This window comes from Ixodes scapularis, unplaced genomic scaffold (genome assembly GCF_016920785.2).
Source record: "Ixodes scapularis isolate PalLabHiFi unplaced genomic scaffold, ASM1692078v2 PGA_scaffold1__304_contigs__length_218370807, whole genome shotgun sequence".
NCBI lineage: Eukaryota > Metazoa > Arthropoda > Arachnida > Ixodida > Ixodidae > Ixodes > Ixodes scapularis.
Window position 1 is genome coordinate 14,115,507 of NW_024609846.1, and position 287,340 is coordinate 14,402,846.

The 287,340-nt window shown below is 45.0% G+C and overlaps 4 protein-coding genes, 1 long non-coding RNA gene and 8 pseudogenes across 5 annotated transcripts; 8 read left to right on the forward strand and 5 right to left on the reverse strand.

Annotated features, from left to right (window-relative positions):
* Positions 1 to 4,335: 4,335 nt before the first annotated feature.
* Positions 4,336 to 36,245, forward strand: LOC120841184 (annotated as a pseudogene).
* A 7,944-nt stretch (positions 36,246 to 44,189) lies between these two features.
* Positions 44,190 to 45,670, reverse strand: LOC115327690 (annotated as a pseudogene).
* An 8,939-nt stretch (positions 45,671 to 54,609) lies between these two features.
* Positions 54,610 to 56,295, forward strand: LOC120841183. The gene is made up of 3 exons (XR_005715706.2): positions 54,610 to 54,642; positions 55,191 to 55,263; positions 56,205 to 56,295. It is a non-coding gene; the product is annotated as an uncharacterized LOC120841183 (long non-coding RNA).
* An 11,559-nt stretch (positions 56,296 to 67,854) lies between these two features.
* LOC115329822 (enteropeptidase-like) lies at positions 67,855 to 111,868 on the forward strand. Its single transcript, XM_040212044.1, has 6 exons — positions 67,855 to 67,903; positions 100,612 to 100,837; positions 103,072 to 103,276; positions 103,349 to 103,484; positions 107,756 to 108,015; positions 111,572 to 111,868. Exons 1-6 carry the CDS (start codon positions 67,855 to 67,857, stop codon positions 111,866 to 111,868), a joined length of 1,173 nt encoding a protein of 390 aa, XP_040067978.1.
* A 19,995-nt stretch (positions 111,869 to 131,863) lies between these two features.
* LOC120836272 lies at positions 131,864 to 145,654 on the reverse strand (annotated as a pseudogene).
* A 17,092-nt stretch (positions 145,655 to 162,746) lies between these two features.
* Positions 162,747 to 193,887, forward strand: LOC115329823 (enteropeptidase-like). Its single transcript, XM_042290481.1, is given in 7 exon segments — positions 162,747 to 162,795; positions 166,895 to 167,120; positions 181,129 to 181,288; positions 181,361 to 181,496; positions 189,617 to 189,748; positions 189,751 to 189,875; positions 193,529 to 193,887. Coding segments are annotated over 7 exon segments (1,110 nt in total). The 3' UTR covers positions 193,811 to 193,887.
* A 782-nt stretch (positions 193,888 to 194,669) lies between these two features.
* LOC120841172 lies at positions 194,670 to 195,453 on the forward strand (annotated as a pseudogene).
* A 33,563-nt stretch (positions 195,454 to 229,016) lies between these two features.
* On the reverse strand, positions 229,017 to 229,658 carry LOC120841171 (annotated as a pseudogene).
* Positions 229,659 to 229,886: 228 nt separating this feature from the next.
* On the forward strand, positions 229,887 to 230,443 carry LOC120841170 (annotated as a pseudogene).
* A 12,591-nt stretch (positions 230,444 to 243,034) lies between these two features.
* Positions 243,035 to 257,945, reverse strand: LOC120841182 (annotated as a pseudogene).
* Positions 257,946 to 258,383: 438 nt separating this feature from the next.
* On the forward strand, positions 258,384 to 259,552 carry LOC115318130. The gene is made up of 3 exons (XM_040212036.1): positions 258,384 to 258,784; positions 259,078 to 259,209; positions 259,428 to 259,552. Exons 1-3 carry the CDS (start codon positions 258,577 to 258,579, stop codon positions 259,550 to 259,552), a joined length of 465 nt encoding a protein of 154 aa, XP_040067970.1. The 5' UTR covers positions 258,384 to 258,576.
* A 12,898-nt stretch (positions 259,553 to 272,450) lies between these two features.
* Positions 272,451 to 273,488, forward strand: LOC120841169 (annotated as a pseudogene).
* A 366-nt stretch (positions 273,489 to 273,854) lies between these two features.
* On the reverse strand, positions 273,855 to 278,321 carry LOC120841168. Its single transcript, XM_040212035.3, has 3 exons — positions 278,178 to 278,321; positions 276,537 to 276,648; positions 273,855 to 274,757 (listed from the first exon to the last, which is right to left on the reverse strand). Exons 1-3 carry the CDS (start codon positions 278,319 to 278,321, stop codon positions 273,961 to 273,963), a joined length of 1,053 nt encoding a protein of 350 aa, XP_040067969.1. The 3' UTR covers positions 273,855 to 273,960.
* Between the last annotated feature and the right edge of the window lie 9,019 nt (positions 278,322 to 287,340).

Sequence of the window (287,340 nt, forward strand, 5' to 3'; positions counted from 1 at the left end):
GAGGAATAGCGCGACCTGTGGTTACAAATCTAATAAATATTACTTAAAGCACGGACCAAGTGAATGCATGATTCACAAGATGGGTTGCAGCTTTTTAGCGTGCAAAATGTGGATGAATGTGGTAATGGGTGGGTGGTTATACTATTTTCCTTGACCACTATATGGCAGTATAGATGTTCCTAATATCACCGCAAAAACGCGCCTAATTGGAAAAAGGATGCCGTAATTTTCGCAATACGGCGAACACTGCTAGGAGCTAACTTGGAGACTACCTTAGTTTTGAGGAGGCGATTTGGCAAATCGAGTTGAAAGGAGGCTCGCAGCTTTAGCAATGGCGCCTGAGTAAAGTACAAAAATGAAAATGAAACGAGCAATGACATTTCACGGAGGCAAGTCGCGCACACTCTTTACATGTCATAAACATAGTTCAAGCCACCCTTCTTCTTGATCTCAACTCTATTCAATGCATTCTCTAATATTGTCGAGCTCCTGAGGGCCTTTGCGGTAAGACAGTCAAATACAAATTAATTAAAACGCACGCCGACCTTGTGAATGACCACCCCAGACAAAACATAAATTAAAAAAAAAAACGGACAAAAACACAATGAGTTTGAGGCGATGTGTGTGTATGTCCGATAGTTACGTTTCGCTTCATATCGGGATGTTGCATATATAGACGACAGTAAAATATCTACACCAAACATATTTTTGAACTATGAATGTGTTGTGTTTGAAGTGTGGTTGATGTGGGTACGTTCTTACTTCAGGTGAACCCCACAGAAACATTAACAATATAAGCACGATAATTATTATTTTATAAGGTTACATTTTCGTAAAAAATGTTAGAAATCTGCGTGCTTCGAGATGTTGAATTAGCGAAACCGGTCACAAATTATAGAGAAGGTCTGGATAAAGCACCCTAACATTTCTAGAGTTTGTGCTAACTATGATGCGAAGCCCGCAGAAGAAAAAAATGTACATCTGCGCGATGAAATTTAAAGAGTTTGCATCTCGCATAAATGTTTATTGTTTATGAAAGGTGAACAATCGATGTTGTATTCAATATTTATAACGACTTCGACCGTCTGCCGTAAATGAAACGTAATGGAAAATATTTCATATTTGTGAACTTTTGTCGTATGTGTCTGCAAACAGACGTCATGTATCATGTAAACAATACAGGTGGAATCAGAGGAGGTAGCACCCCATTCAATGGAACCCGCGGATGGGGTTTTAGAGAGCAGGGACTAATGTTTGTACATCCTGCATTACGATTACCAAATTTATTGAAAAAACGTAATTTCGACATCAACTGCCTTAAAATGTTTGCAATGAGCATAGTGAAGACAGTGTTAACTTCGCGGGAGGTACATGTAGCTGAAAAAAACATTTAAGCGGGACCTGGCTTTCATTTGTGCAGTCACACATGTTCACTCGTTGCAGCCTAGTGGCTATATTTGACGTCGAACTACGCTTTTTTCTGTGCTTGGAAGCGGGTGCAAAGTTGAGAGATTGAAATCGCAAATACTTGGTCAAGGAAGGGACGTCACACAGATCACACTGGAGCGCCAACCGACTTCTATCGGTGCGGTCCCTCACGGCACCCACTGCCTGCTGCCGAGAACCCCGCAGTGCGCACGCGCGTCCTTTTAATGGTATAGCATTGTTTACCTACAACCGCTCTCCCTAAGTTCTTGGACTTTCTGGCCTCCTAATGCGCAGTAGGTATCCGCAGTAGACCATAGCTCACATTCTCACACTCCTTCACATTCACACGCCCTTCGAAGGACCAGACGAACTTGACGTCGTTCTCAACATTGACCTAGAGATAGTCCGTGAGGTCCTCGTAGATATCGTCCTAGACGTCGTCCTGGATGTCTTCCTTGAGGTCGTCCTAGAGCGTCATCCTTGAAGTCGTCTTAGACGTCACCATAGAGGTCGCCCTCAAGATCGCCTTATAGTTCGTTTTAAACGTCGTCCGTGATGTCGTCCCTTAGGACATCGTCCTCGACGTCGTCTTATACGTCGTACTTAACGTTTTCCTATACAATTGATATCCCAATTCATATGCAACCAACAATAGTGGTTTCTGTAGCAAATTCTTATCTGCTGGCTTGCTCCGTTGCTCGCTTCAGCGTGATGCGGTCCCCTCTGATTGAAACGGCAATAGACGCCGCTCCGGCAGCCGGGATTCCACAATCTTCGCTCATCGCTCTAGACAGCAACCAAGAGGCCGAGCTAGCGTCTTCTGCGGCACGGGCAGTTCACGCGACACTAAAGCGCGACTTGGCGAAGCGTTAAACCCCCCCCCCCCCCCTCCTCCCATTTCTTGTTCAACCCACACCTAGTTTTGTGGATATTTACGCAGCATAGTACACCTATGCACCGACCAATTTTTTTGTTTCTGCCGCCACGTGTTGGTGCCGCCTTGCACTTCCTACGCAGGTGAGTATAGACTGTTCTATTTCTCAAACCTTAAAGAAAAGTTTGTTTTTATGTTGTATTTCTTCGTGGGATACGCTTGGGCACGTGTGTGCTTCTCTTCGAAGTGTTGCTTCTCGCAACACTTCGAAAAACACATTTAGGTGATGACACTCCTCGTGATTCGCAAGAGAAGCGATGCCAGATAATGTTCCAACCTTACCTCGACTGTACGGACCTAGAGGGCGCTACCTCGAAGAAGCTAGAGAAACGCAGATTCACCTCGGTGCACGCTTCTGTGGTGTAGTCGCCGAAATGTTTCCTGCGCCGAGGATAGCTGCAAAAAACTAAAATAAAAAGCCCTATACCCCATGAAGATTCAGTATCGGTTGGCCCCCTGCCCCTCCAAACAGGGCTGTCATTTCTTTTCACGCTCATGTGATCAAAAGTAAGGTTTTATTTTATAGTGTTACTTTTGGATGGCATGAATTTTTACGCGTCTTCTGTTAAGGTGTGCTTCTTCTTTGTTTCAAAATTGTAAATCTACGTCGATCAACATCGCACGTTATGCACATGCAGCCTTTCATTCCATGTGTTTCTGAATATGGCCTATTATATTTCTGAATTAAAGAACAGTTTGTCTTGTTTTGTTTTTCCTCGTGGGATATGTTTGCGCCCGTGTATGTGTGTGTGTGTGTGTGTATGTGTTTTAAGTGTTGCTTCTTACAAGTTTGAGCGATCATCGAGCCTGAGGCGATTGATTTCCTTATCAAATCACAATTAGATGACTCTAAAGCAAGGACGTTACAGTTTCGGGTAAACAAAAGACTAAGGCCGCTCAAAGTGCTAAATTCAGGGTGCGGGGTCAAGTTCCCACTGCAGAGAGCCTTACATCGAAAGGTAAAATAAAAGAAATTTGTAAAAGCTTGGAGACCCCCCATTCAGACATCAAATAACTTTTTGCCCATAGAACTTGCGTATTTTATAAACGAAATATACTTCAGAGAGCTTGCTCAAATCTTATTGACACCAACAATTGCGCTTTGAATGCGGAGAAAAGACTCGCCACTCAAGCCGTTACTTTTGACCGCAGCTTACGCTATGCTTCCATTGAGACGAACGAGCAACGCCAAAAGTCAATCGGCATGCGCTCCTCGTTCTTGTGTGTTTGCTATCGCGGCTTGGTCATTCACGCTCAAATAGATCACTGGATCATGCCGCAATCTCCGTGCGTAATTCGGTTAGCTGGTAATAAACAATGCACAGACAATGCAAGTGATGATGATGCACATTTCGTGCTGCATGACTAACTCCATCGTATTCTTGGCAGGGATTTTAGGGAACCGTTTTCGCACATCCGATACGGTGCGATGGTCCAGCCGGTACAAACTGCGCATGCGCTGCCACAGAACACTCACATCCGGGCAGTTCGTACCGGAATGCCTATCGTACTGCATCGGATGGGCAAAAACGGTTCCCTAAAACTCTCTAATGTTAAACTGAGGATACCACTGTCGGAAAAAGAAATCGCCGTGGACGATCTTTACTATTCTGAGAGCCACGGTTCGCGGTGGGTGTTCTGCATAGGGAGCTCCGCCATGATCGGTTGGAAAAACAAAAGCATGCTTGGTTCCAACACAAAGCGAACTCGAAGGAAAAGAATGTAGAAGTCGACGCCACGACCTTCAAGCATTTTGATTTATCAACCGAATTCCACGTGCTTGATTAACTTTTGTTTTTACCTCAACGTATGGCGTTGGCGACGTAGCAAACGCCTAGCAGCTGCAGTATATTGATATCCTTGATGCTCCCACGTGCAGTGCAGAATAAAACAAAATGCATAAAAATCTAAAATATATATAGAGGCGTTCTTCGACACAAGCACAAAGATAAAACTTTTAATAAACGGTCGTGATGGGTTCATCTTACTATGCTTTCGTGGCTGTGTTCTCGACATTGCTCAGTAAGTATACTTACAGTTTTATATACTGTGCCGCACTCGAATCTTTCAAGAATAAATAATTGTCAAAACAAATTATAAAATCAAGAAAGTAATTTTGAAAACAAAGTTGCTTAAATATAAATGTATTCTGAGAAATCGCTGGGCATATTTTATATTACTAATGTAAAAAGGCAGCGAGGAATGCCACACATAAATATTATTTATGTAAAGCCTCCGACGTAATCTCAATCAGGTTCTTAAATCCAGTAAGTGTGTGTTTTGTTATTCTTTGAACCGTTCATTTAATTTACGGTCGAGGACTTAATGAAATTTTTGTTTTTCTTTTTGTTTTAACCCTAAACAAGGGTTGCAAACATATTTGCGGTTTTATTTGGATTCGGGAAGTGGGATATATTTTTATTCTCCAATTTTCTTTGAATATTATATCATCTTGAGTATACCGCGTGAAAGGTAACGCTTTAAACCCAGACATTTTTTTTAAATATTTAATAACTTGGAAATACTATCGGCTCCACTGAAGGGGCCTTAGTAGGAGTGGGTACACTATGCGACAAAAAGTACAGTCATAAATAGAATCAGAAAAAGGGAAAATTCAGTTATGATTTCCACAGCAGCAATGAAATTTTAACAGGTATGAAGATGAGAATATCATTTGGTAGCTCATTCCAATCTGGAATTGCCCGAGGATTAAAACCCCAAGAAACGGGGAAGTACTTCGAGATACAAAAAATTATCGACCGTGACATTCTGGTTGGACCTCCATTCAAGCTGTCATACCAACTTGCCTTAGAGACGTTACTTTTTTTTTTTTTTTTTGGAGGGGGGAGCAATTTGTGCATTTGGTATTTATTGACCTATAAGTCGCGCCATTGCGTTAGTCACATCCCCCTCTCAATTGCCATATTCAGAGAGAAAAAAAGTAATATAAAAACATGATGCTTAAAACGTACGAGTGGGAAGGATGCGTAAAACGAAGTAGAAGGAAAAGAAGACAGTGGACTGACGTGAATAATATGACCAATTCGCGTGCACTTTGTTCATTTTTTTTTTCTAACTGTACAAACTTGCATGACTTAAGTTAGAGTAAGCACATCAATGAAATGTGTCACGAAGCAATAAACAAGCTTTTGTTTTTAAGACGAAATCTGAGCAGTGCTCGGCCTAAAGTGAACTTAATGGCCTACACAGCTTACATTAGGCCTACCTTGGAGTGCGCTGCATCTTTATGCGACCCTTATATAGAAATCAAACTGATGAACTCTAAAAAGTTCAGAGGAAGGCGGTGCAGTTTATTTTATCCAAATGCAACCGACTTGATGCTGTCAGAGATAAGCTGAACAGCCTCAATCTCCCCTTATTTTCCGTCCGTCAAAAAATTGCTCCACTAAAGTTTTTCTTTATGTTTTCTCATCACCTGCATAATATTGACCCAGATTCTAGATTAACACATCGCGCATCGAAAGAACTCAGATACGTTAGCACTTATCAGTTTGAAGGGCCCAAACGTAATCTTGACGCTTATAAGTTTTCTGTTTTCCCAATAACTTTAATAGATTGGAAGGATCTCCCACAAAATATTTTGTCATCGAACTGTTTAGATGTATTTGAGAGCGCCCTTCTGATTATGTGTGCAATGAACTGATAAAAACTAGTTCTAATATTTTTTCTATGTAGTAGATGCTGAGTGCTGAGAATTAATTTTGTTGGGTGCTACATAATGTGTTGAATGTTTGCGCTATTTCAGCCCCTCTATTAAAAGTAGATGTCGCTGAATGCGTACTGTATTGTAGTCTTTATGTAGGTTTGAGTGTTCCCCTGCACCCCACACCTCTTAAAGCCCCGCACTTGGGGTAAACAGTATTCACAGAGAAATACTTTTTTTTTTAAATCAGTCGCACATCTTTGTACGGTGGGCGGAATCACTGCTGCCATTAGACCAGTGCTCTTACGGTTCTGGGCGTTTTTGACCGCTGGAAGAGCAGGACATTGGCGAGTGCTCCGCTGTTCTTCTACCGTCAAAAACGTGCAACGATATACATCTTGTACAGTTAAGGTCGAAACGTATAAAAAATGGACATACGTCGTTTCAGAAAAATAGCGAAAAAGAAAGAATATGAATTAAACTGGTATGACGGAATTTAAAAATAAAACAAATTAGATGTAAAATTGACCACAAAGATAACTGTAATCAAGAAGCTGCAGATGAAAAAAAAAACGAATTGTTTTCTAAGACTTAAAAAACAGAGGGCGCCAAACACTACTCAGGCTTAACGAATATACTGAGAGGAATGAAAATAAAAATGACAAGAATCTATAAAAGACAACTCCGTTATATAGCACGCCCGGCAAAAAAAAAAAAAATATTCCACAACCAACTGTGGCACTTCTTCGCTTCATTGTAAACGACTAGTGTTTCAAGCAAGTGCTCTAATGTCGTGGTGAAATAATACATCTTAAAAAAACTATTTGAAGACACTAACTGAGGGGTGTTTATTTCTGGTCTCACATTGTGTCACAGTGTTCATGTCGCATTGGTCAACAAAAACTTTATTCAGACGTGCTAAAGGCAAATATAAGTGCAAAGCAAAGGTGCCTCGAACCTGCTTGAGACGTTTCAGAAAGAAAATTCTGTAAACGTGTCTTTAGAGCGTACCGTGTTTTTCTTACAATGCATGAGCAGTGTAACTGTGGCTTCTTAAACGCGTCTGAACAAGTGATGCTCAGGTACTCGCAGGCTAATTTGAACGTCGCATTACCGATTAGTTTATCTCATTCAAGCAAATACCTGCCTTCATCCCAAAGTGGGTATAGTCGCTCAACGGGGCATTCCATCTGAACAGGCTTCGCTTTCCCGCCTGAAAGTGTGGAAGAGGTTGTGGCCACCGTCTCCAAACTAAAGAACACCGCTTCGATTTTTTCCAGACTGCATTTTCTAGACTAGTAAAGCTTTCTCGTCTGTTCTGGCTGATCTAAAAAAAGGAACTGTATAATCGCGTTTCTTCGGTGTTGCCTGCACGTGAAAAAATTGGGCCACGTACGGCAGTCAAATCCTATGCGCAGAAAAAAAAAACTTTGGAAGACAGTAAAATTAAAAATCCAGCAGATATTTGTAGTACCGTTGCCAACAAAAAATGGCGTCAATGCCAACGTCAAAGGAAAGTGATTGCTTAAATCACATTACACACTCGTTGCCTCACCCAGCGTACAAGTAGCGTATAACCACGAAAAATTATAGTGTGTTTCTGGTGACTTCTACTTGGGCGTAAACGTTGGCGGGTTGCATAACGATATCACTTCAACAATGTGCAATAACACGTGCCTCGACTTCACACGTGAACATATGAACAATTGGGCAACCCAAGCAAAAAGAAAAATCACAGCAGCTCTCGGGCTATGCGAGGCAGACCCCTACGCAATCATATGCCGCAAGACGTCATGAGACAGGCCTGGCAACGAACGTTAAGGATCAAAAGGTGCCATTCCAAGAAGGCGTGAGCCCTCTTTGTCTCCATAGTTTGTCCAGAACTAGCTGACCCGATTTTCCTATCCTGCTGCGTATTGGAGGAGTCAACTAAACTAAAGACTCCTAGGGTTCATAAAAAAAGTAATATGTTTAAGTCCCGAAGGGCCACTAGAACGGTCACCCCGAGACGCAATTTTCAGCGAGTAGAAGTGATCTAACTTTTACAATTTATATCAGAACTATGACTTTATGACGTGCCTCTCAGCTTTTCCAGCATTTACGAAAATAATCCCATTATATTCCTAAATGCTTGTACTTTATTCACGTTTTTGCCACTGAAAGTTATTTGACTGCTCCTTCAAATACGTTCCGAGTAGTTCCTGAACATCCTTAAAAGGTTTGGTAGGTTGCCATTAGCAGTGCCGATTGCATGTCAGGGCAATTACTTCGCTTAGATGCAGGGTTCATGTCTTCCACGTTCGTGGTTATGTCTTTGGTAGTAGCCTGTAAATGACTTTGTGCAGCCTGACCAGTTTTAAAATCCAATGCGACAGAGTGAATTGTACCGTCATTTTAAAATGTCTATCCAGTTTAGGGAAACAGGATTATTAGTTTCAACTTCTCTGTTAGAAGGCGGACCGTTCTGTGGTTATGTGTTTTAGTGCTCCTTGCATTTATGACAATAGCATGGGAACGTGCTTCCTCTGTAGATCAAATTTGACGTTCGTCGTTCTTCAAAGTGAATCGGATCAACTAGTACAGAGAATCAGAAGCGTCATGTCCATGGTCATCACGTACAGAAACACTCTCACTCATCTTTGCTCATCACTCTGAAGAAACATCGACGATATATTCATTTAAGGGACCCAAGTTTGCTCGGCATCTGTATGTATACAAAGATAAGCTAACTCAAAGAAGCAGACGAGAGCGCAAGGGGGGACGTCAGAGTCGAACCCTGATTGGAAGGTTAAGGGGGAGACACAAAGTACAGCTGCCTTGGTCTCTTCGCACTGTTCGAAAGCATTACAACACCAAACGCCGGCATCCGAACGCTAGACACTGCGCGAGGAACAGACAAAGCTATTGTTCCCTTTGATTGGCGGGCGACAGTGTGTAGAGACGAAGGCAGCTAGACTTTCCGTCTACCACCTAATTCTTTCAATCGAAGCTTCGCGTTCTGATGTATCCTTGTACACTCATCTCCTTCTCTACCTCACTTTTACTCTTTAAATCAAGGATGGGCTAGCTATTTGTAGTACTGTACATCTGGTTGCGACCTCGCTTTAAAAAAATAAAAACGACGTCAGGAGGTTTTGGGTACCTGTAGCGGTTCTTTCCGTTTTAAAACATCATTTTTCTAACCCGTCATTGAAGGTCTTCATAAACACAACAGTGGTAGACATCATCATCGGGACTCGGGCTTGTGGAGGAGGCTGAAAAAAACTTCGTTGTCCTGGGACATGAATGGGCTGCATCTGCTCCAATGTAAATGAAAAAAAAAATAAAACGATGTGTTCTGACCTTACTTTCTCAAGGCTTGAAAATTGTGCTATTGCGGATTCTAACATATATCTGTTTGTTTTTTTTGTTTCGAGAGAACAACCGAAAATTGCCTTCGGTGCCAAAGGTTCAAAAATAAATAAATAAATATATAAATAAATAAATAAATAAATAAATAAATAAATTAGTAAACCAATCAGCAATCTAAAAATCAATCAATCATAGATCATTCAAGCAATCAATCCAGCAATCTATACATCAATCAATCAATCCACCTCTTCATTAATCAGCAAAGTCATCCACCAATCAACCAATCGGTCAGTTAATGTTTATCGTGCTCCACAAATAACTGGCATCCCTCAGGAGGAGTGCACATACATGAGGCGAATGGAAGCTGGCAGGAGCATTTGACACTTTACCTACAGTTGCGTCCTCATTTTTATCACCTCCCCCTAAGATATATACCGTCCTAGATTCCTGAGACCTAATTGGTATCATCTCCCTCTTATACGGCCCCACGATACATTTTTCGTGTTTTACCTCGACGTGAAGCTTAATTATACTCATTATATATTTTCTACCTCCTTACCGAAGGTGTTGAGGAGTCTATGAGCCAACAAACCTGGCGGTTCGGTGTCAGAAGTCATTCGGTGATCCACTCCTAAAAAATCAACTCTGGGTATTACCTTCCTTTTTATTTATTCAAGCAGAAAGAATTCATACGCAGTTAAACAATATGCTTAAACGTCAGTTAAGTATGATTCGTTTCGAATTTGTGGGTCGATTACGTGAGTTTGAGCCAACTACGTTCGCGGTCAGGGACATTAAGCTTAAAAAACTGATGAACTTGCGTAAAAAACTGTTTTTTGCTTACTTGTCGCCTCCGGCTCATTCACAAACTGCAATGGAATATTGTTTTATTTTGTATAACACTGTTTGCCTGCCTATACCGATATGATACGCAAAATCGTAGCGGTGTAACTTGTTTATTGCGAGGAATAATCAGGCAGATGTTTTTGGCATTGTTACTACTATTATGCCCTATGTAACTGCGGCCATTTTTATATTCAGATATGTCGCAGAGACAGAATCTTGAATATTGTTTTTTTCTTACGAAGTAGTGCTTTGTTGAAATCAAGTACTCTACTTTGATGGAAGAAAATTTAAACGATTTTGGTTCACTTAAATTTCAAGTGACGCGCACTTCATCCTTGTACACATCAGGTAAAGCTTGCCTACTGTAAAAAAAAAAAAAATTCAATTATAGCGAGTTCAGTATTTTTTGTGACGCCTGTGATTTTTTTCTAGAAATATAAAGTTCTTCTGTGATTTTTAGAATTTTCTTATTATTTTGGTACAGCTAGATTTCTATGGTGTGAGTAGCCGTACCTGATTTAGGCTATTCTACGTTTTCAAGTAATTGTTTCATTGAAAAACAATCATACGGCTACAATTTGTTTTATCACCGAGGGCCCTTGTAATAAAGGGGTACAACCCCTAAGCTTAAAAAAATTCTCAAGATATTTGAAAATTGGTTTAATAGGGCCTATAATATCCGTAAATGATAATCGCACACATGTATTTTGAGCAGATGGCTGTATTTCTGTTTCAAATGCCCGGTTCCCAAAAATTTCTCGAAATCGGACAGCGAGGAGCACAGTGTTTCTTGGGATATCCTCTACGTTTATGGTATTGTGGTGGCGTTTGATGTTGTGGGGGCCGTCGTGGTGGCGGGTCTGACGGAAGCGGCTGCGGCAGCCGGTGCGGGGCACGGTTTGCGGGAAGCCGGGCTGGCTGGACGGAGGCCAAGGCAGCGGGAGCCAGAAGGTCCGGGCGGCTTTCCTCAGGGTCTGGACCGCTGGCACCACGTTGTCCGGGAGGGGATGTGCCTTCAGCAGGTCGATATGCAGTCGACCTGCTTCGTGGGTCTCCAGGTGTATTATTGGGACCCCGCACAGCCAGCAGGTGTCAGGCGCTCCCAGAACCCGTGGCGCCGCCGGCTACGTGTGCCCACGGAACGGGAGGGGGACTTGGTGGTCGGGCTGGCCAGGCGTTGGTCTGGGTTGGTGCTTCCAACGCCCGCAGGAGATGAAATGGACAGCCCCTCCTTCTTCACACGCCGTCCACGTGGCCACGGTGTGGCAGGGTGACCGACTCCAGGTTGGTCCCCCCGTCGTAGACGGACCCCCTCCGTGGTGCGGGGGTGCCGTCGCGGACGGCCCTGCCTGGTGCCGCGATGTTGCTGCGGACGGCCCCGCCTAGTGCCACGATGTTGCAGCCGACGGCCTTGCCCCGTGCCGCGCAGGCCTGTGTGCTCTCGGGCTCGCGGTACGTGTGGAGCCCATGCAGCCTCGGCCCGCTCCGCCGTTCGGCCACACTCGGTGTTGACGCCTCCCTGGGCGGCCACCCCGAGGGTTTGGTCGACCGGACCAGTGGCGCCCCGGGCCTGGCCCGTCCGGTGGGCCTCCTGGGTATGGCCCCCTGGGGCGGTTTCTTCATGGAGGCATCCTCTGTAGAAGGAACACTGTCAGAACACCGGAAAATCATCACTTTCTGTGGCCGAATTTGGCGGCGGCGTTAGTTTTCATTAACTATGTTTCCCCATCGCGACGGTAGTACCCCTTCAAGTCCGTGATCTGAACTGGACCCGACTCCTCATTTGCATCACATCGAGTGAGTTTATAAATAAGCCGTGAGATTCGCGTCTTTACCTCAAAGGGCCCTTCCCATCTATGAGCGAGTGATGCGGCGAAACCGCTAGCTGCCTTACTCAGAGGGCGGGTTCTTCTCAGGACGAAGTCACCAACTTTGAATTCCAAGTGCCTATGGCTCTTTTCATACTGCGGCGCTTGCTCGATCCTTGCGGCATCAAGATTCTCTCTAGCATCATGCAGCGCCCCAGACAAGTGGTTCGTTAGCTGTTCCGCGTACCTAGAGAGCGGGCGTCCTGGTGTTCCTTGGTTGCTCCGTAACTCGTTCGCCAGCGTAGACGGTATCTTATTACCCAGGTTCAGAAACGCTGGAGTGAAACCGGTCGATTTGCTCGCGTTATTCCGAATGGCAAAACCCATCTCAGCGATGTGCTCATTCCAGTCTCGGTGTCTCTCAGTTAGCGCGATCAGCTTGCATTTGACATTCCGATTCATTAGCTCAGAGGTATTGGCTTGGGGATGGTACGGTGTTGTCCTATTGTGCTTTATGGTCAGCGCCAAGCAGGAGTACATGAACACTTTACTAGTGAAATAACTAGCGTTATCACTAATGAGCACCTGGGTGTGCCGAAGCGTGAAAAATAATCTAGTAACTTCACCCAGATTTGCTCTGAAACCAGCTTCCTCAGTGTGTACAGCTGTGCCCACTTAGGAAAATGATCGGTAATAACCAAGAGGTACTGGTTTCCCCGCGGACGTCTCGGTAGTGGTCAAATGATGTCGTAAGCGACAATCTCCGACGGGTAGTGACTCTCCACCGACTGCATCAAGCCCCGAAGCTTCCCCCTCTCGGCTTCGCCTTCTGGCAGGCTGAACAGCTGCGGGCGTATCGGAGTGCGTCTTGCCTCATCCCCGGCCAGGTCGCGGCGCGGCATAACTTATGAAAAGTTGTGTGCCACTGCCATGACATGCCAGAGCCGAGTCATAGAAATACCCAATAAACCTCTCCCGTAGCTTCCTGGGAATCACCACCTTGAAGGGAGACTCATTACCCTCCACTTCATCGATCCTCCGGATGTAGCGAAGCAATAAGCCGTCTTCGCCCAGCAAATATAAATCAAATTGATCATTAACTCGACCGCCAGCCTTCTTGGTGTCAACCGCAATTTCCGCCAGTTTACCCAACACCCGCTGACAAGAACCATCTCCTTTCTGGGCCTCGAGAACCTCTTTCTTGCTGATCACTTCACCCCAAGCGACGATACTTTGCTCCTTCGAGCCTCGCACTAAGGCCGCTACCAGTGCCGGTTGCTTCGCCTCCTCCCAACCGTCCGTGAGGGACCTTACCCCTGCATCCGGAGACATTCTTCTGTTCTTCCCGCGCTTCTCGTTACACTGTGGTGTTGCACCTCCTCCCAACCGCCTTCCTGGGGCGCCCGAGAGAGCGCGTCCGCGACCTTGTTGGTCGATCCCTCTCGGTACTCAACCGTGTGCGAGTAGCGCTGCAAGGCTAATACCCAGCGGGCTAGCCTTCCCGCAGGCTCTTTTAGGCGCTGAATCCAAGTAAGTGCTGCGTGGTCAGTCTGAATAACGAAAGTCGTACCGTCTAATTAGAGGCCGAACTTCTTCAAAGCAGCCATGACGGCCAACCCCTCCTTTTCCGTGTCGCTGTAGTTGCGTTCCGGCGGTGTGAGCGTTCGACTAGCGAATGCCACAGGGCGTAACTATCCATCATGCTCCTGTAACAATACTGCCCCAACACCGTAGTCTTTCGCATCTGTCTGCACAACGAAATGCCGATGAAGATCTGGTAAGTGAAGGCTAGAGGTGTTTGCTATTGCTCTCACGAGAGAAGAGAAGGCAGCCCCCTGCTCTGGACCCTGCAGACCCAGCTCGAGCCTTTCTGGAGCAGCAGATTCAATGGCCGCGCAAGCTCCGCGCACATAGGGATGAACTACCGGTAAAAGGGAACCATCCCCAGAAACCTTTGGAGGCTCTTTACATCGTGCGGTGGTGGATATTCGAGAATGGCCCTCAATTTATGGTCGTTCGGCTTCAAGGTACCGTTGTCTAGGACAAAGTCCAAAATATTTACCTTTGAGGCGGCCAGCTGCACCATTTTTGGATTAATTGTTAGACCGGGGCCTCACTCTTTCGACTTAAGACGTTCTTGCAATGAGTTAGGTGCTCTTTGAACAACTTGCAAAATACCACAACGTCATTCATGTAGGCCATACCGAAGTTAAATTTCGCATCACCCAGCACGATGTCCATGAGCCGTTGGAAACTCGACGGCGAGTTCGACAACCCGAATGGAAGACGCGTAAACTCCAATAATCTCCTGTAACAGGTGTATGCCGTCTTTTGGACATCGTCTGGCACCACCTGGATCTGGAGAAAACCCCTGCTACAATACAGTGTGGTGAAAACTCTCGCGCCTCCAAGCGAATACATTATAGACTCAATAAAGAGAAAAGGATACGCGTCCCTTCTATTGACCTCATTAAGTCTTCGGTAATCAACGCAAAGACGCGCGGTGCCGTCCTTCTTTGGCGCCAAAACTACAGGAAATGCCCTGAGACTCGCGATGGCCGCACCGCCCCCGTGTACAGCATCTCCTCGAGAGCCGTGTCTAGGAGAGCCCGTTTATTTACGCTTAGTGGTCTAGGATTACGACCCCACGGCCTAGCCTCTCCTGTATCTATCCTATGTTGGAAAACAGTCGTAAGCCCCGGTCTCTCGGTAAACACAGCTGCGTATTGGGACAAGGCGTTCGCTAGCATCCGCCGTTAGTCGGCGGGCCCATCAAAAGACGCAATTATTATTTCGACGCTCCCGGGCACGACTGACGCAGCTAATACCTGCTCCTGGTGTGACGCAGCAAGCGAACGTTCCACTCCCTGCACCCTAGATGATGGGACAACAAAGGGAAAAAGAGGGGAAAACGTACTATAGCGATACCCGTTGTTCCTCAAGTCCAGGATCATTCCCTCGCGACAAACGAAGTCTTGTCCCGAAATAACAGGAGTTGACATACCGGGCAAGTAAACGAAACGTTGCCTCCTTCGTCTGCCGTCAAGGCCAAGTTTGGCCTTGACGGAAACTTGTTTAGCGACAGGATTGGCCCTTCGGCCAATCCTGTCGCTAAACAAGTTTCCGCGCGCAAAAGTTCCTGTTACGGCAGTCCTCGTAAACAATATCGCCAATTAAGGAAAGATTAGAACCGGTATCAATTAGTGCCGAATATTCTCTACCACCGATCTCTACCCGCACGTACGGGCCCTTCTCAGGTGTCGTGCTCTCGGACCGACACGCCGACGGGGCCATCGCCACGCGGTCGCCGGCCACAATTTCCGCCCTGTCGGCACACTGATAATGGGCCTCCGCAACGGCCGGCAACCTTGACTCAGAGGACCTGATTAGTGGCGCCGGCCTCTGGCGTTTCCCTGGAAACGCTGAGAACCAGACGCTACCCACGTGCAATGCCACCTGAGGTGCCCAAGACGGTGGCAGTTGTAACACCTGACTTCTGACCAGTCGTTACGCGCAACCTGTGTATCATTACCCTCAAGCGACATTTCATTTGAGGCAAACTGCGGTGAGACATGATTCCCGCGACTGTCGTGACCAGTCGTGCTTCCGGGGCGGTTAACCGCCGCGCCACACCTACGGGTCTGCAGTCGGGCCGAGTTTGCGTTGTCTGCCCTGCGCCTTTGCTCGTAAGCGAAGGGGTCCAAAGCCCGGGGCGTTATGGCTACACCGTGACCGTGCTCCGCAACGGCCGTATACGCTGTGCGCGACTCAAGGTGAGTGCCTACGGCACGTCCTCCCCACGTGCATCTTGGCATTAGGGACTCCTCGGCCTTCGGAGGGGGTGGTACTTCAGCTCAGCAAGCAAGCACGCTTGGACCGTTCTTGCCCCACTCGCAACTGCCTCCAGATCCGCGAAATTTCGTCCGCACAAGTAGGCTTTAAGTCTAGGGTGACATTGCCGTATCGCTCTAGCTACCTTCTCTGCGTCAGACGCGGATGGTATGGCCCTCCAGTAGAGCTCCTGAAGCGTGCGAACGTACTCCACGAGGCTCTCGTCGGGGTGCAGAGTGCGATTGGCTAGTTCGTCCCTAATGCGCATCTCATAATCAGGGGCGAAAATTCTTCCCTAAACCAAGTCCGGAAGTCCGCCATCGATAGAAACGATCGTTGCAACAGTCTCCAATGCCACGCGTTGCCCGTTAAAGCGATCGGCACGATCTGCACCAAGGCCGTTTTGTCTGATGTTCGCAACGCGGCTACATACGCGTCCAAGTCCTACAAGAAATCGCGGACCGATTTTCCGTCGGAATATCCCGGGCAGGTCGGCGTCGGTACGGATAACTGCTGTCGGGGCAGAGACGCAGGCGCAGCACTTGCGACTCCTGGAGCCGTCGCGATTTGTCGCGAGAACGTCTTTATTATCGCCATCATGGCGCGCATAAACTCGCCGAATTCTGCCGCGCCTCCAGCTAGAGCTGGTGGTAAAATCCCCGCATCTGGAGATGCTAGCGTACTAGCTGCAGGGGCCTTCTCCGGCCCCTGCAGCGTCAAACAGTTCCTGAGTTTCGCCCTCAGACGAGTCGTCCTTGCCCCTACTATGGGTCGACCTCGTCTTGGGGGGCATCGTTAGCGTTTACAGTTCTATAGCACGCTGAACGCTCAATAGACCTGTGTGACTCCCCGGGACGAACGGAACAAGCAGCAGACCAATCGGGTCCCACGTTGGAAGCGCCAATTGTGTGGGTCGCTCTATCAAACTGCTGCCCAATTGGTCCCCGCCTGGTCCCCTCTCCCAAGAAGTCACACATTCAAGGATTTGTTCAAAACGTTTTACTGTTCGTGGCGCTGTGTCGCCCGGCCGTTAGTCTCGGAGTCCCCCCAATCGTTCGGGTGTCGCTCTACTGCTGCCGTCCTAGCCCGTGTCTCGCTCCGAACTCCTCGTGGCGCTGTCACAAGCGCCGGGCCGCCGGCCACTGCTTCTGCCCCCTCGCGCGCCGTCGTCCTCCTCCTGTGTTTCCCACAAAGGACATCATCATCTTAAACAAAAAATCATTGAGTAAGCCTAAAATGGGCAACTGTTCATTGGCTTTCTCCGCCAATGCTTTGCAATTGCGTTACATGTAACATGGAATGTTACATGTAACGCATGCAACGTTGCATGTACATGCAATCGGAAGTACGGTTCACCCGTAGAAACGGCCTGGGGTGCACCCCAGGCCGTTTCTACGGGTGAACCGTACTTCCGAGGTATAGCGCTGGCGTCGGGAAACTAAAACGTCATGACATTCCAATGAGGCTTCGCCAGCATATAGAGGGTATGATTCGGCAATCGTTTTATTGGTTTTAAATAGAGTTTCGGGTGTTTCACAATGAATAATTAATGTTTATGGGGTTGCGGCTGAAACGGGGTCTATGACTAGACGTCACACGAGGAAAAAAAAAGCGCTAAAATTTTGTTTTAGAGCGCAGCTCTTAGGCGCCCGTTTCCGGCTTGAGCGGCGTCGCCGTTACCGTCGGCGTCGCCGTCTGCGTCGCCGTCGGCGTAACCACGCGGTGCGTTATGGGTAGATTTTTCCAAAATAACCGGAGGTCCTCCCGAAGGACCTCGGGTTTCTTCGGGAGAACCTCGGTAGGACCTCGGTTTTTTTCGGGAGGACCTCGGGAGGACCTCGGGTTCCTTCGGGAGGACCTCGGAAGGACCTCGGGTTCCTTCGGGAGGACCTCGAAAGAACCTCGGGTCCCTTCAGGAGGACCTCGGGAGGACCTCGGGTACCTTCGGTGACCTCGGGGCGAGGGAGTCACGTGACCGCGTGACCCCCCTCCCCCCCCCCCCCCCCCCCAATATCAGGTGACCCCCCCCCCCCCCCGGAGGATATTGAAGAATGAGGGCGGGAGGAGGAGAAGGAGGAAAAGGAGGTGGATAGCCTCCCCTCAGTACCCTTCCCTCCTCCTCCTCTAGAGCTGCGCTCTAATTCGGCGTTACAGGAAGTTGTAAACGGCTTTCACTTTTCGTACCTGTTTTCACAAGAACAAGGTTTTATTAGGGGATATTCGGTTGAAAATAACCTTTGTTCATTTCAGGTCAGCGCAGGCCCGGTTGTTTCATTAAGCTCGTTTTGACTCAAATTATTTCGATTTTCCCAAGGCTTTCAATAAGATTTATAATTGTGTGCTTGCACAAATATTTTACGAATATAGTATCACACCTAAGCGATGGGTTTTAAGTTATCTGTCATCGAGGAAAACACAATGTTCGTGTTGAAAATGTTTTATTAAGTGCGTTTTTTTTCAACTTCGTGAGTCCCTCAGGGATATGTATGGGGTCTGTTCTTCAGTAGAGTCGATTGCTGGGCTAGTTGGTTTTGGAATTTGGAATACATTTTAGCGCTCAAAAATCAGGGACAAAGAGGCGAGAAACAGACAGCACAGTGCGCTACTAACAACTGATTTTATTACGTGAAACGACACTTTTATACCATCCGAGTTTCTGATTCTGCTCCATCACTAGCCAACCCGGTGCCAGGTCGCGTCATTGAGGAACGCACGCTCCTTGTCCAGTAAATCAATTGAGGCCACGCTGACACATGCTGCACCACTCTTCCTAATCTCATCTGCCTCGATTATCTCCCTCACAGTTTTTTCCTTGTGCCGTGCCAGAATCTTGCTCTCGGAAAACAACGGCACAGGGATCCCTTCGTTGAATGTGCGGAGGGAGTAGTATATCAGATCCCCTTATCATGCGGAAACAAGTATATAGGTCAGACAGGTAGGTGCGTTAATGATAGGCTGAGGGAGCACAAACTTAAAGTAGGAAATTATCGGGACGGTCATCTGTCTGATCATTGTGAAAGGTGCAAGTGTATGCCGTTGTTTTCCGAGAGCAAGATTCTGGCACGGCACAAGGAAAAAACTGTGAGGGAGATAATCGAGGCAGATGAGATTAGGAAGGGTGGTGCAGCATGTGTCAGCGTGGCCTCAATTGATTTACTGGACAAGGAGCGTGCGTTCCTCAATGACGCGGCCTGGCACCGGGTTGGCTAGTGATGGAGCAGAATCAGAAACTCGGATGGTATAAAAGTGTCGTTTCACGTAATAAAATCAGTTGTTAGTAGCGCACTGTGCTGTCTGTTTCTCGCCTCTTTGTCCCTGTTTTTGAGCGCTAAAATGTATTCCAAAGTCTGTTCTTCGTTTAGTTATAAATGATGTTTCAAATCGCATAAAATTTGCTATACTTTGTTCACCAATAAGCGGAGACTGGAGTCAAAGCTACAAGCGCAATCTAGCCCGCGTCTGGCTTTGAGACATGCATTTCTAGCTCGAATGTTCATTCTCCGGAAGAGTGCTTCAAAGTCGCGACCTTTAGCTCTCGTGCTTGTGGCAGTATCTGAAGTCTCAGCTTAAGGTAAGGGTGAACGGAGTATAGGGTGCTCCTATTTGTGGATGACAAAAAGTTATTATCAGATGCTTGTTTTGAAACAGACTGCGAAACGCTGCGGTCTGACATTTTGAATAATTCAAAATGATGCGCGTTAAACCGATTGCCTCTAAACACGGCAAAACAAAAGTTATCACACTTTAAGGCCTAGAGATCCCTCGAATTTTAGGAATTTGGAAAATAGTACTATTACTTGAGCTGATGTGATAAGAGACCTTGAGGTGTTAGTCGATTGCCAACTCATGGCACAAACATTTGTAGTACCGGTATTCAATATATACCGGTATTTGTAGAACCGGTATATACCTCGGCATTTTCGAGCCTCTGAATCTATGTTAAGTTTATTTTCCGTATTGATTAGGCAAAGACTTAAATTTTCTTCTGTCATGTGGAAAAATTTATTGGAAAGTGAATGTTAGCGCCTTGAAGCGGTACAAAGGCGCTTGTTACGCATAGCATATGATAGGGATTTTCACAGAAGACTAAACTTCAAATAACATTTTCTTGTTAAAGTTTTCAATCTCAGTGCTTTGTGTTACCATAGGAAGTGCCGAGATAAAGTGTTTTTTCAGAAACTCATTCAAGGTCACAGTGATGTATCGGTTCTTTTGGGCAGCATAATGCTACGTATTCCAGCTAAATTCACGCGACATTGCGGAGGGTTTTATTCCAACAAGCAGTTTGAAGGATCCCCATTACATCAAACTAAGATGCTCATCACAATTTATTTTCTATGACTTATTTCACCTTTGAATAGCCGATTGTACTTGTATATTATTTAATATGACTTAGGCTCTTTTAGAGGCGATATATGTTTCATGTTTTAGGTTTAGTATGTTAATTTATATGACAAGAGACTTCTGCTGTGCACCAATGTCAACATCTTCATGGTGTTTTTGAGTACGTAATAAACATCAACATCAAAGTGGAGTATGCTCTGGATACCCGGATGAAGACAAATGAGAATAGCGTGCAATGCATAGGGCCATTTTGAATCGAATCAATATGCTGCCCTTTTTATTCTAATGAAAACGAATGATATGTATACTTTCATCCTAATCATCCCCTGTGGTCCTGTTCGAAACAACCCTAATGTGGTCAGCCACCTTTTCCGAAGAGGAGAACAAAGCAGATATAAGTTGTTTATTTCGAAGGTTCTTTGTCAGAGTTGTAGCTTGAAATGTCTGGCATTAGAACGCTTATTCACCAAAACCATATTTACAGGAATTTCAATCACGGAGCCAACAAGCAATAGCACCCTGGAAATTGACTGTGGACGGCGTCAGCAACAAGATATTGTATCAGAACGAATCGTTAATGGTACCCGCGGCACATCCTGGCCACTGGCCGTGGGTGGTGGGGCTGTATACTGCTAATGACACATTCTATTGTGGTGGCGTTTTAATAAGCAGCCAGTATGTGTTGACTGCTGCTCATTGTTATAAGTACGTATATATTTATTTGTTTTTAACAAAACAAATTATGCTTCTATCATCCCCACTTCGTTCGGGGATTCCTCGACGGTGGTTCATACAACTCGGGCTGTTGCCGAGGTGCAGAGATGGTCCACGAAAGTTTTGGGGGCTGCAAATACGTATACGTTTACGGAGCACTTCTCGGCCGTAGGTGATATCTATAAAGCATTTTAAATAACCAGTATGCGTGTGATTTCCTCGGTGAAGCCTACACACCGACTGCGCGCTCACGTTCCTGCAAGAAGTGAAGTGATCTAAAATACGTAATGTAGGAGAAGGCTTTGGATTTGGGCTAGCGCTCTGTGGTGTGTGTCTCTTCTACTCGTCCGTCCTTTTTAGCGCTTTTAACCCCTAAAGTAATGTAGGAGCTTCGCGTCTCCTCCTCTGCAATGCTTTTAGTTATTAGAATCAGTACGATGTAACTAGAAAAGCCACGTTTTTACCAAAATCGCTGTTTAAAAAGACTTCTCAGATTGTGCAGTTTTCATTTTTTTGTGACTAGAATAGGCATTGTCTGTGATGTTCTAGGGCCTTACGAAGCCCGTAGTATTCAAGGTAAAGACAAACGTGGCCACATTGGCAAGCGTTTGGGTATATTGGCTTTAATTCGCCATAAAAGGCCCAAGTTAGGCTTCGCTGCTGGTAATTTGCCAGCCATCTGGCACGTTTTGGCCTGAATAGCAAATCAACTGCTCGTGTTATGCTCCACATCTGTTTGTTGGGTTTTTATACTGTAACTTAAGGCCTACATTGACAAAGTGCCAAGTTTACGTTTCACTACTTGATCCAACCAGCTCGTACGTGACATCTTTGGTTCAAGCCTGGCATTTTGGCAATAATGTTGCGAGCCAAAAAAAGCATTAGAAACGCCAAAAAGAAGCTCTGTGAAACTAACTATAACGCCTTAGAGAAAAATCTTATGGCCCAAGTTAGGCGCGTATCATTGCCAATTTGGGGCGTGTAAAGTTCTTGTCTCGCGTCCTACCAGGGTTGACTCCCATCCGCACCTACGGCGGTTATTAAGACGCTGTCGGAGCTGAATATTTCCTCTGGTACGGATTTCTTGCACAATCTAGAAGGAACATTGGTAACTTCGCCTACGTTGATTTACACCCACTGATTAGCAAGCTCTTTTTCGCCATAAAAATAAACAAGGCAGCTTTGATTTTTGGTAAAAATTATCTCTAATGCTTAAGCTTCACTCTAGAAATTCTGGTGCGTCTACATTCACGTACAGCACTTGGGAGAACCGATCGCTGCAAGCACGTGAAACGTCGTGCTCAATGTCTTAGTGGCGACATATTAAAAAAAGAATTCAGTATCTTTTGCTGCCTGCTTTTCGTACATTGCAGTGATTGGCTCTTTCAGGTGTTGTGCAAGAAAGTACATGTTTTAGGAGGTTATGATATGGGTTTGTTTTTTAAGGATTAGGCAGGGAAACAGCTTGAATTGCAGGGTCCCGTTTCATCTCGGTACTCCCGCTCTGTTTCCGCGAGTAATATCACCTTACTCTGGAGGTAGGGGGGGGGGGGGGGGGGGGGGGTTACTGATATTTGCACTGTGCGACTTCTAAGTCACATGTTGGTAGCTCCAAAACTAAAACATAAATCTCCCACACAGGTGTTTTTGGTAGTTCGATGTCGTAATATGAGTAATATGCCAGCTTTATCAGACATCGAATAGATCACGTTGCATCCCATTATACAGCTCCTTAAAGCGCATACTCTCATTCGAAAGGTGATGCTGTGGAATATAAAAAGTACTGATGACTGCTTTACTTATTGAAAGGGTTGTGAACGCGCGGATGGAAAATGACGAACAGGCAGGTACACGACAGATACCTACGGCGTTCGACTCGCAGCAACAGTACATCCACCAGTTCGGCGTGGTCTTCCCAACTTGCCTTCCCCGAGGGCTATATGGCTCTCGTCTCTCCGACATAATTCTCCAGTTCTGCCTCCAGGAATTTCTCTTCTTCGTCTGTCAAGTGCAACAATTTTTGGTTTACGTTGTCGCCACTTCCCTGATAAGCAAAGGCTCCAATTACCCCTTTGTTCAGCCTTTCACTGTCTCTTTACTGCTACCGTGCCTTCAAGGATTGGCTGACACCACCCCCACCCCTCAATAATAGACGTGTGCTTTTCACGGACGCTCCCCGGTGATCGTTAGTTTGTATTTATGTTTTTTTAAGCGTTCATTTAAACAGTGTAAGTGTCTCGTTTGTTCTCTATACGTTTTTTCACCTGAAAATGGGATGGAATATATTACGTTATTCTCACATTTCACAAATCGTATATTGTCGTTGCGCTGACATTGCTTTACTAGGCTTGCTTTTCCGTTACCCTAAGACAGTGAGGAAGAAGGAAACAGAATGTACTAAATATTTACTGGGGACGAACTTGTGCAAGAAACGAAAAAGAAAAACCCACGTCGGAACAGCACCAGCTCTGGCGTTGAACGGTGGCAGCAGCAAGCGACGGTACGTCGGTTTAACAGCTGAATATCACTAGGGAATCAGTGAGTGACTCGGCAAACGGCGCTTGGCTCTTTGTCTACTATGCTCGTCATATCGAATATTCTACTAGAATGTTCGGAAAAGCGCTAGGTCGACACTGACTAGGCAAGGTCATTCTGGCCTCCTTATCGTTTACGCTCGGGGAAAGAGTTTACGCAAATCTCCTAGATGAACGGAGAATTGTACAGTCGGGGACAAAAGTCCCCAGGACGTGCGAGCTGCGACTGAAACGCATTGCTCTGCCATCTGCCGGCGGGTCGCCTGGTTTCGAGACCACACAAAAGCGCATGCGCGTCCTACTCTGCATGCAAACATGTGTGTTTTCCCGCTCTTCTGCGGCACAGCGCCTAACTCGGAATCGGGCGCGTGGTACCGTCTCGGAGATAGCGCTGGCGGCTGACGAGCGTCTGCTACACATTCCAAAACTCAAGATACCGCCTGCGGCATTGCGCCGCATTTCGCCGTGTCAGCGCACCTCGCTTTATAACCAGTTGAGTTTACCGCTCAGTTGAGCTGCCGTGACTTGTTGCTTTATAGGTGCCATGTCAGTAAGCGCTATCTCCGAGGCGGTACCCCAAGCCCGATTCCGAGTTAGGCGCCGCGTCGCAGAAGAGCGGGAAAGCGCACATGTTGGCAGGCACAGTAGGACGCGCATGCGCTTTTCTGTGATCTCGAAACCAGGCGACCCACCGGCAGATGGCAGAGCAATGCGTTTCAGTCGCAGCTCGCGTGTCCTGGAGACTTTTTTCCCCGACTGTACCTTCTCGATCATGCACGCAGCATCAATATGCCGGAGAAAGGGGAGCGGTCTAGCCTTCAGGAAAGACGAGTTGGGAAGCCCTTGCCGAAGTGGTGGAAGTAAAGTTGTTGTAAGTCGAACGCCGGCCGTGTTTGTCGTGTTTCTCCTTGTTTGTTCTTTGTACATACTTGCGATCAAAACCGTTTCAATATGTTCAATCAACACGCTATCCTATTATCTTCTATGCTTTAGTTAGGTGTTCCGAATTGGGGGCAAAATTAATCCGTTGACCAAACAATTTAGCTACATATTTTTTGTTTTTTTGTAGGGGACAGCAAATGAACGTATTTCGAAGTATGTTAATGGAGCAGAGCCACCTCCGCGAAGCTCCCAGATGGTTGTTTGTTCGCTATAGACGTAATTATGCGTAAATCGGGACATTGAAATACATAATTATATACGTCATTATGAATCGTTACATGAAGAATCGTTAAACACAATTGGTGTTTAACGATTCTGAAGCACTGGGTGTTATAACATGAATTCCTAGAAACATTTTCACCGCACAATTCTTTTTATTCAGAGCCGGGTTTTCGTGTACGAGTTTTTCTAAGCTGAGCAGCTATATTTCGCTTACTTTAGCGGAGTTAAATGCGACAATAGGGAGTGTTCGTAGACCGCATTGCCCCCTCCACTACGCCCTCCGCAACGAAGAAGCCGCTACTCCGCCTGCGCGCCGAAGGCCTTGGCTGTTGAGTTCCGCGTACCGTAGCGGGTTGCAGATCGTGTTGCAGGACGGCAGAACCGATCTACGAAAACTCCTTAATGCTGGTGTTCCGATAATGTTCGGGAAACACATTTCCGCCAATTTTCATGAGATGTAAGTCCACTATAATTAGTGCGCAAATATTTTTTGCGTTAGAATTGTTTAGGACATATAAACTAAAACTCTTTCCCCAAATACATTTTATGTAAAATGGGACCATATGGTTGCTTTAAATAAACAGTTTTTGGGCTCTTAAAACACTAACTCAGAGGACCCACAATTAAACAACGGCTTGCTGAGTCTATGTGTCACAATCTCTACGTGGTGGATAGGTTTAGACTAAATAATTTTGTGCACTTTTCACTTATCAAATTTCGACATTACCATTGGCACTAAAAAGGGCTATGCACTACCTGACAAAATGGCTCTAGTGCGGCAGGTACTGACCCTTTCCTTTGTAACTCCTGAAATTTTATTACAGAGTTTAGTATGGCGTTAACGTTGTGTCCATTGTGTCTATGATTATTCGTTTAGAAACATGCGCCTTCCCTTGGATACTAAAGCGGGTACTAAAGCGCCTTCCCTTGGGTACTAGTGGGTATTAAAGCAAAATGAATGAGGATGTTGATGAGCGTGGATAACGTGGCGAAAACGTAAGAGTTGTAAGCGAGACGGAAAAGCTATACGACCTAGATTACCATAATAGTTTCACCGCTACTGCAGGAATTTCTCGCGCGCACCTCGCTCCTATTAAGTGGAGTAAGCGATCATGTCCCCATGGCGAAACCAATTCTTATCGAGATTCGCAATTTAAATTTCTGTTTTTCATTAATTGAACCTAGACTACGGGACCTAAAACCTATTTATTTTACGTACGATAACATTGTCACGTATAACCTAAGCACAGCCGCAGTATTCTGTTCGCTTTCAGCTTTCGGTGCCACGGTGGGTATACGAATCGTAAATATTTTGGTTTGTTTTCATAGTTATCGTGACACAAACATGAGTCGTCGTGGAACTGCTAAGATCTGTCTTTCCCGAGTAATTATAATTGGATTAACCTTTTGTGTTCTCACGTAAACTTCACCAATTTAAGCCCTAATGAAAATGTTTCCTCCTTCCCTTTAATGCTTCCAGAGACAAGAACACTAAGGGCTTTCTTTCAGTGCGTCTGGGAAGTACGAACCGAACAAATTCCACTGTGGATTGTCACCAAAATGCAGAAAAAAGTCAAAATCTTGAAAGAGGTGACACAGAAGCCAGGCATGAGGAGCTGGAAGACCACGTCATTTGCATGGAGGTTGATGACGTCTGTATCCCCGTCCAAAGCAACTGTGCGGATTTTATGGTACGTATACATTTTTTATTGAAAATGCTTAAAGCAAGTTTTTTTAAACTACTGTATTTCGTTACAGATAGACCTTGCACTATTGAAATTAAAAAGACCTGTCAATTTTACAAAACACATTCAGCCCATCTGCCTTCCGTCAAACTGCGAAGAACCGCCTTCAGATGTTAGCATGTATGGTGTGGGCTGGGGCAGAGCCTATGGTAATTTGTTTCCTCAGCTCATCTTTTTCCACCTATCATTACCCTAAGCGAATTACGAATGTGGTTAAAGATTAAAAAAAAGAAAAACCCATGAAACTGAAGCCACTTAAAGAAGCGTACTCTATGGCGCCGGAACTTAACGTCAATCAGCGACAAACTGTGGAAGCTCAGAAGCGAAAAAGAGCCGGGTGCTACTGCCGCTGCCTATTTCCTTAAACCCTTTCTCGCAGACGGCGTGCATACACTCGCTACTTCCTCGAATCATTTAATGAAAATGAATGTTTTCAATGTTTGTACATATATCATCGACGATGATCAGAAATCTCGTATTTGAAATAATACACAAGAGAAACGTGATTGTAATTATTTTTAGATTTAAAAAATTGGATATTTTCTGTATATGTTTAATTTATATCAACTGCTCTAATATTATGTTTGTATTCCACAGCAAAATTATAAAATACGCCCAAAACCAATATACGCGAAACAGGCAGGCATATTCGTAGGTATAAGAACTGGGCCCGCGAAATTATTTGCATTATCCTACAGAATAACTCACAACAAAAAACTATATAGCTTGATAATAGTTAAACATTGCTTTGAGATTGCCAGTTGCAGTATCATCGTCGATACGAAAATTATTCAGAGTTTATCAGGGACTCGTTGTTAAGAATGCCCTGCATGTTCCAAACATAAATAATTGCCTTTTGCAGCTGGAGCAAAAAAGCGCACGCAAATTGCCCAGAAAAAAATTATGCCATGCCTATATGATGTGCTTTTTACTATAATCGTGAGGTCAAAGTAAACACCTATAGTAAATAGTAGGTACAAAACTTTAATATTATGCTAAATATTTATGAAGTGAATATCACTAAGTAATAATTTATTGATGTGTGTTCCACCACTAGCAGCCCAATGTTTAATGAATGCCAAAAAAAACTTTAATAATCAGACTTTACAAACTGCATTGTTCTTGAATGGCTAAAGAGGAATCTATCACAGCAAGTGTGTTCTACAAACGTGTCGTCTCATTAGTATAATTCAGAATACTTTAAATTTTGACAGCTTCACATCTGATACAAGTAATCAATTGCTGATCAACAAAATGCCATCAAATAATATATAACATCTCTGAGTGATGGATGCGTACACCTAATAATAACCAAAATGTAATAAACTATTTCTAGAGTACGAAACTTTCTCCAACGAGACTTCTGATGAAACAACAGACGAACCTGGTGAAGATCCGTACGAATATTCAGAGAGTCAAACAGTGGAAGAAACTTATGACAGCTCAGCGTCGGAAGCAGAGGGCTTTTTGTCATATTATGATCCAGATATGTTGATGGAAAGAAATATACCCATTATTACTAATGAAAAATGCGCTCGTCAGCTTGAAAAAAGTGTTCCAAATTACACCCTTTGCTCCGCTTATGGAATATGTTATGTGAGTAGAAATCATTTTGTGACATATTCTCTTTCAAACAAGAACAAATACCAGTTTTTCTTCTCTGTTTTGGTCTATAACAAAATATAACAAAAGTACGTGATGTACGATAAATTTTATTATACATTTATAACTGAAATATTGCTAGAGTAATTTGGCTTTTGAAAAGTTGAGCATATAAAACAATTTTGTCCTGCATATCACAATATGTGCAATTTAAATCAAAATTCAGACTCCACTAAGACGAGAATTGTCTAAATTGTATGCTGGAAGAGAGATTGTTTATGAGAACTCGTGATTCAAACGCAGATATCACAACTTCTATTGAACACTTTAAAAAGTAGATGACACAGCTGGAACTCGGGATACTTCACTTTTCAGTTGCTAGAAAAAAAAAGAAAAGAGAACTTCCTTTTTAATTTTTATCTTTAACTACGGCCTTTCTTCGTTTCTTCTAATATAGGCGGGTTAGGGGGACGCTATTTCGCGGATCCTTTCACAAACAAGCTGACAGCTAGCTGCATAATTATCTTAGTTATATAAGGAAGACGTTCCCACATAAACGAATAGGAAAATTGCAATTTGATAATCCTGTTGTGACGTTGCTAGCCGTCTCAACACCTAAGTGTGTATATGTTATATAGGGTCGTTTCAATATAGAAGACCTTGTAAATATGAACAAGTTTTACTTTGAGAATTGGAATAAAATTAAGAAATCGGGAAGAAAACGTAGGAAAAATAAGAAAGTAAACTGGAATAAATGGAGAAAAAATGCTATCTGCACAAAGTAGGATTAAATGTCATAGTCCGTAGATATCCAGAGATCAGCGTAGGTGACTCAGTCAGTGTTCGTCTGTATCACTCACAGCCAGCCGTGTTCCTTCTGTCTCTGCTCGTCGTTGGGAAGAATGGAGATCGACGTCGATCGGGACCCGTTCGCCTAGTACAAGGGTCGATGACGGCGTCTGTTCAGACTTCCGAAGGTCGGCTTTTACCGCCTGCCCAACCGGCCTCTTTTCGCTCTTCTTTTTTTTTCTTCCTCTTCTTTCTCTACCCCCTTGCCGCACCATTCTCGCGCACCACACTCGCTGAACCCCCCCCCCCCCCCAAAAAAAAAAAAAAAACAAAAAAAAATTCCTTTTAGAAATTTTTTAAAATGCTATTTACTGTTTCAGAAAAAAGAATCCCCTTCGTACTTTCAACTAACCACCTAAATATTCAATTAAGTTCTGCAGGAAACCAACTTTCACACTAAAAATTCAACACTATGTTGCGCCCTAAAACAACCATGGGTTGTCAGTATAAGAGAACTCTGTTCACACTGGTCCCCGACTGTGGAGGGCATAAGAATGGGACATTCCAGAAGGTTCTGGGGGTGCCATTGGCAACTCTTCTATACGTTGAACCGAAGACATTGAGGGCATTGTCTGCTGTACATTTGTCGCCATTCTCCCGGTCACATCGAGCTCCTCGAAAATCCCCGGTGCGGTCAGCCCTCCATCTGGGTACCCGACCGTTGTCCCTTCGTTTCCCACAGGCCTCCCTGGCGCCAAATTGTGAGGTAAGGATGAGAAAGAGTATCCCTCGTCTTGAGGGCGTTTGTGGTGGTTGTCTGCTAACTCAGGGGTTCGCGTTTCACCTGCCTTCGTGGTCCTCATCCTGTTCACATGGAGCACTTTCCGCTCCCCAGTGCGGGCATCCTTGACACAATACGTGACATCAGATAGTTTTTTAGTCAAGTTGTGCGGGCCTTCCCACTTAGGAAGCAGCTTCTTTAATATTCCTCGTTTAACGGCCTTTACCTCAACCTACACGAGATCGCCTATGTTGTAAGTTGCTCTTTGCGAATTCAATCGTACTGTTCTTTTCTGTGTTCAGCTGATTTGGCTAGTTTCTCTTGTGCTGTTTCATGAGCCATTGTAAGTCTGTAACGTAGTTCATGGCAGTAATTCTGAGGTGTATCGTAATTGACAGGTGGTGGCTCATATAAGAGATCCGGAAAATCAGCGTTACGTCCGTATATTAAGTAGAAAGGCGTCTCATCTATACTTTCATGTTTGGCTGTGTTGTATGCAAACATACATAATGGAATCCATTGGTACCCGTCTTTCTGGTCAGCCCGCACATAGAGGGATAGCATAGAAACCAAGGTTTGGTTAGGTCGCTCTACGGCTCCGTTGCACTGGGGATGATATGCTGTTGTTTGTAGCTTCCGTATCCTTAGTAATGTGCATACAACCTGGAACAATTCTTGATGTAAAATTAGGGCCTTGATCTGTCAAGATTTGCTGAGGCAGCCCATGGCGAAGGAGTAAGAGTTCCACAAACTTTTTAGCAACAGTTCCGGCTTTCTGGTATGGCATCGCGACGAATTCTGCATATTTGGTAAGATCGTCTACAAACACCAGAAGATAACGATTTCCTTCTGTCGTAGTTAGAAATGGCCCCACAATATCCATTCCTGCCCTTTGAAATGGTTGTGCAACCTCTTCGAATACTTTCAGAGGTGCTCGCCTTCTGTTGTGGGGCGCTTTGTGACGTATGCACGACACACACTGGGCACAGTAGTTCTGCATCTCTTTTTGCATTCCGTGCCAGAAGTACTTCTCTCGAACCCTTTCACTCCTCTTGCACGTCCCTCGGTGTCCAGAGTAAGGTGTATCATGGTATGGTTGTATCAGGTAATTTTAAGCGATTCGGGAAAAACAATTCGGTTCTTCACAAGACGGTCTTGTTTGCTCTCTCCGACAAAGAAGGCCTCGAGAGTCGATAACACAGCATCCGGATATCTTATCAGGTTGCTCTTCGCACTTGGAGATGAGCCTCATTAACTTTCAATCCTCTCGCTGTGCACCAATAAAACGATCGACATCGCATTGTGTTTCATATTGAATAACTTCTCTGACTACAGCTCTGCTTAATGCTTCAGCGTTCTGATTCATTTTTCCCGCCCGATGTTTCATTTCAAAGTTATATTCTTGCAGCAGTAAGTTCCAGCGTGATAAACGAGAACCGGGGTCACGGGAGTTAATCAGCCATTTGAGTGTACGACAGTCGGTTAACACATTGAACGTTCTTCCGTACAGGTAAAACCGGCACTGCTTGACTGCCCAGACTACCACCAAAGATTCTTGTTTCATTGCTGCATGTTCGGCCGGATTCAATTTCCTGCTTGCATATGCAATGGGGTGCTCGTTTCCTTTGAACTCTTGCCTCAACACGGCTCCCAATGCATTCTGAGAAGCGTCCGTTATCGGAATAAATGGTTTCGAAAAGTCCGGCAACCTCAACAAAGGAGCTTGCATCAGTTCATGCTTCAGAACCTCAAAAGCCGCTTCAGCTTCAGTGCTCCAGCTGAAAATGACTTTCTTTGACGTGAGCGAAGTTAAAGGTTCGGCTTTTTCGCCAAACTCTGGTACGCGAATCAAGTAATATCCAAAGAGACCGAGAAATCGGTGAACTTCTTTGACTGTTGGTCTTGGAAATTCATTAACACAGTGTGTCTTTTCTGGATCTGGTCGAACCCCGTTCTTTGACAAAATGTGTCCGAGGTACTTCACTTCTTGTTTAAGAAATTGACATTTTGAGGGTTTCAGTTTCAGTCCTACCGCTTGTAGTCTCCTCAGGACAGTCTCGATACCTTTAAGATGTTGGTCCAAGCTCTGGCTGAAGATGATGATACCATCTAGATAGACGTAGCATGTCTTCCCAAGAATGCCAGCCAAATTTGCATGGCGGAACTATTAACCAATCCCATTGGCATCCTTTTCCACTGATAGTGTCCGCTTAGTGTACTAAAAGCGGTCTTCTCGTTATCGCTCGGTTCCATCGCTATTTGCCAGTAACCGGCGGCCATATTGTGTAGTGTGTAGACCGCAAAAGAGCAAGCGTTTCCTCAATATTTGGCAATGGGTAAGAATCAACTCGAGTCACATTGATCAAATCTCTGTAGTCGATCACAAACCTGAATTACACATCTGCCTTCTGTACCTAAAAAGCAGCAGCGCCCCACGGGGATGTAGAGTGTTCAATTATGTCCTTCTCCGGCATTTCTCTGACCTGCTGTTCCACACCTTGTCGCTTTGCATAAAATATTCTATGGGCTCTTGTGTATACAGGTGCGTCTACCAAGGTTGGCACGCGGTGCTTTATCACGTTGCAACGTCCAAGGTCTAGTTTATGAAGAGAGAATGCACTCTTCTACTTTGCAAGAAGATCTAGGACGGTCGTTTTTTCTTATATATAACATATATATATATATATATATATATATATATATATGCTGATATGTACTTTATATATAAGTATATATATATATATACTTATATATTTTTTATATAACATATACACACCTGGGTGTCTATATGTTATACACGGTCATTTCAAATTAGGAGACCTTGTGAATATGAACAAGTTTTACTTTGAGAATTGGAATGAAATTAAGAAATCGGGAAGAAAACGTAGGAAAAATAAGCAAGTAAACCGGAATAAATAAAGAATAAATGCTGTCTGCATGAAGCAAGAGTAAATGTCATAGTCCGTAGATATCCAGAGATCAACGTAGGTGACTCAGTCAGTGTTCGTCTGCATCACTCACAGCCAGCCGTGTTCCTTCTGTCTCTGCTCGTCGTGGGGAAGAATGGAGATCGACGTCGGTCGGAACCCCTTCGCCAAGTACCGGGGTCGATGACGGCGTCTGTTCAGACTTCCGAAAGTCGGCTTCCACCGCCTGCCCAACCGGCCTCTTGTCGCTCTTCTTTTTTTTTAGAGCGCAGCTCTTAGGGACCCGTTCCTGGCTTGAGCGGCGTCGCCATCGGCGTCGGCGTCGCCGTCGGCGTAAACCCCCCCAAGATCATTCCAAGGTCACGTGACCCCCAAGGTCACCGCACGGTCACGTGACCATCAAGGTCATCACAAGGTCACGTGACCCCCAAGGTCACTCCATGGTCACGTGACCCCCAGAGGTCACGTGACAACCAAAGTCACGTGACAATCGAAGTCACGTGACCCCCAATGTCACGTGACCCCCGAGGTCACGTGACCACTCCGAGGTCACGTGAACCCCTCCCCCAATGTCACGTGACCCCCCTCCCCCGAGGTCACGTGACCCCCCGATGACGTCATCAGCATCGTCGCGTGACCCCCAAGGTCACGTGACCCCACCCCCCCAGTACCCTTCCCTCCTCCTCCTCAAGAGCTGCGCCAAAATTCGGCGTTACAGGGAGTTGTAAACGGCTTTCACTTTTTACTTCCTCTTCTTTCTGTACCCCACCGCGGCACCATGCTCGCGCAACACACTGGCAACATTTACGTGCATTATTTAAATGTAACTTTTAGGTGAAAAAATTGCAGTGTCAAGCTCACGTTGCAGATGTTGACAAAAGTAGTTGCAGAGTTTATTTTATACTAGCGTTCAACTGTGAGATTGATTAAAAATATTGCCACTAGACTTTAAAATCGAGGGCGAGCTCGAAGCTGCCCATTGTTTTAAAAACTTTTTCCCGAAGATAAACAAAGCACACGGAACAGTGTTATCGGATCATAAATGTTGAATAGACCCTTTCCGAAATTCAGTGCCATCTGGTGGTTTGTAAAGCAGTTTAGGTTTTGCCATATCAATGGCGCAAATGAACTTGTATCGGCACCGTCACTTTCGCAAGTCAACGGCATGCGAGGAATTGTTCAGTGTGAGTTCTTTCTGAATCACTTTCGCTTCGATGGTGACCAAGAACCTGCATTCAGAACAAAGCTCCAACCCACTAATATGCCTCGAGAAAATTCTGTACACCAAAGTGCTTTAAAGCCGATTGTGTGCCACCCACAGATTCAATGAATCTGAGTTATTAGAAATAAACGGTTACGTAGCTTTTGTGTTCCATTCCTACGTCGCCTCGTACTGACTCCCCGAATGTACAAGCCTCGCAAGATCTGCTTAGGAGCACCTTCAACGTCTTCCTTTATCAGTCACTAGAAGGCCGCCATTGGTATGGCACAGGTGCCGTTCCACAGATGATGATAGTGATCAAAGTGGCCAGACTGAATTTCGGAAAGGGTCTATTGAAGCGAACAAGAGACTCCGTATTTCGAATTTGACAACGTTTTTGTGAAGTACTCATGATCCCTTAGTGCGAACCGGAAAGGTAGGCAAGCATAAATTTGTGACTTTATAAATTCCGAAATGTATATGTCTGTTCGCAATCTAGAAAGCTTTTAGATTTTCTAACACGGGATGTCTTTTATGGCTTGTACATAACAGTTTCCGGTTTCACATTTTCGAAACGAATGAAGGAAACTTGAATGCCAACCGACTGCTGACGCTGCACTTCTGTCCTCAGTGGTTGGGCACGAGTACTAGCTGAGCGTCTTACTTGAGTAGGTCCGAGTTACTCTCGAAACCCTTCTCACGTGGTAGGGGTAGAGCGCCAACGACACGCTCTACTTTTAGCGCACGGGAAACGAGCGAACTCCGGGTTTTCGTCCTTCTTGCCGGGTGCGCGCTTTCCTTTTTTTTTTTATTTTGGTGCACTTTTTGATTAAGGTTGTTCAGAAGGAAGTGAGAGTGCCGGCATTTTTCTTCCCGGAGTTGTGGTGCCAGTGTTGCCGCAGTGCCAAAAAAGGCCGCTTTGGGATCGCATATAGCTCGACGCTGCATCACATTATCTTACCACTGTCTTTACATAATAATGGAAAAAAGTTATACAAAAAATGAAAGAGGTTTACAATCCCCTGTACTGCCGAATTAGAGCGCGACTCTTGAGGAGGAGGAAAGGAAGGTACGGAGTGGAGGTTACGCCCCTCCTCCTCATCCAGATTCTCACCCCCTCCTCTCCCCCTCCCCTCCCACTTAGCGGAATATTTTTGCTAAATTTTCTGCTAAGTTTAGCGGGGAAAAAATTTCCGCTGAAAGTAGCCAGAAATTTTTTTTCGCTAAATTTAAGAGGGAATTTTTTCCCGCTAAGATTAGCGGGGAAATATTTCCGCAAAATTTAGCGGGGAAATTTTTCCTCTAAATTTAGTTGGAAAATTCTCCGCTAAATTTAGCGGGAAAAATTTTCCGCTAAATTTAGCGTGGAATCGTTTCCGTCAACCTAGTGGGGAAATATTCTCCGATAAATTTAGCGGAAACATTCTCCGCGGGGCAAATTTTCGCTATATTTATCGGAAAAATTTATTCGCTAAATTTAGCGAAACAGTTTACCAGCTAAATTTAGCTGAAATACCTCACCACTAGGTTGAGCCAAAGCGTTTCCCAGCTAAACTTAGCGGAAATATCTCACCACTAAGTTGAGCAAAAGCGTTTTCCAGCTAAATTTAGCGGAGCATTTTTCCGCTATATTTAGCGGGGAATATTTTCCGCAAAATTTAGCGGATATTTTTTTCGCTGAATTTAACGGATAATTGTTTCCGCTAAGTTTGGCGCGGAAATATACCCTTAATACAACGCGCGGTGAGGTAAGGAGTAACCTCGCTCGTGACCCTTGTGACGTCACACGTGACGTACCTTGTGACATCATTATGGGAAACGTCACATAATGCAACGCGCGGTTACGCCGACACCGACGCCGACGCCGCTCAAGCCGTAAACGGGCGCCTAAGAGCTCCTCCCTAAAATATAAAAACGTATCGACCGTGAGTACGTTCGGACGAGTGCAGAATTGCTGTATTTGCCAGGGAGCATAAAAAAATTCAACAATTGATGCAATATATTTTTCTGCATGCATAAAACAAAAAAAGTTGTCGCTGACCTAAAATATTGATGTAGGCGCGGCGGAAATGTTTTTTAAATTTCTTTTTGGAAAGTTTCGTTTGATACCAGAGTGTCGAAAACGCAATTCAGGAACCACACAATCACAAAACGTTACAAAATAGAGGAAGGCAGTTGCTCTGGCATGCACCACCAACTTTCTTCTGTGACTCAGTTCCACTGCATCTGCGAAAGACTTCAACATATTTATTCATCGTTTCCGGGAATGGCGAAACAAATTAATTTTTTCTTGTTTTCAGGGAGACAGCGGGGGACCTTTGATGTACCAAAAAGAAGGGCAGTGGTTTCTTGCTGCGATTAATTCCGCTCGACGCAATAGCTGCTATTATCCTGTTGAGCCCACGATACATGTTAGGGTATCACACTTTGTCGACAGCTTTATTTTGAAGGTGATTAAGCACCAGGAGGAGTCTCAAGAAGGACGGACAGATGGCTTATGTGCCAAGGATGAAGACCGTAAAAACTGTGTACAGCAGTTTTTTAGGTCCTACAACAGATCAATAAATGAAGGAATCAATTAATAAAACTTAATTCAAGTTATTGCAGATCCATGTCATCAATCTGGAATTCAGTTGCAATTAATGACTTTTTTCTGGATTCCTGCGCAATAATTTGAAACCGAACTCCAATATGACACCCCTGTCAGCGTTAAATCGAGGACGGCGGGGAGGGGGGTTAATGCAGCCAGGCTTCCGACTCATTTTGGCTTAGTATTTTGAGCGTGGTTTTCGCCCAGTTCTGAGTTTACACACAAACACCAGATTGGAAACGTCCCATTGCCTTATTTCTGTTTCACCAAGCGCCAGTGATCTTCTGTGTAAGGCTTAATACGTGGATGTCTGCAGACCGGCGCTTCCTGCGTTTTAGATCGGCACCTTGTCGAATGGTATAAAGAGTGCAATGTTTTCGTTCTTATTTTTGTTATAGGCCGGTTACGGTACCTGCCAGAAGCTTCTGTCTGCCATCAGTTGACTTGAACTCGCTGTAATGAGAAAGCTTTCTCGTATACGGTTATTGGCGAGGAAAGAGGCTCAACTCACAGTGACTGATCAAATGGAAGGTCCATGTCGTTAAAGAAGTGACAACTACAGACATATCTCTTTCATTAGGCGTTCTGGTTTTTTACGCTCTTACCTGTCTATGTACCGGATTTGCAAAACTGGATTTTGCGAGAAAGGAAATGCTTCCTGCGAAGGGGAGATTTGATGTCGCGGTCTTGCCCGATAACTAACCTTCACCGCCATTGCCATGCGCCTAAGCTAAAAACTCAAACGAGGCTCACTATTCATTTTGGAAGATGTTCCTCCCCGTACTTTGATCCAGAGAACAAAAACGAACCTCAGTAACAACCGCATTAGTGTTGCCAAATTGATTTAAAAGAAAATTACGGCAAATTGCTTGGCACTCTAGGTGCATACGTAAAGGGTCCTATTTTTGGCGACCATTTTTCTTGGCATTTCCGGGAAGAAAAGGAGAGCCGGCGCAAAGCTTTATTCAGCGCTCAAATTGGGAGAGGGAACTGTTGCCTGTACCTTTTACTGCATTGCCAAGAAAAGTTGTCCCCGAGTATCGCATCACAAATGTTTAGCAATATTCTGAGTTTTCATACGGCAGACGCCGAGATTCAAGGGTCTTTTCATTATATACACACTTACAAAGTGTACACTTGATAGTTGTACACGGAATGAAGCGATACTGCCGATAATCTTGCTAATAAACCTGGCGATCTTACAGAGCCTTCCGTACTCTCGAGCAACTCTCCCTCTCTGCGCACAGGTGGTTGATCTCCTCCTCCCCCACCCCTCAACCAGTCAGTGCCGAGCCCCGCGGCCACGCCTTTATCATGGTCTTCACGAAATTCCGAACATCTAGCCAATGGACGTTTCCCGTTAATAAGTAATTACGACATCCACTGATTAAAATCTTTTTGCGGGAACCGCGATTGAGAAAGTTGCTACTTCGCGCAAAGCTATGCACTTAAAATAAATTTAAATCAGATCTCCTTATGCTTCTTCTGCCATACACTGTTCATTTGTTGCAGCCTGGTCGCTTTCATTATCGCTTCTCCTCCACACATCGGTGCAGCCTTTCTCTAGATGCGTGGGTAGATATACCATTCCTTTTTGTAATACTTCAAAAAGCAGCTTGTGTCTGTGCTGTTTTCCTAGGGGGGACACACTTTTGAACATATCTACGTGTTTTTAAAGTGTTGTTTCTTACATGCTGAGTTTCACACCGTTGTTCAAAGGCGGCATGGCCGCTTTTGAACCACGGTGCAAACACGCATTTAGGCGATGGCACTCCTTGATATCCGCGAGAAAACTCAGCCAGATGACAGGGAATTTTAACAAACCGTTACCGAGTTGCCCGTACCGCACTACTGAAAACCTTGGATAACTCTTTTAAGAGCGCGCGCCCGGGTGATAGTGTCACCGCGGGGCGCTCGCTTCAAAGCTTATACTTTAACACATTAACGGTTTGCTAAAAGTTCCAAATGTTCGGAGCTGTATAGGTAGAAGTAGTTGCCGAGAAGGAGACGAGAAGACGCGGGGACGCCAGAATACCGAGCTCTGGATGAAAGGATTAATGGGTGAACGCATAGCTTGCCTGCCATTTGTCTCTACTAGCGTTCCGAACGCCCAACGCTCGTATACGGCATTCAGTGTCCGCGTACGAATGTGTTCGAACAGCAAGTAGAAAAAAGAGAGAAATTCTATGGAATAAGGGACCAAAACATGCTGTTCTAAATATTTTTAAAAACGAGAAACGAAAGTGACCTTGCATGTTTAGGAAGATATGTAATACAATCGACGATAACATTAAAACGAAAAGTGTAAAAGTGGCATGAACAAACTCTCGGGAATTATGGGAAATCCCCACAAGATGTGGGAAACAGTCAAAGAGACACCATCAAATATTTTCTCGGCACAAAAATATCCTTATGAAAACAAGGCGCTTACGGCCTATTCACATGACGGACTGATCCGAGGACGGATTGATCACGTGACGACATGTCCGCGGTTCGTCCGTCTCCCAAGCGCATCCACACGAGGGAGACGACGAGCTGACGCCAGCGAGGACGAACCGAACCTGCTGGCCACCCTACAGTGCCACGAAACTCCGACGTCGCACCGTCGCAACGCTGTTTGATCTACGCTTGCTGCCGCGATCAAGAATCGGGGCGCCGCTCTCATCTAGAATCACACTTGTACGCGTTACTGAAAAAAGTAACCGATTACAATTATCATTACTTCACCATAAAAAGTAACCAATTACAATTACAAGTAGAACCTAAAACAATTAATCGAAAAATTACTCTAAAGTAATCTACTACTTCCCACGTTATTTTGTATTCATCTTTTTATTGGGGTAGCATGATCCATGGGTTTCGCGCTCAGTTGTTCCGAAGAAAAAAAGAAAGCCTTGACCGTTTTGCTTAGAGCTGAGTGAGTGACGCGATCACCTCCCTCTTCAGAACAAAATAAAAATAAAATAAATTCCGCTGCTTAAATAAATTACTCTCAAGAGGCTGAATGAGGTTATTTTTCATATCCCCGGACGTAGTCTTGGCGGTTCCAAAAAATAAATGTACCCAGGAAACGAAGCATAGTGAAGTGGCCTACTAATCCTCGAGGTCCTGTGCTTAGGGGTTTCGAAAAAGAACAGAAAAAACACCTTTGCCCAGAGCTGAGTGACTCCAGCACATCTGACCTCCCCCCCCCTAAAAAATTTAAAAAAAAAACTGAGAAAAGTTGTAATAGGAAATTTTGTTATCGATTACACCAAAAAAGTAATTCAATTAGAAGGATCGTTACTATTTAAGGAAGTAATTGAAGCCTTACAAAATTACACTAAAATGTCATCGATTACAAGTAATCCACTACTTGTAACGGGTTACGTACAAGTCTGCCTAGAGTGCATGTCGAGACAGAACACGATGATAGGCTTCGCGCGAAGCGCCACTAGTTTTGCTAACCCAAGGCATGACGGTGACAGAGACATGGTCCGTGTCGAGAAGGCTTCGGCGTAGAAGGGATGAAGTTCTGGGCTTGCGGAATTGGGCGTTTGTAGATTCTTTCACGCATTCCGTGCTCGTGCACAACACTTACGCACACCACAGCCAGAAGAAACGGCTTGCTCGATGAAATGTTGATTGGACCTGCAAGAATTATCGCAGCGAGCCTGATGAGTTTTGACTGAAGCTTTTTGTCACGGACCCGTAGGAGTACCGGAAGCTTCGTCGCGTCAGCCCGACAAAGTTTCTGGAGTTTCTCCCACGCGTGGAACCAAGAATCGCGAGACAAAATGAACCAGCGAGCGCACAAAACACAATGATGCGCCATTTTTGTTCTTATCGTCCGAAAAAGCAACAACAAAACATTGTATTGTTGCAATTTCAGAGTCATTCTCCCGTCAAAAAATCCGGGAATGAAAAGGCGCTCGACTTCATCAGTCCGCACGTCCGCGGACAAGGCGCGGATCGCTAGAAGTGTTGACGTGTCGGTCACGTGGTACACGCTGCGTCGATGGAAATCGCGATTTGGTCTGTCATCTGAACTGGATATATCGGATGCACAGATAACAAACTCATTTAATGCACACTTTGTTGCTGTCGGTGCTCCTTTTAAAGACTGCGTCGAAATACCTTGCGAAGAGCTCATTACAACGAGTTGTTTAAATTCCTTCTTTGTTTATCCGACTGACCAGTATAAAATCATTAAATTAATTCTGTATTAACAAAAATATATCTGTACGTCTGGAGCGGATAATATTAAAGGGGCGGTGCAAAGATTTTCAGACTTTGGTCAATTAACTGTGGAAATCAATCAGCGTCACATATGAAACGAAAAACAGAAAACCGTGTTTTCCTGCAAACGCTAGTTCTTTTTTAAAAGAAAGAAAATTAAAGAATTCGAAGCTCAAAGTGCCTCTCAACTCTCCACGTCGACTTTCGAGTGACGTACTCTGGGGGTTCTCGTGGTTTCCCCTTTGGCCCTCTCTTCAGAGCCCCCAGCCGCTTCCTCCGCGATTGTCGACCTCTAAAGGATTAGCATCTTTGAAGGTTGCGGCGAGCGATCGACACCAAGGACGGTTCGCCACGGGGCTGACGGCGATTGTAGCAGCGGAGAGGGACAGGTTCTGTGAACTTCCGCGAATCCCCCAGAGAAGCTGTCTTTTTAATTCCTGTAACCGCCAAAGGCGGCTGCAGATCGGCAAATAATTCGTTTTTGCTTTGCGATTACGCAGCAGAATAGCAGTTTTTCGGGGAGAGGTGACGCGTTTATGGTCCCTTGGGCTTGCATAAACAATATAAAAAATGAAAAAAAAACTCCCGATTCTTTCAACATTAAAATTGTTGCACTGCCCTTTCAATGATACTGAGCCTATGCCGATAAAGGCCATCTGTGAGACAATGTGTACTCCACTGGCACATGTTTTAACCTTGTGCTAACCACAGGCGTTTTCCCGAACAAAATGAAACATGCACGTGTGGCTGTTATACATAAAGGTGGCCCTGTTGATGATTCAAACAAATACAGACCTATTTCTGTGCTTTCAGTCCTCGCGAAGGTCGCTGTGCATATTATACATAAAATACTTCCCAGTTTTGATAATTATAATACGATTATAGTAAACGTAGAATTCGGTTTTCAAAAGAATAAGTCCCCAGGAGTTGCATTGTTTGGTCTGAAACACCAGAATTCTTGAGAACCTATAACCTATGAAGTTGGCATATTTCTTCACTTTAAAAATGCATTCCATTGCGGTCAACATGGTGTAATTCTAAGAAAGCTTCCCTGCTTTCCGAGTACGTGGAGTTACACTGACGTTGATGAAAAAACTTTTTTACTTCTAGAACAGAACATGCAGTAATAAATTGTTTAAACTCAGAACTTCAGTACTACAAATATGCGGTCCCCCGCGGATCCGTTCTCGGTTCTTTTTTATTTTTCTAATATACACATGACATCGCAAACGTAAAGGGTAGATCAAATATCGTCGATTATGCCGACAATACAGATATTTTATTTTCTAGCGTGAACATGATAGAACTCTCCGGAAGCGCTAAAAAAGTTGGTTGTTGCGTTCAGACTCGTGGCTTAAATCAAATAAACTTCCTTTAAACATCGGTAATACAAAGTACTTACTTTTTAGACCAAAGTGATTTATGTCATCCTCAAGTTTGAAATTATAACTTCGTGACACTTTTATTGAACTCCCATCAACAATGCGATTCTGAAGAGTTTCATTTAACTAATGTTGAGGCTGGGGCTAGTTGATGCGTCATTTGTGAAATGTTAAAACAGCGCAAACGACGGGAAACCAGAAACAGGAGGACACATACACTGCGCTGTGTATGTGTCCTGTTTCTCGTCCGTCGTCGTTTGCTCTGTTTTAATCTTTTAAGAGTTTTATTTCCTGAATATTTAATATGAACACCGCTTATTGACTCCATGAGAGGAACCTGTGGGGGATTGTTTTGTTTTGAACGCGCAAAAATATTGTGCCACAACGAAAGTCAAACGGCGAATCTCTTTTGCCCCCGTACAGTCTCCCTTGAGTTACTGTCTCTTAGTTTGCTGAACCACATCCCAAGCGAACTTAGATTGCCTTCTTTCCCTACAAAAGCGAGCATTGCGAGCAATCAGTAACGTGCAGTTTTTTGAAAGTGAAATGCGTTATTTTAAAAAGACACGATATATTATACGTAAGAAATCTAGACGAAATAAAAACTTCCCCTGGAAGTTTGGCATAAATTTTGATGAGACAAAAAAATGTTTACAGCACAGTACCACGCAGTATGAAGTTCGCCCCATTAAACGTTTAGTTTCGTTCATTTTTCGTCGCCTCATCAATTGTCATTCGTGACAGTATTACCGTGGCAAATATTAAAACACGTTTTCAACTGATTCAGGCGTTAATATATTAATTCGTTTGCTTAAGCCTGCCAGATTACACGGGTACAATGAACGCACGCGTAAAAGTTGAGAAGCCGAGGGTTCCAAACTTTAGAACTGATCATGTCGTATTACACCTGAGACTGCGGTGGAAGAAATCGGAAGAACTTTCAGTAGAAGGAACAGACACAGAGAACGTCTCAAACTCAGCTAACTGGTTTATTTCTCAAACAGCCTTTGAGTACCCACGGAACTTTTTCCCAACCACACTCTACAGATAAACTCCTTTGTTGCAGACATTTCGAACCGGATGGAACACGCGCAAAAGATCCAAAAACAACCCACACATGAGACGAGGACTTAACAATGGGACACTGCGGATCATCGCAGTGACCTTGACAGAGATATGTCCCGAATTATCCACACAGTCGCGTCAAAGCGCACCAAAAAAAACAAAAAAAAAAACACACAGGTGGCCTTTAAACCGTGGCGATGCACCCAAACAAAAAACCCACAAAAACACACTTTTTTTTTCTTTTTCCTTTTTTTGGGAATTCACACCCAAGTGATCTCGAAATCGCAATCACAAGCACATTAAAAAAAAATTTAGATGTATATACACATATACATTGTCTCTCCCCCACCTTCTTCTCGTAAACCGAATGCGTTCGTTCAAAGTCTGAGAAACTTTTGGGAGTTGCGGTTAAGTTGCATCGATGCTTGGCTTATGCAGTTTCCGATAGAACTTATTCTTATTGTTTCTTTAACGACCCTCTTAATGTCATTTCGTTCTTTATGCAGAACTTCTGTCTCTGACCAATGCGCACTACAATTATTGCATTCCTCTATGTGCTTTGCTGTTTCGGAGTTCGGCGCATGCGTGCGTACATTTCTCTGGTGTTCTAGTAACCTGTCATTAAGGCATCTTGAAGTTTGTCCCACGTACCTAAATCCACATGTCAACGGAATCTCATATACTACACTCTCTTTGCAAGGAACTGAAGGTTCCCGATGGGCCTTCTGACAACCCTTGTGGTCCGATAGAAAGGGCGTCAACCTGCTCAATTTTACATCTGAAGAAAAAACTACGTCCACGCCGAACTTTTTTGCGAGAGCCTTTAGGTTGTGGGAAATCCCGTGGAAATACGGGATTACTGCTATCTTCTTTCTTGCTTCCTTTTCCCGTGGTTCGTTGTTAAATTTCAGTTCTAATTGTCTTTTAATGAATTCTTCTTCATAACCTGCAGATTCTAGCCTCCTCTACTGTTCTTTCACAGCAGTACTCATAAAATGAGCGCATGATTTACCCAACGCGTTTGTTACTAAGGACTTAAGTACCCCTGCTTTAACCGACTTGGCGTGACAACTCTTTCTACTTAACACAGGTTTTCCGGCTTTTTTCCCGTATTCCCAAAAAAGACCTTCTTCGACATGTACGCGTAAATCTAGAAACTGCAGGATCCCATTTTCAGGTTTTTCAGTTGTAAACCTAAGCTCCGGAGCTGCTGTTTTTATAATCGATTCCAAAACCTGAGCCTCATTCTCTCGAAAAGCGCAAATAAAAATATCATCCACGTACCTTTTAACAATGCAACTATTCAAGTTATTTTCTTTAAGTGTTTCACTTACGCTACTATCTAAGGTGTTAAGATATATTTCTGCTAACATCGGAGCCACCGAAGATCCAATGCATACACCATCTCTTTGAACATATTTCTGCCCATTATATTCAACAACTGTTGCTTGAAGGTACAAATCAAGAAGTGAAAGGAAACTGTCGACGGCGATGCCCGTCCTGGACTGAAAGTTTACCGGGTTTAACTCTAGCACCTGCCGAACTCTTTGCATCAAGCGCACTTTCTCAAGCGAATAGTATAGATCCTTAATGTCCATTGACATTACAGTGCATTGTCTTCCATGAAAGCCCTCTAGAACATCAATTAGTGCCTCTGAATTTCTCAGTGAAAGACTCCCCTCCAGTTGAATTACATTCAACCCTCTTTGCAAAAATTTCGAGACGCTACACTGCCACGTTCCGAGTTCGTTGATTACTGTGCGAAAAGGCATATCCGGTTTGTGATGTTTCAAAAAAAATGTTAGACTTAACGAAGACCTTGTTTGGTTAACTACTTGTTTTGCCAGATTATCCACCTCATCTTCCTTGAAGATTTCAACAATATTCTTCTTAATTTTCTTAATGCTCCCTTTCCATTCAATGAAGAGTGCGCTGAGGGCTTCGTCTGCCTTTCTTCCGAACACTGTCTCGGGAAGGACACCGAACATACCACTTTTGTCAGACTGCAGCAGACGCAGCGATCCCCTTTCTAGTTCCTTCACGGCAGCGCTTATGACACGAAAATCTCTCTTTTCAGTTCGAAAGCTATCATTCATCAGTTTGTCCATTCTATCAACAGCACAATCCACGAACGTGGCTCTTTCATTATGACCCGTCACTTTCGAAATAGTCTGAATTGCGGAAAACACATCTACCCTTGAAGGTTTCACGTTCATGCAAAACTTTGGGCCATTCCCCAGTGTTTGTTCCGTCTTTCTAGAAATGAACACCTCGCATGGGTTCACCACGTGCGGTATAGTCAGATTGGACTGATTGTTGATGTCTGGTAGTATTCCACATGCTGTCGTCTGATCGTTCCTTTGGATGCTCCTTAACACTGTTCTTCGCTTTACGCTCCAAAGACTGTCAAAAAGTACCTTTTTTCCTGCGTTCCAGCGTTGGAAGTCCTGATCGTGCTTTTATTGCTGGCCCCGAAGGATGGTCCAGATGCGCTCGCAGGCCCGTCGTAGTTCTTCAATTCTCTTGGTCGCACCTTGTCTGTATGCCTTGATAATCTTCTTTTTGGCGCTCCATGGGAATCTTGAGGATGATAGATGTTTGAAGAGGTTCGGATCCACATACCTCTTTCTCAAACTGATGCCCAGGAAAGCGACCTCCGCTTCCAATTCAGCCAGACGTCGTCCCAGTTTGTCGAGTACCGTGAATGCTTGAAGGAGCAGCGAGGTTGGTTGGGGTACAGCTGCGGGGCCATGGTTGAAGGGAAATAAGCCTGCTTCCGGAACTATTAGTGAAAAGACGGTGAGAGTGCAGGCGAGCTGGTGGTAGCTAATTATGTCGTATTACACCTGAGACTGCGGTGGAAGAAATCGGAAGAACTTTCAGTAGAAGGAACAGACACAGAGAACGTCTCAAACTCAGCTAACTGGTTTATTTCTCAAACAGCCTTTAAGTACCCACGGAACTTTTTCCCAACCACACTCTACAGATAAACTCCTTTGCTGCAGACATTTCGAACCGGATGGAACACGCGCAAAAGATACAAAAAAACCCACACATGAGACGAGGACTTAACAATGGGACACTGCGGATCATCGCAGTGACCTTGACAGAGATATGTCCAGAATTATCCTAACAGTCGCGTCAAAGCGCACAAAAAAAAAAAAAAAAACACACAGGTGGCCTCTAAACCGTGGCGACGCACCCAGACAAAAAAACCACAAAAAAACACTTTTTTTTTTCCTTTCCTTCTTTGGGAAAACACACCGAAGTGATCTCGAAAACGCAATCACAAGCACATTTAAAAAAAAAAAAAAAATTTAGATGTATATACACATCTACATTGTCTCTCCCCCACCTTCTTCTCGTAAACCGAATGCGTTCGTTCAAAGTCTGAGGAACTTTTTGGAGTTGCGTCCAAGTTGCATCGATGCTTGGCTTATGCAGTTTCCGATAGAACTTATTCTTATTGTTTCTTTAACGACCCTCTTAATGTCCTTTCGCTCTTTATGCAGAACTTCTGTCTCTGACCAATGCGCACTACAATTATTGCATTCCTCTATGTGCTTTGCTATTTCGGAGTTCGGCGCATGCGTGCGTACATTTCTCTGGTGTTCTAGTAACCTGTCATTAAGGCATCTTGAAGTTTGTCCCACGTACCTAAATCCACATGTCAACGGAATCTCATATACTACACTCTCTTTGCAAGGAACTGAAGGTTCCCGATGGGCCTTCTGACAACCCTTGTGGTCCGATAGAAAGGGCGTCAACCTGCTCAATTTTACATCTGAAGAAAAAACTACGTCCACGCCGAACTTTTTTGCGAGAGCCTTTAGGTTGTGGGAAATCCCGTGGAAATACGGGATTACTGCTATCTTCTTTCTTGCTTCCTTTTCCCGTGGTTCGTTGTTAAATTTCAGTTCTAATTGTCTTTTAATGAATTCTTCTTCATAACCTGCAGATTCTAGCCTCCTCTACTGTTCTTTCACGGCACTACTCATAAAATGAGCGCATGATTTACCCAACGCGTTTGTTACTAAGGACTTAACTACCCCTGCTTTAACCGACTTGGCGTGACAACTCTTTCTACTTAACACAGGTTTTCCGGATTTTTCCCCGTATTCCCAAAAAAGACCTTCTTCGACATGTACGCGTAAATCTAGAAACTGCAGGATCCGTTATTGCAAGTCGACATGTACGCGTAAATCTAGAAACTGCAGGTACGTCATTGCAAGTTCCAAGCAACGCCAAACGTTTCACATACCTCTACTGGAGGATAGAACATTTCGAAAACACGTGAATTTAGTTTCTGAAGCTTTAAATTGCTATCAGATATTTCAGAAAAATGTGGGAACTATAAAAATGCACGTCAGAAGGTTTGGCTAGTCACCACAGCTGGTTACATATTGTAAAAGTGAGATCATGCAGTAGGCATAGTTTTGTGCATGTAAATACTCTGGGTCAAACAGAGGAGCGCATCCTTTCAAGGGGAATTTTTGTTCAGTGTGCTCTATTTAGACTAACAATACCAGTCAATATAATTAATGTCTTCCGAATTTGAGTCCTTTCGCAATTTCCCCCCTCTCCCTCAGATTTCGGAATTTGACTCCGCTCATACTCGCTCGCACCCAAGGGGTTAAGCGTATTAGGAGAGAGCATGACGTTAGCACCGTTTGTTCTGCAAGCAATCCTCTCGTTGAGGAGTGTCCTCTCATGATATACACAACTTCCTGGTTTTCGATGAACGTGCGACAAGTATCAACAGTTTGAAATGCTGCAAGAAAACCGCCCCCGGTACAATGAGAGCGATGCGTCTTGTGCTTGCGTTTCTGGTGAGAGGTGAATATTCCTTCCAGTATTTTGTCATATTTCACAAAGCAAGATATTGTGAAACAAATTTAAACAAGCAATATTGTCACGAATGAAGGTGACGAAAAGGCGAACAGTGAACTGAAAAGAAAGGTTTAATGGGCGAACGTGTGCCAACCAAAAATAAGTAACGAAAGAGCGTCGAAGCAGCAGAAGAGCAGGTGGCGATTCAGCGGCGAATCAGAGAGCGCGAGCGAGACTGAGACTGACTCGACAAGGTCGCGGGAGCCGCTTATCTACCCTGCGTCACTATCCCGAAAGTTCGGCAAAGAAGGTTCGAGCGTCGCGCGCTCGGGGCGAGGATGAACTGGCACTTTCGAGAATAACAAAGCAGAAGGAAAGTTACGTCTGCTGCGAGAATGAGCGGGAATCTTCTAGAAGACCGTGACCAAGCGTTGCCTTCTCGGCTCTGCGGGCGGCGTTATCCCCCTTTTAAAAGTGCATCGCCCCGATGCAAAACGAAAGGAAAACGGAAATGGCTAAAACAATTACGGCGAAACAAAACAAACATGCAGTTTCACAATCCTAACGCGCGTAGAACGGCTTGAGTCGAACTACGTGGACGACTTCGGGTCGTGGCTGGCGGCGTCCTGATGGTCGAGTTCCGTCGGGGAGCACCTCGTAGTTCAAGTCCCCAAGGCGGCGGATGACCTTGTGGGGTCCGAAGTAGCGCTTTAACAGTTTCTCGCTGAGGCCGCGGCGGCGAATGGGCGTCCACACCCATACCCTGTCTCCGGGCTGGAACCCCGCGTCGCGGCGGCGGAGGTTGTAGCGGCCTGCGTCGACACGTTGCTGGTCCTTTATTCGAAGACGGGCTAGCTGTGGTACTTCTTCTGCTCGTTGGGTGACCAGCTGGGCGTCGTCGGTGCCGTCGTCCGTTGGATCGTGGGGCAGCATGGCGTCGAGCATCGTCGTCACCTTTCTGCCGTGCAGCAGCTGAAAGGGTGTAACGCCTGTAGTTTTTTGAATCGCCGTGTTGTACGCAAACGTGACGTAGGGCAGCACTTCATCCCACGTTTTGTGTTCCACGTCCACGTACATAGAAATCATGTCGGCGATGGTCTTGTTTAGTCGCTCCGTCAGCCCGTTGGTCTGCGGGTGGTATGCCGTGGTCCGGCGGTGGTCGGTGTGGCTCAGGCGGAGTATCTTTTGTGTCAGTTGCGCCATGAACGAGGATCCTCGGTCCGTAATCAGGACTTGGGGAGCGCCGTGTCGGAGGACGATAGACTCCACGAAGAATTTGGCTACTTCCACGGCGGTCCCCGACGGGAGTGCTTTTGTCTCGGTGAGATAATTAGTTGCCACGATTATCCACCGGTTTCCCTGCGCCGACGGTGGGAAAGGTCCGAGAAGATCCATTCCAACCTGCTGGAATGTTGCAGTCGGGGGCGCGATCGGTTGCAAGACACCTGCCGGCTTCGTCGGTGGTTTCTTGCGTCGTTGGCATTCGTGGCATGAACGGACGTAGAGGTGGACAGTCTTCGGAAGCTTGGGCCAGTAGTATTTTTCTCGGATCCGTGCAAGAGTCCTACTGTAGCCAAGGTGACCAGATGTTGGGTCGTCGTGGCAGGCTTGGAAGATCTCTTCTCGAAGACGAGCCGGAATCACTAGCAGCCACGTCGAGTTGTTGTCCCCGAAGTTTCCTTTATAGAGGATCCCTCTCCGGACGGCGAATCTTGGCAGGTCACGTGAGAAGGCTCGGGGAATCGTACCCCCTCGTCCCTCCAAGTGGTCGATCAATGCATGCAGCTCAGGATCGTCCCGCTGGAGCGCTGCCATGCCGTGAATGCTCACCGCGCCAAGAAAGTGGTCGTCGTCGTCTTCGTCTCTGGCACATCCGTCAGCTGACTCGACAGGGGCTCTGGACAGGCAGTCGGCGTCGCTGTGTTTTCGGCCTGACTTGTAGACCACGGTTCCCGATCGAAAAGACCATCAGGTTTTCCTGATGGACCATCAGAGGTCCTTGATGGTCCATCAGACTTTTCTGATGGTCCATCAGGTTTCTTGATGGACCATCAAAGAAGTCTGATGGACCATCAGCCCACTCCTGGTGGACCATCAGCCCATTCCTGACGGACCATCTGACTTTCCTGATGGACCATTAGACTTCTTTGATGGCCCATCAGGCTTCCTGATGGACCATCAAGAAGGTCTGATGGACCATCAAGAAAGTCTGATGGACCATCAGCCCATTCTTGACGCACCATCAGACTGTCCTGATGGACCATTAGACTTCTTTAAAGGCCCATCAGGCTTCCTGATGGACCATCAGGCTTCCTGATGGACCATCAGGCTTCCTGATGGACCATCAAGAAGGTCTGATGGACCATCAAGAAGGTCTGATGGACCATCAAGAAAGTCTGATGGACCATCAGCCCATTCTTGACGCACCATCCGACTGTCCTGATGAACCATCAGATGCGTTTAGATGGTCCGTCAGAAGTTCCTGACGGCGCCTAATGGTCTGTTGGGCACTCTTGATGGGCTGTCAGAGGTGGTCTAATGGTCGTCAGAAGTTTTATGTTTCACTTTAGTTCCATCAAAAGCGCCTTATTTCCCGGCCGTCGGGACTTTCTTTGCGCACAATGTTTATCTAAAGTGCTTGATTAATTGTTGCTCGCGGTATTCTGACGGCGCCGTCAGAGGCGTTTAATAACAATTGATATATGGGTCGCGACATATTTGCCAGCATGTGATGAGTCGCGGGCTCGCGAGGTGCTGACACAACTATGTCACGCAATTTGTCTTTACTCACTGAGTCCCCGATTCACCGGCAACTGTGCGTTCGTCTGCAATCACGCACCGTGGAAACCCGTCCTCACGGTATACGGTTCATCGTTTCGTATATGCTTCATCTACGCCTTTCATTACCAACGGAAGGGGGACAGACTTTTCGTCGATACATTAATTTTTATAGACACGGCACCCCCCGAGCCTCGCAACCGTTGTGCGCATCGGACGGTCGCGGCGGCAATTAAGTTCAGCTTCCAAACAGACCGCGCGGCCATTGCTTTGCTTTACTTTGCCCGAAGGTTAAATAGTCGGGGGAATGCGCCACCGCCTCGCTGAATGAGCGGCCAAAAGTCGAGGAGGCTCCGCAACTTTGCACGCTACAAAATAGGCGATTTGAGGCTATGTCGCGATAAAAAAAGCTGTCGTTGAATCTCGCGTATGATATATGATGGGCCGCAGCCGCGTGGTCAATGGGTTGATGTGATTTTTTTTATTAAGGAAAAGCCTTATGTGTCTCGTCGTTCAGGCGACCTTAAAAGTTCTTGAGCGGAAACACGTCGAGTCACGAAAGGTGCTAAAACCGGCGACAGGAAAGGTAGAAAAACCTGCATTATTCAGTATTCAGCTGCACTAGAACCCTTTTAAACCAGGGCGGTCGTTAACAAAGCAGCTTCGCAGGGGTTTTAGACTGAATTAAAGTTTTCAACACCACCGCCACCATCAAAGATATAATAAAAATAAAAACACACAAAAAAAAACACACGCGTTCCTTCTCCCGGGGGAAGTCGAACAAGCGACCTCTCGTTCCGTATGCCGACGCGCTACCCCTGCGCCACGGGCGGAGAACTGTCGAGGGTCGCGTAAATTATGAGTTAGTCTTTAATGTATCGGCTACTGCCGACGCATCGGCTACTTGCGGCGCCAGTTTCTTTACACGCAGTGTTGACACTTGACAGGTTTCTCTCAAAAATGTTCTCATTCAAGTTCATACGCAGTGTTCGACACTCGACGATCCGTTAATTTTAACGTATACTTTATATTTTGAAAAACGTTCGCCGCTTATTTCCGTTTGAGCAACTGCGTCTTCAAAAGCTTCGAATCCAAATCCAAATCCAGTTGTTTCGTGCGCTTTGTTGCCTCGGCAGCCTCATCCTTCCTCGTGGAGTGTTTTCGAGGTTTTGGATATTTCGGTAGGTTTCACTCGATTTTGCGAAAACGGAGAAATAAGCGACGTCCAAAGGGCTTCATTTAAAAACTGCAATCCTTCGAATGTGGTCGACTTCGAGCGTAGGACGGCGTACAAGGTGTCTTGGGACGGCGACGCGAACACTCGAGGAGGCTATTACGACGCCGAGATCCTCGAACTGACTGGTGAGTATGTATTTTTTACCATCCCAAAGTGCGACGTAGCCACAAGCAATCGCCGTTTTCTTTCTTTTTTATTGCGACTGTAATTAAAAGTGAATATTGTAGACTCCTTATATGGGGCACCAAGCTAGGCAGATGAATGCATGGGCTAATACTTCAGTTGAGCGTGTGGACTGAACTGCCTTGCACGTGACATCATATGGCACCCTACAAGCCGCCATTGCTCCTGTGCCTTAAGTCCGCGCTAATTTACTCGTACTCCACCGTTCCGAGTTTCACACTCCGAGCGCAGCAACTAAACGAAGCATAGCGTACAGTAGCGCAACACACCGAAGCTGTCGGCGAGCTGTATGAACCACTTCCGACCACAGTTTTATGACAAACCCAGCATCTCGCGGATGCCAAAATTATTTTGAAGATAAATTAATTAAGGGCTCTGTAAAATGGTAAAGTAAAAGCCCCCCTAAAAAAAAAAAAAAAAAAAAAAAAAAAGAAAAGAAATTTGCGGCGACGTTAGGAAATTTTTACGAATGTTTTAATATTTGCGAAAGGTTTGAAGACTCGATTCGACCAGATTTGCTGAATGTTACTTTGACCGATCTATTTATTGACCATGCATGCTGTTTAGATTCAAATGAAAGACAACATTCTTGAACTCGCTTGTCAAAACAAGAAACTCTCAAACTTGTCAGATATCGTGGGTTTCCGTCTTCCAGCGCGACACGGAACCTGTCGATGTGCTACTCCAATACTGGCACACCACCGTTCAATAAATAGCACATTAATTAGTTTTCAGGCGAGATGCATGGACAAACTTTTTCCGCAACGTTTTCGCTTTCCAATCGAAGTATCTTTATTCGCAGGGCTGTGCATTCTACAAAGGGCAGCGATCGGACTGTCCTCTCATCTCGACAACTTTTCTGTCGCTGTACCATCATAACGCTACTGTTCGATGGGTAATTCGTTTTCAGGTGAGATTCGGGAACAAACCTTTTCCGTAATAGTCCTGGCTTTGAAATCAAATCATTTTACTTGCTGGGTTAAGCATTCTTCAACTGAAATGAGGCAGCGATCCACTGCACTCCTCGTCTCGGCGACGTTTCTGTCAGCGCGAAGAAATGACTTGCATTTCGAGAAATACTCGGTGCAAAAAGAGCACGCTTGAATGTCAGTCCTTTGGTGGCGCTTCTGTCCATTTAATGAACAGAGCGCCAAACTCTTGCGCTCCGCAGCACAAACTTAGGCGCACAATCGTGGCTGATTCAATGTCAATTCATGCGAGTCATATAATACATGGCTTGCATTGATGTTGCATCAGCTGCCATTGCTTCCTGACCAATTTATTTACTCATGATCACAAATGTACAGTAGGGGACAAAAGTTCCCAGGACGTGCTAGCTGCGGCTGAAACCCATTGCTCTGCCACCTGCCGGCGGGTCCCCTGGTTTCGAGATCACACAAAAGCGCATGCGCGTCCTACTCTGCCTGCAAACATGTGCGTTTCCTGCTCTTCTGCGGCACAGCTCCTAACTAGGAATCGGGCACATGGTACTGCCTCGGAGATAGCGCTGGCGGCTGACGAGCGTCTGCTATACATTCCAAAACTCGAGATACCGCCTGGGGCATTGCGTTGCATTTCGTCGTGTCAGCGCACCTTGCTTTATAACCAATTCAGCTTATCGCTTAATTGAGCTGCCGTGACTTCTTGCTTTATAGGTGCCATGTCAGTAAGCACTATCTCCGAAGTGGTACCACGCGCCCGATTCCGAGTTAGGCGCCGCGCCGCAGCAGAGCGGGAAAGCGCACACGTTGGCAGGTACAATAGGACGCACGTGCGCCCTTCTGTGATCTCGAAACCAGGCGACCCGCCGGCAGATGGCAGAGGAATGCGTTTCAGTCGCAGCTTGCGTGTCCTGGAGACTTTTGTCCCCGACTGTACCTACAAGAAACCCAAGAGGAAATGGCAACTGAACTGGCCAGGCGCAAACAGGCAGCTGAAGCATCTGCAAGTTCACACAAAGCTGCTCCTCCAAGGAACGTCAGCCCTTGTGCCCTCTAACGCAAAGCAGTTTGTGTGGAAATTTTGTCACCAGAATATCATTACCTGTCTATGTAATGTGGTACAGCCTATTTTTTCTGGGAGTGTCCAAAAGCTAAATCTTAGCGCTAATTACATTTTTAGATGCCGTTTATGTCGGGACAAAAGCTGAAAGTGACGATGTTGCAAGGCTCTCAAAAGCAGCGCCAGCCATATATGGCTAGCAGCGACCGAAACGGGCACACAACTGACCAACTGATGCAGAAAGAGAGCTGGTCGTGCACAAAATGTGAGTGTGGAAAGCCGCTTGGGAATCCCAACACTGCGTAATGTCCTGTCGAGTCCTTAACATTTATACTTCCTTGGGATTGCTCTGTTTCACCACTCAGTCAAGACTTTGCAGTTTACCAAGCCTTCTTTATTTCACAAAGGCCAGTAAAGCAGTCGGGAGTGACAAGGAAGACAAATCACAAAAAAAAAAGAAAAATAGCACAGGGATCCAGTTTGATGCCGGCAACAATGTGTTGTCATGATTTGTTGATGAGGAATGCCATGCTTTCTGCCTACATCCCAATGTGCGTGAGTAATGCTGCTAGGGGGCACACCGGCAGAGCTGCTAGAAACACCTTTCTCTGACTTACCCTGCTCTATCAATTGCAGGACCACCTGCGGCTCGGCTGTTGATACGGGAGGTGCTGTAGGGCCCTACTGCCTAACACGTAAGTCATTTATGGCCTGACCTCTGGGTACTCTTATGTTTACCGTACTAACAGAACCCATGCTTTAGCATTAAAAAGGCAACTTTTTTAATGAACCTGCAGTATATGAAAGAAGTTTGCTGTGCGGTGATAGAGCCGAACATGTCATATGCAACACATGGCTTATATCTTGCATAGAGGATATTCATTCATAAAGGGTGGAAACAATAATGCTGAGAAAGAAGGCATAAACGGCAAAGAGCTCTCTACTCTACTGTTGTGGCTGCGCTCTGTTGCTGAGCAGAATGACCGAGGAATGTCCTTCCTACGTCATGACTACGTAGCAAGTTCCCAATGTTGCTAGATTACCTCCCAAATAGGCTCCACATGCATCCATCAGGTGCACATTAAAAGATTGTTTGATTAGCTTTAAAATTAGTTTGATCGTGCCCTTCAGCAAAGGACTGGTATTTTTGAGGTTATGTTGCAACCTGCAACTCATTAAAGCGATAAAATGAGCGCTGGAATTTGGTTTCTGTACCTCTTTCATGTGAAATTATTTTTTTCAGTTGCTGACGAGGACATCCTTGCAAAGAATGAGATCGTGGATCCTAGCATCGGCCTCCAGAAAAGGAAGGAATGGTAAAATAGAAAAACTTTTCACTTTCATTCAGTGTATAATATACATTAAAAGAGTTTAGGATAGTGCAGGGGTGGCCAGAGTGACATGGAGTTATAGCCGCAGACAAAACTACGAAAGTTTAGAGTCACTGGAAAAAAGAAAGTGGGGGGGGGGGGGGGGGGGGGGGGCTACTTTTAACAAGAAACAATATGGAGGGAACAGTTATTTCCATAGAGGACAAGTATAATGGGCGATAACAACAAATGACACTATGCATCAGAAGGTCCTTTCCACTGCTAAGCAAAAATTAATACACGATTCACTAGCCAGTCACTGCCCCTGACAACTGTTATGCGTATACGGTTGAAAGTCTTTCTAGAACAATAAAGGAAACAGGGTCACTCGACGCATCTATGTGGCAAAAAGCATTCCAGGTGTATATATGTAGTGCGTTGCCAGGCTGCCAAGACTTGTAGCTCTTTCTAAATTCTAGAACCCTTTTCGTCTAGGGGACACGTTTTCCAGGAAGCCGCGAGCTGCACTTGGACCCGCAAAGAGCCGCGTGCGGCTCGCGAGCCTCAGTTTGGCCACTCCTGAGATAATGTAAGCACAGTAGATTGAATCGATTGCAACAAGAAGTCATTAAAACATTATTGTAGCCAGGCTTTTAATTGTAGTTACAGCCAGTGCCTGGAAAACATTCTGTTGTCATGCTCACCTGATGCAACTAAGGGATTATGTAGCTGTTTCATGCAGATGCCATGAAGCTTTGTAGGCCCATCAGCTTCGCAGACGCCCATGAAGATAGGAATTCATGTGTACTGCTGTCTTAAATTTAAAGGCCTAAATTTCATTAATGTAATTATTTTAGTGCATTTTCAATGCATCTTGGAGTATACAGTACCACTCTACGTCAACGACTGGTATATGTGAAGCTGTTTCTCGCTTTTGTTTATAAAAGATCCATGTCGGGCAAGGTGTGCACGTCAACCAGGAATGCGGGCAACATGCGGAAAGCAGAGTGTGACTCCATGTTTTGCAAGATCACTGCTGCTTCCATAGGGTGAGTAGAAGTGCTTTTGGAGAGGTCGGTGACCGGCACCCTCTCCAACAAGGCAAAGGCAGCGAGGCAAGGAAGGCGTTTGCCCCGCTCACTCAGCGCAAGGTGCAGGCTCTCTCATTAAGCAAACATTTTTAAAATCTTGATATGAATCTCGCGGAGTCGCGTAAAATATTTCATGCTAAATTCGTATCAACGAAAGCGAAACAAAATTTATATTTTGAAACACAAGGAATGCATGAATGTGCATTTATTTATGGCAGAAAATATCTTGTATGCAATTTACACGATCCTAACATGCCCCCGATAGAAACACACGGTTATAATCAACCCACGAATGTTGAAAAAATGAATTAATGTCGATTCTACTGCGTAGATAAATGTCGATTCTACTTCGCAGATAAAATAATGACGGCTGAACCACATACACTTTGTGGAAAACATTTTATCAAATGCACATACTCAGAAAGTGCCCACACTATGTGCTGTTGAAGCCCTACATCAAAAACTTGCAAGCAAAAATTCGGTTTCTTTGTCTTTCCAACCAAGCTCGCATGTCACCGTGGACCACACCGAAGACACCACCAACATCACTCGGTTTTCTGTTTTTGCCAACGCAGTTACTTTGTTTTATAGAGGTAACCTTATAGTAAAATCGGTTTTGCTTTTCCAAGGCTGAAACACCATTCCACGAGATCGCAAAAACAAAAAAAGCGATTTTGGATTCAGATTGGATTGGATTTGAAACATGTGTTGATGGTGATGGGGCTGGCCACTTTGCACAGTTTTTTTAGCATTTTGTTTAGTTTTGGTTTTTGGGTCCGATTGTAACATGGATGTAATTTTGAGCTCCAGTTTTTGGGTAAAGTGCGGCTGATCCCTGGCAGCAGCACGCAATCAGCCGCCAGGAGCCTTGAAAGCTTACAGTCGCCGATCGTGGCCTCCTTGCCACTATCAGTTGTGGAGCACGCATTCGTATCAGCCGTCGCAGCGTGTAGAGGAATTCGGAACACCCAAAAATTTTCACGTCGTATACAATGCACTTCGGCCGGGGAATTTGTTAATTTGTTTTATTCCGAAATTCGTACCAGTTAGTATCACCGAGATTTTACTCTAGTAGGTTCCCTACTGAAAAAAACCATTTGAAATTCAAACGGGTGGCACACTGGTCGCCCGTTTGAATCAAACCTGTCGATCCGTTTGGATCAAACGTGATTATTGGATACGGGTACCCGTTTGGAAACGGTACCCGTTCGAAACGGTACCCGTTTGATACAGGTGCCCGTTTGATACGGGTGCCGTATGGTACGAGTACCGGTTCGACATGGCGCGTGACCACACGTTTGAACGTGCCTTTCGAAAGGCAAATTATGCGCTAGCCCTAAATGGGTATCGTCTGGGAGGTTGGTTATCTTAAACATATTTAAGATGTCCCGAAACTCGTATACGTATTTATAACATGGAGAAAACACGTAGAACAAATGCACTCGCGTAGGTGCTTGTAAGTGGACAGGAAAACCGACACAAAAGATTGTTTTCAATTCTCCTCGAAGTTTATTACCTCTTCTGTAGAAGTACAAACGTGCAAGCGGTCTGTGAACACTATACAGGTAGACTTTCGGGGAAATTATTCTCCTGGCTGCCGCGCGAATAGGCGCTGCATAATTCTTTAGATAATTTAGAAGAGTACGCGTAGAAGAACGGTCAATCATTGCCAACACGTAGGTTGCAGTGCACTTACCATAACAATAGCGGACTTGAAAGAGGTAATCCGTGATATTTGTCGACACGGTCAAAGCAGGACAACCACACAAACACAAACGAGAGGGAACGGCTCCTTGGAAGTTTCAACACGATGCGGCGCACAAGCTGTCATTTGCCGAACCCAACCAAACCGCGAGAATTTGCGACTTCTTTGAAGAATCGCTCGTTGCCGACATACACGTGGGTCTTTTCGAACACTGATAGCTTTGGTGCACATCCAATACGTTGTCGAGAGGCGTCCCAATAAGACCGCAGCGTTAGGCGACAGATTGAAGCAGGTAGGACGAGCGAACTTCGAGCAGCAACTGACAACAAGCAGACAAAGAAAAAAGCGGCTGCAAGGCGCGCCCTTCCGGATCTCGATGCTTATCAGCGTGTAGCTCGCGCGCTGCTGTGGGTCACGTGACAGGGGTGACAAGAGAGGAGGGAGGGGGCGAGGTCAAGGCGCTGGGACCACCGGGACAAACCTCTCCCTCTCCCCAGGCATTCCAGGGAGATGCGTTTTTGTAGTCCCGAAGAACAAACGCGCGCGCGCGCGCGCGCTCGAACTTTGGAAATGGCGGCGGGGCTGCCAGAAGCTCGCCTTGCGCCCGAGCGAAGAAAGAACTCAGCGCAAGCTCGTAGTTTGAGTGCTGCAACCGCGGGCGTGCTCCCGCAATGCTCGATGTTCTTGCAGCCGCGTGTACGCGTGCTACCTTCCCTGCCTCTTGAATTAAAGTGAAACGGAGTCTAGACGTACATTCTTTCACGCGGTCGCGTCTTTTGCGAGAGAGATTCGAGCTGAATAAGTAAATTGAGGAAACAAAGATGGACAAAGTATTAAAGGTCTGTCAAAAATATCGGCTCACCAACGTCGCGCGTTTACGTAAAACAAAAAAAAAAAAGGTGTTAGTTTTAGTTGCAGTATAATCGAAAATCAGCGCAATTGAAATATAAATATCATTACTTGCATTACGCGGACGATCTGAAATCGATGAACCGGCGCTCCCAGCCTTCCGGAAAACATTGGCTGCCACGGCGGAAACGCTAGGCGTGCCCACGCCGCCGATCTGTACGTTCAACATCAAATGGGCTCCGGAGAGCCGTTTGATTAAACCGGTGCAGTTTGCAACATGGTCGCCGGTTTGAGCAAACGTGCGACAACTTTGCCCAAACGAGTCGCCCATTTGCCCAGACGAGCGACCCGTTTGCCAAATAGGTGACCGTTATGGCTCATACGGGGGGCCCCTTTGGGCCATACGGGCGACCCCTTTGACAAACTGGTGACCAGTATGGTTAAACGGTTACCGGTATGGACCCGTTTATTTTCATATGGGCGCCAAATGGCTTTTTTCAGTAGGGTTGTCTGCTAACACCTGGACATGTGATGGGGGTACCCCGCCAAGAATGAGTCAGTCATAACAGATAATAACCGTAAATAATCCCGCATTTGTATTTTGAACAGATAAATTTATTTTTCGTTCTAAGCAACAAACTCGAGCAAGTGCTCGAAGAGAAGTCAACTTAGAGCTCGATGCATCGTGGGCTATCCGGCAAAGCTGGCGTGGCTACGAGCTGTGCCGTTCGGGTGCATAGTGGTGGTGTAGATGCGTTACAGCCTAGCCATTTGAAACACCTGTGGGCTTTACGTGGACCAAAGCGGACTAAGCCGTCTAAGCGCCTATGTGTGAGATAAGTAATGTCAAGGTCATCGCGTTCAGGGCGAGATTACTCCAGCAGTTGAGTATACCTCCACACAGCGGCGCTGCTCCGATGTGTAGTGCAGCTACATAGCGGTTTTCGCCACGTCACGACTACGTCCAAGATCCCCAACATTGCTAGATTACCTCCCAACGAAGCTTCAGAGGCCTCCACCAGGTGCACATTGAAAGACTGTTTAATTACCTTTAAATTTAGAGCCAGGCCATGAATGGAAGATCTTTCAAGGAATGTGAAAGATTGTTTTTATATAGAACTGCATTGTTCTTTCTGGTGCCCATGATGCTATTTTTTTTAATTCTGTGGCGTGTCTAAGCTGTTACCACAGCGAGGGATGATAACCAAGTATAAGCAGTTTCCAACGTACATTGTCTACTTATCTACAGTTGTAGCTCCTATTTCTTACAAGGTCACTAGCCTAGCAGTGAGATTTATAGACATTGGCTACCTGTTTTGTGCTTAAAAGAATCTAACAGAAGCCAGGGTGAGCTGTCTATTGGGAGTGGAACATAAATGAGGATACTGCGGTACTTTTGCTTTCATGGTGATCTCTGAACACTGTAAATACTAAGAAACGTTGAAGGCTTGTTAGGTGCCAGCTGCCACTTAATTGCTTTCATTTGAGACTAATTTACCCTTGGTCTTCTCAAACTATGACCCTCCAGCCCGTATTTATGACATTCTATATTGTTTTAAGTCTGAGCACTGCAAAAAATAATTACCCTGGAATTTAAATATTCCAGGATGCTTTTGACTACACCTGAGCGAGAAAGGTACCGCCAGGCTGAAAGGGCAGCCCGGCACCAGAAGATACGGCGGTACCTGTCAGAAAAGCTGTCCAATTTCAAGAGAAATCAGTACAAAGGTATGTGCATCTATACTCTAACTTCCTTAATTAAGTAATATACTATTTTGGGTCTCAAGTTTACAAGCAATTATTTTAAATGATGGTATAGATAAATTATTTAGAGGTTAATATATCTAAATGTTTATGCAAACAACTTGAAAGTAGTCTGTTGATCAGCTGACCACTTGAACAAGGCTGTGGGTTGCTTGGTCGCTACTGCCATCCCATCAGGCCGTGCTCGCTCACTCTCCAAAAAGTTGCATGGTCACACAATTACAATGAAGCATGTCACTCTTACTGCCCCTTAGTCGTCTCTAGGCCCACTCTGCTGTTTACGTATGTCAATGGTCGTCCTGTGTTTGGACTCATTGCTGATCTCTGAATTGCCCTTGATATGTCCAGGCTCATCCCTTTGCCGCCTGTCCTCCCCCGATGCGTGGTCCCACCACGAACTGCCCATGCTGTTGCAGGTCTGCCATCGCTTGCACCCCATGTTGTAGCCTTTTTACCCTTTTCTTCATATTAATTTAGCTTAATTTATATATTGCCAATACTATTGAAATGGAACAAATGTACTATCGCAGCCAATATGAGCTGAAACGCCACTGCACGTGGCACGCAATGAGAGTTGTCTCTCAGATTGTTCAGCAAACCTTGGTATGCGTTGAGGTAGAAACAAATCTCTTCTTGTGCTCGTTGCACCGCTATGCCGTTCTGTGTCAATTTTAAGCTCATAGTGGCACAATGAGTGCAAGAAGCAACCTGCCTAAACCTCAGCAAACACAGAGGTTCACTGAAAATCCGACAGGTGGCTCTGATAGTACCACACGCCATGCGTCATGGCGCTTCAACTAATATTGGTCACAATAGTACTTCCTCAAATGTTTCTGTTTTTCTGTACCACCTAGCCATTCCACCCAGCGAAACAATGTATGATTTCATAGCTTCATAATAAAAATATCGAAGCAATGCAGCTTGTTTGACTTTATTCTTCTTAGTAGCTGCATTCGCCGTACTCAAATGTCGGGCTGGCGATTACCAGTGTGCAGTGGACAATATAATTAAAATATAAGTGGGATATGCACCTCGTCATGCTCCAAGCATGGCATAATTAAGTTTCCAGATTATGCATTCACATATTGTTGTGTTTTTTTAAGTTGTGGCCAACCCGAACTGTTTCAAATTAGCCATGAAACCACCATAATCAAACCGTAAAAAAATAGGCGTCTCAAAATACGACAGGTCATTCGACCATCAGACCAAACCAACAGGCCATCAAACCATCAGGCCAACAGACCATCAAACCATCAGGCCAATAGACCATCAAACCATCAGGCCAACAGACCATCAGGCCATCAAACCATCAGACGTCCCAAAATACGACTCCATCAGACCATCAGACCATCAGGATTTTCCTGATGGTCTTTTCGATAGGGTTACGTCGTACTCTTGCAGTCGTAGGCTCCATCGAGCGAGGCGTCCCGATGGGTCCTTCAGGCTCGCTAACCAACACAGCGAATGGTGGTCAATGACCACCCGAAAAGGAGTCCCGTACAGGTATGGGCGGAATTTCGTGATGGCCCAGACGACGGCCAGACATTCCTTCTCGGTCGTCGAGTAATTGCGTTCCGCAATCGACAGCGTCCGGCTAGCGTATGCGATCACGCGCTCCGCACCGTCTTGTTGTTGGACCAGTACCGCTCCGAGTCCTGTATTACTGGCGTCCGTGTGGACCTCCATTTCGGCTGATTGGTCGAAGTGGCCGAGAATCGGTGGTGACTGGAGCCGTCGCCTTAGTTCGTCGAATGCCTGTTGTTGTTCTTCACCCCAGTAGAAGTTCACGGCGTCTTTCGTAAGGTGCGTTAGCGGCGCAGAAAGCTTGGCGAAATCCTGAACGAATCGCCGGTAGTACGCGCAAAGTCCAAGGAATCTTCGGACGCAGTTTTGTCGGTGGGCGGTGGAAAGGCCGCTACGGCGCGAGTCTTCTCAGGGTCAGGACTTACACCTTCGTTGCTCACCACATGGCCCAGGAACTTCAGTTCGCCGTAGGCAAACCGGCACTTCGTCGGCTTGAGGTTGAGTCCTGCGGTCCTGATTGCCTCTAAAACGGCCCGAAGGCGTCGCAAATGCTCGTCGAAGTTAGCCGAGAATACCACGACGTCATCGAGGTGATCGAGACAGCTCTGACACTTGAGGCCTGCCAGGACGGTGTCCATGACACGTTGGAACGTTGCCGGCGCCGTGCACAGTCCGAAGGGCATCACCTTGAACTCAAACAGTCCGTCGGGCGTGACGAAGGCAGTCTTTTCTCGGTCCCGTTCGTCGACTTCGATCTGCCAGTAGCCACTCTTAAGGTCCATCGACGAAAAGTATCGGGAGTGGCGCAGCCGGTCCAGCGTGTGGTCGATGCGGGGGAGCGGATACACGTCTTTCTTCGTGACCGCGCTGAGCCGCCGGTAGTCAACGCAGAATCGAAGCGTTCCGTCTTTCTTCCTTACCAGCACAACTGGAGAGGCCCACGGGCTGCTCGAAGGCTGAATGATGTCGTCGTTGAGCATCCCCTGTACTTGTTCATGAATGGCCTCTCGTTCCTTTGGGGAGACCCGGTACGGCGGCCGATGCACAGGGAACGCGTCCTCGTTGGTAATGATGCGGTGTTTCGCAACTGTTGTCTGGCGCACCCTCGACGTCGTCGCAAAGCAGTCGCCGAACTTGGCGAGGAGGTCTCCGAGCTGTCGTCGTTCCGTGGCGCTGAGCTTGGGGTTAATGTCAAGCTGTTGCGGCAATGTACTGGACGGCTGACATCGCGAGGGCTCGTCGGAGATCGCGGCGATTTCGGCGTCGGCCCGGAGTTCCTCGACGTGTCCTATAGTGGCACCTTTCGTTAGATGCTGCGCCTCCGGTCGAAAGTTCGTCACGAGGACCACACAACGTCTATCCTGCAGCTCTGCTACGCCCCTTGCGACGCCTATTCCTCTTCCGAGAAGCAGTTGGACGTTGCCTTCCAGAAAGACTTTCCCGCTGGCAACTGCGTCGGTCACGACGGGCACAAGAACACTCGACCGTGGCGGCAGGTTCACGTGGTCCGCAATGACTCGGACGGCGGCTGGCGACGTTATGGATTCCTCCGGAGGTAGCACGGGCTTTCGTAGCGTCAACCTGTTTGCTCCAAGGTCGATCACCGCACCGTACTCACAGAGGAAGTCCATGCCAAGGATGACGTCTCTCGAACAGTCTTTGAGGACGACGAACTTCACGGGGCAGGTCTCTCCGTGGATGTCCACGCGCGCAGTACACCTTCCCACTGGTGTGATGAGATGTCCGCCGGCGGTTCGTATTTTTGGGCCATCCCACGGCGTCATCACTTTCCGAAGGCGGCGAGAGAGCTTCCCACTTAAAACGGAATAGTCTGCTCCGGTGTCGACGAGTGCCTTCGCGTCGTGGCCGTCGGTGGTAACGTCGAGGTTATTCGACACCGTCACAGAAGCGTCGTTCCTATCCGTTTTGTCGCTAGTGTGGGAGCCCTCCGACGTTTGTGGAGGATATTGGCGTCGTTCGTCACCGGCAATACCACCTCCCGGTATTGCCGCACTCAGTTTTCCCGGCGAGGCAGAGGGGACAGGCTTTCTCGGCGGGACCTACAATGAGGCGATGCAGGGCGTTGCGGTGATGGCGATCGGTAACCGCGGCGGGGAGACGGTCCTGGGGAAGGCGAACGGCGGAGGTATTCGTCGATGTCCCTAGGTCGCTCTCCGTAGCGTGGTCTCGGGTCGTCGGGGTGGAAGCCTCGTAACCCCTGCTGCCGGTACGGGCAACGGCGGTAGACATGATCGGCTTCCCCGCAATGGTAACAAAGCGGGCGTCGGTCGGCCGTTCGCCACACGTCAGTTTTCCTGGGTGCTGGTTTTTCCGGGCGCACGTGCTGTCGTTCTTCGCGACGTTGGTAGTACTGTGGCGCTGGAGGTTGACGTCGTGGTGGAAACGTAGCTTGGCGGGGAGCTTGCGGCGGTCGTCTGGCCATGGCGGCGTAGGTCAGCCTCGGTTCCTCAGGGGCTTGCTCGTTGACGGGAGTTTCAGGCAGCAAGGCCCGCTGTACCTCGTCGCGCACGATCTCGGCGACTGACAGCGACGCCGGACGCTCAGTAGCGGGGGGCAGCTTTCGGAGCTCCTCTCGGACGACGTCCCGGATAACGGCGCGTATGTCCCGGGTGCGGGCACCGATGTCGTCATTAAGCCGCGTGGAGGCAACGACGCCGGGATGTCGTTGGTAGTAGGAGGCGCGTGCTTGGAGGGCGCGCTCCATGTTCGTTGCTTCCGTGACAAACGCTTCGACGGTGGTCGGCGGGTAGCGGACGAGGCCCCCAAAGATGTCGTCCCTCACCCCGCGCATGAGGACACGCAGCTTCTTGTCATCGGTGGCTTGTGGGTCGGCACGCGCACTCAGTCGCAGGACGTCTTGAACGAAGCTGGTTACGCTTTCGTTGGGGCCTTGCGTACTCGTCCGAAGGAGGTCCTCGGCTCTCTCCCTTCGGTGGTGACTGGCGAACGTCCCTCGGAGCTCTCCTTTCAGCTGGTCCCATGACGTAATCGAGGTTTCACGATTCTCGAACCAGTGTCGCGCCGTTCCCTCGAGAGAAAAATAGACATTTTGAAGACGCTGTTCCGGATTCCATTGGTTGTGCAGCGCCACCCGTTCGTATTGCTGCAACCAATCTTCGACGTCTTCGTAGATCTCGCCATGGAAGGACGTCGGTGTACGAGGGGCGACGGGCAGGTAGACGACGGGGGTGACGGTCGGGGTCTGCGACGACTGGGGGTCCATGGTCGGCTTCGTCGACTGGTTGGTCTTCTTCGGCAGTAGACCGTATGAAACCCGTGCAAAGTACCCCGCACCTCCACCAGAAATGTCACGAATGAAGGTGACGAAAAGGCGAACAGTGAACTGAAAAGAAAGGTTTAATGGGCGAACTTGTGCCAACCAAAAATAAGTAACGAAAGAGCGTCGAAGCAGCAGAAAAGCAGGCGGCGATTCAGCGGCGAATCAGAGAGCGCGAACGAGACTGAGACTGACTCGACAAGGTCGCGGGAGCCGCTTATCTACCCTGCGTCACTATCTCGAAAGTTCGGCAAAGAAGGTTCGAGCGTCGCGCGCTCGGGGCGAGGATGAACTGGCACTTTCGAGAATAACAAAGCAGAAGGAAAGTTACGTCTGCTGCGAGAATGAGCGGGAATCTTCTAGAAGACCGTGACCAAGCGGTGCCTTCTCGGCTCTGCGGGCGGCAATATTTGGGTGATGTAATTTAGATTCGGGAGTTTTACTTTCCCCGGAAAGTACCACAAAAGTAGCTTACGTTAATTACCATTGCAGGCTGGGAAAATGCACAGTGCTAATCACACTTGTCTATAGAACGCGCGAGCGTGCGACTTTCTCCGGGAGTGCTAGACTGCTGGAATTCGCGAAAACTAAGCTAGTCACGTGCCGCAACATGAAATCAGCAGCTATCAGGTGGCGGCGAACGCAGAAGGCTGCTCATACGCCTTTTACAAACAACATTTCTCGAACAATAAACGAACTAAAGCATGAAGGTGTATCAACGATGTCGTCATCAAAAAACAAAAATATATCATAAAGCACTTTCCTTTTATCGCTTATCAAGCTGATATACTTCGTTTCAGCTTCGGTACGAGCGCGGCAGATGTTGTGAGCCGAAGGGCCAATCAAACACCGCAAAAAGTGCAGCGTCATGGCGTGCTCTCTGAGCTTGATAAGACTAGCCGGCGGAGAAGCATGCACAGAGAGACGGCGAATACCGGCTGGTCCTATCAACTGCAGAGAGCACGCCATGACGTTTTGACTCTTTTGCAGTTTGATTGGCCCTACGGCTCATAACATCGGCCGCGCTCGGACCGAAGCTGAAACGAAGTATAGAGCGGGCAGGACAACCCTCGAGTGGGCCGTTCCATGTTGCGCCACGTGACTAGCTTAGCTTCCGCGAATGCCACCAGTCTAGCGCTCTCCGGAGAAAGCCGCACGCTCGCGCGTAATGGACAAGTTAAATTAGCACTGTACTTCAAGTGAAGTACATTTTTTTAGGGGCGAAGCTCCTTAGGGTCCAGCCTTTTCCGTTCGGCGTCCGTGCTCACATCGATTGCCATCCCATCTGTCTTCTTAAAAAAAGAAAAAAAAAAAGTTTGAGCAGTCGAGAGGATTCGAACCTGTGCGGAGAGACCACAATGAATTCCTAGTCCATCGCTTTAACCACTCGGCCACGACTGCGGGACGAGTAGAGGGCTCTGAGATATGGTAGTAACTCAAGAGCTGGGGATGTCATGGATGATATGTTGCAAGCAGCCGCTAAAGAAAAAAAAAAAAATCAGCGCCATCAGCGCTACCTATGAACAAAATCAGTATTCTTAACACCATCAGAGCTTCGCCCCAATCAACATCATTCACCACGTGGACATGCGGTAATTTTTTTTTTGTAACTTCCATGAAGTAGCGCATTAGATACAGCGTACCATAAATTCTTTCCCCCAACTGAGTAATACCAACTCTATGAAAACCCGTGATTAATCGAAGGGCTTAATTCGAACCAAAAGCTGAAGAAATAATCTGTTAGGCTCTACAATCTTCACTTAAAACTGGTCTTTAGGACACCATGATATGGAGTCTGCTAAAACGATTGTTTGAGACAACGGGTTCATTCAACTGTGTTGCAGCTGCGTAGCTAGGAAACAACATGCGTCACAATGTACAGCCATGAAGACACTAAACAGCTCCACGCTAGTAGGCGATTTTTTTTTTGTGGTTTTTGAGGAGCGCCGAAGTCGTAGTTTATGTTCGAACTAGCGCTGACGTCAGGACTCTTCCATTTGGAGAAGATAGGGGAGAGCCCCATCTGCTCCACATGCGCCGCTTCGAGAATCGCCTCGCCTTTTCAATCATGCCGTGGTGACTCTGGCACAGATGATAACGGCAGTTCGCGTTGATGGGCTCCCCGCTATCTGCTCCAGATGAACTAGTCCTGACGTCAGCGCTTTTTCGAACGTAAGCCACCCGTCAAGAGCTCATCATAAAAAAATTGAGAAGCCCGCTTGCGAGGGGCTTTTTAGGACCTACATAACTGCACCTAACTACAGCTGGAGGTTTCTCCTAATCATCGATAGCTGAGATATAAGAAGTAACCTTGCTTAAACGCTTAAAACCGAAAGCGGCGTGTTGTCGCCTTGTAGGTAGGAAATATGAGCTCACGTCACATTGGTTTCTTGCTTATCGTCAGCACATATTTCGGTAAGTAAACATTCCCTTTCACGATCAGCGACCAAAACACTGTTATTCCCCACAAATACAAACGCAATCTAGGATCGAGAGGAAAAGAAGATTACCTGGAGTATTAGCACGTAGACTTCGAGCAAAATTTACGTAGAATTATTTTTCAGTGGTTGGGACCTCCCGCACGTCTGGAAGTTTCAGAATGTTTAAAAAAAAATACGAGGGTCTCTTTCGATGAGTCATTATCTAGTATCTGCGAAGTACAAAGTAAAATCGGTATCCGCTAATCTGTACGTCGTAACACTAAAACAATTGCCCTTTGCTGAAGTACACATTCAGCCCGAAACCGACCAACGCTACAACCCGATGGAGCCAGGCGTGCCGTGTCAAAAGTTCATGGTCATGACTCTCGTCGTTTTTCCGAGTTTAAACTCACCGGCTAAATCAAATCACACACAAAAGTAAGCGCAGGATTGCGCCTTATTGACCGTACGTGATTCATTTAGAAGGTGAAGACGCAAGTACTGCGTTACGGAATGAAAAATCGCCTTCGACAAGGACTGCTGTTCTGGGAGACGGAATTTTCGGAAAATCTGCCATATAAAAAAAAACAATAAAAAAAAAACAAAGCGTAGTTTTAGCACAAAGCTGAGATGGAAGCGAAAAGGTCTAAAGGTTGATCCTTTGTTATTTGTGCTTGCCCCTCGACATTTGAGTTCTCAACAAGCTTCCATGTTGTTCGATGAACTGTGTTGCCTCAACGCCTGAAGTCAGCTGCCTGGAAAATCCCTGGCTGCTAAATATTAAGATCCAATATGCTTTCACCTTCAGTGCAGAGTAAGAGAAAACGCGTAGAAATGTAAAAACAAAATGCTTCCGACATTCCTGTGCAAAAGAAGAAAGACAGAATTCATAACATATCTTCGTTATGAGTTTCGCCTTCGTCGTTTTAACTACTATATAGGGTGGCTCAAGTCACCAGGTTCAATCTAAAATGGACCGTAAAAAATTGACGCCTGCACGTAGCCATCTAAACTTTTCGTCAATGGTGCATTTCACAAGTCGTTTATTTTCTTGTAAAATTACAAAGCGTAGTTCTCTTTTAGTAAAACTTAGGGCCAAGAAACTTGCCAGGGTCTACGGCGGCAGGCGACCCACCCAACCAAGTCCAGTATCGGGGTCTGTTTGGCGTTCGTAGCGATAGATGGCGTCGGGAGCAGCGTCTGAAGGTGCAGCCGACCAGCGACAGATAACAGACGACACGCAGACGAAATCCAATGGCCGCGAAAGCGCCGCCGTTATCGAGGCGCGTTTTTTTATTTTACTTTGAGTTTTGCTTTTATTGTGCGTATTTTTTTTAACTTAAGGTACATTTCAAAAATATTATATACATTTTAATAAACCAAGGTGGTCGCGAGCCGTCGCGATAAGGAGGTAGCGCCATCTATCAATACGAACACCAAACACATCCCACTACTGGACCCCTGTCGTCTGCTTTGCTTCCCGCCGTAGGCCCTGGCAAGTTTCTTGGCCTTATTTTTTACAGAAAGATAGCCTTGCTTTGCAATTTTACAAGAAAAACCCGACCTGTGAATTACACCATTGACGAAAAGTTTAAATTTCTACGTGCAGGCATCGATTTTAACTGTCGATTTTAGATCGAGGCTGGTGAGTTAAACCACCCTATATTCTGCATTTTGTTTATTAAGTGAACCTGCAGTTTGAATATCAGTTGCCGAACATTAATACTTGAGTGTTAAAAATCTGACATCAAGTTCTCGGACAACAGTTAGCGTTAATTTTAATGCTAAATTCCTTAGCGTATACCTATACTACGCTGAACAAAACGACTGAATTGGTACAGATACTAAATATTTGTTAGGAAGGTCAGATATAAAAAAAATATATTTATAGTGTTTCCCTCATCAATACAGTTAACCGCTGAAATCCTGGAATGACAAGCAGTGTTATTATTGCAATCATTAAGGGATCTTATATTCAAAGACTTTGGGCAGACATGTTTTCGTGTTTTAAGTGGACACCCCGTCTCCTTAAAACACAAAAATATGTTTGCCCAAAGTCTTTGAATTGATTCAAATATCAACCGAATTAATCGTTATCATTTTATCGATTAGTCATTTCATTACTAGGTTGCGTCGACGTCCATGCATATAATATCTAAAAATATGTAAAAACTTACATTTTCTGCGCAAAAGAAATTTGGGGGTTTTACGTGCCAAGCCGGCCATCTCGCACGGCCCAGAGGAGAACTGAGGATTAATTTGGAGCACCTGGGGATCTTTTAACGTGCAACCGAAAGTTCGGTTACACGGCGCCCCCTCCGCAATAAGCCTCCGTCAGATTGCGGGCACCTCGACCGGGATTTGAACCGCAACATTGGGATCCGTAGGCCAGTGCTCTCGCCTGGGAGTAACCAAGGCGGCACACACATTTCTACGAAATCAGTGCGAAAGGGCATGCGAGCTTGGGTATATTCACCATTTGGCTGACTTCACCCCCCCCCGCCCCCCCCCCCCCCCCCAAAAAAAAAAAAAGTCGTTATTGTTTATGCAGCAGGAGTTTAGTCAGCCCGACCATGGTGGCAGTGTCACCCACAATAGATGAGCAACTCAGCCAGTGCAGCACGACTGATAGCCGGGGGTCTTTAACGTGCACCACGCACCACACGACCGCAGGCTGGTACAATGATCATTCAGATCGAACCGGGCGGGGCTGGGTATTGAACTTGAATTGCCCGAAACCGAGGCGACAAACCTAAAGGAACATCAATCCGCGACAGACAAAGCAAAAGGTGACAGAAGGACAGAGACTCAACTTCTAATTCTTCTTACTATTTATGGCTATGCCATTCTTGGTGGAATACGTACCCCTCAAAAAAGGAAAACCATTGAAATGGTTCATATATCTATAACATGTTAACGTTGATAATCACGCTGGAATACAACCACGGGAAATGCTAAAGTGCCTAACCGTGGAAAGAAAACGGAGCCATCTCCTAAAGTTTATAAATATGGACCAAGTTGTAAAGGAAGCATTTTTTTAAGTTCTCCCCAAACTTCCTAACTTTAAACCCAATCGATTATTTCGTTAAAAAATACTGATCACAACTAAAGCATTTATCGCTTAATCGGTAAATTAGGTCATCAATTACGCAGCCCTCGTTTTAACTCTTACCGCGTACTGCAAACATTCGGGTAGTTTTATTTTGAGTCAGGCAGTAGAATAAATTAGAATCTTTTTCACTTTTTTTAATTTTGTATTGATATTTTATGACGTATACAGCGCGAAATTACACTTCATATTAAAACCTATTTAATTTTAAAGAATTAAAATGTCAAAGCAACGCGCGGATGCACGGCGGGGTTTTAGAGATCGTCGACCGTGACATTTTGACTAGCCCTCAATCCCAAACTATGGCCGACCAATCCTCAATACAATTTACGGTCATCTATGTATATTGTATTTCCGGTTAATAGGTAGTTTTGGTATATCGTTCAAATAACCTCGATAACGATACCCGATACTCCGTTGATGCCTTAGCACAGGCATCTTCCCAAGTAGCACAACACGCCGGGTTGGGGATGGGGCGGTATTGGCCTGCCGGGATAGCGATACCGGCCAGTACCGGAAACGCCCCAAGGGGCGACATTGGCCGGGCCCAATGCCGGAATCCGGCCGGTACCGGGACCTTATTGGGAAACCGGGATGCCGGGAATACGGGATGTTCCCAGCGAGCTCCCGCCACAGATCCCCGGCATGGAACCGGTAGTACGGTAGGAATCCATCAGTGTGCCAGCGTGATTCCGGGTCAGAGCCAGTCCAATTGCGGATTAGTCCCAGCGTAAAAACAGATCAGTGCCAGCGTAATTGCGGGTCAGTGCCTGCGAAATTGCTGATCACCAGCGTATGCGTCATTCAGTGTACCCAGCATAGAACCAGCAGAATGCTAGCTGTGTCAGGCTTTAAAGCCCAGGAATGACATCCTACTGCATTTTTGAACAGTCAACTTCTCAGTAGATCAAATTGACTTAAACGTGGAAATGCTAAATTTCTCAGTCCAAACCATTTTATTGGTTTTCATATCTTTTATAGGTGCTGACCGTTTTTAACATGTTTTTCGGACTTGAACTGAAAAAAGCCGGTTTAGTATTTGTGCAATTTTAAGAAACAATTCTGTGTGGACAATTGACTTTCTCCATGTATACAGTATACTCATGGCAATTACTGTATACTCGTTGAGACGACATGTCCCATTCATCTGTCGCCCAGATGCATATTGTGGGTAGTACAAGAAGGGAACATACAAAATGTTTTTTACCGTGACATTCTTTATTGTGACTCGTGCATCCATAGCAGCTGGCTCCTCAGCCAGAGTGTCCCTCATCGTCAAAGGCGGTTGGAACCACCAGTGGAGTGTCCGTCTTTTTAACTCTATTGCCCTTGCCCGCCTCCCTGCCCGTCAGCCACTTCTGCACCGTGTCCACGCTGCACGAGTGCGACTTTGTATGGCACCTGTAAAGAGAGTTGTCAGATCACACAGATTAGTTGAGGGATAGGGGAAGCCAATATCTTGCATATTAGCTACACACAAGGCGCTGTTCAAACACTGCAGTTTGCGAGCGTCTCCTTTGTGTAAATATGGGTCCCTCACCTAGCCTGCAATTCAAAGGTGACAGAAAGAGAGCACCACAGAGGTGGAGATTGTGGGTTTGGCTACCACGCTAAGGTGCAGATTCTACGGAGGCATATGGCTATTTCACGCAACATCCTATTAATCTGAAATGGGGGGCGAGACGGGGTGGGGTGCAGAGATGAGTGGCTAAAAAAAGAGAGCAAAACTTCCCCAACTGACACTCTACAGACCAAGGCCTCTAAATGGTCGTCATTAGATTTTCAACCTGGAAACTAACAGGATAACAAAACAAGACCAACAAAAACCTTTTTTCACAGTTCCTTCAAAACGCTGCTTTTCAGTATGAAGGTTCCGAGAATGCTAACACAGGAGATATTCATAATAAAGAATGCAAGTCAAATTAAAAAAAAAAAAAAAAAAAAAAAACGACAGGAACTGACGACTTAAATTTTGCATATTGCAAGACTTAACGGGAAACTGAAGCTGTTCTCTATTTCAGGAAGAACACCAAAATCGTCTTGATATGGCCTCCATTATCACGAATATCGAGTTTATTTTTTTCAATCTGGTGCATGGAGAAGCAGAAATTAATTTCTAAAGTACAGCTGAAGCCCCTCCTTCCCGGGGCGTGACGTCATGCTGGGAGTTTTCGGAAAATTGAATTTGTAAAAAGGTCAGAAATAAATTTGTAAAATTTATTTCTGACCTTTTTCTTGACTTTGAAAAAAGGTCAGAAATAGACGCCACAACTGGCGTCAGTGTGGAAAAATACAACTAGCAAGCTTGCAATTGCACGCGCCGCCCACACGAGCGACACATTCTTGGCGCCCCAAAGATCCTAGTACGACGTCACGGCTGCTCTGAGGTTTTTCGTGTTTTCTTGCGTCTAGTTACACCTTCGGGGAAAACGAAAGCGATATTCAGATTCACAGGACAAAAATACGCCAGAAATCACCTATAACTCGTTTTTTTGTCCAGAAGTGTTTCAGTTTCCCTTTAATTGTCAACATATTTCAAAGATTGTGCTCGTCTATTGAGCTCCAATAGAGATACCATCAATTTAATAGCTAGTAAAGAATATGCATTACCGATGACCACCTTACACATCATGGCGTCCTTGAACCTTGACTTTCCTTGGTAGCCCAGAAGGGCCGGAGAACTGCTCCTGGACTTGCTTTGAGAACAGGCGTCCCACCATCTCTCGCACCACGTACTGCAGGTTCTTGCTGTCTCCTAGAGACACGAGCTGCCCCTCCTAGAAAGACAAAATGTGTTCTCAATATGTCAGTAAAGTTATTTATATGCAGATACAATGGTATGAACATGTCTCAAGTAAGAGAATGTGAATGCCCAGGTAAATGCAGCAAGCCACACTATACATGCATCAAAATTTTACAATATTTACTAGAGAGAGAATAAAAAATATTAGAATATATGGCAACTCTACTTGTCTTAGACGAAACAAGAAAGATTAAAATATTTCCCTCCATACTCTGCTAAATCTCAATAGTCAGTCAAATTCGTTGCAACGTTCAAATTGTGCAAACGTTTTGATGGATCCTCTTTGCCCATCAGCATCCACTCAGTAATTTTAATAAAGTATGTGGTTCTCAAAACAGTGCATTCAAGACCCTGCGCATCTTGACTTTGTTAAAGCTTAGTCTAGCTGCCAGTTAGTCACCCTGCAAATTTATCACCTATTTTACGACTTTACGAAGACTGGAGTTGAAAAAGGCCTAAAAAGGCAGGAATTGACCAAAACCGTCATCATAGTTGCAAAAAATGGCAACAGTAGCACAGTATGAGTAGTTACCTTTCCATATTTTTGTTTAGTGCTGACTCAGTGGTGGCCCTGTAGGCCAATGAACCAACTTACTCAGCTCAAGCTCGCCTCGTGTAATAATCGCTTGTGCGACTACCGTATGCTATGCCTGGAGACACAGCTACGCATGCACTCACACCCCCTGAATAGAGTAGCGGATGCAATGACAGTTACTCTTCCACCTTGGAAAATTTGATTTCCTCTCATAGGGTGACCTTCGGTTAGGACTGGTTAACATCTCATTTTGGAAATGCACTACTAATGTAAAGTAAAGATGGAATTAAGATTTATCGGCAACCCCTTACAAATTTGTTTGGGCATACGCATATGGTGGGCACGCTCAAAAGCGATTTTAGACCAGGCTAAAAGTTATTTTCAAGCATGTACCTTTACTTCTGTAGCAGATGCCGAAAGCGCAAATGAATTCATCGCCCTAAATATTTAGATCTCTTGATTATAGCCTCAAGTGAGAACAGGAACAAAACCAAAAGAAGCCCATAATATACTACAGCATCTCGATCCTTCTGTCAAGCAAGCATTCAACACAAAAAGCACGCAGGCAGGTTTGTGCGTGCTCCACACACATACTCACGGCGAGAGTTGTTGCAGGTGCGGAATTTAACTTCTAAGGATAAAACGGGCAGAAGTGTCGTAGCAAATCAGCATGATTTATGATTATTTGCAGGCCGACATATTGTAAGCACCCAAAGGCAAATGTGTTGGGCGATTTTACTTCCCCCGTTGTGAAATGTTTTACTTAAAAATATTTCAAGAAGCGGCAGTTGAAAAAGACTTAAAATGCCGTTCAATGAGGATGCACATGAAGGCCTCTTGTCTACACGACCTTCGGGTGGAAAGAACTGTTCAAAAATGTAAAGATGCACAAATATTTAATTTTTGGTGGCCACCGTCCATCATTTCTCCCTTTAGTAGCCTCTATGAAACGCAGTTTAACAATTGCAAAAACTTTACGCAGGCTACTAAAGCTGACTTGCAAAACGTGCAACTGGCGTTGCGTCACCTTGACACAATTCTATCGCAGGGTTCAGTTTAAGGGTACCCCTTACAATAAATAGCCTTCCGATGTGCATTGGCTGTGCATGCACTCTGCTGTTATAAATAACAGAAGGCCCGTAATGAAGGGACGGCAACTTACTCATTTTTAATTTGCCACTGACTGTGTTTAAAACATAGTTTGGGTGGGCATCCATTTGAAATACTACGGTAAAAGGCTTCAGTCCAAATTCCAACCCCATTTGCATAAATCTTCAGATAACCCAAGTTAAACCACAAAGTAAGAATCGCAGCCTTAAGTATACCCGTCAATATTGTGAAAAAGAGGACACATAAATACCGGCAGTGTCCTGTTGGTGAAGTTCTTCAGCTGCGCTTCTGCAGCACTAAGCTGTTCCATGTTGCGGAGAGGCATCAGGAACAGCTCGGGTGGTTCAGGCCTGGCCAGGGCGTCACCTGTTCCCCAGGCCTCGCCTGCTCTCCCTGGTGCTTGAAAGACACCACGTGCCCGAGCACCTGCCCAACAGACTTGCAGTTCCCTGTTCTGCTGCTGTAGGTGCCCATTCTGGATGTGCAGGTCTATCACGGCCTAAGCAGCTGAGCGTCGAAGGCTGCAAGATAACCAAGGCATAAGAAAGCATTATCCATTTTGCTGATCAACATTATGCACTGATGATGCGAAGAAACTTTTTCAGAAACTTGGGTTTCGGGAAGTTTCAGAAGAACGCTTGAACCTTCAGGTGTTTCGGATGGTTTGGGTAGCTTTGGAACAGTTGCCAGACACAGTGAGTGTTTCAAATTTTTGTAAAAATTTAAGAGACATTATAATTTGTATGCAATATTCATAAATGTAATAAAAAAAAATGTGTTAATCAAATAAACTTTCTGAAAAGGAGACACGGCCCCAATTTTCAGAACGTCACAGTTTTGGCTTGTATGGTCAAAATGAATGCTCCCACAAAGTTTTATGATGTTTTTTGACAATCAAAGGAAATAAAAATACTGATTCGTCGGCGACGCACGCGAGACGCGCTGCGCTTGGCTGCGATAAGCACCAGTTTAAAAATCTGATATATAGGTCCGTGCCTATTAGGCCTAGCTTGGTGCCTGCACCCTTGTTGGAACTGCCATTTTCTGGGCTTTCAGGACGGCCTTTTTTTTAACTATCAACCGTCTAAGAATGGGAGAGAATCCCGTTAAGAACACTTGCCCTGGTATAGAAAACGAAATTGGCTGCAAGCGGCTGCTCTGTAATCACATGATACATCGCACCTAGGCATATGACGCTTTAGAATGAATTGGCACTTCCAAGTAAAGCACAGGTCATCAATTGCGCCCCTTGTTAAATAGCAGAAGTTCCCAATGCAACTTTTTTTTTCTATCGTGTCACTTGCAGCATACAGCGTGTAACAGATGATCCACCTTTCTTCGGTTCTGGTAGCAGACGACGCAACGGCGTCTTGTTTCCCGCAGCAAATGACACTCTAGGGCAGACAAGCCCTCCCTCTTTACTCACGTTAGCAGGCGACGTGTCTGTAAAAGAAAGGTCAGCTCCCTCAGTACAAGCCTGCCGAGATCTCAATCTCACAAAACACCAAAATCGGGCCATTAGTACAACATTTCAAGATACAAACAGAAGCTGCACAGCACGGCGCCGAAGCGAACTTGCTGCACCTAAAAACAAGCCTCTACGCTGTCCGTCGAACCTCTCCAGAGTAGGACAGCACCACGGCCGTTCTTGGCAGCATGCAATGCTTTCCCACAGCATTACGAGAAAGTTTTGTGACCAGTAGCGTATTGAAGGACTCGGTCACTACTGTAATTGTGCATGTGTCACTACGAAGATTATGGAGCTAACTAAATTGAGCAACTGCACGCAAGCTAATCTGGTCAAGCATGCTAACAGAGGGCAGATCAAAAACGTGTGCTAGAAAATTATCAGGACTTTAGGTGAAAAGGAACAGTACAAAATAATACTTACTGCATTTCTGCAAACTTGATGCTCTGAACGAAGGCCAGTCAGGGTCTGGTGTTCGGCCCGCTCGCACACGAGACAAGATGTCCGCCCCAAACATTTTGCTTGGCCTCACACCGTTGTTTCATACTCACGTCGAACCACAACAGAGGGACGGGCGCCACCGTTATTTCGTCATTCTCTTCGATGAACAGTACTCCTCCTCACTAGAATAAAAGGCGTGGTCAGACATGATGTTCATTCAAGTTACTTCACACTGTCAGGTCTTCGCAACCTTTAGCATATATTATAATAACTCCATGGCTATATCCCCATGCACGGCCACAATGAAACACGACGGCGTCGCATTCCGGTAACGCCAAGTAATAAAAGTAGCAGTAAAAGGGGAAAACGGAGCTCATTTCGCGTAAAGGTCTGTTTACACCATGCTTTGTAGCTTTTTAATTGCAACGGTTTCGTGATACCGAGGTTTCGTGCAAATAGCTAATTTACATCCAGTTTTTCAAGCAATGGCAATGGCGTTTCGACTATACTCCGTTCATTTTTAAGCTGAGACTAGAAGCTCCGCCTTCAACGCAAGCTTTCTGCCCTTGCTAACACAAGTGCGATCACGCAGGCACGCGCAACCAAAGCACTGCAGAAGCCAGCAAGCTCGCACTGAAGGCGGAGATTCTAGTCTCAGCTTAGGGGCGAACGAAGTATACATTCCTTGCATAAGACGACACGCTAGGTAAGGACGGGGCCCTGTGCCATGCCGGTGGTGGACTTCACAACGCGCGGTTGTGCTTACCAAGGCGTAGGATGCCGCTAACTGCCTGGACATGCCGTAGAATACCGTGCATCCGACCATTCCACATTAAGCGCCCATTACCAAATTTGTGAGATCTGAGGAAATACGCACAGTACATTTATATGTAAAATTGACGACCGGACAAGCACCCATCCCCCATTTTTTTGCGATTATTTCCAAAGTTTGAGTGCGCGCTTGCCCGGTATTTAACGGTACACCATATTTTCATAGATGGAACCTAGTTTTGTTTGATGTGAACTCGGAAAAACGAGCCGAGCTTACGATGATGACGGTTAGCCAGTACGTGCGGAATTTTTCAGCATTGGTGCGATTGCGCTACGAGCAGAAAGTTTCGATATACCGCTAAGTTATAATGCAAAAAAAATGTTGTGTCGAAAAAAAAAAAAAGAAGTTGTATTGCGTGCCGCAAAATTTGACGAGCGGCTCTAGGAGTCGCCTGCAGAAAAATTGTTACAACTTTGCGAAGTATGGCAAACAGTGCAAGGTTACCGTCATAATCTAAAACCTGATGCAAGGATAAATAAAATAACGGACAAGCGTCTCGCGGACGGCACAAACCGATGCCCCGCCAGCAGCGTCTCGGCGAGCTAGCATGCCTCCACCAACACGGCGCGGTCGCCACCGGAGACCGCCTTGATCACCGGACACCGCGCGGTGCCAGCCACCAGTGCTAACTCCCCCCCCCCCCCCCTCCACCCACCCACCCACCCACCCCCCCCCCCCCCCCCCACACACACACACACACACACACACACACACACACACACACACACACACACCCACCCCCCCCCCCCCCCCCACACACACACACACACACACACACACACACACACACACACACACACACACACACACACACACACACACACACACACACACACACACACACACACACACACACACGGATTAAGCGCGACGATGGGATGACGAGCTAGCGGGACGGTGAGACGACGCTCCTGACGCCCGACTCCTACTTTTATCTTCTCCCCCACTTTTCTCCCCTCACCCTACCCCAAGTCAGTGACAAATGCGCCTAGCGCGCGTACACGATTGACTCTATCTCGCCCCCCCCCCCCTTAATTTTACTTCAACGCTTACAACACCACACGGAGGCAACGCCGACCGATCGCCGACTCGCCGGGCTAGCGGCGCGACACTCGTCCATACTCGGCCGGGAGCCCCGAAGGTGCGCTCGAAGCGTGGAAACAGCGCGATGCAACGAAAGGCAAAGGGCATCTCACTACGAACGGGCAGAAGCCGATGCAAAAACGTGCGCGAACGTAAACAGAAAAGTGCCGCCGCTCGCCACTACGAAATAATACGCGGCCGCATCCCTTTCCTGCTGCTCGTACTTTCTCTTACTTGACGGCTACTCCGTCTTGCGGCACATGCCGACGAAACGATCGTCGGGATACGGCGAAGGGCCGTCACCACCGTCGAGTCAAGCACCAGCAAGCGTTGTTGAGCGGAAGTTGGTTCACTAGGCCTACATACGACGAAGCCGACAGAACACGAACATCAAAATCAAAGCACAGGCGGTAACTTCGAGCGACTTCTGCCTCGCATAGATTTGCATGCAGCGCTTTCACTCGCCACCACGGTCACATACAATTTTTCAACCCTGGAGCCACCGTACCTGAACCATGCCGCGAACCACGCCAACGTCCCGCTCGCCATTTGTGTTTGCCCACCTTGTCCCGCTTTGGATTGGATGCTGGATCGGCTTTCTAGCAAAGTCTATCAACAGCTGGTTCGATGCTGGGTGAGGTCTGTTCTAGTCTAAACACGAAGTCGCAAATATATAATTGTGCTACTGTGCTCCTCTATATAAAAAAAAAACAAAAAAAAAAATGGGGGCGCGAAGAAATACACGACGCTTCGACGAAGTGCCCTCTGGGAACTAGTTGGCCACTCAGTTTCGGTTTCGATTGAGCAGCTTCCTTTCATGCTATCACGCCGTGACCGAATGCGCCGCTTGAGTTTTCGATTATCTGACTTTTCACGAATGTACAATACATTCATTCTCGAACGAAACAAAACGAAAACTGGGGCAATTTCCTTGCACACAAATTACTATGATGTCTTCCTCGTGTCATCATATATCGCCCACTCAAATTTTACGCTGATAGGAAATTAAGTTTTCGCAAACGCTGAGGTCGGCTAGCTACGACAGAGGTTCTAACAAGCGTCTCCTACTCTTCGTTAAGCCTTTTTGGACGAGCTTTTACTGACGCCCAACATCTGTGTCTGAACAGTGTGTTTGAAATTATCTCGGCATACTCAGCCAAGAAGAAAGCAAACATATAAATATTACGGTCATTAGCAACCGTCAAATGCGCTTTGAATAATTTCGTTCCTTTGGCACACCGCATAGAGGTTCACGCCCGTCCGACGCACACTTCCGGCGAACGGTGCGACATTCTTCACGCAATTGCTCGACTTTTGCTTTCTTAAAACGGTTTGTGTGTGGGAATGTGCCTATATGATTGCAGAAAAATTTTATGTGCGTACGCGATGTTGAATATTAGTGGAATGCAAACGGGTGGGGACTTAGCTTCGTGCAGTGCTGCGGGTCAGTACAGATAAGAGATAAGATGTGTGTTCAAATTGAGCTTTTCAATGGCGCCTCCAAGTTTTACCTCACGTACTTAGGCGTATTAAGAAAAAGAGTAGTTGCAAAAAATAATATTTCGTCTATGGAAGCACAAAACAAACTTCCTGACCAGCTGTAAAGGTGCGAGTTTGATGTATGCAAACTTATTGGTCGTTACAGCTTGTTGACTCGTACACAAGCAAGATACCCAAGCTACGCAGCGTCGAGATTTCCAGCACTGGCTCGTTCACATATATCTCGAAACGCAAACAGAAAGGCTCGATAGTGTACAAAAATGCAACAAGCATGTGTGAAGACAAGCTATACGTCTCGGGCTTGTGCTATAGATTCGAGGTCTGGCCATTTAGGTTAGTTTAGAAACCAAAAATGATGCTCTCGTGACCAAAAAACGTGAGATCACGGCCGTTAATAGTCCACGCTGCCGATCGAAACCGAAACCATGCCACTCTCCTCCCTGGCCAACTACTTTCCAAAGAGCAACGTGCGCCGTGTTGCACGCAGGGGTTTATGGAAGTAGTCCATAGAATCCCCTAGCAGTGGTAGCGAGAAGCAGATCTGGTTTTAATAAGCGCGTAAGTGTTAAATGTAGTGACCCTTTCTGGTTGAATATAGGGTGCACGTGATGTTTCGATTATGATCATGTAGAAAGATGTAAGAAACGAATGTGGCGCCTGAACTGTGTCTTCCTCGGACAGACCGCTCGGACCCGGAGTAGTTCTCCGCGCAGCCTTTTTTGGGGGAGTACGATCTGTAGTCACTCGCAACATTTCAGTTTCGTTATCAACGTTGCCGCGGGGGAATGAAGGAGTTTCGCTGTTCTTTTGTTTCGATTGCTGGGTGGGCTCTCTTGCTGTGCTTGCTTTCGTTCCTCTTGTCATGACCGACTGGCTCGAGCATACTGCGGCGCTGACATCGCTGCAGTTAATTTCAGGAGGTCTAAGAAAACGCAGTAGCAGCGAAATCAGCGACAGCGACGAAGATACCAGCTTAGCTCCAGCTCGAGTGACGACGAGGCAGCCGTTCTCGGCTGCCTCGTCGTCACTCGTCCTCGTCTTTGCCGACTCATTCGCCTTGCCAGCGAAGAGGCCCAAGATATGGCGTTACGTCGAAGACGTTGTGCGCACCTATTCGGATGAAGAGCTAGGTATGTCGTTTGCTAGAAGACAATACGACGAATTCCCCTCAGATGGAACTCGCCTTCGGAGATGACGGTCGCTTTACGGCATACGTGTTTGGTATAGCTTAATAGACCCTTTGCAAAACGTACAGCGCCACGACGGCAGGAAATTTCGGTACAGATCACGCGCACGCGCTTTCTCGTTGCGCCTCCGGGACTGCGCGCGCGTCCCGGCAGCTACCGCCAGCAGCCGTTGCAGCCATCCCGCCGAGTCGTACGTCGTTGCCGGCGTACCGCATCTGTGGCAGCGTAAAGGCATCGCGACAGGTGAACTCATTCCAATACGTTATTCGTCGGAACTTACCTTCACGTATTGAAGTGTCACCAAATCCATCTAGTTTGCACCGCAACCATGGCAGGTTTCGACCAGGTTCGACAAAGCGTTGGTGCAGCAGACGACAGAACCGGTACAAAGGAGGGGGATACGAAAGGGGCAGCCGTCGGTTCGTCGCTCGCCCAACCAACGGCCTAACTCGGCTGCTTTGTTGCCGTGGTAACCTGTGCCTGCTCGCGTATGCCACGTGGAAGCCGGAGGAGGGGCGTACCGAGGACTCCCATTATTTGAAGCGCGGCGCGCGCGGGCTTTTGGGATTTTTGCAAAGGGCCTATTGCATCCTGCGGCTCGTACAAAAGTACTTGTAGTTCTCTTCATCGGGTTTATATAACTGTAAGGAAAAATAAATACTGCCTCAACGTCGGGGTCACTGTTAATAAAGTAGTAACAATCAACATTTTTGTCAAAGCATGAAGTTCCGATCAGAACTTCATGCTTTCAGCAACTAGCAAGGGAAACCGAAACCGTTAAAAAGCGAGGGCAGACGCTATGAAAGCGGTGGCAGCGCGTGCAACTGGGTGGATCGCTTACTGAGGCCGACCTCTCAACGACCGCTTGGGCGGAGCACTCGGCATCTGCCTGGGCGAAGGGCTGGATCGCGCATCCCCCCTTGGTCGCTGCAGCTGCAGCGCCAGAGTGAAGCCACCGATCGGCGATTTTGCATGTTGAAAAATCGCGCTTTTGGAGCGTTGCGGAGGCTGGTGGCAACATGCTGAAGACACGTTTTCTACTCGTTCGTAGTCATTCGTCGAAGAAGCTGTTTAAAACCCTGTGTAAGCCCTGAGACTTGTCGTTGAGAACATGTGGAAATTTTTACGGAAGCGCAGTGCCGCAGTAAAAATGCCCAACTCATCGAAAGCAAGTTTCGCCGCCACGATGCAACGCGCAGGTCACGAGTGACCCGCGCGTTGCATCACTGGACTTTTTTCATAATGCAACGTGCGGGACCCTTGTGACGTCACACGTGACGTCAATTGTGACGTCATTACAGGAAACGTCCCATAATGCAATGCGCGGGTCACGAATGCGACTGCACATTGCATTATGGGACGTTTCCCATGACTCAACGCGTAGTTACGCCGACGGCGACGTTGGCGTCGCCGGCCCGCGTTGGATCATGAGACGCTTCCCATAATGCAATGCGCGGGTCACAAATGAAACGGCGCGTTGCATTATGGGACGTTTCCCATAACCCAACGCGCGGTTACGCCGACGGCGATGTTGGCGTCGCCGTCGCCGACCGCGCGTTGCATCATGGGACGCTTCCCATAATGCAACGCGCGGGACCCTCGTGACGTCACACACGCCGTCATTATGAAACGTTTCCCATAATGCAACGCGCGGTTGCGCCGACGGCGACTGCGACGGCGATGCCGCTCAAGCCGGAAACGGGCGCCTAAGAGCTGCTCTCTAAAAAATTAATAGATGTAAACCAAATTAAATTTTCATTCCACAGCCATATTTGATCCCGTCTTTTTTAACAAAACTGAAATAAGCCTTTGTTAACTGGTTTAAGGATGACGCGGCGTTAATACTAGGCCAAGGATAATATTAGGTGTCACCTTTTAGCATATTGAAGACATGCCCAACCTAACGGTCATTTGTAACCATCATATAGTTTCCATATCAGCGAAAAAGCCATGTCGGTTACATATCAAAACTTGCATGGCTCGAATGGCCTGTGAAAGCAGCGAAAAAACGATGTCGGCCAGTCACCGAAAACTCAGTGGCTGAACTGGCCGGTGATAACAGAAAGAAAACGATGTCGGCCAGTCAGCGGAGACTCCACGGCTAGGCTGGCCGCTGACTACAGCAAGAAAACGATGTCGGCCAGTCACCGGAAACTCCATGGCTAGACTGGCCAGTGACTACAGCAAGAAAACGATATCGGCCAGTCACCGGAAACTCCATGGCTAAACTGGCCGGTGACTACAGCAAGAAAACGATGTCGGCCAGTCACCGGAAACTCCATGGCTAAACTGGCCGGTGACTACAGCAAGAAAACGATGTCGGCCGGTATCGGGAACTTTCCGGCTGGTGCTGGCCATTTTAGACAACGAGTCCCCGATATCGGCCGGCGTCGGTTTCTCACCGGCGTCCCTGGCCGGGATCCGCCGTACAGCTCCCGGTACTGGCCGACGTAATCCCAGTATCGGCCGACATGGTGTGCTACCTGGGTTATCATTATCGGATATCGTTATTGGAGGTATTGGAACGATCTACCGGATGTGTCAAGTAGCGTACAGGCGATTTAAACCGAACGCAAAATTCACTTTCTGAACCTATTGCGCTACACTTTTGTGCAGCGTTCGGCAACAGTTGTTCATTTTTTCTATAAAATATTCAAATGGCAATTTTAAATGAGAAAAAGTAAAAAAAATGCTTAACTCTTATGAAAATGCAGCGAAGCCATTGGTCTTTGAACAGTAGGGCGCCCTATTGGTTTAAGACCGGTGGTTTCGCTGGGTTATCATAGGAGGTAAGATTTTTCTTCCTTTATTTTTCCTCGCGTAAGTTCGCTCTTTGCAATTTTTAGAGGAAAAATGCACCGCCTGTGGGCAACGCTGCACAAAATCGTAACGCGATAGGTTAAGAAACCGAATTTCGTGGTCGAAATAAAGAACGTGGCCGCTATTTGAGACAGCCGATACTAAAACTCATTTATAAGTCGCCCAATTGCATAAGCAGCACCCACCAATAAGCATCCGTTTCCAGAAAATGTGGGCAAATAAGTAGCTATATAGGAGTCCGCTTTGTATGGTGGCAGGGGTCGCTGCAGCCACGGGCCTAAGCCTCCAGACATCTGTCTGTGGATCGACAAAAGAACGAGCTATCGGAGGGAGATCTGCCCTTCCTCCTGTGTTGAAAATGTGTATACGGCCTATAGTCAAGGTTCAAATTTATATTTAAAAAACACATATAATTATCATCGTTTTCTGAGACCTACCGACGAAAGGGAGTAGGAAAACAGCGACATATTGTTATTTTATCACCACCAGCACCACCATTACCATCATCATCAGCTTCATGCTTCACATTATTTATGCTATTTATTTTTATATTTGCAATATTGTGGACCTTCCGCTCTACAGAGGGGTGAAAACATACACCGGGAATATTCATCCTGCACTCAAAACAATTTAACTAAACAAAATGATGCATTAGCAATATTGGAACATGCACTTAAGGAGTTAACTAAGCAGATGATTCATATGAATGATTCAGAAGAGCGTTACAAACAGCAATGTACTTCACAAATATTGATTTACGCACCGAAGTGATTTAATTATATAATTCATTTAACCGGATTTCATATAAATCAAGATTACAACATTTGACAACTTGATCGGATAGATCAACCTAGTCAGTTATAGTAAAACACATGCAGTAACGAGTATTTAAAAACATCATTCCTGTACTGGAATGGAGCAATATTTCCTCGTATTTCGGGAACGTGACGTGTACGATGGCAGATACCATTCAGGATCAATCTTTGTGAAGCCATTTTCTATAAAATATACTTTTATTAATCTCGAAAACGCACATCATTTTTCATTGCTGTGACCTTTCACTGCAATTTTTCTCCCTGGTAACAAAACCCGAGACTCACGATCACAGAAGGGGACGAACACAACTCAACGTCGTTGTGTTGTGTTCGTCCCCTTCTGTGTTACTGAGTCTCGGGTTTTGTTACCACGAATCATCACCAGCTCGCTTGTTTTTTAAGTATTATTGATGTTTCTCCCTGTTCTATTTATCATATCTTTATTTCTTAGCTCATAAATATCAGTATTATGTAATGAGGCGCAACGTAATATAATGTAAAACGTACTGAAACATATAAAATACACATACTTCACGAAAATGAAAAGCAGAAGCTACCAGAATAACAAATTCTGAGCTAAGCAATAAGCATCGCATTCAACTTAATTTTTAACTTAGTATAATAACAAAAGTACATTCAAGCCTTTCATGCTCTAAATTATTTACACATATCTCTACTCTTGTCTTTGGTGATGACATATGTTGATTGTGATGACAAAAAGAACGCTCCTAATCAGACTAGACGTTACATTAATATTTACTGACTGAGCACACAAGCTCAGAGCATAAATATCACTGTGCATTTTTTTTAAACTTTAACCTGCACCTTTGGTTAGCTCTTCATATATAGAACTTAAAGATTGTATATCTTCGGCCAATATTTGTCATACACTATACGCACAGGACGTCGCTGCATAGACTGTATTTTGGTTGCATTGGGTTCGCTGAGCAAACTCCATACAATCGCAACTCCATATTTACATATATGATATACAAGAATAACATAAACATGCATGTGTCACGCATAAAAACGTTTAGTTATACGAGTGATATGAGTCCCAGCACTATAACTGCAGAGCTGCCAATGTGAGTGGCATGGTAGATCAATCAATCAATCAATCAATCAGAGTTTTACTGTGTTTCCCAAACAGCTCTAGGGGCCTTTTTAGGGTTACACTTCAGATTATAAAACAGCACTGAACTAATCAAACTAAACGGCAGTCCTAACCACAACACTATGCTTGAACGTTTTAAAAGGTATAAAAAAGTCCACGTGAGGGTTAAAATACTTGTTGTACATGAGCATTATCCGTGTCAGCGGGGGACTGGGCTCTAGATAAGAGGGATAAAAAAAAAAGGAGTAGACCTATTTTGTCGCTGGGGGACATCAATTGAGATCCTACTCAATAACATTGGGGAATCAAAAACAGAAGTGAACAACTTATATAAACACACCATGTCGCGAACTAGTCGCCTAGTTGAAAGAGGCAAAAGACCAAGAGTGCCCAAAAGAAGCACATAATCATAAAACAAACACTCCGTCCAATGTGGCGATAGTAGACGATTCTCACATGTCGTCTCTGTATGCACTCCAACCTGAGCGCCTCACTAACACCCAAAAAATTCCCCACCGTAGAACAAAAGTCTAACCGTAATAGAACCAAAGCCTGAAAAAGGTTCAGTATACAGTTGTAATTCGCGTTCGACAGGGTTTCGCATCGCAAGTTACTGCACAAATTGAAGCAAGTGTTGGGCAATGATCGCCTACTGAGATGGATAGACTCGTACCTTACAAATCGTAAACAGTTTGTGTGCGTAGGCAATGCTGAATCAATAGAGTTACCTGTTCTTTCTGGAGTGCCCCAGGGCTCGGTACTCAGACCATTGCTCTTTTGGGTTTTTATCAATGACCTGCGAGTTGATAAGCCCTCGATACAGTGCCGTTTTTTTTTGCTGATGATTGTGTATTGTTTTCAAATATATCTTGCGTATCTAACCAAAAATGCTTAGAGGAGAGTATTCAGATGATTTCATTACGGTGTCAAAAATGGCAAATGAATTTGAATGTCAAGAAATGTGTGCAGGTGTCGATTACACTGAAGAAGGTGCCTATCTTTTTTTCTTATTCTATTCATTCAAATGCCTTAGAAGTAGTTAATAAATACAAGTATCTAGGAGTTACTATCACGTCCAACTTAAGCTGGGATAGTCATATTGAGCAGACTGTCGCAAAAGCGTCAAGTAAATTGTGGTCCCTACGTAGGAAAATGTGTCACTGTACTCCTGCGACAAAGCTGACGGCCTATAAATCGCTGATTCGTCCTTTGCTGGAATATGCTGACATTGTATGGGACCCGCACTCGCAATCGCTTATTGACCAATCGGAAGGCCTTAAAAAATCGCTTAGGTTTATTTACAATTCATACGGCAAAGATTCACACGTGTCACCATTGTATACTGCGTCCGGAGTGTCTATATTATCATGTTGAAGGAAAGTAAAGCGTTTGACATTTTTGAATAACATAATTCATAATAACGCTGGTTTAAATTTTTATGATTATTTGCAGTATAACGCGAATAGCGCTACAAGAACACGAGAATTTGCTCCTTGAGTTCCGCTGCAGAAAAGATGTTTTTCAAAACTCATTTTTTTCTCGTTCTGTTAGTGAGTGGAATGAGTTGCCACCAAGTGTGACGGCGATTGCTTCTACCGCTTTATTTGCGAGTGCAGTTGATGAATTGTTTTTGTCACCAATGACTAAGCTACTTGTTTATTGTTGTTTGTTCATTGGACTCATTGATGGTTTCTGATGTTTGTCTATCATGCCTTGGCCCTCAAAAGTTGGCCGGCAGTATTCTCAAATAATTTCGGAAGTCACGGGTAATGCCTGCAATTATCCCCAGGATTCGCAAAGAATCACCAATAACCATTGAAACATGAAAGTTGAAGTTCAGGCGTGAATCGAACAAAATGCCAAGGTCACGCACAACAGAAGATCTTGAAATTTCAGAGCTGTCTAATGTGTAAAGATGTACAACATTTGCCTTATGGGAAAGAGTAACGATCTTAGTTTTGTTGGGGTTTAAAACCAGCGAGTTCGCACAGCACCACAAATGAATTGCATCAATATCTTTTTGTAACAATTCGCAGTCCACAGGCGTGGGGGTATTACGATAAATTTTCACGTCATCAGCATACTGGTGTATCATTGAGCTACTCACACTAGTTACAAGATCATTTACGAAAATATTAAAAAGCAAAGGTCCGAGGTTCGACCCTTGGGGTACCAGGGTTCAACAGATAAGGGAATGATTTGCATCCTAAGTAGGAAACCATGGTTGAGCGTTCGCCAAGATAACTAGCAAACCAGTCGCAGAAACCCGAAGAAAGACCCATATGTAACAGCTTCGACAGCTATAATTTGTGATCTACAAGGTCAAACGCCTTCGAACAGTCAAAATAAATAGCATCAACTTGACCACCGGGACCAAACTATAGGTTTCGCGAACTACAAAAAGGTTAAAAAATTTGTTTCAACAGATCGTCCATGACAAAAACCGTGCTGATATGGACTAAGCGTCTGTTGAAAATGAAAACTAAGACGCTTAAAACTGACTTTTTCAAAAACCTTCGGAAAAACAGAAAGCAATGTAATTGGTCTGTAGTTATCAATACACGTGTAGCTTCCAGATTTGTGTGCTGGCACAACCAAAGCAGTTTTCCAGGCTGACTGAAATGTACTTGTTATTAAGGACATGTTAAAAATGGGATGCAGTACAGGAGCAAAGATATCGGAGCACCCTTTAACAATAAAAGCCGGGATCCCATCTTCCCCACACGACTTTTTTGGGGCAAGTTCTTTTATGGCCGAGACCACGTCATCAATAGTCAGTACGGGGATTGGCATCAGAAGGAATTTTCAGAACACAGGGTTGCGTTGTTGGACTGGAGGACATTGGGGTTTCGTATTGATGAGAAGTGTTTTTTGCAAAGAGATTGCACAGACTGAATGAGTCAGAGACATGACCTGTTTGAGTCTTGAGACTTATATCATCAGCCCTACTGGATGGCCTATTATACCTAACATATCCCCAGAGGCGGTCGGGACAGCGCTTAAGGTCAGGCTCAACAAAGACAGGCAGTTGGCCATTCGTCTCTTTTAATTAAACACTTCACGGTAGAGCGATACTCCTTAAATAAGGAGTGCCATTTGTCCAAGGCAGACTACTTACATCTTTTGTGATAACGCGATTTCAAAGTTAGTGCGTGCCAGAGATCACTTCAGAACCACCGAGGAAATTTCCCCCGGCTACCACGTTTCATCGGTACACTCCCAGAAGTATTATCTTACACCCCTTGTCCCATAAATGGGACATCCTAAAATTTCAGTTCGACGTACATCGTAATGACGTCAAACCGACGTTCCCAACATTCACAGGAGGCTCGATAGCGGAGTGGGACAACTTATTAAAATAGCAAAGGTAGGTGTTATTGACTACAAAAAAAGATTAATCGGGATTTTCTTAGCCTTAGTGCAAAACCTCAGTGTTTTTCTTCTGCTGCCTTTTATACGTATTTTAGCGATTTAATTAAGCATATCTCACCGTTCTCAAGCACCACGTAAACGTTGAGGCCGTCTGTTCGACGGCAGCGCTTTGTACGTTGAAATTAACTTCTGAGGTGTCGAATATGGGACAAGTGGTGTAAGAATATACCTTTCTTTTTTCCGAGAGTGTATAAAGCGGTCCACAGCTGACTTTAAAAGATCTGTCAGCCGAGAGACGGCACTGTGAACATCAGCACACTTGTAAATAGTGTCCCGTTAATATTGCTCAAATGCGCATACAATCCGAGGTAGTCACCATGAGCGTAGTCAAACATTGGAGTCCGCGCATCCGATCTGACTGTAAAGGGAAATCAAACCACCACTGAAAAAGACAGGCACCACTTGTCAACCGGAACGACTAGAAAGGCAACAACGCGGTGCGAGACCGCTCTGACGTTCGTTATTCACAGGTCCAGGACGTTACCGGTAGCATTTACAGCACAACTAGTTTGTTGAAAACCAGAAAAAATGGAAGAAATTGAGTAGCTCCTGCTCACATCCAGTGCTTAAATCTGGACTAGACATGTTTAAATCCCAGTTAACTCCAGGTACGTTAAGGTTCCCTAACACTGAAACGTTCATGATGTAGAAAACCCGAGACTGCAGTAAAAGTAGAGAAACTTGGTCGACCAAGTTTCTCTGCTTTTACCGCAGTCTCAGGTTTTCTACGTCATTATCAATATCCACCAGCTTGCCTGCGCACTCACTGTTTTTTCCTTAAAACGTTGTAATTACAAAAATCGGCCGAATTCGAGATGTGGCTGAGAGCATGACCAGATAAACCAGAAAAAAAGAACACTTGAAATACATTCCGATATCACGAATCATTGGGCCAAGAGCAATAATCCTTCTGTAAGGTGAATAGTGTCGCAGGATGAAAAGTATTAGACGCATGTAAAACTTAAAGTAAATGTTTTATGAGGCAAAGTTGTGCTTCTAAAACGTTAAAAACGTACTACGGAGCTTGATTCCACGCACTAAAGGTTGGACAACTTTGCCCAAGCAGGCAGCAACCGCTCTTATTTTACAAGAGGCAACTTCAGGAATGTTCCACACCAAAACACACCCTGACAGCCGAAAATGAGAATTATATCACCAGCCTGTTCTTGGAACTCCTCGTGTGCGCTGTACAGAATAAGGTAATAACTATGGAGTACAAAATCATATAATTGAACCGGGTGCTGGAACTGCCTTCCTCCGCATGGTAACTGGATGCATCGCCATTTTCGCCACGATCAGCGATAGGAAATAAAATTTCAGGTTTTTGCAGAACGACAAACATTTTGTTTTAAATGACTCCTGAAATTGCGGCAATTTAGAAGAACGCAATTTAAATTAAATAACAAACCATTTTTTATGTAGCGAAAACGAAAAAAAAAACGGCATAACTGCATTATCAAGCTGCACAGAAAAGCGGCGGCGCATCTCTTGAAGATGGTATCGGAGCCATCCTTCAAATTTATTGTCACGACTCATTTTGCTCATCCTAAGACGTGTCCAGAGCAGGAAGAAAACTATGTTCTGCACCGAATGCAGTGTATCTCAATCAAACACAAGCGTTTAGTGACTTTGTGATTACGGTGCTAGTCCAGGGCAAGAACAGTGACGAAATTGATGTTCACGGGCAGACTGGCTAAATAAGTGCCTGTGACAACTTGTGATGCTTTCCAGCCTGATTTACATTTATGTTTTTGCCTGGAACATTCTAAATGCGTGGGTCGTCCAGATTTTCGTAACTGGTGCGAGTTCCAACAATAAAAAATTCTCTAGCTAGTGCTGCGCGTCTTGGTCGTCTCGGTTCTTTGTTGGTCTATACCAAAATGTAATCGGAAAAAAAACTGCTTGAAGGTCTGTACTTTTTTCACCTATTACGTCCAAGCTGAATACATTTTTTGTGATTATATTCTTCTTACGTTACTAGAGCCTCGCACACTAACTCCCGAGTGTGCGATGCAAAATTAAAATGAGATACCCAGAAACCCGTTGCAGGTGCCTTGAAGTCGCTGACGCAAATTTTGAGGAATGTATTTGGAAAAAGTATTTGGAGGAGACCGAATACATTTCGTTGTATTTGTATATTGTACTTAAATGCTTTTTTGGAAATGTAATTAGATTTGTAATTAAATACATTTTTGACAAAGTATTTTGTATTTGTATTTCAATACATATTTGCATGTATTTTGCCCATCCCTGTATATATATATATATGAGGTTATCGACGATGGTTCTGGAAGTTTGTCGGATTCTTGCATATGACTTGTGTTCCAAACAAATTCCCTCTTGAAGGTGTCTGCATGAACGATGCTCAGGTCTTCGCAGCATACTTTGAACAACATATGACTGATGACTTTTGATGGTTTAAAAATTTCCAGCTTCCTCTCCATGTGGGTAGTCGCTCAAGAGATAACTGCATTTCAGACATGTACAAATTACTCAGAAAAGGTAGTTACGTTAAGTTACTGAGTATCGACGCCAGAAAGTAATTATAGTAGAGTAGAAAATTTGTAATAGTAATTGAGTAAAGTACTAACTACTTTAAAAAGTAGCGAGTTTCTTTGAAGTTACTTTCGAAGTTACTTTTTTATATTTTTGTGGTAGCAAAATGACCAGCAGTTTTGATCCGTGAAACATCCTGCGAGCCTAGAATAAATGCAGTCACTTTATGGCTTGCGTTTTCACGAAAATAGTTCGTCCGCCCGCAGAAGCAATTGTTTTTCAAAGTTCTCGATAGAAGAGTTCTCCCCTTTCCCTCCTAAACACGTCCCAAGCCAAGCTAAAAAGATGTTCCACGGACGCGCTTGATGGAACGGCGGCGTTGAATTTGAGAAACAGGTTGTGCGGGGTCGGGTAAGCATGTCAGGTTTGCCTCGGCTAGAGGGTCTTTTGTAACAAACTCTCTTCTTTTTTCTTCGGTAACCTGAGATTATTATCACTGGCCCCTCTTTATTCCACGACGTTCGGGGAGTACGCTGAGCGAGTACGTACACCTGACCGTCAAGGGTTCAAGTCTCGCGCCGTGACGATGAGATCATCCGGACGACTGCGAGTCTCGTTGCAGTGCTAGTGCTACGATACTGAAAAAAAAGAAGATTTTTTTTGTTTAACAGAAGATGAGACGAACTATATTTCACAGCTGACGCCGGGTCCAACAGGGCGGATGCTGCCCTCCCAGGGGTTACTCGTAACCCCTGCCGGCGACTACGGTATCGTGACGAGCCTGACGCGCCTGACAAGGAAATCGTTTTAAAACAAAGATGAGGTCTCCCTGGAGTGGAAGGTCGGAAGGACGCGAAAAATTACGTGAACAAGCATCGTCACTCGTTCAATTGCAGCTGGAAGCGAGAACTAACTCCCATGAACGGATTATCCGTGTCTCTGTTTGTCCGCGGGGGAGGCCGGCTTTGAAATGCGTATGCGGTGACGTCGAAGCGACCATAGGAACAGGCGCCCAGCTGCGAGGTCATTCCAGTGGCGGCTCCCCAGGAACCCCCAAACCGCTTGTGTCAGAACTCACTAAAGGCAGACAACATGAAGAAAACAACCTTCGGAGTGTCCCCGTCTTTCACGGTTGCAGCTGGAGGCGCGGCGCCTGCGTGGATTGCCGGATTAGGTCAATATCCGACCAAGGCTTGTTAAGCATCACCTCCCGCGTTCGTACGCGCCGGTGTTATGTTTTGGCTGCTCGTTACCACCTTGGCCCAAGGACGCCTTTGATGCAGTTTCTACGTCTGGCGAGTATAAGTTCGTGGGAACGGAATGTTAGCAAGCCCCTTGTTCGGGAATGCCCACTTCATCTGCTGGCGTCTTATTTATTTCTGCGCTCAAACTTTCGTGATGAGCAAAATTAGCACCAAATTTCTAAAGTAGTTAGTAGTTTGAGTAGAAGTTACCTGAAAAACGTAGTGAAATTAAACTACTAATTACCCAAATAAAGTTGTAATCGAAAGTTACCAAGTTACTCGGAAAAGTAGTTAAAGTACAGTAGTTTGAGTAGAGTAGTTGAACTATGTCTAAGTCTGCCGCATTTACACAGAAACGTCATATCTTGGTTTTCCTGTCTTTTAGTGCAAACGTGATTGTATCTGCCAACTGCAAGCTGAAGAGAGGTGCCTTTTCGAGATCGTATTGGCTGACCTCTAATGAAGTCCAGAATACTCCTGCTTTCTGCCTCTATTGGCAGAATTAAAACAAAATTAAAACGCTATAGTACGGTCACCACTTTGGTATTTTTACGGATCTGAAGACATTTGAGCACAGTCGGCACTCAGATTATCTAACGCAGAAAATCTAAAATAAAAATTACTGAATCCAATAACAGTAAAAAAGATACGTACTGGAGATGCCAACAAAACCATGACGTCAATGCCCCCGTCACACGCAACTAAAGCCTTAAATCATATCGCACAATTGTTGTCTTACCAAACGTACAAGTTGCGCGCCAATTAAAAGAATAGTAATATATCGTGTTTTTTTATTACTTTGACTTCGGCGTGCCCTCCCGCTGGTGTAAGATCAATAACACACCCACAATATTCAGTAACGTGTGCGGGATCAGTGGCCGAGCTCAATTTGGCCACCGATTCCCCTTGTTTCTAGCTTTGTGGGAGTGCTCTTTTTTCCGAACTTGCCCTTTAACAAACCTGTACTTGAAAGTGTATCCAAACACATTTGAGACCTATACTGGAAACTGCCTCTGCGCGCGGCCGAAAACTGATCGCAGTGCCCCTGGTGAGCCTGGAGTCTCTGCTAGCAGACAAACTCCTCGAAATGCATTGGCTTTGCCTATCTCCGCCCGCACGAGGGAAACAACAAAATAACACTACGACAGTTTTTTTCTTCTTATTGCGGAAGCATTAACTTCTCCATGGAGCGGAGCCAACAACGCGTGTAACCACAAAAAAAAAAAAAGCCGCGCAAGAAATTACGATTTTTCTATTGGCTGAGCAAAACGGCTCCTAGATAGCCATTGGCGGCCGCTGCACGAAAGCGCGCGCTCGGTCGCCGCTCGCTCTCGCGTCAGGCGTTACCGGAGGGGGCTGCGGCCTCTTCGCGAGAGCGTTCACTCGGCCGCCTGCCGCAACCTCGGCAGTAGCGCAACGTGGCCGTCCACATCAGTACAGCGCAAACAAACTAAGGTAGCGGAAGAACGACATTTATGCGTTCGCATTCACAACTTATAAGAAGTGTTTGGGTGTCCTCGGAATATTTTTTTTTTACTCGCATTGTTTGTTAAAAGGTATTCACAATTTTGTGAGCGAAGGACACGTACTTTTCGCGAAAAAAAATGTTTTTCTTGGCTTTTAAGTAGATTTTTTTAGCCAATAAATCATTCTAATATCAAAATTTATGCAAGAAATGCGAACCAAAAATGTATCTTTGCTTTTTTTTTTTTTTGTTAATTATAATTTAAACATTTAAAGCTCACAAAATTTAGTTATGGCTCAAATCTAGTGTTCGGATCATTGAATACGCCCTACCTTTGGTGTTGGCATTACCGCTTTTATGAATAGCTTGGTCATATTTGTTTTACCGAAAACAAAATCGGACAATCCTGCCGACACCCATCGCCAGCTATAAAAATAAAACGCCGCAAAAGCCCTATGACAATGTATTCACTACCACGATGTCAATATGCTGCGTGGAGGAGAGTGTGCATATAAAATTTGAGGTCAATACAGAAATGAACGTACACGTAGACTTAAATGAAAAAAACAAAACAAAAACAGAGTGTGAAATATTTGGCACTTTCACACATGCGAAAAAAGAGAGCGTTATAACGGAAATGAAAAGAAAACTCGTTTGCAATAATACACTGCCCACCTTAAGTAGAGGTCTAACTTTCCTCGCGCGTGATAAAGGCACGCAATTGGAGGACGGTCTCACTCTGAGTTCGTTTTTCGTGTTAGAGCCATCGTGCAGTTTATTTTTATGATTGTTTTGTTTTGTATGCTTCTGCGCTTTCTCAACCACTTTGTTGCTTATGGCCGGTTCACACGACGGAGTGATCCACGGACGGATTGATCACGTGACGACATGTCCGCGGTTCGCCCGTCTCCCAGGTGCATCCACACGAGGAAGACGACGATCAAACGCTAGCGGGGACGAACCGAACCTGCTCGCCACCCCTTAGTGCTGCGAAACTCGAACCTCGCAGCGTGGCACCTTTGTCCAAAAGAGAAATCAACGTTTCCTTCAGCGATAAAGACTCGTAGCCACTGTTACGCACAGATCGAGACAAAAACCGTGATAGGCTTCGCGCGAAGTGCCACTAGCTTTACTAACCCAAGTCATGACCATGACACAGTCATGATACTAATCGAGAAGCGTTCGGCGTGGAAGCGACGAAGTTCTGGACTCGCGGAAAGGCGTTCGGAGATTCCTTCTCGCACTCTGCGCTTCTGCATAACGCTTCAGCACACCACAGCCACACGTAAAGGGCTTGCTCGGTGAAAAGTTCATTGGACGTGAAAGAACTATCGCGGCGTGCTAGACGAGTATTGGCGGAAGCTTCTTTCACTGACCCGTAGGAGTACCGAACCAGCGTCGCCTCAGCCGGGCAAGGTTTCTGCAGCTCCTTTCACGCGTGGAGACAAGAATCGTGCGACAAAATAACCCACCGGGAACTCACGATATGCAACGTGACTACCTCCTCCTACATAGGACTGGTGCTTTGTCCGTGGACGGTGCATCCAAACAGGGATGAATGGACGTATTGTGACGTTAAGTTTTGGTCACTGAAAATATGTAAATGAATATTATTTTTTGTCAGATTGATATGCTGCTCTTAATTTCAACCAATGATCTGGGGAACTCAGCGCTGGTCCTGCATATGCTAACATCTTCACTTTGAATGTTTCATTACAATAAAGATTTGTTCTCTCTCTCATCCTGTTCCATCCTCTCACTGACCTAGACTTCTTAAATGATCCGTCACTCGGGAGGGTCATGCTGCACTCTTAAGTTGTAGAAATGTAGCCTGGAAGGTACGGTATATGGGACGCGGCCCGCCGTACTCCTACTCCTCGCTAACTCTAGGCATGTTCATACAGCCGTTGTAGGTTTGTGTTTCAACGAAGGCTGTCACGAAGGTGAATAAGGGCTATCAGGGAGCGTTGACTTTATTTTTCTGCAGTGCTGAGAAGACGGGGCGATAGAAACGAAACCACGCTACTCCCCTCCATGGCTGGGGTAATGTACTGTCTGGGACAAAAGCCTCCAGGACAAGCGAGCTGCGACTGAAACGCATTGCTCTGCCATCTGCCGGCGGATCGCCTGGTTTCGAGATTACTGAAAAGCGCATGCGCGTCCTACTGTGCCTGCCAACACGTGCGCTTTCCCGCTCTTCTGCGGCGCGGCGCCCAACTCGGAATCGGGCGCGTGGTACCGCTTCGGAGATAGCGCTTACTGACATGGCACCTATAAAGCAAGAAGTCACGGCAGTTCAACTGGGCGATACGCTGTACTGGTTATAAAGCAAAGTCCGCTGACCTTGCTTTATAACCAGTACAGCTTATCGCATTTCGGAGCAACGCCTGGGGCATTGCTCCGAAACGCGGAGCAACGCCCCAGGCGGTATCTCGAGTTTCGGAATGTGTAGCAGGCGCTCGTCAGCCGCCAGCGCTATCTCCGAAGCGGTACCACGTGCCCAATTCCTAGTTAGGTGCTGTGCCGCAGAAGAGCGGAAAAACACAGATGCTTGCAGGCAGAGTAGGAAGCGCGTGCGCTTTTGTGAAATCTCGAAACCAGGCGACTCACCGGCAGATGGCAAAGCAATGCGTTTCAGTCGCAGCACGCGCGCCCTGGAGACTTTTGTCCCCGACTGTATACCCTACCACGTCCAAAGATGCCCCATAATGCAGCACACGCAGTGTTGCTTGTGGGGAATTTCGGAAGTAGCCTATTCCTATTACGAAATTTCGATACTCTTTTCCTTTTCTTCTTTGAACTGAAACTAAACGGGAACTCATTGGTTCCACAAATAAATTTTCCTATTATTATGAAAACCGAATTAAATAAAGATGCCCACTGTCCACGCATGAAAGATGTGGGAAGAAACAATATAGCGGATGCGAATATCATGATGATGGTAGCTGGCAAGCGTTTTGCATGAGGCATATAGAGGGAAAGATAGGTGACTGTCTCTATTACTTTGGTGTCACTAACCGCCTCAACGCGAAAAGTGGCTTTAGGCGTTATTTCGTTCCCATTTGAACCGTTTGCTGAAATTTCAAATAGAAGAAAACTGCAAGACGTGCCCACAACCATATCAAAAGGACAGCTTTAAATGAAATAACATTCAATAACCACAGAAAGAAGGAACTGCAATGTTCATCACAAACACCGAGAAATTCCACGGAAACGCACTCTGCGTTCATTGACTTTATCCGTAGTGTCAAGATCAATCAAGCATTTTTTTTCTGCCAATAACACGCATCCCGACTGAGCACGTAGACAATTAAAGGGAGGGGCGACACTGAGAAAAATTGACGAGCATCTCGGGTTATGGAAGCCACACCTCTGTGCACTCTCCCCGAACGGTTTATGAAGCAAGCCTGCAAGCAGACGATGTAACAGCAAGTGCCATGCCTAAAAGAAGTTAACCCCGTCTGCGCCATAATTATTCTACGACTTTCTCGCCTACATTCCCCAATTCTGTTTTATGATGAAGATCCCTGTGAAGTCAACTAAACTTATGGAAACTAGGTTTCCTAGGGGAATTCATTTGTGTAGGTGGTGAAGGGCTATTAAAGAGATCACCGCGGAATTCGATTTTTACTGAGAAAGCTCTAAGCGAGGGGACTACATTTCTATTATTTCTTAAGAAAATATAACTTCATCACCTGCTTCTCAGCCGTTGTCATATATTTGAGAAAATAGTTAGTTTACGTCTCGAAATGTGTTGCTTTCTATTCAGGTTCATGTATATTAAAAGTAATTTGAGTGCTGCTCAAAATGCGTTACAAGGTTTTGTCCTATACAATTGTGTTTTAGTGCACGGGTCCCATGAGAGCGACAAACAAAAATACAGGACAGCGACAAGCCTCAAACTAGAGTCTTTCGGAAATCGGCCGGCTCCGTGGAATAAAGGACGGCTATGCTGAAACCCGAGCATCATGCATGCGAGGGTGTCTTTGGCCGGCTTGCAATCACTCGTGCTTACTTCACGAGCACCGAATCACTAAACGCCTGCCAAAGGTATTATCGCGAGCACCGTGCATGTGTTTTAGCATAGCCTCCTCTATACTCACAATGCCTGGGAGCTCGACGACGGAGCCATAAAGTGCCCGGTCGCAGATTTGGAGCGCGAGGATCTTGTATCACAGAGCATCAAAGAGCCATTTCTTGGGGAACCTGGACGTCAGCGCACAGCCTGCAGCAGCGGCGAGGTCCCGAAACGGACTTGTTGGCTCCGGACAAGTGTGTTTCGGCGTCTCGCAGCAGTCACGTGGCTCACATTTCACCCGTTGTCCGCCGCTCCCCCTTACCCATTTCGACGGCCGCTTCTCGCGGCGATCGGCCAGGCTTTGGAGGATATGGTTTGATGCATGTCGATGTCGTTTGTTTCTCTTTTAATGCTCTAGTGGGACTCGCGCATAAGGTACTCATGCAACGCACTAAAGTTAATGTGAGCACAATCAGAGCTCGCAAATGGTGAGCTCATTATTAACACATTTATATATATGCCGTCAATTATGGGCTCAAAAAAAAGCTGAAACGGAAAAACAAATAAATGTTAAGAGTGCCCAGATGGGCAGGTTTTGCAAAATAATGTTTCTCCGAAGAAAATGCAGTACTTAGAAGGGTCGAGGGAATAAAATATGCATTAGATTACAGTGCGTGACCAAACTTATTTTGTTCACTTCTACACTGCCTTAAAATAATCTTATATGAGATGCCCACTACTAGGACAACGCAACAGAAATATTTCTCTACTGAGTAATGCTCTTCGTTCATCTCAAAAATATTTAACTTGCCTATATAATTTTCTGTAGAAATTATTCTCATTAACGGAATATAGCTTTTACCTTTGTTTATTTATTATATGTTACATCGCCGCAAATCCCACTAATATGCGTGCAATTTATAATATAAATGAATGCAAGTAGAAGGATTTAATCAAGACATGATTATAGTTCGTAAGAAAGCGATGCAATCTTTCTCAGTGAGTGTCGATGATAATCTCTGGATTTATTTTTTTTTTTTTTAGTCGGAAATCATTTGAGTATTCCTGCGCAGCTGAATTTCTTTGAAAGCTATGAAAGTGAACTGATCAACCTCAGCCCAATAAATTTTTCCAAACTATTTATTTTGCTTAAAAAGTAGTTGATAATAATTATTATTACCGCCTATATACCCTCATATGAAAACGGTTATTTCCTATTTTTCATTTACAGCGGGGGCATGCTCGAGATACACAAACGGGGAAAAAGATAATTTAATGAAGGTATGTGGACGACGTGGAATACAGGATACAGTTTCTGAACGAATTATTAACGGCACAAATGCAACTCCGGGCCACTGGCCGTGGATGGTGGGGCTGTACACTAAGGAAGATCAATTCCATTGTGGTGGCGTTTTACTTAGCAACCAGTATGTCTTAACTGCTGCTCATTGCTATGGGTATGTATACACTCATTCCATCTGCTTTTTTTTTTCAGAACAAAAATAATGTCGCGAGACCCTCCGTTACGTTTTGGGATTTCACATTGGTTAACTTGGGTTTATAAGAGTCGAGCTCTTGACGAGGTACTATCTTGATCACTATTATCGAGAACGTCAGTGTGCGTGCTCTTAAGTACTACCAGAGCACTCTACCAGCCCGGCAGATAACTGAAGAGCGTCCGAATCGCTATACTGCAATCCTGCCATGCCGAATGCTCTGACAGCGTGTGATGCCAAACGCTCACCCGTTCCCGCTAACTGTGATTAGGACCGTACGCAGACGGGGCAGACAACTTTTGGGGCTGCGTTTTCTTAATCCTTTACGGAACACTTCCCAATTTTAGTTAATGTTTTCATAAAATGGAAAATGACCACTGCTTCAAGTCATTAGAACAATTGACTGATAAAGGGGTTTTCAATTTTGCAGACCTTGTTTCTATTTTAAAACATATGAATATTTTTACTAATTCAACAGCTAAAGAAGCAAGTTTAGGTAATTATCCGACCAACTCATCGCAAAGATTAGCTACCCACATTATGCAACCCTGGCCGTATAACTCGCCTACACAAGCGGCATTAGCGCATCTTTTACGAATGTTTTGAATAAACCTGAATTAAAATGGAACATATGCTGCATTTGTATCACCGAAGTGTCGAAACGGCATTGAAAAGTCCGCATATGCGTAATATGAACGCAGTATTAGCGTATGCGTGGATAAGTTTAAATACTTTTATCTTCACTTCGAACGAGAAATATAACCCCCTCACAAAATTTCGCAGTTTAAGCCCCATTCTTATAGAAAATCTGCGTGAGTCCCACCATTGTCTAAGGCTCACGGGCGAAACTCTTTTTGAAAACAGAATCGCGAAAATATTCGGGAAAATACGAACAAATGTATTGCAATAATTAGTAAAGTCGTCATTGTAGCCGAATCACTGTCTAAAGTAAGTTTACCCCCCCTTCCCCTCCCCCCCCCCCCCCCCCCCCCCCCAATCGCGGGTTTGGCGGCTATTAAGATGATATTTCGGTTAACTTTTTACTTTGATAAACATTTTGTTTTGGATAACACGCAACGCTTGAACTCCCAAAAGCACGGTCCTTGAGGAAGCCACATTTGAATAGCTCACGTTAAGTGTAGTAATTAACTGAAATGTCAAATGCATTCGTAATTAGTGAAAAGAAACATATGGTTCCAATTAGAAGCTTGCTGAGCGTCATCAAAAGAAAACGAAGTCAGTAAGTTTTAGCAAGATTTAGAGCGCCTGAGAAACGCGGTGGTGCGTTAAAGTTATAACTCGTGCAAGAGGTGCAACGCTATCCGCGACTAAAAGCACGTGTTTTCAGGCCCTCACGGAACAGCTTCGTGCTTCCACCACCACGCGACCGAAAATCCCGTTGCATAAACTTTAATTAGTGCGAAACCGTTCCTGGAAATGTTCGAATATGAAACGCTAGGTGGCCGTTTGTTTAGTTGAAGCCGGAAATTGTGGTGCGAAAGCGCGGATACATAAAATAACACCGTCGTGCACCTAGTTTAGTACTGCGCTCTCCACGGACTCCAGAATCTTCTAACATTTGATGAAGAAATGGTTTTCGACGACGCTCAGCAAGCTTATAATCGAAACCATGCTTATTCTTACTAATTGTCAAGTGCATTCGCATATTGTACTTAATTTACTTTTTTACTTGTATGTCTCCCTGGTCGCATGACTCACGTGCGTAGACCGCATTAGTGTGGTTTTCACTGCTTGTTTTAAGCAAAACTCTAAATACTAAACACAATAACAGTTCACATATATGATGTGACCGCGACTTTGATTAGCGATAAGCAATGACGCTTTCGTTGGAAGTTGCTGAATCAATCTCTATAGATTAATTATTTCTCCAAAATAACTACACACCTCAAAAAAAAAAATACGTGCGAGGAGTTTAGTTGTGATCAAATTACTGCAGCAGCTTTTGTTTCTGTCTTAGCTGGAACGCTCGGTATATGCATAGAATACGTTTCTTATATTCCATAGTTATCAGGACTTAAGTAGATGTCGTCGTGATATCACTAACCGTTTTTTTTTTTTGTTTTCCTCCATCATTTGAAGTGGTGGAAGCGATTCATCTTTTGACGTAGACTTCAGTAATTCAACAACAAATAGTTATTTTTGCCATTTTTCTTCCATTCCCCTAATGCTTCAAGATCCGAGAACACTACAGACTTCCTTTCTGTTCGCCTGGGAAGTACGAAAAAAACCAATTATACCGTACATTGTCAACAAAACACAGAGAACTATCTAGAAAGAAGTGATACAAGAGCCGTCCATGAGGATCTGGAAGGCCAGGTCATTTGCATGGAAGTCGATCACGTCTGTGTACCCCTTCAGGACAACTGTACCCTTTTCATGGTATGTATTGTTGTTTTTTTTAAAAAAAAGCTTTGAACCGGTTCTTGTTTAAACTACAGTATTATCTTACAGAGGGACCTTGCAATATTGAAGTTAAGAAATCCTGTCAATTTTACAAAGTACATTCAGCCAATCTGCCTTCCTCAACACTGCGAGGAACCACCTTCAAGTGTCGACATGTATGCTGTTGGCTGGGGCAGAGTTTATGGTAAATAGTTTTCCCGCCTGATTTTGTTCCACATATCAATTATCGTAAACAAATAAGAGGGACAAAGATTTTAGAAAGAATATAAAAGTCAAGCCTTTGAATGATACAGAGTTCGCTGCAGTATACGAAAAAGGCAGGTCAGTGGCTGAAGTGGATTCTGAAATGCTAAAAGAATGCGGGTGATTTTATATATTTCCTTAAATTATTTCTTGGGGACGGCGTGCAGGCACTCCTTCGTTTCTGAAATATCTGATACAAAGCAGATTTGTTTGTCACGTTAGTGATTATTGATCGGGGACATGGATAGATCTACTTTGAGATACAGAAACAAGCAATAAAAACAAGAGTGCCCTCATTGGTACAGTCACTGTATTAGTATAACTTACCTTGATGTCTGTAATTTTCACTGAATATTTTATATAATGTATTTGCGAAACCAATAATAGCAAATGCTTATATACACATAAGAAAGTTCCGGAGACACGGCGGCACAATAGTGTATTTAATAATTAAAGCAATGAATCGTATCCACTGACCTAACTGTTAACGCAGATTTCCCCGACAAAATGTTTAAACGCATAATTGACTACAATTGAACTCTTTTGTATGCTTTTACGGGCATAATAATATAGTGGCTGCGAAAATGAGCACCAAAGAATCTTAACACTGACGCGACTCTGTTTCTCCAGGTACAGGGCGTTTACCACAACACAACTCGCTGTTTCAAAAGTGTTCCCAACATGTTCGATACGTAGCTAAATTATATTGTGCACCTATAACGATCAAATTGATGGGAATTGTTAAAAAAGTAATAACGAGCCTTTGTGATATTTAGTATATTATTGATGAAAAACCGTGATGCATAATTAAGAGTGACAATGAAGCTTCTTCCAGTAACAAGCTCAGCTTGCGGGGTTGTCTTTAAAGTGCAAATGAAACGAAGCCAGACTTGCCTTTGTCCGTCAAAATATATTGTAATCGTGCAGTTCTATTGATCTTCGTTGCCTTTCATGGCCCCAAGTTAGCATATACTCAAACAAGAATCGCCAAGAAGACGAAATATGCGTAAAGATAGCTGCTGAATATGTTGGTCGAACGGAACTTTGGTCTGCGAAAATGGTGACAGCCGAAATCAGGGCCAGGAGAGGAGAGGAGGGGGGGGGGGGGGTACGCATGCACTCAAAATTACATTTAAAAATGTCCACACTGTGAAACCGCGTTCCGTAGCTTCGGTTGTCATCACTTTAATTGCGTAATAAGTAGCTGGCAGCTGGACATCCGGAAAACATAAATTGTTTGAAGGCAGTAAGTAGTCTTATAGTCCCAACAACGCTGAAGGTCACGTAATGAGTGTGGCTGAAGCGATAGCGGCTGAAGCGTAAACTCCGGTCACCTAAACACCGCTCATGTTAACTCCGGTCGCTTTAGCTCGTAAGCGCAGGTGCGTAAGTGCCGATCGCGTAACTGCGGGTCGCGTAAGCTCGTAGGCGCCGGCAGCTGAAGTTGACCTGACGTCCTTGACTTCATCCTAGACGTTGTCATTGAGGTGGTCCTAGCAGTTTTCCTAGACGTCTGTTATACCAAAACTGCAAAGGCAATTAGCGCTCTGACGATGCACTTTTGGTACTGCTTGACTGGCTCCGTCGGTGGCTGCGGTGGGACTTAAAGTGAAACGGAGTCCACAGGCCACCTTTGGCGGCGAGTGATACCTAGCCCACCATACTTAGTCCCTGGGTGACCGTCGGCGCCCGCAGCTGGTTCCTGTACGGAGGCCATTCCTCCTCATGTTTACTCATCACACCACGGGCGAAACATAAATGAAAGAAAGGGGAAGGTGGAAGGTAGCTGGTGTAAGTTCACAATTGTAATATTACCCGATACTGCAGTGTCGAGGCAAAACGACAGGAAGAAGGGGAGAATTCTTGAACACAGCTCAAATTTTCATTGCCATACTATTCATTTATATGTGGGCTGAACAAGAAAGTGGGAGAATGAAAGCCGGGGTAGAGGGGAGAAAAAAGCGTAAATGATATAATCTAAGGGGTAAAACACACGATATGAGTATTAACTATATCAGTCAGTTTGAGGTCCAAACGATGTTGGAGCTCGATTATCCAAAAGATAGTTCACAGTTTGAACAAACACATACAAAAGAGGTGACCTCAAAGCCGTGCATTTTAAAGAACACCGATGTACAAAGAAAACATAAAATAAAAAAACGACAAAAAAGACAACTTTTACGACAAATATTTCCCCCTCCACCCCCACAGAAGCTAGAGGTCAAGAAATATTTTCCACTCGGCCTCCAAATATAGGACCGGCTTATCTACTAACTTTCTATGGTTTCCTATTAAAATTCACTTTTTTAAAAAAATGTTTGTAGTCAGTATTGTCTGTTGAAATTACAGAAGACGTCAAATTACACTATGGTGCACAATTGTTACTTTCTTCGACGTGCTTTGAAACTACCGAATACGGATTCTTATTCTGTACACACCGTGTATGCTCGCTCACACGGTCATTGATACAGCGCTTGGGTTCACCAATATAGCGCAAACCACAGTCAAATGTGGTTTTGTAGAGACTCGCTGAAACACACGCGACACTTGTTGCTTTAAGGTAATTATTTATAGATGGAGTGAAGGTAATCAACCTTTTAAAGCTGTAGTCTATGCTTAATGCTATATGGGACCCAAATTCAGCAATAGATATGGGGTTATGGTGTATTAAAAGAAAAAAAAAAACGGTAAGACAGCATCCTTCTCCTCCCCTCCTCCCCAGGACTTTTCTTAGCATTCCTTTTGGAAGAAACGACTTAGTGCAGCTACTTGTACAAAAGCTCCTGAGGGTATTTGGTCTCGTTGAGACGGCTGAACAGTTTTGGTAATGACTCCACTATAGAGTGAGCGCTGGGCTTTTGGACTGCGTTACTTAGGAGATGGCTCACTAGACCCGACTTCACAGTTTTTTAATGGCAGCTGGTGTACAAAAGAATTGCTTTTGCCGTCGCCTTGCCATACGGTCTGTATACAAACCCGGATGTAGTCCTAACTGGATGTCTAAATTGTGGAAAAAGATTTTCTCCGGCCTCTTTGTGGAAAACCGCAACTTTGGTGCCTCCCTGCACACTATGTTTTCAATTGAGCTTGTTATAATTACAATCCACGGTTTTGAGGCGACCCCTTTTGTATGTGTTTGTTCAAACTGTGAACTATTGATTGGACAATTCAGCTTCAGCATATTTTTGACATCAATATGTCTGATACAGTTCGTGTTCGTACCAAGTATTTTGTCGTTGGGAGCGTGCCACTGGCGGGTTTTCCCTTTTCCATGTTTTCCCCTTTCTTCTTTTTTTTGTCCAGGTCAGATATAAATGTATTCCGTGGCAATATAATTTATGCTGCGTTAAGAAAATTTTTCCTTCTTCCTGTCGTTTCTCTGCCTTCACGCAGTCTCGGGAAATTCTAGAATTATGAACCATAGCGTATCGAAGAGATAGCACAGCTTGCGATGGATGTCAGAGATTCGAAAAAAAATAGCAATTGATAGGGTAAATTGCACAATAAACCTTCTCTGTCGCGATTAACTTCCTTTACCACAGGAGGATTCTGATAATTCAAAAGTACTAAAGATTCATGGCCCTGCACACGCCCATCAAAAAGCAAAAGCAAAAAAAAAATTATCATTGAAACCTGCACTTAAAACACTCTATGCCTGAGGAAGCTTAAACTTGTGTTAATAATTCTGATGAATCCGAAGATCACAGGTGTGTGTTGAGTGTGTAGCGCATCCAAAACCACCCAAAGGTCAAAGCAACAAGCAGAAAAGTTCACAACGAACGGGCGACACACGTGCTATACATTTTGTGTTTCCCTGTTTTTTCCAGAATTGTCAATGCAAGATTAATTCTGTTTTTTTTTTAAATATATAATATTGATAAAACAAAACAAAACCTGAACGTATTTTTTTAATATCTTTTATTGCGGAGCGCGTTGGTATTGTATCATCTTTTTGAACGTAACTGTAGCTCTCCCTTAAAAATGTATTATTTTTGCATGGCTGAACCTCTGTACCAATCCCAAAATTCTATTTTATTTACAAATGTATAGTTTTACATTTTCAATTTGGTTAAACGTATTCAGTTATATGAAGCTCCGCGTTATAAATATGAAACAATTACTGATCGGTTATGGGCCGCCCAATGATCGCTTAAAAATTCTTAATGGGGGCGCATTCCTAATAAGAATCAAATGTTTTACAAATCTATTCAGATTATGAAAGTTTTTCCGACGAGACGGATAAACCATTAAACGAAGGAGACGAAGACGTGAAAGATTCCGCGGGTTATGAGAGTTCAGCAGAAAACACGAACGATGCGTCAACGTCGGAAGCAGAGGGCGTTTTGGTATATTCGGACCCAGAAACCTTGATGGAAAGAAATATATCCTTAATTACTCACGAACAATGCGAACGACAACTTGCCACAACTGTTCCGAAATACGCCCTATGCTCCCATGGGGGAATATGTTATGTAAGTATGAAATATTGCATAATTCCCCAAGAATAAAATTCATTTCGTCGGCAACTGCACGAAGAGCTAAATGACATCTTGACTTAAACAGAAGTTACGTAAGGATGTCTATCCAACTCGCCCAGCAACTCATTTTGGAACTAAATGACTCCTCGTGCCGTGGGAACGGAGCATGCATTTGTAACTAAGTTTAACTATGGCGTTTTCGCCTGAATAAATAAAAAAAAAGATGTAACCTGCATGCCTACAATGTAAAAAAATTAAGAACCCTACTCAATTTGGTAACGCGACGTATTGGTTCAGTTGCCAGCCGAAAGAAAGTTTGTTAATGGGAACTGGGATTGAAGAAATGGGCATCGCAAATTGTGTTAAAACTTTTTGAAATTGTATTCCTCTTATCCGTTCTAAAACGAGCTGAAAACGCTATGGTTGCATTCGTTTTTGTATCCAGTAGATGCTCTTCATATTGGCAAGGTAACATTGTGACATTCCTGGCACCAGGATTCGAAAATGTATTAAGTGTAAAAGGAAAGTCTAAAAGTTTGCACAGAGCGATGCGCTCTGTGCATCTGCTGCTGCTGAACAAGAGGGTCGAAGTCTTTATTGAAGACTCCTATTTAACTATAAAATAAATAGGTCTCACGGAAAAAACAAAAAAACGAGATATCGGCTTAGATATATGAACTTTTAGTCGCTGAAAGCTGGAACTAAGTGAGAATGTGACGTTAGTGTGCGAGAATCCATAATGTTAAAAACAGGACGTTACTTGCATAAAATAAATGCAGGAACTGAAAGACAAATATGAACTGACTTCCACCTGAGCTTATTTGTTATAAAAACACAAGTAACATTGTAAATGCCTACAGCCTGTACTTTAATAATAGATAAAAAAATTCCCAGCCAAAAAAAAAATCCAACATTGTTTTGCTTGTTGACAATTCTTAGGTAAATTCAACAAACGCCCAAGTGACATTTTGTTGAATTTAGAAATGCATGGCTAACGTGAGCGTCGGTTTACAAAGAATTTATTGTCTTTTTCTTGGAACTTTTGATTTAGATAATGTGATCTCAAATTGCGCGTTCTCTAACTACCGCTAGCGTCGCCCTGTCTTGACGTTTGAGCTTTCGACCATGCGTAGTTTATTTGTACGACCCCTAAAACCGTGTGTCGTTTTTCTCAGTTGAACCCGGTAGAATAGTGATGCGAGCACGATAGGGCGAGGGTGAGCGCCCTCAGCTGCAGAATATTTCCGACACTTTTTCGCACGAAGAAACGAAGCAGCAACTTACAACGTAATCGATGCGAACGCAAATGATAAATGTAAGCAAACTGTGCCTTTGAATTCAGCGTTCGACAACGTTTCAGTGAAGTTTTCAAGATCCGTTGTTGCAACCACTAGAGCTGGGCTAAGCAAACAATTGTGAATATCAAAACAAAGAAAATAATATGTTTGTTTGAAAAATCTTCAAATAGTAAGTGTTATAAAAAAAAAGCCGTTCGCGTGCCTTTATGAAGGCGAACGAAACTGTACTGTACACTAGCAGATGGGGCAGAAGTAGATAAAGCATTTTAGAGGTTGTTTGATTTCGATTTATATATATTTTTTTGTTCGATTCGATGTGAATATACTTTTCTTAAACACAGAACGAGAGTCGCACGGGCGCAGTTTTCCCCATTTAATTGTCAAACACGGCGGACATCAGATAAGAGAGCAACCGCCACAGCAAATTAGGTAATTCACTAAAATCTATAATATGTCGCTGTTAACTATTGGTTTCAGGGATATTGCAAACGCAGTGTTGACTGCAATTTATATAGGAGGCCAGCCCAATTAAAATATGCGAAAAGCTAATGGTTTTCTAGGTGTTAATCGATCTTCCTTTGCATTTTTTTTTTACAATTTCCAAAGTGTTACGAAAAAGAGCGCCGCAAGCGTTCACAATGACACTTAGCAGAATGTGCATGTCCATTTCAGTCATGTCATTACCATTTCAACAGCACGTCCACGGTGCATGCGCCGTCGACACAGTGCCTTAGTAACGACATAATTGAAAATATTGCGTCACTCGTCTAGGCGGCATTGGGAGCAGGCCTTCGGCGCTCTATATAAGCTCAATTTTAAAATCTGGCAAATAAAACAAAAATAAACTAAAAATCCGATTACTGGATCCTTCTTTTTCTCAAATTCATTAAATTGATAATGTTTCTAAGAATATTGAGTAACTATTGCAATTGTTACATGCTTTGTGAACCCGCTTCTTAAACTTTTTACGAATGTGTTCTGGTTATTTGGCCGACTTACTGCGATGTTTTTTTTTCATCTTACAATGTCCACTGAGCATGGTAAACGAAAGCTCCAGAAAAGGCCCGTGCAACTCTCGCTTTAAAAAAAGAAATCTATTCAAGCATAAATTAAACACCCTGTGGAAGGAAACAGAAATTCACCAGAGTTCAGGCAGAGAATAGCTGCACGCGTTCGCACAAGCGTCCATCTCCTTGGAGAAGTTCTCGGACACCACTCGCGAGAAAGGACTCTATTGCTTTTTGAACCAATTCGCAACCGCAGCCATGTCGTGCGCTTCGGAGCTAAATGGTGGTGCTATTAGATTTCCTGTAGGGTTCGAGCAACTAAAAATCATATGGCGACATATCCGGACTGTAATCTGGATGTAGAAAAACCTCCTATTCTTCCTGAGCTAATGCATCTTGCACAATGCTCGCAACATGTGGACGAGTGTTATCGCGTAAAAACTATACCAGAGGAACGCGTTAAGCGTCTCTTATTCCCAATTGCTCTATGCAGCGGGCTCAACGGGCCACTAATTGTAGTGTTTACCACATGATATTCAAGTCAGCCACTTTAAATATTGCCAACAAAAGCCCTTTATGGTCAGGCTCTCCTTGGACTGATGCCGAATCGCACTTACCAAGTTTTTAATGGCGTCCAATATAAACCAGTCTTGCGGATAGGATGAATGATTCCCCTCTTGTTTTTTTTCTGTACACATCGCAATAAGTTCAGCCTCATCTGGCTCCTCGTTCACCGGTCTACCTGACGCGACATAAGCAGGTTTTATTTGATCACTGCTTAGAAATAAATTAATATACTTCTTTTTAATTTTATAAACATCCCATGAGTACGCTCGGACTGCTTTTATTTGTATTGCCGTATACCCCGGAAAGCGTTCTATTTCTGTATCACAATTTTTTTATAAAAAGGAAGATACAATTGATGTACAATTCTTGTTTTCGCATAGAGATAACAAATTGGAGTCGCGGAGCGAAACTTTTTACCTAGGGCGGTAGTCGTTTTTATTTCTGCAGTTTTTTGTTTGTCACCAGAATGTAGGAGCTACACACGTATATATATAGTGCTAAACAAAACAAAAAAACAAGAACGAAATGTTACCAAACAGTGAAAGCAGTTACTATGGCGTGAGTCACAAATATGCTGCTCTAAATCAGCTACTCTGGTTTGTTCTGATGATATCCCTGGTGTATTTATTTAAGTTTTCTTAAAACAATTCAATATTAAATCATTTCATTTGTTTTCAGGGAGACAGCGGAGGACCCATGATGTACCAAAAAGAAGGGCAGTGGTTTCTTGCTGCCATTAATTCTGTTGTAGGCGGTGGCTGCTATAACCCCACTCGGCCAGCGATACATGTTAAAGTGTCACACTTTACTGAGAACTTTATTTTACCCTTGATACTGCAATATTCGGAGTCAAAATCAGCGAAACCTAACTTATGTATCGCGGACGAGGTTCGAAAGCAATGTGTGATTTCCTTTTATAACTCTTACAACATGTCGATAGAGGATTCAGGAGAAGACGAGGAAATCAGTGAATAAGAACGTTAACAGCTCACCGTATACTCATGTCATGCATCTTCAAGTCCCTTCTAATAATACATTTTTTTAGCAAGCGGTTTGGGGTGAATTAATACCGGCTTTGATTATAACACTAAACGTCGAAGTTTACTTAAGGGTAGTACATTTTTTGTTCATCCAGCACGAGACCTTCGCCGAGGGAGTATTGTAACAAAAAGGTGACTGCAGCTAACATGGAATAGAAACAGAGAAGAGACAGCACTGGTGTATGATACATACGTTAGTGGGGCTCTTAATGCCTTCACGTAGTTTTAAATAGCTCAGTCCATAACAAGTGCGAACGCGCGAACAGCTGTCGATTTGCATTTCCTGCGTTTTAAAACACCATTTTCCGGAAACGAAGTCCGTAGTAGGCTTACGTCTCGGCACAGAGAAATGAAAGTCTCCTAAATTTGCAAATCTCTTTTTTAAGACGCTCGCGTGCAATCCCGACCAGCGAAAGCTCGCGTGTTCACTCTCATACTAGAAACAAATGCAGAGGTGCCAATGCTGTCAAAATGTCATGATCACCGTCGTCTCTCAAATTGCACTTAACGTACAACGGCGGCTAGTATATGAATGTAAAGGCGCAAACGAGCTGGTTCAGATCGAACAGAACATAAAAGCCTAGGTGAAAACGGCTGCACTCTTGGGGTTTATGTAATGACTAATATTGTCACGGGTGGTGACCAAAAGAACAATAAATACACAGAAAGAAATAAACGTTGAATGTGGCGAACTTGTGCCAAAAATAAATGGGTACAAAAGATAATAACAGAGCGTCGCGGGCATCGAAGTCGGCGTAGCAGCAGAGTCGAACGCTGGTGCGAAACTGACTCCGCTCGCCTTGCGGAACCCCTTATGTACCCTCGTAGGTTTCTGGATCGTTCGGCGTAGAAGGTTAGGCGCGTAGAACATTCTAACCTCGAATCAGCAAGGCGGTTCTTGAATTCACCAGAACATCACATTACAGTGTCAACAAAAATCTGTAGCCGCGGCCAAGAATCGAACCCTGGCCTTCTGCGTGTAAGGCAAGCGCGATAACCGTTAGGCCACGCGCGCTGCCTACTTGGCCAGCTGCGCGCGCGGCAATATATTATGGTACAACAAAGGGTATATTACATGGCCTTGCTCATTTAAAACGGCACTGAACGATGCTTTCTTTCAATAAAATGTAGTCATTTCTGAAACAGCCTATGTGGTCTACTTATTATGACACCGGTACTTTAACGAATTTTCCACAGATCGTATTTCCAGAAAAGAAACCGAAAGTTGAGTATAATGTACTCGGGGTATATAATTCACAATTCATAATTTATTTGTGATGGATTCGTAATAATAATTATCAATCAATCAATAAAACAATGTTTTTTTTTTATGGCGCCCTGGAACACCCTTGCGGTTTTGCTACTGACACGCAGGATGGAAATGAATACATAAAGCACACAAATACAAAAGAGGAATTAACTATACAGTAACTGAATATAATTATTCGCGGCTCGAACTAACTATAGATGGCGGCACTCATTTTCCAAAATGGCGGTTATAGTGAGGGTCGGAGATACGTGCCGCTGTTGAACCTGTCTAGTGTGATAGCTTCACTGAGCAACACAAATTATGTCTGGTAATACGAGGAAGCTAGGGTGTTATGAGCACACGTCACCTCTTTATTCTGAAAAAAAAAACGGTGTTTAGCGTAATATTTACGCAAGGATGAGCGTTTTAATTCCGGAGCGAAACCGAAACTAACCTCTATTTTGGATTTAATTTCTCGGTATAGGTCTTAATTTCAGATTTTTTTATAGCTCAAGATGTGCCTCGTATCGTAATCATTTAGTTAGAAAAGTTGTCCGCGGAAACTTCATTTTGTGACCTACATGTTTGATCCAGGCTGATATTTATAGTTGTAGTAGTTGTTGAAAAAATCAGTGCTGTTATTTGTGCTTTATCGCTGCCTTTTCTCGCTCAGATAATTGTCGTAATAAATAATGAACTGCGGGCCTTTTCATAGATTTTTTGGTATTAAATGATTAACATTATTCCCAGCACAAGAATAAGAGAATAATTCCAATTTTTACAATATGTCCACAAAACGTATAAAATAATAAAAGCGGTTCTCACTGCAACAACCCGAAGACGGAATCCGAGTCAGGCAGCTGAAGTGTGTGTGTGTTTTTTTATAGCAACGCGTGACGCATAGAACTTTGTCTACATGCAGTGTTTGACTGTTTGTCTATCTTGATAAAAATGTCCGAGTTTTTCATATGCTAAAAGGAAAACAAAATTATACCTTTCTGCGAAGACTATTATGGTTAAATGGCGTATTTTTGTGATCTTGGCGTTAATTGGGGGCATACATTGCCGCAATTTGTATTAATGATAATAATATTAAAATTCAAGTATTTTAATACGAATTTTTTTAAGCTGTAACATAATTTGCTCCTTATCATCTAATTTCAAACGCGCGGACAAATGACAATCAAAAGTGTCCTATTTATCATCAGTGGTGCCAATTGCAGCATTTTGAATTACCAAGTAATAAAATAAAAATAGTCTAAAATCAATGTAAACATTCTAGCTTATGTGAGAAATCCATGTAAAATTACAATAATTGTGGGTAAAGTATATTTTGCTATCAAAGTCGCGACTCTTGACAATCGGCAAAACGTCCAAAGTCGCCGCCAATATCCTTCACGACCAAGTGCCTATAAATAGAAAAAAGAAAATTAAAAAAAAAGTTTTTGTAATCAATAATTTTTTTATAACATTTAGCTACTTTCATGTTTATGCTCTGTCGTTTTGCCAATCTCAGCCATTCCAGTTCGAAGGTACGCCTACCTGCTTTCAAGTCTGCTCACTGCAGCACGTTTTGTTGGCGTTGGAAGCAGGTGAAGCAGTAGTGAGTTGTAGTATTGCGTATACGAGGGAACGCAAGCGCTGTGTGCTGGCGTTAGCTTTGCGTGTTCGATACTGCGCGTGCGCGGAGCCCAAAATTACGGTCCTAGATGGCTCAGGGCGATGAGGCGCACGCACAACGTGGGGGCCACGCAACTCTATCCCAAATGCACACCGCTGGCGTTTGCTTCTATGCGCATTCTATGCGCAATGCTAAAACTCTCCAGTGAGGTACAATCCCATACCGGCTGCGGCACTACGTTAGGACCGGTCCGTGAATAGTGTTGTTTGCGTTCGGAAATGACATTTCGCCAGCCATGATCGCGAGCAGTTCCGCCGTGCCCGCTGAGCAGGAGAATCGGGGGACCCTCACTAGAGCGCTTCCCGTTTCCGCCGCGGGAGGGCGAGCGTCGAGCTGGAGACGCGAATGCACGACATACACTGAGCAAAATGGTAACAAAATGCAATTTCTATCTCTTCTGTACAATGAAGAGAACTTGCAGTGATGTAAATACAAGTTTAAGAGGGATTCAAAGCGAATAATATACGAAGCAGTAGCACAAGCACAGACCCAACAATGTCTGCGCTCTCAGAAATCAATCTTAAAGTGAACCACAATCATTATTCACCAGCGGGACAGATCTTCAATAGAAATAAAAGATGCCCTGTAGCACGAGCTAAAAATATCGAGTTTTTCAGAGTACTGGTTATAACACTCAATCAGTCTATTAATTGTGCTTAAAAGACTAAATATTTTTGAAATATAAAAGGATGATTGACTCTGAGTAGGCACGCGTGCAACCCTAAGGCACACTTCAGACAAGGGGCTTGGTGAATTAATTGACCCATGCAACGTTTTACACAAAAACATTAGATCCGCCTTCTGCTGACGCCGGTGCAGGCTTAACAAGTCAACACGCTCTAACGTTGCTTCATAACTGAGCAATGAACATCTTTCATAAGGTAGCGATGTTTAAAAATGCATATAAACTTTCTCTGAACTAGTTCAATTTCCAATGAGTTGATTTAGAGATTCCGTTCCACACAACTGAGGCATATTTTAACTGGGGTGTGCACAACGAGCAGTTCAACGTGAGGAACGCAGAAGGATACTTGAAGTCCCTCGTTAAGCAAGGGGCAACACCCAGCGTCCGCAGACACGTGTTAACAAGCCTCGTTAGGTGACTAGAGAATCGCAGGCTAGGATCGAACATAACTCCCAGATCTTTCATTGCAGATGCCCGGGACAGTGGTTCGTCATGAATACTATATGTGAAAAATGTATTCTGTTCCTGCCAAGTAAATGTCATAACCTTGGTTTTAGCGCGGTTTCAGGGAAGATAATTGGCTGAGCGCCACCTAAAGAAAAAACATGCATCTTCCTGAAGCTTAACGCAATTGTAAATTTTTAATGTAATCGGCGTATTGCATGAACAAAGAATTAGAATTAGCATCAGAGACATCACTTACAAAAGTTGTGAATAGGAGCGGTCCTAGGACGGATCCCTGAGGAACGCCAGAGCTTGCCACGTACAATGAAGAGTTCATATTGTTGACTCGAACGTACTCTTTCCTCTTTGACAAATAGCTTTAAAACCCGTCGCATACTGTGCCACCAAACCTGTAGGCGGAAAGCTTTGATAAAAAGATCGTATGATTAACATCGTCAAATGCCTTGCTTAGGTCAAAGTAGACCACGTCTAGCTGACCTCTGTTGCAGACGACCTGGGATGCGTTAGATATAAAACTTACACAACATTTGTAGACGTTGATCTGCCGGTCATAAACCTATGCTGATTAGGGAGGGCTATGTTTCGAGATTTGAAAGACAAATATTGATTAATGACTGCTTTGAAGAGTTTGGAAAATGACAAGAGAAGGGAAATAGGTCTATAGTTGAGAACATCACCTTTCTTTCCCAACTTCAGGACCGGAACGACCACGGCAATCTTGCACATTTCGGGGAATACTCCCGACCCTAATGAGTAATTAAATATTGCACAAAGTGTAGGTGGGAGTATATCATAGAAAGTTTTGAGAATTGCAGATGGCATGCCATCGTTCCCCGCAGATAACGTGGCTTTTAGTTTTTAATACCTAACTCTACGCACTCCTCGTCGACATTAATGTGCCTTAGTAGGTCACCGAATCCATTCAAGAAAGGCAATGTGGCGGTTGAGCAGACGGTACTGTGTTTGTAAGCTGAACTAAAATGATTTGCAAATAGCTCGGGCACGTACTTCGCATCTCTTTCATGGTGATCCAAAGCTATTGTCGATTCGATATCCTTCCCGGAACGTGATCGAGTGCACCTCCAAAATTTCTTAGGGTTTTTCGACAAGGTCAGATTCCACTGATAGCGAGTTCCTTTCACATGCACTGGCACCGTTCGAGTTCTCCCCCAAAATACATCGCACTCGCAGTGTTGCACAGAGAATTGGAATCAAACGAACTCGCCAGATGCACGGAATACAGAAAACTGATGCTGCTGCCATCTATGTTGTAGAAAAGGTACCAACTTCAAACCGAAACTGTAGTCCGTTGCAACCTAAGAACGAAGGGTAAGACGAAAGGTAAGACGGGCCGGGGAGGAGGAAGCAGAAGGAACGCTGGAGAAGAGAGGGGGAAACCTCCTTCTCTCTTTAGCGTCCCCACTCCTTCCTCCACCCAGACCCGTCTAACCCTCGCCCTTCGTTCTTATGTTGCAACGGACTATTAGCCCCGAGAAGTTCGCGTGGCGCCCCCTTACGGCGAACCGGGGTGACGTCACGGCGAGGAGAGAATTTTTCCCCGACTCGGCCCGCTCGCCCTGTGGAGGCTGTGACGACGCTAGCTGACGGCGCGCTCGTTTCTATTTAATTTTTTTTGGCGTGTTTTTCGTAGGAAGTGTAAATTTTTATATGAGCCTTTATTGAGGTATGGCCTGTAGCTACAGGCGAAACTTCAACCAACATTTTAAGCATGTTTGACAGGGCAGGCAACGCATGAATCACAGCTGGTATATGAAAATAAAGAAATATGGCCACAATTGCAGGAGCATCACTATAGATTTACATTTTGCACAATAAATGCTGCTGACGGTCTAAATGAATTGGCAGGTTATGTATATATTTTTTTTTGTATCTCTGTTTTTAAACAAGATCGCCGAAGCAGAAAAGCTGCATGCTGCTCGAGAAACATGTTAAATACAGTCTGGGCCATGAAGAGAGAATTACAAGTAAGACAGCCCAAGTGCAGGGGCACAGTAAAAAAAAAACAAAAAAAACAAAAAAAAAAACAAGGAACATATATTATATACATTGCTCGCATTTGACCTTTGCTGGATTCGGATAGTATTTCAATGGACTACACGGGTGATATATGTGGACTTGTTTATATCAACCCTCAAGTAATGTATAACAAACGTAAGCGAAGGTGTCTAGCTCGTTATTAGCCCCTTAAAGACCGACGACCAGTTCGTAAAATTGAAATTTAAATAAAATTGAAATTTTACTTAAATCGAATTGTCCTGAAGCTAAAATACCAGAAGCTTTTCTCACGCAGACTGTCGCCACATTCCACATTTACTGCTGCTAGTGCTGCATCTATTACTGGACAGACGTTCGAATGCTTGCTTTTACTCCTGTTTGCCTCTGATGTCAGAGAGTCCAGCTCTAGGGAGTTTGGAGGCTGATGAAGCTTTTGGGGACCTGCAGCAGTGTCCCTTTTAATTGGAAATGACAATTCAGACTAAACGGCGTATTTTCGTAATACCCAAGGCTGGAATAAAGAATGTCAGGAAAAAGTATAAACATTGCATATTACGGCACTATTGCCGTGCATAGTTAGGCAGTTCAATACATATCATACAGAGAACTGGGGGCAATTCGGCCGTTTCTGCAGCTACCATACAAACTAATTTCCAGTAATTGTGCAGCTTCTAAGAAATATGCCTGCATACGTGTGTAAACTATATAATTAATTCACGAAGAAGCTACATTTATGTAAAACAACCCTGTTTCACGAGCACTTTCAAGATAATCAGACGCAGGGCCTTTAAAACATCTGCGAACCAGCGCATGCAGAGTGGCAGCGCAGAGTCAGGGTCGCGAGCTAATTTGCCGACCACCCAAAGGCCCATGATATAAATGCCACTTCAAATGTCTTGAAAGCGGGATGTAATATCGTCTTAAATCATAAACGTGCAAGGAGCAGAATCCCAGCGTCTGAAACACTCGCGCCACCGCTTCACCGACCCCTCGCCTTGTGTCGTGTAGACGGACGGGGAGGTTCATCGGCGGAATTGCCTCCGCCGATAGCTTTCGGGATTTTTAACCCAATTTTAAAGTTAAAAGGGACAAGCAGGCTTATAAAATGTACGAAAGCACGTCAATATCGGCCTAACTCAACGTCTTGCACACCGGGTAAACGAAGTCCAGCTCCTCGAAGAGCTTGCGGCACACAAGGTCAAACCAGGAAACCGGTGCTGGGAAGCGAGCCGATGCTAGATCGCGGAGCGGAGTACTCCCCCTGACGTCACGGTACACCTCACCCAATCCGAACGCGGCGACCGCAGCGACGCTTGTGTTCGCTCTCGGGGCTAATAGCGCCTTTCGGTTCGGAGTGATGGGTGGGAATGCGAGAGTGCAGTCGCTACCAACGTTTATCTACAAACGTTGGTCGCTGCAACCTATAGTTTATATTTGCGATGACTTCAAGCAACTCGGCTGTAGTAGAGATTGTTACAGACGGCGTAAATTTCCGCAACCACGTGTTTACAAAGCAGCTGGTTGCGATCTCTTCATAGCCGCTTACACTGCAGAAAACTGATGATGCTGTCCGAGCAGAAGCTTGATGCGTTTGAGCATTGTATTATGCATGAACTACTGAAAGGGTGCGTCTTAAAACTAGTCTGTTGGAATATTCAGCAAAAATTTTCGTGGGACTTTTGATTTCGATCGTCATTACAGGTGGATCAGTTATCAGCCTTGGTGAGGGCGTCGAGAACGAGCTTTGTCGACCAAAATACGACGGGGCAAGTTAGCTGACGTAGGTAGATGTTAAACATTATGATGTTGCCCAAGCATCGGGTAGAGTCACTATGTTTAGCTTTCTCTGATGCTTATTGGGCAGTCACAGGTTTCTGCTGGAAGAGTTTTGTCGACAAATGTTCAATTTTCAACCCGCACACGGATGGTGATAAACGTCTCGGGGGCCGCTCATGCGTCTGTTCTCTTCATTTCTTTACACACTGGTATATTTCAGCGTCTGTACGGCAACAGAGCCACTTAAAACCTCCAAATAAAGCACGGTTTGTCAATTGCTTCCTTCATAAAATAGCAGACGCTCACAATTCAAGCTCGCAATTGATTCCGTTGCCCGCGAGACGCAATTTCTATCCGAAAATCTACTCTTTTTTTTTCCTTTCGGCTCCACGACGCATCGTAGCAGACGAACCCTTGTCGTCTGCTCCCGCTCCTCGCCGGAGCGAGGCAGGACCGGATTGCATTTTGGCCCACTCCCAATTTTCTCGGTGCAGCGAGTGCATGCACGCGTGGGGTGCCAGCGCTGAAACGAAGTCGGAGAGTGCAACCACTCGTGGAGTGCCGGCTGAAACCAATATGCTCCACGCTGCGGGTGGGCACGCGTGGGCACGAGTGCCGTGAAACGAACTCGCTATGAGTCACGATACACCAGGCGTTTATGATTTACCATTATCTTACATTTCTTTCTGCAGCTCTTGAATTCTACCTCCCACTTTGGGATAGCACTTTTCTTAAACTTTCTTTGCAGGAAGTCTTTCCTTTTTAAGAGCGTTTCTCATGAATCATCAATCTTGTAAAGAGCCGGCTCATTAACATCAGAGGAATCTAAGACCGGAGACCAATCAACACTCGAAATGTGGTGGAACAGCCCGATGTAGCCTTCTGATGAACAATAGTATAAGATGGGCGGAGGAGAATCCTCAATAGGAGCGCGAATCGAGGAATCAACAAAAGAAAGCACGAAGTCAAGGGCAGGACGATAGTTACCCAGGGGAACCATAGAGACTTCTCCGCGGGCTGCAAGCAGGCAGTCCATGTTTGAGAGACATAAATCTGGTGGTTAAGAATGTCGTTGTGTTGTGCAAGATCTAAAAAAAAAGACAAGGTTTAGGAGGTCGTTGCCTTTCTGCTTGCAATAAAAGTTGTCAGTAAAAACAATAAACTGGGTCCAGTGTATGCCTGAAGCATTAAAATCACCTAACATTAAGACATTACACTCGTGTAACTCGTTAACAGTGTTCTCTATGCCAGCGAGACACGTGCGAACGTCGTCGGGCGTCGTTTGCGGAGGCAGGTAGAATAGGCCAATAAAAAGGCGTACTTTCTTTGCACACTAAATTTCCACCCATAAGTTCTCGGGCAACTTTTCTAAATCTTCGCGTCTTTTCGAGCGGAAACGCCTGTCAACGGCCACTAACACGCCGCTTCCAGTTCTATCACGCGTGGCCAAGTCGCGGTCACGCCGGTGCACCACAAAAGAAGGTGGAAAGAAATCTGAGTACCCAATGCATAACCAAATCTCCGTTAAACAAAATATAGATTAATTGGATAGGGTAAGATTAGAAAAAAAGCCTTCGGTTTTTGTGCGTCAGCCGCGGACGTTTTAATAAAATGAATCAACGTGACTCATCAACTTTCGCCGTCGTGGGAGGGCCCTCTGAGACATGGAGAACGGCTTGTCGAAAGGTGCCTCTGAAAGTTTTGAAGAGGCAGGATTGCGGCCACACGGCAGGGTCAGCAAGTTTCACAAAATCCTCAGCAGCCACGGACACGCGGAAGGAAGCGAATGAGTCGTGCCGAGTCTTCAGACGCCGGCAGTCCAGACTGTCGAGCCCCACGGAACATAGGTGAGCATCCTCACAGGTGGTGTCTGGCGCCAGTTTGGTGACAAATAAGGCTCTCTGACTCACTGACGGGCAGGCGACGCTCAGTTTTGAGGTCTCGGATACCCCAGGCGCGCCGCTCTCCCGTCGACCCTCGGAGGTGCCGGCATGAGTGGTGCAGGGGCGGAGTGTGCGTCGCCGCTGCAGCACCGCCCATGCACCCTGCATAATACTTAATAATAATAATAATATTAATAATAGTAATAATAATAATAATAATTTATTGCTACCACCAAGAAGTTCGAATTGCAATGTCAAAGCAAAATGAAATACCACAAATATGAAAAATATGCGAATGAAAAAATTCACGAAAGGAGTTTTCTGTTAAAGTCTCCTACAAAGAGCAAAATACCTCTCAATGTTCCAGAAGGGCAGGCGTTCATGAGTGGCACACATTACTGAGAAAAATTCGTTTACACTAGAATGAACAGGGTAGAGACCTAAACCAATAGTTCGTTATTATAACGAAATACCTCCAAGCATCTTTTTTTCTAACTTTGCCCAACGATGCATGGCTTAGAAGCTCAGACAGTAAGTGAGAAAACAAACCTATGGTACATAGAACGCATGCGTACTTTCGCCATGACGTATGCGAGAAAGAGGTATGTGAAAAGGGTTTCTACGTCGAAGTTCACGTGAGGGTGGGCTTGAGATTTTGAAATCAGAATTCCAAAAGTGTCGCAATACCACCAAATTAACATAAAGGGTTTGGAAGTTAGGTAGTTGCAAATAATCGAAAAGATTAGGGTTGTCAGGTGTTTTCAGTTTATAAGAAACACTTTTCAGGATAGATTTCAGGATGCAGTCCACTTTGTTTTTCCAAAAGTCAGAAGAATTACCGAAAACGGTGATGGAGTAGCGAAGGACGCTATACGCAAGCGAATGGGTGATCAGTTTTCGAACGGATACAGAAAGAAACATTTTCTATTATATAAAAGGCAACCAATGCTTCTTAGTATTTTACAGATATATGTAAAATGAGCATTCCATTTGAGACCGCTATTAAACTGTTTGCCTAGATACTACACACTATCTGTATACTTAACTGGAATGCAGTTGCATTGATGGCAGAAAGAAGAGTGCAGAACCAGTGGAATATGGAGAGCGACTGTTTTGAGTGGATTATAGAAGTCTACTAGTTTTTTGTTTACATTTATACCAAAGAGTTTTTTTTAACGAATTTATATTTGCCATTGTTGAGATTTACACTCGCTGATGGAATTTGCATAGTTGATGTGTAGCGTCAAAATTACAGTGTCGTCAGCGTATTGATATAGCTTTCATCCCGGTACCATGGTGGCGAGGTCATTGACAAAAATATTAAAATAGAGAAGTGATAGAATTGACCCCTGTGGTACTCCGCCTTTTAAATAATAATAATAATTTAATTTCGTCTTTATTGCAATTAACAAGGGAGCGGGTCCGTCAAAAGCCAATAGTGGCTTGTGGGACTGGACCCGGCAGTGGCGAAGAAAACACCAAAACTATTCACATGACAAAAAAAAATGGATTATTTGAAATGCAAAAAGAAAAAAAAATGAAAAAATAAGATTACAAGCGAGGAAAACGAACACCAAGAGGGATCTCTTGCAAAAAAAAACAAGGTCACTATAACACTAAAAGAACCACTATAACACTGCAGAAGATAAATAAAGAAAGCCGTACTTTGTCTAGAATCTCCCAGAGAGCTACAAAGGCAAGGTCAGTCAAAAAAGCAAAAATACGACCAAAAGGAAAATAGTATTTGACAGCCATTTGAAGGACCTAATGTAGGCACAAAAATTAAAATATAAACATTTTGCGTAATGTTTTTAGCTGTCTCTTAATTAACGTTTTGAGTTCAGCTCTATAAAAAAGAAAGAGGTAAGCCATTAAAAGTTTAGGCACATAAAACAAGCCTAGTCTTTTTCCGTACTTGGTATAAAAAAATAATAATTCGTAATGACACATCTTTTAAAAAGAGCTGCAGAACGCAGCAGCCGCAGAAATCAAAACAATTTGTCACTCGGGGTATGCAGAGGCGTGTTAGCTACGCCCCTTAGAACTCCCCTGAATATACTATCAATTTTGTTCTGCCAAATCATTGAACAGTTCGCATTGACTGGGATATCGTAACGTAACGATGACGAGTTAACAGTTAAACCTATAAAAGCAATTGCTGGGATAATATGTCAACCACTATCAGCAAGCTGTGATAAAATATTAAGCCCCGGGGTATTTCCTGCTCAATTAAACATCGCCCGAGTATCAGTAATACACAAAGGTGGGCCAATTAATAATTTAAGCAACTACAGACCTATATCTGTATTGCCAATATTTTTGTAAAAGTAATAGAGACGATCATAAACTTCAGAATGTCGGACCTTTTTATTAAAAATCACCTAACTGTTGAACAAAAATATGGATTTCAAAAAGGGAGATCAACCGAGGAAGCTTTAATTAAAATCAAGGACAAAATTTTAACCAATTTTGAGACCAAGCTTTACACATTAGGGATATCTTTAGATTTCAGGAAAGCGTTTGATTCTATTAAGCACGAAATAATTCTGAAGAAGTTGTATAACTATGGTATTAGAGGTGTAGCCCTAGAACTTATTCAAAATTACTTATCAGATCGTGTGCAATATACGAGTTTAAGTTGCGAGAAATCAGACATCGGTAAAATGGGATATGGTGTACACCAGGAGTCCATCCTTGAACCACTATTATTTTTGGCGTATATTAATGATATTTTCAACATTCCTCACACACCTGACATTGTGCGAAAGTTACAAAGGGGAGTATTGTGTCCCAGTTTGAATGATCACTTGAGATATACATAGATATCATGTCAGCGAGAGTCTTATGAAAACGTTCGGTGAGCCCATTTGTCTGCGGGTGATTTGATGATGTTGTCTTGCGAACTACCCGACAGGCTTTCAAAATGGCTGCAAGTGTGCTCGAAAGAAACTGCCGTCCGCGGTCGCTTAAGAGAACTTGTGGCGCGCCGTGACGTAGAAGTATATTACGTACAAAGAATTGAGCTATTTCTTGAGATGTCGCAGAGGTCAGCGCGGCGGTCTCAGCATATCTAGTCAAGTGGTCAACGGCTGTGAGAATCCAACGATGACCGTGCGAGGAAACTAAGAATGGGCCAAACAAATCGATCCCCACTCTTTCGAAAGTCGTACTGGGGCAAACTAAAGGTTGGAGTAGGCCAGCAGGTGCTGTGGTTGGGCGTTTTCTACGCTGGCATTTCAAGCAGGACTGAACGTATTTAAAAACGGACGTCTGAAGGTGGGGCCAGAAGTAGCCTCGCCTAATTCGAGTGTATGTTTTTTTGGAATCCCATGTGTCCTGAGGTGGGATCATCATGGAACGATGTTACGAAGATGTGCGGCCGGCAGCAAATGACGATGACGCGTCCACTCAATGAGATAGAAAGGATTTTATGGAAGCCGGGCCGTGCGCGCGTTGCTTGGCGCGTGATGGTCAGTTACGCGTCGTTGTCTTCGTCACAATATATATATATATATATATATATATATATATATATATATATATAAACGAATATGTGCAGATGAATGAACCGTACTTAATCCAATGAATCAAAGACTCAAAGTTTTCAGGAACCCGCCGAAGGCCAAAAAACGGCGGAGCCAGTATTCCCGTTTCCTGTTTCTGTTTTAGTAGGTTCCTGTTTTTTTTTTGTTTTTTTTTTCATTTTTTTTTTAAATTTTGGCGGGTTCCTGAAAACTCTGATTTTTTTATTTATTGGATTAAGTACGGTTCATTCATCTGCACATATTCGTTTATATCCTCCTCGGAAACCACGTACGATGGTGTGAAGTGCCCTTGTTGTTTACATATATATATATTGACAGGGTGTTTTTTTTAAGCTTAACATATTTGTTTTAAAAAAGCTGTGGAAGTTACACCTATGCCGCTTGTAGAGGTGAGTTATACGGCCAGGGGGACGTATTATAGGGAGCTAATCGTAATGATCAGTCGGCTAATGAATTAAAATTCGTTAAATAATTTTAATTAATGAAAATAGACAAATGGCTCCAATTAGAAACTTGCTCAGCGTCATCGAAAACCACTACATCAGTAATTTTCAGAAATACTTCGAGCACGTGAGAAGCGTAGTAGTGCACTAACGTTAACCACTCGTGGAGCAGGTACAAAGCTAGCGGTTGCGATAATGTGCCCGTGCGATTTTTCCGTTTTTTATCTAGCTTCAGCCTTGTACCTGCTCCATGAGTGGTAACTTTAGTACAATACTACGCTTCTCACGCGCCGAAAGTCTTTCTGAAAATTAGTGATTTAGTGGTGTTCGATGACGCTGAGCAAGTTTTTAATTGGAGCCATGTTTCTATTTTCATTCATTAAAAAGGTAATTAACGAATTTTAATTAATTAGACAACTGATCGTTACGATTAGCTCCCTATAATGTGTCCCCTGGCCGTATAACTCACCTTTACAAGCGGCATAAGTGTAACTTTCACGGCTTTTTTTAAACAAATCTGTCAAGCTTAAAAAAAAAAACACCCCGTATATATAGACCTTTTCATCCTCCTCCGCATGGGCGCTGCCATCTTGGACTCACGTGACGCGGCAGCCATTAGGTTGCTTCAACTTTCTGCTCCGCTCTCCCCTCCGCGCTTTGGCGGATGCATTGTATTCGTGTTTTTCGTCGCGTTTCACCGCGCTTTTTTGCCTTACTTTGGGAACTGTAGTCCGATACGTCTACTCGACGACTAAAACATCACGAGGGTTCAATGGTTTTTGTCCTGCATGCGGAGGCCGCGGATTCAGCGCGCGCCGTCGCCGACGGGTTATCGGGCTTTGTGATCCTTATCTTTTTGTTCACCGTGGTGTGCGCTGATTGATGCGTCGAGAAAAGGCGAGGTGACGACGGAAAGAAGAATGGACGAGACGGACAGTTTTGGGCTGGAGCTGGTTCAAGCAACACTTGGAATCCGAATAAAACGCTTTTCCCTGCCTTCCCGGGTCCCACGGCGCCCAAACCACAAGCCGTGACTGTCCTTATGACAACTGAGGTTTGTTTACTAATAGTGGCGGAACACTCTCAGTAAGAAGCCCGTATATTTTTATCGCGCATTTAGGATCGGAATGCGTCACAAATAGTCAGCGCAAGGAGACCATCTGTATTTCTTGAAAGTACCATTCTTTGAATTCACAATATATCGAAAACAGTTCCTTTTAATTATGTGAGGAAGCTCGCGGAGGAGATAGACAACGAACGTTTAAATTGTACTTTATCTAAGGCTTGAAGTAATGGTACGTCAACATCAGGCAATTTGTTTGTTCATAACATTACACCGATACATGTTTATGACGTTCTCAATCTTTTTTTCGCGACGTGAACATTCGGTTGGTCGGTAAGAAATTTCAGAAGTTTCTTAAACTTATGAAGTTTAAGAAAGTGTATACCGTGCTCGGCCCCATTTCGACAGTCATTTAAGTGATTTATTGATTATATCTAGATAACCAGTGCCATCCACTTAATTTATTTTAACACAAAGGTTGGGACTTCTTGCGTAAGAAAGTGCCACAGAGATTTAGCAGGTACAAGTTTTAGAGTAGAGTGCACAAAGAAATAACGTCGTTTCTATTTGCAAATCCAAAACGCGGCTTGGGTTCGGCGCATGCTCAATAATGACGACTTTTTTTTTTCTTTTTTTTTTGACTACGCTGTTTTAATTTTTGTTAGTATCTGGAATCCGCGATATTTGACGCCGAAAAAAAAAGCCGTCTCCCTAATAATCATTTGAGTCCAGGGTTGTCGACGGCGAATAGAGGCTTACTTTTGGTGGCTGGCAACGCCAAAATTTACAAAGCGAAGTTTTTTTCAAACAAGTAAATATTTGTTCACACAGGTTCGCCAAGTGGTGCCTAGCACTAGAATTAACCGAACTTTCCCAAATATTTCTCCTCCTGCGGCCTTTAATTTTATTTGTCCAATTTTACGGAAGACAAATGCCAGATTTAATTTGACGGCTTGTCACTTGTATCACATCTTGAGTAAGCAAATGTTGATATAAAAATGATATACTTCCGAGGTCCAATATCGCGAAATGCTGCTTATGAGTTCAGGCAACGAGTGGCAGTCGTTTTTTTTTTTTATTTCCCTTAAAATTTGTATATTTTGTCGAGAATGTTCCAAGAAGAACATTCTCCACAAATGTTCCTTTTTATTTAAATGTCCTAACATGATTAGTTCCTGAGAAAAAAAAATCTCACAGAAGCGGAAAAGAACTACGAGGTTTTGACGATTGTCGAGTGTGGGGTTTTTGAATCACTTTCAATATCAAAGTACTCAAAAGAGAGCGTCTATATTTTTTTAGTGTGATAAATATGCAATTAGGCATACTTTCGAGCAGCCGAGATGAGAACCTCGAGAGTACTGCATAGGCTTCGTGCGCTTAAGTACGAAGCAAACTGCGACGCCCTCATTTGGGGTAGTACAGGCCACCTGACTAGGCATCGCACTACTTTTAAAACCTTGACCGATTTTTTTTTATGTAGCGCTGAACAACGAAAAACAGCTTTCGACGTTCGATATTGGGTAGATCTATCTCCGCAAGGCGATCCAAAGTTCCAGATTCATGCCACTACCGGCAAGGTACATGTTTCTTATCTCTGGGTTGTGACGTAAAAACATCTGGCGTCCTGAATATTTTCCCCCTTTTTTCTTTGGAAGTGTGACACGGTCGTTCGTACGTTGACGCTCTTATCGTCTCAGTTTAGAACTGTGCTTAAACGGCATTAGAAAGTTTTGGTTGCTTTGTGTTTTCCTCGTTAACGCGTTCTGCATCAGTGCAGGCACGCTTCCACATCTGTGGCAGTTTGAAACACTCAAGCTTGTACTACCCAAAACTAGTTCTCATAAATCACTTCTCGCAGGGGCACCTATGCAACACAGGGGGCCTATATGCAGCCCATATTGGTCATGTCCACGCTGCGCCAACGTGACACCAACGTGGGTTTCGTAGTGGCTGCCCGAGCCCCCATTGCTCACATGGGCCCCACATGGGCCCCATTTCTTGTGCTACCTGGGTAGTTTCCCTTGGGAGGTCAGAAAACGTTCATTGCCTTAGCGAACAAAAGGTAGCCTATCTGCACATCGCGTAGGTCGTATGCTGCATACTCAAATTCAGCCTTTTCTCTTTATCTGTCAGCGATCCGTAGCTCCGAAGGCACATTAAAATTCCAGTTTAGCGGCTGTTTCGAACTACACAAACCGCAGTTTGGGAGCGGTGAGTATATGTTTAAAGCCGCGGGATCGCTTCCTAACGATATCTCATACCCACAGAAAATAGCTTATCCGCCGTCTGCTTGATCGTTCGTGCATACATCATGACAAGCAGAGGTCGGCATTTTAGGTCGCCCTCACTCACCCTCACCATCACAGCCACACTCACCTAAGCCCCTCACTCACCCTCATCCTCAGAGCTACACTCACCTTCAGCCCCTCACTCACCCTCATCCTCACAGTCGCTCTCACCCTCACTGAACCTCACGGCCCTCACGCCCCTCACGCACTCATAACCCTCACGCCCCTCACGCACGCACCGCCTTCACGGTCCTCACGCACTCATGGCCCTCACACCCTTCACCGCCCTCACGCCCCTCACCGCCCTCACATCCCTCACGGAGTCACGCACTCATGGCCCTCACGCCACTCACCGCCCTCACTCACGCACTCATGGTTCTCACACCCCTCACGCACTCACCGCCCTCACGGCCCTCACACCCCTCGCGACCCTCACGCATTCATTGTCCTCACGCCACTCACCGCCCTCGCGCACTCACCGCCCTCACACCCCTCACGCACTCGTGGCCCTCACGCCACTCACCGCCCTCACGCCCCTCACGCACTGATGGGCCTCACACCCCTCACGCACTCACCGCCCTCAAGGCCCTCACACCCCTCACGCCCCTCACGCACTCATGGCCCTCACGCCAAGCCCCGCTTCAGATGGGGGCAATTTCGCCCAAAAACTTGACGTCGCAACACCAGCAACACGGGCCGCCCGCGTTCACACGCAGCAACCAATTGCTGCGATTTGCCATCATCATCATGAAATTTTATTTTCCTTCCACTATTTAGACACACAATTACGCGCTATAAACGTCTTTTTATTCATTTAAATTACGTTGCGAATACTAATGCATTTTGTGAAACAGTTTATTTCCAAAAACTATCAATATCAAACCAGAACCATGTCTTTTGTTGTCATCATCACCGGCATGAGATATCACGTGAAAATATCGCGTTTCTGATTGGATGTAGCCGCTTCAAATGTCTTCATAATTGTTCCGAGTTGCTCGCTTGTTTCGAGCCGAACCGGATCTCAGCCATTCGTGCCGATCTAGGAAAAGCTAGGGAACAACCCGCCATCAACACCAATTTGCTGAGAAAGTTGCTCCGTCTGAGGAGCTCCTCACGCAGTCAACGCCCTCACGGCCCTCACGCACTCATGGCCCTCACACCCCTCACGCACTCACCGCCCTCACGCACTCACCGCCCTCACGCATCTCACGCCCCTCACGCACTCATGCCACTCACTGCCCTCACGCCCCTCACGCACTCATGTCGCTCACACCCCTCACGCACTCATGGCCCTCACGCCCACTCACCGCCCTCACACTCCTCACGCACTCACCGCCCTCACGGCCTTCACGCACTCACGGTCCTCACATCCGTCACAGCCCTCACGGCCCTCGCTCACCCTCACACTCATGAATTTTCCTGGTTCAGAAACTCACTCACCCTCACCTCACCTGTGAAGATGAGGGTGAGTGAGGGTGAGTGAGGGCCCTCATGAGTGAGGTTTGCCGAGGTAGGATGACAAGACATGTCAGAGCAATTGGTTTTTTGGATGTTGGGCGAGAGGTCGAGGTCAAATTTTAACGTTAGTATCTGGCCAATCACCAGTAACGGGCAGAGAAGGGCCCGATGTCGCTTTACTGGTTTGTTTGAGCCGGGATCGAAGGAATGACCGTGGATTTGGGGTTAGATTAGGCTTTTCGGTCACGAAGTTTAATGCCGCTCAAGGTTAGGAGCAGGAAAGGCTTTTGTAGGGTGGTATCGGAATTCCTACGACGGAGGATCGGTTGGGGCACGTACATAAGAACAAGGAAGCGGGAATAAGTATCAAAGGTGTGATTGAGCTCCCTTTGTGCGTCACCCTCCTTTTTGTTCCTCTGCGTGAGGATTTGAAGATGTTAAACGTTCACCAGCTGGCCTGCACATTCTTTGTTGCTTCTATCCGGTCACGTGATGTTACGGTATTACGTAAGACCACAACTTGATGTCTGAACTTCCCGAAACGAGACGGAGTTGAGTGATGTCAAGTCACATGTCCACGTCGCATGACGTAAAGCAACGTGACGTCACGGCATCTCGTGACCACGTCGAGTGACGCGAAGACATTTGACTTTATGGTATCACGTGACAGACCGACCTGACAACATAATAATACGTGACGTTTACTGTCTTCTAAACAAATTTAATCGATCGCTACGTTAAGTGCTGCATCCTGCGAATTATGATTTTCAAAGTAAGCGTTTCTGAACATTTTGCTTTAATCAATTTGCGAATGGTATTTCCAAGGAGTGTTCGGAATAACCCTGTTGGGAAAGGAAATATCACTACAGTGACCAGGGATGTCATCTCCAAACTACGAATAAAAGATTCTTGCTAAAAACAAAACGAAAAAAAAGGTTCTTTCATTGCATTTTGAGCACGAGCATAGCTTGAGCAAAGACAGTTTTCATTATGAATTTAATCGGTGACTGCGCCAGACGACGAAAATCCAGTTGACAGTGGTAGAAAATATAACAGTAGAGGCCACTTCCACCAGCACCCCGGCTCGCTCACCGTATTTTCATTACCAGTTTTCATCACGAAGCAAGTAACAATATAAATGTAGGCAAATAAAACTGTACACAGGCGTAAAGATTTTTTATTAAACTAGATGCCTTTAGGGTGTCTTATGGTTCTACAGACATGTTGTGAAACTGACAGAAGGTATGTGCCTTTGGGATGTCTTATGGTTCTACAGACATGTTGTAGAACTGATAGAAGGTAGATGCCTTCAGGATGTCTTATGGTTCTATAGACATGTGGTAGAACTGATGAAAGGTAGAGATGCCTTCAGGATGTCTTATGGCTCTACAGACTGGTTGTAGAACTGATAGAACTTCGTTACACACTCTTTACAGGCATTCTCCGTAGCACACGTGGAATGTTTGTCACTGTGACTTCCAGGCTCCATAAATTTCGAAATAAGCGAGTCTACGAAGTGCGAGAACTTCACAAAGAGTAGAGGTCTCTCCGGGTAAAGGCAGTTATCTGGTCCGTCAGAAATCACACCAATAAGAGTCCACCGGCCGTTATCTTCGTATATCAAGGGTCCTCCACTGTCTCCCTGAAAATAAAGCAGAAGAAAATGTTAGACTCAATTTGATTTTTTATACTATACAGAAAGATTCGAAATATGTATTTATCAAACGTAACACGTTTCTCAGCGTGATTTACTAGCAGTACTAGTGCTAATGTTACAGCGTTTTGCAGGTTTTCAGGCTGTAGCGCATAAGCGTTAAGGACTCCAACATTCTGCTGGAACAGACAAAAACACTTAGAACGAACAAAAGAACAGACATCAAGGTGTTGCTTGTAAATTGAAAGCATCTATTTGAGAAGTTTTCTTGTTGACCACAAGGGTTAAAACATTATATCTCTCAATGCTTCTATTATAAGACTAGTACATATCCCCCGTTATTCACGTAAACTTTCAATATATTGACCAGCCTTGATATTTGTAGACCGAGCACTGCAACGCAACCTTTACGACATTGATGCATACTAAGCTGCACAACTGTTGGCTCTCCAAATATTTCGTTTGATGGCAATAAAATATAAACAAGGGGAAGTAAGAATTTGTTTTGTTCAGGTAAGCATGTTGTTAGTATTTGCTGTTGGGAGCTGTTCTACAGACATTTAGAAAAGAAGCTCGTAATTTTAATCGCGGTGAACAGTGTAGAATCTAACTGAACGTACAAGTCGTTACAATCTAGATCGCAGTCAAAGTGCACTTCTGGACACAACAAGAAATTATGATACTTCAGTTTATGACAAGTGCGAGCGACAAAAAACAACTAATCCTTGATGCTAACTCTTTCCTTAGCTCGTGCTTTTATTGAATAACTAAAGTTTCTCTTAGTGACACAATGAGAGTGCGGGCTGATTATTCTGGTTACACAGCAATAGTGAGTTAAAATGTTGAGCATTTCACATAAACATGCGTCACAAATGAAGCGCAGCCGAACTCGCAACGAATTCTACAGAGGCAGAAGTATGTTTAGTGCAGTGTAATCTTAGGAACTATTTCTTTTAATCTTTCATTCTGAGAGCTGGTTGACGTTGTCAAGCAAAACGCGTGAAAAACACTCATGGGCGACGTTTGTTGAATATAGATAATTTAGTAGACAGGAGCAGAGCATGATCGCTTGCACATGGGACCGGTTACCATCGAAACCTTAGCAGACATCTGGGTTGTGGTTTCTGTCCAATCGCTGCTGTGACACAACTGGATAAAGAATTTAATTGTCGGGAGCATGTGCCTTGTAGATCTCTAATCTCACAGCAGCATCGAGAGATTGTATGATAAGTTCAGGAGCCGTGTTTCTCTTTCTGCTGCTCAGAAAAAGAAAGAAAGCGGGCCAGGCTACCAGACATCGCGGGATATAGCCCATATAAGTAAACAGCGAACTGGGAACCAGCGCCGTCCGGCGGAGTGACTGAATGGATCGTAACATTTTGTTTTCTGCTCCTCAGGTGGGTGCTGCTTTTTTTTTTCTTCATTGCACCGCACACTCCGCTGGACTGCGCTCTCCCGTACTGAGCCATTTCTCACATCGAAAAAAATGTTTCTTTGGATGTATGAAAGAAGGGACGGATGATACTCAAGTGTTAAAATGCACAAAATGCTACAGCCTGTGCCATATTGGGAAGTGCTCGGGAGTCACATCAAAATACGAAAAAGCGGTAAATCCGCTGACTTGGCTCTGTGCAACGCGTAAACTGAACACCCAACGTCAAAAACAGCAGGGAGGTGACAAGATTTCCCAGGACACTGCCGAAACTTCAGATCACGGACAAGCGGCTATATTGCCAGAAAAAGTACGGACAAACAAAAAGATGACCGAGGTTTTGACTACGATTAAAAACATCGAAACGAAGCTGAATCTGCAATCTGTGCAACACGACACTGAGATCTAAAAACTGGATGATGAGGAGAAAACCACTGAATCTATTAAAAATCAGCGAAATTGCTATCTAAAAAGTACGACAATCTTCTAAACAACATCGACTCACTGACAACTGTCACGAACGACCTAAGGAAAAGAACAAAGGAGATCGAGCTGCTTACATTTGACAGTGATGCGCGAATAAAAGACTTAGAGTGGGCAGTTGAAAATATGGACCAATATGAACGAAGGAGAAACAGTGCCATCCATGGGATTGTCCCAAACGTACACAAAGACCTACCAACAATTCTGAAAAATCTAGCAACGAGGCTAGACCTACCTTTCGCAGAACCAGATAGGTCAAGGCCATGCAGAGACTAAGAGCGAGAGATGATAAGAATGCTTCGATCATTGTTCGATTCAACGCCATATCGGAATGAGACCGGTAAGTCAGCAAGGGCAAAGCGCTAAAGTAGAATCATATCTTCATCAACGAGGAGTTGACAAAGCTGCAGAGATGGTTGTTCTGGAACGCAAAGGAATGTGCAAGGAAGAAGGGTACAGGTATTTTTTTGCATGAGAAAGGAAAAAATACTGGTCAGGCAAAGCGAAGGATCGGCGGTGATACGTATCGAAAGGGAAGATGACTTGAACAAAATTTGATAAAATGGCCACGTGTAGCATACTTAACTACTGGAATAGATTTGTAGAAATATAGTAGAAAAATAGGAATGGAGGACGAGCAGCTACAACATGTCCTTCAAATTAAGAGCAGAAGTATTAAAAAAAAAACCAAAAAACATTGAGATGAACCTAACGTATACCTTGCTAGTTCGCTCGAAGATATCAATGAAATAATAATAACTGAAGTAAACATTGGAGCAAAAGAACCGTTACCGTTTCATATAGATAGTTTGTATTCAACTTCAATACGTCGAGATGGCAGAAAGGAGGGAGAATATTAGCTTACATAAAAATGATTGTTTTTCGGACCGTGTGGAGGTGTTTATAAATCATGCAGAAGTTCTTGTCTTCACCGTTCATAGGCCTGAAGCGTCATTTACGATAACTGCATTTCATCGACCACCCAGTGGTAAACGAAATTTATTCTACGATGACTTCATAAAACTCTTCAACACTTTTAATAACAATGACCATGTCGTACTAGCAGGCGATTTCAACATCGATGTAATGTGCCGCAGCAAACCCAGAGTAAGAGAAAATCTTGATGTATTGTAAAACTTCGAATTGAAAAATATGATTGACGGTTTCACACGTGAAGAATACTTAGGTGATAAAGTGACAAAAACCTGTATCGAGCATATAATACTGCGTACTTGTACCGAAAAAGTTATCGTGGCGATAATGAAACACAAAGTAGCATATCACTAATTTGTCGCTCTAAACTCATGCGTGAGGCCGAAACTAAAAGTTCCCCGGGAAAACAATTCAAGAAAATTCTAGATAAAAAGAAATAGACGGCAATATTAAAATATATAACTGGAGCGCTTTGCTGCACCTAGACCACCTAAACCTTTTCAAAAGAGTGATAGCCATATTCAAAGGAATATATGACAGCTCTTATAAAACAATTAAACTGGAACAGCGGAAGCCAGGAGCTGTCTTGGTTAACGACATAATACTAGAACTAAGTTATGAAAAAATAGATATTGGAATAGATGTAAGCAAAACTCCAAAGATGGAACACTAAAGGAAGAGTTCAGGCAGGTACGGAATAGAGTGACGAAAAAGATTAGACTAGCAAAAAAGAAATTCAATGTGACACAACTCCATATTGCAAGAAAAACATAAAGAAAACGCGTAATATTGTGAATCAAATAATGGGAAAACCACCTGTAGACAGGATTGAAGAATGTATAAAAAAAAAAAAAAAAACTTTGGAGTCAGCGATCACTATACTCTCAGTAACAATGTCAAAACAACTTCGCTAAAGTTGTACAAGATTTGCGCGAGCCAGCAAACAATGCACAGACACTGGAAAGCCACTGACGAATGTACATTACTCGGCATACCTATACCACAAACGACAAATACAGATCTAGAATATATAATTAACAGTATGTCAATCATAAAACCGGTGGGATAGGATCAACTAAGAACACGAGACATAAAAGAAAACTATACCAACTTAAATCATGTTTCGCTGGCGATAATAAATGGAACATAGAAGACAGGTATTATATCCGATAACGTTGAAGCTGCGATAGTCCGACTTGCTTATGAAAAAAAAGAGGGGAAAATGAATTAGACAACAGGTCCACCGCACTAATGTCCGTTATCTCGCAGATAAAGGAAAGAGTTGCTTTAAAAATTATGGCCTATATTTCAATGCAATATTCACTAATTAGCAACACCCCACCCCATAAGGCTTTCGGCAACATTTTTGTACTGCGTTTCTAAGTGAAGCCATGACATATGACATGAACTAAAAATAGATACTAATAATGTAGTATTTCCAATACTTCTTGACCTGACAAAAACATCTGACACAATTGATCATTCCATATTACAACATAGCATAGAAAACCTTGGCTTTCAAGGGAACTTCCTAGATTTGTTTAAAAATAACTTCTCCAACCGGACGCAACGAGTTAGGAAAGAAAAATGTTTTAATGATTCATTGCACACAACTTGCGGTTTGGCTCAGGGATCTGTTTAAGACCCTATGCTTTTTAACATCTACATGAACGGTCGTGCCTAACTCCCTCTAGAATCTAATCCCTATCAATACGCTGACGATACAGCATTAGTCCTTGCAAATAAACATGATAATGCAGTCGAAAGCTTGCGATGTGACTTCAGTAATACAATGGACTAGCTTTCTGAAAACTCTATACTTGACAGCAATGAAAAAAAAAACACAACTAATACGCTTTCGAACGCACCAAAGGCGTATTAACCTTAAAAAAAACTCCTCCTTTTACATACAACTCAATGCACTCAGTGCAGCTGTAGGTCACTTTCATATACCAGAAACACAAAATATCTAGACACGTATTTTGACGAGCATCTGTCGTTGAATTTGTATGAAGACCACCTAATAAATCACTTACGAACAATACCATCTTACTTATACAGATTACTGAACCCCACGGACATCTGGCTAAGACGAATAATTTAGCAAATGTTAGCAGAGTCAAAACTAAGTTATGGAATTATTACCTATGCATCCTGACTTCGAAAAACAAAGAATAAATAAGTTAATTAAAAGGACGGTGCGGAACATCGCCTATGAAGCCAAACTTGAAAATATAGTGTTTGAAGATCACCTGTCAGAACTTGACCTATTGACAGTAAATAAACTGCGCAAATTGGTCATTCTGACGAATTATTACTTCACATCCGGATTCAAAATGAACACCATCAAAGAAAGGCAACTGAGAAACACGGAAAAGCTTCAGATACCAAATAATATAGACTAACTATGGAACTACGCTCCGCATATTTCATGTGCATGCATATGTCAACCAACTTCCTTAAAAACTTCACACCCTCCACTCCTTAAAATCTGTAAAAAAAGGAAAGGAATAAATGGTGTATACAGGAAACTGAAGGTTAACTAGTCATTCACCCGAGCTTTTTTTTATTGTCTGCTGTGTACCCTGGCCCAGTACAAGATTAACAATGAAGCGAAATCTTCATGCGTTCTCCAATTCCCTAAGTACAGTATTACAATTACTTCTAGATTTCCACCAGATACCTTGACAAAACGCGCTGGTTTATTAGTTGCCATTGTATCTTTCCTTGGGACCCTTATCCTCGCTTTTGTCGTTAGCTGGAATCATGACTTGATTCCAACAAACGACGGCTTGGAAGTTCCGAAACTTACGCTTGGAGATGTGCTTTCCGCAATAAATGAGCTCACTTCAAAAATGTCCTGCGATGAGGACGGAATTCCTGCTTTCATCGTAGAGGAATGCAGGGATATTTTTGCCCCTGTCTTGCTACATGTTTTCAACATGTCCTTGGAGGCCAATGTATTTCCTCAAGGATGGAAGAGTGCAGTGGTTGTTTCTATACATAAATCTGGTCGCACTGACTGCGTTAATAACTATAGGCCAATTTCTCTTCTTTGCTTTTTTTCTAAGGTATTTGAAAGGGCAATGTATAAGAATATTTATTTTCATTTTAAGTTGTCTCTTTGTCTCAACCAACATGGTTTTTGTCAATGGCGTTCAGTGGAAACAAACCTTGTATCATTTTGGGAACATACTATACCTAAGGTCACGTCCTGTGGGCAAGTTTATGTTATTTATTTCGATTGATTTAAAGCTTCTGATCTCGTAGATCGTAAGTTGTTACTCGCCAAGTGTTCAGCGTTGTGCATGACTTGCTCGTTTTGCAGTTGGTTGTTTAGCTATCTGGCGGAAGACCTAGCAGAGTGCTGTATGAATGGTGTTTTTCTGCTTCGTATGTTTTATATACTGGAGTGGATCAAGGGTCCAACCTGGGGCCGTTGTTATTCAATATTTTTGTGCATGACTTCGTAGACAGTGTGCAGCATTCAAAGGTGCTGGAGTTTGCAGACGATGTTAAGATTTACCGCGAAATTCATTAAACTACTGACTGTCTAAAGATGCAAGACGATGTTGAGCAGTTCTAAACTGGTGCTTAAAAAATAATTTAGTATTTAACCCCAGTAAGACCAAGGTTGTTTCCTTTACCCGTAAGACAAGCTGCATTGAGTATTCGTATACCATGTTAGGTTCAGCTATCGCGAGGTCTGATACTATTCGTGACCTGGGAGTGCCGTTTGATTGCCGCCTTTCGTTTACTGAGCATGTTTCGAAAGTTGTAAATGATTCTTATCAGGTGCTAGGCGTTATTTTCCGAATGGTGCAGAATTTTCGTACTTACGCTAGCATGATTCATCTATTTCGCGCCCTTGTTTTGTCTAAACTTCAGTTCTGCTCAGTCATCTGGAACACCATTGGATCGACTCATTGATGTATTTCAAAAAAAGTCCAGCGGTCGTCTCGTGCGTATTGTTTGTGATCGATGGATTCGGAGGGGCATTTATTTTGAATATGAATACTTACTTAATATGCTTGACCTGGTACCCTTGCATAAAAGAAGATTAGCGCTAGACATGAATGTTTTGTATAAGATAGTGAACGCTACAATTGATGCACCTTTGCTTCTAAGTGCGATTTCTTTCAGTGTTCCCCAAAAGTGGACCAGATTTTCATTTCTTTTCTACCCGCAGAAAGTTTGTGTCTAGTCCCCGATGACACGCCTTGAGCTCCATTATAATCGAGATAGGAGGGATTTAGAATTGTTTCCACCCTTTTTAAATTTTAGAACAGCATTGTTGGCCGCTTGACAAACATCTGTGCTCTGCTGTTCTCCATTCTTCTCCGTAGTGTTATTTATTTCCTTTTATCTTTTTTAAATCACGTCTTGCTTGTTTGTTGGTCTGTATCTGTTCTTTTATTGTTTTAATATGTGCGCACTAATAAGGCCTCGAGCTGTTTGTGGGCACATTAAGCAGAATAAATAAATAAATAAATAAATAAATAAATAAATAAATGACTGTTTTTTTTTTGGTTGTTTCTGAGTATTTCACACATTGGTCACACTGCAATTTCTCTAGTAGTGTGTCCGTGATATCTAATTTGTAGCGAGTATCTTTTGTCTTTGTTTTGTTTCTTTTGTGCCTCAACACTGAATAGATGTATGAAGAAAATGTTTGTAGGATTGCGAAAAGGGAGTACCCGCGTAAAAAGAGAGTTTGGATGGACTACCCATTCACGCGCACTTGCACGCATGTGCTTTTGTGAGACGTTTTCTTTCTTTTTTTTAACCTTGATGCGGATTTGTGAATAAGCTATTATTATTACCTAAATGTGGCCTGCCGATTCGCATTCGAAGCTGATCGACAGCGTCCGTAACGACAGCGTCCGCGTTGCATAGTATAGTTGACCGCTATTCCCCCAGGCCTCATCTAATGCTCCCACGGCCTCTGGGCCCCGTCTGCACCCTCCCACGGGCATCGTTTTCGATTTCGCTCTGGTGTACCCGCGTCCAGCGTTGCTCTGCATGTATTTTCATGTCATTCGACCCGAAGCAGTTCTCAAAGCTCATGCTTCATCGTGTGTCCCGAACAATACTCCGCCATGTTTTCCGTTTATCTGCGCCGGAATCTGCGTCTGCAGAGCGTTTGTTTGTTCTTCGGTCCGAATATCACGACTGGACGATATTCCTCACTGCCGGTAATTAATAATGTCTATAGTGAAAAGTATGTATCTCTTCACTAATAATCTGATTGCTCTCCCTCGCCGGCGGATTGAATATACGTACAGGAATATTGGTGATCGTGGCGAATTTCACGTGCGCATGGAGGAGATATGTTTTTTCGATCTCCATCTCTCGTTAAGAAATGTGGCGCCGATTATGTCCCCGAACGTGTCCATTCTTTGAGTAGAAAGTATTAATGTGCAATCAAGGTGCTATATCATGTTGAGAACGTAGTTTAGTAACACCAGCAAATTGAAGACACCTCAGATTAATATACATATCATTCAAATCTTCTAGACAAATCGAGATGCTTGAGACAAACTTAGTTTTTCACCAGATGAACAGAGCGGCATTTATCTCCAAAGTCCTGCAATGCATAGGATACACTATTTAATAAACACTCGGCTCAATTTCACAAGGAAACGTTAAAGCCTTTCGTGAGAGAAGGAGAATAAATGCTCAATCATTTCCTCCCTAAAGTTAGAGAAAAAAGGAATTGGTGTATAAGTCTCGTGACACATATTTCAGTGCTAAATTTAGCGGGGAGACAATGTTTGTATTGTTAAATTTAGCGGGAAAGCTAAATTACCGTAAAGACCGCCTGACAGAAGACGGGATGTAATTTTCTCCTGTAAATTTTGCAATACCTTTAAATCGGTTTTAAATCACGGCATATCAATTTTATTGCCATATTTAACGAAAAAACTAAATAGGTGCTCAGGTAACCTGATTCCGACTTTCCTGCTCAATTTAGCGTAGGAACCAATCCTTTAACGTGAGAGGACAGGCAACGTTGATTTCCTTGCTGAACAGCGGTGAAATGATGACACGAGTGGACGGACGATCGGCGTGACAAACATTTAGGACTACAGGGTTACACTAAAATGAACTGCATGCTTTATAAACTTAGGTGAAAGAAGAAATAAGATTTATTAAATGATATTTAAGTGTTATAGGGAGCACAGTTCAAGGGTTTTCTTTACTCACATAACATGCTCCTCCACTCGTGCAAATGATGTAGCCAGGAACTTCGCTTTTCATTTGGGCAGAGCATTGCTCCTGATCCATGAGATGTAATTTTCGTTCCATCAGTGTGTTTGCGTATCAAAATACGACCAATTTTGTTTCTTCATATTTATCTGAATTGTGATACTCTGGGAGTAAAACAAATATTAATTTGAAATATTAATAAAGGTCATACCAATGTTTGTACATTCCAGGGCCTTATTGGTCATGCCAGCATCTGTGAAACATCAATCGCCGTCTGATCAACGTACAAGCTATATGTCACATAACGCATTAGAAACGTTTTTTTAATTACCAGTTTAGTACATAAATTACGAAATCATTCAAAGTTGCGGAGTTGTATTTTATAATGAATCGCGTCTGTATTGAAAATTAAAATTAAGCCATTTACCATATATTCCTCCCCAGCCAGCAGCATAGGATGCACTGCTTGCAGGGGGATCGACACAGTTTTCCGGATGGCAGATTGGCTGAATATAGTCAGTATAGTTGACTTTCGTTTTTAATTTTACAACAGCAATGTCTTTCTGTGAAAGTAATGTAGACAAAACCATGATGCACAACATTTAATGATGGTAGCACCGTTGCTATTTACGTACCATGAAAAGGCCACAGTTGTTTTGAATAGGGGTGCAGATACTGTCAACTTCAGCGCAGATCACCTGGCTTTCGGGATTGTCATTGTATTCTTGATCTAATTGTGGAGATACTTCTGCATTTCTGGTTCTCTTTTTGCGTATATTAGAATCTTGTGGAGCGTTGCATTGAGAAACATTGGTTTCGAGTGTGGTTCCAAGACGAACTGAAAACTCATGAGCGTCTTTATTTCTTTATTATAAAGAAAAAGCAGACAGTTACTGTTATCGAGTTCAGTAAGTTTTATATTCAGAATTAATATACAAATTTCATTAATACACTTGAGATACAACTTGTGTCCTACCTCTTTGACAGGCACAATATGGTTTATTGGCCCCAAGTTAGAAATTCAAATTGGATTTTAAAGACTACTTTTATCACCCCGTGTAATCTGAATGCCTTACACACTATAATTGTTTAAACTTTAAAAGAAATTTGATTATCGGGGTTCTTGTCTAATTATGGGCCGCCATCAAATGCGAATTTCACGCTGAAAAAAGAGAAACGCGTCCGTTGCTTCGTGCCTCAAACCGCACTGCAAAAGAAGTGGCTGAATAACCCTTCCAACTAACGAAAAACGGACTGGGAATACGCGAGACAGCAATTAAGTATTATATAAAAAAATCAAAATGCATGCATACATTACATTGGAAAACAAAAATCACTTACAGAAAACAATGTGTTGCCGTTACCACATATTCTTCGCCAATTAAGACCCCACCGCATAGTAAGGTATCGTTTGAATTATAGATTGCGACCATCCAGGGCCAGTGTTCCGGGAGGGCCTCGGTACCATTGATGATTCTTCCAGAAATATGTTTTTCTTTTTGGCGTTTTCCGCACTTATACTGCGTATCCTTTTCGTCTGTGCGTGCTGGACTTGCAGATTCTGTAACCATCCAGTTAGCGAGTGCACATTCAAACACAAAATTTGCGTTGAAAATCGTCATTGCAAAAAGGTGAATATATGAACGACCTTACATTCGATTTTGGAATGCACAATTTTGTTTTCTACACATAAGCAACATCGTTGCAGAGTGTATCCTACCTGAGATGTAGCTGGGATTGTTTTGGGTTTACGGTCGCAAAGTGTCAGGATAAAGAAGCAGGCAGTCGTTTTCTGCAATGGACTCGAACTCATCGCGAAACAGGGACTGTTCTTCTTTGCGGACCGAGAGAATTTTATTTCTACAGTCTAACAAAAAGCTGGAATTGTTGCTGCATCTATTGCCATTACTGCCTTTCCACTAGCTGTTTCACCTCAAATATTACACGGGCAGTAAATGCGGTTGCCATACAAGTTAAGCAAATCGGGAAAGTGATCATTAGAGAGTTTTAGTAGATCGTTCCGATGACTCCGAGAGCAATGCCCGATACACCGTCGCCATTTTCCCCCAAGCATCTTATCGTTATCAGGGGTATTGAAGGTATGGGATCCATCATCGAAAGCTCTCTATTATGACTTTATGTGCCTATGCAGTCAATTCTATAGACCTTTCCAGCGACCTTTTCGAATAAAGTGGTTTACACCGCGTGTTTCTGGGTTTGAGAGAGTACGTCTATGTCGGCCGACTGCGCTGGGCTGTCGGCCGACATAGCTTCAAAAAGCAGTAGCAGCCTGTGTAAGCGCGATTCCGGACAGGGGTTGAGGCTAAATTTATTCCTTTTATTTAATCTTTTGTGTCTTGTGGGGAATACAATTTCGCCACGCTTTAAAAAAAATCAATGTACAAGTTCTTGAAAAAACAAAACAAATGAAAGCAATTTTTGGTGGCCCCGTACACGACAGAACAAAATCAAATACAGGCGGAATATTTTTTCCATTTTATGCAGATTTTTAAGATGCCCTACACTCAGCCGTGTCAACCTACATGGATACTAGTTGCCGAAAATATTGGTACACTCAAGAGAGCCGAAAGGCATGGGCATTGCTCGGTCAGAACATGACATCCAACAAGTCTCATGAATCGAACAATATATTGACAGTACCGTACGGTGCTGCGTAATCCGAAAAAAAGATTTATTCAAGAAAGATCTCAGATAACACAGCATATCCAATATAGAGTGCCGACGAACAGTCCCTTCACGACATTAGGGTAGAATCCGGTTTATATTAAGAAATGTTATGAAAAGTGCGTTTTTGTACGGCATTAAAAAAATGAATAGGGTCTATTTTTTTCGTCGTTTACCCTGGGCCCAACAGCTATTTTTGCCGAAGAAAGGGATCATAGGTGGAAAGACTTTTCAACGATTATCTCTACTGAATCAATCATTGAAGAACATCGAATGGCCCGCGTCGCGAACTGTTTGATGCTCGCTTTCTTCGCCGGCATGCTACGAAAGGCCCAGCCGTCGACGAGACCTGGTATTCGCTGGTTCTCACAGAGGAAGATAATACAAAAAGAATAAGCATCCTGAACAGACAAATAAATAAAAACTTTCAAGAACGTCCGGCAAACTCCCAAAGAACAATGCAGGTGGGGAGTCACGCTGACCGGGTTTCGACAGCTTAGCAGGTTCTCAGAAATTTCTGGCTGACAGGGGTCGTCCGGGTCGCGAAATGGGGCGGCCGCAGAGCCCTTTGGAAGTGCGTGGTTCCGCGAGCTACTTGAACGCCGATCGAAGCCGCGCACGAGAACTCTTCACTTCAAAACCGCCACGAAAATGATGGGCTATACTCGGGGACGTCTCTCTGTGGCAATGAGAGAAAGCTATCAAGGGGGTGGGGGCAGAACTGACGTCTGTCTAACCGCGCCAAGTGGGACCAGATTTGCATGGTTTTGGTTTCAGTTTAGGTTTGGCGTGACTGACACAGAAGTGACTTCAAGACCTGAACATGAATAAGCGAAACAACCAACAATCTTTTGTATTAAAGAAATGTCCATTACTAGTTATCATGTGTACCAAGAATATCAAGCCTACATTTTTACGCATACACTAATAGTCTGCTCTTTCGTGCAAAACACTATTCCAGGCTAAACGTAAAAATTATGTTTTTAAATTGGTATACAAAATTCCGGTGCTCTTCAGTGAAAATATATGCTGATGAGGCTTAATTTAAAACACAGGGATATCTACAGCGCGTTCAATGTCCTACCAAAAATATAAATATATGTTTAATTCAAGTCTAAGTAATTCTAGAGGGTGGCCGAAGACAACTAGATACCCCTAGGCACGTCAATTTGTGTCGGAGCCTCTGAGGGGGTTGTTTTATTGGTAAAAAGACAGGGAAGTTCATGATCCTTTTTAATCACTGACTGTCCTTTTCGAAATGCAGTTGTCTTGCAAGATGTTTCTCACATTCGCTTATAGACTTATATTGCTTTATTTTTATAGGAGCATTTCTCGACATACGTTGTTGTAGAGATCAATATACCTCAGCTAAGTTCCAAGACAACTTTTTGAAGGGGACAATGAGCAGAAACAAAAATATATATTTGATCAAGCTTTAATTGCGACTTACTTTTTGAACAAGTTAAAGTCAATAGACGCCCCGCGACAAGCAACGAAGGCACCGACGTGAGAAATACTAAGCTTAGTTGTAACTTAGTGACTGCACATTAGACTATGTTATCAAGGAATAAAAGACATGTGCGCGATCCCTACGCGCATGCTGAGAGAGACTATAGCGCAATGGTAATGGTAGAGTCAGAAATACATGTCTTGTCGCCAATGGTTTCTGCTTGAATGGTAAACATATATCACATCGTTAATTAATGGCGTTTTGCTCACTTACCGTATAGCAAGGCCATGGTATATACGAAGACGAGAAAGAGTGAATTCATTGCTCTCAATATCGGCAAGGACCTCCTAGGCTCTTTTTTTTATTCCAAACTGGAAAAAAATCACAATTGCGGCATGTCCGTGTTAAATGCGCCTAAATGTGAACTAAATGTCCTTATGCTGACGCAAGATTTTCCTCTGTTCATCCTCAGATACAAAGCGCTCGTGTGATGACATTTGAACTATGAAGTTGTTTTGATGCAGCCAAATCCGTTTTCAGATTCTGGTATTACCGCCCACTTCTAAACAACTGAAAGTAACCTTTGTAAATGTATTGTGTTATATTAATCCCCACATCAAACTTTTCGGACTTGAAATGTCAGAGGGGTTTAGAAATTATATTACCATTGCTTTGAACCCAATGTTGACGCATACTCACGAGTTCTTTGGTATAACGGTTTAATTCAGGGGTTTTGAAAACACGGTCAGCTTGCCACATCCGGCTGGCGAAGGCTTTCTCACCTGCCCACGGCTGACCGCGGTTTTTTCAGAAACACCGGGACCGCGGCCCGTTTCCAGCAGACCCGGGGTGACTGGCGCAAAAATAAGAGCATGCAAAGTAATGGCATCGCGACGCTTACCAAACACTTTGAATCCGTGTCGATTCCCACTGAAAGTTAAAACAAATAATTATTGCACGTGTCACCACCGGCATCACACTTCTTAGTTCACTCTTTCATATCTGCGGAACTGCGTTAAAAGGGAAAATATGGTAAGGGTGCAGGTGGTGCAGGTGCACGGTTGAGTACAAACAAAAAACGGAGACGAGAGAGAAAATAGACAGGACGACGTCTCAGATTTTTTGTCTCTTCTACGTTTCGATGTGTCTTCTCTACCCCAGTCCCAGGTTGATTCAGCAAGGTGTTAAAAGTATTGTGCTTTCTCATACGGATCGCGCTTAACTCTCTGTGTGACATGTATTCCGTATTACCAATATTAGTCCTATCATACTCATTAGTTTTTTGCTTTGTGCGAATAGGCCCGAGTTCATATTCGTCGTGATTTACGCGTGGTGAATTTTTCAGGCTAAGAATTATTGTATAATGTCATAACTCCCAATTGAAAAATATTTTTTACTGGGATTTCATTTTCAGTAAAAAATTATTTTACTAAATTATGGGGCTCTCTTCCCTTCCAGTAAAGCCATAATTTACCAGAAATCACTGGATTTGCCGATATTAACCGAAACTTACCGTTTTTTTTCGTACGTCAATGGAAGGCAGACAGGAAAAAGCCTGTGAACTGTGGGTAGTGCATGTTTAACAAATGCTGGACAATTCGTTAACAAAATAAAACGCGGCTAATTCATATAGGCCTGAAAGATCCAGGCCTTTATTTCACAGGGTCAATACCAGTGAAACAATTTGCACAGCTGCAGACAAAAGTCATCAGACCAAATAGGAACAACTGAGTTCTTTGAAGAAAAAATATCTCTCAAAGTACTCACAATGTCGCTGCGTAAATACCTAGATGTACGATAGTTCGACAAATAAAACCGAGCAGGTGCACCAAAAGGACACACACACACTGTCAGTAGCACGCTTAGCGGAAACCACGAACGCACGGAATGAACATCCACCGCTGTTGAGAAAACAGGGGCACAGTCTCCGGCGTCTTTTTCGCTCACTGGGCGCTCTCCCCGAAACAAATTCCTGGTAAGCCACAGCTGGAAACCCTGCGATGATGGTTATGGTCCCACGATGTCCTGATCCGCATAGCTCAAGCGAGTGTCAGGTTGATGAAGAATGCCGCGAGGTGTGATCGTGTTTTGATGAACTTTCAATTTTTTTTTTTTTTTACACTGAGGACACGATTATGACCGAGGCCTCACACCAGCGTTGGTGCCCTGCCACACAGAGCATAATGTGACTAAACGTTGGGTAGCGCATGTACAAGCATGTGGCACAGTATGCAGTGCGTAAAACATAGTGTGTGGGATTTCGGTAGACATGTATTGTCGCTGTGTGCCCGTAGAAACGTCGCAAACGAGCATTCTGTTTCTGTCAGGAACGTTGGCGTCTTAAAGGGTAAGGGATATTTTAGATATGCACAGTTTGCCTGTTTGGCTCGAGCGAGAACTGCCAAATCTGCTACTTGTCGAGTTGAAGAGATCTCGTTTATGTGCATTCCAGCTAACGCATGGGCGACGGGGTTGTCTTTGCCCGATACGAATTTTAAGTTTGTTGTAACTCCGGGCACGAAGGAAATATGACGTAACTCTCATAAGGTATGGTTGAAGTTGGTAGATTGAAGCGCGTAACTCAAAAACTTGTAATTTGAACAAATACAAAATTGTCTACCTGCCCGAAAATGGCGGAAGTGTTTTATAGCAAGATACAGTCCTAGTAGCTCTCGACCGAATGTACTGTATCTTGTTTCTGCTGGCGAAAATAGTTTTTAGAAGAATGACACTGGACGCCCTTGGTTGTCTTTGAACTCCAGTAGAACTTCACCTGCTGCGGTCTCGGATGCGTCAGCCATGATAAATGTCAGACCGAGCGAACAGCATTGCTGTCGAGAGTGGCTTTTTGATGGCCGAAAATTCTGCAATGGCTGGTTCTCTCCAAGTTAGTTCGTTCTTGCGCTTGAATCTTGCGAGAGGTTCTCGAGAGTGTACATAAAAATGTACGGTCTCGAAAAGGTGGCGTGTTCAAATCACGTCCAGGCACGGTGGAACAAATACATTTAAGCGATGACTCTCGCCGCTCTTCCCGCGAAGAGGGAGTGACCCGATTATGTATGGTGCTAGCCTCGAACAAGGAGTAGTTAATTCCGCGCCGCCGCTGAGGGCGCTCGGGTGTGAGCATCGTGGGTAAGAAGTCCCTCCTTGGGGGCCATGGTGTCGGTGGCGTAGAGTCCTCGCCTTTTTCATTGTGTGGTGGTGGTGTGCTGCCAGTGGCTGGCCTTGCGTTTTGCTTTGGTGCTGAGTCGATCACAAGTGCCACCATCGCGCACGAAGGTCAGCCTTAACCCGAAGAAGAAGAAGGAAGAGAACACAGATTTACGGACTCTGGCGACTTGGTGGCGGCGTGGCGGCGGGGCAGTACAACAAGAAGTGGTAAGCGAGGGACTGGAAGCAACAACCGGAGCGGTCGGTTTGGGAGGGATTCCATACTTGGGCGCCATTTATTCCAGTGCGATTGAAGCGCTCTGTGCGCCGAACATAATGTGGTCGCCGCGTGGGGAGAGAGTTATCACTTAAATGTATCTTACACCGTGCGTCCTGGTCACCATTTTTCGGTTGCTTAAAAGAGTAAGGTTCGTAAAAGCTCGGTATACGATATATTTGAGTAGTTCTGAAAAACCACTGCTGAATATCCCCGACATATTTTGAAAGGCTACCACACCAAACTTGTCAATGGGCAAGCGTTGTAGCCTTTCAAAATAAATCGGGCATTTCTAGAAATGGCTCTTTAGAATTCCTCAGCTTCTTATCTTTGGAAACCTTTATTAACGATGATGGCAAGCATTACTTGCAAAAACAGGGCATATGTATCGGGTAGTGCATCGCGGCAGTCCTCAGCGATATATTATAGAACACTTGATAGCACACTTAGCAGCCGGTTTCAAGGGTCCAAAGTAAAGGAAGTTTTAGATGCGTAGATGATTTCATAGTTTTTACTGCTCCCGATACCAACGCTTTTTAAGCAGAGACTGCGAAAACAATGACCAATTTTAAGTAATGCCTCTCCGAGCTCGACGCCACGCATGAGATACCCGTAGAAAACACTATACGTTTTCTTTACTTCAGGTTTTTATTTCTCGACGATCACATCCGTGCGCATAAGCCGCTACTTCCTCTTCATTCAGCCAACTCCAAGCAGCTCAAAATAAGTATTGTTAGCCTCTGTCTTAGCAATGCATTCAAACATTCCACTGAGCATATAACCTCTGCTGGTCTTGAGCAGCACTCAATGCGGTTCGCCGCAGCTGGGTACTCCAAGCACATCCGTGTTCCGGTTGCTGCAGGCCTTCCAGGAAAATAATGTCTCAAAGAAAAACAGTGGAAGCCAGCTGGCGATAGAGAATGAAAAAGTTGTTGTTATATCGTATATTCACCACGTGTCGAAGAATTTGAAGAAAACGGCTTTACACTCAAGTGTAAAAGTAGTGTTTCCCGTGCCCAGTGCGCTCATGAAATTGTGCAAACTAACAATGCTTGACGTGCCTGCCAAACACGGATGCGAAAAGCAGCACTGAACAAAATTTGTCGAATGCCACACATTTCATGGTATATCGAAATTTTCTGTCTTGTGGGGTGCAGTACGTCGGGCAGACGGGGCGATGCCTACATGATGGGCTTGGCAAGCACTGTAACAATGGGCAAAAACACAACGGTGGTTTGTTGACATGCATTGCAGGACGTGCAGTTATGCACCAGTATTTGATAGATGCGTTATAATTAAAAAAAGGCGAGGCTACGATAACACGTGAAATTGTAGAAGCTGAACGCAATAATTACTCAGGCGACACGTGTATCGCTAAGCCTTCTATAGCTCTGTCTGAAAAGGAACTTGCTTACCTCGGAGCAAGATAATGCTGTACCCTGAACATGCTCTGCGATGGTTGTTTGTTTTGTTTTGTGACAAAGTTTTACTACAAATACCGGAACGCCTTTCAATAAAAAGTCAGTTGGAAGTTGTTTGAGGGAGTCTCCGGAGTGCTGCACACCCCGTGGACTCCCTCAGAGGGAGCCACTGAACCCGCGAAGCCATTCAGTCGTCTGTTAGCAAGGAAAAATATTTTGTGAGCCTTTATTGTGGGATATTGTCATCGCTTTATGGCACAGAGACGATAAAAAAGTCTTCGTGATCAGATATTGACAAGATCAATGCTTACAAAAAAAAAATATCTACTTTTCTATGGGAAAATTTCTAACCTCACGTCGAGCCCCTCTGTGTCTGTTCGTAACAACGGTCCAAGCAACGCTTTGTTTGGAGCTGAGCGCCATGTTGTGAAGTCATCACTTATGGGGTCGATTAGGCCGATTCAGACCGAATTAGATTTCCTGTATCGGCTTCCTACGGGAGCCAGAGTTTCGCTTACGCTGTCCACGTGTTGCCGCGCCGCTATTCGCCGAGATCCGATCACGTGAGTAGCCGGGTCAAATGCCGTGCAGGAAAGTAGACGTTGCACACGCCTCGGCGTATATTCCCCTGCTTTTGAGCGTGCGCGTGCCTAGAACGCACTGCGCCTCTATTCGCCGAATTCAGTAACGTGATTAGCAGCATGAACAGGCCGTGCAGAAAACACGGCGCTACGGGAATGAACGCGAAACTCTGACTCCGGTAGGGGGCCTATAGACCTTTTCGTTTTAATAATCGCCACACCGGTGGATAGAGGGCGCTGACGCACTCGGCGCCATTAGGCTGCTTCAATTTGGTTGGTTTTGGTTTCAACATGAACACTGCTATGTTGCAGTTTTACGTTGCTTTTGCTTAATTTTGAGATACAATATTTTGCTCGTCGTACACAACCAATGAAACAGTGGTATTAAGCCACTTTGAAGATTACGAGGTGTAACCCTAAATTGCGGGCTTTTTTTACCAGCTCCTTTAATGCATCTGATTATGGTCAGTCGCGAAAAGCCTAAATAATGTACAGGGCAGATTACCATCGTCTACGGCCGTTCCCGAAGACACCAGTCTCCAGAAAAACAAACTAATGAAGAGACTAACACGTGAATGTAAAGAACCCTATTGAAAGCTTGATTAGCAGTGTACTGAATCGGCTGGAACAGATAAGTCGCGAGTTAACTACTCACTGCTTGGTTTTCGTGGGCACCCAAACTTTAGTGAACTTCGTATCGTGTAAGGATGTAGATAAGTGATATAAACCAGTAGTATCGTATCGGTTTTTTTTTTTAATTCAGTACTCGAGCATGTTTTGACAGGCCGAGTAGGAAATTTCTTACATTATCAACCCTGCTAAAGTACTGATAAGCAGCATTTAGCGATATTCGCCCTAAGAAATAAATTATTTCGATATGAACGTTTGCTTACTCAAGATATAATGTAAGTGAGATGCCCGTCAAATTAAGTCTGGCATTTGTATTACGTAAAATTATACAAATAAAATTGAAAGGCGCAGGAGGATAAATACCTGAGAACGTTTGGCTGAATTCTAGCACTAGACACTATTTCACTGACCTGTGACACACAATATTTAGTTGTTTGAAGAAATTCGCCTCGTAAATTTCGGCGTAGCCACCCACCAAAAGTAAACCCTATTCGCCATCCACAATCCTGGACTCAAGTGGTTCTCATGCAAACAGATTTTTTTTTCGTTTTTGTTTCCGTTTTTTTTTTTTTTTGGCGAATGTATCGCGGGTGGGCCATACCACACTGCAGGTTTTTTTTAGCTAGATATCAAGTTAGGAAACGCACCGCAGCGTCCCTTCACTGTGTCAACCAATGACAGCCAAGTCGGGAATCTACTATTTAACATCCTTATTAAAAATTAAAAAAAAAAATACTTTAGCTATTATGTTTTTTATTATCAGTGGGATTAAGGAGATTAAATACGGCGCGAAAGATTACATGTCAAAATACGTATTCTACTGACGATGTGCCTTAATATTAAAAGAAAGACGCACCAAAAAATTTACGATTTTTTCTAGGACACAAAAAGCGGACGCAGGCCAAGGGTGACAGGAATGTGGGCAAATTTGAGCTTCTAAAAGAATAGGTAAAAAAACAGTGCAAAATAATTAAATATTCGTATTTCCAAAATATCGAGTTGTTTAAACATATTTTGAGGAGCCTGCCAGTTACTCTCGTTTTAAGTAAATTTTGGTGTTGAACTGTACTTCAGCGAAATACGGCACTTCCGCTCTTGTTGTGACATTATGCTAACTCTCGTAGTTAATACCCGACGAGGTCATTGTTAATTGTCTCGAGATTTCGGAAGGCTCGCAATCGTTGGATATCATCCTCTCTGTGTGGTCGAAAGCAAAGAAAGAGTGACGTGACAAAAATAACAGACGCGCAGAGGCCTTCTCTGCAAACCTCGCGTGAGCTTAGACAGTTTTATGTTTCTAGAAGTGAACGTTTTGATATTGGAAGATTATCTGGTACTGTTGGAATCGAGAGCCCAGTTTTTATACTACCGCACTTTCCCCCTTTTTTACGGGCGATCAAGCCGCAGTTTGCAAACAAAATAGCCAAACAAGCAAACAAAAAAAAAAGAATCTAGGTGTTAGGCGACCTGAAGAAAGTCTTCGAGCTCCTGAAGACTGCCATGCTCTGCGCTTTATAAGTGCTCGTGATAACGTGATTTCGGTAAAGTTCATATTACAAAAAAAAAAAGAAACTGAAAAAAGTTTGTTCGTGTATTTATTACCGCTTTTTGCTTACGTGAAAAAAAGGAAACTATAAAGAATTCAATCATTCTTTTGCCTAAATAACTAATGCGGTTACTTTACAATTACTTTGTAAGATATGTAGATAGTCCCTTACACAATTACTGATAAAAATAATAAATTAAAAGTAATTTCGTTACTTGTAACGGAATACGTACATGTTTACTTACAGGTATAGCATGCGCAAACGTAGAACACGCAAAGTCGTCCATGAATGCACGTTACACCAATCACTGGCACCCTGGATTACTCTTCTTACTTTTATAGCCACCTTTCTCAAAGCACGATTTACCTTGATCATTAACAGGGGGGACACGTTTTTTTATTTTTTTTTACAAAAATTCAGATTTCTTTTGCTAATTTATTTTCTCGGCATGGACTGTGAAGGGTCCAAGAATTGAATATATTGATATACATAACATTCCCGCTCTAATTATTTGCGACGGCGGATAAAACTACCCGCTCCTCAGTGCTTTACAGCGCATTTCACAGCCTCTCTGTATATACTCGTGAACAATTCCATGTTGCATTGAAACCAAAGCTACAGAGAAGCATCACGCCATTTTACTGTGGAGCTGAATATAGTTCAACGAAAATAATGTGTTGGGTGTAATATAACGCATAAAAAAGTATATATAAAATTGTCATTTTAGCCCTCGTTCTAATATGTAACCATAATATTAGTCATGATGACCCAAACGTGTAGCATCTATTTTGTAGCCCGTTCGGGCTTTTTTGGTTTAAGTTCATCGGAGGTATCCCAGTTTTGTGCAGAAAGAACATGGTGTCTTTTTTGTGTGCATCGGGTACCATCGGTATTGCGTATCGTCGGTGCCTTCTGTATGCTCGCCCTTTCTTCACCCCAAATGACTTTCACAATGTTTAGAAACCAAAAGTCCTCACAACAAATTAAGAATGTGATGTACGACGTGTACGCATAAGTCATTCAGAGTGAACCGGGACTCTTCATTAGCGGCAGCGAGTTCACCGGCGCAGATGAGCAGCAGTGGCTATTGAGCCTGGGATCCCAGGTTCTGCTGGGCAAGCTTTCGGTTTGCGTGTTCCGGGCTGAGGTGCGCCGACGCCTCCCTTGCGGGCCTAGAGGTAACTGAACGCGATCCAAATAGAATTCGTGCCGCAGCGTGTGCGTGCTCATATTTTGTATACCGCTCCCGCGCTTTGATTTTTCAGCAACACAAGAGTTTGCCCATTCATGACCTTAAAGCAGTGGAGCGCTGATGAAATTCGTGGCCTTCTTAAATTGTTGTCGCATATCTGTGTGGGTCGCAAGAGAAATACATTTCGAGGTCATTTTACACGGTGTAAATTACATTGTTCTACTCTCCTAGCAGTTCAGTCAAAGCGTTGATTTTTATTTAAAAACGAATGAAACGTTGGGAAAGATTCGCCAATCTGCTTTCATACTCGGCGATCGCGACTCAGCGACCCCAACCACATACTCATATGAAATGAGGCAAATGCGTGTTAGTGGCGCCAAATCCCGAATTGAAACCAAAACCAAGAAAGTCTGGACTAGTTAGCAAATTACACATACGTCAGTTCTCCCCCCCCCCCCCCCCCCCCCCCTCTGATATCTTCCACGCCATGGCCACAGAGAGACGTCTACGAGTTTAGCCCATCATATTTGTGCCGTTGTAGAAGTGAAGAACTCTCGTGCGCGGCTTCGATCGGCGTTCAAGCTGCTCGAGCAAGCGCGTGCTTTAAAGAAAAACAGCTTTGCGGATGCCCCATTCTGCGACCCGGACGACCCCTATCAGCCAGAAATTTCTGTCACCCTTCTAAGTTGTAGAAACCTGGTGAGCACGACTCCCAACATGTAATGTGCGTTGGGAGTTTGCCGGACGTTTTTGAAAGTTTTCATCTATTTGTCTGCTAAGGATTCGTCCCCGTTTTGTATTAACTTCCGCTGTGAGAACCAGGAAAAACCAGGTCTCGTAGCCCGCTCGGATTTGGCGGCAAACCAATGAAGAAAGCGTACGTCAAGCACGTCGCTTCGCGGGTCGTTTGGTGTTCTTGGACAACTATTTCCGTAGAGATAAGTTAGAAAAGTATTCCTGGCTATGTTCCCGGTCTTCTCGAAAAATAGCTGTTTGGTCCAGCGTGAAGGAAGGAACAAACATTTCCGTTTTTCTATTGCTTTAATGCCGGAAAAAAAAAGAGAAAAAAACTTCTTTTTTCAAAATAATCTCTGAAAAAAGCCAGATTCCACCCGATCGTCGTGAATTGAATGCTGTCGACAATGTATATTCTATATTGTCACAAATGAACAGGCGATGAAACAAACAAAGAATATAGTGACGCAATCTACCGCCCGTTAGATAGGGCACAGCTGGTACAGCCACTATCATCTATCTATGGCAGACATTATTGTGGCAGTTGTGGTGGCAGGCGGCCATAAAAATAACCATGTGCGATATTTCGTGCGTTATTGAAATTGCTCAACGAAGCATATTGTTGAAACCCGGCGTGAACGGTAGCCTGATATTTGAGGACCTGGCGAAAGCTACACGAAATCACTGCAGCGGGGAAAAGCAGCATAGCTCGCAATGAAAGCGGCTTTGGGTGATGGTGGGGCGCACACACGCTTTTGCATATCTCCGGCCCCTCTTATGTTTTATGGCAAAAGTGCTCCTTCGGCAAAGGGGCCCCCGTGAGCAATAGGCCGTGAAGAATACACTTTCTTTAAATGAATTTTGTTTAGAACGTCGCAGGCGAATATTTGGTATAACAATATATAAATCACTCACGGGCACATCGTCACACAATTTTGTGGAGAGACCCCGGTGAATATATACACTCGCGAGAATTCCCCGAATGATCGCGAGCACATCCGCGGCGTTTTTTGATCCGTATTTCAGCGTTCGGGAGCACAAGACTTCACCACCAACGAAATCCCACCACCACCTGTCAACAATGTCGAACCGCGGATGGGCTCATTCCCGGTAAGGCGTCTGCTTTCGATGCTAGCTCCGCTGCTTTCCCTCAGTGCTGCGCTTTCGTAAAACTTTCGCCGGGTCCTCAAAGATAAGGCTACCGTTGAAGCTGGGTTTCAATATTCTGCTTCGTTGAACAACTTAAACCAATCACGAAATATCAACCACGGTATAGTGTACTAGACCCACGGCTATTTGTATTGTACCCTGCCACCACACCGCTGTCCGCCAAATTACTATAATGTCTAGACAGAATATAACTCTACCAAAAAGATGACCGACCGTGGTGGCATTCTCGTCCATAGGCGGAGCTAGTTAAACGCCATCTAGCAAATAGACATAGAGATCAGTGTGTCGCGGCCAACGTGGTAGAGGGGCTTAGAGCGATAAGCCGGGGTTTCAATCTGCACTCGAAAGTGACCCCCATAAGGCGGCTGCCATTGTACGCAAATTCGACTGCTCGTCACTTGACCAAACCAAATACGTGACGTCACAGGAAAGATGGCAGCGCTCATGCAGCGGCTTGCCCCAGCTGGGCCGGAGCCGGTCGGATTCTTTGCTGGTTGTCGTTCGTCTCGGCGAGTTGATTTCAGACGCGGAAGCCGTCATATGAGGCCGGTCGAAAGCGTCTTCAGAGTTTTGCGGGGTGTCTGACGTAGGTATAACGTGAAAACACGGAGGAACGGTGTGCATTTCGCTTCTGCCCTACGTTGCTCGGACCTCGGATTGATTCGGATACCGCTAGGATAAACTTTAAGGCGACGTTTCTGTGCTCTGGTTGACCATCGGAATCTTCGAGGTCTGCGGTGAAGCGTGTGCATTATATTTGGACACACAGTTTAGCGACGGAAATTGCGTGAGTCGTGCTTGGCAGTGGGCGATCGTGGTGCCGCTTCGTTCAAATGACCGAAGGCTCACTTTGGTTGTGCGGCGCAACAGAGAGCTGCCTTGAAGCTGGTAGTTGCCGTGCCGTGCTAAATGATTCTGAGCTGCTTCCCAAATTGTTCCGGCGTAGACGTGCACTTTCACGAAGCACAGGTGTGCGGCGTTCTGAAGAGCTGTCTTCAAGCTGGTAGTTCCTGTGCCATGCTTTAGGTGATTCTGTGCTGCTTCCCAACTTGTTCCGGCGTAAACGTGCACTTTCACGGATCACAAGTGTTGCATTTGATATTGATTCCGCTGGTCTGTTGCACGCTTTGTCGACACAAAAGTTTCATCAACACTCGTTACGCGAATTGCAAGCCGTATGGACATTTCATTGCGGGTGTTACCTACCCAATCCACCCGTTCACGCCGCTTTGCGACAACAGTCTCCAGCGGCTCATTACCAGAAAAGTGGTCCCACATCCATTTCAGTTCAGTTCGCCCACGGCAGTCGCCAAACCCCGCGGGAGAGAATTTATTCGGACAGAATGCCACTAGAGCAATGCAGTTTCCTTAGTGGTCAGGGTAGTCTCTATACTGTCAGTTTTGTTATATTGTCACGGGTGCTTGCTCCAGTCCTATCTTCTATCAATATTTACTATTCTGGAAAGTTCCAGGCCACGCTCAGTTGCCATCGTATGTTCTGGTGGAGGTGCTGGGTACTTTACCCATAGCCCTTTACTCTGTGTGCACCTTGGCGGCTCCTCAGTCGAGTTGCCCGATAACGGGACACGCTTGGCGGACCATCCCGCGTCTTAAACCCTTGGCGAGCCGTGAACCAATAACTATCCCGAGCCCAGCAGAAAGACCGCAAGACGAGCAAGTACCACAAGGACGAACCTTGAAAATGCACCACGAAGAACCTGAAATCCGAGTCGGTCGCTGCTACCAGCAGGAACCACCAAAATTCGGTCTTTTGCCAGAAAAATGCGAAACTGATTAAGCCAACAATGAAAAACCTGTAGCTGTGAACCGCGTCCACTCCCACCATTGTTTGTATGCCCGTCGCACGTCACACTCCAACGCCCTTTCACGCATGGTATATGAAGATGTCGAGGGCTGAATTCAACAATATAACCGTGTTTCCCGCCACAGTGGGTGGACAAACAATCAACTCCTGCAGAAGCTATACTTCTAGTGGAAAAAACAGTCAGGCACTTGTTTCAGAACCATGAATCCTCCTCAACGTCATGGGAGGTTTGCAAGATCAAGCTGAGGTGCACGTTCATCAGCCAACATTGACGAGAGAGAGCCGAATTCCTGATTCTGTCCAGCACACGGCCCCAACAAGAGCGTCGCTCCCTTCGTAGAGGATGTTTGGCGCCTGATTGAGCCCCTACGCCAACCGTGGTGCTACAGAAGACGAGAAGATAAGAATCCCGACCCAATCATGTTAGGGACAGCACCTCCGGCAGAATTGTCCGCAACGCCACGAGAAGAGTCGAAGGGTCCGTACACCGAGACTTCCAACTTTGAATGTACACTGCAGGCCGAGCTTGTCAGTTTCAACAAATCCCCCAGCCCGAGCCTGTCACTATCAACACTCGAGTCATCCAGCTGCAACTTCGACGCCAGACTCCCAGGCATCCGTAACATCATCCACATTGTTTTGCGGGAGGATATCAGGAAGCTACTTTCTGCCATCAGTTGCCTAGCTTTTATCTTGATTGCTAAGATTGTTTGGGTACAAGTTCGACAGGCATTTCAACTTAAAACGTCTTCAAGCAAAGAGGCATCTGACGAACCGAGGGTGACCTATGCCACAAAGTCACGACGTTCACCACCGGCTACCAGTTAATATTCAATACCAATTCAACAAGACACCCCAACGCCGAAGCATTGCCAACATCGGAAAGAACCAGTGTAGGCTCTTGCTGAACAAAGTACACCGAGGAAAACGGAGGTGAAGCGAATGGTCGACCAAACACCACTGTGCTGCCACTGCATGAGGCCAACCATGTCTACTGGAGGTGCCGTTACCAATGAATTGGCCTACAAGAGCTTCTGCCGAACGACCTTCGACCACGTCTCGAGAGCGTCCGCGGGACATTGAGGATTATCTTCGGCGACCTTTGCCCCTGGTGCTGACATTACCCCAAAGCTCCTGATCCCCATCGCCTCGACAGGAGGTAAGCACGACAAAGCAGATGAGCGGCAATGCAAGGACAGTTGATTTGGTGTTGGTTGTTGTCCAAGGACAATACCTAATAAAATGCCGACAATATTTATATGTTTCCATGCAATGAAGCACACAATTTCCATCTTTGACGGCGAATGCCGCTGAGTGATTTGAATAAATAGAATGGTTGGTTGTTCTCAAAAGTGGACACCAAGCATCACCCGACTTCACTTTGCCACACGAGACTTACACAAGTTGCAGTGGTCGCGGGATGCAGAAAAAAATCGCCATTACGAAATGGAAGTGAAATGGCTTGGATAGCAAAAAACACTGTTGCCTGTTGCCAGCCATCAAGTCAACACTACACCAAAAGGCACAGCCACGTAAGCACTACATGCCCGAGCTTGTTGCGTTGACGCAGAGAACCACCGGGAAATTTTGCGGATTAGAAGCCAGCTCTGCAGCTTCAGTGCATCAAATGTCAGTGGCCGCACACGACGTGTGATTACAGGACGGCATCTGTCGGTCAAAGCTGCCACTCGACCGAACTGAACGCCGACGCGCCAGGAGCGTCATCCGACAACAAGGAGCACAAGTACTACGACTAGACGCCTGACACGGACTGTCGCAGAAAGAAATTGTTATGGAACCATTTTCTAGGAATCAATAATTATGTAATTAAGTGGAAATAAACATATTTGATACACTATCCAGATAAACATATTTCCGCTCGCCTTTACGCCTTCAGAGTCTCTACTCAGAATTATGTTCACGGCACGTGCTGGACCTTTTGAGAACATCTCTGACCCCCTCAATATTAATTAATGTGACATACCAAACTGACAGACTGGTTGCATTGGGCTGCACTCGTTCCACTTCTCCTGAAGATGTGGCGCGTCCGAAAACCAACTCCAGTGATGTGAAAATGTTTATTAATTTATTCCCTCCAAGGGCCTCTGTAGGCACTACAGAGGGGATACTTAAAGCTACGCACGTTATAACATCGAAGCACACGGACATTAATGAGCACAAACCAGGCCCAGCTACCAAAAATAAATATTACGCTAGTAAGAAATAATTATTGCTGCAACTTGTTGAGTGCAAAAACAAACATACCTCTGAGCATCTAATTTAATAGTACGGATGCATTCTTGTATAGCAGGACACTTCCGATACGCATGACACTCTAGACCCTTTGCACAACCCCATCAAGCAACGCAACTGTCACCATTTTTTTTCGGCGTAAAGCACACGAATGGGCCCCAGTTCACGTTGAATGCTAATGCAGCATTCCAGTCCAATAGGCGTTGACCCGAGTTCACAGTTATGGCGGACATAACATTCTTGTCGAACAAATGGCCAAAGTATGAAAGCCTGGGGTAATTAGAATAGTAGCTACTGTAACTCGTTTCATCACGATTTGGCAAAGGGCAAAGGCTAGAGTCTCGGTGATCCAATTTGCACGTTGGAGAGAGGCACATGACAACATGTCATTCAGAGTGCTCGTCTGCACACATTTGTCACACACCTTCGCTCCGTCTCTCTGATTGGCTCGAGGGGGCTGTGGCGGTTGCCCTTTTCCAAGTTACAATGATACGAAGTATAGGCAGCCCGCACTTTTCAAAAAAGTCTATTGAAGAGACCTAAAGGAATGGTCAACATTTTTCAACAAGACTGCTCTCCAGGCAAGGGATGAACACAAATGTGAATCATCTTGTCCAGGTAATAAGAACAAGCAAATAATTGACCGAGTAATGCAATACACTCTTAATGAAAAAAAAAGTATTGCTGCAATAAATTTTGCAAAAGGGAAAAAAGGTGCAGTTAATCTATGCATACACCAAAACAGCTGTTCTTATAGCAAGTTGAAAAGCTTTAAAGCAGGTGCCAGCAACGATTTATTCATCTCCACACTCAATAAAACGTCATCCTCGTAGCTGGAAATAAGTGTGCACTTCGCACTCACAAAAAAAGGAAGAAAAGCGATCGAATGTAGAATCGTCGATTAGCACAAAAGATTAAAGATTGCAGGAAATTCCTCGCTAAAAGTTGCTATAGTTATTCCATGACGCAGGGCTGAAACAATTTTTTCTAAGCCCTAACGCGGAGTATACCTTTCGCTTCGATTCTCAGACATTCCAACGTTCAAACGAAGCTTGAAAATTGCGAATATTTTATGCCTGAAGTTATATCGTAAAATTGTTGATAAGTGAAAAACGTAACGATCGCAGGAGCTTCTTCGCTAAAAGTTGCTGTGATTATGCAGTTATCTAGGGCTGAAACATATTCCCCTAGGTCCTAAATTCGACAAATGCATTTCGCGTTGATTTTCAGACATTCCAACGTTCAAACAAAGCTAAGAGAACTCGAAAAGTTTATACTAAAAGCGCTCAAAGTTCTATCGATCCTCGAACAGATTCCGAATCCGAGCACCGGTACGGCGATACGGCTGATGCTGTCTCACAGGTGTTAATATCTAGATGATCCAGAACGATCTTGCGCAAAATTGGTATAAAGTCTCATTCCTTCATATTTTTACATTATACCTGCGTCAGCGAGCACGAAAGAGCCCGAAGTCGTCGGAAAGCCTCTGCACATCACGGCTAACGCGCACCAAAAAAACTCGCATCCGCCAGCTCTGGGCGCTGCCTCCTTACCTGTGAAGTCACGACTCTTGGGAGGTCACATGACGAGCAGTTACATTTGCGTAAAACATGGCGGCAACCGGGGGGGGGGGGTGTGCCACTTCCGAACTTCCGGTTTATCACTCTAAGCCCCTCACCTCATTGGTCGCAGCAGAGCCGTGAACAGAGAGAGTCTGGTCAATAGGAGGCGCGGGCAGAGCCGGGGCACGCATGCACCAGACTCGGAAGAGGGCTTGGCATGGTCTCTTGACCAACCCGAAGCTGAAAAAGAATCCCCTAGAGGTGGTAGCGAGAAAAAGTTCTGATCCAAGGGTATATGTTCGTAAATGGTGTTAATAAGCGCGTAAGAGTGAAGTGTAGTAGCTCTTCGTGTTTGAAAATAGGGTGCAGGTTATGTTTCGATCATGATCATGCAGAAAGGCGTAACAAACGAATGCGCCGCTCAACTTTGTTTTGCTCGGACAGAGTGTGACCACTCGGACGGCAGATTCCCTGCCCTCGGCGCTTGGCGTAAGGATTATGTCGATCGTTCCGCTAGTCGCACTCTTCCACCATCATTTTGGATGAGCGTGATTGAAGCATCACGTGCACCATATTTTCAGTCACCGAGAGTTACTCCGATGCACTCATCAGGTTCGTTTCTCGCGACCACCGCCAGGGTATTATTTCCGGCTTCTGGTTGGTCACATTCAAATTTCATAATACGCCCTGCAACACACCCTGCCCGCTTTCGACCGATGGCGCCTCCTCGATTGTCTCCTATACTTCCCAACGAATGGCCAAACTCTCTACACATACGGCTCCGAATCGCGGTTACCCAGGCACAGAAGATAGTGGTAGTTTGCGTTGATTGGCTCCCTGCCATCTGCTCGGGATGGGCGAGTCCTGACGTCAGCGCTCGCTCGGACGTATGTCAGATGTCAAGAGCTTATAAAAAAAACAGAGGCCCACTCGCGAGAGGCTTTTTAGTATCTCCATAACTGTACGTAACTGTAGCCAGAGGTTTCTCTCATTCATAGATTGTTTAGATATAATAAATAACCTGGTTTAAACGCTCAAAAACGAAAGCGGCGTGTTTTGTAGGTAGGAAATATGAGCTCATTTCAACTCGGTTTCATGCTTATTGTCAGCACGTTTTTCGGTAAGTAAACATTCCTTCTCACGATCAATGACCAAAACACTCTAAAACCTCAAAAATAACTTTAATCGTGGATTGAGAAAAAAAAAGTTTACCCGGGGGCCTTAATGCGTAAAATTTGACCAAAATTTTCCTAGAATAATATTTGAGTGGTCAAAGCTCCCCCAAAGGTCAGAAAGATTCAGAATGTTCCCCCAATAATTCAAGGGTCTCTTTCGATGAGCCACTACTTCGTTTCAGCTTCGGCCCGAGCGCGGCCAATGTTATGAGCCAAAGGACCAATCAATTAGCACAAAAGCGCAGCGTCATGGCGTGCTCCCTGCCACAGATAGGACTAGCCGGCGAAGGAGCACGCACAGAGAGACGGCGAATACCGGCTGGTCCTATCAACTGCAGAGAGCACGCCGTGATGTTGTCCCTTTTTCGCTGTTTCATTGGCCCTTCGTCTCATAACATTGGCCGCGCTCGGACCGAAGCTGAAACGAAGTAAAGCTAATATCTACAAAATTCAAAGTACAATCGCTATCCGCTAATCCCTAAGTTGCAAGACTGAAAATAGTACATTGTGCTAGATTCTAGATTTAATCCCAACCCAGCCAACGCTACGACCCGATGGAGCCAGGCGTGCACCGCCAAATGTGCATGGTCATGGCTCTCGTCGTTTTTGTGCGTTTGAAATCACCGGCTGAACCAAATCACGCAAGAAAGTAAGCGTTGGACGCGACCCATCACCGTGCGTGATTTATTTAGACGGTGAAGATGAAAGCGCTGGGTTACGGAATGAGAAATTGGCTTCGAGCAGAACGGATGTTCTGGAAGACAATGTTTCCGGCAAATGTGCCGTATTGAAAATAAAATAAAAGCAAACAAACAAACATTACGCGTATCTTTAACACAAAGCTAGCATTCAAGCGAAAAGGTCTAAGGGTTGATCCTTCCATATTTGTGCGTGCCCTTTGACATTTGATTTCTCAACAAGCTTCCGTGTTGTTCAATAAATTGTGTACGCTGAAACCTGAAGTTGGCTACTTAGCAAATGTTTAGCTGCAAAACAGCAGGACAAACGATGATCCACCTGCAGTGCAGAGTAAAACAAAATGCGCAGAAATGCAACAAAAAAAATGTTTTCGGCATCCATATACAAACGCGGAAAGACATAATTCTAAACGTATCTTCGTTATGAGTTCCCCCCTTCTTCGCTTTAATTGGTATATTCTGCAAGTTGCTCATTAAGTGAATCTGCAGTTTGAGTATCAGTTACCAAGCGTGAATAATTGAATGTTGAAAATCTGCCATAACCTTCACGGATAACCGTTAGCGTTAATTATAATGCAATGTTCCTTGTCGTATACAGATACTGCGTTGAGCAAAACAACTAAATTGCTACATACGTGGAAAATTAGTGAGGAATGTCAGATGTCAAAAATATATTTGTAATGGTTCCCCCATTAATACAGTTAGGCGCTCAAATTTAAAAATGGTATGGAGTGTTTTTATTTCAATCATTAAGTGATCTTAAATTCAAAAACTTTGGGCAAACCTGTTTTATGTTTAAAGTGGGACCAGGTATTGATTAAAATTATAACCCAATTAATCGTTATCATTTTATTGGTAATTATGTGATTTCGCTGTTGCGTTGACGCCCATGCATATATCTAAATAAAGTATAAAAACTAATTTCTACGCAATTACTGTGAGTGGGCAGGCGAGCTTCTGCATATTCACCACTGCCCTAGACTTTTTATAGACGCAAAGCTAGGTGACTTTGACTCTACTACGGTCGTGTGTACTAACTGTTTCAACGCGAGCACCGGCTTTCGACGGTATTTCGTGCACATTCGATGAGTTCAATGAAATTTCAAAAAAACGAAAAATAAAAGACCTGCCCACAACCACATAAAAACGAGAGCTGGAATAAAATAGCATGAAATAACCAAAGAAATAAGAAACTGCAATGTCTATCACAAACACCGAAGAATTGCGCGTAAACACACTCTGCGTTTTTGACTTTATCCGTAGTGTCAATATAAATCAAGCGTTTGTTTTTCTGGCGATAACACGCAGCTCGACTGAGCACGTAGACAATCAAAAGAAGGGGCGGCCCTGAAAATAAGTTGCGCGTTTCTTGGGTTATAGAAGCCACACCTCTGAGCTCTCATATCCGAACGGTTTATGAAGCGGGCCTACCGACGGACAATGGAACACCAGGTGTCATGCCTAAATTAAGTTGAATCCCATCCACGCCATAATTATTCTAGGACTCCTTCGCCCACATTCTCCAATTCACTTTTCTAATCAGGATCCGTGTGAAGTGAACTAAACTTTGGGCAACTAGGTTTCCCAGGGGAAGTCATTTGCGTAGGTGATGAAGGGCCCCTAAAGGGATAACCGGAGAATTAGATTTTTACTGAGAAAAGCCTAAGTGAGGGGACTAAATTTTCGTTATTATTAAAAAAAATATATATAACTTCATCACTTGCTTCTCAGCTTGTCAAATATTTGGAAAAATAGTTATTTTACATCTCGAAATTTGTTTGTGTTCTATTCAAGACCATGGATACTGAAAGTAATTTGATTGCTGCTCAAAATGCGTTGCGAGTTTGTATCATGTCCAACTCGGTTTTTTGACACCCGAGTTCCACTAGAGCAACAAACAGTAACAAACTGGAACAGGCCCCAATCCAGAGTCGTTCGCGATTTGACAGGCTTTGTAGAATAAAGGTGTCTATGCTCAAACACGAGCACCATGCTCCCGAGGGCGTATTTGGCAGGCTTGCAATCACACGTGCTTACTTCGCGAGCACCGAACGACTAAACGCCTGCCAAAAGTACCATCGTGAGCATGCTACCTGTGTTTGAGACTTGTCGCTCCCTTTTGTTTCTGTTTGTCGCTCTTGTGGGACTCGGGCATAAGTGACTCATACAGCGCTCTTGCGCTCATTTCAACACAATCACAGATTTGAAAGTGTGCTTATTTGTACCACATTTATTCATTGTGGCCTTTGTAATGGGCACCTAAAAACAAAAGGCTTAAATGAAAAAAAAAAAGTTGAGAGTGCTTAGATGGGCACGTATTACAAAGTAAAGTTTCCACAAAGAAAATAGCGTACTTAGAAAGGTCTCAGTTATAGAATGTGCACTTGATAACACAGTGCGACCAACCTTTTTTTGTTCACATCTACACTTCCTTACAGGGCATTTGAAATGAAAAAAAAAATTAAAAGTCTGGTTGGGAAACGCGTGTCGACAAATATACTTTATCAACAAAAAATAGTTTGGAGCAATAATGACAGCGAAAGATTTATTTGGACTTCTTTGCGCGAAGTCTATGACGTCACGGGTATTCCCGGATTGACCAACTCGGTCCTGAAGGCGAAGCCGATCCACCTCTCCTCCACGCGCCCTAAATGCCGAGAGAAAAAAAAAACAAGTGGAAAGGAGGTGACTGCCGACACAACCGCACCTGGCGCCGTCAATATTACTCTAAAATGTTTTCTTGTTTTTTTTTTTTTCCGCATAAAATATATATATATATATATTTTTTAACACGCGTGTCCCATCCAAACTGTTAATTTTCTTCTTTTTTTTTCGGGGCCTTTTTAAAATAATCCGCAATGAGATGTTCAATAATGGTGGCATCGCGACAACAATTTTTCTCTACTGTGATGTGTTCTTCGTTTATTTCAGAAAACTATACCTTGCTTAAGATTTTGCTGTAGAAAATAATCTCATTCATGGTTTATTGCTTTTGTCTTTGTTTATCTGTTGTATCTCTGCAAACCGCACCAAGATACGTAAATTTTATAATATAAATAAATGTAACAGGAAGGATTTGATCAAAATGCGACTATAGCTCTTAAGAAAGCGATGTCAACCTTCACGGCGAGTCTCGTGATATTGTTCGAAACTATTTTTCTTTACTTGACGTGGAATCATTTGATTATTCCTGCACCGCTGAATTTCTCCGAAAGCAGTGGAAGTGAGCTGAACCACCTCAGCCCAACAAACTTTCCCAAACTATTTTTAAGTAGTCATTAATAAAAATTAAAACCGCCTAAATATCATCATATAAACACGGTTATCTCCTACTTTCCATTTACAGCAGGGGTATGCTCAAGACACACAGGGAAAGAGAAAGATGATTTAAAGAAGATATGTGGACGACGAGGAGTCCAGGATACCGTTTCTGAGCGAATTGTTAATGGTACCAAGGCGACTCCTGGCCACTGGCCGTGGATGGTGGGGCTGTATACTGCAGACGACCAATTCAAATGTGGTGGCGTTTTAATAAGCAACCAGTTTGTTTTAACTGCTGCTCATTGCTATAGGTGCGTATACATTTACTCCATCTTCTTTTTCTCCAAAACAAGGATTAAGTTTCGAGCGCCCCCGTTGAGTTCCGGGATTTGACATTGGTTTACGTGTTTTTATAAAAGTCCAACTGTTCACGAAGAATACTATATCGATAACCGTTACCAGGAACATAAGTGCGCGTGCTCTCGGGTACTACCAGAACACCCTACCAGCCCAGCATAAAACTGCAGACCGTCCGAATCACTATACTGCAGCCTTGCCCTGCCGACTGCTCCGATAGCGTCTGATGCCAAGCGTTCCCCTGTTCCCGGTAACTGCGAATATGACCGTACACAGACGAGACAGACAATTTTTGGGGCTGCGATTACTTAGTCCTTTTCGGAACACTTCTCAATTTTAATATCTGCAAAAACTAAAAATAACCAGTTTTCGTAACCGCACTCTTAAGCCAATATATAATTGTATAAGTGGTCGCTCTCTTTTTTTTTTAATTGAAGTGGTACAATTATGAAAATTAATAATGTCTTGTTTTCGTTTTTTGCGATGTTTGCCGTAATAAATGCTTCCGTGTATAAGTCGCAACTTTATAGAGGTAGCACCCCCTTTAAACGGTAATTTTGAGAGAAAAGATGAAATATAAATCGCCCCCCCCCCCCCTTAAACGGATCATTTTTCTAAACAAGTTGGTACATACCTAAGTTGCACTTTAATTTGTGTACCCTAACACGCGGCCCTGGCGGCACGCCGCAGGTAGTGGCAGGGCGCATGCGCAGAGCTCTACTTCACGCGAATCTGGTTTCTGCGGTGGCGTGGTGCCAACATTCTCGTCCGGGAACTGCGGCTGTGCCCACACTTGGTCGGGGCTTGTTTGCAAGGGGCTCGTTGGCCTAGAGTGTGATTCCACGCCAGACGATCCAGGCCTAAATTTTAACCTCACGAATCGATTTAAAATAAAAAAAAGTAGAGTTGTATGTGGTATTGGTAGAATTGTGTATTTTCGGAGTTTATTTTTCCTGAACTTTGGAGGGCGGTTTTCGCCGTTTATTTTTAGCCGAAAATTCGGAGTTTACCGAAGTTTATTTTTGTTTTATTTCCATTTCCCTAAAACTCGGAATTTAATTTCGCGGTGAATCCCATTGAAAATGAATAAATGGGTAAGTAATATTTGGGTGTAAAGGCATGCTAGCTAAAACGACTAAAAACAAATAAAACACTCTAGTCTGAAATAATATTTAAGAGCTAAAAAAGCGCGAAAAGACGAGGACTAAACGAAAAGGAAAGACGGACGCAGCGCTGACTTAGAAATGAATTTATTGATATAAAAATCGCAGTATATATTTGCGTTTTCACCAACAAGAGAAGAAACTAAAGTAAGAATTCTGCCCATCATCACCAACAAAAAATAAAGAAATAAAAATGCGCTATTTCACAGCTGTACCGAGCACGTGTTAAAAAAAAACAAGAACAAGAAACTCAGAGATCTAGAAAATTCATTTCTTTGCCAGGTAGGGCCACAGATGGACTGCGTACCCATGCAGCGTCCAACCTCGCTATCTCATCAGCCTCCAGATTTTCACGAGTGAGCTGGTCCTTGTGAGGCTTCCTCACACCGTTCGAAGTAGGGTAGGCAACCACAGTCACGGCAATGAACGCCCACATGACCAGACACGGTTGTGGAGACACTTTAAGCGTGCTCTCTTAACCTGTAATTGTGACAGCGGCTCGTGTGGCCAACGTAACGCTTGCCACACGTCAGAGGAAGAGAATAAACCACCCCCACAGAACACGCCAGGAAGTGATTCCGATGCCTCATGTTGCAAGCCGTGGCCTCTTTCGTAGAGGGGTTAGCAGTTGCGCAGAACCTGGAAAACTTGTCCGGAGCACAGGATAAAACGTCGGCGTCACACCTGTCCGCAATGCGTTTTAGGTTGTGGGCCGTGCCGTGAATATAGCGACTGAGAACGAACTTTCTTCTTTCCCTTTCATTTGTTGACCTCTTCTTCACTTGTCACTGCCATTGATATCTTTGAGCAGAGACTCGGCGACCACTGTTAACGCGAAGGAGGGGAATCCAGCATCTGCGAGGTGTTCACTTTTCTTGTCACAGCTATGTTGGATTTTGTGATAACAAGACCTCCGCAGCGCATGTGTATAGCAAGTCCTCGCGATTGCCCGCTTAACAATGTTTGAGGGAGCTGACTCGAAGGGCAACAGCGGCTTTCCAGCATGCGGTTCATAGCCCCCAAAAATGGCCTCGACAAATAGTTAAAATCAAGTCCCAGAATCGGATACATCCTGCCTCAGGCACCGCATGAGTCAAAGGCAATCAAGGAAAATGCCTAAAACTCGAGTCGTTGCCGAAAGGAAGGACAAGGCATCAGCATCTGACAAAACCAGAAAATCATCTACATATCGGAATACATTTGCAACCTTATATATTCTCAGCTGAATTTCGCGCTCGTGCCAACGCTCTTACTAATTCCTCCAACGACAAGAGTTCCACTCAAGTGTTGCTTTGATAAGCGTCGGTATCTTAAAGGCAATAAACTCCTGGAAGTCTTTGCTGAGAACCTCTTGTTCATCCCACCTTATTCCATCAACCTACCCCGTGGCCGACCGAGGTGAAGTGGTAAAGTTTGTAAAAGAGAAGTTTCAGCTGCCCTTTTTGCCCATTTTGGGCAATCTCAATGGTGCACAGCAATCAATGTTACATAAGCACCGAGCTCTCCTTCCTCTAAAACAAAGATATGATGCCCCAAACTAAAAACCAAAACAGTGGCTTTTGACGCGACCGAAAAGTACAATTACGTGTTATACAGAACGAACCTTGACTATGTAATCCGAAGGAGTCGTTCTTTTAATGGTCCGAGATTAGAAAGTTGACTGTGGTGGCCTTTTCCCAGAACCATTGACCATGTGTGCTGATCAAGCTTAATTGTAAAATACGTCTTCATTTTGGGAGGGGCACTGGCATATAGAAATTTGGTGTTTACCGGAAAAAAAATCTGAATTGACCTACAATTTACCGCCGGGAGTTTTTGCGTAATTTTGGGGATTTATCCCAAAACTGAGAACTCTAGCTAATATTAACGGTGTAAGCATACCTTTTCCAAGATATTTTGCCACATTTCATTTTATGACACCTTGAAGTTTATGAAAAATAGGCCTAAACGGAGTAAAAGCCCTACTTGTGTACAGAAAGCTTTAAAACGAGAGTGCAAACTAAATACCGCTTCAGTAGGTCTTTATATTCCACTAAATTATCCAGCGTGTTTTGTCACGCATTTCCAAGTGTTTTTAAGGAAGCAGATTTTTTAAAAATGGCCCAAAATGTTTATATTCACCTGTTATATTAAACAACACGCCAATATATCAAAACAAAACTGATGTGTGTTGGTAGTAAGGGAAGCAAAGCATATTTAAAAAAAAAGTATTTTCATACATTAGTTCTTAGTGTTGTTTCTCAATAAATGAAAAATACTGCACATATAGCAAAAAGCTCATTTATAAAAAGTAGAAATCATAAGGTGTGTCTAAAGGTTTATCCTTAAGGGTAACAGACGCCTCATACACGCACCAGATTACAGCATCCATTGCTGAACTTTCCTTGTCTTAACGAGATGTCGAGTCACTGAACCGTCGTTCTGGGGAGAAGGACACAGTAGAATGTAAAATGTCAATTACCTCACCTGCTATGGCAATGATGAAGTGAAGTAAACGGAGTAAGGGAAACGAAAAAGTGAAAGACGTTTACAAATTTCTGTAATGCGCAATGAAACCACAGCTCTTGAGGAGGAGGCGGGGAGGGTACGCCCCTCTTTTTCGTCTGCGCCCTCTCCTCCTCCTACCCTCCTCCTCCTTCATAACTCCCCCTTCCGCCCTATTGAAAAAAACCAGCTTAATCTGAGTTATTGCCCCAGCATGCCCAGCTTGGCATGCTGGTCATGTTGGTTGATCTGGTCATACTGGTCATGGTGGTTCATCTAGTTATACTGGTCATGGTGGTTAATCTGGTCCCAGCTTCAAGCTGGGTTATTGCCGCAGCATGCCCAGTTTGGCATGGTGGTCATGCTGGTGGACTTCCCAACCAGTTTAACCTGTTTAAATTAATACACGGGATAAACAAGCCAAGCTCTTCAGAAAAGTCAACTCGGCATCCAATTTATTATTTTCGTGCTCGCGGCCGCCTCACATGAACTCAGATGCTACATATCCTCGGCGCTGACACAGTACTAAGCGACGCACAGACAGTGGTTCTCGGTGCAAAGTTAACAATGTTAATAAAACCAGATTGCTTGTCTTTCAACACAAAACATACGAGACAGGTGCCAAAAACAGGCAATAGCAAAAAAAATGCTACACGGATGTGAGAAGCGAACCTGGGTCCCGCCAGTGATGAGGGCGAAGCGGCAACTTACGTGGTCGGCAGAGGCGAGGAAATCTGTGTGGCTTGGATGGCATTGGCGATACTCCTCGGCACCACCGTCATTCACAAGCACACAAACGTTAGAAGACATGAAGCGACGCCTCAATCTGGACGTCGGACATCTTCCCGCACTGAACGGACTGCCGCTCGCTGTCTCCTCAAAACCCGCTTCACTTGAACCGTTGTTCAAGTAGTCGCCAAACAACGCGCACACAGTTGTCCTCTCGAAAATCTGTCCAAAATAGCCAAACGCGTCCTCAAATTCTCCGGTCATACCGCTCTCTCTCTCTATTTTCTCGCACACAAAGGTAGCTTGGAGCGCGCCTGACGCGCCCGGTCGTCTACCAAAAATGAGAGGACAAAGATGAGGACGTGGGCTCGTTTTAGCCTAAGTTGACCTTGGCGCGCGCTCCCAGCAATGCCAGTTCGGCTACCTCTGCCGACCTTGGCGTGCGCGCTCCCTGCATGACCAGCTTCACAACCAGGATTATTAGTTCGACCACATTCGCCAGCCTCACTCCCAGCATCACCAGCTTGTCTCCAAGCTTGACCACATTGGCTCCGTGGAAAACCAGTTCGACCAATTAGGACCAGACTGGCTCCCAGCTACATCATATTGAAACTCAAACCAGATTCTAGTCAGGCCATGGTGGTTTTTACTTAAACCAGACTGACCACCTTAAATTCTAGCTTGCCCAGCTTAAACCAGCTTGATTTTCAGTTAAACCAGTTTGACTGCCACATTTGCCAGATTGACCAGCTTAGTTAGTGAGTAGTTAGTTACCAACTTGGCCAGTTTGATTTTCATGCTGGTTTTTCCAATAGGGCGTACTCTTCTGCTGCTCCTACTCCCCTTCATTTCTCCGCCCCTTTCCTCCTTTTTTCATCCTCCTCCTCTCCTCTTCCCTCCTCCATCTTCGTACCCTCCCCTCCTCCATCTTCGTACCCTCCCTTTTCGTCCTCCCTACCCTCCCCTCCTCTCACAGTTCCCCGCTAAATTTATTTGGAAAATATATGCGCCACATGACAAAAAAAACAATTCAGATTACCCTCTAAATTGAGGGGGGGAAATGACGCCACATGACTTTCTGTCACGTCACCAATGAACAAATTCAGTTTCTCCGCTAGATTGGCGGAAAAGTTGACACCACGTGACCTTAACACCAGTTCAATCTCCCGCTAAATTTAGTGGGACATTTAGGCCGACGGGCGCCTATGAGCTGCGTTCTTGAATTGAAGGTAGGTTAAGGCGGCGCCCATGAACAGCTGCGGCAAAGCGTCTATAAATTGCCAAGAACTCACGCAACAAACGAACAAATGTAGAAAAAAAATTTAAGAGCGAATTTTTCTTAATACGGTCTATGCCAGAATTAACAATATTGAAAATCATCAGTTTTCAAAACGAAAACGAAAAATGGTTCGTCTAAAAGTTCATTTGAGCCGAATGCAGCTTGAAACTCCGAGAACAAGCGAGCAAAGTTTAAATGAAATATTATCTTCTAAAATCGATAAAAATATTTAAATATATATATAATTTTCTTAACATTGCCCCAATGCAACCCCATTGCGCCTAGTCTTTCAAAAGGCTTTAGTAATAAGGAGCACGACTCAAGATGGTTTTCTGGAACAAAAATATGTTTAATAAAATCTTGCTGGAAACAAAATGAAACACTAATGCTTGAGAGCTTTTCCTTTGTCCACTTTCAAATGAATTAAATGTTCAAATGAAAATAACTATTTAATTTTGATAAAAGTATAGGAGGATAAGGTAAATATCGTCTAGAGAAGCCCCATCTCCTTAGGGTTGGCTCTGTTGTTATGCTTATTAAACGTACAAAGATATCTCCGGAATGGTCTAAAACATAACTTGAGACTCTTGGGCAAGACAGTACACGTTTCCAAGGATGAAGGAAGGTTACCTGAAAACTTCATTAACACAAAATAGCGGAGTGGGTGTTCAATGGTACAAAATAAACGCACGGGGCATTATTGCTACGTGGTATCGTCATCTCCTTTCTACATCTGACTCGATGGTCATGGACAAGCTAAGAACGGCAGGGAGGAGCTTCAGTTGTCCCACCTCCAGCTTCCTAGCCTCGATGCATTTAGGCGTCAGGTGCACCTCGACCACCCGTGCCTAGCCAAAGCACAGCGGAAGTCGGGTGTCTGAAAGGAAACGCCCTACTGTTTTTATTACGTCAGTTTCGATAGGTCTTTTCGCCTCTACAGGGTGTCACAAAAAAAAAAAAAAGTACTCATTATTTTTTACCGCAAAAATAAACTAGGCATCGCCGAACGCTTATTCTCCGCTCAAAGGTAGCACTAGAGGTCAGAACCAGATGTCAAAGTTCAGCGCGATCCGATATCTTAATCAAAAGTGTAAGTGATTTTCTGAAAATTTCAATGGGAAAATGGCGGCCGACGGAGTTTTCGAATACATGGGGCTTTATGGCGCTAGAAATCAAAAACGGGAGAAAATGGGCTTCATTTTCCCATTGAAATTTTCAGAAAATAACATAACTTTTGACCATTTTTGACCACCTAACACTGGGTGGAAGAAACACGACGACGTCTCAACTTGAGACGTCGTCGTGTTTCTTCCACCCAGTCTCAGGTGGTCAAAAATGGTAAACTTACACCAGCTCGCCTGCGCCCTAACTGTTTTTTCAATAACTTTTGACTAGGGTATCGGATCGAGCTGGTACTTTGGCATCTGGTTGTGAGCTCTAGCGCTACCTTTGGGCGGAGAATAAGCGTTCGGCGATTTAGTTTATGTTTGCGGTAAAAAGAATGTGTAAACTTTTTTTTTTTTTGTGGTACCCTGTAGTTTGTGGTACCCATACGCAGCGCGACTCCTCCCCCTGGCGAGGCGCGCCGAAACAAGTTAATTTAGGGGCACGCGGAGCAGACGATACGGGAGTCTGGCGTTCTTCTCGTGCTGGCCACGCGCTTCGTTATGTGTACCGAAGGCAAAAGGGCAGGGGTGTACTGGGTATTGTTGCGTGCAGTGTTATGCCACAGCATCATATTAAACAAAAATAGGTGTCCGCCGAAAACTGTGATTCGTTTCGTGGGAAGCGATTTAAGTAAGATCGCCAGGAGCATGAATCGTGAGCTGAGCGAACGGCAGGGTTGATTACTGTTTGCATACCTCATCGCCTGCTTCAGTAGTGCCTCTACGATTGTTCGCCGTGGCTCTCGACAAAAGAAATGCAAATGTGCAGTTACCATTTTTAAACAACTTAAAACTTGAGAACCAGTCTCTGTTTGCTTACCTGCGAATTTGATTTGGTTGCCCGATACCTATATGAGAAAGCGAGTAAGCGACAGAAGACGCAAGAGGTTGAATGAGTCAGATAATCGCAGTCCGTATTGTGCATGAATTTGACGAGTATTCGGGAAAGAATTATACATTGACGGCTAGCCGTACTGTTTCTTTTTATAATATTCGACTGACGTAGTTGACCTACATCTGAGATAATTACTTTCCAAGGAACTCCAAAAATTGGGCCCAATACTTGGTTCCACCCAAAGAAATAGGTAATATTTACGCATTGGTCATATTCCGCGCGAAGTGGTTCTTACAATAATTTGCTGGTTGAGAAAACAACTATGTGTTTAGCTTTTGAAACAAGATAACAGATATATCATTTGAAGTGCACCTGCATATGTGTTACTTCTCCACATAAATGTGGATATTAGTAATGCTCTGCGAAGAGTCAGACTTTTTTACTACGGTTCTTGAGATCGAAACGAGTACAGTTCGGCAATTAGAGCGTGTTGGAAATGTTGGATATATGAAAGAAAGGCAACAAGGAGAAGACCAGGACCGGATACGTCAGAAGCTAAAATACTCCAAAATAATGGCTTAAATTTAAAGTAATTACATTTTTCCAAGATACGAAAAAATAAAATTGAGGATTTTTCTTTTCTTGGGGCAGGGGTGCTATAGTATGTTAACTAACGTTTTGAGACACTTTAGGCGGTCCGAAAATATCGGTTCCTCAACATATCGCGCTCCAATTGATTACAGGGGGGCAAAAAAGAGATAAAAGTTAACAGTTGGAAAAAAAAAAAAACTTATTAGGTTAAAAAGAAGAAAACAACAGATTCCTTTTTTTTGTGCAATCTACGCCGCTACTTCGGAGGTGATACACGCATAGGAATAGGTGCTGCCGACAGATGGTGCACGCTGCTTCAGGGACAGCCGGATGATTCGTGTTAGGATAGTAGACCAGCCTGCAAAAGAACCGGAATCGGCTGACTCTACCTCGACGTGGCGTAAGCCATCTCTTGGCAGCACTTATCCCTACACCTGCATCGCCTTCGAAGTTTCGGCGTAGATTGCCCAGAACAGGTATCTCTCTTTGTTTCTTCTTTTGAACGACGTGACTGCATTCCTTTAGTTTTAGAGCGCAGTTGTTAGGCGACCGTTTCCGGGTATTGCGGTGTCACCGTCGGCGTTGGCGTAACGACCTAAGCAGCACGGACTTCGGTTAAGAAATGGCCATTGTACGGCGAAGGTCTTTTGGCCAGTTGCCAGAGAGTGAATATTCAATGGCCAATGCTTGACCGATGGCTCATGGCCATTTGCCATTGGCCAATGGCCAGATAAAGGCCAGTCACGGGCCAGTCTCTGGCCAATGTCTAGCCTCTTGGCCAAGGACCATTGCCAGCCATTGGCTGATGACTGTCCAACCCTGTGGCGTTTGGGGAGCTTTGCATATGGAACGTTTTCCATAATGACGTCGCACGTGACGTCACATGGGACTTCACGAGGGTCACGAGTGGCGTCAGTCGTGCCGTCAGCGCGCGTTGCATTATTGGTAAATTCTCCCGCTAAATTTAGCGGAAAACTTTTCCCGGTAAATTTAGCGGAAACAAATCCCCTCTAAATTTAGCAAAACAACTCCCCCCTAAATTTCGCGGAAAAATTTCCCTCCAAAAGTTAGCTAAAAAATTTCCCCGCTGAATTTAGCCGAAGAAATTCCCCGCTAAATGTAGCAGAAAAATTTCATACCAAAAAAAATTCCTACTAAATTTAGCTGAACGGATTCCCCGATAAATGTAGCTGAAAAATGTCCCTGTTAAATTTAGAGGAAAAAAATTTCCCGCGAAGTTTAGCTGAAAAAATATCCCCGCTAAATTTAGCGAAAAAAATCCCCGCTATAGTGTAACGATAAAAATTCCCCGCTAAATTTAGCGGGAAAAAATTCCCTGCTATATTTAGCGGAATACATTCCCTGCTAAATAAGCGGAATAAATTTTCCGCTAAATTTAGCGCACAAAAGATGCCCGCTAAATTTAGCGGTTAAATTTTTCCCCGGTAAATTAGCGGGGCATTCAGCGCGAAAATTTCCTGCTAAATGGGAGGGGAGGGGGCTAGGAGGGGAGGGTACGGATGAGGAGGAGGGGCATAACCCCCTCTCCGTACCTTCTCCCCCTCCGCCTCGAGAGCTGCTCTCGTATTCGGCGTTACAGGGGATTGTGAACCTCTTTCATTTTTTTTTTTTTACTGTTAACATTTTTTGCCTGCTTGTAACTCTGTAATAAATTGCAGCTTGAGATGTTGAGAAGCCTAGTTTTGCGGGCAGTGCAAAGGGCCTTTAAATAGTATACACGCGGTAGATATACCAAGTAACTGTGCATAAACCGAAACAAAAACAACCACGCAAAAATATAACTTATTTGTAGATACCCGCAACAATGTTCAAATATTTCACCTTGGGCCAGGGTCACATTAAAAAAAGCTACAGTATTGACGCAGATGTAAGTCGATCGGCGATCACTCTTTTTAATCAGAAAAGTATAAGAGGATTGCTGCCGCACGTGAGTGAATTACGATTCTACCGCTTTGACGGCTGCCATACATGTGCGAAAACCCAATGAGTCGCGACTTGTAGTAAAATTATTGGTTTTGTTATTCTACCTGTTCAAAATACCTGCTAACAGATGAGCGGTGGCCCATTCCGCGACCCGCTTCGGCTTTAAAGCGGTAGGTTTAAAAAGCACGTGTCGCAGAAAATTCGGTCTCGGTGGGACTGGAAAATCGGGAACGGTTGCTTAGTAATTCAATCGCCCCAAAGAAAGAAAAAAAAAAGATTGAATAATTTCAGGTGGAACGAGATCGAACCACGACCCGTCGGTTGTGAGCCAGACACAATATACGCTAGGCGTTTTTCTCTTTTTTTTTTAACTTTTTGTGAAAGAAGTTTGTTTTTGGTACATACCAGTCACATGGCCAAGTCATTGGCTGCACACACTACTTAGGCATGCGCACGAATAAAAGAAACCACGAAATGGTTCGAGCATACAACGAGAAAAACATCAAAACACATTGAGACACCCGTATTCTAACATATCTTGTGCCAGGAAGCTTTTCGTTGCGGGCCAGGACGCTTTTTTTAAATCGCTGCTTTATATTGATTCAGACGTTGTGGACATCATATGGTCCTGTGCTAACTGCGCTCAATGTTCACTTCGCTCTCTCCCGAAACAGCTGCCACGCGGTTTTCCGCACACGCACTGCCGTCACATGCGTGTCGGGCCACAGCGTGTGGAGAGCCATCGCAACCCACGACTCAAACTCCGCTCTCAGTTCCTCAGCAAAGTACTAAAACTTGAGAGATTGCCAGTCTGGCTCAATGTTACATTAGAAAATATAGCGAAAATCAGTCCAGAAACAGAAGGCACCGTTACATTCCAGAAATACACGAGGAAGGGTCTCTTGGTCACCACACAAACTGCAGTTGGTTCCGATCGGAAGGTACACGCCCATGTTTTCCAACCAAGTGTTTACTGGCAGGTTTCTGTCTGAAACCTGATAAAGGAGATTTTGGTTTTTGAGGAGACAGGGGGGCTGCGCAATCACATAAGGACATCTTTTCCTCCGGATGATTCGGAACCGTTTCTGTAAAAGAGCTGGACATATGCTGACTGACTGTGTCCCTAGAGTTTTACCTATTTCACTTGCTGGAAATACTGCCACGAGTACCTTGACTCGAAGCATTCCATCGCTTTGGAAATTTCCTTATATATTCGAAGCACTTAGCTGCTTTCGGTTGCTCCGACATGCAAACAACCCACTGCCTATGGTGCGCGTCCCCAAGGCTCTAGAATGGCCACCGCGTAAGTTCATTATTCCTTTAGTTCAGAGTCTCTCAACAAAAAGAACGGACTTATTTTCACTTTAAGGGTAACAGGCCACAATCCAATCCCACTGGCTTGAGGTAAAAAAAGAAAATTGTGTTCCTTGCTTTTTTCCCCTTGGTGACTGCCAAAGAAATGTTGCGAAGAGCCGATGTCCCTTCAACACTGAGCTGGCATCGACTGGGGTACGCTAGGCCGCGTACATCAAACCAATAAAGGCAACAGAGTTACTCACAAAGCTTGGCTAAATAAGAAGAATTCGTCTTGTGCGCCATGGTAGGAGCGACGCTCTCATCGTCTGAAGTTTGACTGACCATGTCTTAGGTCTCGGGTGTGTCAACGGGAGCGGTATGCCAAGGTGCTTTTACAGCAAGGGCGACCACTTCATGCCTAACACGCTTAAAGGCGTGCAGGCCCACTTACCCATCCACGTAATTTTTAAATTTGTCTAGATTAAGAGGAGCTCCGATATGGCACAAAACTCTTGAATTCTGTCCATTGCCCTCAAAAGCTCCTTCTCTTCAGAAAATATACCGGAACTATCATCCGCGAACGCTTGGAGTTTCAGGTGTTTAGTTAGCAGTTGAAGCCCTCTGATTCCTTCGTCCATTTGGATAGCCTTGCACAGTGGCTGCAAGTAGAGCGCAAATAGCAGTGGGTACAACGGGTACCCCTTTCGAACTGACCATTGCTACACAATTTTTTTCGCTCTTTTTTTACTAATATTTTGGTAGATATGTTTTTGTAGCACTAGCATACCCAATCGAAAAGAACATTGCCTACGTTGATGCGTTTTAGGATCTCGAACAAGAATTCATTGTCCATTCGATCGAAAGCACGACATAAATCAATTTGAAGGCCGGCCAGCAGCGTGTTGAGCACGTTGCTGATCTGCCTCCAATGTTGTTCGCGAAAGGTTTTTTTTTCATAGATATACATAAAACACTGCTTAATTAAGTACTTCGAATTTTGTTCTGGATAGCATAAAACGCTTGAGCTCCCAAAACACGGTCCTAGAGGATGCCACATTTGAATAATAGCGACCTGAACATGTGCGTGAAAATCCATACCGCTGTGAAGAACGTTAACAAATTATACTATATTTTTCACATTTTTTTAGAATACATTTGTGGCGACGGTGATAAGGTAAAAATGTAAGACGTCAGAATGCGCATCAAAGCCAGACGCCCATTTCAGACGCAAATGCTAGACGCAAAAGCGTTTCGAAAGGAGGGTGGTGTGGAAAAAATCTTTACATATTAGTTTAAAAAAACTCAAATCTAGAGTAACTTGCTCGATGTAGGTGAATTAAGCGACCAGGGGGACATGTAGTATTCGGGGCTGATCCTCACGAAAAGTTGAGTAATTAACTAAAATATGTCAAATAAATTTCTAATTAGTGAGAAGAAACATATAGTTCCAATGAGAAGCTTGCTCAGGGTCATTAAAAATATCAGGTCATTAAATGTGAGCAAGATTGAGAGCACCCGAGAAACGCGGTTGTGCTCCAAGGTTGCAGTTCGTGTAAAATGCGCACCGCTATCCGCGGCTAAAGGCACGTGTTTTCAGGCCTTCACGGAACAGCTTCGTGCTTTCACCGTTACGCGACCAACAATCCCGTTGCATAGACTTTAATTAGCGCGAGACCGTCACTGGGAAGGCTCGAATGTGGAACGCTAATCGCCGTTTGTTCAGTTGGAGTCGCGAATAGTAGCGCGAAAACGAGGGAATATATAACGACAACGTCGCGCACCTAATTCACACCCGCGGTTTCCACGGACTCCAAATCCTTCTGAAATGTGATGAAGAAATGGTTCTCAATGACGCTCAGCAATTTTATAATTGAAACCATATGTTTCTTTTCACTCATTATTAAGTTCGTTCACAAATTATGTTTAAATTTTTCTTTACATATCGTGATGATTAGTCTGATATATGTGTCTCCCTGGTCGTGCGACTCACGTCCACAAACTGCGTCAGTGTGGTTTTCACTGCTTGCTTTAAGCAAAGCTCTGAATACTAAAAACAATAACGGTTTAAATATGTGATGTGTCCACGAATTTTATTAGCGATAGTGATTGCCGTTTTGGTGGAAGTTGCTGTATTATTTTCTATCGGTTAATTATTCCCCCGAGAGTAACTGACCCCAAAAAATATATTTTCTACGTATGAGGAGTTTAGTTGTTATCAACCTACTGCCGCAGTTTTTTTCCTCCGTCTTAGAAGGAACGCTCGGTAAATTACTATAGTGCTTGTTTCCTCTATTTTGTAGTTATCAGGACTGAAAAATGTGTCGTGGTGAACTTACTAAGCGTTTCTTTTTTTTTTTTTTTTTTCATACATCACTTGAAATGGTGGAAGCGTTTTGTGTTCTGACATTGGCTTCAGCAGTGCATCATCAAATACATATTTTTGCCATTATTTTTCCATTTCCCTTATGCTTCAAGGGACAAGAACACTGCAGGTTACCTTTCAGTTCGCCTGGGAAGTACGAAAAAAACAAATTTTGCCAAACATTGTCGACCAAAGAGAGGAAAAAAACGGGTCATTTGCATGGAAGTGGACTATGTCTGTGTACCCCATCAGCACAACTGTACCCGTTTTATGGTATGTAATCCTGTTAAAAAAAAATAAAAACCTGAATTTGCATTTGTTAAAACTAACCTATTTATTTCACAGAAAGACCTTGCACTATTAAAATTAAAAGAACCGGTCAAGTTTACAAAGTATATTCAGCCAATCTGCCTTCCTGAGCACTGCGAAGAACCACCTTCAAATACCAGTATCTACGTTTTGGGCTGGGGCGCAGTTTATGGTAAATGGTGTTCTCGCCTCTTTTTGTTCTACATGTCAATTATCGTAAACAAATCAGAAAGAAAGACACATATTTATAAAAATATAAAAGTTAAGCTTCTCAATAAGACAGAGTTTCCTGCTGTACGCGACATATTCCTGTCATTGAGAGGCCGCGGATGCGTAAGTGCTAACAAAATGCCAACAAATGCGGACCCTTCCGCATGTTTCCTTAAACTATTTCTTTAAAACGGCGAGCAGGCACCCACTAGTTTTTAAAATATCTAATACAAAGCCGATGCTTTTCGTATGTTAGCCTTTATTTATCGGGGATGTGGATAGACAGAATTAGAAAAACAAGAACTAGCAATAAAACAAAGGTCGTCCTTATTGGCACAGACGCTATATATTTTAGTTCTTATAATGATTTAGGTAATATCGAGTGGATATTTTATATTATGTATATTCCGAACCAATAATATGAAATGGCTCTATACACACACAATATATCAAGAGACACGGCAGGAGACTCGTGCATATCACAATGAAGGCAATGAATGTCATCGACTAACCTGACTCTTAACACAGACTTCGCCGACAAAGTTTTTAAACTAATAATTGACCAAACTTTAGCCTTCTTGTATGTAATTTACGTGCATGATCATATCGTCACTGCGAACATCAGCATCAAGAAAGCTAATATTGATGCGAGTCTGGCTCTCCGAGTACACGGTGTTTATCACAGCACAACTCGCAGTTTCAAAGGTGCTCGCCGAATGTTTGATCCGTAACTGAATTATTTTTTTGCAGCTAGAAAAATCAAATCAATGCAGATTGCCAAAACAACTTAGTTGTTTTGGCAATTAGTGATGCACAATCAAGTGTGACAATGGACCTTTTTTGCGGTAACCCGCGCCGTCTGCGGAGTACTCTTCTAACTCCAAATGAAGGGCAGCCCAAATTGCCTCTGCCCGTCAAATCACATTGGCATCGTGCCGTTGTATTGACTTCGTTGGCGTTCGTGCCCTATACTAGCGTATATTCAAACAACAAAAAAATATGCTAGAAAATCGCTGCTGGACATGTTGGTCGAACGGAACTTTGTCCTGCAAAAATTGCGACAGCTGGAAGCAAGGCCAGGGGAGGGGCTGTAAGCATGCGCAGATTACTTTTAAAAAGGTACAGTGGTATCAATGTTGTGTTTAGAAACCTCGTTCCGTAGATGAAGTTTTCAATGATTTTATTGTATCCGAAGTAGGTGGCAGCCGGACATCCGTAAAATATAAATTGTTTAATGTGGCAGCCCTATAGGCCCAATACCTCTTGATTCCTCGTAACGCGTGACGCTGAAGTGCTCGTGGCTCAGGCGATTGTGGCTGAAGCTTGAGCTCTGGTCGGCTAAGCTCCGGTCATGCTAACTTCTGTCACGTGTTCTCGGAAGCGCCGGTCGCGTAAGCTGACGTGACTTGATGTCCTCGATGTTATCCTAGCGGTTATCCTTGAGGTCGCCCTTGAGGCAGTCATAGAAGTTGTCGTAGACGTCGTTCTCAACGTCGTCCACTAGGACGTCGTCCTAAACGTCCTCTCTTTACGTCGTGCTCAGTGCATGTACGGGATATTAAAACAACGATTTCCTTACCGTATACCTTATTTTCTTAATTGTTTTCACTAATAATGTTCCTGGAAAGCTGCTGCATTTCATTGCGTTTGGTAGAATGAAGAAAAGCTGCATCAACTTCGTAACACAGAAGGATTTTATGGGCTGGATTTCATGAAATTTTTTAACTCCTTCAATCCTTTCAAACAAAATTCACCATGGAGCTAACCTCAAACCATGCGACCTTTAATCCAACGTCTTATTTTCGGCGCCGCAAGTAGGAGATGAAAAAAAGCATCAGCAAGTGAATTTTTATGACTTGCCGCTAACCCTCGTCAACGATAGCGCGGGGTCGTCAGCGGCGAGGGATTCTTAGTTAAGCATACTTGGTTATGCATACTTTGCTTTCAGGCGATATGCGAGGCGAGTTTTAACTGCTCAGACATACAGAGTCCGCATTCAACCGTCGGCACAGTCACGCCTTCTCCAGCATACGTATGCCGCAGTATACAGCCGCTGGTGAATTATACTTCATCCAGCATACTTGGTAGCCAGGCCGTCGCCGGCGAGTCACATTAAGTACAAAATGCTTCGTTCTCAAACGACTTTCGGCTGCAGGTCATACTTAACCCAGCAATCTTATCCCGCAAGCGACCGTTGTACCTAGACCGCGGGTGACAGCCGGGGGTGGGTTATACCTACTACAGAGCACCCCGTTCCCCATCGACCGTCGGCAGCGAACAATACTAAGTCAGTAATACTAATTCCACACATGACTGTCGGCGGAAAGCCATACTTTGTCCAGCATACTTAGTCTACAGGCAACCTTTTGTGGGCATTCAGAACTAGTTTAGCGAACTTAGTGTGTAAGCAGCCGTCGGAGGCGAGTTAACTTGGTCCAGCATGATAGCCCCAGAAGACCGTTCGTGGCGATTCATATCTTGTCCATCATACCTAGTCCGTAACCTGAGGTCGCCGGTATGTTATACGTATAGTCCGGTGCACTGAGTCTGCGGACGATCGTCGGCGGTGACGCATGCGTAATAAACCAAAAGTAGTTCGCAGGCAACCCATGGAGGCGAGTCATGCTTAGTCCAGCATACTGAGATCGTGAGAGTTTGTGGCGCCGTGCTTAGTTCATTATGCTTACCATACTCCGCAGATGTTCGTTGGCAGCCAGTCAGATTCATTCCAACCTAATTATACTTAAATTAGATAGTAGCCGACACTACGCTCTAGTGAAGCCAGTCAAGCAAGATAAGCAGTCCAAAACCACGGCGATCGCTTTCTTTGTGAGTGTGCTATCATAAGCTAAGCTAATCCCGCGGCCAACATTCTGGGGCATTCCGTGAAATGAAACGTTTTCAAGAAAATGTCACAAATCTAATTTCAACTTTCAACTTACAACTTTCTTGTTTCTCTCCAAGAGAGAGAGGGAGAGAGAAAAAAACAGACTGTTGTCACTTGACAGAGTTTCTCATCCCCACCAGCAAGAAGATGAACGATTTTACAGACTCGTGATCTGTACAGCAAAATTTACATAGAAGCAAAACACAACATTAAACCAAAAAAGACCTGAGATGCATTAGAAGCATTTCTTAGTGGTCAAAGGTCAAATGATATTAGGCACAGATAAATGTAGATGTAGGAACTTCAGACCACTAGTGAATCAGGAATCGGACTCTTTAATTACGCGCTCACCAGAGCGTGAGCATGCGGCGCGGTGCTCGCCCTCAAAACGAAATGTAAACCTAAATTTAAAAGAAAATTTTGAGTCACGCTAGCGCGGGCCACTGCAATAGAAAATAAAAAAAAAAAACAAATATCTCTTCTTCTCAACATCATGAAATCCGTGCCAAATTTATGGGTACATATTCATGACATTAGGCAACGAAAACTGCAGCACCTGGAGATTGTAGTCTCCTGTTGAGCGAGACGTTGACCCTCTGTCATAGCAACGGCTTGCATTTGCACGCACCCTCCGCTTGATGCAGCTGATTGTTAAAAAAAAAGTTTACTTTGCTTTACCGATGTTTGATATGTTAGAATAAGATTATAATTGTAATGCTTTGTAATTGGAACTATTTGAAGGTTTATGAAATGTTGTAATGTGGGAGCGTTGAACTCCGCATTGCACATAATTCGGATGATTCATTCTGGAGCAAATGCAGTGATGCATATTTGTAGTTGTTGTGCTACACTAAACAATAAAGCAGTAATTTTAGCAAGAGTAAAACAGAGAGTTTTAAAGAAGGACTAGGACCGATAGGGGTAATATATATATCGCCATTTATAAATAATGGCAACACCCTTGGGAAGTCTGCGATCCGTAGTTCGCACTTTGGCGTCCCTGCTCATGAACTCATTGAATATTACACCGACAAACTACACATTTGTACAAAATAAATATTTCGTGCTTAAAGAGAAAGCCCTTGAGTATATGAACACAATTTATGGATAAAAAAAGTATTTTATTCGTCTTATTTGTATTAATTACTAGACAGTTTGAGATTTTCCAGTAACTTATCTTCTACAGAAAGGTATTTGTCGCACATAAACCCGGGTGGACAAATTCACCCGAAATAAATAAACTGGTGTCGTCTTTGTAAGTTATAAAACCTAGACTGACGTCAATATGTACTGAGTTATTTATGTACAAGTTTAACAGAAGGAGTCCAAAGAAACTTACCCGTGGCACCACTGACGTGAGTTTCCTTATGCAAGATTGCTGACTATCTATCACGACACACTGATGCCGAGACTTAAAAAAATATACCCCCGATCATCATGGAGGCTACTCCTTGCATGCTGCATGCATGTAATTTTAGAAGCAGATTTGAATGGTTTAGGTACTCGAAAGACTTTGAAAATCAATGAATACCCAAAGATAATCAATTTCTTTTCTATTTGTTTAAATTATATATTTTTCTTTTAGTAGCACGATTTCCGTCGAGTTCTCTTTCCTAAAACATATTGGCGAATTGTTAGGACAGAGTTCTGTTCACCAAAGGTGTATCATCTGGGGTGTATATTTTTCTGTAGCAATTTTGAAAACACTTTCAGCACAGGAAGGGGTATGTAATTTAATTGGTTGTTTTTATGCTCAGACTTGAAAATAACCCTAACCCTAATGCTATACACCTTTTTTTTCGTTCTACGATACAAGGCGATTTCTGCAACTGAGAAGATTAATATATTTTGTCAACAAAAGCAGAAATCAATAATTTTGTAGATCTGGCCTTTATAATTCGATGCAAAGAGCCTGTAGAGCCGCGGAATAAAAACTGTACGCGTCCAAAATATTAACTACTGTCTTTTGATATTTTATGACTGCCATCTGAAATATTCTCAGGAAACATTGCGATGGCTGTTGTTGTTCAGTTATTTTCGGACACCCGGAAGTCGTTGATGCCCAATAAATTTGGTGATGCGCAAGATAAAAAGCGCAGGCTAATGGTGCCTTATTGGTACGGGATTGGTTTAGTTTGTGATACCATACCTGTAAAGGCGATTAGCGCTCTGACAATGCACTTTTCGTACTGCTTGATTGGCTCTGTCGGTGGCTGTGGTGGGACTTAAAGTGAAACAGAGTCCACAGGCCACCGTTGGCGGCGAGTGATACTTAGTCCGCCACACTTAGTCTCTGGGTGGCAGTCGGGGCCCGTAGTTGGTTCCTCTATAAAGCCTATACCTACTTATGTGTCATTACGGTACCACGGGTGACAGATGAAAGGTGAGGGCGCAAAGTAGCTGCTGCAAGATCATAATTGTAGAATCACCTGCGACCGCGGTGATGACACAAAACTACAGGAAGATGGAAGGACGTCTCGAACACAGCTCACATTTTATTGCCACAATTATTGTTGGGGGCTGCGCGACAATTTTCAGACTTTCGCAAATTAACTGCGGAAATTATTCTGTGTCACCTATTGAACAAAATGCAGAAAACCGTATTTTCCTGCGAGCGGCACTTTGAAGGTGAAAGTGCCGGTCTACTCTCCAAGTCGACTTTCGAGTGACGTACTCTGGGGGTTCACGTGGTTTCCCCTTGGGTCCTCTCTTCAGAGACCAGCCGCTTCCTCCACGATGGTCGACTTCTAAAAGATTAGCATCGTGGAAGGTCACGGCGAGCGATCGACACAAAGGACGGTATCGCCACGGGGCTGACGGCGAGTGTAGCAGCGGAGAGGGACAGGTTTTGTTAACTTCTGCGTATCCCCCAGAGACGGTAGTCATTTTAGGTCTCGTAACCCCGACAGGCGGCTACAGATAGGAAAAAATTAGTTCCTTGCTTTGGGATTACGCTGCAGAATAGCATTTTTTTGGTGGAAAGGTGACGCGTTTTCGTTCACTTGGGCTTGCATAAACAATATAAAAAATGCCAACTGCCAATTATTGCAACATTCAAATCATTGCACTGCACCTTTAGGTATGGTTTGAACTAGAAAGGACGAAGGGGAAACCGGGGAAACGGGGAAAGATCGCAAATTACATACTCTTTGGGGTAAAACACACCGTACGAACACCAAGTATATCTGTCAGTTTGAGGTCAAAAAGATGGTGAAGCTAGATGCTCGAAACGATACTTCACCAGTGCGAACAAGCACATACAAAAGAGGCTCATGCAGAGCTCTGTATTTTAAAAAAAACACGCATTTACAAAAAACGTAAATTTGGCAAAAAAAAAAGACAATTTAATTACAAAGATTCTCCCCCCCCCCCCCCCTTCCTTCCACACAGAAGTTAGTGGTCAAGAGATATTTTCTACACGGCCTCCAAACATAGGGACCACTTATCTGCTGTGTGTCCATGGTTTTCTTTCAAAATTGACAATTTTAAGTGATGTTTCATGCCAGTTTCATCTGTTAAAATCACAGAGGACGTCAAATTTCACAACGGTACAGAATGGTTATTTTCTTGGGCGTCCTTTTAAACCTCCAAATACGGATCCTTATTGTTAACACACCGTCTATCTTCGGTCAAACGGTCATTGCCGCTGTGCTTGATCTGACTAATATAGCACAAACGATATTCGGATGCGATTTTTTAGACAATCTTTGAAACACGCGCAAAACTTTTTTCTTTGTGTTTTTTTTTTTAGGCAGCAATATTGGGCCGAAGTGAACAGAGTCAATCTTTTTAAGGTATAGTCTAGGCTAAATGCCGTACGGGCCCAAATTCATCAAGATTTGAGGTTACGGGGTACTCAAAGAAAAAACGAGAAGACAGCCTGCTTTTCCTGAACGAAACTTTTTTTAGACTTTTTTTGTTTGAAGAAAACTATGTAGAGAATCTGGTTGGACAGAAGCTTTTGAGGGCATTTTACTTCTTTGAGACGGCTGAATAGATTTTGAATAGAGTCCACTATAGTGGAAGCGCAGGATTTTTGGACGGCGTTACTTATCACATGGCGAACAAGACCAGATTTGGCAGTTTTTGAATGGCAGCTGGTGTGAAGGAAAGGATTGGTTTTTCCGTCTCCTGCACGGTTGTGAGGTGATATCTTTTGTATGTGTTTGTTCGGACTGTGAACAACGGATTCGACAATCCAGCTTCACCATCTTTTTGAGCTTGATTTGCCTGATACAGATAGTGTTTATACCGCGTGTTTTGTCCTTGAGAGTGTGCCATTGTCGAGTCTTTTTTTTACCTTTACTCCGGCTTCCCTTTGTCCTTTTCTTTTTCAGGGAGGCCATATATAAAAGGATTCTATGGCAATAATATTTCAGCTTTGTTTGAGGCATCTTTTCTTCTTCCTGTCATGTTTTTTTCCTCCACCGCAGCCTCGGTTAATTATATAATTATCAAACGTACCTCTCAAGAGATAGCAGAGCTTGCGATCGTGTCAAAATTTCGGGGAAATAGGAATTGATAGTGTAAAAGGCGATATAAACCTTCTCCCTCGAGATTCATTTAAGTTTCCACAAACGGGTACTTATAATTTAAGAGTATTAAGGATGCAAGGCCCTACACCGGCTCATTAAAAAAAAACGAAGCCAAGAAAAACTTATCATTAAACCGTGCATGTAAAGACCTCGACTCTTATAGAAGTTTAAACTTGTCTTGATAATTCTGATCAATCCGAAGATCACAGGTGTATGTTGAGCGCGCAGTGGATCCGAAACCAGCCAAAGACTCTCGTTAGACACATTTTGAGTTCACCTGGTTTTCTCAGAATGATCAAGGCAAATTTAATTTTGTTTTTGACCCAACATATTACTCAGAAAACTAAAAGCCTAAACGTAATCTTTTTACCATTTTTTTGTAAAAAAACCCGTTTGTATTTCATACATTTTTACGAACCTGTAACTTTTTCGTAAATAATATATTTTTTTTGTATGGCTAAACCTATATGCCAATACCAATTGTTTTTACAAATGTACAGTTTTATATTTTTCTTGCGTACATATGTTCAGTTATATGAACCTCTGCGTTATAAATATTAAACGATTATAAATCGGCTCTAGGCCACTTAAAGAGCGGTGAAAAATTATTTATCGGTGCACATTCCTAGTACTTATCTTAAGTTTTACAATTTTCTTCAGAGCATGAATATTATTCCTATGAGACGGATGAATCATTAAGCGAAACAGATGAAGACCTCGAAGATTACGAGGATAACGAAAGCTCAGGTAAACAAACGAACGATGCGTCATGATCGGAACTAATGGGCTTTCGGGGATTTTTCACCCAGAAACCTTGAGGGAAACAGATATATCCTTAATTACTAACGAACAGTGCGAACGACAACTTGCCACAACTGTTCCAAAGTACATCCTATGCTCTAATGGGGGAATATGTTCTGTAAGTATGAAATATTGTATCATTTCCTGAGAATAAAGTTGATTTGGTCGGCAACTGCAGGAAAAAATCAATGTCTCCTCCTACCATGAGACACGCGCATGCATTTGAAACTTATTCGAGCTATGGCTTTTTCGGCTGAATGAAACTAAAAAACTTACCTGCATTTTTGGATGCACAAAATTTCAGAACCTGACTCAGCTCGGAAATGCCACACATTGGTTCATTTTCCCTCTGAAAGAAAGTTTGTTAATGGGAACTTCAGATTAAAAAAGAGGCATAGGAAGTTGAGCTAAAACTCTTTAAAACTGTATTGGACTGATCCCTTCTAAAACAAGCTGAAAACGCTATGGCTGCTTTCGTACTTTTATCTAGTAGATTTTCTTCAAATTGGCAAGTTAACTTTGTGACATTCCTGGTACCAGACTTCGCGAATGATTCGATTGTAAAGAAATATAAAGAATTGCACAGAGCTCATCTTGCGTTACAGCTGCTAACAAAACGGTTGCAGTCCTTATTGAAGACTAGTATTAAACCATAGAATAAAAACGTCCCATGAAAAAACAGGGGAAAAAAAACACGGGCTTTCGGCCAGGCACATGAACTTGCATCGTACAAAGTTGGAACTCAGTGAGAACACAACGCTAGTAGTGCGATAATGCATAATGTTAAAAGCAGGACGTTACTTCCATTAAATACTTGCAGGAAAGGAACAACAAATAGGGGCTGACGTCCACCTCAGCTTAATAATTATAAAAGCAAAAATTAACATCTTAAATGCCTGTAGCATTAGTTTTAGTACTAAACAGATAAACTTGTCAGCAAAAAACAACAACAAAGAAGCAGCAAACGTTGCTTTATTTGATAGGGAAAACAGCTCAGAAAACACAGACTAAGAAGAGGAACATTCACGAAAGGACAATGCTGTATGTTGTGTATGTTCCTCTTCGTAGTCTGTGTTTTCTGAGCTGGTTTCCCCATCATGTATAACGTCAACCAACTGGCCCAATTTACCGCCTTATTATTGTTTTACTTGTTGACAGTTCTCAAAATAAATTCAACACACGCCCACAGTGCAATTTTCTTGGATTCACAAATATTTGGCTTAGGTGGGCGTCGGCTCACAAACATATTTAATTTTTCTCTCGTTTCATTTGATGAAGGTAATGCGATCTCAAACTTTCGTGTTCTCTCATTATCACTAGCGTTGCATTGTCATGAAGTTTCAACTTTCGGCGATGCGTAGTTTATTTGCACAACCCTTAAAACCAGGTGCCACTTTTCTCAATTGAACCGGGTAGAATAGTGACACGAGTCACATATAGAAATAGGGTGAGCGCCCTTAGCTGTCGATTGTTTCCTACACATTTTGGCAAGAAGAAATCAAGCAGAAACTTACAACGTCATCGATGCGAACGGAAATGATAAATGTATGTAAGGCTGTACCTCTGAATTCGGCTTTCGACAAAGTCTCAGTAAAGCATTCACGATCCGTTGTAGCAACCACTAGAGCTGGCCAAAGCGTACATTTGTGAACGTCGAAACAAAAAAAACGAATTTGTTTTAAAACTCTTCAAATATAAAGCGTTATCAATGGAGACCCTTCTGAGTGCCTTTATGAGGGCGAACGAACATTTTCTGTACATCAGCAGATGGGGCAGAAGTAGATAGAGCATTGTACATGTTATTTGATTTCGATACAAATATACTTGTCTTAAAAATAGAACGAGAGTCGAACGAGTGTTGTCTTCCCCATTTAATTGCAAGGCTTGGCGGGCATCAGATAAGGCAGAAACCGTCACGGCAAGTTAGCTAATTCACTAAAATTTAATATTTCACTTTTAAATGTTTGTTTTGTGGATGTTACAATCGCAGTATCTGCCGCAGGTAAAAAAGGAGGCCACACAAATTTAAAAGAAGTTGCGAAAAAATGGTGGCTTGTTAGTTGTGGATCAACCTTCCCTTTCGCTTCCTTTTTCTTTAAGGGGGAGGGGAACGGAAGTGCAGTTTTGAATGTTCGCGAAAAAATAACGCCGCAAACGTCCACAATGACGCTTAGGAGAATGTACGTGTTCATTTCAGTCACGTCATTACTAGTTCTGCAGCACATCCACGATGACTGCGCCGTCGACACAGTGCCGTAAGAGTGACATGACTGAAAAGGCAGCGTCACTCTTCTAGGCGGCATTGCGAGCAGGGCTTCGGCGCTCTATAAAAGCTCTATTTTAAAATGTGGCAAGAAAAGAAACTGAAAAAAAAACGATCAATAGATTTCTCAAACACCAGTTTTTTTTTTATCCAATAAATTCGTAATGACACTAATAGGTATTCCAGTAAAGGTTGCAATCGTTACATGCTTTGTAAAACCGCTTCTTATAATTTCGACCAATACTGGATAATTCGCCACCTTATTGTGTCGTTTATTTCATCCTATGTCCACACAGCTTGACAAGTTAAAGCTCAAGACAACAGCCGTGTAACTCTCGCCTTTCTAGAAAACATTTGTTGAAGTAAAATTTAAACACCCTGTGGAAGAAAACAGGAATTCACCAGAGTTCAGTCAGAGAACCCACTGCACGCATTCTCAAGTGCTTTTCCCTGCTTGGAGAGGTTGTCGGATAGCACTCGCGAAAAAGAATTTTGTTGTCTTTTTGAACCACTGGTAAAAACAGCAATGACGGGCGCTTTGGAGTAGAATTTTGGTCCGTTTAGCCTCACCTAAAGTGTTCGGGAAATTGAAAGTCACATGGTGTCATGTCCGAAGTGTAATCTGGATAGAGGAGACCTCCCATCCTATCTGGGCTAATGCATCCAGAACAGTGGTCGCAACATAATGACCAGCGTTATCGTGCAACAAAACCATGCCAGAAGAGAGCGTGGAGCGTCTCTTATTCCCAATGGCTCTATGCAGCGTGCGAAACGGGCCCCTAAATGCAGCGTTTAGCACATGATTTTCAAGTAAGGCACTTTGAAATTTCCCAGAAAAAGCCCTTCATGATCAGGCTCACCTTAAACGGACACCACATTGCACCTACCATGTTGTCAATGGCGTCCACTATAAACCAGAAGTGCGGAGAAGTTGAATGATATCTCTCTTGTACTTCTGTCTGTACTCATCGCGATAAGTTCAACCTCATCGGTCTCCTAGTTCGCCGGTGTAAGTGACGCGACATAAACAGGTTTCGTTTATTCACGTCTTAGAAATAATTTATTATACTTCGTTTTCAATTCTATAAAATGGCAGAAAGTACGTTCGGACAGTTTTATAGTCTTATTGCCGTATACCCCAGAAATATGCTATCTCGGTATCATCAATCTTCTAAAAGAAGACACAATTGATGTACAATCTTTTTCGCATGCAGATTGCAAATTGGTCTCCCGAGCGAAAATGTTCACCTAGAGCGGCAACCGTTTTTACTTCAGTAACTGCTTTCTTTTTTTCTTTTTTTTCACAAGAACGTAGTGGCCAAAAACGTGTACATATATTGCACAAAAAAATAATGTTACGAGAAAGTGAAGGCAGTTATTATGGCGTGTGACACCAATTTGCTACCCTGAATCAGCTGGAGGAATTTGTTCCGATGATATCTCAGGTTTATTTATATAAGTTTTCCGAAAATAGTTCAATAATAAGTCGTTTTTTTTTTGGTTTTCAGGGAGACATCGGAGGACCTCTGATGTACAAAAAAGAAGGACAATGGTTTCTTGCTGCTATTCATTCTGTAGGCGGTGGTTGCTTCAACCCTTCTCTGCCATCACTACATGTTAGGGTGTCACACCTCGTTGAAAGGATCATTTTACCCGTCATGAAGGATTCGGAATCAACGAAACAAAACCTATGTATTATGGACGAGGCTCGAAAGGAATGTGTAACCACATTTTATAACTCTTACTACGTGCCAATAGATGATTCAGTAGAAGATGACGAAAGTACTTAATTATAACGTTAACATGTTATCATATACTCTTGTCATGTGTCTTCAATTCACTTCTAATAAAGAACCTTTCAATCAAGCGTTTGGGAACAAATTGACACCAGTGACAATGAACAAACTAAACGCCAAAGTTTACTCAAGGGTTTGTGTTGATATTGTTGGAATGTTCTTTATTTCCCTGTTATATATGATATATGTATATGTATGCCATACGCACATATAATGCACCATTGTCGTCTGCATCGGTGCAGACGACAATGGTGCGCTGCGCTGCGCCGGGGCAGTCGTCCTCGTAGACCGACTCCGTCAGCTTTCTCGACAGCAGGGAGACGATCGCATTGTCACGAACGATGGGCAGAATCCAATCGACGTACGTCGCTGGGCGGATCTCGTCTGGGAGTTCCTCCAGTTTCGTTTTCCGAAGGCGAGCGTGGCGCTTGCGCTTCCTGACTACAGGGGCAGGCGTCGCGGTCCTGTTGCACCGGTGACAAGTCCCTCTTGAAGGTCCTCGCTGAAGAACTTATGGTGCAGCGCCGGGGCTAGGAGAGTTTTGGTCGCGATTCGACGGACGAGGGTCTGAGTGCTCCTCGGTAGGGCATTCGGCATCGGAGGAACGGGACGCAACTGCTCGTATGGGCGTTCCTCCCGTTCCTCACGTAGGTGCTGCAGGGTTCTCCGCCTTCGCTGTTTAGCACTTTCCTTGACGGCAGAAAGGTCGGCCGGGCCGGCTGCCCCGCCGGCTGAGTTGTTGAATGCGTTCGGCGCGGATGCCATCTGTCGAACAGCTGCTCGAGCCTCGCTGTGGGCCCACTCGTTGCCGTTGACGCCCGCATGTGCAGGCAGCCAGGAAATAGCAGCTTGGATGTTGAGCTTGTTTCGAAGTTCTAGGAACGCGGCAAGCAACTCGCCGACTATTCCCGTGTACGTTGAGGGGATCCCGCACACTCGTCTGCAAGTTTCGTACGCGCGGTTCGAGTCCGTGAACAGTAGGAGCCTGTGTGGGATGTCTGTTGGTGCAAAAGTTTGAAGAACCCACTGTGATGCTCGGAGGAGTTCCACGAGTTCCGCTTGCGTAGTGTCGACGTCTTCAGTGGTCGAAACTGCAGCCGCGTTCGGAATGCCGTGGGTGGTGTCGACCCACGCGACCGCCTGAACGTGCTTGGGGGTTCTGTCCTCTCCGTCGCCGTCGTCACCGGTAGTCGACAGCAAGGTTTCCGCCATGTCAGTGTAGATGATGGTGTGCGTAGGTGGTGATTTGTGCGCGACGCTACGCGTGTGAGCTTTGGCAAAGCGCTTGAGTCGTACTGAGTTACTCGGTCCAGGTCCCATGTTTCGGGGGAGGGGTTTGCCGTCGGTAAGCGTGACCGGGGCGGCCCCCGGAGGATGCGAGTGCGCGTCTGCCGGGCGGACGCACAGACTGGAAGACACGCGGAGCTTTTCAAAAATGGAAAGCCCAGCTGTCGAGCTGCTGAGGCGGTCTCTCTAAGCGAGGAGCTCCGGTTCGGCGAGTTCCGAGAGGAGATTCATGCCGCAGTGTGCCTGTAGCTCCCGAGGGCGTGTGCTTAGGCGGTCTGATAACGATGGGGATGGCTTCGTGATTGAGTTTCTCGAGTTGCTCCGCCTGCCTCGGCGTGAGGACGCGATAGGTATAGCCTTAGAGGATACGGGATTCAAGCAGCGACGTGACAAGCTCGCGAGTTCTTTCTCCCTTGTGCCCCACTGGAGGTGTGTGATTGTACAGATGAGGCGGGAGGAAGGATCTGGACGTAAAGGCGACTTTCGTTACCCACGTGGTGCCTTTCCCATCTTGATCTATGTAGGCTCCCAGGATCCGAATGGAGGGTTTTTGCCGTATCCTTTGGCCGGCAATGCTGAGGGTGACTTTGATGAGGAGCGATTCGGTCTTTCTGTGGGAGCCGTTGAGAATCACGACGTATTCGGTCTTCTCGGCCGACGCGGTCATGCCCACATTCCGAAGAAAGGCCTGTATGTCGTCGAGGCCAAGCTGAATCGTGTGCTCCTGTTCGCCTCCCGATCTCAGCGTTACCCAGACGGTGACATCATCTCCGTATACGCGAAGCGCAGCGACGTAACCTCTTCAAGGAGTGGGGGAAGTCTTGGCATGGCCAGGTTGAAAAGGTTGGGCGAGAGGACCACGTCCTGCGGTACCCCGGTCCTGTCCTGTTGAGCGGGTCCTATGAAGTCATTGGCTGTGATCTGTACGTTCGGTCGTTCAGGAAACTCTTAACGATACTGAGAAGGCGGCCGCACACTCCCGCAAGCACTGAGCTCTGGATGACCGCCTCGTGAGTGGCGGTGTCAAAGGTCTTGGGAACGTCCACCGCCACCGCCGTTCTCGTCTGCAGGTTCGAGTAGGTGTCAAGGAGTGTGTGGCTTAACATAAGGAGAATGTCTTGCATGCTAATCATGGGGCGGAATCCGAGTTGATGTGGGTGGAGCGGGAGTTCTTTTCAAGGTGCCACAAGAGTCGCTCGAGGACCGTACGTTCTATGAGTTTACACAGGTTGCTGGTAAAAGAAATCGGTCGGAGGTTATTGAGCCCATTGGATGCCTTGACCGGTTTTGGGATCGGTATCACCAGGGATTCACGCCAGGAGCTCGGGAAGTTGCCCGTCGTTCAAATATCGTTGATCGCGTCAAGAAGAAGCTGATGGAGGTTGCACAGTTCCGAATTGATTATAAGGTCTCGGCCAGGTGGCGCTGCGGGCGTTCGCCTATGCTCAAGCTGCGTGAAGTTCGACCATTTGAAATGGTTGGTCCATGTCGACCTGCTCCGGTGCTTGGAGATCCAATGCCTGAAAATCTCGAATCACCTAGGTCGGCGTCGCGGAGCCGGGGTAGTATATGGTGGGATTCGGTGAAGCCGCAGGCTGTGGGAAGAAGACTGCTCCTCCAGCCTGAAGCGCTAGCTGCTCCTCCGAGATTCGCATGCGTCGAGCCGTGGTCTCCGCCGCGGTGCGTCTCTTGGCTTTGCCCATCCAGTTGCGAAATATGTGCCATATCAGCGGTCCGCTCATGTTACTGTTGTAGCTGGAGCAAAGGTCCCACTATCTGTCTGTAGAGACTATTCGCGAAATCGCGCGCCTCAGCCGTTATAAGGTTCCGACGACATCGTACTCGGGGCGTTCGTCCTCTCTTTCTGTGCGCACGTAACGCGTCGAGGCGTTGTTGCCATAGGTGAGCCAGGTGCAAGTCTGGCGACGGCTAGTCCTCCGCTCCTTGGGATTTCTGGGTACATGACGGTTTGGCTTCGTGTATTGTCCGTAGGAGATGGGCCACTTGGTGCGTTTCCGGATCACCGCCCGATGTGGGGACGGATGATTGCTCCAGCTCAGCGCGGAAGGCGTCACAGCAGACGACGCTCGTAGTTCGTTCGGCTCCTGTCTTTGTTTTAGCCTGCACTAGATCCTCATCGAGGAGGTATTGTAACATAAAGGCGACTGCAAAATAGCTTTAGATACGCTGCTTGTCGTGGCATGATATAGCAACAGACAAAAGACAGCACTGGCGCTTGGTACATACGTTAGTGGTGCCCTTTATGCACTCGCGTAGTGTTTACACTAGCCCTATCCAAACAAAGGCGAACGTCCCAACAAGTGTCACCCGGCATTTCCTACTTTTTTAGAGCATCATCATTCAAGAACGGAGTCCATAGTGGGCTTATGTCTCAGCATGGGCCGTCGCTAGTCTGCTAAATTTGCGAGTTGCAGTTTTAAGACAGTGGCGTGCAGTGCCGACCAGCTAAATCTGGCGTGCTTACTCTCATATTGAAGACGATTGTAGATATGTAAAAGCTGCCAAAATGTACTGGTCATTGTGCTCTTTCACATCATACTTCACATCACATCATATAAATGCGCCTGCTATGTCGAGGTTTATTGAATGAGTAATATATATTGGAACAACAAATGGTATATTATACGACCTTACTCATTTCAGACGGCACTAAACGTTACTTCCTTTCAATAAAGTCGTGTCAGTTCTGAAACAGTCCTTGTGGTCTCCTTTCCATGACACTGTGACAGTCACGAACCTTCTCCGCATCTCGTTTCCAGAGGAGAAACCGAAAATTTAGTACGATGTATTTACGGTACGAAATTGATAAAAAGTGATTTTAAACCATTGAATAATGGTTTAAATAATAACAGCTTCGGCGCTTTCCCTAAGGACCGCGTGGTAGTAGGTGTGTACCCTTACGGAGTAAAATATTGTATCACGCATTTGATATTCGCTCGAATTAACTCTAATATATAACTTGAGACCTGCTATGCACAGGCCATAGATCTGTGGAACCAGCTCTCAGGTTCAGTTGGCGCTCTGCACTCGATTTCTGATTTTGAGACTTTCCTGTGTTCCACTTCTTCCGTGTCCCGTCTTCGTTGTGCTACTCTTTTATCATGTATATTAAGGGCATACTAGCCCGTCGATCCACTATTTTGTGCATTTCGCTTGTGAAATAAGGTGGCCAGAACATGATTTCTATTTTACGCCAGTGATAGCTAGGATTAGTGGTTGAGTTTTCCATATTAATGTACACTTGATATAGCATTCAGTTTCTATCTTTTTTAAGCTGTCTCGCTTGACCATTTTCTTGCTTTTGCCTTAACAGGACTGGCAGTATTGTAACATAAAATTTATTCAAAATGACGATGTAAATTTGTTTCTTTTATAACATATCATTGCTTTACCTGTTAATCGCTCGCTCCTTACATTCCATCTATACATAAGTATTGTCTTAACTCTGTGTCCTTTATTTATTGGCATATACACTGAGAGACATTGTTAGAGCGAAGAAGAGTTCGGCGCATCTTCGCGTTGAGATCAGATATTTTGTTGGCGAAACAAAAGGTACGATTTAAGTTTTAACTCAAAGGAAAGATTCCGCACTCTAGCATTTTTGAATACAAGTCACTGGATGCAAAAGAAAAACGTAGAAAACCAGCATCATAAGGGGAATGTGGAATGCCATTCATATCTTAAATTGGACCAGGCGTGAAACCTTTAGAAATCAAATGAAACATTTTATGCGAATCCGACGCTCTTTTAAACTTAGGTCTTATAATTAGTTTATTCTTTATAAGCTGCACAATAGAGCAACATGTTAAAATATATTTGAGAGAAACGCTGCAGGTTATGTTTAAAGGTTAAGACCCTTAGGAAAAAAGAGGCCGTACTTGAAACAAAGTTGAAATATATTGGATATGAATATTAATTTTGTATTCATTATGTATTATTTTGTCCACATTCGAAGTTTCGCCGCTAAATTTACAGGGAAATTTTCCCGTAGTGCAACGCATGGTTGTGGCCAGTTGCGTCATTCTCATAATGCAACGCACACAGTTACGCCGACGGCGACGCCACTGAACCTAGAGACGGGCTCCTAAGAGCTGCGCTCTAAAAAAAAGTTGCACAAAGAACCGGAAGCACTCTTTGCATTTAACATGGCGTCGTATCACTGGAGTCACGGGCTTGACGGCTGAACGAAGCTGACTATAAGATGGCGGCGAATGACGGGCGTACGTCTTCCACCTTTGAACTGTTTTTCGCGGCACCCGCAAACTGTCTAGCTTCGAAAGAAAAATCGCTTAACGATCAAAGCAATTGGGATTTGTCGGTTCGATTCCAGTCACTGGAATGCCCATTTATTTCTTCTTTCAAGGTGGCGTTCTCGTGAGTTCGAGAAGATTCTCGTCTGATCGAGTTCCGAATCTTTTACGCCTCAACAGTTCTACGCCGATTGTTCCAGAAGCCCACGCGGGTAAAAAAGAAACTCCGCAGGGCGAGCGGAGTCAGTCTCACTGCAGCGCTTGGTCCTGCTGTTTCGCCGACGTCGACGCTTCCGACTCAGGGCTTTCTCTATTTTTTTTTTGTTTGGGCACAACTTCGCCTTTATACGGTTTCTTCAGTTATGCACCACGTCATCATTTGTCGCTCGTGACATTTTGGTGAAGGTGCGGGGCACCACATTCCATGCCCGTGAACCGTACCATTTACAAGATCTGAAGGCCCGATCCATTTTCCAGTTTCGGAAAACTAATCCCCGTCGATGAAGCGGAGACCCGAGCCAGCCGCAGTAACCAAGGCCGGACACCGGAGTTGGGTCAACTACCAGAGCAGCCGAGGAAGAAGAAGACGCCGACCCTGAACACCACATCGCAGCAAGACGTAACGCCAGCGAAGTCCATCGCTTAGTTGCGGACCCCGTCACGGAAGTTGGTGACTTTCAATGGCGACATTTACGAAGGTGCGGACTACTGTTTAAGCCTGTAGGAGCGCGTTGCCTGATTCAACGAATGGGGAGCTGAACAAACGTGTACTTCGCTATCGAAGGCACGACCAGAACAACGTGCGAGAACCACAAAGCGTCCTTTTCGTCGTAGGAAGAATTCCAGACCAAGCTACGACGAACCTTTGCCGGCCAGCAGCGAAGATAGCGGGCCGAAGAACTTCTGAAAGCAAGATGCCAAAAGCCGAACGAGAGCCTTACAAGCTTCGTCGAAGACGTTCTCCGCCTGATAAACCGCGCTGACCCAAACACTTTCGAAGGCAAAAAGCTTTTGGTCATGCTGCAAAAGAGAAGGTAAACATCTTCGGAGGACCAGTTCGAACCCCGCCTACCACCACTGAACGATTCGTCACTCAGGCCACAAACATAGAACGTGCCCTTCAAGCACAAGCCTTCCACAACCAGCGACTCCACGGCATCGGTGCCCTCTCGCCTACCAGCTGCGACATCCCGGACATCCACAAGATCATTCGCGACGCCGCCCGCAAAGACCTGAGGAAGCTCCTGCCTGCTCACAGCAAACCGGCTTCGCTGTCAATTGCCGAAGTTTCCGCGAGGACGTTCAACGGGCATTGCTTCTGGAGGTTCCTGCGAGCGTGGTAATACCCGAGGAGCCCTCCTTGACCAACGCCGCAGTGGCTCGGCGACCGGCGCCAGCTGCGCGGTAGTATTCCACGCCGCCGCGACGTGAGCAAGAGCCGCAGACCTTCTGACTTCGGGAAGGGCAGCCTTAGCTCGTCCGTACTAAACAACCGGCGCCTAGGAAGACGGAGGTGTGGCGCACGGCCGATCGACGACCGCTTTGCAATCACTGCGGCGAGGCGGACAACGTCTACCGGAGGTGTCCGCACCGACAAATGGGCTTGCGAGGTTTTTCGCAGAGCGACCCGCGACCTCGCCTTGGGGAGAGACCAAGAGACATCGAAGAGTAACTCCTACGACCCCTGTCCCCGGTGCCCAATCTCCTTTCGAGGTTCCCGTTCGCCTTCACCGCGATGAGGGTTCTAGCCCTTCCTCCACTCCCGTCGTTACAGCCTGTCTTCTCTATCTCGTCGGGAAAACAAAGTGTGGCAACGCCTGGAGGTGGCGTTGCCGACGACGACCGAACTAAAGAACCTCCAAGAACGACGCAGCGCTCCCGCCTTTCCCTATTTTATTATTTTGTTTTTCGAGGGGGGCACAAGTTTGCTTCATTAAACGCTTATCATCCTCAATTATTCGCCGCCTCGTCCTCTCGTGAGTAAAAAAAAAGTATATCTAAATTGGGGGGTGTCGCTGTTTCATACCCCCCCTTCCTTATTTCTTTAGCAGATCGAACGCTGGAGAAGAGGTCGCCTCCTCTTCAGCTTTAGCACTTCTAGAGTGGAAAAGAGATGGGAGGAGTTTTCACTTTATTCATAACCTGTTACCCACTTTAGCTCAAAATGAGTGAACGTTCGTTGTCCTTTTCTCTTCGAGAGGTCATAGGCTGATTACTCTTTCTACATCACAAGTTAATTTAAATTACTTTAAATGGTTAAGGAGAGTTGACTGGAAATAAAAGCTGCCGTTTTATTTTACTGCGGAGCCGTTTATGGGTTCAGTAGATGTTTTATGTGTGTCAACAAAAACTCTTCGCTCGCACCGCCGCACGCGCACGCTTTCCCTGTATAAAATACTTCGAAGTGAATAACCAAAATAAAGCCTTGACAAATGTGCGTGCAAGATCTCATTTGTATTAGGCTTTTGCTGCAGAACAGTTACTGCTGCAGACGACGGCTCGTACGGCGCGTGGAACACCATTCCCTGCACTGCACTTGATGCTTGAGTAATTTAGCACTAAAGCCGCACATGCTAAAAGCGCTAACTCTTTGCTTTGGATCACGCTTGGGCTGCTGCACAAGAGCTCGTGCAGCGGGTGCTCCAGTCAAGTCAGTCGAGGGTAACCGCTCGCGCTTGTGCAGCCTTATCAGTTAGTCCATGCTAAGTGGAGACACGGTAGGTGTATTCAGTAGCTTAGCTATCAATAGGCACCATTTTCAAGATCAGTATATTCTCAGGCAGATAATAAAGGTTTCACAAAGATGTGCCACTGTGTGACCCGCATGAGCCATGCCTACGCTCGCACCGCCCTCTCTTCGTCGTCATTCCAAGACCTTCCTTGCTTAGTCTACGGGACCGCCACTCCCGGAGTGGCGGTCCCGTTGCGCGTGTCTACTTTCCGCCGGGTGGCGTTCCCATAGTGTGTGTCTAGTTTCCTCCGGCTAATCGGGGCGGCGATGTTTTTCACCGCGAAATAATGACCACCGATCAAGACAACACTAAATGTGTGTGCGCAACTTTTGTCACGATGAACAACGATCAAGACAATAAATGTGGCAGAACCTTCATTCAAAGTCTGTACCACGCCTGTGTCGTATTCGCTGGTCATGCACCTTCACAGATTGGAATGGATCATGACTCTTTTATATTAAAGTTTATTGCCGCCATATTTAGAAACATGAGCATCGTTTCTGCATTAATACGAAAGCCTAAGCGACTTTTTTATATATCCGTAAATTCAATTTAAATATAATAATTTTTAAATATTTTGCGTTGTTTTATATGGAGTAGTTATCACTGTTAAAGATAAGAACGTTTGAGTACGTGACATATCCCTGTTAACCTTCTTGCCACAGCATTTTATATATCTCTAAATTACAGAAAATATACTATCATTCCTCAGAGATAGCCATGTTGTGGGAAAGGGGTTGGCATGCATGCGTCGTGTAAACCATTGTGGTGGTACAAGTGCTATTTGTTGCGAGCTAAGGGAAGTGTGCCATAATGTTAAAAATAGCCCATGTTTTGTTGGGAACGATGCATGTACATGTTCCATTTGTAGATATGATGCCCACTCACCATTTCTTACAAGGACTCCGCCCAAACAAGTCGTGTTTCTTTTTTTACTGCAGCGAAGACAAACTATGCATTGCCGACAGCTTGCACACAAATTCAGCGCAAGAAGTCTGGATCAAATGCCAAATTTTCAGAGACTGTTATTTGATTCAAACGTTTTAAGTGACTTTGGAAAATTTTTATCAAGGGAAATGACTGCCCACGAATGCATGGAGATGAATGGCATGCACTTACAGAAACGAGTATTACATTCTTTATGAAACTTTCCGAAAATTATGTATAACTTTCAAATAAAATGAAAAGTTCTCTAACATTGACATCTAGTCTGGACTGCTAGCGCTACATTTGAGCGAAAACAGCTTTTGGCAATTGAGTATATTGTCGCAGGGAAGAAACACTTTAAATCTATTTAGGGTACACGCTATATCATTGGAGAAGTTTTTTAAGTCCAGTTCGGCAAGATATACGACTTCGTCAATGTATTTGTGAGCCCCGTTTTGTCGCACATACATGCACCTATAGCTGGTGAAGCCGAAGTTCGTCATGGTGGGGTTTCGGCATCTTTTCTGAAATAAACTTCGGTGGTTCCCTTGGGATCCGAGCATGTACCAAGGAAAGACTATGTTTTCCGAAATAATAAGTACCAGGACCCAAAAAAAGTTATACATACTGGGGTCCTGATTGTATTGAACCAGTACAGTGATTGTCAACGAAAGACGAGTTTTTTTTACCTCCAAATTCATAACATTTTTTTAGAAAATGAAGTGTACAAGCTGTCCAGGTAAAATGATCTGTCGTCAACTTACGAAATTCCCTGAAAAAAAAGTTAAACAGTTTGTCATAATGAATGAACAGAAGAAATATATTGGCTCAATTCTCAGATCTCCATAGGGACTAGTAGTGTTAAAAAGAAGATAAACTAAAAAAAAACTAACTTTATAATTATACGTATAAACTTTGACACAACGGATCATACGAAAAGAAAAAAAAGGACAAACGACGTCTCAAAGACGTCATTGTGTTTTGAATTTTAATGTGAAAGCTTTAACTGTCCCATGGAGCGAGCAAACGTCATCAGCTTTGAAGCCGCTCCAAACGGTACCTTAAATCCTTTCTCCAAGTGAAGTCAGCTTCCAGTTAATGGACCACGTGAAAAGCCTAGATATGTGGCACCTAGTTTCCCCGACCCCAAAAGAGCGGAGTAAAGCTGATGGATTTCGGCTTCGGTCCCATTGGCTGGCGCGCGTTGAAGGGGCTGCCATTGGCCGCTGCGCGTCAGTTTCAAGGACCGCCACCCCATCGCGCTTCGTGTCCATCAGCGCGCCAGTAACACGAAACGTCCAAGGTCAGAGCGGCGAGGAGTGGGCGCGCTCTGTCGTCGACGCAAATACGCTGCACACGAAATAAGGGAGCGGAAGTATGCCGCGTATGCTTCCGCATTCACAACTCATAAAAAGTGCTTAGGAGTACCTCCAGCGTAGCGTTTTAGGGGCGAAGCTCCTTAGAGTCTAGCCTTGTCCGTCCGGTGTCCGTGCTCACACCGATAGCCATCCCATCTGTGTTCTTAAAAAAAAAGGAAAAAAAAATGGTCGGGCAGTCGACAGGATTTGAACCTGTGCGGTGAGACTCCAATGAATTTCTAGTCCATCGCCTTAACCACTCGGCCACGACTGCGGGACGAGTAGGGGGCTCTGAGATGTGGTAGAAACTCAAGAGCTGGGGATGTCATGGGCGAAACGTTGCATGCAGCCGCTAAGCGTCTATACAGGAGAGGGCGCTGCGGTCAAATGCGTATATAATTGCGTTAAACTTTGCATGCATTGGCTCAACGTTTGTAGACGAGAGGGCGCTGCGATCGAATGCTCAATGGCGTATATAACCACGCTTCATACCACACATTCTCTTTCTGACGTGGATGAAAACGAACGAAAAGTTCGGCATGCTGCGGCTCAGTGTATCAGCACCACCACAGCTTCGCCCCAATCAAAATTCCTTACCACGTGGTTATGCGGTCTTTTTTTTTCTCTCCCTTCGTTTGTTCAGATGTCGAGTGGCTTAAAAGTATAAGTGCGATCTTTCTCGAGCTAGTCTGCACCATTACCCTTATTTCAGTGCTCTAACCTACAGTCTGTCGCAGGTTAAGCAACGGTGCCCAAGGCGCTCTTGCAAAGCTCTCTGGTCAGCATAAATACTGGTATCCTTCTTTCCACTTGCCTCCTCTCCAGTGTTCGCTCTGCTCCAGTGGAAAGAGTAGTGGGCTTCGTGGGAGGAGACTATCCTTTGTTTCTTATGTTGCAAAGAACTCTCCTGACACTGCTTCAAAATTGAAAGTTCTTGACGAGCCTTTTGGACACTTCGAGTAAACCAGAGTCAACACGTGTGACAATGATCGGACCCCCCCCCCCCCCCCCCACCCCCCCCCTCCCACGAGTTGCTGCCCACGAGCCGTCTGGAAAAAAGATATGTTAAAAAGTGAAAAGTGTTTTGTTACATTAAAGGTTATTACCTATTTTAAATTACTCTTCCTTATAAGCGCGTTTTTAAATTTATTGAGCTATTTATTTATTCAGTCCACCTCCAAGTACTGCAAATATACTCCACTGTCTTATTCTTTAACATTATCTTCCAATCTAACTACAGTAAATCCCCCGATGTAGAAAACCACCCCAAGCCAATACCTCCTAAATTAGTTCATGCTCAGTGTGTACCGACACAGCATATGCCCAGTGACCAACATACCTCAGAACTCGAACACCGCTCTAAGTTCAACAGTGCCAGCGGCAAAATGTAAACGTCAGTAGGAATCCATCATTATAAGTGGCATGGAGGATGGAATTTAGATTTTTAAAAAAACTGGGTGCAAATGGTGTAAACGTTAAAACGAAGTATCAGTGAGTACTCAAAACGGCTCGTTTTCGATAATTTTTTACATGCAGCACAAAACAAATAAGGTTGTGCAGAAATGCTTGAAAGCAACCCTAGAATAATCCGTTTAAATATTAAGAAGGAATTCAGCGTTGGGAGCCCCTGGTCCAGCTACCCAGGTTGCACAAAGTGGGCTGTGAAAGAAAGGCCGACATGCGTCCCACTTGGGCAGCCCAAGTGTGTCCCAAGTCAGTTTTGCCAATCGGATCAGTGGTGTCCGCGTGGGCAGCCCATTTGGGCTTCATCGTGGGGCACACAGCGGGCCTTCCTGGACAGCCCATATCAGTACGACACCGGAACATAATTTTGTGCTGAGTCATTTTATAATTTCCCTGAAGTGTGGGGTATTTCAGTGCATAACGAATTGAGCGTGCCTCCGCTCCCCCGCGTGCCTACGGGAAATATTACATATATTTTTAAATATCAATAGAACGTCTTGAGCACGCCCATAAAATGGGGCAATTCAAGTGTACAAAATGGAACAAAAAAAGCTGTGTATATTTCCATATAAATTACCGTTGGATAGGCAATCGAGATACTGTCACGGGTGGTGACCAAAAACAATAACTAAACAGGAAGAAATAAACGTTTAATGTGGCGAACTTGTGCCAAAAATAAAAGGGGTACAAAAGATAATAACAGAGCGTCGCGGGCGCCGAAGTCGGCGTAGCAGCAGAGTCGAACGCTGGGGCGAAATTTACTCTGGCTCGCTATGCGAAGCCACTTATGTACACGAGTGAGCTTTTGGAATAGTAGGCGTTGAATGTTCGAGGCGTAGAACATGCGGACCTCGAACAAGCAGCAGGGTTCTCGAATTTACCAGAAAACTAAATTGCAGGAATACCAAAAGATGCGTCGCTCCCCGGAATCGGACCCTGGCTTTTCGCGTGGGAGGCAGGCGCGATAACCGTTGGGCCACGCGCGCGCTGCCTACTTGGGCAGGTACGCGCGCAGCATTACTCCCCCTTTCTAAAAGCCCATTCTCCCGATGCAGCACAAAACAAAACAAAGCACATAAAAATAACGGTAGACTAAAGAGTCATCTGGAACAGATAAGGTCTACAGTCCTATCGAGCGTAGTACGGCTTCAGGCGCACGATGTGGACGACTTCAGGTCGTGGTGGGCGGCGTGACGATGTTCTTTTTTCTGTCGGGCATCACCGCGTAGTTCAGATCCCCGGGTCGACGAAGCATTTTGTAGGGTCCAAAGTAGCGCTTCAGGAATTTCTCGCTGAAACCGCGGCGGCGGATCGGTGTCCACATCCACACCTTGTCTCCGGGCTGGAAGTTGACGTCCCGGCGACGAAGGCTGTGGCGGCCAGTATCGATAAGTTGTTGGGCATGAATCCGGAGTCTGGCGAGCTGACGGACTTCTGCCCTTTGGGCAACCACCTGGGCGTCGTCGCTTCCGTCGACAGCTGGTTCGTGGGGTAACATCGCGTCCAGCATTGTCGTCACTTTACGACCATGAACCAGTTGAAAGGGTGTAACCCCTGTGGTCTCTTGCACAGCCGTGTTGTAGGCAAAGGTGACGTATGGCAACACCTTGCGCCATGCCTTGTGCTCCACGTCGACGTACATGGAAATCATGTCGGCGATGGTCTTGTTGAGTCTTTCCGTCAGCCCGTTGGTCTGCATTGGGTACGCCGTGGTGCGACGATGGCTGGTATGGCTGAGACGAAGGACTTCTTGTGTAAGCTGGGCCATGAAGGAGGATCCACGGTATGAGATCAGGACTTCGGGAGCGCCGTGTCGGAGGACGATGGATTCAATGAAAAACTTGGCAACTGCCACAGCAGTCCCTGCAGGAAGAGCTTTCGTTCCGGCGTACCGAGTGAGATAATCTGTGGCGACGATGATCCAGCGATTTCCCGACGTCGAAGGCGTAAAAGGGCCAAGTAGATCCATTCCGATCTGCTGGAAGGGTGCTGTTGGCGGAGGAATTGACTGCAAGAGACCGGCCGGCCTCGTCGGAGGTTTCTTTCGTCGCTGGCATTCACGGCATGATCGTTTGTATAGGTGGACGGTTTTGGAGAGCTTGGGCCAGTAATACTTTTCACGAGTACGGGCCAGCGTCCGGCTGTAACCAAGGTATCCGGACGTCGGGTCGTCGTGGCAGGCTTGAAAGATCTCCTCCAGAAGGTCGGTCGGGATTACCAGCAGCCACGTCGAGTTGCTGCTCCCGAAGTTCTCTTTGTAGAGTACACCTTGTCTAATGGTGAAGGTCGGCAGGGCTCGTGAGAAAACACGTTGCATGGCACTCCTGCGCCCTTCAAGGTGCTTATTAGTGCGCGCAGCTTAGGATCGTCTCGTTGACGTCGGGCCATGTCGTCGGTGTTCACTGCGCCCAGGAAACACTCGTCGTCATCGTCGTTGCTGCTGTCGGAAGGTGTTTCGACGGGAGCTCTGGACAGGCAGTCGGCGTCGCTGTGCTTGCGGCCTGACTTGTAGACCACGGTCATGCTGAACTCTTGTAGTCGAAGACTCCATCGCGCGACGCGTCCTGACGGGTCCTTGAGGCTCGCAAGCCAGCAGAGCGAGTGGTGGTCCGTGACTACGCGGAACGGACTCCCGTATAAGTACGGACGAAAGTTCGTGATTGCCCACACGACCGCAAGGCATTCTTTCTCAGTCGTGGAGCACCGAGCGATGACTCGCTCGGTGCCCTCTTGTACTTGAACCAGTAGCGCGCCAAGTCCTGCGTTACTTGCGTCCGTGTGAATCTCGGTTTCCGCATCCTGGTCGAAATGTCCAAGAACAGGAGGAGTCTGCAGTCGTCGCTTCAGCTCGTCGAATGCCTGCTGCTGCTCCGCGGCCCATTCGAACTTCTCGGCGTCCTTCGTGAGGTTTTTGAGCGGTGCAGAAAGCCTTGCGAAATCCCGGATGAAGCGCGGATTGTAGGCACATAGTCCAAGGAACCTTCGCACGGCCTTCTTGTCTCTTGGCGCTGGAAATGCTGCGACGGCGCGAGTCTTCTCTGGGTCTGGTCGAATGCCTTCGTTACTAACCACGTGACCAAGGAACTTCAGTTCGTCATAGGCGAACCGACACTGTGACGGCTTGAGGGTGAGCCCGGCGGTTCGTATGGTTTCGAGAACAGCTCGGAGTCGTCGCAAGTGCTCGTCCAAGTCGCCGGAAAACACTACGACGTCGTCGAGGTAGACGAGACAGCTCTGCTACTTCAGTCCTGCCAGTACGGTGTCCGTTACACGCTGGAAAGTTGCTGGCGCCGTTCATAGTCCGAAGGGCGTCACCTTAAACTCGTACAGCCCATCCGGTGTGACGAAGGCTGTCTTCTCTCGGTCCGGTTCGTCAACTTCGATCTGCCAGTAGCCGCTCTTCAGGTCCATCGATGAAAAGTATCGAGAATGGCGCAGCCGGTCTAACGTGTCGTCGATGCGGGGGAGTGGATAGACGTCTTTCTTCGTCACCGCGTTCAGACGCCGGTAGTCCACGCAGAACCGAAGCGTCCCGTCTTTCTTCTTAACCAGTACTACTGGAGAGGCCCAAGGACTGCTTGAAGGTTGAATTACTTGCTCCTGGATCACCTGCCTTTCTTTCACGGAGACCCTGTATGGAGATCGATGCACAGGGCGCAAGTCGTCCTCGGTAATGATGCGGTGCTTCGCAACGGCGGTTTGGCGCACCTTCGACGACGTCGCAAAGCAGTCGCGGTATTCGGCGAGGAGGTCAATCAGCTGACTTCGTTTCGGGCCCGGAAACTTAGGGTCAATGTCTATCTGTGCTAGCGACGTATTGTCTTGCTGAGGTGGCGAGGATTTGTCAGGAATGGCGGCGATTTCGGCGGAGTTTCGCAGTTCCTCGACGTGGCCAACGGCTGCACCTTTCATGAGGTGTTGCGCTTCGTTTCGGAAGTTCGTCATGAGGACCACAGTGCGGCCATCCTGAAGTTCAGCTACCCCTCTTGCGACGCCTATTCCTCTTCCTAGAAGCAACTGGAGGCTCCCATCGAGCAGAACTTCGCCGCAGAAAGCTTCGGTGATCCCGACAGGCGCGAAAACATTCGACCGCGTCGGTAAGTTTACGTGACTTGCGACGACTCGGACCGCGGATGACGTCGGTTCGGGTTCCTCCGGTGGTGAAACAGGTTTTCGTAGAGTTAGCCGGTTTGCTCCGAGGTCGATGACGGCGCCATACTCGCAGAGAAAGTCCATTCCGAGAATAACGTTCCTCAAAGAGTCTTGCAGAACGACGAACTTGACAGGGCACGTCTCTCCATGGATCTCGACGCGGGCAGTGCATCTCCCAACTGGTGTAATGAGGTGTCCTCCGGCGGTCCTTATTTGTGGTCCATCCCACGGCGTCATGACTTTTCGAAGGCGGAGGGAGAGCCTCCCACTCAAGACTGAGTAGTCTGCTCCGGTGTCCACTAGTGCCGATGCGTCGAGGCCGTTGATAACAACGTTTAGGTTGTTGGACACCGACGCGGGAGCGTCGTTGTTATGCGCAGCGCCGGGAGAGTGGGAGCGCTGTGTCGTTCTTGGAGGCTCTTTACGTCGGTGGTCTTCGGCAACTCCACCTCCAGGGGCTCCCGCGCCTAGTTTCCCCGGCGTGGAGCGAGGGGCGACAGGCTTTCACGTCGGGGTCGGTGCATCGGCGAAACTGGACGTCGTGGCGAGGGCGACCGGAACTCTCGGCGGGACGCAGGCTCGGGGGATTGAGGCCGTCGCAGGCACTCGTCGATCTCCTGAGGGCGTTCACCATACCGTAAGGGGGGGGGGGGGGGGGGGGGGGGCGGGTCGTTTGGGTGGAATCCGCGCAGCCCGAGTCGTCGGTATGGGCATCGGCGGTACACATGGTCAGCTTCCCCGCAGTGGTAACACAGCGGGCGTCGGTTGGCCGTCCTCCAGACATCTGTCTTCTTCGGCGCAGGTTGCTCTGGGTGAACGTGCGCCTGATCTTCCTGTCGTCGGGGGTACTGCGGCGTTGGGGCGTCTCTTCGGTGTGGCGCCGTGGCTTGGCGGGGAGCTTGCGGCGGTCGTCAAGCCATCGCGGCGTAGCTCAACGTCGGTTCCTTCGGGGTCACCGTGGTGCCGGCAACCTCTGGTTGGAGCGCCCGATGCACTTCTTCACGGACAGCCTCGGCGATGGAAAGGGTTGGCGGACGGCTGGTGGTTGGCAGCAACCTTCGCAGTTCCTCCCGGACAACCTCCCTGATTATTTCCCGGATGTCCGGCGTACCCGGAGTGTTTTCGCCGTTAAGCAGTGTGGGTGCAGCGACGCCTGGATGTCGCTGGTAGTGGGAAGCACGTGCCTGAAGCGCGCGCTCGATGTTGGTTGCTTCGGCGATGAAAGCTTCGACGGTGGTAGGCGGGCTCCGCACAAGGCCACCGAAGATGTTTTCCTTCACACCGCCCATCAAGACCCGCAGCTTTTTTCTTCGGAAGCGGTTGGGTCGGCGCGATTCATGAGGTGGAGAACGTCTTCGACGAAGCTTGTGACGCTCTCGGTCGGCCCTTGGGTTCTCGCCCGCAGGAGTTCTTCGGCACGCTGCCGTCGGTGCTGGTTGGCAAAGGCCCGTCGCAGCTCGGCCTTGAAATCTTTCCCCGACGCAATTCACGCTTCGTGGTTCTCGAACCAGGTGCGTGCCGTGCCTTCCAGAGCGAAGTAGACGTTCTGAAGGCACTGCTCCGGTGTCCATTAGTTATGGCGGGCCGCTCGTTCGTAATGTTGTAGCCAATCTTCCACGTCCTCGTGGATCTCCTCGTGGATCTCCCCGTACCCCGCACCTCCACCAAAATGTCACGGGTGGTGACCAAAAAGCAATAACTAAACAGGAAGAAATAAACGTTTAATGTGTCGAACTTGTGCCAAAAATAACACAAACGATAATAACAGAGCCTCGCGGGCGTCGAAGTCGGCGTAGCAGCGGAGTCGAACGCTGGGGCGAAACTGACTCAGGCTCGCTATGCGAAGCCCCTTATGTACACGAGTGAGCTTCTGGAATAGCCGGCGTAGAATGTTCGACGCGTAGAACATCCGAACCTCGAACAAGCAACAGGGTTCTCGAATTTACCAGAAAACTAAATTGCAGGAATAAAAAAAGATGCGTCGCTACCAGGAATCGAACCCTGGCTTTTCGCGTGGGAGGCAGACGCGATAACCGTTAGTCCACGTGCGCGCTGCCTACTTGGCCAGCTGCGCGCGCGGCAGTACATAGCCAGCTTGATCCCTCTAGAGACACCGAAATTTAGAGCAGATACGACATCCTGACGTACGTGTTTCAAAGTCACTCTCAAATGCCATACTCTGCGTAAGAAATTCCATCCCACGTAAAACTGCCTTCTCAACCTAGACCAAAGTCTGCTCTGCTTCATGGGCGCCGCCACGTTTGTTTGTGATCACGCCATGACACACTGGTGCTGCGCTTTTTGGAAGACTCAGCTATTTTAGAATCCTTCGTACATTTCGTAGTTCACGAATGTCAGAACCAGCATAGTCACTAAGCTCCAAGAGTAGTACCGATGCCAATAGTGCTGTAAAAAGCAAAAATCTTGTTTAATACGCAGCCCCTTTCTTCGCAAGAGCCTGCGTTTCAGATTAATATTTCCCCATGTTTGTAGCAGGGGCTCGAATTTTAGACACTGCTCTATACAGGCCACATTAGTAATACATTTTAGCCAGCATACACATTCTCACCTACGTTTAAAATTACAATCCTCGGTGATTTCATGTCACAGTAATCCGATCTCCTGTGTTGAATATCCAGAACGTACAGTAATGATCTGAATATTAGAAAAAAAGTGCCGTTTTGGAGGTTGCACAAGAGGTACAAGTTGGGCATGCCCACGCTTTGCCCTCTTGGAGCTCAATCTATGCTTACCTTGCCCTTAAACAGTTGAGGTAGAACCCAGGGAGAATTGCATGGGCAGCCCAAGTTAGACATGCCCACGCGGTGTCCATGTGGAACATAAATTTGTGCTAATTTTTTCCCCGTGAAGCAATCTTTGATATATATCTGCCTCACTTAGGCGAAGTCGAACCCACGGGTGCATTGCATTGGCTGTTCAAGTTGGCCAAGCCCATGTGGTGCCCCCCGTAAAGCCCGCCTCTGTGTTAAATCATCCCTTGTATTTCCGATGTGAGACCTACGGGGGGGGGGGGGCATTTTTTGGGCAACCCAAGTTGGGTATGCCCACGCTGTGTCTCCATGACGCCCACGTTTCTCCTAACTCTGCATCCGCATTACCGTGGTGGGACCCACGGCGGCATTGCACGGGCAGTTTCAAGTTGGGCATGCCCACTCTTTGCCACAGTAGCGCCCACATCATTATTGCTAACTTGGCCCCCGCAGAGCCGAGGTGGTACCCAAGGGGTCTCTAAATGGGCAGCCCAAGTCGGGCATAGCCACATTTTTCCACCGTGCAGCCCACACCATTGATAACATCACCCACGCGCAGCCGAGGTCGCAATCCAAGGAGGTTTTAGTTATACAGCCCAAGAAGGACATGCCCAAGCTTTGCCACCGTGGAGACCACACCGTTGGTAACTTGGCCCCCGCATGACCGATGTGGAACCCACGTGGATTTTATATGGGGAGCCGCAGTCGGGCATACGCACGCTTTGCCACCGTGTAGCCCGCACCATTGCTAACGTGGCCCTACGCACAGCCTAGGTGGGACATACGGGGGTTCTAGTTAGGCAGCCTAATGGTCAATTCGAGTGGGCCCGCATCGCACCGGTGCAGTGCGGTTCGCGGTACACGGAAGGCTAGAGGGGAAAGGGGAGCTACCGTCTCTCCCCGCCAGTCTTTTGTGTACTAAAGTGGAAAGAGTGTACTGCACTGGAAGGGATACGGTGCGGGCCCAGACGAATTGGACATAAGTCGGTAATACCCATATGCTTTGCCACCATGGAGCCCGCACCGTTGCTAACATGATCCACGTACAGTCTACGTGGGACCCACGGTGGTTTTAAATGGGCCGCCCGAGTCGGGCATGTCATCGCATTGCCACGCTGGAGCCCACACCGTCGGTAACGTGGCCCCCGCAGTAAAGTGACCACCCGTTCCGCGACACGCGGGACTGTCCCGCATTGAGGGCTTGTGTCCCGCGTCCCGCAAGAAATTTTCAAATCTTCAAAATGTCCCGCATTTCATACTGTCGTAAAATTCACTCTGCAATTCATGGTGCCGCCAAAAAAACGGGGCATGGGGACGCGCGGAGGTCACTGTACTCGTGTGAATCTCATGGGTACGCTATTTTCTATCCAAGCATTGCGGAAAACGACCGTTGTTCTTGGAGTAGAACCGACGCGCTTGCTCCGTTGCGCCTTTCCCCTTGAGGGCAAAATATTGTATGAAAAATTGCTCGCCAAAATTTTAAATATAAGATACTGTAATTAGTTTCCTATCGCTGTGTCACAGCAAAAGTTTTGCCGTGGATTTGTTTATTTTATTTTTACGTGAAGACAGCCACACAAGGGAAAAAGCCTGTAACTCAATAGTGGCGAAAAAGAACATACTGTTAAAAATTGGTGTACACTCTAAAAAAGCCCGTGCGTCTACTTTCACGCACAACACTCGGCGGGCCAATCACCGTGAGCTATGGAGGCAGCTCAGCGAATGACGATGTCGAAACCTGTGTTTAGACCAAAAAAAAACGCAGTCTGAGTTGTGACATTAAGCAATGCAAGCGTGGCGTTTTGCATTACTTAGTAGAGAGTTTTAGTAGATCGTTCCTATGACTCCGATAACGATATCCCGATACTTCGCCGCCGCCTCCCTTGTGCATGCATAGTATCGTTATCGGGGCTATCGGAGGTATCGGAACGATCTACTAAAACTCCCTAATGTCAAAACTCATAATGCGTTTTTCGGTCTAAACATATTCTTTGGCGTCGTCCTTCGCTGAGCTGCCTCCGCGGTGAGTGGCTCTCCGAGTGTTGTGCGGGAAAGTAGACGCAGAGCTTTTTTCTTAGAGTGTTGCACCACGTTGATAAAAGTAAGCGTTGAAAGGAAACAATAACCAGAAAAATGTTTACGCTTTCTTATTTCCATTTGATGCATTGAGTTCCGCTTGAGTTGATTTTTATGTTTTAATTTCGACACATTTAATAACATATTTTGCATAAAAAAAGTATATCACTGGGAGTAAAAAATATATGAGCTGAATTGCTGAGCCTTCAATACGATTGCAGGCTCAGCATCCTTTGCAAACAGCAAAGGATATTAAATGTCTTAACAGAGCTTCGGTTCGTGGTGTGGGTGTTAATAAATTTCCTCAACCCCCCCCCCCCCCCCCCTTTCCGGCTCCCACACCCACTGTCCCGCTGTCCCGCATTTCGCTTGCAGGAAGGTGGTCACCCTACCCCGCAGTGCGGAGGTCGGAACTACAGGGGTTTTAACATGCCAATCGAACTCGGGCACGCCCACGCCTAGCAGCCGTGAACCCACATCATTGCATCTGGACGCCGTTGAGCCAAGCTGTGTACCAGGTTTTTTTTATATGGGCAGTCCAAGTTCGGCACGCCCAAGCTTTGCCGCCGTGGAGCGCACATCTTCGTAAACTTGCCCCCCAGGGCCGAAGTGTGACCCACTGGAGCTTACATGGGTAGCCCAACTCGGGCAGGCACGCGCTTCGCTGCTGTGGAGCCCTTATATCGCATTTAGCCCTAGTAAAGACACGGAGGGTCCCATGGGGGTTTTACATGGGTAGCCCAAGTCGGGCATGCCCACGCCTCCACGCCGTTAAGCCCGCATCATCGCAACTTAGCCACCGCACGGCTGAGGTGGGACCCAGAGGGTCTTACACATCTTGTCCAAGTAGGGCGTGCCCACGATTTGGCCCCCGTAATGCCTAGAATAGACATGCCCGCACTTGGCTCGAACAGAACCGAGGTAGGACTCACGGGGGTTTTACATAGGCAGCCCAAATCGGGGATGCCCACACTTTGCCCCCCTGAAGCTTACATCTGCGATAACTCTGCCCCCGCATAGTCAAAGTGGGATCCACTGTGGTACTGTAGGGCAGCCGCAATTGGGCCTACTCTCGCGCAGCCGAGGTGGGACCTTCGAGAGTATTGCATCGGCCTCGGGGGCTTAGGTAGGGAGCAAACTGTGAAGCCCTCATTTTGGGGTAGTACAGACCACCTGATTAGGCCTCGCGCTACTTTTGGCATTTTCGCTGAGTTTTGTTTTAGGGGCGAAGCTCCTTAGGTCCGGCGTCCGTGCTCACATCGATTGCCATCCCATCTGTCTGTCATGGATGAAACGTCGCATGTAGACACTCAACGTCTATACAGGAGAGGGCGCTGTGGTCAAGTGTGTATATAATCGCGTTAGACTTTGCATGTATATGCTCAAAGTTTATAGACGAGAGGGCGCTGCGGTCAAATTCTCAAATGCGTATATAACCACGTTTCATACCACACATTCTCTTCCTGACATGGACCGTTGATTTAAGCGGTGGAGATGCGTTCCCACGGCTTCTAGCGGATCCAAGCTGATCCACTAGAAGAACCACTGGCTCTGTATTTCAGCGACCATAAAGCAGTAATAATGAAGTCGAAACGCAACCCGGAACTCAGCAAGCTTAAGCCCATAACTAAATTACATCCTCCATGCCCCTTATAATGACGGCTTCCTACTAACGTTTACTTTTTGCCGCTCGCACTGTTCAGCTTAGAGCGGTGTTTGAGTTCTGAGGTGTGTTGGTCATAGGGCATATGCTGAGTCGGTGCGCACTGGGCATGAACTAATTCAGGAGGTATTCGGCTTGGGGTGGTTTTATACATCGGGGGATTTAGTGTAGTTAGATTGGAAGAGAACGATGCAAAATATTACAGTGGAATATATTTGCAATACTTGGAGATGAACTGAATAAATAAATAGGTGAATAAATTAAAAAAAAACGCTTATAAGGAAGCGTAAGGTAAAATAGGTAATAAGCTCTTCTGCAAAAAAACGCTTTTCACATTTTAAAACAATATTTTTTTTTTTTGCAGACGACACGTGGGCCTGAACTCAGAGGAGGGTGGGCTCTGGTTCACCCGAAGTGACCAAGGGGCTCTTCAAGAACATTCAAATTTTAAGCAGTGTCAGGAGAGTTGATCACTACAGTTTGTTGCAAAATAAGAAACAAAGGATAGTCTCCTCCCACGAAGTCCACCACTCTTTCCACTGGAGCAGAGCGAACACTGGAGAGGAGGCAAGTGGAAAGGAGGATACCAGTATTCATGCTGACCAGAGAGTTTTGCAGGAGCGCCTTGGGCACCGTTGCTTAACCTGCGACAGACCGTAGGTTAGAGTACTAAAATAAGGCTAATGGTGCAGGCTACGTGGAGAAAGATCGCACTTATACTTTTAAGCCACGCGACGTCTGGACAAACGAAGAGAAAGAAAGAAAAGCTGGAGGTACTCCTAAGCATTTTTTATGAGTTGTAAATGCGAAAGCATGCGCGGCATTCTTCCGCTCCCTTATTTCGTGTGCAGCGTAATTGCGTCGACGGCAGAGCGCCGCTCTGACGTTGGGCGTTTCGTGTTACCGGCGCGCTGACGGACACGAAGCGCCATGGGGTGGCGGCTCTTGAAACTGACGCGCGGTGGCCAATGGGAGAACCTGCAACGCGCGCAAGACAATGGGACCGAAGCCGAAATCCATCAGCTTTACTGCGCTTTTTTTGGGTCGGGTAAACTAAGTGCCACATGTCTAGGCTTTTCGCGTGGTCTCATAACTGGAAGCTGACTGCACTTGGAGAAAGGATTTAACATGCCGTTGGGAGCGGCTTCAAAGCTGATGACGTTTGCTCGCTCCATGGGACACCCCCCCCCCCCCCCCCCCCCTAGTTAAGGCTTTCGCATTTAAACTTAAAACACAATGATGTCTTTCAGACGTTGTTGTGTTGTCCCTTTTTTTTCTCTTCGTCTGGTTCGTTGTGTCAACGTTTATACGTATAAGTATATAGTTAGATTTTTCTTAGTTTCGCTCTTTTTTAGCACTACTCGTCCCTATGGAGATCTTAGAATTGAGTCAAGTTACGTTGTTTGTTCAATCCTTATGACAAATAGTTTAACTTCTTTTTTTTCAGGGAACGTTGTAAGCTGACGACAGATCATTTTATTTAGTCAGCTGGTACAATTCAATTTCTAAAAAAATGCTATGAATTTGGAGGCAAAAAAACTCGGCTTTCCTTTACAATCATTGTAATGGTTCAATGTAATCAGGACTCCAGATCCCTGGGGTTTTGATTGCAGATACCAGGGGTCCCGATTTCCATGCAGTCAGGAACCCTGGTATTTAACTTTCTTTTTATGAATTTGGAAAAAAGAGTTTTCCCTTGGTACGTGCTCGAATCAATCGCAAGGTAGCCACCGAAGTTCGTTTCACAAAAGATACCGAAACCCCAACATGACGAACTTCGGGTTCACCTGCTATGTGTGCATGTATGTGCGACAAAACGGGGCTTACAAGTAACTTCACGAAATGGTATATCTTGCCGAACTGGACTTAATAAGTTGTCCATTTATATAGCCTGTCCCCTTATTAGATTTAAAGTGTTTTTTCCCTGCAACAATAAACTCAATTACCAAAGGCTGTTTTCGCTGAAATGTAGCGCTAGCAGTCCAGACTAGATGTCAATGTTTCAGAACTTTCGATTTTGCTTGAAAGTTATAAATAATTTTCGGAAAGTGCCATTTTGAAAGTAAGACCCGTTTCTGTAAGCGCATGCCATTCACCTCCATGTATTCGTGGCCAGTCACTTTTTTTATAAAAAGATTCAAAATCACTTATAACGTTTGAATCAAATAACGCAATCTCTGAAAATGTGTCATTTGGTCCAGATTTCTTGCGTTAAATTTGTGTGCAAACTGAGTGTTCGGCTATGCATTGTTTGTCTTCACAGTAAAAAAAAAAAGCACGACTTATTTGGGGGGACACCTTGTAAGAAATGGTTAGTGGGCAGCATATCTACAAATGAAACATGCACATGCATCGTTCCCAACAGAACATGAATATTTTTTAACATGATGGCAAACTCCCCTTCGCTAGCAGCAAATAGCACTTGTAGCACCACAATGGTTTACAGGACACATGCATGCCAACCTTGTTCCCACAACATGTCTATCCCTGAGGAATGATGGAATATTTACTGTAACTCTGAGATACATAACATGCTGTGGTAACAAGGTTAACAGGAATATGTCACGTACTTAACCGTTTTTTTTTTGACAGTGATAACTACTCCATAGAAAACAAGACAAAATATTTTAAAGTTATTATATTTAAATTGATTTTAGGGATATATAAAAAATTGCGTAGGCTTTCGTATTAATGCAGAAACGCTGCTCATGTTTCTAAATATGGCGACAAAGAATTTTATATAAAAAAGTCATGATCCAGTCCACTTTATGAAGTTTGATGACCAGCGAAGCTGTTAGAACACGACACAGGCATGGCACAGACTTTTGAATGAAGGTTCGAAGACATTTATTGTCTTGATCGTTGGACAATGTGACGAAAGGTGCGCACACACATTTATTGTTGTCTTGATCGGTGGTCATTATTTCGCACGGACGCCCATCGCCGCCCCGATTAGCCAGAGACAACTAGACACGCACGATGGGAACGCCACACGGCGGAAAGTAGACACGCGCGACGGGACTGCCACTCCGGAAGAGTGGAAGGAAAATAAACAAGGCAAGGATGCGCTTGGAACGACGACAAAGAAAAGGCGATGCGAGCATAGACATGGCTGACGCGGGTCGCACAGTGGCACATCTTTGAGAAACATTTATTATCCACCTCAGAGTGTACTCATCTTGAAAATGGCGCCTATTGATAGCTAAGCTACTGAATCGACTTATACTTTGTCTCACATTAGCATGGACCTACTGCGAAGGCTGTAAAGCGCGAACGGTTACCCTCGACTGACTTGACTGGAGCCCCCGCTGCACGAGCGCTTGTGCAGCAGCCCAAGCGTCATCGAAAGCAAATAGATCGCGCTTTTAGCATGCGCGGCTTTAGTGCTAAATTACTCAAGCATCAAGTGCAGTGCAGGGAATGGTGTTCCACGCGCCCTACGAGCCGGCGTCTGCAGCAGTAACTGTTTTAAAGCAAAAGCCTAAAACAGATGGCATCTTGCACGCACATTTGTCAAGGCTTTATTTTGGTTATTTACTTCGAATTCTTTTATACAGGGAAGGAGTGCGCGTGGGCGGTGCGAGCGTAGTTTTTGTTGACGCACATGAAAAATGCACTGAACCTATAAACAGCTTCGCTGTAAAATAAAACGCCAGCTTTTACTTCCTTTTAACTCTCCTTAACCATTCAGAATTACTTAAATTGACTTGTAATGGCGAAACATTAATCAACCTATCACTTCTCAAAGAGAAAAGGACAACAAAGCTTCACTCATTTTGAGCTAAAGTGGGTAACAAGTTATGAGTAAAGTGAAAACTCCTCCCATCTCTTTTCCACTCTAGCAGTGCTAAAGCTGAAGAGGAGGCGACCTCTTCTCCAGCGTTCGATCTGCTAAAGAAATAAGGAAGGAGGGGGGGGGGGGGGGTATAAAACAGCGACACCCCCCAATTTAGATATCCTTTTTTTTTTCTCACGAGAGGATGAGGCGGCGAATAATTGAGGATGATAAGCGTTTAATGGGGCAAACTTGTGCCCCCCCTCAAAAAAACAAATAATAATAAAATAGGGAAAGGCGGGAGCGTGCGTCGTTCTTCGAGGTTCTTTAGTTCGGTCGTCGTCGGCAACGCCACCTCCAGGCGTTGCCACACTTTGTTTTCCTGGCAAGATAGAGAAGGCAGGCTGTCCCGACGAGAGTGACAGAAGGGCGAGCACCCTCATTGCGGCGAAGGCGAACGGGAACCTCGAAAGTGGACTGGGCACCGGGGACAGGGGTCGTCGGAGGTACTCTTCGATGTCTCTTGGTCTCTCCACAAGGCGAGGTCGCGGGTTGCTCAGCGAACAACCTCGCAAGCCCATTTGTCAGTACGGGCACCTCCGGTAGACGTGTCCTGCCTCGCCGCAGTGATAACAAAGCGGTCGTCGATCGGCCGTGCGACACACCTCCGTCTTCCTAGGCGCTGGTTGTTCAGTAGGGACAAGCGGAGGCTACCCTTCCCGAAGTCAGGAGGTCTGCGGCTTTGGTTCACGTCGCGGCACAGTGGAATACTACCGGGCAGCTGGCGCCGGTCGCCGAGCCACTGCTGCGTAGGTCAAGGAGGGCTCCTCAGGTGTTACCACGCTGGCAGGAACCTCCGGATGGAATGCAGGTTGAGCGTCGTCGCGGAAACTTCGGCAATTGACAGCGAAGACGGTTTGCTGTGAGCAGGCAGGAACTTCCTCAGCTCTTTCCGGACGGCGTCACGAATGATCTTGTGGATGTACGGGATGTTGCAGCTGGAAGGCGAGAGGGCGCCGATGCCGTGGAGTCGTTGGTAGTGGGAGGCCCGTGCTTGAAGGGTACGATCTATGTTTGTGGCCTCAGTGACGAATCGTTCAATGATGGTTGGCGGGATTCGAACTAGTCCTCCGATGATGTTTTCCTTCTCTCCCCGCAGCATGACCCACAGCTTTTTCTGTTCGGGAGCGTTTCGGTCAGCGTGGTTTATCATGCAGGCGAATAACGTTTTCGACGAAGTTTGTTACACTCTCGTTCGGCTCTTTGCTTCTTGCTTGCAGAAGTTCTTCGGCCCGCTATCGTCGCTGCTGGCCGGCAAAGGTTCGTTGTAGCCTGGCCTGGAATTCTTCCTACGACAAAACCCACGCTTTGTGGTTCTCGCACATGGTTCTGGTCGCGCCTTCAAATGCGAAGTACACGTTCCGCAGGCTTTGTTCAGCTCCCCATTCGTTGAACCAGGCAACGCGCTCGTACAGGCTTAACCAGTAGTCTGCACCTTCGTAAATATGGCCATTGAAAGTCGCCAACGTCCGTAGCGGGTTCCGCACCTAAACGATGGACGTCGCTGGAGTTACGTCTTGCTGCAATGTGGTGTTCAGCGTCGGCGTCTTCTTCCTCGGCTGCTCTGGTAGTTGACCCAACTCCGGAGTCTGGCCTTGGTGGCGGCGGCTGGCACGCGTCTCCGCTCCGTCGACGGGGACTAGTTTTCTGGGACTGGAAAATGGATCGGGCCTTCAAATCTTGTAAATGGTACATTTCACGGGCATGGAATGTGGTGCCCCGCATCTCCACCAAAATGTCTCGAGTGACAAATGATGAGGCGGCGCAAAACTGAGGAAACCGTTTAATGGGGCGAACTTGTGCTCAAAACAAAATAGAGAAAGGCTTTTGTCGCAAGCATCGATGTCGGCGAAACAGCAGGACCGACCGCTGGGGCGAGACTGACTCCGCTCGCCAAGCGGAGTTTCTTTTGTACCCGCGTGGGTTTCGGGAACATTCGGCGTAGAACTTTTGACGCGTAGAACATTCGGAACTCGATCGGACGAGAATGTTCTCGAACTTACGGGAACGCCAGCTTGAAAGAATAAATAATTCCACTGACTGGATTCGAGCCGATAAATACCAATTGCTTTGATTGTTAAGCGATTTTTCTTTCGAAGCTAGACAGTTTGCGAGTGCCGCGAAAAACAGTTCAAAGGTGGAAACGTACGCCCGTCGTTCGCCGCCATCTTATAGTAAGCTTCACTCTGCAGTCAAGCCCGTGACTCCAGCGATACGACGCCATGTTAAATGCACGGAGTGCTTCCGGTTCTTTCTGCACCTTTTTTTAGAGCGCAGCTCTTAGGAGCCCGTTTCCAGGTTGAGTGGCGTCGCCGTCAGCGTAACTGTACCATGACCATGCGTTGCACTATGAGAAAATGTCCCCTCTAAATTTAGCGGGGAAACTTCGAATGTGGACAAAATATTACATAATGCATACAAAATAATATTCATATTCAATATATTTCAACTTTGTTTCGAGTACGGCCTTTTTTTTCCTAAGGTTCTTAATCTTTAAACGCAACCTGCAGCGTTTCTTTGAAATATTGCTTAACATATTTCTGTTTTGTGCAGCTTATAAAAAATAAACTAAATATAAGTCCCAAGTTTAAAAGAACATCGGATTCACATAAAATGCTTCGTCTAATTTCCAAATAGTTCACGCCGGGTGCAATTTAAAATATGAATTGCATTCCACATTCCCCTTATGATGCTGGTTTTCTACGTTTTTTTTTTTTTTTTACAACCAGAGATTTGTCTTAAACATTGCTAGAGTGCGGAAGTCTTTATTTTAGTTAAAACTAAAATCGCAACTTTGTTTCACCAACAAAATATCTGAGCACTACGCGAAGATGAGCCGAACTCCTCTTCGCGCTAACAGTGTCTCTCAGTGTACATGCCAGTGAATAAAGGACACACAGTTAAGACAGTACTTACGTATAGATGGGAGGTAAGGAGCAAGCGATTAAAGAAATTGTCCGTTCGAAATTGGCGCTCGTTACGTCGAAGGAGCCTTCATGTAGACAAACGTCATTTTTATTTTGATATATGATCTCCCGTTACTAATTAAACCTTTCATGAGCGTATGAAAGAAACTGCATCCCGACTTTCGCCAGTGTCAATGGCTGACATCCGTAGCTGCTGCGTGACGTTACAAAACGCATAGGTCAAGGTTATTAGATTAGTTCAGTTACGGAACTGCTCATAGACGCTGCATTCACGAACAGTACCCCCCTCACTCACCACGACTCGCCAAGCGTCGCTCGATGCGCCGCCAGACGGCTGCTTTGGTAACTCGATCAGGATACGTACGTTTCAAAGTTACTAGAAACGTGAAAACCAACAGAAAACAATCTTTTAGAGCGCAGCTCTTAGGGGCCCGTTCCCGGCTTGAGCGGCGTCGCCGTCGCCGTCGCCGTCGCCGTCGCCGTCGGCGTAACCAAGGTCATCCCAAGGTCACGTGACCCCCAAGGTCACGTGACCCCCAAGGTCACGTGACCCCTCCCAAGGTCATCTCAAGGTCACGTGGCCCCACGTGACTCCCAAGGTCACGTGACCCCTCGAGGTCACGTGACCCCTCCCAAGGTCATCTCAAGGTCACGTGACCCCAAGACCCCACGTGACCCTTTGAAGGTCACGTGACCCCCAAGTCACGTGACCCCTCTGAGGTCACGTGACCCCCGAGGTCACGTGGTCTCCTCCCAAGGTCACGTGACCCCCAAGGTCACGTGACCCCTCCCAAGGTCATCTCAAGGTCACGTGACCCCAAGGTGACCCCCACGTGACCCCCAGGTCACGTGACCCCTCTGAGGTCACGTGACCCCTCTGAGGTCACGTGACCCCCCTCCCCGAAGTCACGTGACCCCCCCCCCCCCCCCCCGAGGTCACGTGACCGCCCCCCCGGAGCATATTAAAGAATGAGGGGAGGAGGAGGGGTCTACCCTCCCCTCAGTACCCTTCACTCCTCCTCCTCAAGAGCTGCGCTCCAATTCGGCGTTACAGGGATTTGTAAACGGCTTTCACTTTTTTTTTGTAGTAAGTTTTAATGGAGTTTAGTACAAAATGAGGGGCGCGTGATGTTTTCTAAAATCTTTAGTTTGCAAGGTTTTGCGGTACAAATAATATTGTTTTCATACAACCATGCCTCAGCGGTGATTTCAGGTAGCGCGTCCCGACCTAGGCTCATCTTAACTTCGGGGCATATTCGCGGCGCGTCCGCTGGGGAGACGGGGGCGGCAGCCCTGTAACCCTTTCCACTGCATCTGTTTCGGCTCCGAAATGGCCGATTGAAGCCAAAATAGTTGTTACGTGCAGTTTCTCGAGTGACCGCTGCAGGACAAATTGCGGCGTTCTGATCGCCATTTGGCGCTTCGGCTGGACTCTATGGAACGCATAGTTGTGAAACGGAAATATAGATGGCGCTTCGAACGACGCAAGGCGGACTGAAGTGAGGGGGGGGGGCGGAAATTATCCCCCTCTGTGGAAGTTCCAAAACTGAGGTAATCTAATAACGTTGGCAGAGGTTTGTGGTATGGTCGGGAATACAAGCCTTGGTCGACGGACGTCTTGTATTTTGTTTCGAATTATATAGTTCCCCAGGTTGTGCCCAACTGAAATACGGTTCTTTTAATGCAGTTCTCAAGCGTGTGCAAAAGAAGTCACGCCTTTTAGCAGGATATTACTCGAAAACAGCTATAAGCTTCGAGCAAACGTATGCCGTTTCGCGCAAATTAAACTGCAACGGCCAGCGATCAAACTAGGTGCGCTTGCAAAGCAAAGGAAGCAGATTTCGCCTCTGAAGCGGCAACTAGGGAACACGAAGCGGCATCTGGGTACCCATTTCGGCGGATCCACGGCATCGGTGATGAGGCTGCGGGTCGTTCCCTCCGAGGCGATGTCCGCGTACCGCAGGCAAACGGCGAATCGTTCAAATGCATGTCGTCACTTGAATTGGACGAGCATGGTGAGTCGTAGCCACGCTCTAATTTCACTTGCGGGACAAACATACCTTGGTTGCACGCATGCTAAATACAACTTCTTGTATTATTTCCAGGTGGTGTACCTGCTGGTTTCGGTTTCGCTGCATAATCAAATTGATTAATCCGATTTTGGGCGAGGAGTGGATAAACGTAGTTCAATATTCTTGGCACAGTATCACACCTCAGCTTACAAGCCTTCTGTCCGCTTAGAGCTCAGCTCATAGCTCTCTTCTGTGAGATGATTCCTGCATAAGCGGGATCTCGATCTTGACAGAACCCAGTCCTTACGCACGGCGACGATTCATTTTGCTCGTCACTACACGTCTCGCAGACAAGTGTGGAACGTCAGGTCTTGGCTCGCATGTGCTGCCCGGTGGTTGTGGCACCCAACTGCGCAACGAAAGTCTAACCCCCCCACGACATAAATCGAACACAACAACAAAAACGAAACACGCTGAGGCGTTCACTCGCAGGTAAACTACGAGACAGAAATGCTCGCTTTGCGTTGTGTGACGTCAGAGCTCCAATGTTGCCACCGACAGCCGCGTTTACGCTACAATGTGATTGGAGCAGTATAAGTTCAACTACTTATGCAGAGGGGCATATAAAATTAAGATATTGCACGTACAATGCGTCTCGAGGCAATAACAATGATATTCAATTGTTTTCTCAAATACAAATTTGACCGGACGACCGCTTTAAGAGGTAAAACAATAATGTTATTAAAGTAGCAAATCTACATCTTTATTTCGTATTAATTTCATGTTACAACACTGCCAGCCCTGGTCAGACAAAAGCAAGACTAAAAAAGTCAAGCGAGACAACTTAAAAAAGATAGAAACTAAATGCTATATTCAGTGTAAAATAATATTGAAAACTCACCCACCTGCAGCTATCACTGGCGTAAAATAGAGATCATGTTCTGGCCACCTTATTTCACAAGCGAAATGCACAAAATAGTGGATCGACGGGCTAGTATGTCCTTAACATACATGATAAAAGAGTAGCACAACGAAGACGGGACACGGAAGAAGTGGAACACAGGAAAGTCTCAAAATCAGAAATCGAGTGCAGAGCGCCAACTGAACCTGAAAGCTCGTTCCACAGATCTATGGCCTGTGCATAGCAGGTCTCAAGTTATATATTAAACTTAATTCGAGCGAATATCAAATGCGTGATACAATATTTTACTCCGTAAGGGTACACACCTACTACCACGCGGTCCGTAGGGAAAGCGCCGAAGTTGTTATTACGGAGGTCATATTCAATGGTTTAAAATCACTTTTTATCAGTTTCGTACCGTAAATACATCGTACTAAATTTTCGGTTTCTCCCGAACTGACTGGACTTTGTTGAAAGGAAGTAACGTTCAGTGCCATCTGAAATGAGTAAGGTGATGTAATATACCATTTGTTGTTCCACAATATATTAATCATTACATAAGTCTCGAGATTGTAGGCGATTTTACCTGCAGCCTCGGGGTTTATTTTATGTCCAATCTAAACCAGCTCGTTTGAGCCCTTATATTGAGATACTATACGCCGGTGTAATTTAAGCATGATGTGAAATAGCACAGTGATTATTACAGTTTGGCAGCTTTTACATATCTACAATAGTCTTCAATATGAGGGTAAACACACCAGGTTTAGCTGGTCGGCACTGCACACCAGCGTCTTAAAACTGCGACTTGCCAATATGGCAGACTAGCGTAGGCCCATGCTGAGACATAAGCCCACTATGGAATCCGTTCTTAAACGATGATGCTATAAAATGTAAAAAATGCCGAGTCACGCCTGTTGGTGCGTTCATCCTTGTATGGATAGGGCTAGTGTAACAACTAAGCGAAGGCATAAAGGGCCGCACTAACGTATGTACCAAGAACCAGTGCTGTTTTTTGTCTGCTGCTATTACGTGATACGACGAACAGCGTATCTCACGCAATTTTGCAGTCGCCCTTACGTTACAATACTCCCTCGCCGAGAGTCTAGTGCTTGCTGAAACAAAGAGAGGAGCCGAACTGAACAGCGGGCGTCGTCTGCTCGGACTCCTTCCGCGCAGAGCTGGAGCAAACACCCGTCCTTACATCGGGCGGTGATCCGGAAACGCATGAACTGGCCCACCTCCTACGGACAATACACAAAGCCAAACCGTAATGTACCCAGCAATTTCATGGAGCGGAGGACTATCCGTCGCCAGACTTGCTTCTGCCTTACCTATGGCAGCAACGCCACGACGCGCTACATGTGTACAGAGAGAGAGGACGAACGCTTCGACTACGATGTCGTCTGAACCTTATAGCGGTTGAGGCGCGCGATTACGGAAATACGCTTTCTGTAGAGAGATGGTGTGACCTTTGCTCCAGCTTCAACGGTAACATGAGCAGACCGCTGATATGGCACAAATTTCGCAATTGGCAGGACAAAGCCAAGAGAAGCACCGCGGCGTGACGCGCGGCTCTACGCATGCGAAACTCAGAGGAGCAGTTGGCGCTCCAGGCTGGAGGAGCAGCGCTCTTCCCGCAGCCTGCGGCTTCACCGAATCCCAGCATATACTCCCCAGATTCCACTACAGCGACCCATATGATCGGAGATTTTCAGGCATTGGATCTCCAAGCAACGGAGCAGGTCGACATGAACCAACCATTTTAAATGGCCGAACTTCACGCAGCTTAAGCAAGGGCGAACGCCCTCAGCGCACCTGAGCAAGACCTGATAACCAAATCAGAGCTGCGCAACATTCATGAACTCCACCTTCAGCTTCTCCTTGACGCGATCAACGAGATTTAAACGACGGGCAACTTCCCGAGCTCCTGGCGCGAATTCCTGGTGATACCGATCACTAAACCGGGCAACCTTACCAGCAACCTGTGTAAACTCACTGAAGGTATGGTGCTCGAGCGACTCTTCTGACACCTTGAGAGGAACTCTCGCTCCACCCACATCAACTCGGATTCCGCCACGAGATTAGCACGCAATATATTCTCCATATGATGCGCCACCAAGTCCTTGACGCCTAGTCAAAAAAGCAGACGAGAACGGTGGTGGCGGTGGACGTTCGAGAGGCCTTCAACACCGTCCATCACGAGGCGGTCATCCAGAGCTCAGAGCTTGCCGGAGTGAGTGGCCACCTTCGTCACGTACAAGATCAAAGCCGACGACTTCCTCGGATCCTCTCAAGCCAACAGGACAGGGGTATTGCAGGGCGTGGTCCTCTCGCCCACCGTCTTCAACGTGGTCATGGCAAGACTTTTCCCACTCCTTGAAGTGGCTCCGTCGCTGCGCTTCGCCGTATACGCCAACGATGTCACCATCTGGGTAACGACGGGATCGGGAGGTGAACAGGAGCACACGATTCAGCTTGGCCTCGACGTTATACAGGACTTCCTTCGGAATGTGGGCATGAGCGCGTCGGCCGAGAAGACCGAATACATCGTGGTTCTCAGCGGGCCCCACAGAAATACCGAAGCGGTCCACGACCAAATCGCCCACAGCATGGCCGGCCAGTGGATACGGCGAAAACCCTCCATTCGGATCCTGGGAGCCTACATAGATCAATATGAGAAGGGCACCACGTGGGTGACGGAACTTGCCTTGCAGTGCAGATCCTTCCTCCGCGTCATCCGTACAATCACACACCTCCAGTGGGGCACGCGGGAGAGAGAAACGCGCAAGCTGCGTGAATTCCGTATCCTCTACGGCTATACCTTTCACGTCCTCACGCCCAGGCAGGCGGAAAAACTGGAGAAACTTAAACGCGAGGCCATCCGCATCGTCACCAAACTGCTAAGCACACGCCCCTCTGGGAGCTGTACGCACACGGCGGCATGAACCTCCTGTCAGAACTCGCCGAACGGGCACTCCTCGCCCAGAGAGACCGCCTCAGCAGCCCGACAGTTGGGCTTTCCATATTGGAAGAGCTCCGCGTGTCTCCCAGTCTGGACGCCTGTCCGGCAGATGCGCACTCGCCTCCTCCGTGGGCCGTCCCGGTCACGCTTACAAAAGGAGAACCCCTTCCCCTAAACATGGGACCTGGACCGAGTAACTCAGAGCGACGCAAACACTTTGCCAAGGCGCACACACGTCGCGTCACGCACAAATCACTGCCTAGGCACGCCATCATTTACACTGACATGGCGGAAACCTTGCTGTCGACTACCGGCGACGACGGCGAAGGAGAGGACAGAACTCTCAAGCACGTTCAGGCGGTCGCGTGGGTCGACACCACCCACGGCATTCCGAACGAGAGCTGCAGTTTCGACTACTGAAGAAGTCGACACTACGCAAGCGGAACTCATCGCACCCCTCCGAGCATCCCATTGGGTTCTTCAAACTTTTGCAGCAATAGACATCCCACACAGCCTCCTTCTGTTCACCGACTCGACCCGCGCGCACGAAACATGCAGACGAGCGTGCGGGAGCCCCTGAACGCACACGCGAATAGTCGGCGAGTTGCTCACCGCGTTCCTAGATGTTCGAAACAAGCTCATCATGCAAGCTGCTATTTCCTGGTTGCCTGCGCATGCGGGCGTCAACGGCAACGAGTGGGCCCACAGCGAGGCGCGAGCACAGTTCGCCAGATGGCATCCGCGCCGAACGCATTCCACAACTCAGCCGGCGGGGCAGCCGGCCCGGCAGACCCGTCTGCCGTCAAGGAAAGCGCTAAATAGCGAAGGCGGATAACCCTGCGGCACCTACGTGAGGAACGGCAGGAACGCCCAGACGAGCAGTTGCGTCCCGTTCCTCCGATGCCGAATGACCTACCGAGGAGAACTCAGACCCTCGTCCGTCGCCTCGCGACCAACACTATCCTATCCCCGGCGCTGCGCCATAAGTTCTTCAGCGACGACTCCCACGAGGGGGCGATCGCCGGTGCCGCAGGACTGCGACGGCTTCACTTGTTGTCTGGGAGTGCAAGCGCAACGCTCGCCTTCGGAAGACGAAACTGGAGGAACTCCCAGACGTGATCCGTCCCGCAACGTGTGTCAATTGGATCCTGCCCACCAGTCGTAACAAGGCGATCGTCTCTCTGCTGTGGACAAAGCTGGCAGAGTTCGTCTACGACGACGACGCCCCCGGCGGACGACTTTGCAGCAGCCAGAGGCGCTGGGACCAACACCCATCCAGACCGCCGTGACTGCAATGGCGGATTCTTAGGCTCGCACCGATGCAGACGACAGTGGTGCATTATATGTGAGTATGGTATACCTATATATATATTATATATAACAGCGCAATAAAGAACGTTCTAACAATATTAACAACACCCCTTGGGTAAACTTTGATGTTTAGTGTTGTAATTGAAACGAGTGTCAATTTGTTTCCAAACGCCTTCTTAAAAGGTTTATTATTAGAAGTGAATTGAAGATACATGACAAGAGTATATGATAACCAGTTAACGTTTTAATGGTCTAGTTTCGTCTACTACTGAATCAACCAGTGTCACATTGTAAGAGTTAAAAAATGTAGTTACACATTGCTTTCGAGCCTCGTCCATCATACATAAGCTATCTTTCGTTGATTCCGCATCCTGATATTGCTGCATGAAGAGTAAAATAAACCTGTCAACAAAATGTGACACCCTAACCTGTAGTGATGGCCTAAAAGGGTTATAACAATCTTGATCGCCTGCAGAACTAATAGCAGCAAGAAACCACTGTCCTTCTTTTTCGTACATCGAAGGTCCTCCGCTGTCTCCCTGAAAACAAAAACAAAAAAAAAAGATTTATTCTTGAAATATTTTCGGAAAACTTGTATAAATAAAGCTCAGATGTCATCGGAAACAATTCCTCCAGCTGATTCAGGGCGGCAAATTGGTGTCTCACGCCATCTTAACTGCCTTCACAATTTCATTACTTTTTTTTTTTGCAATATATGTATACGTTTTTGGCCCCTACGTCCTAATTTAAAAAAAAAATGAAAACAGTTGCTCAAGTAAAGACGGTTGCCGCCCTAGGTCAACATTTTCGTACGTACAGAGGCGAACGAGGAGACCGATGAGGTTCAACTTATCTTGATGAGAAAAGACAGACCTACAAGAGAGAAATAATTCAACTGCTCCGCAATTAGGTTTATAGTATATGCCATTGACAATATGGTAGGTGCGATTTGGTATCCGTTTAAGGTGAGCCTGATCATGAAAGGCTTTTTCTGTCAAAATTCAAAGTGCCTGACTTGAAAATCATCTGCTAAACGCTACATTTAGGGGCCCGTTGCGCACGCTGCATAGAGCCATTGTGAGTAAGAGGCGCTTCACGCTCTCTTCTGGTATGTTTTCGTTACACGATAACGCTGGTCATCATGTTGCGACCATTGTACTGGATGCATGAGCTTAGATAGGGTGGGAGGTTTCCTGTATCCAGATTACATTCCGGACATGTCACCATGTGACTTTCACTTTCTCGAACCCTTTAGGAGAGTCTAAAAGGACGGCAATTCTATTCCAAAGCGCACGTCATTGCTGTTTTTACCAATGGTTCAAAAAGGCGACAGAGTCCTTTTTTGCAAGTGCTATCCGACAACCTCTCCAAGCAGGGGGAAGCACGTGAGGATGCGTGCAATGGCTTCTTTGACTTAATTCTGGTGAATTCCTTTTTTCTTCCACAGTGTGTTTACATTTTACTTGAAGAAATTTTTTTTTAAAAGGCGAGAGTTACATGGCTGTTGTCTTCAGCTTTAACTTGTCAAGCTGAGTGGACATAGGGTGAAATAGACGTCACAATAAGGCGGGTATTACCAGTAGAGGTCAAAATTTTAAGAAGCGGTTTTACAAAGCATGTAACGTTGCTATATTTACTGGAATACCTCTTAGAGTCATTACGAATTTATTGCATTAAAAAAAACTGCTGATTGAGAAATTTATAGATCGTTTTTTTTTTTTCAGCTTCTTTTTGAGCCAGATTTTAAAATTGAGCTTTTATAGATCGCCGAAGCCCTGCTCGCAATGCCGCCTAGAAGAATGACGCTGTCTTTTCAGTCATGTCACTCTTACGGCACTGTATCGACGGCGCATTCATCGTGGATGTGCTGCTGAATTAGTAATGACGTGACTGAAATGAACACGTACGTTCTCCTAAGCGTCATTGTGGACGTTCGCGTCGTTATTTTTTCTGGCACATTCAAAACTGCCCTTCCATTCCCCCCCCCCCCCCCCCCAAGAAAAAAACAAAAAAACAGGAAGCGAAATGGAAGATTGATCGACGCCTAACAAGCCATCATCTTTTCGCAACGTCTTCTAAATTTGTGTGGCCTCCTATTTTACCTGCTGCTGATACTGCGATTGTAACATCCATAAAACAAATAATTAAAAATGAAATATTAGATTTTAGTGAATGGGCTAACTTTCCGTGACGGATGCTCCCTTATCTGATGCCCGCCAAGCCTGCTAATAAATGGAAAAGACAACACTCGTTCGACTCTCGTTCTATTTTAAAGAAAAGTATATTTGTATCGAAATATCTACTTCTGCCCCATCTGCTGATGTACAGAAAATGTTCGTTCGCCTTCATAAGGACACTCGGAAGGGCCTCCATTGATAACGCTTTATATTTGAAGTTTTTTAAAACAAATAACCCCATTTATTTGGTTTGAAGTTCACAAATGTACGCTTTGGCCAGCTCTAGGGGTTGCTACAACGGATTGTGAATATTTCACTGAAACGTTGTCGAAAGCTGAATTCAAGGCACAGCCTTGCTTACATTTATCATTTCCGGTCGCATCGATCATGTTGTAAATTTCTGCTCGGTTTCTTTCTTGCCAAATTGGATAGGACACAATCGACAGCTAAGGGCGTTTACCCTACTTCTATATGTGGCTCGTGTCACTATTCTACCCGGTTCAATTGAGAAAATAGCACCTGGTTTTAAGGGTTGTGCAAATAAACTACGCATCGCCGAAAGTTGAAACTTCATGACAATGCAACGCTAGTGCTAATGAGAGAACGCGAAAGTTTGAGATCGCATTACCTTCATCAAAAGAAACGAGAGAAAAATTAAATTTGTTTGTGAGCCGACGCCCACCTAAGCCAAATATCTGTAAATCCAAGAAAATGGCACTGTGGGTGTTTGCTGAATTTATTTAAGAACTGTCAACAAGTAAAACAATAATAAGGCTGTAAATTTGGCCAGTTGGTTGACGTTATACATGATGGGGAAAACAGCTCAGAAAACACAGACTACGAAGTGGAACATACACAACATACAGCATTGTCCTTTCGTGAATGTTCCTCTCCGTAGTCTGTGTTTCCTGAGCTTTTTTCCCCATCAAATAAAGCAATGTTTGCTGCTTCTTTGTCGTTGTTGTTTTTTTTTTGCTGACACGTTTGTCTATTTAATACTAAAATGAATGCTACAAGCATTTAAGATGTTAATTTTTGCTTTTATAATTATTAAGCTTAAATGGACGTCAGCCCCTATATGTTGTTCATTTCCTGCAAGTATTTAATGGAAGTAACGTCCTGCTTTTAACATTATGCATTATCACACAACTGGCGCTATGTTCTCACTGAGTTCCAACTTTCTACGATGCAGAATTCATTTGCCTGGCCGATAGCCTGTGTTTCTTTTTTTTTTTTTGTTTTCCTTGTTCTTTTTCGTGGGACGTTTTTATTCTATGGTTTAATACTAGTCTTCAATAAGAACTGCAACCGTTTTGGTCAGCAGCTTTAACGCAAGATGAGCTCTGTGCGATTCTTTAGATTTTTTTACACTTCAAACATTCTCCAAGTCTGATGCCAAGAATGTCACAATGTTAACTTGCCAGTTTGGAAAACATGTACTGAATAAAAGTACGAAAACAGCCATAGCGTTTTCAGCTGGTATCAAAAGGGATCAGTCCAATACAGTTTAAAGAGTTCTAACACAAGCTGAGATGCCTCTTTTATAATCCCAAGTTCCACTAACAAACTTTCTTTCAGCGGGAAACTGAACCAATATGTCGCATTTCCGAGTTGAGTCTGGTTCTTAATTTTTTTTTTTTACATTCCAAAATGCAGGTAAACGTTTTTTTTAGAGTTATTCAGGCAAAAAACGCTATAGTTGAATTTAGTTTCAGGTGCATGCGCGTGTCTCATGGTACAAGGAGCCATTTTTTTGTTTTGCAGTTGCCGACAACATAAATTTTATTCTCAGGGAATGATACAATAATTCATACTTACATAACATGTTCCCCCATTAGAACATAGGACGTAATTTGGAACAGTTGTCGCAAGTGGTCGAAGTCGTTGTTCGCACCGTTGGTTAGTAATTAGGGATATATTTGTTTCCATCAAGGTTTCTGGGCGAAAAGAGCTCAAAAAGCCCTTCAATAGGGCTTTTTGTAAAATTGTAAAACTTAAGATTATTATTAGGAATGTGCACCGATAAAGCATTTTCCACCGTTTTTTCGGTGGCCTATATCCGATTTATAATCGTTTAATATTTATAACGCAGAGGTTCATATAACTGAACATCTGTACACAAAATAAAAATATAAAACTATACATTTATAAAAAAAAGGTTGGGATTGGTATATAGGTTTAGCCATACAAAAAATATATTGTTTACGAAAGAGTTGTTGGTTCGTAAAAAATGTATGCAATACAAACGGGCTTTAAAAAAAATGGTAAAAATAATACGTTTTGGGTTTCAGTTTTCTGAATAATATGTTCGGTCAAAAAAATTTAAACTTGCCTTGATTCTGAGAAAACCCGGTGAACACAGAATGCGTCTTACGTGTTTCATGCGTGAGTTATGAATTTATCTGCTGGTTGCGGGGAGCTTTGGGTGGTTTCAGATGCACTGCACACTCAACATACACCTTTGAACTTCGGATTGATCAGAATTATTAAGACAAGTTTAAACTTCTTCAAGAGTAGAGCTTTTTACATGCACGGTGTAATAATAGGTTTTTCTCGCCTACTGTATTTTTAATAGACCGGAGTAGGGCCTTCAGTACTTTTACATTATAACTATTCGCTAGTGGCAACTCAAGTTAATCACGAGAGAGAAGGTTTATATCGCCATTTACTCTATCAATTCCTATTTCCCCGAAGTTCTGACACGATCGCACGCTCTGCTATCTCTTGATACGTTACGTTTCATAAGTGTATAATTAAGCGAGGCTGCGGTGAAGGCAAAAAAAACATGAGAGGAAGAAGAAAAGATGCCTCAAACAAAGCTGAAATATTATTGCCATAGACTCCTTTTATATATGGCCTCCCTGAAAAAGAAAAGGGCTAAGGGAAGCCACGAAAAAAGTAAAAAAAAAACAAAAACCGACAATGGCACACTCTCAAGGACAAAACACGCCGTACAAACGCGATCTGAATCAGGCAAATTGAACTCAAAAAGATGGTGAAGCCGGATTGTCCAATCCATGGTTCACAGTCCGAACAAACACATACAAAAGAGGTCACCTCACAACCGTGAAGGCGACGGCAAAACCAATCCTTTCCTTCACACCAGTTGCCATTCAAAAAATGCCAAGTCGGGTCTGGTTCGCAACGTGATAAGTAACGCAGTCCAAAAATCCTGCGCTCCCGCGATAGCGAAGTCTATTCAAAATCTCTTCAGCTGTCTCAAAGAAGTAAAATGCCCAAAAAAGCTTCTGCCCAAGCAGTTTTGCTACATTGTTTTTTTCTAAAATAATTAAGGCTAAAAATTTTTTTCTTTGAGTACCCCGTAGCCTCAAATCTCGCTGAATTTGGGCCCGTACGGCATTTAGCCTAGACTATAAGTTAAAAAGATTGACTCCGTTCCCTTCGGCCTTAAAGAAAAAAACACAAAGAAAAACGTTTCGCGCGTGTTTCAGGGATTGTCTACAAAATCGCATCCTTGCGAAAATCGCATCCTTACAAAATCCGCTTGGTCTGACTATATTAGTCAGACCAAGCGCGGCGTCAATGATCGTGTAACCGAACATATGCGGTGTGTCCACAATAAGGATCCGTATTGGGAAGCTTCAAAGCACGCCAAGAAAACAAAATTTCTGTACCGCTTTGAAACTTTACGTCTTCTGTGATTTTAACAAAAGATAATGACCGAGACCATGCCTTAAAGAAGTCAATTGTGAAAGGAAACCATGGAAACGCACTAGATAAGTCGTCCCTATGTTTGGAGGCTGTGTAGAAAATGTCTCTTGACCTCTAACTTCTGTGTGGGGAGAGGGAGGGGGGGGGGGGAGAGAATCATAGTAATAAAATTATGTCGTTATTGCGTTGCTGTTTTTTTTCCAAATTTTACGGTTTTATGTAAATGGATGTTTTTTGGAATACACGCCTCTAAGTAGCCTCTTTTGCATGTGCTTATTCGATCTGTGAACTATCGTTTCAAGCATCTAGCTTCACCACCTTTTTGACCTTAAACTGACAGAAATATTCGGTGTTCGTGCTGTGTTTTACCCCTAAGAGTATATAATTTGCGATTATTTCCCCTTTCCCCGGTTTCCCCTTTGTCCATTCTACTTAAACCATACTTAAAGCGGCCGGGCAATGATTTTAATGTTGCAATAATTGGCAGTTTGCATTTTTTATATTGTTTATGCAAGCCGAAGTGACCTTAACGCGTAACCTTTCCCCGAAAAAGTGCTATTCTGCAGCGAAATCGCAAAGCAAAAAACGAATTATTTCCGATCTGCAGCCGCCTGTCGGGGTTACGGAAAGTAAAATGCCACCGTCTCTGGGGAATGCGCGGAAGTCAACAAAACCTGTCTCCCTCCGCTGCTACACTCGCCGCCAGCCCCGTGGCGAACCGTCCTTGGTGTCGATCGCTCGCCCCGACCTTCGACGATGCTAATCCTATAAAAGTCGGCAATCGCGGAGGAAGCGGCTGGTCTCTTGAGAAAGGACGCAAGGGGAAACTACGTGATCCCCCAGAGTACGTCACTCGAAAGTTGAAGTTGAGAGTAGGCAAGCACTTTGACCATCGATTTGCTTAATTTTTTTTAATTAGATATAGCGCTCGCAAGAAAATACGGTTTACTGCTTTTCGTTCCATAGGTTGTGGGAGCAAGAGTATCCCACCACGACCAGAGGCCACTGCCGAATGCCCAAACTGGACAACGGCCGAGGCGCGCAATAGCGCACGTAGGACAGGCGCAGAAGCCTATAAAAGAGGGCACACGCCCACAAAACGGGGGAAGACAGACTGTGGTCACGGAGGCGTGCAGTTTCAACACTCCGGCAATGTTTTACGCTTATACTAACAAACCAATCCTGTTACTCTAATAAATGTAGTTTCTCGTTATGGAAACCCCGGCTTCGTGTTGTTCCTCCCGGATGGACATGCAGCAAGGCCACCCTACCACAAGGTGACGCAGAATAATTACCGCAGTTAATAGGCCAAAGTCTGAAAATGGTCGCCCAGCCCCTTTAAATGGATTCTGTGGCAATAAAATGTGAGCTGTGTTTGAGACTTCTTTCCATCTTCCTGTTGCTTTGTGTCACCACCGAGGTCTCAGGTAATTCTACAATTATGACCTTGCAGCAGCTACCTTGCGCCCTCACCTTTCACCTTTCACCCGTGGTGCCGTAATTACACATAAGGGGGTAGAGGCTTTATAGAGGAACACACTACGGGCGCCCCCTGTCACCCAGGGACTAAGTGTGCCGTTCTAAATATCACTCGCCATCAACGGTGGCCTGTGGACTCCGTTTCACTTTAAGTCCCACCAAAGCCACCGACAGAGCCAATCAAGCAGTGCCAAAAGTGCATTGTCAGAGCGCTAATCGCCGTTACAGGTATGATATCACAGACTAAACCAATCACATACAAATAAGTCTCCGTGAGCCTGCGCTTTTTATATTGCGCATCACCAAATTTATTCGGCATCAACGACTTCCGAATATTCGAAAATAACTGAAAAAGAACAGAGATCGCAATGTTTCCTGAGGAAATTTCAGATGACAGCCATAAAATATCAAAAGGCAGTAATTAATATTTTGGACGCTTACAATTTTTATTCCGCGGCTCTACAGGCTCTTTGCATCGAATTCTGTAAGCCAGATCCACAAAATTATTGATTTCTGCTTTTGTTGACAAAATGTCTTAATATTCTCAAATTCGGTAATTTCCTTGCATCGTAGAACAGAAACAAAGGTGAATGGCATTAGGGTTACAGTTATTTTCAAGTCTGAGCATAAAAACAACCAGTTAAATTACAGATCCATTCCTGTGCTGAAAGTGTTTTCAAAATTGCTACAAAAAATATACACCCCAGATGATACACCTTTGGTGAAAAGAACTCTGTCCTAAGAAGTTGCCAATTGGTTTTAGGAAAGAGAGTTCGACGGAAGTCGCGCTAATAAAAGAAAAATATATGATTTAAACAATGTCGAAAAGAAATTGATTACCTTGGGTTTTTTACTGATTTTCAAAGTTTTCGACAACCTCAACCATTGAAATCTGCTCTAAAATTAAATGCATGCGGGATGCAACGAGTAGCCTCAATGATGATCGAGGGTATTTTTTTTTTTTAAGTATCGGCTTCAGTGTGTCGGTATAGCTATTCAGCAATCTAGCTTAAGGAAGCTCACGTCAGTGTTGCCACGGGTAAGTTTCCTTGGACTCGTTCTGTTAAACTTGTACTTAAAAAACTCAGTACATATTGACGACTGTCTATGTTTTATAATTTACACAGACGACACCAGTTTATTCGTTTGGGGTGAATTTGTCCAAGAGGTTTTATGTGCGGCCGGTAGTTTTCTGTAGAATAGAAGTTACTAGAAAATCTGAAACTGTCTAATAATTAATACAAATAAGGCGAATGAAATACTTTTTCTATTCATAAATTGTGTGTTCATCTACTCAAGGGTTTTCTCTCTAAGGAAGAAATATTTATTTTGTACAAATGTGAAGTTTGTCGGTGTGATATATAATGAGTACATGAGCAGGGACGCCAAAGTGCAAACTATAGATCGCAGACTTCCCAAAGGTGTTGCCATTATTTATAAATGGCGACATATATATTACCCCTATCGGTTTTAGTCCTTCATTAAAATTCCCTGTTTTACTCTTCCTATATTGCTGCTTTATTGTTTCGTGTACCACAACAACTACAAATATGCATCCCTGCACGTGCTCCAGAATGAATCATCCGAATTATGTGCAATGCGGATTTCAACGCTCCCACATTACAACATTTCATAAACCTTCAAATATTTCCAATTACAAAGCATTACAATTATAATCTTATTCTAACATATCAAACATCGGTAAAGCAAACTTTTTTTTTTTTATCAATCACTAAAATCAAGCGGAGGGTGCGTGCAAATGCAAGCTGTTTGGTCGACACAGGGTCAGCGCCTCGCTCATGAGGTCGTTGCCTAATGTCATGAATACGTACGCATAGATGTGGCACGGATGTCATAATTTTGAGCAGAAGAGATATTCGTTTTCTGATTCTCTAATGTGGTGGCCCGCGCTAGCTTGACTAAAATTTTCTTTTAAATTTAGGTTTACTTTTCGTTTTAAGCGCGAGCACCGCGCCGCGTGCTCACGTTATGGGGAGCGTGTAATTAAAGAGTTCGATTCCCGAAGCCGTAGACTTCTGAAGTTCCTAATCCTACCTTTATTTGTGCCTTTTATGATTGGAACTTTGACCTTCAAGAAATGCTTGCAATGCATCTCAGGTCGTTTTTGGTTTAATGTTGTGTTTTGCTTCTATGTGAACTTTGCTGTACGGATCACGAGTCGGTAAAATAGATTATCATCTTGCTGGTGGGGATGAGAAACTCTGTCGAGTGACAACAGTCTGTTTTTCTCTCTCCCCCCTCTCTCGTGGAGAGGAACGAGAAAGTTGTAAGTTGAAAGTTCGAATTAGATTTGTCATATTTCCTTGAAACTGTTTCATCCCACGGAATGTCCCAGAGTGTTGGCCGCGGGATCAGCTTAGCCTATGATAGCAAACTCACAAAGAAAAGGATCGCCGTGATTTCGCACGTTTATATTGCTTGACTGGCTCCACTAAATCGTAGTGTCGGATACTATCTAATTTAAGTATAATTAGCTTGGAATCTCTGGCTGGCTGCTGACGGCCATCTGCAGAGAAGGGTAAGCATAATGAACTAAGCATGATACCAGAAACTCTCACGATCTCAGTTTGCTGGATTAAGCATGACTCGCCTCCGACGGTTGCCTGCGAACCAATTTTGCTTTACTCAGCATGCGCCACCGCCGACGATAGTCCGTAGACTCAGTATGCGGTACTACGTATAACATACCGGCGACATTAGGTTACGGGCGAAGTATGATGGACAAGATATGAATCGCCACAAACGTCGTCTGCGGCTATCTTGCTGGACCAAGTTAACTCGCCTCCGACGGCTGCGTACATACTAAGTTCGCTAAACTAAGTTTGAGCGGCCACAAAAGGTTGCCTGAAGTCTAAGTATGCTGGACAAAGTATGACTACCCGCCGACAGTCACCTGCGGAATAGGGATTATGGACTTAGTGTTGCTCGCTGCCGACGGTCGCCGGTGAACGAAGTACTCTGGACTAGGTATGACCCACCTCTGGCTGTCGCCCACGGACTAAGTACAACGGTCGCTTGCGGAATAAGATTGCTGGGCTAAGTATGACCTGCAGCCGAAGGTCGTCTGTGGACGAAGTATGTTGTACTGAATGTGACTCGCCGGCTACGGCCTGGCATGCTGGATGAAGTATAATTCGCCGGCGGCTGTATACTGCGGCATACGTATGCTGGAGAAGGTGTGACTGTGCGGACGTTTGAATGCGGACTGCGTATGTTTGAATAGGTAAAACTCGCCTCGCATAGCACCTGAAGGCAAAGTATGAATAATCAAGTATGCTTAGCTTAGCATCCTTTCCCGCACACAATCGCGTGCTACCGCTGACGAGGGTTAGGGGCAGGTCATAAATATTCACTTGCTTATGCTTTTTTTCATCTCCTACTTGCGACGCCGAAAAAACAAAACGCCGGATTAAAGGTCGCATGGTTTGAGGTTAGCTCCATGGTGAATTTCGTTTGAAAGGATTGAAAGATTTACAAAATTTCATGAAATATAGCCTATAAAAACATTTTGCGTTACAAAATTGATGCAGCTTTTTTGCTATATCAAACGCGAACAAATGTGGCAGCTTTCCAGGAACATTATTAGTTAAAACACTTAAGAAAATAAGTTGTACGGCAATGAAATCGTGGTTTCAATATCCCGTACATGCACGTATTACAAAGTCAAGAGAGGACGTTTAGGACGACGTCCTAGTGGACGACGTTGAGAACGACGTCTAAGACAACTTCTATGACTGCCTCAAGGGCGACCTCAAGGATGATCGCTAGGATAACATCGAGGACATCAGGTCACGTCATCTTAGGCGACCGGCGCTTCCGAAAACACGCGACCGAAGTCAGTATAACCGGAGCTTAGCCGACCAGAGCTGAAGCTTCAGCCACCATCGCCTGAGCCACGAGCATTTCAGCGTCACGCGTTACGAGACGTTAAGGTGTATTGGGCCTATAGGGCTACTGTATTAAACAATTTATGGTGTAAGGATGTCCGGCTGCCACCTACTTCGGATGCAATAAAATCATTGAAAACTTCAGCTGCGGAACGAGGTTTTAAGTGCAACATTGATACCAGTGGACCTTTTTAAAAGCAATATGTGCATGCGTACACCCCCTCCCCTGGCCTTGCTTCCAGCAGTCGCAATTTTTGCAGGACAAAGTTCCGTCCGACCAACACATCCAGCAGCGATTTTCGCGCTTATTTTTTTATTTTCTTGGTTTAAATATTCGCTAGTATAGGGCACAAACGCCAGCGATGATTAAGAAAACAGCACGGTGCGAATGTAATCTGATGGAAAGAGGCACGTTGCGCTGCCCTTCATTTGGAGTTTGAAGACTACTCCGCAGACGGCGCTCGTTACAGCAAAAAAGGTCCATTGTCACACTTAATTGTGCATCACTAATTGCAAAAAACAACTAAGTTGTTTTGGCAATCTGCATTCATTCGATTGCTCTAAGTACAAAAAATAATTTAGTTACGTATCAAACATGCGGCGAACACCTTTGAAACTGCGAGTTGTGCTGTGATAAACGCCCAGTACTAGGAGAACCAGACTTGCGTCAATGTTAACTTTCCTGATGCTGATTTTCGCAGTGACTATACGATCATTCACGTAACTTTCATTCAAAAAGTTTAAATTTTGGTCAATTATCAGTATAAAAACTGTCGGTGGCGCCTGTCTTAAGAGTAAGTTTAGACAATGACATTCATAGTCTTTATCATGATATGCACGACTGCGCTGCCGTGTCTCTTGAAATATTGTGTGAGAGGCATTTCATATTATTGGTTCGGAATATACATACTATAAAGTATTCACTCAATATTAAATGCATTCATATAAGAACTAATATAGTGACTGCGCCCATAAGGACATTCTTTTGTTTTATTCATGGTTCCTGTTTTTTCAAAGTAGATCTATCCACATCCCCGATCAATAAACGCTAACATGTAAAAACATCCGCTTTGTATCAGATATTTCAAAAACTAGCGTGTGCCTGCACGCCGTTCTAAAGAAATAGTTTAAGGAAATATATCGAAGGGCCCGCATTTGTTGGCACTTTGTTAGTATTTACGCATCCACGGCCTCTCAATGACAGGAATATGCCGCGTAATGCAGGAAACTCTGTCTTATCGAGAGGCTTTACTTTTATATTATTATAAATATGTGTCTTTCTTTCTGATTTGTTTACGATAATTGAAATGTAGGACAAAATGAGGCGAGAATACTATTTACCATAAACTGTGCCCCAGCCCACAACGTAGATGCTGGTATTTGAAGGCGGTTCTTCGTATTGTTCAGGAAGGCAGATTGGCCGAATATACTTTGTAATATTGACCGGTTCTTTTAATTTCAGAAGTGCAAGGTCTTTCTATAAAATAATTAGGTTAGTTATAACAAATACAAATTCAGTGTTTTTTAACAAAAATACATACCATAAAAAGGGTACAGTTGTCCTAAATGGGTACACAGACGTAATCCACTTCCATACAAATGACCTGATCTTCCAGATCCTCATGGACGACAGTTGTTTCACTTCTTTCCTGATGGACATTTTTACCTTCATTTCGTTGACAATGTACGGCATATTTGGTTTTTTTCGTACTTCCCAGGCGAACTGAAAGATAACCTGTAGTGTTCTCGTTCCTTGAAGCATTAGGGGAGTGGAAAAAGAATGGCAAAAATATGTATTTGATGATGCACTGCTGAAGTCAATGTCAAAACACAAAATGCCTCCACCATTTCAAATGACGTATAAAAAAAAAGAAACGGCTAGTGGGTTCAAGACGACATATCTTTCAGTCCTGATAACTACAGAATAGAAGAAACATGCACTATAGTAATGTACCGAGGGCTCCTTCTAAGACTGAGGAAAAAACTGCGGCAGTACGTTGATAACAACTAAACTCCTCGCACAAAGAAAATATATTTTTGGGGGTCAGTTACTCTCGGAGGAATCATTAATCAATAGAGAATAATACAGTAACTTCCACCAAAATGGCAATCATTACCGCTAATGAACGTCGCGGTCACATCACATATTTAAACAGGTATTGTTTTTAGTATTGAGAGTTTCGCTTAAAGCAAGCACTGAAAACCACACTGAAGCAGTTATCACACGTGAGTCGCACGACCTGGGAGACAAATATATCAGACTAATCGTCACGATATGGAAAAAAATAATAATTTAAATACAATTTGTGAATGAAGTTAATAATTAGTGAAAATAAACATATGGTTTCAATTATAAACTTGCAGAGCGTCATCGAGAGCCATTTCTTCATCAAATTTCAGAAGGATTTGGAGTCCGTAGAAAGCGCGGGGGTGAACCAGGTGTGCGACGTGGTCGTTATATATTCCCTTGTTTTCGCGCTACTATTCGCGACTCCAACTGAGCAAACGGCGCTTAGTGTTCCATATTCGAGCCTGCCCAGTGACGGTCTCGCGCTAATTAAAGTTTATGGAACGGGATTGTTGGTCGCGTAATGGTGAAAGCACGAAGCTGTTCCGTCATGGCCTGAAAGCAGTGTATTGAGTCGCCGATAGTATTGCACCTGTTACACGAACTGTAACCTTAACGCACCACCGATTTTCTCAGCTGCTCTAAATCTTGCTCACATTTAATGACTTGATGTTTCTGAAGACGCTCAGCAAGCTTCTCATAGGAACTATTTGTTTCTTTGCACTAGTTCTAAATTTATTTGACATATTTTAGTTAATTACTCTACTTTTCGTGATACTTAGTCCAAAACATTATGTTCCCTTGGTCGCTTAATTCACGTACATCGAACAAGTTACTCTAAATTTGAGCTTTTCTTTTTTTAACTATTATTTAAAAATTTCTTCTACCCCAAACCTACCCCAAAAACGCTTTTGCGCCTAGCATTTGCGTCTGAAAAAAGCGTCTGGCTTTGACGCTAATTTTTGCGTCTTACATTTTTACCATTATTACCGTCGCCGAAAATGTACTCTACAAAATGTGCAAAATATAGTATGATTTGTTAACGTTATCAACTCCGGTATTGATTTTCACGCATATGTCCAGGTCGCTATTATTCAAATGTGCCTTCCTCTAGGTCCGTGCTTCGGGAGCTCAAGCGTTTCATGTAATGCAAAACAAAATTCGGAGCACTTTATTATATTGTGTTTTATATAAAAAAGAAGAAAACAAAAACACTTTCGCGAACAACATAGGAGGCAAATCAGCAAAGCGTTCAACACGCCTCTGGCGGTCCTCCAAATCCACTTGTGTCGTGCTTCCGATCGAGTGGACCATGAATTCTTGCTCGAGATCCTAAAACGTGTCAACGAAGGCAACGTTCTTTTTGATTGGGTATGCGATTGGGTATAAAAAAAAAGCGAAAAAAAAGGTGCAACGCTGGACAGTCAGGAAGGGGTGCCCGTTGTACCCACTGCTATTTGCGCTCTACTTACAGCCACTGTGCAAGGCTATCCAAATGGATGAAGGAATCAGAGGGCTTCAACTGCTAACTAAACACCAGACACTCTAAGCGTCCGCGGATAATGTTTCCGTTATATTTTCTGAAGAGAGGGAGCTTTTGAGGGCGATGGACATAATTCGAGAGTTTTGTGCCGTATCGGAGCTGCTCTTAATCTAGACAAATTTAAAAGTACGAGGATGGGTAAGTGGGCCTGCACGCCTTCAAGCGTGTTAGGGGTGAAGTGGTCGCCCTCGCTGTAAAAGCACCTTGGCATACCGCTTCCGCTGACGCACCCGAGACGTAAAACATGGTCAGTCAAACTTCGGAAGATGACAGCGTCGCTCCTACCATGGCGCACAGGACGAATTCTTTTTATCCAGCGAAGCTTTGTGTGTAACGCTGTTCCCTCTCCTGGATTGATGTACGCGGCCTAGGGTATCCCAGTCGATGCCAGCTCAGTGTTGAAGGGACATCGGCTTTTCGCAACATTTCTTTGGCAGCCACCAAGGGGAAAAAAGCGAGGACCCAAAATTTTCTTTTTTACCTCAAGCCAGTGGGATTGGATTGTGGCCTGTCGCCCTTAAAGTTAAAATAAGTCCGTTCTTTTTGTTCAGAGACTCTGAACTAAAGGGATAATGAAATTACACGGTTGCCATTCCAGAGCCTTGGGGGCGCACCATAGCGCACTGGGTGGTTTGGATATCGGAGCAATCGAAAGCAGCTAAGTGCCTACGATTATATAAGGAAATTCCGAAATAAATCGAATGCTTTGAGTCAAGGCACTCGTGGGAGTATCTCCAGCAAGTGAAGAAAGAAACATTCTAAGGACGCAATCAGCAGCATATGTCCAGCTTTTTTTTACAGAAACGGTTCCGAATCATCCGGAGGAAAAGATGTCCTTATGCGATTGCGCAGCCCCCCTGTCTCCTCAAGAACCAAAATCTTCTTTATGAAGTTTCACACACAAACCCTGCCAGTAAACACTTGGTTGGAAAACAAGAGCGTGTACCTTCCGATCGTAACCAACTGCAGTTTCTGTGGTGACCAAAAGACCCTTCCTCGTGTATTTCTGTAACGGTGCCTTCTGTTTCTGGACTGGTTTTTGCTATATTTTCTACTGTAACTTTGAGCCAACCTTGGAATCTCTCAAGTTTTATTACTTTGCTGAGGAACTGAGAGCGGAGTTTGAGTCGTTGGTTGCGATGGCTCTTCACGCGCTGTGGCCGGGCAATGCATATGAAGGCAGCGCGTGTGCGGAAAGCCGGTGTTTCAGCTGTTTCGGAAGAGAGCAGAGTGAACACTGAGCCCAGTTAGCACAGCACCTTATGATGTCAACAACGTCTGGATCAATATAAAGCAGCAATTAAGAAAAAATCGTCGTGGCCCGCAACGAAAAGATTCCTGGCACAAGATATGTTAAAATACAGGTGGGTTAAAGTGTTTTGATGTTTTTCTCTTTGTATGCTCGAAAGATTTCGTGGTTTGTTTTGTTCAACCAATGACTTGGCCATGTGACTGGTCTGTACCAAATACAAACTTCTTTAACAAAAAGTTAAAAAAAAAGAGAAAAACTTATAGTGTATCTTGTGTCTGGCTCACAACCGACGGGTCGTGGGTTTATCCCGCTCCACCTGAAAATATTCAATCTTTTTTTCCTTCAGGCGATTTAATTACTAATTGATATTTCCCGATTTTCCGGTCCCACCGAGACCGGAGATTTTGAGACACGAGATTTTAAACCTATCGCTCTAAAGCCGAAGCGGGTCACGAAATTGGCCACCGCTCATCTGCTACCAGGTATTTTGAAAAGGTAGAATAACAAAATCAATAACTTTTACTACAAGTTGAGACGCATTTGGGTTTCGGCACATGCATGGCAGCCGTCAAAGAGGTAGAATCGTAATTCACTCACGTGCGGCAGTAACCCACTTATACTTTTTGATTAAAAAGAGTGATCGCCGATCGACTTACATCTGCGTCAATACTGTAGCTTTTTTTAATGTGACCCTGGCCCAAGGTGAAATATTTGAACATTGTTGCGGGTATCTACAATGAGATTTTTTTTGTATGGTTCTTTTTTGTGTCTGTTTATACGCAGTTACTTGGTGTATTTCCTGCGCGTAAAATATTTAAAGGCTCTTTACACAAGAAGAAAAAAAAGAGAGATACCTGTTCTGGGCAATCTACGCCGAAACTTCGAAGACGATGCAGGTGTCGGGATAAGTGCTGCCAAGAGATGGCTTACGCCACGTCGAGGGAGCGTCGGCCGAACGCGGTTCTTTTGCGGGCTGGTCTACTGTCATAACACCAATCGTCCGGCCGTCCCTGAAGCAGCGTGAGCCATCTGTCGGCAGCACCTATTCCTACGCGTGCATCGGCTCCGAAGTAGCGCCGTAGATTGCACAAAAAAAGGTATCTGTTTTGTTTTCTTCTTTTCAACCTGGTAAGTTTTTTTGTTTTTTTTCCAACTGTAAAATTTTATCTCTTTTGTGCCCCCCTATAATCAATTGGAACGCGATATGCTGAGAAACCGATTTTTTCGGGCCGCCTTAAGTGTCTTAAAACGTTAGTTCACATACTATAGCAACCTTGCCTCAAGAAAAATCACGTCAATTTTACTTGTTTGTATTTTGGAAAAATGTATTACTTTAAATTTAAGCCATTGTTTTGGGGTATTTCAGTTTCTGACGCATCCGGCCCTGGTCTTCTTCTTGTTGCCTTCCTTTCATATATCCAACATTTCCAACACGCTCTAATTGCCCAACTGTACTTGTTTCGATCTCAAGAACCGTAGGAAAAATGTCTGACTCTTCGCTGAGCATTAGTACAAATGTCTCCATTTATGTGGAGATGCAACATATATGCAGGTGCACTTTAAATGACATATCTGTTATCTTGTTTCAAAAGCCAAAAGTATCGTTTTCCTCTCAACCATTAAATTATTGTAAGAACTACTTCGCGCGGCATATGATCGATGCGCAAACATTACCTTTTTCTTTGGGTGGAAACAAGTATAGTGTCTAATTTTTAGAGTTCCTTGGAAAGTAGTTATCTCAGTTGTAGGTCAACTACGTCATTTTAATGATATAAAAGAGAGTACGGCTAGCCGTCAATGTCAAATTCTTTTCCAAAATATTCGATCGAATTAATGCACAATACGGACTACGATTATCTGACTCATTCTACCTCTTGCGTCTTTTGTCGCTTACACGCTTTCTCATATAAGCATCGGGCAACAAAATTAAATTCGCAATTAAGCAAAGAGAGATTGGTTCTCAAGGTTTAAGTTGTTGAAAATGGTAACTGCACATTCGCATTTTTTTGTCGACAGCAACGGTGAACAATAGTAGTGGCACTACTGACGCAGGCGATGAGGTATGCAAACAGTAATCAACCTTGCCGTCCGCTCAGCTCGCTATGCATGCCTCTGGCGATCTTTCTTTATTCGCTTCCCAGGAAACGAATAACCGTTTCCGGCAGACACATATTTCTGTTTAATACGACGCTGTGGCATAAGACTGCACGCAAAAATACCCAGTACACCCCTGCCCTTTTGCCTTCTGTATACATTACGAACCGAGAGGCCAGCACGAGAAGAACACCAGACTCCGGCATCGTCTGCTCCGCGTGCCCTTAACTAACTTGTTTCGGCGCACCTCGCCAGGGGGAGGAGTGGCGCCGAAACTACAGGGTGTCACAAAAAATATGTGAATATTCTTCTTTACTTAGCGCTACCTTTGGGCGGAGAATGAGCGTTCGGCGACGCCTAGTTTATTTTTTGCGGCAAAAAAATATGTGTAAATTTTTTGTTGTGACACCCTGTAGAGGCGGACAGCCCTATCGAAACTGACGTAATGAAAACAGTAGGGCGTTTCTTTTCAAACACCCGACCTCCGCCGTGCTTTGGCTGGGCACGCGTGGTCAAGGTGCACGTGACGCCTAAGCGCATCGAGGCTAGGAAGCTGGAGGTGGGACTACTGAAGCTCCTCCCTGCCGTTCTTAGCTTGTCAATGACCATCGAGTCAGACGTATAAAGGAGATGACGATATCAGGTGGCAATGCAGCCGTCTGCGTTTCTTATGTACCATCTCACACCCGCTCGGTTAGTTTGTGTTAATGGGGTTTTCAGGTAACTTTAGTTCATCCTTGGAAACGGGTACTTTGTTGCCCAAGGGTCTCAAGTTATGTTTAAGGCGATTTTGGTTATAATTTTGTACGTTTAATAAGCATAATAACAGAGCCAACCCTGAAGGGGATGGGGCTTTTCTAGACGCCTTTTACCTTATCCGCCTATACTTTTATCAAAATTAAATGGTTATTTTTATTTTAACATTTGATTCATTTGAAAGTGGACAAAAAAAAACTCTCGAGCGTTAGTGTTGCATTACGTATTCAGAAAGACTTTATTAAACATACTTATTTGTTCAAGAAGATCATCTTGAGTCGCGCTCCTTATGACTAAACCCCTTTGAAAAACTAGGCGCAATGGGGTTGCATTGGGGCAATGTTAGAAAAGTACATTTATATTTTTTTATCGCTTTTAGAAAACGATATTTTATTTAAACCTTGCTGGTTTTTTCTCCGAGTTTTAAGCTACATTACGCTTAAATGAACTTTTAGATGAACAATTTTTTATTGGTGTTTTGAAAACTTACGATTGTCAATATTTTCAATTCGGGTAATAGACCATATGAAAAAACATTCGCACTTAAATTGTTTTCTACATTTTTTTGTTTGTTGCATGAATTCTTGGCTATTTATAGACGCTTTGCAGCAGCTGTTCATAGGCGCCGACATAACCTACATTCAATTCAAGAACGCAGCTCAGGGGCGCCCATCGGCCTAAATGTCCCATGAAATTTAGCGGGAAATTGAATTGGTGTTGAGGTCACGTGGTGTCAACTTTCCCGCCATATCTAGCGGAGAAACTAAATTTGTTCATCGGTGACGGGACACGAAGTCAAGTGACCTTTTCTAATCTTGGACCATTGTAAGAAGGAGTCCTTCGGATTACATCGTCAAGGTTCATCAGGATAACATGTCATTGTACTTTTAGGTCGCGTCAAACGCAACTGTTTTGGTTTTTAGTTTGGGGCATCATATCTTTGCTTTAGAGGAAGGAGAGGTGGGTGCTTTTGTAACATTGATTGCTGTGCACCATAGAGATTGCCCAAAATGGGCAACTAGGGCAGCTGAAACTTCTCTTTTACAAACTTTACCACTTCACCTCGGTCGGCCACAAGTAGGTTGATGGAATAAGGTGAGATGAATACGAGCTTCTCACCAACGACTTCCGGGAGTTTATTTCCTTTAAGGCATCGACGCTCATCCAAGCAACACTTGTGTGCCACTCCTTTCGTTGTACGAATAAGTAAGAGCGATGGTACGAGCGAAAAATTCACCTCAGAATGCATTATGTTGCAAATGTCTTCCGATATAAAGATGATTTTCTGGTTTTGTTAGATTCCGATATCTTGTCCATTCTTTCGGCAACGACTCGAGTTTTAGGCATTTTTAGTGATTGCCTTTGACTCATGCGGTGCCTGAGGCAGGATGTATCCGATTCTGGGGTTTGATTCTAAATATTTGTCCAGGTCATGTTTGTGGGGTCTATGAACCGCGTGATGGAAACCCTCTGTTGCCCCTCGAGTCAGCATCCGCAAACATTGTTAGGCGAGTAATTGCGAGGACTTGCTATACTTATGTGCTGCGGAGGTCTTGTTATCACAAAATCCAACATAGCTGTGACAAGAAAAGTGAACACCTCGCAGATGCTGGATTCCCCTCACACGTGTTAACAACCGTCACCGAGTCTCTGCTCAAAGATATCAATGGCAGGGCTGTGACAAGTGAAGAACAGGTCAACAAATGAAAGGGAAAGAAGAAAGTTCGTTCTCAGTCGCTATATTCACGACTTGGCCCACAACCTAAAACGCATTGCGGGCAGGTGTGACGTCCACGTTTTATTTTCCGGACGAGTTGTCCAGGTTGTGCGGAACTGTTCACCCCTCTTCAAAAGATACCACGGCTTGCAACATGAGGCATCGGGGATCGCTACCTCGCGTGTTCTGAAGAAGTGGTTTATTCTCTCCCTCTAACTTGTAGCAAGCGTTATGCTGGCCAGACGAGCCGCTGTCTCAATGACCGCTTAAGAGAGCACGCTTACAGTGTCTCTAAAACCGTGTCTGGTCATCTGGGTGTTCATTGCCGTGACTGTGGAAGAAGCATCCCCTTTAAACTATCGTTTAAAGCGGATGCTTCTTCCATAAAATTGCGACTTATACACGGAAACATTTATTAGGCCAAACATCGAAAAAACGAAAACAAGACATTGATACTTTGCATAATTTTTACCACTTCAATTTAAAAAAGAAAGTGAACGACCACTTATCCCATTATATATTGGCTTAAGAGTGCAGTTACGAGAAATAGTTATTTTTTCAGTTTTTACAGACATTAAAACAGAGAAGTGTTCCGCAAAGCATTACGTAATTGCAGCCCCAAACCTTGTCTGCCTCGTCTGTGTACGGTCATAATCGCAGTTACCGGAAACAGAGGAACGCTTGGCATCAGACGCTATCGGAGCAGTCGGCATGGCAAGGCTGCAGTATAGTGATTTGGACGGTCTGCAGTTGTAGCTGCGTTGGTAGGGTGTTCTGGTAGTGCCCGAGAACACGCGCACTTATGTTCCCGGTAACGGTTATTGAAATAGTATTCTTCGTGAACAGTCGGATTTTTATTAAAAAAAACACGTAAACCAATGTCAAATCCCCGAACTCAACGGGGGCTCTTGAAACTTAATCCTTGTTTTGGAGAAAAAGAAGATGGAGTAAATGTATACATAGGTATAGCAATGAGCAGCAGTCAAAACAAACTGGCGGCTTATTAAAACGCCACCGCAAAAGAATCGGTCTTCTGCAGTATACAGCCCCACCATCCACGGCCAGGAGCCCGGAGCCGCCTCGGTACCATTACTAATCCGCTCGGAAACGGTATCCTGCACTCCTCGTCGTCCACATATCTTCTTTAAATCATCTTTCTCTTTGCCTGTGTATTTTGAGCATACCCCTGCTGTAAATGGAAAGTAGGAGATAACCGTGTTTATATGATGGATTTAGGCGGTTTTAATTATTATTAATGACAACTTAAAAATAGTTTGGGAAAGTTTGTTGGAATGGTGGGGATCAGTTCACTTACACTACTTTCATAAAAATTCAACTGGGCAAAAATAATCAAATGATTCCACGTCAACTAAAGAAAAATAGTTCCGAAAAATATCACGAGACTCGCCGTGAAGGTTGACATCGCGTTCTTGAGAGCTATAGTCGCATTTTGATTAAATCCTTCCTGTTACATTTATTTATATTATAAAATTTACGTATCTTGGTGCTGTTTGATGAGATACAAGAGATAAATAAAGAAAAAGGCAATTAACCATAAATGAGATTCTTTTCTACAGCAAAATCTTAAGCAAGGTATAGTTTTCTGAAATGAACGAAGAACACATCACAGCAGAGAAAAATTGTTGTCGCGATGTCACCATTAATTAACATCTCATAGCGGATTATTTTAAAAAGGCCCCGAAAAAAAGAAGAAAATTAACCGTTTGGATGGGACACGCGTGTTAAAAAATTATTTTACGCGAAAAAAAACAAGAAAGCATTTTAGAGCAATATTGACGGCGCTAGGTGCGGTTGAGTCGGCAGTCACCTCCTTTCCACTTGTTTTTTCTCTCGGCATTCGGGCGCGTGGAGGAGAGGTGGATCGGCTTCGCCTTCAGGACCGAGATAGTCATTCCGGAATTACCCATGACGTCATGGACTTCGCGCGCAGAATTTCAAATAAATCTCTCGCCGTTAATATGGCTCTAAAATATCGTTTTTGCATTAAATTTTTTCGTCGACGCGCGTTTCCCAACCAGACTGTTCAACTTTTTTTTTCCTTTCAAATGCCCTTTAAGGAAGTAAAGATGTGAACAAAAGGATGTTGGTCACACTGTGTTAACAAGTGCACATTCTATAATTGAGACCTTTCTATGTACGCTATTTTCTTCGTGGAAACTTTGCTTTGTAATACGTGCCCATTTAGGCACTCTCAACATTTTTTTTTATTTCAGCCTTTTGTTTTTAAGAGCCCCCCCCCCCCCCCCCCCCCCATTACAAAGGCCACATAAATAAATGTGGTACAAATGAGCACGCTTTCAGAGCTGTGATTGTGTTCAAATGAACGTAAGAGCGTTGTTTCAGTCACTTATGTCCGAGTCCCACTAGAGCGACAAACAGAAACAAAAGAGAGCGACAAGCCTCAAACGCAGGTCGCATGCTCACGATGGTACTTTTGGCAGACGTTTAGTCGTTCGGTGCTCGCAAAGTAAGCACGTGTGATTGCAAGCCTGCCAAAGACACCATCGTGTTCATGGTGCTCGTGTTCGAGCATAGTCACCTTTATTCTACAAAGCCTGTCAAATCGCGAAAGACTGGATTGAGGCCTGTTCCTGTTTGTTTCTGTTTGTTGCTCTAGTGGAACACGAACGTCAAAAAACGCAGTTGAACAGGATACAAACTCGCAACGCCTTTTTAGCAACACTCAAAATACTTCCAATATGCATAGTCTTGAATAGAAAACAAACAAATTTTGAGATGTAAACTAGCTGTTTTCCCAAATATTTGACAAGGTGAAAAGCAAGTCATTAATTTTTTTTTTTCTTTTAATATTAGCGAAAATATAGTCCCCTCGCTTAGGTCTTTCTCAGTAAAAATGTAACTCTGGGGTTATTCTTCTAAGGGCCCTTCACCACCAACACAAACACCTTCCCCTGGGAAACCTAGTTGCCATAAGTTTAGTTCATTCCTCACGGATCTCGATTATAAAACAGAATTGGAGAATGTGGGCGGAGAGGTCCTAGAATAATTATGGCGTAGAGGGGATTCAACTTGATTTAGGCATGGCACCTGTTTTTCTATTGTCTGTGGGCAGGCTCGCTTCATAAACCGTTTGGATATGACTGCACAGAGGTGTCGCTTCCATAACCCGAGAAACGCGCAAATTATTCTCAGGGTCGCCCCTCCCTTTAATGGTCTACGTGCTCAGTCGAGCTGCGTGTTGTTGTAAGAAAAAAACGCTTGATTTATCTTGATACTACGGATAAAGTCATAAAAGCAGAATGTTTTTACGCGCAGTTCTTCGGTGTTTGTGATGGACATTGCAGTTTCTCATTTATTCGGTTAATTCATGTTATTTTATTTTAGCTGTCGTTTTTATGTGCTTTTGGGCACGTCTTTTATTTTTCCTTTATTTGAAATTTCAGTCAACTAATCGAATGTGGACAAAATATCACCGAAATACGGTGCTCGCGTTGAAACATTTAGTACAAACCACCGTAGTAGAGGAAAAGTCACGTAGCTTTGCGTCTATATGCCACATGCAAACTTCTTGCCAACTATAATCATCATGCTATTCGCATCCTGTTTCCTTTCACATCTTCCAGTTGTGGACTAGGCGCATCTCCATTCAACTAGGTTTTCATGATATTAGGAGAATTTACTTGTGCACCGAGTGAGTTCCTGTTTAGTTTCGGTTTAAGAAAAGAAATACAGTAGCGATATTTTGTAGAAGGAATAGGCAACTTTCGAAATTTCCTGCATGCAACACTCCGTGTGTGGCATTATGGGGCATCTTTGGACATGGTATGGTGTACCATACCCTAGCCATGGAAAGGAATGACGTGGTTTCGGTTTCGATCGCCGCGTCTTCACAGCACTCCAGGAAAATTAATTCAACGCTCGCTTTTTGCACCCATTCACCCTCATGACAGCTTTCATTGAAACACAAAGCTACATGGGCAGTATCGGCATGCCTAGAGTTAGCGAGGGGGGCCGCGTCCCATCCCTATTGAAAAATTCTGCGAGAACTTCCACTGACATCCGGTAAAAACTGGTCAAGTTTCACCCGTTTTCTTCTGAAGCCAGCTCATTTTACCAGTATTTAATAGAAGAATTGTCGGCAGCTACTATCGGTCACCAGATTTCGCTGGAATTTTACCGGCAGCCACTTTTGTTTACCAGACGACCCGGCTTTGCTGGAAGTTTCACCGGCTGTCATTCGTTTCCCCATGCACCCTCTATCCCTTGCATTGGGTGCGTGGAAAAAATGTGAGGGGGACTTTTGTTGTCTCATTTGAAGAAGCCCGGTTTCTTTGTCTTTCAACGAGCATCGGCAACGAACGGACGCTCAGTGTCGGCTTCCCGTACCATTCACGCGACCTGTATCGTTCAGAGCAGCTGGGTATGCGGATAAACAAAATCTTCCAGTGACCTTTATTTGCGCCTCTTCGTCCCTCTGACTTCAGAAGCATCCAGCGAGAGAGACAGACGCCCGAGAGGCCATTGTGTCAGCATCAGTGACGACACCGTGACTGTGACCATGATTTTTCAACGGCGCCGGATGTTGCTTGCGCGTGAGTGGTTTTCGCTAAACGTGCTACTGACAGTGAGTGTGTGTGTCTGTGTGGTTCACCTGCTCGGTTTGATTAGTTGAACTACCGTACATCTAGGAGTTTACCCAGCTGCATTGGGAGTACACTGAAATATATTTTTTGGCGACAAGTAACTCGGTGTTTTCTATTTGTTCTGATTTCTTTTGCCTACAGCTTTTCAAAATATTTCACTGTTATCGACCTTGTGACATGAAGACATGGAACTTTCAGGTCTTTATGAACTAACCGTTTTAATTATTACCGAATTGTCCAGCAGCTGGTAAACTTGTACCGCCCACAATTCACAGGCTTCTTCCTAAGTGCCTTCGGTTGACGTTCGAAGAAAAAAATCGCAGTACGTTCTGGTGAAGTCCGGGAAATCCGGTGGTTTCCGATACATTCTAGTGAACACCGCAAAATTCGCTGACTTCTGGTAAGTTCCGGCTTTACCGGGAGTAAAAAGAGATCCTTAATTCAGTAAAATAGTTTTTTTTTCTGGAAATGAAATGCCGGCAAAACATTTGGTCACTTCCGGTAAATTCCGGCATCACCGGTAGTGAAAAGAGTCCCATAATTTTGTAAAATAATTTGTTACTGGCAGTTAAATTCCGGTAAAAAAATCTTTTTCAATAGGGATACTTTCGTGGTAGCCTGGCTACAACTCAAGAGTGCACTATCACCCTCCCGAGTGACGGATTTTTTTAATGAAGTCTAGGGTAGTGGTGAATATACACAAGCTCGCCTGCGCTGTCGCAGTAATTTCGTAGAAATTAGTTTTTATACTTTATTTAGATATTTGCATGGACGTCAACGCAACAGCGTCATTATATTATTAACGATAAATTGATAACGATTAATTGGGTTAGAATTTCAATCAATACCTGGTCCGACCTAAAACATAAAACAGGTTTTCCCAAAGTCTTTGAATTTAAGATCACTTAATTATTGAAATAACAACACTGCATACAACTCCAGGATTTGAGCGCCTAACTGTATTGGTGAGGGAAACATTACAAATATATTTTTGATATCTCACATTCCTCACAAATTTTCTATGTGTGTAGCAATTAAGTCGTTTTGTTCAACGCAGTACCTGTAGACAACAAGGAACTTTGCATTAAAATTAACACTAACGGTTAACCAAGAACTTGATATCCGATTTTCAAAACTCAATTATTTGCACGTGATAACTGACACTCAAACTGCAGATTCACTTAATGAGCAACGTGCAGAATATACCATTTCAAGCGAAGAAGGGGAAACTCATAACAACGATACGTTTAGAATTATGTTTTTCTGCAGTTGTATATGAATGTCGAAAGCATTTTTTTTTTCATTTCATAACAGGATACGCAACGGTCCCATTGTGTAACCTGTTATTTCGCAGCTAAGCATTTGCTAGGTAGCCAACTTCAAGTTTCAGCGTAAACAATTTATTGAACAACACGGAGGTTTCTTAAGAACTGAAATATCGGAGGGCATGCACATGTATGAAAAAGCAACCCTTATGTCTTTTCGCTTTAATCTTAGCTTTGTGTTAAAACTGCGCGTAATGTTTGTTTGCTTGTTTTTTCTTTTCTTTTTAATACGGCACATTTGCCGCAAACCTTGTCTTCCAGAACATCCGTTCTGTTCGAAGCAGATTTCTTATTCCGTAACGCAGCGCTTCCATCTTGACCGTCTAAATAAATCACGCACGGAAAATGGGACGCGTCCTGCGCTTACTTTTTTGCGTGATTTGGTCGAGCCGGTGATTTCAAACACACAAAAACGACGAGAGCCATGACGATGCATGTTTGGCGGTGCACGCCTGGCTCCATCGGGTTGTACCGTTGGCCTGGTTGGGGCTAAATCTAGAATCTAGCAAAATGTAATATTTTCAGTCTTGCGACGTTGGGATTAGTGGATAGCGATTGTACTTTGCATTTTGTAGCTATGAGCTACTGGCTCATCGAAAGAGACCCTTGAGTTACTGGCGGAACATTCTGAATCTTTCAGACTTTGGGGGAGGTTTAACTATTCCAAAAATTATTTTAGGTACATTTTGCTCCAATTTTACGAACTAAGGCACCCGAGTAATCAATTTTATTTCTTTGCAATCCTAGATTACGTTTATATTTTTGAGTAATTAAAGTGTTTTGACCTTTGATCGTGAGAGGGAATGTTTACTTACCGAAAAACGTGCTGACAATAAGCATGAAACCGAGTTGGCGTGAGCTCATATTTCCTACCTACAAGACGAAAACACGCCGCTTTCGTTGTTGAGCGTTTAAACCAGGTTATTTATTATATCTAAGCTATCGATGAATGAGAGAAACTTCTGGCTACACTTACGTACGGTTATGTAGATACTGAAAAGCCTCTCGCGAGTGGGCCTCTTTTTTTTATAAGAAGCACTTGACAACTGGCATACGTCCGAACTAGGGCTGACGTCAGGACTCGCCCATCCCGAGCAGATGGCAGGGAGCCAACCAACGCAAACTACCACTATCATCTGTGCCTGAGTCACCGCGACCCAGAGCCGTGTATGGAAAGAGTGTGGCCATTCGTTGGGAAGTATAGGAGACAAATGAGGAGGCGCCATCGGCCGAAAGCGGACTGGGCGTGTTCCAGGGCGTCTTCAGAAATTCTACTGTGACCAACTATTAGCCCCGAGCGGGACCGATTGGAGCGCTGCGATCGCTCGACCGTGACGTAGGATAGGGGATCACGTGATAAGGACGGTTATTCTGCCTTGCTTTGGTCGGGGTATTCGGGAACCGTTCGGTCGTTATTTTCGTGTTTTTTTCTGTGTTTGGAGCCCGATTAGTTCACGCGTGGATCGGCTTCGGCAGCCGTCGTGCTCAGGAAGCAATGGTGAAGTACTGTTCGGTGCCGCAATGCCGCAGTTACGCGACCGACCCGAACGTCAGCTTTCACATCTACCCCAAGGAGAAGCAGCTGCGCACGGAGTGGCTTGTGAAGTTGAGAATGGGCAAATTAAACTCCAAGAGCTCGACAGTGTGCAGCAAGCACTTTAGAGATGAAGACTTCGTGTATGCGGTTGGAGCGAAGATGTTTGGTAAGTGTTCTCCAGTTATTTCAGTGAACCTCCACAAAAAGGGGGGGATTTTGTTGGACCCGTCGGAGATCGACGCTCTTGCATTTTGCACGTAAGCTGCAAACACGAAACGTTTACGCAGAGAGTGATATCACGCATGCGTGTATCTAAGTGCCTAACACTCGTTAGTTTTCCTGGGCCACGACGCCCCAAAGTCACGCGAGCGAACTGAGGAAAGCTGGCGATCAGACGGCCGAGATCGACGCATGCTCACGCTCCGTCGTGATTGATTTTCTTCCTTTTTTTCTCGTCAGGCTGGAAAAAAAGGACACTCGCCCCAGGAACCGTGCCGTCCCAGAATCTGCCTTTACGGCCACTGGACAAGCCCCCGAAGCTGCGACAGCCCCTGAAGCCGCGGGCAGGTGTGGACACATGCAAGCCTCGCCGTGAGTGCTCTCGTTTGTAGGGAACATTCGTGGTATCAGTGGATGCTGTGTGATAAATAACCAGATTTTAAATATTTGGCTCCTGCATACCTGTTTACTTTTTTTTTTTTTTTGCAGTCATCAGAAGATAAAGCATGGTCGTGTCTATTTCAGTTCCAGTGCTGAGCTGTAATTTTAGGTTTTTCTGTTGTTTCTTTTTTTCCACTTGGATTTAACAGCCAAGGATGACCTGCCAGCAGCAGTTACATTGGCAGGGCTGAACTCCGAAGAAGCCAGCACCAGTGAGGGTTTGATTGAGCAGGAACTACCCAACCAGGATGCCGATGCTGCAGATCCCTATTGAAAAAGGCCAATATCAACTCAGCTTATTGGAAATATTGTATTCCAATGAAGATGATGGAAACCAATAAAAACTTATTGTTATCCTATTAACCCAATACGCACGATGGGAATTCATATCGGAGCACAATATCCCGATATAGTATGCGGTTATTGGTATACAACAGGACATTGGAGCACAATATCCCGATATAACTTGCGGTTATTGGTATACAACACGATATCGGAGCACAATATCCCGATAGAACTTACGGTTATTGGAATAGAATACGACGTCGCGTGCATATTGGTGACCGACATGGACGTACTGTACGGCCACACGATATACAAATATAGGTCGTCAATCATGGGACCAAAGGAGAATACAATATGATATCGCGTGCATATATCTCAGAACGCGGATACCAAGTTACCAACATGAATTACGTTGGCATATCCACACGGCAATACGCGAGAAATATATTGGGTGTGGAATCACACGCACATGACATGAACGTTCTGCGTTGTGAACATATTCACATTGATCGACAGTGCAAGTATGTACAGCTGTTAGTACGGCACACAGTAAACACAGCCTCACGCGCTTAAAATGCTAGACAACCACCAAACCATTCAGAATAACTAGCCGGAACACCCGCCGCGACCTACCTTTTAATGAGAAAGACCAATAACGACGTGCTCATTGGAGTGATCGTTTTCCAACAAATGTTTATTGCAGTTGTAATGCAACAAAAGTTGATCGCCAAACGATAAACCCAACGTACCGGGATACAATTCGATGTTGCAACACAACATCGCAATACAACAAGAAACTATCGGTTTTGGTACACAACCACCACATCGAATACGATGTGAGAAATACAACATCAAACACGATATACTATTCGAAGATACCGGTGTTGGGACCGAAATCGAACGCGATACGTGACAATGTCGGTTCGCACGATAAAATAATGAGGGTGAATAGGTTTGACAGGTCACGTGCAAGTAGTTGCTTCTTACGGGCACATTTATCGATATTGACCCACCTTTCTGTGTAATCCTACGTGGTACACAAAATCCACGACGACATGCGAGCACATTTCACCCAGCACTTTTCGTCGCCTGTTTCGCGAGATTCACACACTGTACAAAAAAGGACGTGAAAAATACGTGCATTTGCGCCATCAAACGATACGTTACAGCCTCGTTTTTCGAGAAAATTAGTTTCCATCGCCAACCCGCGCGCGCGCGCGCAAGCTCGCGTTCCGGAAGCAGTTTGAACTTCGAACTGTTCAAACTTCAAAGGGAGCGAGCCCGGCCGCCCGGCTGGCCCGGCGAGCCCGCGCTGAGAGTTGCCAAGCCGAGCATGCGCAGGCGCAGTGCGCAGCGGGCGGGCGTCGGTTGCGCGACCGGGCGACCCGGCCAGCCCAGCGCCCAGCCAGCCGGCGCCGTCGCGCTGGTCGCGCTGGTCCAATACCACCTAGAACACAAGGCCTGCGCGTTTCCTCCTCTAAACGTCATCGCTAGTAGATCCCCTCAGCGCCCCCTAGCTAGCCCGGATGAGCGACATCGTCTGCTACATCGTCTGCTCCATCGCCTGCTTCAGTGGTTTGTGTAACAGATAATGAAACAGATGCTCACGCCGAATGTCTCTTGCAAATTGCATACGATGAAGTTAGACGTTCACGTGGAGCGTCAAATGCATGAGCGAAATTGCCTTACTGCTGCGCGAAGGGCTGAAGAGCCCTTCGATGGACGCTGGACGCCGGCACTGGACGCCATTTTCGAGGGCGCTGTTTATACCTCGGGTAGCTGCTTCGAAGCGTTCTACCGCAGAACGAGCGCGCGCGCTAGAAATGCGCGTCTCAAAGCCAGGAGCGCGTGCTAGCTCGCGCTCCTGGCCGAGGGAGCGTTCGCGTGCACGTCGCAAATGCACTGGAAGCTGGCTATCAGCTCGCGCTCAGCAGTCACGCACACAGCTGCGGCCGCAAGTGAATGCGACGTAGTTGCGACGCGGCCCGTACTCTCGTCAAGCTTCGGGGTGTTTGCCGCTTGGGGCGGGTCGGGGATCTACTAACGAAACGTCATGCGCAGGCCTTGTCTTCTAGGTGGTATTGGCTGGTCGCGCTACCGGCTTGATTGGCATTCGTCGCACTCTGTGCTCGTGGGCATCGATCGAAACCTACACACTTTGAATTGCTTCGAAAGGTACGTATACACGACTCTATTACTTGCAGCATTGAGTGCTTTGGTGTACGCGGATCAAAGTAAGCACCGAAGGACAGAAAGGAGACGTGAAGTTTTTAAATCGCGGCCTTTTTGAACGCATGTGTCCCCTGTTGAAAGCCTTTAGCTGTGCTCTGTTACAGGCGTCATTTCGACTGCGTGTGCTCCAATGTAACGTCAGTCACTGTTCACACTCGGCTAGCTTTGCCAGTTTGTTATCTCATGTGCGAAATGGACGTAGAAACCAGCGCCGCGTCTCTTTCGGATACTCAACCTCCAGCCCCCTTCCTTCCGGCGTGCTTTCTGCCGCGACCGTTCGGCACATTGGATTCGCTGGCGCGTCAGGCTCGTTCGAAGCAGAGCCGTTTATACTGGTTCGAAGAGGCGTTGTTTGAAGCTGACGAGTCGCCGAAGTGTTACCGGAGCTTCTCTTTAGGAAAGTCGCAATCGACGCTCGGCGGCTCGGCTCTGAGCTCGTACTTTTCTCCTCCCGGGTAGACCATGAGTGCCGATGAACGAATTCGAAAAACGCTAGCGAGTGACTTTGTGACGCCGCCCAACTGTCCATCTATCAACGGTGCAAAGCAAATAATGTACAGAAAAAAAAAAAACGCGTTTTTTTAATATTTTGTTGGCCATGTTTCGCCTCAACGCAAAGTGAATCGCGGCTGTACGTCGGTTGACTCATTACTGTACCTAGATTGTAACGGAACCTTTTTGGTGTGATCTTATTCTGATATCGTTATATCTCGCCTTTTCATCTTGGCTGCACACTTCTAGACGACATTCTACACATTGCACTCCTTGTCGACATGTCGCTGGTGCTTGAGACTAATTGGAAGTCACTGTTTGCTCACTCCTTGGTGCACATAGTTTATGTTCAACATCAGTTATCTGAAGGAGGCTCCATAAAACCCTGGAATTTGTTTAGAGGTACCTCTACATACTTAGGGTTGTTTGTTTTTTCGGGTTTTATATTTTTTTAAATTCCGGGGGGGGGGGGGGGGGGGGTAAAACTCGGGCGCTATCTCTCAGCTGATAATCGGGGAGAAATCGGGTTTTTTGTGGGAACATTCCGAAATTCGGGTTTTTTTGGGTTAAATTTACAAATGTACTCAGTAAAAGATACAATTTTTTTTATTATTTAAGGGTATTACAAGCTACCTAACGCTAACACATTAAAATTAGCGGTCTGTTTCAAGCTGGTAATCGGGGGACATCAGGGTTTTCTAGCTCCGATCGCTGTCTGTCGCTTCAAGGGAAGCATCGCCCATGGAATCCTCCTCTCCCTCAGATGTCAACAAAAACCCCGACCGTTCGAGGGATGGTTATCTTCGAGCAGATATTTCGCTATGCAATAAACCTGTTAAATTTTTCCGATCTGTTTACGCAACTGACAGACTCGGACATTCTTCGTGTGAAAGGTCGGACGCCAGTGAGATGGCCATGCTACCCCAGAGACCTCGCTGGGCGTCGACACCTAAGAGCGGTCGAAAGGGTATTGATAGTGCATTTCATTAGCTGCATGTAGCAGGGTCAAAGCTACATGGCGTGCCGAGGTGGTTCCACCTGCACAGCGGGGGGACGGAAATGTCCCTCCGAGGCCCCAACGCCTAGTGTCGCTTTTCCTCAGCCGGCCTCCGTAAAATGGCACGGTGAGTTGGGCGGTTGGTTGAGAGCGGTGTAGGGGGGGGAGGCGTCCGCAGTGCTGCACGCAGTTTGCGAAATGAACTATAGGTCACTGTTCTCCCGAGGTCAGGTAGATAGCGTGTGTGCAACGCGAACTCCACGCAGAGTAAAAAGAAATAGGTTGGTTATGTGGTTTTAGAATTCGGGGAGAAATCGGGTTTAACCCGATTTTTCTGAAACATGTTTGGGGTGTGAAAATCGGGTAAAATCGGGTTTTACCCGAAAACGAACAACCCTATACATACTGTATTAGAGTGCTGTTTTGTGTGTTGTAGTTTCGTACAAAACAAAATTGCACTTTGTAATATACCCTATGACTGTTTACTACAATTAAAGTTGCAATGAAACATTGGCCACGAGAGGTGACTTGGCCAACGTGGCTGACAAATTCCTCGCATAATTTTCTCCATGGGTCATTTTGGATGTTGACAAATTTTCTTGTGAATAATGAGTGCTATGCACATATGTTTCTTCTACTTTTCGTACAGGTACTTCAGTTAGATAAACCCCAGCAAAGGCAGCAAGAGAGTCTCATAGGGTCACACCAAGGATAACGGTATTCTTGTCAGAGTCCTGGGTCTTCTCACCGAACTTCACTGAACATAATGGTACATTTCCTTTCCTTAACTTTCTGGGAGCCAAGGGTGAAAGACGAGGCAGAGGGCACAGGACAGACGGTCGGCGGAGAAGTCACGAGCTGGCGCGAGACAGTGCGTGCTGAGCGAGGCTGGAGCTGGGCAGGAACATTGGAGCCGGGCTGCCTGGCCTGGCCCATGCCGAACCCCGGAGCGGTCCACCAGCGAGGTTCGAAGTCCGGACCGGTAGAAACGGCGAGTCCTGGCCATCTAGCCTAGGCCACGACGATCTTGGGGTGGTCCCGCAGCGAGACTCGGGCAGTGATAGCCCGGGACAGCCAGCCTACGCAGCGCTGGCGTGGCAAGGACGATCCGCAGGCCTGGACACTGACTCCGACTGTGAGCTCTGATCGACGGGCGACAACAAGGGTCGGCATGCCTGGACTGCCGGCTCTGAACGACGGGCAACCGTGAGCTACAGTCAACTTATTCGCTGTCTTCTTGTTACTGTATGTCACTCCCAGGGTGACGGGCGGAGCGCATACCGATTCTGCGGTGATTATTAGTAGCTAAGCGAACTCCATAAAGAAACCAACACTAAAATGGCACATCCAACGTGGGGCTCGTTCGGTATGCCTCTGCTTCTAGTCGTCCCCAGGGAGTCTCACGGATTCATTGAGCGGGTTGTTCACTAACGCTATCGATGCCCGTTGAGACATATATGTTGAAATTTTGGCGACTTGTCTCACGGCAGAGCTCAGCAGGTGTTTCCTCGAACCGAGTACCTAAAGGGCTCGAAGAACGAGGTTGCAGACACGCTTTCTCGGGTATCCCAGAATAGTGGTTGGCAGGAGACGGGGAGCGCGTTTAAGATGTAGGAAAGTCGTCTTCAGAGGCAGAGGAGATCCACTGCATGTTCGCTGGAAGGCAGGATAACGAGTGGCAGGAGGGGAAGCAGCCAGGACTCATTGCAGATTTAGGCTTGGGGTGATGCGGTAGGCAAGTAAGCGCTTGTCGAGGCCTGGAGTGCAGATGGGTGTTTGTCAGTGGGTGTTGGAAAGATTGTGGAAATGGCAGTTGACACCGGGAACACTGGCAGACGAGATTGTCAGCGGGTGTCGGGTAAACTGGCGGAAATTGCGGTTGGCACCGGGAACGCTGGCAGGCGAGTTAATGAGCACTATGATTTGTAACTGCTGGGCCAAGACGGCTAGTTGCTTCGCGTCAGTCCAACAATCGACGAAGGGCAGAGGGACGACTCTCCCTTGAGGGTGGTCGTTCCAAGAAAGCTACGAAATGTTTTATGTGATTCTTTATCGACTTCACTCTGGCCGGTCGTGGCAGTGACAGCAAGACTTTTAATAAGTTATGTCGCGTCACGACCTGGCCAGGGATGCGGCGGTAGACATTTAGGTGGCTTGTAGCTGTCCAGCTTGCCTTGAGGTATGAACGGTTGAAGCGGACTTGCTCGCTGAGCATGAACGGTGGAAGCGAGCCTAAGGCCCACTTCAGACGGGGCAATTTACCCCAGCAACTTAATGTCGCAACACCAGCAACACGGGCCGCCTGCGTTCACAAGCTGCAACCGAATTGCTACGACTTGCCATCATCATCATAAAATTTGATTTTTCTTGCACTATATAGACGCACAACTACGTGCTAAAAACATGTTTTTATATCTTTGAGTGCCGTTGAGAATACTCACTCATGTTTCTGAAAAAAGTTTATTTCCAAAAACGATCCATTTCAAACCAGGACCAAGTCTTCAGCTGTCATCCTCACCACCACAGGGGTGTCACGTGAAAATATTGCGTCCCTTACTGGCTGCTGCCGCTTCAAATTTCTCCAGTTTGTTCGAGTTGCTTGTCTGCTTTGAGCCGAACCTGATCTCAGAAATTCGTGCTGATCTGGGAAAACCTAGGGAACAACCCGCCATCAACCTGAAAATCGCTAGAAAGGTTGCCCCGTCTGAAGCGGGCCTTAGGGAACTGAAATCAAGGGCAGTGGAGCTCTGGGTTCAAACCCACCTGGAGACGTTTCTTTTCTTTTTGCCTTTTTTTTAGTATACTCTTAACGACTTAATTTTCGCGGGCTCAAATTTTTGCAAATCGGGCCAAAGCTGAAAATATGAAATTATTCGCGGGTTCTAATTTTCGCGAATCGAGCGTAGCTTCCGTAGTGTTCACATATTGCCCGAGTTGTTCGGGGGACATATTTTTCGCGTTTGTAGGCGATTCGCAAAATCGGCGAAAATTAGGTCCTCTCGAAAATTTAGTCGTTTACAGTATATATATATATTTTATATTTATAAATAATACTTTTTTTTAAGTTTTAACGTATAGACTCATAATTTACACACTAATTCACATCCAGTAGTGCTTTTATTCACACACTGGCTCCCTAGTGCTTGCAATAGCTTCTTGTTGAGCTATTGCAAGCTCTGCAAAGGGAGGGGCATCTTCCCACCCTTTGCAGGCTGTAAAGCTGTGGCTTGCACAGCTCAAGCAGGTCGCACCTCGCACACTGGCTCCATCATCAAGCATAGGGGCTGCATGAGTCGCGCCACTGTAAGGCTATATACGGTCGGGTCACAGCACCTGGGACCATTCGTCGCTGCACTCAGCTACGGTATGCTCGCATGGTCAGGGCATGAAGCAAGGGTACAACTTGGAAATGCTCATCTTCATCACATTTGAAGCACATTTTTTTTATTACTTTTGTGTCGAGTTGTCAGCATTTTAAGGGTGAGGAAGCAAGCAGCAGCGAGAGCAAGAAAAAAATTGAAAGCCGCTTTTATTGAGAATTTATTACGAGCACTAGGAAGCTGTGGAGTATTCTTAAAACACTTCTAAAGGTGAATTAGCGTATAAATGATGTGCTAGTGCCTTAAAAAATAATAATAAATTTAAATATAATCAATAAGGATAAAAATATACACCAGGAGGACTTAAACCAGAACTACACAGTCTGTAAATTTGAAATTTGACACCATAAATTACTTCGCCACCACCCAATTTTATTTTTAGGTCGTTTATCGAGGTATATGAATTTTGTTTGCAGCTGTCGGCTGCAAGAGAGATAGCCTTATTTTCATTTACTTTACTATTCCCACCAAATATGACAAGTGACCAAGAATAGAACCTCATTTGTCGGTTGAGGCACTGTACTTGCATCAAGGCAAACTAGCCTGGCTTGGTAGGCTTATATTTTGTTTCAACACCTGTTTAGGATTCTGTTGTCGCTCATCAAAAGAAAAAAAAAACTAAGTCTGACTTATTCTGGTGTACAGGTACCCTTGGCAGTAAACTCTGCTAAATGGGGCAAGATATATATTATACATTTTTTAGCAAATATGCATTGTTTTAGCAAAATAAGCTACACTATTTGACTAAGGTGAAACAGAACCAGCCTCTCCACCTGGGTCTGTTTTCATCTCTCGCAGACACTATTTCCTGCTTTTTGTGGTTTGTATCAGACTTTTGTGTCTGTCCGGCCAAAGCATCTGTGTTAGACTCAGACTGGTTTCTTTTTTGGATATGTGCAGGTATTCTTCGCAGCAAATGGCTGCCAATCAGGAACACGAGTTTGTTTTCGGCTACCAAGAGCAAGTATTTTCAAGGTGAGCTATTACCCGCCTATATGAGTTTTGTGTTGCATTCCTCTTGGATGCCGTTTCCTATGTGTTGTGGTCTTGCATTGGTATTTTGTTGTGTCTCTTCTGCAAAAACACCCAAGTTTGACTAAGATTGGGTTCTTTCTTATACATGCAGGTCTTGGTGGCAAGCACCAGCCAATCAAGGCCAGAAGTTTGCTCTTTGCTGCTCATCGCAAGTGTTTTCAAGGTGAGTGATTGATGCCTATCTGAGTTGTGTGTTTTATTCCTGACAGACACTCTATTTCCTGTCTTTATAGTGGTCTTGTGTCAGGCTTTTGTGTCTCTGTCCTGCCAAAGCATCTGTATTAGACTAAGACTGGGTTCTTTAGGATATGTGCAGGTATTCTTCGCTGCACATGGCTGCCAATCAGGAACACGAGTTTGTTCTCGGCCACCAAGAGCAAGTATTTTCACGGTGAGCTATTGCCTGCCTATATCAGTGATGTGATGGCTGCGCCAATAGTGCCAAACTGCGCCAAGGGGCTAACCCTGCTACATCCTGCTACATTTTGCCAAAATATGGGTAATCTGCGCCAAGCCTGCGCCAAAGGGCCAATTTTGGTCGCCTTTCAGAACTGAGACTAAACTAAGTACCGTAACTGAGCATGCATGAGCTAGGCGGCGCAAACGGCCGCCCGACACAAAATACCCTGCATCAATCGTCCATAGTTTTTTGCATGGTTTTTTCCGCCATGCCGTCGACGCTAGCGTGCTGGGTACCAGCCATGACGTGACGCTGTGAAACGAAACTATGTTTCGGCGCGGCGGGAGTTACTTTTTGAGCTGAAGCTCTCTCTCCTGAAATCAACGGCCACACGGCGTTGCAGATATGGAGCTTCCTAAACTGAAACAGAAGGACCGCCGCATGTTCATCAACATTCACATTCTTGTTTAAAACATATGCTGCTACAAAAATCCCTCTCTAACTCAAAGACTGCTGTGTCGAAGTATTGATTACGTAGGTTTCTCTTGGTGGGCTTTCTTTCGAGAGGGACCCCGGTACGTGAAAAAATGTGTCGCGAAGAAAAGTTGAAGTGAGCTAAAGCAAAGAAGGGAATGTCTGCACGCTGAACCCGCAGAGTGCGCTTATTTGTCTCGAGTTCAGTCGCTGCACAAAGCGACCCTGGCTCGCGATGTCTTGCATCAATGCGCTCAGGTTCTTTTTTTTCTGTGTTTAGCTTGTACCTCGCCTGCCGGCCTTGCAAGCACGCGGCGCTGGACTCTTTTTTGTCGCATGCTGGGCAGTTACATTTTGCATAGACTTTTGGCAACCAGTTGGCGACGGAGCAGAAAGGCATGGTTTCGGTTTCGATCTAACAGCCGTTTCGCTCGCGCGACAAAGCACGTGCACCCTGCAAGCCTGCCGGAGTTGCCCTCACGTGCATGCGAACCAGCGATGCGAACATAATTGCACGACAGAGGCACCAGCCGGGACGCTTGCAATTCATTGTTTTACATTTAATTACTTTTGACGATAATCTGGCACGTCGGCAATCTGTAAAACGGTGGCAAGCGGTTTTTCGGAATTGCTTGGCAACGCCTACAGCACTGTACACTTGTGGGATGTCGCAATGTCTCTTTGGAGCCATTGAAATTGGACATTCATTACTACCCTAAGCTAAAGCAAAGCTTGCTCCAGCCTTGCAGAATGTTTCGAAAAGCAATAAGAAATCTGTCATGTCATTGGAATTTCAGTTACATCTTGAAAGACTCCCAGGTGGCCGAACTTGACCATAATTGGTTTATTTCGGCGAGCAAGATTCTCTTCGCGTGTCCAGCATTTAAGACAAATATTTTTATTTTTATTAGAATATCTGCTTTAAAAGCTACTTTTTCTGCTCCAAAGTGCGCTTCAAAATGGCTTAGGCCAATCACATCACTGCTATATGAGTTTCAGCATTTGTCAAGGAGCGCAAAAATCAAAGCCCGGGGGTTGGCCATTGCAAAAATGTTGACTCGGAAGCGCATAGGGAGGAAGCTTTACAAAAGTATCCACCTGCCTCTACAAGTGAAACCGAAACTAAGAATGTGGGTTCCATTTGAAAAAAGAAACATTGTCAGCCCGAATTAACTCGGGGGCGGCACGGAGCAAACAAGCCACGGTACGAGTAGGCTTGGTTCAGGCTTTTGTAGGGGTGGTCGATGACTTGGTGTTTTCTAAAAAGTTATCTTTTTCTAAAAGTGTGGTGGTCGAATATTCGGGGATGGGCATTGAGTCAGGATCTTAAGGTAAAAATTTCATCCACATGCCGGGATTCATGTGCCTTGTCCCCCTAGCGAGGGGGACAAGGCCTTCAAAATTTTAGGTTCGCAAAAGGGGTGCGTCAGTATTGACATCTCATTTTACGTCAGGCCTTTCATTTTAAAACTCCCTATGAATGACATGGCTAAAATTCGTTTGGGTGTACTTCCTCCCAGCAAGTATATGGTTCGGTCTCAAAAGGTCTAATCTGATGTTGACTGCACCTCAGGTCTCCACCGACGATTCATCAGGACGAGACCCAACCGGGACACTAGGGAGGAGCGGCTTAAGCAAGGGAGGCTACATATACGACAGCTTCTTGCGGACAAGAAACAAAAATAGATAGATGGTGAGTGTTTCAATTGCTAAGCCTTTTGGCATGCACATTCTGTTTGTTATGATTGAAGATTCCTGCAGAGTTCAATTTCAACTATTGTTAAATACCGAGCATGCGCTCAGATCGCAGAAGCGCCTACCCTCTGATTCGAAACGATCCGCAACTAATCAAAGGGCATACCAGACACCCATCCACCTGTTTTCAGCAATGCTCAAAATATTAAAAGAGCACATCAAGCGCCAGGTGCTTTGGCGTCTTTGCCACAATGGCGCCAGTTGCAGAGCTGACACACCTGTGACTGGCACAAGCCATGGCATGGCCTTTGGGAACCAGGGAATCGAGATTAAAGAAGTAGCGCAGAAATTGGAGGCGGGTGGTGAAGGTGAGCAGAGTTAATGGAAAACAAGGATGAAGGGTGTCCGTCGCATGAGGCATCTATGTCCCGTGCATGTAATTTGAATGCGCTGTAGGCAGCTACTCGAAAAAAATTGTTACTTGTACGTAACTAATCAAAAAATCTCTCCTGCAGTTTCCACGGCCCACAAGCCAGCAGGTGCCAGTTCGCTCTCGTTCAAAGGTGAGGATTCCAGATTTTCTAGTTTGCTCTGAAGCATCAATACTTAAGCCAAACAAGCGGTACGGCATATTTAATTGATGGAACTTAGAACGACTGGGGACGCTTTCACTGAAGCTTGTTTTGCTGCAATATACGCGTGTATTGTAGCAAAACAAGCTTCAGTGAAAGCGTCCCCAGTTGTTCTGAGCTCCGTCAATTAAATATGCCGTATCGCTTGTCTGTCGGGCTTCAGTGTTGCTGTAGGCAACAAAACATGTGCCCAGTTTTGTCACAAGAGGCATATTATGTCACGCACATGTAATTTTGATTTTATCTGGCTTAGTGTGCTGTAGGTGGCTGGTCAAAGAAATTGGTACTTGGACGCAGCTAATCGCAAATCTTTCTGACAGTTTCCAAGGCTTAAGAGCCAGCAGGTCCCAGTTTGCTTCTCCTCAGAGGTGAGAATTCCAGATTCCCGAAGCAGGAATACTGAAGGCAGACGACCGGTACAGCATTTTTAATTGACAGAGCTCGGAACGACTGGGGGCTCGTGCATTGAAGCTTATTTTTTTGTAATACACGCAAGCGACATTGACGTATGCCCAGTTATGTTGCAAGAGGTTATCTATGTCCTGCGCATGTAATTGTTTTAATCTTTTCGACTTAGTGTACTTTACGGGGCTACTCAATGTAATTGCTACTTGAACGCAACTAATCGCAAATCTCTCTTCCAGTTTCCATGGCCTACAAGCAAGCAAGCACCAGTTTGTTTTTCCTCAAAGGTGAGCATTCCAGATACTTTAGTTAGGTGCAAAGCAGGAACTGTGAAGCCAGACGAGCCGATAGGTTTATTTAATTGACGGAGCTCAGAATGATCCGTGGCAGTGGAATGGAAGCTTATTTTTCCACAATCAAACGCAGACATAATTTTGAATCTATCCGGCTTAGTGAAGGATTGCTACTTGTTGCGAACTAATCACAAATTTTTATTTTGCAGTTTCTATATGGCTACAGCTAGCAGGTGCTGCTTTCATTAAAAGGTGAGGATTTCACATTCTGTTTTCAAACAGCAAGTTTTTGAATGAGGGTCCTAAACAATTAACTTTCTTTTGCAGTAAACGCCGGATCCTCCAGTTGAGGAATATGTTAAATATATTTGGTATGGATAAGCCCAGTGTTTTGCTTCTTTATGCATAATTTGACAACAACAACACTTTTTATTTTCTCACTCAGAAATACACACAAGAGACTGCGTTGCAAAGAAATGTCGTGCTGAACGTGATATTACAACTCGCACATAGTTTTATTGGTAGCCGATATAATATATTGGATTCCAATATCCATAATACGCTGAGTATATTGGAATCGTAAACCCTTATTGGATCCCCATACGACACATGGGGATCCAATAAGGGTTTATACGGTATTGGATTCCAATATTTTCAGCGTATTATGGATATTGGAATCCCATAACAAATCCTTATTGTAATACAATACAATAAATGTAATGTTTTCCAATACACTGTTTATATTGTATTGCAATACATTAAAAAGATATTGTTTACCAATATCCATAATACGCTGTTTATATTGGGGTTTTCCAATAGGGATCCCATTGGTGAGGAGAAAGCAAACATTGCATGCTCAGTGTGAGTCATGTCAGCCTAATTCTAGTTGATACCAGAGTTGTTTTTTAATGTTTCAGGTCTTCAGGCTGAACTTCACACCTTGAAGAAAGATGTCGGAAGTCAAGCGGACACACTACAGCTTGAGAAAGATCAAGTGCTTGGGATAGCACGGGTTAAGAATGAACCGGCCCTCGTATCACTGACCTGCATACCCTGTTTTCAGCTATTCTATAACATCTGCGACCTGTATGGGGAATCTCGCTTATTAAGCCAGAGGAAGGATTTCAGCATCAGTAACGAGGACGCAGTACTGCTAACAATGATGAAGCTGTACCACAATCTGACGTTTTCCCTTCTTGGGGTACTGTTTGGGGTCCATAGGACGACAGCTTCCAACATATTTAGAACGTCGGTACCGGTCCTAGCAGCAGTGCTCAGGCACGCCGTTTTCTGGCCTGAAAAGGAGGCTGTGCTCCAGTCCCTGACCAAGTACTTTAACAAGTACAGGGACTGTCGCATGGTGCTCGACTGTACAGAGGTTCCTCTGCAAAAGCCGAAAAACCTGGAGTCTCAACTACTTACCTACAGTCACTACAAGGGAACCCACACTGCAAAGGTGCTTGTGTGCGAGACGCCAGGTGGCTTAATTAGCTATGTGAGTCCGGCATACTGTGGCAGATCCTCCGACACGCATATCACAAAGGAGAGTGGGCTTCTAGAGAAATGCCTGCCCTTCATCGACAGCGTAATGGTCGACAAAGGGTTCTTAATTGACGAGCTGTGTTGCGAACACAAGGTAAAGTTGGTTCGTCCACCATTTCTCCGAAAAACACACAGCTGAGCAAATCTGACGCCGCAAACAACCAAAGCATCGCAGCCGCACGCGTCCATGTCGAGCGTGCAATTCAGCGAATGAAGTTGTTTCGAATTCTTCGGGACAATTTCAGCGCAGACCTCCTTCCGCAAATCGATGATGTTGTCGTCATCATTGCAGGTCTCGTGAACCTCTCAAAGCCCTTGTTCAGCAACGACAAATTTTTAACTAGTTAATACATTGCTGAACAGGACAAGATAGCGTTTTCTTTTAGCTGCCTGTTTAAACGTTGACGTTAATCTGTAGATCACTTAATGGGCAGTTCAAACATGGCATCCCACTGTCATTTGTGAAGAATGAGTTCTCTTTAGCAGGGTAGTAAGAAAAAAGTATTGTTCGGTCACAGACTGTCACTAGCCAAGAATTTCCTTGTTAACTTCGTTCAAGGTACTCTTCCCCTGTGCCACATTGGAGAAAGGTTGTCAAAGCACAGAAATTAGTCAATATTTCTAGCTCGTGCATTTAGACACACAAGCCATTCAACAGCCTTGTAAGATATGTTTCTATGCCAATTTAATTTTGGAAATTTGATGTCATGCATACTGTAATAAATGAATGTATTAGCACGTGCTTGTTGCCATCCTTTTGTTTATTTGCTGGCTTCAAATGCATATCTAATGTTACCACACTGGCCCTTTTTGGGGCCCACTACCACGAGTATGAACATGCCAGATTCTTCAGCGTGTCAAAAATGTACTTGTCGTACAGGGTGTGCACTGCAGCCGAACATTTAAGGAAATGTGCAGCATCAAATGGCACGGTAAGTGCCCTCCAGTCCTCTGGACTCTTGTAGACGAAAAAGTCACACACTGGAATATTCGTTATCCCCATCTGGACCTGAACCTGTGTGTAGAATAGGGGCGTCGGCTTTTCCTTTGAGAAAGGTTTCTTCACCGTGTTGAGGCACTTGATTTCTAAAATACGCTTCTCACCCTTGCAGCAGGCGCAGGTGAAAGTAACGAGCCCATCCACGCTACAGCCTATCACAGGAAACTCGTTCCAAATCAATAGGCCCCTGTCTTCCACAGTGCAGGCGTGGCCCCTCGACTTCACAACCGAGACATACTTGTCCCGCGCAGTGCCTTCCATGCTCAGCCCGCGCTGCATTGCTGCAGACTGGTATGTGCTCGTGCGGAGGACCGCCTTCAACAAAGGCCCCATGTTGTGCGGCATTTGCTCTATCTCGCACTTCGCTGCCCTTGTTTTGAAGGAATGGCAGACTGTACTGGTTGCCACGCCTATCCTCTGGCGCAACCAGTCCTCAGATAGCGACTGTTCCCTCGTCCTCTCCTCGATTACCGCACAGACGTCTGCAGAGAAGGTGGCCCTTATCTCCTCCACAAAAGCATCGAAGCTGGGAGCAGCAGTTGTGGCAATCAGCCGCGTAAGTGTGGGCAGTCCGGGGACAGGGGGCTCCTCAGCTGCGGTGGGGGCGGTTGATATCTCTGCAAACATGCAAATAAACAGGGAATATTGACACATTACACACTATAAAGGTGATAGGAAAGAAATTGGTTGTTGGAATGCAAAAATGAAATGCTAGGGAACAGTTCTATGTACAAAACACAAGAGGACTAATTATGACCAGTCTCATTGCTGCCATAGTGAATACGTTGAATAAGCCTGGTACTAATACGTGAGCATACGAAGGCCATTAAAAAGTATCGGACCTAAATTTGTTCTGCATAAACAAATGAAGTGCAGACAGCATCTTCTGGTTAGAGAAGTGGAGGGAACATTAATGTGTATGTGTGAATTTTATCAGGCCCGATGAAAATGTGAGTTGTTTTCAGTCAACCTCCGAGTGAGGAATTGTAGTCGCTGCTCGTCATTTTTTTCCGTAACTCGAATAGGGGTCCTTTCAGCGGCATTTTCATCGTAGGGAAGAGCCAGAAATCCCATGGAGCCATGTTGAGACAGTAGGAAGCCTGTTTTGGCCAAAAAAACTCACGCAAGGAATGAGCTGGTGCACTGTCATGATGCAGCTCCATCGTGAGAAACTTCGGCACGATTGCACGAAGTTGGTTAATCACCAGATTATTTCGGCTTGTTGAAGGCCTCTTCCCACTGACATGCAGTCATCTTTGATCTGGTTGTACCAAACCTTAATGTTTTTTTTAATGCCCATGGCATCGTCCTCGAACTCCTGCTGAATATTTCGAATTGTTTCCACTTGAGTGTGAGCAAGCTTGAATCAAAATTTGATGCAATACCTCTCACTCAAACTACTTTGTCATGTTGCAAAAAAAAAAAAAAAAAAAAAAAAAAAAAAAAACGACGAGCTCTAACTACACGTCATCACTCCGAGGCTAACTGCCTGCGACTCACATTTTTTGCGGGCCTAATAAAATTCTTGCATGCGCATTAACGTTCCCTCTGCCTCGCCACCAGATAAAGCTATCCGCGCTTCATTTGTTTCCACGGTACTAATTCAGGTAGGATACTTCTTAAACAGACCTTGTACACCAATTAAGCATGTAGTGGCATACTTAATTGGTGATGGTGCTCCAGGCGCACTTTCAGTTTAGAGTTGTGGGCCAGGAAAGTCACCTGCACCTGGAAATCTGGTTTTTTGTAGAAATCTGCCTATGGCAGGATGACAGTGCGCATTGCTCAACTAGACTTAAGCCTCAGCCACTTTAAACATATTGTACTAAGGAACATTTCTGGTTGCTTTTCTGGTTCGCTTGACATTTTTTTCTCTCCTTTGCAGTCAACTGTTACGACATTGGATATTAGTGCTTCCACTCAAATCTAATATATATATGGCGCAATCGCCATGCCTTCAGAACCTAGTACCTGTACTTTTTATTATCAACTCTAACTTTTGTGAGTCAGGCATGCACAATTCAGAATGTAAACATATTAAGGTTGGAGTCCCCATCCGTTGAGCGTACTGCTCACAGCTGTGTCAATTTATCACAGCCACCGATCTAAGTGGTGTACATTTATCTAGGGTTTCAATGTACACAAAAATTCTACGCAGATAAATATACACAGGAGTGTACATTTATCTTGGGTTTTTTCTGCTGTGATCCAAACATCCTGCACGGTCTGTACTGAGCACAGCTTCTATCCCGTGTGAGGCATGCCACCACTGATGTTCGTCGGATACTGAGAAAATCGATTCATAAAGTCTCTTAAGAATGACCAACAAACAGCCAAAACCAACTGTAGCAAAGACAATGGGAAAGAGAAAGAGGAAATGCAGTTCATGAACCAACCAAGAGGACGGATTTCTTCGGTGTGCCGCAGGGCAGCTGACCTATAAGTCAGTCCCTCCAGTAGTCGTCCCAGGATATCGCCTTTAGGAAGCAGGACCGGATCCCCTTCAACCTGAAAATATAAAGCAAAATTTCGCCAAAATTAAGCAAACGTAAAACAATGGATTGCAAGCGTTCCGGCTAGTGCCTCTTTCATGCAACCATGTTCGCATGCATGTAAGGGCAACATTGGCAGGCTTGCAGTTGCGCGTGCTTCGTTGTGCAAGCGGAGACAATGGCTGTTCGGTCGAAACCGAAATCATGTCACTCCGTTCTGTCGCCTACTGGATCCCAAAATTGTATGCAAAATGCAACTGCCTAGCATACGACAAAAAAAACAACAACAAAAAAAAAAACAGTCCAGCGGTGTGCGCTTGACAGGCCGGCAGGCGAGGTACAAGCTAAACACCCAGAAAAAAAGAACCTGAGTGCATCGATGTATGGCATCGCGAGCCAGGGTCAAAAAGTTTTTGGAGCGCTTTGTCCAACGACTGAACTCGTGGCAAACAAGAACACTCTGCGGGTTCAGCTTGCAGACATTGCCTCCTTTGCTCACTTCTCGTCACTAACTCTTTCGCGGCAGATTTTTTACGTATCGGGGTCCCTCTCGAAAAAGAAAGCCCACCGAGAGAAACCTATGTAATCACTACTTCGACAAGCAGTTTTTGAAAAGGGGGATTTTGGTAGTGCCATATGATTTAAACGAGAGCACGAATGTTGATGAACACGCAGCAGTAACTACGTTTCAGTTTAGAAAGCGGCATATTTGTAGCGACGTGGGGACGGCAACCCGTTACATTGCACGACCATGGTGACTGTGGTTGTGCTAGTGCTTCAGCTCACAAAGCAACTCTTGCCGCGCAAAAAAAAAAAAAAAATTGGTTTTGTTCCACAGCATGACGGCATGGCCGGCACACTAACGTCAGAGCATCCGCACACGCCCGTGTGTATCGTTGAAAAAAATTGAAAAAGGCGCGAGACGAGACCACCGGACAAGAGCCCCAAGATGACATGAGAGCGCAAAACCTGAGACGGCGGGAAAAGCCATGCAAGGGGTGGGGGTGATCGGACGGATGATTGATGCGGGGTACTTAGTGTTGGGCGGTTTCTTGCGCCACCTAGGTCACGCATGCTCAATTACGGTTCTCAGTTTAGTTTAGTTTTTGAAAGGCGACCGAAACTGGTGCTTTTGCACAGGCTTGGTGTAGACTACCCATATTTTGGCAAATGTAGCAGGACGTAGCAGGGTTAGCTCCTTGGCACAGTTTCGCACAACTGGCCCAGCATACACATCACTGTCTTCATTTGATTTGCTAACTCAGGCTGACGCAACATATGCACTACATCATTAGTGAAAATCCCACAAGGTCACGCAACGCACACAAGAAAATGAAGGAGCATCCTGTGTGCTCTCGGCGTACCTATGCCGTGGCACACTGTTGGTCAAGTTCCGTTAGCACAGGTCAGGGCAGAAGAAGCGTTTATATGTGGGTCTTGTACAGCGCTTTCCCGTGATTTCATTTGGCGCTGGCGGAGGGAATTTTATGGTATGCACACGGTCTACTAAAAGCGCTGTGCATAAATAGAAGTTTCATAGCTCACTTTTTCAAGACCCGGGAGGTTGACGATCTTCCTCGGAGCATACTTCTCCCCGACCGCTCTCTTCTGCCCCTTCCCCCACTTTTGTGGCAAGTCTGTGGACGCCAGTACGTTAAAGTTCCTCTTGGCGTTGATATGTGGCAACATTGCCACAACGTGCTTACACTTGTAGTTCCTGCAAAATGACAATGTTCTTAGCTTGCAATTAAACAGCATATCCAATATCAGTCATAAAGTGTGAACAGTCTCACCCTCTAGCAGTACCTTTCTCATGCAACTTCAATATTATTTGAATGAGATTAAAAGTGCATGTACAAGTTGGCAGTATGCAATGCCAGTAGAGCTGAGTGTTAATAGACTTGAAAGAGTAATCTACAGAGAATAGCAAGACATAAAATTTCACCGACTATTTTAACATGAAAATCACTCGCAGCTTAGTGGTATCTAAGCAACCAGCAGCTGCATAAATGTGAGAATGTTATGTGGCTCCATTGATTTTAGTTTAAAGGTTGCTGATACGAAGGCAGCTGCACTCGTATTTGCATGTAATATTTTTCTTTTTGTAGTGCATCTGGTTACTATGTAGGGGCCGAGAGAAAACTATTCTACAACTCTAATGGACCTAGCTACAGGAATATTTGCATAATCTTTTTTGACAGAAGAAAGAAAAGCAGCAATGCTGTACACAAACTGCCATTGGCCTTTGGATGATTGGATATTAGTTTATGAATTAAATGTTATCCACAAGGTTTAATACTAGTAGCTCAAAAATTCCGACATTGCAGAAAAGATAGAAGAGAATACTAAAAAAACAAAAAAAAAGCAAAAAACAAAAAAAAAAACAAAAAAAGAAGACGGACGCGCGGATTCGAACTCGCGACAAGCGCCTTAGGAAGCGCGCACCTAACCACTGCGCCACGGGAAAAACGAGCAAAGCCCGATCGTATTTCGTAAACAAGGTGCAGCACTTCGCCGGTTATCGCAAACTGTTCGGTTCCCGGCTCGAGCCGCGAGCTCCTCGATCGACTTGACAACACGCCGGCCGATAAGTACATACAACTCAACCGAGTAATGATACACGGCATGCTCCTTTACCCTGCTTTGCAGGAGCACGATGAGTCACCGACGTTTCTTCCATTCAGTGCTATCTCCAGCTCGTGCGGGTCCGAAGTCAGTGCCGACGTCTGGAGGACGAATCCAATGAACGTGTAGCAGTCCTTATCCACCTTCTTGATACTGCAGGAGAAGACATGTCCCGCTTCAAGAACTCGTTCGCCCTCGAGCAACAGCCGGGATGTTTCGTGGGCCTTGTTCACGAACTCGTTGATGCTGCTTACAGGCAGCACAGCTGAAAAGGGGTACACAGTTTTAACGGGCTGCCCGGTCAAATAGAAGCTAAAAAAAAGCTTCGCTTACCTTCAACGGCAGGTCGCACATGGTCCGCATCCATCGCGGTGCCCGATACAGCCGCCGAAAACGACAAATTGGCCCGTACCGTCTAGTCTAGTCTACGCCGCCGCGCTTCCCTGCAGCAACCGGTTCCCTGCTAGCCTGCAACACCGGCTCCCCGGAAGCAGTTGTACGGTAGCCGACTTAGGAGCTTGACCGGATCGAGTACAAAAACGAAAAAAATGGGTTAAAATAAACCTTAAACACTCGTACTAATAGAAAAAAGCGAAGACCGAGACACTGCACCCTACACACTGAGCGCAAAAAACGGTCACGTGATCCCCTATCCTACGTCACGACGATAGGCCCGTTAGGTGGCGCCACGTCATGTTCTAATAAGCTAATAAGCAGGAAATAATACTTTGGCGGTGGTCGCGAGAAAAGAACCTGATAAGGACATCGGAGTAACTCTCGGTGACTGAAAATATGGTACACGTGATCTTTCCATCACGCTCTTTCAAAATGATGGTGGAACAGTGTTGCCAACCGTACGGTAATTACCCTACTTGTAGGGTATTTTAGGCATTTTTGGTACATTGTAGGGTTGTAGGGCCGTCCGGCCATTTCCCTGCCAAAGTAGGGTATTTGCAGACGTTGCTTCTTCAACGGCAAGCATAATACAAACAAGTTTTAAAAAAAAGCTGATGTGCAAGTTTTGCATAACTTTACAACCGTTTGCTGCCACACCACGACATCATGCAAAACGAAAGTATCCAAGCTACAAGACGTGCTAACCACAGTGCTTACAGAGTGCACCACACGCCAAGTTGGAATAAAGTCCCTCGATTTTTTTTTTTTTTTTTTTAAGTTTTGGAAACCTGGAGCAAGTGGGAGAGGTAGGAGGAGGTGGACTTGCGCATATGGAGTTTGGAGCCAGAAGAGGTATCTTCCCAGTGGAAATGTTCCCGCTAATTTTTTTTCTGATGATTCTGGTCCATCCGGCGGTCCTTGTTACACCTGCGAAATACGTGGCACCGCGGGCGGAACCAGGCCGAGCCCACCAGAACCAGCAGCCACCTGTTCAACTGGACTTTTCTACGCGCTGGCGTAAGGTGCGCATGCTGCAAATAACCACAGCGGGAACTACCACTCGTACTGGGCGCTTTTTTTGTTATGGCGCATTGCAATTAACTCTCCTTACCACGCCCATAGAGCGCTGATCACGGATGATTGACGAGTACGGAAACTGATTTCAAAGCTCCCGTGGAGCTTCCCGGCACGTTGTGCAGTCGGTAAGCAGTTTGAAGACTGTCTACCGACTGCGCAAGTAGTTGGGTCTAGAGGCGTTCACTTGAGTCAACGACGTTTTAGCGAACAAAGTCGAAACCATCACGTTTCATCGAATGACACTCTAGCGAATACGGAAGAGCCGCAGGTTTCCTATCCTCCCCCGGTGTAATAGCCTAGTTTGTCGAAATATTACCTTAGTTTGACGAATCCCTAGGCGGTTCACCCAAAAAATAAGCTAATATGCCGTTCCGATTAGCTTCCTTTTGTAATGAGCCGCCTTGTCTGCCGCCGCGAGTACTGGTCCCACATGGCCCAGTTTTTAATTTGATGACAAATCAGCTAAACATGTTGGTTGGGGATGTCTGTGCGCTCGAAGCAACACTGTTGTGCTGATGCTACACAGCGCGCATGCAAGCATGGTGTTCTAGAATAACCCAGGTATGCGCGTGCATGCGTGCCCTATCGCTTTGTACTGTATTAATACTACCCTATATAAGCATAATCCAAGCAACAGCATTATTTGAACAAAGGTTTGCCTCGTAGGGTAGAATGTAGGGTAATAAGAAATATTCGTAGGGTATCGTAGGGTTTTCTGGATGCTGGCGTGGGGAATTTTGAAAAAATAGGTTGGCAACACTGTGGTGGAAGAGTGCGACTAGCGGAACGATCGACATAATCCTTACGCCAAACGCCGAGAGCCGGGAATCTGCCGTCCGAGCGGTCACAGTCTGTCTGAGCAAAACAAAGTTGAGCGGAGCATTCGTTTCTTAGATCTTTCTTCATGATCATGATCGAAACATCACGTGCACCCTATTTTCAACAACGAACAGTTACTACACTTCCCTCGTACGCGCCTATTAAAACCATTTACGAACATATACCATTGGATCAGAACTGTTTCTCGCTACAACCGCTAGAGCATTCTTTTCGGCTTCGGGTTGATCACGAGAGCATGCCAAGCCCTCTTCCGAGTCTAGAGCATGCCCTGGTTCTGCCCGCGCCTCCCATTGACCAAACTCCCTCTATACACAGCTCTGTCGCGACCCACTGATATCTATGTCTATTTGCTAGATGGCGTTTAACCAGCTCCGCCTATGGACAGGAATGCGACCACGGTAGGTCATCTTTTTGTTAGAGTTATATTCTGTCTAGACATTAGAGTAATTTGGCTGGACAGCGTTTTGGCAGCAGGGTACCAAACAAATAGCCGTGGGTCTAGTACACTGTACCGTGGTTGATATTTCGTGATTGATTGAAGTTATTCGACGAAGCAGATTATTGAAACCCAGCGTCAACGGTAGCCTTATCTTTGAGGACCCGGCGAAAGTTTTACGAACGCGCAGCACCGGTGGAAAGTAGCGGAGCTAGCATCGAAAGCAGACGCCTTACCTGGAATGGGCCCCTCCGCGGTTCGACATTGTTGACAGGTGGTGGTGTGATTTCGTTGGTGGTAAAGTCGTATGATCCCGAACGCTTGGATACGGATCAAGGGGCACCGTGGATGTGCTCGCGATCATTCGGGGAATTCTCGCGAGTGTATATATTCACCGGGGTCTCTCCATAAACTTCTGTGCCGATGTGCCCGTAAGTGATTCATATATTTTTATACCATATATTCGCCTGCGACATTCTAAACAAAATTCATTTAAACGAAGTGAATTGTTCATGACCTATTGATGACGGGGGGCCCCTTTGCCGATGGAGCACTATTGCGATAAGACATAAGAGGATCCGGAGATAGGCAAGACCGTGTCTGCGCCCAACCATCGATTAAAGCCGCTTTCGGTCCGAGCTATCCTCCTTTTCCCCAGGGCAGTGAGTTCGTAAAGCTTTCGCCAGGTCCTCAAATATCAGGCTACCGTTCACGCCGGGTTTCAACCATATGTTTCGTTGAGCAACTTCAATCAAGCACGAAATATCACACACGGCTATTTTTATGGCAGCCTGCCACCTCAACTGCCACAACTCTGTCTGCGATAGAGAGATGATAGTGGCTGTACCAGCTCTACCTTATTTAATGGGTGGTGAATCGCGCCATCATATGCATCGTTTCGTCGCCTGTTCCTTCGTGACAATATACAATTTACATTGTCGACAACATTCACTTCACGACGATCGGGCGGAATCCGGATTATTTTAAAGATTGTTTTGAAGAAAGATGTTTTTTTTTTTTTGCATTAAAGCAATAAAAAAACGAAAATGTTTGTTCCGTCCTTCACGCTGGGCCCAACAGCTATTCTTTTTAGAAGACCGGGAACATAGCCACGAATACTTTTCGAACTTTTCTCTACGGAAATAATTGTCCAAAAAGGTCGAACGACCCGCGTAGCGAGCTGCTTGACGCACGCTTTCTTCATTGGATTGCCGCCAAGTCCGAGCGGGCTACGAGACCTGGTATTTCCTGGTTCTCTCAACGGAAGATAATACAAAACGGGTAAGGATCCTTAAAAGACAAATATATCAAAACTTTCAAAAACGTTCGGCAAACTCCCATGCACATTAAGTGGTTGGGAATCGCTCTCACTAGGTTTCCACAGCTTAGAAGGATGACAGAAATTTCTGGCTGATAGGGGTCGTCCAGGTCGCAGAATGGGGAATCCGGAACGCTGTTTTTCTTTAAAGCACGCGGTTGCTCGAGCAACTTGAACGCCGATCGAAGCCGCGCACGAGAATTCTTCACTTCTAAAACGTCACAAATATTGGGATACGGCCCATTCGTCACATGTCGATTCGTCATAGGGCAACTGGTAACAGGCCCGTTCGTCACAGCGGAACATTGGTCATAGGGTGATTCGTCACGCTGGCAGTTCGTCACACAATGACTTTAAGATTGTTAAACGTTTTTTTTTTTTTTTTCTATCTTGTTTTTTTAGGTAAGTTACGAAAGGGGGCCACTTAATTAAATCCGTACAGGGCCAGTGAGGTTGACTACGGGAAACAAAAGCATGTCCCAATGACCCCAAGTTAAGGCAGCATGCAGCCTTTAGCTAGCCTGCATGTTGTCCTTATCGGGGTCACCTTTCTAACAAAAGAACCTCGAGAACATAAAGTTCACAATAGAAAAAAGCCCACCAAACGCGATTCTTTTCTTTTTTTTTTTTTTTTTTTTATGCCCCGTTTTAGGGCTTATGCCGGTTGCCCTCTGATTATAAAAATATCATTCTCGATTTCTAAATGGAGGTAGTTACTACTAAGATAGGTGGCGATATGCTTCTTCTCGAAGGACATTCCTACACTTGCATTAAGGTTTACGAAACTACGTTGTATTTGGCCTGCCGGCGAAGAGGAGTTTGTAAAACTAAAAAAGTCACCGATCACGCCAAGACTCGTGTAATCACTTATTCAGGAGATCATACGTATGCATTTGACAACACCAAGATAAACGTGCTCGGTTTCGTCATCAGATGAAGGAAAAAGCTGGTATGTACCAAATCTGTTCCTGCTCTTATATTCCCAAAACAAGGTCACTAATGTCCTTTATTCCAGTGGAAGGCCGTCTAGCACCACACCAAATACTTCTGGCTGCGGTTACCTGTGTCAGTGACGACACTGCTTTGCAGATTCCCGCACCGCCAACACTTCGGCGCACCATCCGGAAGCAAAGACAGCGGGTGAATTTCGAGTACAGCCTATATCATCTTGCAGAGCCGATATACGATCGAATGCCCACAGAGTTCAGAGTAAAGTGTATTGCAGCGCAAAATCACAGTGTGCGACATATTATGATAATAATGACTGTTTTACCTGCATGCAGACCACAGCCAAAGGAGACTCCTTTCTCCTCCACAATAGCGGAGAGGGCGACGGCGAAAGAATCCTGATCTTTGCTATCGATCGCAACTTGAGCTGTCTGGCTCAGGCGACTATACGTGGTTCGCGGACGGAACCTTTAAAGTGACCCCGGCACAGTTCTACCAACTGTACACAGAGCATGCCACAGTCAACGGCGTGGTAAAGCCAATGGTTTACGGCTTGCTGCCCAACAAATCTGAAGCTACCTACAAAAGGTGAGCATTCAAGGGCTCTGATAAACGTATAAATCGAAACGCTCAGTGGTCCTATTATGGGATATGTGTTCAAACACTTCAAAATATGTTCGCTCGTTTTAAGGTTTTTCGACGTCGTTCTGAGTCACATGGGGGGCCAACTGCCTTGAGGTGGCTTACACGGACTTCAAGATAGCGGCCATCAACGATACAGGGAGGCTTTTGTCGCTTATCCCAGTTGGTGTATAGGAAGGTGTGCTCCAGTGGTCACCAGAGTCGCTACAATTCAGATGACGAGTTTGCTATTCTGGTATCCAGCATTCTACTTGTATGTCTTATTGTTGTCTTCAGGTAAGCCATTTGGTTACTTTATTTCTTGTTGATTTTCAAATGGGAATGCATCCAGCACTGGCCTTCTTGCCAATCGCCGACATTCCCGAGGCCTTCAAGGAACTTCTCGAGGTTTTCCCCACCGATGCCTCACTCGTGGCGGACTACTTCGAGGACGTGTATATCGGGAGACCCCGTCGAAACGGCTTGTCGTCGGCCACCTCCCCTCCTCTGGTTTGGTCAGTCAGAGAATCAACACTAGCAGAATGGCCAACAAGGACGAACAACAGCATCGAATCGTGGCTCTGGGGACGGCACGTAAGAACTGACCTAATCCTCTGAGACCTTGGACGTTTTCTGTAGTACATTTTTGCATTTTTGGCTCAAAATTTCAGTACGGTGCCCACTCAAAAAGCTTTCTCCACGAGTGTGTGTGTTATTTTTTTTTCTTTTTATCCTTAACAGAGATGAAGCTGGCTCAAGCAGAGGGCAGCACGACATCTTCGAGGGTGTCCAAGAAGCACGACAACAGCAACCGGCGTCTTCAAATCATTGTGAGCCGCTACAATGGTCGCAATCGTCTAGAAAACCTGAGGGTGGCAGCTCGGAATATCGCTTTTTAATTAATTTTTTTATTTCGCTCAATAAATCTGTTGTTTTCTAAGTACAACGATGACTTGTTTGGATGTTCCCTCTCTTTAGTAAAATTAAATATACCGTACTAATCTTTACTGCATGCACAGCCAGGTGAATATATGTTGGGCAAATTCAAATATCCGGTTCGCACAGTGACTAACGTTCCTGGGGACAAATTCCCCTATGACGAATGTTCCGCTGTGACGAACGGGCCTATTACCAGTTGGCCTATGACGAATGCGCACATGACAAACGGGCCTACACCCACAAATATTATGGGCTAAACTCGTAAACGTCTGTCTGTGGAAATGACGAGAACGATATCAGGGGGGCGTGGGAAGAACTAACCTTTGTGCGATTCGTCGACTAGTCCAGACTTTCTTGGTTTTGGTTTCAATTCGGGTTTTGGCGTGACTGACACGCATTTGCTACTGTTCCTCATTCCGTATAAGCATGCGGTTGAGGTTGCTGAGTCGCCATCGCCGAGTATGAAAGCAGATTGGCGAACCTTTTCCAACGTTTCATATGTATTTAAATAAAAATCAGCGCTTTGACTGGAGCGCTAGGACAGTAAAGCGATGTAATTTACACCGTGTAAATGTCCCTCGAATTTTCTTTGTCTTACTAGAAACACAGATATGCGACAACAATTTGACAAAGGCCACGAATTTCATCAGCGCTGCACTGCTTTAAGGTCATGAATAGGCAAGCTCTTGTGTTGCTGAAAAATCAAAGCGCGTGAGCGGAATACCAAAATATGCGCACACACACGCTACGGCGCGAATTCTATTTGGATCGCGATAAGTTACCTCAAGGCCCACGAGGGAGGCGTCGGCGCACCTCAGCTCGGAACGCGTATAGCGAAAGCTCGCCGAGCAGAACCCAGGGATCCCAGGTTCAATACCCACTCCTGCTCATTTACGGCGGTGACCTCGCTGCCTGTATATGGATATAATGGACAAAAAAACTGCTCCGACTTTACCCAACAAGATTAACAATTTAATCAAAACTTTCGTCTCCCATGCGGGAAACATCGTCAGTGAAACCTACAAGCAGGAATGGGGGAAAAAACTTCAACAGTCCTATTTAAGCAAGTCCGCGTACACATCGGGGAGGGGGCCGCGGTTGGAATTCCAAGCTGATGAGTCACTTCGGATGAACCATGATTCCACGAACCTGCGTGGACCCCACCTTTGTTCGCGCGCCAGAGTGGACGCATTCTCAAAGTCGAAACAGTGACCCGTATTCCAACAATGGTCTACGAGTTCCGTCTTCGCTCTCGTCGCATGCGTGGCCTTCGCCACGTCCCTTTTGTGTTCGTTTAAGCGAGTGCAGCGCTTCCGGCCTGTCTCCCCAATGTAGGATGCGTCACAGTTTAGACAGTGCACTTTATACACAACACCGCACTGGGACTCTGGGGGGGGGGGGGGGGGGGGGGGTAATTTTTAGGTTTAGAAATGAGGTCGCGTAGTTTACGGTGGGGTTTGAAAGCAGTGCGGATATTCAAAGGGGCGAGGGCCCTGCGAATGGACTCA

Coding starts and splice junctions, on each gene's coding strand:
- LOC115318130 (XM_040212036.1), top strand. CDS start 258,577: ATGGTGAAGTACTGTTCGGTGCCGCAATGCCGCAGTTACGCGACCGAC. Junction 258,785..259,077: donor GGTTGGAGCGAAGATGTTTG/GTAAGTGTTCTC, acceptor TTTTCTCGTCAG/GCTGGAAAAAAAGGACACTC. Junction 259,210..259,427: donor GGACACATGCAAGCCTCGCC/GTGAGTGCTCTC, acceptor TGGATTTAACAG/CCAAGGATGACCTGCCAGCA.
- LOC120841168 (XM_040212035.3), bottom strand. CDS start 278,321: ATGTTGCCACATATCAACGCCAAGAGGAACTTTAACGTACTGGCGTCC. Junction 276,649..278,177: donor ACCTCCCGGGTCTTGAAAAA/GTGAGCTATGAA, acceptor TTATATTTTCAG/GTTGAAGGGGATCCGGTCCT. Junction 274,758..276,536: donor CGAAGAAATCCGTCCTCTTG/GTTGGTTCATGA, acceptor GCATGTTTGCAG/AGATATCAACCGCCCCCACC.
- LOC115329822 (XM_040212044.1), top strand. CDS start 67,855: ATGAGCTCACGTCACATTGGTTTCTTGCTTATCGTCAGCACATATTTC. Junction 67,904..100,611: donor TATCGTCAGCACATATTTCG/GTAAGTAAACAT, acceptor TTTCATTTACAG/CGGGGGCATGCTCGAGATAC. Junction 103,277..103,348: donor ACAACTGTACCCTTTTCATG/GTATGTATTGTT, acceptor ATTATCTTACAG/AGGGACCTTGCAATATTGAA.